The sequence below is a fragment of the Rhododendron vialii genome, chromosome 11a (genome assembly GCF_030253575.1).
Source record: "Rhododendron vialii isolate Sample 1 chromosome 11a, ASM3025357v1".
NCBI classification, from domain to species: domain Eukaryota; kingdom Viridiplantae; phylum Streptophyta; class Magnoliopsida; order Ericales; family Ericaceae; genus Rhododendron; species Rhododendron vialii.
The window spans coordinates 30,238,843-30,521,846 of record NC_080567.1 but is presented as its reverse complement, the minus strand read 5'-3'; the positions used below and the strand labels follow the sequence as shown (position 1 = coordinate 30,521,846).

At 38.8% G+C, this 283,004-nt stretch overlaps 26 protein-coding genes, 2 long non-coding RNA genes, 2 other non-coding genes and 2 pseudogenes across 53 annotated transcripts; 21 read left to right on the top strand and 11 right to left on the bottom strand.

The window, feature by feature from the left end:
* Positions 1-20,808: 20,808 nt before the first annotated feature.
* Positions 20,809-26,219, top strand: LOC131307095 (potassium channel AKT2/3-like; annotated as a pseudogene).
* A 7,291-nt stretch (positions 26,220-33,510) lies between these two features.
* On the top strand, positions 33,511-36,098 carry LOC131308788 (potassium channel AKT2/3-like). The gene is made up of 4 exons (XM_058335803.1): positions 33,511-33,552; positions 33,700-33,938; positions 34,686-35,003; positions 35,395-36,098. Exons 2-4 carry the CDS (start codon positions 33,849-33,851, stop codon positions 35,587-35,589), a joined length of 603 nt encoding a protein of 200 aa, XP_058191786.1. The 5' UTR covers positions 33,511-33,552; positions 33,700-33,848; the 3' UTR covers positions 35,590-36,098.
* A 5,551-nt stretch (positions 36,099-41,649) lies between these two features.
* Positions 41,650-43,643, top strand: LOC131308785 (uncharacterized). Its single transcript, XM_058335801.1, has 2 exons — positions 41,650-42,288; positions 42,624-43,643. Exons 1-2 carry the CDS (start codon positions 41,929-41,931, stop codon positions 43,218-43,220), a joined length of 957 nt encoding a protein of 318 aa, XP_058191784.1. The 5' UTR covers positions 41,650-41,928; the 3' UTR covers positions 43,221-43,643.
* Positions 43,644-50,414: 6,771 nt separating this feature from the next.
* LOC131308780 (serine hydroxymethyltransferase 7-like) lies at positions 50,415-58,079 on the bottom strand. The gene is made up of 4 exons (XM_058335796.1): positions 56,851-58,079; positions 53,432-53,837; positions 51,074-51,175; positions 50,415-50,980 (listed from the first exon to the last, which is right to left on the bottom strand). The coding sequence occupies exons 1-4, from the start codon at positions 57,730-57,732 to the stop codon at positions 50,763-50,765; spliced, it is 1,608 nt and encodes a 535-aa protein (XP_058191779.1). The 5' UTR covers positions 57,733-58,079; the 3' UTR covers positions 50,415-50,762.
* A 13,745-nt stretch (positions 58,080-71,824) lies between these two features.
* On the top strand, positions 71,825-81,330 carry LOC131308774 (uncharacterized). The gene is made up of 11 exons (XM_058335789.1): positions 71,825-72,434; positions 74,032-74,156; positions 75,047-75,491; positions 75,598-75,707; positions 76,219-76,996; positions 77,459-77,920; positions 78,507-78,695; positions 78,812-79,039; positions 79,650-79,998; positions 80,128-80,317; positions 80,641-81,330. The coding sequence occupies exons 1-11, from the start codon at positions 72,234-72,236 to the stop codon at positions 81,125-81,127; spliced, it is 3,564 nt and encodes a 1,187-aa protein (XP_058191772.1). The 5' UTR covers positions 71,825-72,233; the 3' UTR covers positions 81,128-81,330.
* A 668-nt stretch (positions 81,331-81,998) lies between these two features.
* LOC131308783 (uncharacterized) lies at positions 81,999-133,176 on the bottom strand. Its single transcript, XM_058335799.1, has 6 exons — positions 133,166-133,176; positions 85,171-85,444; positions 83,703-83,890; positions 83,489-83,587; positions 82,956-83,007; positions 81,999-82,647 (listed from the first exon to the last, which is right to left on the bottom strand). The coding sequence occupies exons 2-6, from the start codon at positions 85,394-85,396 to the stop codon at positions 82,517-82,519; spliced, it is 696 nt and encodes a 231-aa protein (XP_058191782.1). The 5' UTR covers positions 85,397-85,444; positions 133,166-133,176; the 3' UTR covers positions 81,999-82,516.
* On the bottom strand, positions 86,988-99,240 carry LOC131308772 (ATP-dependent DNA helicase Q-like 4A). 2 transcript variants are annotated; one of them, XM_058335787.1, is made up of 27 exons: positions 98,861-99,240; positions 97,887-98,004; positions 97,604-97,738; positions 97,344-97,517; positions 96,647-96,704; positions 95,799-96,224; positions 95,328-95,501; positions 95,110-95,237; positions 94,398-94,764; positions 94,005-94,136; positions 93,469-93,555; positions 93,238-93,365; positions 92,870-92,990; positions 92,628-92,779; positions 92,405-92,540; positions 90,889-91,012; positions 90,740-90,810; positions 90,555-90,623; positions 90,257-90,385; positions 90,018-90,176; positions 89,789-89,869; positions 89,549-89,710; positions 89,355-89,410; positions 88,664-88,796; positions 88,478-88,572; positions 87,755-87,832; positions 86,988-87,666 (listed from the first exon to the last, which is right to left on the bottom strand). In XM_058335787.1, the coding sequence occupies exons 3-27, from the start codon at positions 97,624-97,626 to the stop codon at positions 87,276-87,278; spliced, it is 3,654 nt and encodes a 1,217-aa protein (XP_058191770.1). In that variant the 5' UTR covers positions 97,627-97,738; positions 97,887-98,004; positions 98,861-99,240; the 3' UTR covers positions 86,988-87,275. The 2 variants fall into 2 exon arrangements, with proteins under 2 accessions (XP_058191770.1, XP_058191771.1); XM_058335788.1 differs by having other exon boundaries at positions 98,868-99,240.
* Positions 104,852-117,324, top strand: LOC131308778 (thiamine biosynthetic bifunctional enzyme TH1, chloroplastic). The gene is made up of 10 exons (XM_058335795.1): positions 104,852-104,991; positions 105,075-105,389; positions 105,481-105,555; positions 106,682-106,757; positions 106,841-106,916; positions 108,786-108,920; positions 115,356-115,420; positions 115,512-115,639; positions 115,833-116,089; positions 116,540-117,324. The coding sequence occupies exons 1-10, from the start codon at positions 104,935-104,937 to the stop codon at positions 117,069-117,071; spliced, it is 1,716 nt and encodes a 571-aa protein (XP_058191778.1). The 5' UTR covers positions 104,852-104,934; the 3' UTR covers positions 117,072-117,324.
* LOC131308781 (serine/threonine-protein kinase SRK2A) lies at positions 123,390-127,373 on the bottom strand. The gene is made up of 10 exons (XM_058335797.1): positions 127,044-127,373; positions 126,827-126,948; positions 126,185-126,259; positions 125,981-126,082; positions 125,820-125,873; positions 125,634-125,726; positions 125,469-125,561; positions 124,976-125,080; positions 124,796-124,894; positions 123,390-123,880 (listed from the first exon to the last, which is right to left on the bottom strand). The coding sequence occupies exons 2-10, from the start codon at positions 126,944-126,946 to the stop codon at positions 123,551-123,553; spliced, it is 1,071 nt and encodes a 356-aa protein (XP_058191780.1). The 5' UTR covers positions 126,947-126,948; positions 127,044-127,373; the 3' UTR covers positions 123,390-123,550.
* LOC131308777 (transmembrane 9 superfamily member 1) lies at positions 128,828-155,140 on the top strand. 2 transcript variants are annotated; one of them, XM_058335794.1, is made up of 13 exons: positions 128,828-128,832; positions 146,759-146,913; positions 149,443-149,635; positions 149,752-149,856; positions 150,887-150,904; positions 151,279-151,376; positions 151,453-151,605; positions 151,879-152,013; positions 152,227-152,393; positions 152,697-152,791; positions 152,933-153,306; positions 153,859-154,132; positions 154,626-155,140. In XM_058335794.1, exons 2-13 carry the CDS (start codon positions 146,809-146,811, stop codon positions 154,691-154,693), a joined length of 1,785 nt encoding a protein of 594 aa, XP_058191777.1. In that variant the 5' UTR covers positions 128,828-128,832; positions 146,759-146,808; the 3' UTR covers positions 154,694-155,140. The 2 variants fall into 2 exon arrangements, with proteins under 2 accessions (XP_058191777.1, XP_058191776.1); XM_058335793.1 differs by lacking the exon at positions 128,828-128,832 and having other exon boundaries at positions 146,636-146,913.
* LOC131308776 (probable galacturonosyltransferase 3) lies at positions 129,808-136,055 on the top strand. 2 transcript variants are annotated; one of them, XM_058335792.1, is made up of 9 exons: positions 129,808-129,943; positions 131,125-131,177; positions 131,323-131,383; positions 132,466-132,525; positions 132,593-132,730; positions 132,957-133,091; positions 133,218-133,552; positions 133,791-134,736; positions 135,665-136,055. In XM_058335792.1, exons 1-9 carry the CDS (start codon positions 129,887-129,889, stop codon positions 135,938-135,940), a joined length of 2,061 nt encoding a protein of 686 aa, XP_058191775.1. In that variant the 5' UTR covers positions 129,808-129,886; the 3' UTR covers positions 135,941-136,055. The 2 variants fall into 2 exon arrangements, with proteins under 2 accessions (XP_058191775.1, XP_058191774.1); XM_058335791.1 differs by having other exon boundaries at positions 129,824-129,943; positions 131,320-131,383.
* LOC131308775 (pentatricopeptide repeat-containing protein At2g17210) lies at positions 136,265-139,066 on the top strand. The gene has a single exon (XM_058335790.1). It carries the CDS (start codon positions 136,672-136,674, stop codon positions 138,904-138,906), a length of 2,235 nt encoding a protein of 744 aa, XP_058191773.1. The 5' UTR covers positions 136,265-136,671; the 3' UTR covers positions 138,907-139,066.
* Positions 139,753-144,763, top strand: LOC131308782 (NPC intracellular sterol transporter 1-related protein 1-like). The gene is made up of 8 exons (XM_058335798.1): positions 139,753-139,818; positions 140,712-140,811; positions 141,007-141,114; positions 141,464-141,580; positions 141,757-141,907; positions 142,225-142,472; positions 142,637-142,819; positions 143,771-144,763. Exons 1-8 carry the CDS (start codon positions 139,790-139,792, stop codon positions 143,873-143,875), a joined length of 1,041 nt encoding a protein of 346 aa, XP_058191781.1. The 5' UTR covers positions 139,753-139,789; the 3' UTR covers positions 143,876-144,763.
* LOC131307094 (transmembrane 9 superfamily member 1-like) lies at positions 144,548-146,053 on the top strand. The gene is made up of 4 exons (XM_058333512.1): positions 144,548-144,589; positions 144,780-144,927; positions 144,974-145,222; positions 145,552-146,053. The coding sequence occupies exons 1-4, from the start codon at positions 144,548-144,550 to the stop codon at positions 145,617-145,619; spliced, it is 507 nt and encodes a 168-aa protein (XP_058189495.1). The 3' UTR covers positions 145,620-146,053.
* Positions 155,141-155,446: 306 nt separating the features above from the next.
* On the top strand, positions 155,447-156,400 carry LOC131308784 (ferredoxin). The gene has a single exon (XM_058335800.1). The coding sequence runs from the start codon at positions 155,766-155,768 to the stop codon at positions 156,228-156,230; it is 465 nt and encodes a 154-aa protein (XP_058191783.1). The 5' UTR covers positions 155,447-155,765; the 3' UTR covers positions 156,231-156,400.
* An 866-nt stretch (positions 156,401-157,266) lies between these two features.
* On the bottom strand, positions 157,267-167,411 carry LOC131308771 (MLO-like protein 4). The gene is made up of 15 exons (XM_058335786.1): positions 167,152-167,411; positions 166,800-166,857; positions 165,875-166,092; positions 165,421-165,537; positions 165,134-165,194; positions 163,702-163,793; positions 163,387-163,461; positions 162,259-162,344; positions 161,173-161,222; positions 161,025-161,065; positions 160,770-160,940; positions 160,626-160,661; positions 159,976-160,043; positions 158,944-159,004; positions 157,267-157,893 (listed from the first exon to the last, which is right to left on the bottom strand). The coding sequence occupies exons 1-15, from the start codon at positions 167,275-167,277 to the stop codon at positions 157,456-157,458; spliced, it is 1,698 nt and encodes a 565-aa protein (XP_058191769.1). The 5' UTR covers positions 167,278-167,411; the 3' UTR covers positions 157,267-157,455.
* Positions 167,412-169,699: 2,288 nt separating this feature from the next.
* Positions 169,700-175,106, top strand: LOC131307661 (multiple organellar RNA editing factor 4, mitochondrial). Of its 4 annotated transcripts, XM_058334291.1 has the most exons (6): positions 169,749-170,249; positions 171,950-172,047; positions 172,129-172,194; positions 172,461-173,084; positions 173,157-173,355; positions 174,509-174,542. In XM_058334291.1, exons 1-6 carry the CDS (start codon positions 169,861-169,863, stop codon positions 174,525-174,527), a joined length of 1,395 nt encoding a protein of 464 aa, XP_058190274.1. In that variant the 5' UTR covers positions 169,749-169,860; the 3' UTR covers positions 174,528-174,542. The 4 variants fall into 4 exon arrangements, with proteins under 4 accessions (XP_058190272.1, XP_058190270.1, XP_058190274.1 ...); XM_058334289.1 differs by lacking the exon at positions 174,509-174,542 and adding an exon at positions 174,670-175,106 and having other exon boundaries at positions 169,700-170,249; positions 172,461-173,355; XM_058334287.1 differs by having other exon boundaries at positions 169,704-170,249; positions 172,461-173,355.
* A 1,707-nt stretch (positions 175,107-176,813) lies between these two features.
* On the top strand, positions 176,814-184,090 carry LOC131308432 (phospholipase D delta-like). 7 transcript variants are annotated; one of them, XM_058335360.1, is made up of 12 exons: positions 176,814-177,023; positions 177,820-177,940; positions 178,263-179,199; positions 179,423-179,539; positions 179,762-179,956; positions 180,108-180,380; positions 180,464-180,532; positions 180,633-180,780; positions 181,719-181,867; positions 182,165-182,338; positions 182,675-182,872; positions 183,564-184,090. In XM_058335360.1, exons 3-12 carry the CDS (start codon positions 178,276-178,278, stop codon positions 183,855-183,857), a joined length of 2,541 nt encoding a protein of 846 aa, XP_058191343.1. In that variant the 5' UTR covers positions 176,814-177,023; positions 177,820-177,940; positions 178,263-178,275; the 3' UTR covers positions 183,858-184,090. The 7 variants fall into 7 exon arrangements, with proteins under 7 accessions (XP_058191343.1, XP_058191337.1, XP_058191342.1 ...); XM_058335359.1 differs by having other exon boundaries at positions 176,845-177,023; positions 177,820-178,048; XM_058335358.1 differs by having other exon boundaries at positions 176,846-177,023; positions 178,135-179,199.
* A 1,395-nt stretch (positions 184,091-185,485) lies between these two features.
* On the top strand, positions 185,486-185,559 carry TRNAR-UCG (transfer RNA arginine (anticodon UCG)). The gene has a single exon. It is a non-coding gene; the product is annotated as a tRNA-Arg (tRNA).
* A 3,237-nt stretch (positions 185,560-188,796) lies between these two features.
* TRNAR-UCG (transfer RNA arginine (anticodon UCG)) lies at positions 188,797-188,870 on the top strand. The gene has a single exon. It is a non-coding gene; the product is annotated as a tRNA-Arg (tRNA).
* Positions 188,871-189,879: 1,009 nt separating this feature from the next.
* LOC131308318 (mitogen-activated protein kinase kinase 9) lies at positions 189,880-191,394 on the bottom strand. Its single transcript, XM_058335228.1, has one exon. The coding sequence runs from the start codon at positions 191,092-191,094 to the stop codon at positions 190,138-190,140; it is 957 nt and encodes a 318-aa protein (XP_058191211.1). The 5' UTR covers positions 191,095-191,394; the 3' UTR covers positions 189,880-190,137.
* A 7,597-nt stretch (positions 191,395-198,991) lies between these two features.
* On the top strand, positions 198,992-205,883 carry LOC131307752 (uncharacterized). 12 transcript variants are annotated; one of them, XR_009194224.1, is made up of 4 exons: positions 198,992-199,299; positions 201,029-202,159; positions 203,655-203,780; positions 204,137-205,883. XR_009194224.1 is itself a non-coding variant. In XM_058334419.1 (3 exons), the coding sequence occupies exon 2, from the start codon at positions 201,036-201,038 to the stop codon at positions 202,152-202,154; it is 1,119 nt and encodes a 372-aa protein (XP_058190402.1). In that variant the 5' UTR covers positions 198,992-199,299; positions 201,029-201,035; the 3' UTR covers positions 202,155-202,159; positions 203,655-205,883. The 12 variants fall into 12 exon arrangements, 1 of the variants encoding a protein (XP_058190402.1); XR_009194223.1 differs by adding an exon at positions 203,460-203,509 and having other exon boundaries at positions 203,655-205,883; XR_009194222.1 differs by adding an exon at positions 203,351-203,509 and having other exon boundaries at positions 203,655-205,883.
* Positions 205,884-207,944: 2,061 nt separating this feature from the next.
* Positions 207,945-212,535, top strand: LOC131306445 (magnesium transporter MRS2-4-like). Its single transcript, XM_058332670.1, has 4 exons — positions 207,945-208,526; positions 209,508-209,956; positions 211,063-211,344; positions 212,038-212,535. Exons 1-4 carry the CDS (start codon positions 208,199-208,201, stop codon positions 212,314-212,316), a joined length of 1,338 nt encoding a protein of 445 aa, XP_058188653.1. The 5' UTR covers positions 207,945-208,198; the 3' UTR covers positions 212,317-212,535.
* A 1,162-nt stretch (positions 212,536-213,697) lies between these two features.
* On the bottom strand, positions 213,698-214,497 carry LOC131306444 (uncharacterized). Its single transcript, XR_009193905.1, has 2 exons — positions 214,239-214,497; positions 213,698-213,916 (listed from the first exon to the last, which is right to left on the bottom strand). It is a non-coding gene; the product is annotated as an uncharacterized LOC131306444 (long non-coding RNA).
* A 1,434-nt stretch (positions 214,498-215,931) lies between these two features.
* LOC131307093 (putative F-box/FBD/LRR-repeat protein At5g56810) lies at positions 215,932-217,648 on the top strand. The gene is made up of 2 exons (XM_058333511.1): positions 215,932-216,090; positions 216,813-217,648. The coding sequence occupies exons 1-2, from the start codon at positions 215,932-215,934 to the stop codon at positions 217,098-217,100; spliced, it is 447 nt and encodes a 148-aa protein (XP_058189494.1). The 3' UTR covers positions 217,101-217,648.
* A 9,426-nt stretch (positions 217,649-227,074) lies between these two features.
* On the top strand, positions 227,075-232,156 carry LOC131306443 (uncharacterized protein At4g06598-like). Its single transcript, XM_058332669.1, has 5 exons — positions 227,075-227,283; positions 228,573-229,288; positions 230,072-230,147; positions 230,259-230,385; positions 231,420-232,156. The coding sequence occupies exons 2-5, from the start codon at positions 228,576-228,578 to the stop codon at positions 231,602-231,604; spliced, it is 1,101 nt and encodes a 366-aa protein (XP_058188652.1). The 5' UTR covers positions 227,075-227,283; positions 228,573-228,575; the 3' UTR covers positions 231,605-232,156.
* On the bottom strand, positions 231,435-237,293 carry LOC131306442 (COBRA-like protein 6). The gene is made up of 6 exons (XM_058332668.1): positions 237,007-237,293; positions 236,803-236,882; positions 235,356-235,815; positions 234,790-234,943; positions 233,787-234,058; positions 231,435-232,656 (listed from the first exon to the last, which is right to left on the bottom strand). The coding sequence occupies exons 1-6, from the start codon at positions 237,062-237,064 to the stop codon at positions 232,379-232,381; spliced, it is 1,302 nt and encodes a 433-aa protein (XP_058188651.1). The 5' UTR covers positions 237,065-237,293; the 3' UTR covers positions 231,435-232,378.
* A 1,480-nt stretch (positions 237,294-238,773) lies between these two features.
* On the bottom strand, positions 238,774-243,338 carry LOC131307092 (ubiquitin-like domain-containing CTD phosphatase; annotated as a pseudogene).
* Positions 243,265-249,007, bottom strand: LOC131306441 (ubiquitin-like domain-containing CTD phosphatase). The gene is made up of 6 exons (XM_058332666.1): positions 248,459-249,007; positions 245,849-245,993; positions 245,102-245,216; positions 244,949-245,012; positions 244,682-244,847; positions 243,265-243,707 (listed from the first exon to the last, which is right to left on the bottom strand). The coding sequence occupies exons 1-6, from the start codon at positions 248,722-248,724 to the stop codon at positions 243,462-243,464; spliced, it is 1,002 nt and encodes a 333-aa protein (XP_058188649.1). The 5' UTR covers positions 248,725-249,007; the 3' UTR covers positions 243,265-243,461.
* Positions 249,008-252,563: 3,556 nt separating this feature from the next.
* Positions 252,564-259,665, top strand: LOC131307091 (zinc-finger homeodomain protein 10-like). The gene is made up of 4 exons (XM_058333510.1): positions 252,564-252,655; positions 253,102-253,163; positions 254,323-254,427; positions 259,349-259,665. The coding sequence occupies exons 1-4, from the start codon at positions 252,564-252,566 to the stop codon at positions 259,663-259,665; spliced, it is 576 nt and encodes a 191-aa protein (XP_058189493.1).
* A 9,718-nt stretch (positions 259,666-269,383) lies between these two features.
* On the bottom strand, positions 269,384-271,555 carry LOC131306440 (uncharacterized). Its single transcript, XR_009193904.1, has 3 exons — positions 271,122-271,555; positions 269,958-269,984; positions 269,384-269,523 (listed from the first exon to the last, which is right to left on the bottom strand). It is a non-coding gene; the product is annotated as an uncharacterized LOC131306440 (long non-coding RNA).
* A 738-nt stretch (positions 271,556-272,293) lies between these two features.
* On the top strand, positions 272,294-274,226 carry LOC131307090 (zinc-finger homeodomain protein 2-like). Its single transcript, XM_058333508.1, has 3 exons — positions 272,294-272,367; positions 273,638-273,693; positions 273,739-274,226. The coding sequence occupies exons 1-3, from the start codon at positions 272,294-272,296 to the stop codon at positions 274,224-274,226; spliced, it is 618 nt and encodes a 205-aa protein (XP_058189491.1).
* Positions 274,227-283,004: the final 8,778 nt, after the last annotated feature.

The following is a 283,004-nucleotide window of genomic DNA, read 5'->3' as shown; positions in this document are numbered from 1 at the left end:
TGCCTAAGGCGCATTACTGCTGCATCAAACTTTGCAGACTTGCACCAGACACTTCCGAACTCCAATTTGCGCGTGGTTTGAACTGTTAGAAAGCTTGTCCAATTTACTTTCTATCCCAAGTAGTTTGGATCAAATATCATTTGTGTATCAAATGAAGTGACCGTTTTACCCTCGATGGGTCAAAATAAGATTCATTGCTGTAAAATGCTTCTATGTTTCTCATTCCGGCCTGTTATCTTGGTTGTATCAGCATTGAGAGGCCAGAAAACAATCCAATGCAAGTAGCTAGCCCACGAATACCCAGTTTTTTCCTCCTTTTCCTTTAGTAGGTAATACTGTTGTTTTTTGTAGTGATGTTTCCAATTTCATTTCATCGTATACACCAGCACATTGCAGCATCAAAAGGGCATGAAGAGTGTGTACTGGTACTTCTCAAGCATGCTTGTAACATTCACCACAGAGGTAAAAGCACTTGAACTGTATTGATTTATCTTTCACAAACTTTCTATCCAATTCCTTAGGAGTTTTTCTTTTTCATTTCTTTCGGGTAAATTTTAATTCGAATTATCATGCAACTTGTTATGGCAGATATTGATGGAAACACTGCACTATGGGATGCAATATCAGTAAAGCACCATTCAATTTTCCGGATACTTTACCACTGGGCTGCCATATGTGACCCTCACACAGCCGGTGACCTCTTATGCACGGCTTCAAAGAGAAACAATATAATGGTAATGAAGGAGCTATTAAAACATGGATTGCACGTGGACTCAAGGGACCGCCACGGCAAAACAGCCCTCTGAATAGCCATGGCAGAAAACCACCAAGACATGGTGAAGCTCCTTGTGATGAATGGCGCAGATGTCGGTGAAACGGATCCATCCGATCTTCCATCCGATCTTCCCTTTACTGTCCTTTTCCCTGTTTTTTCTCTTTAATTATATGTATATTTTTCACAGCAATGCAAGGAGTGGTTCAACCTTAGATAGAACGCAAGCATGACGTATGGCCATAACTTAAAACCGCAAGATTGTAGAGGCTGCGCAAAGCCATCAATAAGTTTACCCTTCATATCCTGGAAAAAAATCAGTCTTAAGGATGCATCATAGTTGATCTTAAAACCACCCTCCTAGGACTGGTCCAACTAAATGAACTTCCAAAATCAGATTGAAGGCCGGCTTCTGGAGTCGATTAGAGGTCAAATCTAGCTGAAACAGCTCTCTGGATGACCTGGACTGGATCAACAGGCATTGCAAATCAAGAGCTTCCCTATGTATTACTCAACTAGAATCTCTTGTAAGTTTAGAAGGTAAAAGAGATGGATGGTTGGGAGCTTGTAACAAGTAGGAGTAGATGTTCAAGATCACAACGAATATGGCTAGCAAGATGATCTCAGTCTTTATGGACAATCTCTATGAAGGCATGGATGAGGAATGGATGGAACAAAATTTCAGTATAGATGTTGAGTATGTGGAGGTGGCAATTCCAGTGAAGAGATTATCCAGAAAATACTCTAAGTTTGGTTTTGTAAGGTTTTGATTAAGAGAGAATGCCAAACAGCTATAAATGATTTGAATAGAGTTAGCATAAGAGGTCATAAAATACATGCAAAGCTCGTAAAATTCCCTTGGAAGTTCCCAGGATGAGTGAAAATGGACCGGAAAGCCATCAGAAGAAGGTGGTTACTGAGGAGTCGAACAAAAGGAACAAGGGCATGGAGACCTATTGGCAACAATTAGCAACAAAGATGAATAGGGAGAAGGAGATTCTTTTGCAGAAGCTATCAAAGTCAACTTGGCCAACACCTCTTGAACCATCAATGATAGAGAGCTTGGCTCAGGGTGGCTTTGGAGGAGTTTTGTAGCAGAATTGAAATCATTGAATTCACTAGAAATAGTAAGGTAGGGAGGCAACTTTACATGAGAATTGAGAAAGGTCCTGAGATCCGATTGAGGTCAATGGGTGGCAAGAGAGTGGTCTTAACTTCTCTTCCATTTGTGAAATGGAAACAACATTTCAGTCGTGGTAAGCTAAGCTGGATGAATATTTTGTTCTCTAATGTACGTAAATAGCAGCCCAATACGACCTTGCAGCAAAAAAGGATGGTTTGGCTAGATTGTTAAGGGATCCCTATTCAAGGATGGAACACTGAAACCATGTCCAAGATTGGGAAGCTCTGGGGGGAAGGCCATCACTAAGGATGAAGAGACCGTGAAGGGACTTCCCTTCATCTTAGGGAAGGTTCAAATCTTAACAAAGCAGATGGATGTCATTAACCAGACCGTATTCCATGGAGTCGGGTTCGAGTCAAATGGAGGTTTTGGCCTATAATTCTCATGTGGCTTCTTCTGTACCTGGCCCCAGCAGAGTCAATGAGATTGACATGTTAAAGAAGCTAACTCAACATGGGGCACAAGCCAAAAACTGGGTTCATGTTATGATGGTGATGACAAAGGTGATTATCAGAATCGTGGATGCCTATAGGAGTTTGGATGAAGAAAGGATTCCCAAGGTGATTGAGATCCCAAATTGACTGGTTTGGCCTCATCCTAAGGTTTAGAGGTTGTATACAACCGTCCAAAACACGTTTGGATAGCTCAGAAGTGCTTTTGGGTACCACGTGCACAATACCCTATTTCCACCCGAAAATTTCTGCTTGGGGGGATTTCATTGACTTCAAAAAAAATGGAGAGGCAGAGTTGTTGCAGAAGGGACAGGGGTATGAAGGACTTCAATTATTTTCAAAAACGAGATGAAAGTGGTGGATCTATCTATGCAAGGAAGGAAATTTACTTCGCCTAACTATGATATTGGTGAATGGTGGAGTAGGTTAGGCAGAACCTTCATTCTTCTTGAGTGGTTGGAGGAATATAAATTTAAATGAAACTTGAATTCTTTTTTAGTTTTATTCCACAATATTTTATAGTATTACTTTCAATAGCCTCTTTCTTGATAGTATAAATAGGTTTTGTTCCAATTTTACATGAGTGGTTAGAGGATTTTTCAAAAAATGATTTGTTTTTCAACCTGTTGAGGGTAAAATCGTCATGTCCTTTAACTTATAAAAAAAATTGATGCAAACCACTTGGGGTGCAAAGTAGGCTCAACAAGCTTTTCAACGGTTCAGACCACGAGCAAATCAGAGCTCGGGAGTTTCCGTGGCGAGCCTACGAAGTTTGACCTGTTGCGCAACTTTTTAGTGCGCCACAAGCGCAATACCTTGCTCCTCGGGCGCACTTAAATGCGCCCCAGGCGCGTCCTTCAAACCTTCTGGGCAACTTTTTAGTGCGCCTCAGGCGCAATGCCTTGCTCCTCGGGCGCACTTCAATGCGCTCCAGGCGCATCCTTGAAATTTCACCACATTTTGCGGGCTCGCCACGGAAACTCTCAAACTCCAATTTGTGCATTGTTCGAAGCGTTAAAAAGTTTGTTGAATCTACTTTATAACTATTTTTTTTCGGGTCAAAAACAATTTGTACATAAAGAGATATGACCCTCGGAGGGTTGAAAAATAAATTATTTTGATAAAACGACCACAACTTGCTCATTTTAAATCGGATCAAGTTCTATTATATATCAACAAAAATGGTTTCTCAAGTATTTAAAGAAAGTAGAATCCAACCATACAAATAGCAAAATTCTATTTTTTATCTATAAAAAGTGGGTTGAAAGCAGTCCACTGCAAAAATCGTCAATCACCCATTACTACCACCGTAACATGCATCACCCCTCCACCAACATCACTTCACCACCTAGACCACTACCACCACATTTCCGCTCTACAATAACCACCATTGTCACCAGAACTCAACTCCACAACCATGCCATGAAGATTTAGAATTGCCATCTCATAATGGAAAATTTGCCTAGGAGCTGTTTGGCAAGCCCACATTCCAGGTAAACTTTGGATAAAGCTCAGTAGATTTATATTGTCTAGCTAGTAGTACTAATTTTGTTGAAGGTACCAATACTAGAGAGAATTTTTCTTCTTCAGGAATTTTTGATGATCGGATTCAAAAATTGCATTGCAATATTGTCTACTGTACATTTGTCTTCCTAGCTAGACGATATCCCCGTTTCACTTGTAGCCGCAATCCTCTCGTGGGAGGTTTAGAAAGACAAGAACGCAAGCTTGAATAATCAATTTTAGAAGATTTATTTTGAAACATGAGACTCAAACTCCACTTTTGGATCATTATATATACAAAAGTCTCACCTTGGTTGAATCCTGATAATGAAACGATTTCAGATTATTTAATGAAGTGTGGAGAGCCCTTGAACCTTGTGGACACTCTTACAGAACGAAGGAGTACCCTAGAACCAGGGATGTGTGTACCGAATGGAACTTAGAATGTGTAAATGGGCGCAAAAACGTATATTAGCATTTGTTGCTCCGATGATCTTTGACTCGGTCTCCCTTCAACCAACTTTTCATAAATAAAACTTCATTTTTTTTTATTGTTCGCTTCCGTCAGCTTTTAATACAATGAAATCCTTATTTATCATTATATAATTTGTCTTAATCTGATTTAATATGAGAGCAATACGACCGTTTTACTGGAATAATTTATTTTTTGATCAATTGAGGGTAAAACGGTCATGTATTTTGATGTACAAAATATTTTTCATCGAAATTTGGTAGGAAAGTAGATTTTACAAGCTTTCTAATGGTTCAAATCATGCGCAAATTGGAGTTCGGGATTGTCTAGGGCAAGTTCGCAAAGTTAGACTTGTTGTGCAGAGTTCAGGATGCGCCTGAAGCACATAGGATTGCGCCTGAGGCGCATTAATGCTACATAACATGTCAAACTTTGCAAACTTGCACCGGACACGTCCGAACTCCAATTTATGCATGGTTTGAACCGTTAGAAAGCTTGTCCAATTTACTTTCTAGCCCAAGTAGTTTGGATCAAAAATCATTTGTATATCAAATGAAGTGACCATTTTACCCTCGATTTGCCAAAATAAGATTCATTCCAGTAAAACGTGTCTATGTTTCTCATTCCGGCCTGTTATCTTGGTTGTATCAGCATTGAGAGGCCAGAAAACAATCCAATGCAAGTACCCCGCGAAAAGCCATACTAAAATACCCAGTATTTTACTCTTACCTACTGTTGTTTTTTGTAGTGATGTTTCCAATTTCATTTCTTCGTATACACCAGCACATTGCAGCATCAAAAGGGCATGAAGAGTGCGTACTGGTAATTCTCAAGCATGCTTAACATTCACCACAGAGGTAAAAGCACTTAAACTGTATTGATTAGTCTTTCACAACTTTCTATTCAGTTCCTTAGGACTTTTTCTTTTTCATTTCTTTCGGGTAAAATAAAATACGAATTATCACTGACATGCACTATGGGATGCAATATCAGCAAAGCACCATGCAATTTTTCGGATACTTTACCACTAGGCTGCCATATCCGACCCTCACACAGCCGGTGACCTATTATGCACGGCTTCAAAGAGAAACGATATAATGGTGATGAAAGAGCTATTAAAACACGGATTGCACGTGGACTCAAGGGACAGCCACGGGCAAAACAGCCCTCCGGATCGCCATGACAGAAAACCACCCAGACATGGTGAAGCTCCTTGTGATGAATGGCGCAGCTGTGGGTGAAACGGATTCATCCGATCTTCCTTCAGTGAACTTGAATGAAATGCTGCAGAAAAGGGAGGTGGGGTACCGGGTAACCGTGCCCAATGCATTGCCAAAGGGAGTGATTTCGAGGGGGGAAGAAGGAGAGGAAGAGAACAACTTGGGAAGGTTAAAGGGAATGTCTTCTCCAAGAGTTAGCATATATCGAGGACACCCTGTATGAGGAGAGATAGTTGCTGCACTGAAGCTGGGAGGTTCATTAGGTTGCCAAATTCACTTGTGGAATTCAAAAGCATTGCAGGTACATTGAATTTTCCCATACCCCTCTCTTCTTGTAGTTTGTTCGCTAATGCTAAACATTATAGAAAAGTAATCAGAATGTTGTGCCGGCAGCACTACAATCATTATAGATAGGACCGGCACTTCAAAGTAATGAATGATGTGCTGCCGCACTACATTATGAACATCTTTCTGTGTTACGGTATAGTTTGTCCAACATGCACCACTTCCAAGTGGTAGAATTTAAAATCATGTTATCCGCTCCTTAGTTTCAGCTCCATAATTTGAGACCTTAGTTAATGGAGGGAACAATATCACTTCAGGCTTACGTCCAGGTCCAATACTAAGAAGACCACCTGCAGATCAGGTCCAAATGAACATCGCTTCCGTGTAAAGACTTTTGGCCATTTTGTCTCAAAATACTCACGCATATCCACTATCATATTATCACACTTCCACTGTTCCAATGTAATATTCTCAGACTTCCACTGTAAAATTCTCACACTCCCACAGGAGCAAGCCAACAATAAGACAAAAGTACCTACACAAGCATGGAAAAACCAAAGGTAAATAAGTCCACCATCATGCTTAATTAGGCAACAAGAACTAATCATGCCTTAATTTCTATGACTTAATCATTTTTACAGATTGAATTGAACCATCTTAGTACTTAAGAAGGTAACTCTGTATTTCAGGTCAAACTCTTCATTTCTAATGGCGCAATTGTTTCTACTATTCTCTGGCAGGTGAAAAGTTTGGATTTGATGCAAGAAATGCATTGGTTTTCGAAGAAGAAGGAGCAGAAATTGACTCCACTGAAGTGATCAGAGATAATGACATGCTTTACATAGATGAAGACTCAAATTCTCTACTGTAATCAAAGATCATCTAGACAAAGAACTTACTATGATTCTCAAGCAACCCTATGTATGACTAATGACTATACACTACTTATATACACTAGCCTCAATGGCAGGAGAGTATTAGTGTCTACTATATATCTGTAAGTTGCTAATATGGCCCATCATTGATTGTGGACATGGACGGCTCGGATTACGCATTACCCCTTGTAGTGCACCTCTGCACTACAGGGTCCTCGAGTTTGGAATTTATATACATGTATACTTAATGATTGTGACCATAAATCTAACATCAGAAATGAATTATTCGAATTTTTCTTATGCTAATTTCTTGTTATGTGGGAAAACAACAATCTATGTCGAGTGTCCCTTTACTGTCCTTTTCCCTGTTTTTGCTCTTCAATTATATGTCTATTTTTCACAGCAATGCAAGGAGTGGTTCAACCTTAGATAGAACGCAAGCATGAAGTATAGCCATAGCTTCAGACCGCAAGATTGAAGAGGCGTGGATTTCTGCGCAAAGCCGTCAATAAGTTTACCCTTCCAATCCTGAAAAAAATCAGTCTTAAGGATGCATCACAGTTGATCTTAAAACCAAACTTCCTAGGAGTGGTCCAACTAAATGGACTTCCAAAATCAGATTGAGGGCATGCTTCTGGAGTCAATTAGAGGTCAAACCTAGCTGAAGCAGCTCTCTGGATGACCTGGATTGGATCCCCAAGCATTGCAAAATCCAGAGCTTCCCAAAGTATTACTCAACTAGAATCGCTTGTAAGTTTAGAAGTTAAAAGAGATGGATGGCTGGGAGCTTGTAACAGGTAGGAGGAGATGTTCAAGATCACAAGGAATATGGCTAGCAAGACGATCGCAGTCTTTATGGAGAATCTCTGTGAAGGCATGGACGAGGAATGGATAGAACAAATTTTTGGTAGGTATGTTGAGTAAGTTTGGTTTTGTAAGATTTGGATTAAGAGAGAATGCCTAACAGCTATCAATGATAGAGAGCTTGGGTCATGGTGACTTTGGAGGAGTTGTAACAACACTAAAGATCGTAGTTGTAATGTGGTGGCAGTAGATTGAAATATAGAAGATACTGTCAATCCTTTTTAGTTTTCTTGTTTGGAAATATTCTCAATTTTCATTATGTTGATAGTTTTAGACACCCAAATTTGAATTTGAAAATATTTAAGCCCTGGTTTGGGCAAATGTCGATGATGAAATGGTTTTTCCTAGGCTTTGATGAAGTGTGGCTACTCTATGAACACTATGAACCAATTATGCGAAGAAGAAATACCTTAGAATTAAGAATTTGATTATTACCAAATGAAACATTGAACCTGTTTTAGCCTTAGTGGCTATGACGCTTTTTTATAGTTGTCTTGTTTCTACCCAGTTTTCATGAACGAAATGCACATATTTTTATGGTTGAATTCCACCATCTTTAGTACTTTAAAAGCACTATTTCTTGATATATAATGGGTCTTGATCCAATTTAAAATAAGAAACGTACACGTGTTTTACCAGAATGAATCTTATAACCCATCAAGAGTAAAATGGTCACTTCCTTTGATGAACAAATGATTTTTTATCCAAACTACTTCGGCTAGAAAATAAATTTGACAAACTTTCAAACGGTTCAAACCACGCGCAAATTGGAGTTCGGGAGTGTCCAGGGCAAGTCTGCAAAATTTGACATATTATGCAGCATAAATGCGCCCCAGGCGCATACTGAACTCTACACAACAAGTCCAACGTTGCGAACTTGCCCCGGACACTCTCAAACTCCAATTTGCACATGATTTGAACCGTTAGAAAGCTTGTTCAATCTACTTTCCTATCAAGTTAGTTTCAATGAAAAGTATTTTGTACATCAAAATACATGACCATTTTACCCTCCATTGGTGGAAAAAAAATTATTCAAGTAAAACACTCATATCGCTCTCATTTTAAATCGGGTTCAGACAAATTATAAAATGATAGATAAGGTTTTGACTATAATAAAAGATGATGGAAACAAACAATTACAATAATGAAGTTCTATTTATGAAAAGTTGGTCGAAGGGAGACCGATTCAAAGATAATCGGAGTGACAAAGGCTAAAGTACATTTTGGCTCCCATTTACACATTCTAAGTTCCATTCAATGCACATATCCCTAGTTCTAGGGAACTCATTCATTCTATAAGAGTGTCCACAAGGTTCATAGGGCTCTCCTCACTTCATTAAATAATCAGAAATCATTTCATCATCAGGATTCTAGCTAAAACAGTGGATTGGATCCCCAGGCATTGCAAAATTCTGAGCTTCCCTAAGTATTACTCAACTAGAATCTCTAGTAACTTTAGAAGTTAAAAGAGATGGATGACTGGAAGCTTGTAACAGGTAGGAGGAGATGTTCAAGATCACAAGGAACTATGGCTAGCAATTAAGAGGATCGCAGTCTTTATGGACAATCTCTGTGACGACATGGATGAGGAATGGATGGAACAAATTTTCAGTAGAGATGTTGAGTATGTGGAGGTGGCAATTCCAGCGAAGAGATTATCCAGGAAAAACTCTAAGTTTGGTTTTGTAAGGTTTGGATTAAGAGAGAATGCCAAATAGCTATAAATGATTTGAATGGAGTTAGCATAAGTGATCATAAAATACATGCAAAGCTCGCAAAATTCCTTTGGAAGTTCCCAAGATGAGTGAAAATGGACTGGAAATTAAGCAATCAGAAGAAGGTGGTTACTGAGGAGTCGAACAAAAGGAACATGGGCATGGAGACCTATTGGCAACAATTAGCAACATAGATGAATAGGGAGAAGGAGATTCATATGCAGAAGCTATCAAAGGCAACTTGGCCAACACCTCTTGAACCATCAATGATAGAGAGCTTGGCTTTGTAGGAGTTTTGTAGCAGAATTGAAATCATTGAATTCACTGGAAATAGTAAATGCGGGAGGCAATTTTACATGAGAATTTAGAAAGTCTTGAGATCCAAGTAGGTCAATAGGTGGCAAGAGAGTGGTCTTAACTTCTCATCCATTTGTGAAATGGAAACAACATTTCGGTCATGGTAAGCTAAGCTGGATGAATATTTGTTCTCCAATGTACGTAAATAGCTGCCCAATACGACCTTGCAGCAAAAAAGGATGGTTTGGCTAGATTGTTAAGGGATCCCTATTCACGGATGGAACACTGAAACCATGTCCAAGATTGGGAAGCTTTGGGGTGAAGGCCATCACTAAGGATGAAGAGACTATGAGGGGACTTTCCTTCATCTCAAGGAAGGTTGAAATCTTAACAGAACAGATGGATGTCATTAACCAGACCATATTCCATGGAGTCTGGTTTGAGTCGAACGGAGGTTTTGGCCTACAATTCTCATGTGGCTTCTTCTGTACCTGGCCCCATCAGAGTCAATGAGATTGACATGTTAAAGAAGCTAACTCAACATGGGGCACTAGCCAAAAACTGGGTTCATGTTATGATGGTGATGACAAAGGTGATTAGCAGAATTGTGGATGCCTACAGGAGTTTGGATGAAGAAAGGATTCCCAAGGTGATTGAGATCCCAAATTGACTGGTTTGGCCTCATCCTAAGGTTTAGAGGTTGTATGCAACCATCCAAAACACATTTGGACGGCTCGGACGTGCTTCTGGGTACCACGTGCACAATACCCTATTTGCATCCGAAAATTTTTGCTTGGGGGGATTTCATTGACTTCAAAAAAATGGAGAGGCAGGGTAGTTGTAGAATGGACAGGGGTATGAAGGACTTCAATTATTTTTAAAAACGAGATGAAAGTGATGGATCTATCTATGCAAGGAAGGAAATTTACTTCGCCTAACTATGATATTGGTGAATGGTGGAGTAGGTTAGGCAGAACCTTCATGCATCTTGAGTGGTTGGAGAAATTTAAATTTAAATGAAACTTGAATACTTTTTTAGTTTTATTCCACAATATTGTAGTATTACTTTTAATAGCCTCTTTCTTGATATAAAATAGGTTTTGTTCCAATTTTACATGAGTGGTTAGAGGTTTTTTCAAAAAATGATTTGTTTTTCTACCTGTTGAGGGTAAAATCATCATGTCCTCTAACTTATAAAAAAAATTGATGTAAACCACTTAGGGTGCAAAGTAGGCTCAACAAGCTTTTCAATAGTTTGAACCACGAGCAAATCGGAGTTCGGGAGTTTCCGTGGTGAGCCCACGAAGTTTGACCTATTGCACAACTTTTTAATGCGCCTCAGGCACAATGCCTTTCTCCTCGGTCGCACTACAATGCGCCCCGGGCGCGTCCTTGAAACCTGTTGCGCAAAAATGCTCCTCGGCCGCATCCTTGAAATTTCACCAAATTTTGCGGGCTCGCCATCGAAACTTCCGAACTCCGATTTGTGCGTGATTTGAACCGTTAAAAAGCTTGTTGAATCTACTTTATAACTATTTTTTGGGGGGGTTAAAAACAATTTGCATATCAAGAGATATGACCATTTTACTCTCAGAGGGTTGAAAATTAAATTATTTTGATAAAATGACCGTAACTTGCTCGTTTTAAATCAGATCAAGTTCTATTATATATCGACAAAAAGGGTTTCTCAAGTATTTAAAGAAAGTAGAATCCAACCATACAAATAGCAAAATTCTGTTTATAAAAAGTGGGTTGAAAGCAGTCCACTGCAAAGATCGTCAATCACCCATTACTACCACCGTAACATGCATCACCCCTCCTTTACCACCATCACTTCACCACCTAGACCACTATCATTTGACCACCACTACGACCACACTTCTGCTCTACCACAACCACCATTGCCACCAGACCTCAACTCCACAAACATGCCATGAAGGTTGAGAATTGTCATCGCATAATGGTAAATTTGCCTAGGAGCTGCTTGGCAAACCCTTGTTCCTTTTTGGTTAATTAGGAGTCCCATTCTTTTCTCTTTTAATTGGTTGCCAGTCCTCCACAGGTTGTAGGTTTTGGCAGAAGGTTGGACCACCCACCCTACTACAAGTTACTACTTGATACCTTCCACACACTGGAATAAATGAGGAATTTTTGGGTGCCGGGTGGGTACCACATCAGCTTGGGAATGAATGAGAAATTTTTGGGTGCTGGGTGGGTACCACATCAGCTAAGCTGACGTGGTACTCGAGCAACACATCCGGGCCGTCCAAAAGTGTATTGGACGGCCTAGATTGAAACACTCTCTCTCCTCTCATCCCAACACTCTCTCTCCTCTTTCTCTCTCCAAATCCAAGCCGTCCAAAATCAAAATAGTCGGCCCGGATGCCCCAAGCGGGTACCACGTACCGCTTGGCACTGAAAATCTTCTCAGAATCATGCGTCAAGCAATATTTGATTTCACCTTTTGGAGAACTTGAATAACAATTGAATTGACCTCCACGGTTAAAGAAAGAAGAAGAGCTAGGTAGGAAAAAAGGTTACTCTAATCAATAAAAAGTCTAACTACTCCGAGTTTGCAAGTTCGACTCTCATTACCGGCAGATAACTTTGAGATCAATGAAGGTTTGCTCGATTATTGATTTTAGGTTTTGGAAGTCCAACTTATCACCATGTTTGCATTCTAAATACAAATTAGGGATAATCCAACCATAAGAGCAAGAATTAAACCTAGCCTGATTCGAGATAGGGAGATATGGAGAGGCAGGGTTGTTGCAGAAGGGACAGGGGTATGAAGTACTTCAATTATTTTCAAAAACGAGATGAAAGTGGTGGATCTATCTATACAAGGAAGGTAGGTTAGGCAGAACCTTCATGCATCTTGATTGGTTGGAGGAATTTAAATTTAAATGAAACTTTAATACATTTTTAGTTTTATTTCACAATATTGTATAGTATTACTGTCAATAGCCTCTTTCTTGATATAAAATAGGTTTTGTTCCAATTTTACATGTGTGGTTAGAGGATTTTCAAAAAATGATTTGTTTTTCGACCTGTTGAGGGTAAAATCGTCATGTCCTCTAACTTATAAAAAAAAATTGATGCAAACCACTTCGGGTGCAAAGTAGGCTCAACAAGCTTTTCAACGGTTTGGACCACGAGCAAATCGGAATTCGGGAGTTTCCATGAAGAGCCAACAAAGTTTGACCTGTTCCGCAACTTTTTAGTGTGCCTCAGGCGCAATACCTTACTCCTCGGGCGCACTTAAATGCGCCCCAGGCGCGTCCTTCAAACCTGTTGCGGAAGTTTTTAGTGCGCCTCAGGCGCAATGCCCTGCTGCTCGAGCGCACGTCAATGCGCCCCGAGCACGTCCTTGAAACCTGTTGCGCAACAATGCTCCTCGGGCGCACTTCAATGCGCCCCGGGCGCATCCTTGAAATTTCACCAAATTTTGCGAGCTCGCCACGGAAACTCTCGAACTCCGATTTGTGCGTGGTTTTAACCGTTAAAAAACTTGTTGAATCTAATTTATGACTTATTTTTTTTGGGTAAAAAACAATTTGTACATCAAGAGATATGTCCATTTTACTATCAGAGGGTAGAAAAATAAATTATTTCAATAAAACGACCGCAACTTGCTCATTTTAAATCGGATCAAGTTCTATTATATATCGACAAAAAGGGTTTCTCAAGTATTTAAAGAAAGTAGAATCCAACCATACAAATAGCAAAATTCTGTTTGTAAAAAGTGGGTTGAAAGCAGTCCACTGCAAAGATCGTCAATCACCCATTACTACCACCGTAACATGCTTCACCCCTCCACCACCCTCACTTCACCACCTAGACCACTATCACTTGACCACCACTACTACCACACTTCTGCTCTCCCAAAACCACCATTGCCACCAGACCTCAACTCCACAACCATGCCCTGAATATTGAGAATTGACATCTCATAATGGTAAATTTGCCTAGGAGCTGTTTGGCAAACCCTTGTTCTTTTTTGGTTAATTAGGAGTCCCATTCTTTTCTCTTTTAATTGGTTGCCAGTCCTCCAAGGGTTGTAGGTTTTGGCAGAAGGTTGGACCACCCACCCTACTACAAGTTACTACTTGATACCTTCCACACACTAGAATGAATGAGAAATTTTTGGGTGCCGGGTGGGTACCACATCAGCCGAGCTGACGTGGTACCCGAGCAACACATCCGGGCCGTCCAAAAGTGTATTGGACGGCCCAGATTGAAACACTCTCTCTCCTCTCATCCCAACACTCTCTCTCCTCTTTCTCTCTCCAAATCCGAGCCATCCAAAACCAAAATGGCCAGCCCGGATGCGCCGAGTGGGTAATGTACAAATGGGAACGAATGGGGTAACTAAAGATACCACGCACTTGAACCCCAACTCCAAGGGGTTGGAAAAGTGGGCATGAGAAAGCAATAAGCGATTTGACCGTGAGGTCGCATGTTCGAATTCCATGGACCCAAACCTTGGGCCACTGGGGCTTATGCCTGGTCGTTACCTTCAGAGCTGCGGAATTAATTGAGTTATGGGAAAGCGGCCCAAATATCCGGTTATCACGCACATTTTTTTGTGATCTATTTTATCCCTTTCAAACACGGATAACTATTAAGACATATATCCTGTTTAGTAGCCCAATTTGAGCCGGGATCACACTGCATAGCAATTGCGTTTATATACATGTGTGTAAGTTGTCTAATGACTCTAGTTGCATGAGGACCACAAGAAACAAAACAAAACAAAATACCACAAGAATAAGAAGCAATTCGTCTGGCTACGGGTGATTAACAAGCCCAATTTGGTTTGAAAATTCAATGAGCTTAAAAAGAATGTTTTAGCTTAGCTAGTTAAACGCTCTGAGCTTCCATCAAGCCGAACACAAGCCGATCTTGAGTAGCTTTTATTTCTTGTACATTACAAGCCAAACGAGCCGAGTAGTAGCTGGTTAGAGCTTGGTTTCAAACCTTATTGAACTTGAAAAAAAAATGTTCAAGCTTGGTAAATTTGTTTATGCAACAAACCAATCTTGAACAGACTTTTACAAATAAACACAACACAAACTCGAATAGCTTAGTTCATTTAGCAGCCATAGATCAAGCTATTTCTCAAGCCAAAGTGAATATCCCTGACCAAACCTGTGAAATGTGGAGACAGAGAGATGTAAGTTTATGCATTTGATTCGAAATACTATATGCGAGGCTAGTAATGTACTAATGTGTGTGTTGTGACATAAATATGTCCAAACGTGTGTGTATATATAGAGGTACATGTCAACGAGGTTCGTGATGGACATGGCATCAACAATCCCATTCGAAGCGCTTGCTTACTTTTTCACTGGGAAACACCAAAAGGGACTCTGTTTCTCCCTCCTCGGTTTGCTCCGCTTTTGGCGTCTCCATCGCGTCAAGCAATTTTTCACCAGGTTTTTCAATAACCCTTTTACCCACCGTTACATTCACTTTACTGCAACTTTTACCAACTTTAATGATTTCAAAATCTGAACTCGAAATGGGTTCCAACAATATCTTGCAGGCTGTAAACTTCCACTCATTATTTCCTCTCTCTCTCTCTTTTGGTTAGTTGTTTGTTAATGAATACTAATAACTCATCTCTTGTTTGTTGGAAAAATTGGCTGCTGCAAATTCTGTACTGTTGGCGAAACCTCCACAAATGCTGAAATACGCTTCGAGTCACGACTATGTCGCTTTCCTAAAGACAGTATTTGCCCCCACCAATACCGGTATGCAAAGGGTTACTGTCACACCCCAAAATGAGAAGTGACCGGCCATGAACCACAAGACCCAAACTCGTAGAACATGCAGCCTAAAAAGAAATTTAATTAAATTCCAAAGCAAAGAACTACTAAACAGCCAACCACTTTTTTTTATTAAAAACAACTCCAACCATTAAAGTTCAACAAAAGAAAGCATGGGGCACAAACATCCCATGAAACAACCAACATCCACTGATCCAACCAAAATAAAAAGAATCCATTTTTTTTTTGACAAATGTTTCGAATGCGGAAGCGATTATTAAAACAAAAAATAATAATAATAATAATAATAATAATAATAAGATGAGACACCCTAAGGAGGTCAACAAATGAAATCCCCGAGATGCCGCCAGAGTCCTCCTAACTGCCCAACTTGCCTGAAAATGAAATTGGAATAAATCCGTCAGCTGACGAGCTCGGTGAGTAGTAAAAGCATGTATAATAATAATGTTCTAAAACTTGGCTAAAAATAGATTATCACGTTAACATATTTTGGCATACAAAGGTGTGCATCAAACGAACAAATTTGGCCATAAATCATTTACCAATAAATCTCAATGGTGATCACAAACCAATCTCCAACAACAATGGGGAACCACAACCAATATCGATAGAACCAAATGCCAGTGAATAAATGTCTCATAATTGGATCCAATATCAAAACTTAGAGTCAACGAGATCTTTTTCCAAGAACAATATCAGGAAACCACCTATTACCCCTTCCAAATAATCACCTTTGTTACCAAAAAATATGTATAAAGCACTTGCACTCATAACAGTCCAAAGCCGTCTACTCCGAAACTACAATCGCATTGAGTAACAAAACTATTAAACAAAGAACTCTCTCCAATACCTTGAGCAACATCGAAATCCCTTCTCAGATTATTACAATCTTAGATCATCACAAACTGCCACACCACATGATGTTTCCCACGTACACACCATCGTACAAACAATAAGTTAACTAAAAACTAGAGCCCAATTGAAAGACTTGATGGCTTTGTGAAGCGGCAGATTAGAAAACGCAGTAGATGAAAACTAATTACCTCAGAGAATCCAAAGAAGACCACTCCGAAACCCTTGATTGCTGCTCTCAACTTCAACTGTTGCAACTTCTCTCTCTCAAAATCAACAACCCTAGTCCAATATAATGACTTTCACTGACCCACGTTCTCTCCAAATAAAAACCTTACTCCGTGAAAATATCTCCTAATGAATAACTTCATAAAACTACCCACTAATCACAAACACCCACAATTATAGCTATCTAGTTAAACAAAATTTCAAAAATTATAACTAAGGTAAAACTAAATTACTATGGTTAATTAAGCTCATACCCTTGTAGTTATAATAACAACAATTGTACCCATTGTACACAAAAATAATTAATCGGGACCCAACCATAATACCCAATTAAATAATGGTCAAAATAGTTAATAAATTAAATAAAATTCTAGGTCGTAACAGTTACAGCAAACCTACCTTCAAGATAAATCGAAGCCCGAACTTGAAATTCTTTCCGTTTGCGTTTGCACTAACGAAACGGACAGAATACCTGCTGAACGAAAAATGAGAACCGAGAACCACTGCGTTCTGTTTTCTGCAACAAAACAAAATGCAGAATGAATGCTTGGAAGTATAGAGAAAGATGTGGAAATTCGGATTTTGTGTATATTATGAGCACTGGATTCTGCTAAATAGTGGTCTATTTATAGGCCACTACGCACCCATTGAGAATGGGTATGCACCCGATCTAATCTGACCATTGGATCAGATCCTACGGTCTAGATCGATCAGTCACACCGAACTGGTGTGCTGTTTCACTCACACCCAATCGGATTTGATCCAATCCGTTGGATCGAGCCCATTCGCGCACAAGTCGCAGCCGATCGAACCACCTCGTGTGACTCACCTGCCACGCGTGTGACACGTGTCATCCACGTCAGCGCCACCTTACTGCCAACTCGCAATAAGAAATGGCGCCTAGCGCTGACGTGCAAAGTGCGCCGCTAAAGCGCCACAGCCCACGCCGCGCGCGCGCGCGTGCGTGCGTGTGCCGGCTCTGCCGGTATGGTGCGAAGCACCAAAGAGCTGCACCACACTAGATCATTAGTTACTTACATTAGGAATGTTTCCTAATATATACCACTCCAACATCTCTCAGCTTACCAATGTGGGACAAAGCTCACAAAGAGGAAAACAAGCATTCTAAAGAAACAAAGGAAATTTACAAAATCAAAAACGACGACTCTTTTATTTTGAAAATCTCTAACAATCCCCCACCATTTTCGAAATACAGATGAAATAATATCGGTTCTTATTACAAGGTTTATGCATACATAAATAGTGTCTGGCGACTTCAACTATTCACTTAGTGAAAACATATCAAAGCTGGTCAGGGCAGCATAGTAGACGTGTCTTTAAACTAATTGCCCTCTGTCGACCAATCGGACTTGTTTCACACATAATCCTCCAAATAATGCAGATATCTCAATCGGTTGACCCGTGAACTGGCCTTGGGTCTTTTATCTTGATTTCATGAACGCTCTAAGGTCTAGCCCCTGTGACCTATAGGAAGCGGCACCATCTCCACATTCACATAGGTAGATTGCTATCCGTGCCCCTATAACATTAGCACAAAACAATCTATTAAGAACTAAGTAGTTCAACCTCCTTTGTATTCACATTATAGGTACAAAACACTTTACCTTGAAATGTGTAAAATAGCTTTAAAGTGTTTCCAATCACGACATATGGTGTAGTTTCTCATTGAACTCAAGAGATTGAGAGTATCAACCGGTTGAGTTGAGTTTCCACCAGGAGTGATTAAACTAATTGGGCAAAAGTCCCATTCCCCTTGATGTTTTCAACACCAAATCCCTTGCAAGGCCTTTCGTAAAAGGATCCGCCAAGTTTTGACTTGACTTAACAAAATCAATGGTTATCACCCCATCAACAATCAATTGTCTCACATAGCTATGCCTTAGTCCAATATGCCTGGACTTTCCATTATACACTTGGTTATACGCTCGAAATAACGTAGCTTGACTATCACAATGCAGCGGTACAGGTGGCATAGGCTTAGGCCACACTGGAATTTTCAGCAACAGATTTCTCAGCCATTCTGCCTCCTTACTACCAGAAACTAATGCTACAAACTCGGCTGCCATGGTCGAGTCTGTTATCAGCGTTTGCTTCTTAGATCCCCAGGAGATTGACCCTCCACCAAGTGTAAACACCCAACCACTCGTTGACGAGTGATCATTCCGCTCAGTAATCCAACTAGCATCAGTGTATCCTTCTAGAACCGAAGGATATCCACTATAGACTACTCCATAATCTATAGTCCCTTTGAGGTACCGCAGTACTCTATATACTGCATGCCAATGCACATGCCCAGGATTATTAGTATACCTATTAAGTCTCCCCACTGCATATGCAATGTCCGGTCTTGTACTTGTCATGGCATACATCAAGCTGCCAATCACTTTAGAATACTCTAATTGTGACACAGCTCTCCCCTCATTAAGATCCAATGGTGATTGAGAGTCATACGGAGTAGACACCGGTTTACTTTCAAAGTAATTAAACTTCTTTAAAATCTTCTCAATGTAATGTTCCTAGGATAGAATCAAGTGACCACCACTTCTTTTAATTCTTATACCCAATATTACATCAGCAATACCCATATCTTTCATACTAAAATTAGCAGAAAGAAAATCTTTTGTACTCTGAATGCTCTCTTGGTCTGTACCAAAAATGAGCATATCATCTACGTACAAACAGATAATGACTTCTCGTTTGCCATTAAATTTACTATACACGCACTTGTCAGATTGGTGTATTGTAAAACCATTTGACACAACCACTTTGTCAAACTTCTCATGCCATTGCTTAGGCGCTTGCTTAAGTCCGTAAAGAGACTTTATAAGCTTGCAAACTTTGTGCTCATAACCTTGCACAACAAACCCCTCTGGTTGCTTCATATAAATTTTTTCATCTAACTCACCATTAAGGAATGCAGTCTTGACATCCATTTGGTGTATCTCAAACTTGTATATAGAAGCAAGAGCAATTAAAACTCTAATTGTTGAGATTCTAGCAACCGGGGCATAGGTATCAAAGTAATCAATACCTTCTTTCTGGGTAAAGCCTTTGACTACAAGTCTGGCCTTGAACTTATCAATAGTTCCATCAATTTTCATTTTCTTCTTGAAAATCCATTTACAAGCAATTAGCTGAGAACCAGGTGGTAAATCCGCCAGAACCCATGTATTATTACCCATGATAGAGTCCATCTCATCTTGGATAGCCTCTTTCCAGAAAGCGACATAGTCGTGACTTGAAGTGTATTTCAGCATTTGTGGAGGTTTCACTAACAGTACAGAATTTGCAACAGCCAATTTTTCCAACAATCTAAAGACAGTATTTGCCCCCACCAATATCGGTATGCAAAGGGTTACAACAAACCTGCCTTTAAGATAAATCGAAGCCCGAACTTGAAGTTCTTTCCGTTTGCGTTTGCACTAACGAAACGGACAGAATACCTGCTGAACGAAAAATGAGAACCGACAACCATTGCATTCTGTTTTGCTGCAGAAAAGAATGCAGAATGAATGCTTGGAAGTATAGAGAGAGATGTGTATATTACGCACCCATTGAGAATGGGTATGCACCCGATCTAATCTAACCGTTGGATCAGATCCTACGGTCTAGATCGATCAGTCACACCGAACTAGTGTGCTGATGGCGCCTAGCGCTGACGTGCAAAATAGAGAGAGATGTGTATATTACGCACCCATTGAGAATGGGTATGCACCCGATCTAATCTAACCGTTGGATCAGATCCTACGGTCTAGATCGATCAGTCACACCGAACTAGTGTGCTGATGGCGCCTAGCGCTGACGTGCAAAGTGGCTAAAGCGCCACAATGCACCACAGCCCACGCCGCGCGCGGGCGCGCGTGTGTCAGTGTGTACCGCGAAGCACCAAAGAGCTGCACCACACTAGATCATTAGTTACTTACATTAGGAATGTTTCCTAATATATACCGCTCCAACATCTCTCAGCTTACCAATGTGGGACAAAGCTCACAAAGAGGAAAACAAGCATTCTAAGAAAACAAAGGAAATTTACAAAATCAAAAACAACGACTCTTTTATTTTGAAAATCTCTAACATTGTTTTTCATAAACGAAAAACAAAAAAATTGGCTACTTTACCAAACAGAGCCTTATCGTTCCACTGTTTTTATTCAAGTTTTGTTAGCAGACTTCGATGAACGCCCTACGTATAAATGTGGCTTTGATTTAAGCTTTACTATTCATATCAAATAAGAATCGGCTCTAACACACATCTGCACAAACACTGTTTACAAATGAATGTATTATGTGGTTACGTTACCGGGTTACTCTTATCATTGATAAAATAGGTCTTAACTTGAGTTGTCACTTAGGAGTTAAATGCGTCTTTTTGCGGGTATTTGATCTTATTCATTGGTGTTCGAGTCAGTTTACGAAGAGGTATTTGCTCTTATTCGTTGGTCTTCGAGTCAGTTTACAAAGAGGATAAAATTAGAAATTTGCCATTGTGGCTGTGGGTATTGTTGTTTTTTGTAGGTGACAGAGTTCCTAGTGCACTGTGATGGTTGCATCTACTACTTACTGGCAGACAAATACCCCCATGGCGGTCGGACTTGGATTGGGTCAGTGATCCCGAACTTCAGGGAAACCTGCCCCAGGGTCCGCTACATCTCCGCCTTCTACTGGTCCATAACCACTCCACCATGACCACGGTCAGCTATGGCGACATGCACGCCGTCAACACCACCGAGATGATCTTCATCATCTTTTACATGCTCTTCAACCTCGGCCTCACTGCTTACTTGATTGGCAACATGACTAATTTGGTCGTTGAAGGCACTCGTCGTGCCAAGGAATTCGTAAGCCCAGCTCTTTGTTTCTTCTTTTTTTTTTTTTGTCTTTGTTCTTGTATTTGGGAGCAATATTTTCGCGCCTGCTTTACCAGAAAAATGCGGTTTAGCATAAGAATTTGTGATGAAAATAGTTGGTGTGGTGTTAATGCAGAGAAGTAGCATTGAAGCTGCATCAAACTTCGTGTCCCTGAACAGACTGCCCCCAAGGTTGAAGGAGCACTTGTTTTTCCCGACGGTGGAGAAGGTCTATCTATTCAAGGGTGCCTCAAAGAAGATTCTCCTACTCCTGGTATGGGGAAAAAAAACTTATCTTACTGACCAATATTTTTCAAGCTGAAATTCGAGTCCATCGACATGTTCAGCTTGGATTGGCCACCGGGGTTGGCCCATTTTAGGGATTCCGAAACAAAGCCAAACGTATCAGCCAGTTTCAGCTTGAATTTTGGCTTTTAAGTTGCATTTTGTGTTGTGTTTAGTCCATCACAGATGAAATATTATTTAGCCCATACATGCACGAAATACTTTGTAAATTTTGGGTATGGACAAACTTGCCTAATATCATAACTGTGGAAGGGTAATGTTATGAACAAAACGATTCTAACGTACAAAACTTCATCGATAATGATGCGACTCCATACAACGGAAATCTCAAGGCCTTTGTCATTGTGTTTTACATAAATAAGCGCACAACATTTTGCATGAACTTTGTATGCTGTAACTGTGTAAGAGTTTCATTTTCCATAATGTGTCAAAGAAAGAAACGGAAACCTCATAGGTAAACCAAATCGGACCCAAATCCAGGCATCATAGCATGATTACACTGGTGCAAATCTCAACACTCTTTGAATGCTACCCGATTGTTTTTCCGGCCAGTTTTGTGTCCAGAAGGCTGCAGTTCTTTTTTTCTCATGTTAGAGCTTGAAAGAGTTCCCTTCAACGTGTTTAAGTTTCAGTAAAACTCTTGCGAACCCTCTAGGTGTGTTATATGCCATGATGAATACTAATTTATATCTAACCATCATAATTTATCAGATTGCTGATATGAAGGCAGAGTACGTACCACCTAGAGAGGATGTGAAAATGCACAACAATGCCCCGGAGGATGTTTACATAATAGCATCCGGAGAGGTGGAAATGATCAGCTGCGAGATGGAGAAAGAGAGAGTGGTTGGGAGCTTGCAGTCAGGGGAAATATTTGGAGAAGTAGGTGCACTTTGTTGCAGGCCTCAGAGCTTTACTTACCGAACCAAGACCCTCTCACAGCTACCCAGGCTCAAAACAAATGCCCTGATGGAAGCGATGCGGATCAAACAAGACGACAATGTCACCATGTTCAAGAACTTCCTTCAGGTTGGGTATTGATACTAAGATGCAAAGTTCCCATTTTGTCTATTAAGATCGTATGGTGGAACAAAAAAATGGAGTTCCAAAATATGGAATATGTTATGGTATAAGAAACACATAATGAATCAACATTGCAAATTTGAATAATAGTTCATCTTCGTATGCTTTTGGTTAGAAATGATAAAGACGCAAATTTGTCATGTCATTCTGCTTAAATTGCTAGAATGAATGCCCCGCGCACTATTCTTGTAATAATCTGAAGAGTTTTTCCAAGTTGCAAGTTGACGAAGCTAGGCAATAACTCTACATGCCTGTTAAAGTTTCCTTTACTTCCAAACGGGCAACTGTAATTCTTTCGAGATTTGCATTGTTGGTTGTATTGAATAACCCTGTTGACAGCATCACAAAGAATAACCCTGTTGACAGCATCACAAAAAGCTCACGGATCTGAAAATTGGAGATATATGGCTTGAGGGTGGGGAAGAAGATGATGACCCAAACATGTCTGTCAACTTGCTCACTGTCGCCGATACTGGCAATGCCGCCTTCCTTGATGAGCTTCTTAAGGCAGGGTTGGATCCTGACATTGGAGACTCCAGAGGAAGAACCCCACTGGTATGACTTTCCATATATTATGCAATGAAAATCTCTTTCTTTGTTTCCTATGCATCTCTATGTTAATTGAAAAGACTTCACAGAAAGCGATACGATGGTTTGGACCTTGTGGAGACTCTTACAGAAAAATGAGTACCCTAGAACTAGGGATGTGTGCACCAAATGGAACTTAGAATGTGTAAATGAGCACGAAAAGAGAAAATGTACTTTAGCATTTGTCGCTCCGATGATCTTTGAATTGGTCTCCCTTCGACCAACTTTTCATAAATAAAACTTCATTATTTTAATTGTTCGTTTCCATCAGCTTTTAATACAATGTAAACCTTATTTATCAATATATAATTTGTCTTAATCCGATTTAATATGAGAGCGATACGACCGTTTTACTGGAATAATTTATTTTTCGATCAATTGAGGGTAAAATGGTCATGTATTTTGATGTACAAAATACTTTTCATTAATACCAACTTGGTAGGAAAGTAGATTGAACAAACTTTCTAACGGTTCAAACCACGCGCAAATTGGACTTCGGGAGTGTCCGAAGCAAGTTCGCAAAGTTGGACTTGTTGTGTAGAGTTCAGGATGCGCCTAGGGCGCATTGAAATGCGCCTGGGCGCATAAGAATGCGCCTGAGGCGTATTAATGCAACATAACATGTCAAACTTTGCGGACTTGCACCGGACACTTCCGAACTCCAATTTGCCCATGGTTTGAGCCGTTAGAAAGCTTGTCCAATTTGCTTTCTATCCCAAGTAGTTTAGATCAAAAATCATTTGTATATCAAATGAAGTGACCATTTTACCCTCAATGGATCAAAACAAGATTCATTCCAGTAAAATACGTGTATGTTTCTCATTCCGGCCTGTTATCTTGGTTATATCAGCATTGAGAGGCCAAAAAACAATCTAATGCAAGTAGCTAGCCCGCGAATACCCAGTTTTTTCCTCCTTTTCCTTTAGTTGGTAATACTGTTGTTTTTTGTAGTGATGTTTCCAATTTCATTTCTTTGTATACACCAGCACATTGCGGCATCAAAAGCACTTGAACTGTATTGATTTCTCTTTCACAAACTTTCTATCCAATTCATTAGGACTTTTTCTTTTTCATTTCTTTCGGGTAAAATTTAATTCGAATTATCATGCAACTTGTTATGGCAGATATTGATGGAAACACTGCACTATGGGATGCAATATCAGCAAAGCACCATTCAATTTTCCGGATACTTTACCACTGGGCTGCCATATCTGACCCTCACAGCCGGTGACCTCTTATGCACGGCTTCAAAGAGAAACAGTATAATGGTGATGAAGGAGCTATTAAAACACGGATTGCATGTAGACTCAAGGGACCGCCACGGCAAAACAGCCCTCCGAATCGCCATGGCAGAAAACCACCAAGACATGGTGAAGCTCCTTGTGATGAATGGCGCAGATGTGGGTGAAACAGATCCATCCGATCTTCCTTGGGCTAATTTGAATGAAATGCTGCAGAAAAGGGAGGTGGGGTACCGGGTAACCTTGCCCGATGCATTGCCAAAGGGAGTGATTTCGAGGGGGGAAGAAGGAGAAGAAATGAACAATTTGGGAAGGTTAAAGGGGATGTCTTCTCCAAGAGTCAGGATATATCGAGGACACCCTGTGGTGAGAAGGGATAGTTGTTCCACTGAAGCTGGGAGGCTCATTAGGTTGCCAAATTCACTTGTGGAGCTCAAAAGCATTGCAGGTACATTGAATTTTCCAATACCCCTCTCTTCTTGTAGTTTGTTCGCCACTACTAAACATTTTAGAAAAGTAATCAGAATGTTGTGCCGGCAGCACTACAATCATTATAGATAGGACCGGCACTTCAAAGTAATGAATGATGTGCTGCCGCACTGGATTCTGAACATCTTTCAGTGTTACGGTATAGTTTGTCCACCCTTCGCCTCTACCAAGTGGTTGAATTTAAAATCATGTTATCCGCTCCCTAGTTGAAGCTCCATAATTTGAGACCTTAGTTAATGGAGGGAACAATGTCAGTTCAGGCTTACGTCCAAGTCCAATACTAAGAAGACCACCTGCAGATTAGGTCCAAATGAACATCGCTTCCGTGTAAAGACATTTGGCCATTTTGTCCCATAATACTCACGCACATCCACTATCATATTATCACACTTCCACTGTTCCAATGTAATATTCTCAGACTTCCACTGTAAAATTGTCACACTCCCACGGGAGCAAGCCAACAATAAGACAAAAGGACCTAAACAAGCATGAAAAAACCAACGGTAAATAAGTCCACCATCATGCTTAATTAGGCAACAAGAACTAATCATGCCTTAATTTCTTTGACTTAATCATTTTTACAGATTGAATTGAACCATCTTAGTACTTAAGAAGGTCACTCTGTATTTCAGGTCAAACTCTTCATTTCTAATGGCGCAATTGTTTCTACTGTTCTCTGGCAGGTGAAAAGTTTGGATTTGATGCAAGAAATGCATTGGTTTTCGATGAACAAGGAGCAGAAATTGACTCCACTGAAGTGATCAGAGATAATGACAAGCTTTACATAGTAGAAGACTCAAATTCTCTAATGTAATCAGAGATCATCTAGACAAAGAACTTACTATGATTCTCAAGCAACCCTATGTATGACTAATTACTATACACTACTTATATACACTAGCCTCAATGGCAGGGGAGTATTAGTGTCTCCTATATATCTGTAAGTTGCTAATATGGCCCATCGTTGATTGTGGACATGGACGGCTCGGATTACGCACTACACCCTGAAGTGCACCTCTACACTACAGGGTCCCCGAGTTTGGAATTTATATACATATATACTTAATGATTGTGACCATAAATCTAACATCAGAAATGAATTATTCGAATGTTTCTTATGCTAATTTCTTGTTATGTGGGAAAACAACAATCTATGTCGAGTGTCCCTTTATTGTCCTTTTCCCTATTTTGCCCTTCACTTATATGTCTATTTTTCACAGCAATGCAAGGAGTGGTTCAACCTTAGATAGAACGCAAGCATGAAGTATAGCCATAGCTTCAGAACGCAAGATTGGAGAGGCGTGGATTTCTGCGCAAAGCCGTCAATAAGTTTACCCTTCCAATCCTGAAAAAAATCAGTCTTAAGGATGCATCACAGTTGATCTTAAAACCACCCTTCCTAGAAGTGGTTCCCAGAAAAAGTGAAGTGAGGTGAAGTAAAAGAAAAAAAAAATTATTTTCCTATGAGTGTTCATTGGACAAAAGAATTTTGCAAGAATAATTAAGGTTTAGTTGTTCATTTGTCAGGAAAAAGAAACTTTCGGGAAAATTTTGTGAGTGTTCACTCATTTTCCTTTTCCCGCGACGCAAAATCCTGTGTTTTTTGCAGGATCACTTTTGCAGGAAAGTAATTCCTGCAGGAAAACTTAAAAACATGTTTCCTACTACTTTCCTGCCAACTGAACACTACAAAAATCATGGGAAAGTTGATTTTCCCATCCTTTCTTGTACTTTCCTGGCAACTGAACGGGGCCAAATGAACTTCCAAAATCAGATTGAGGGCCGGCTTCTGGAGTCGATTAGAGGTTAAATCTAGCTGAAGCAGCTCTCTGGATGACCTGGATTGGATCCCCAGGCATTGCAAAATCCAGAGCTTCCCTAAGTATTACTCAACTAGAATCTCTTGTAAGTTTAGAAGTTAAAAGAGATGGATGGCTGGGAGCTTGTAACAGGTAGGAGTAGATGTTCAAGATCACAAGGAATATGGCTAGCAAGAGGATTGCAGTCTTTATGGACAATCTCTGTGAAGGCATGGACAAGGAATGGATGGAACAAATTTTCGGTAGGTATGTTGAGTAAGTTTTGTTTTGCAAGGTTTGGATTAAGAGAGAATGCCTAACAGCTATCAATGATAGAGAGCTTGGGTTAGGGTGGCTTTGGAGGAGTTGTGGCGACACTAAAGATCGTAGTTGTAATGTGGTGGCAGTAGATTGAAATGTAGAAGATACTGTCAATCCTTTTTAGTGTTCTCGTTTGTAAATATTCTCAATTTTCATTGTGTTGATAGTTTTAGACACCCAAATTTGAATTTGAAAATATTTAAGCCCCGGTTTGGACAAATGTCGATGATGAAACGGTTTTTTTCTAAGCTTTGATGAAGTGTGGCTACTCTATGAACATTGTGAACCAATTATGCAATGAAGAAATACCTTAGAATTAGGAATTTGATTATTACCAAATGAAACGTAGAACCTATTTTAGCCTTAGTGGCTTCAATGTTTTTTGTAGTTGTCTTGTTTCTACCCAGTTTTAGTGAACGAAATGCACATATTTTTATGGTTGAATTCCACCATCTTTAGTACTTTAAAAACACTATTTCTTGATATATAATGGGTCTTGATCCAATTTAAAATGAGAAACATACACGTTTTTTACCGGAATGAATCTTATTTTAACCCATCGAGAGTAAAATGTTCACTTCCTTTGATGTACAAATGATTTTTTATCCAAACTACTTGTGCTAGAAAATAAATTTGACAAGTTTTCTAACTGTTCAAACCACGCGCAAATTGGAGTTCGGGAGTGTCTGGGGCAAGTCTAAAAAATTTGACATATTAGGCATCATTAATGCGCCTCAGGCGCAATCCTATAAGCCCAGGCGCATTTAAATGCGCTCCGAACGCTCTGCACAACAAGCCCAACTTTGCGAACTTGCCCCGGACACTCCCGAACTCCAATTTGCGCGTGGTTTGAACCGTTAGAAAGCTTGTTCAATCTACTTTCCTACCAAGTTGGTTTCGATGAAAAGTATTTTTTACATCAAAATACATGACCATTTTACCCTCCATTGGTGAAAAAAAATTATTCAAGTAAAACGCTCGTATAGCTCTCATTTTAAATCGGATTAAGACAAATTATAAAATGATAGATAAGGTTTTAACTATAATAAAAGATGATGAAAATGAACAATTAAAATAATGAAGTTCTATTTATGAAAAGTTGGTCGAAGGGAGACCGATTCAAAGATCATCGGATCGACAAAGACTAAAGTACGTTTTGGCACCCATTTACACATTCTAAGTTCCATTCAATGCACACATCCCTAGTTCTAGGGAACTCGTTCAATTTTTAAGAGTGTCCACAAGGTTCATAGGGCTCTTCGCACTTCATTAAATAATCAAAAATCGTTTCATCATCAAGATTCTAGCTGAAGCAGTGGATTGGATCCCCAGGCATTACAAAATCCTAAGCTTCCCTAAATATTACTCAACTAGAATATCTAGTAAGTTTAGAAGTTAAAAGAGATGGATGACTGGGAGCTTGTAACAGGTAGGAGGAGATGTTCAAGATCACAAGGAACTATGGCTAGCAAGAGGATCGCAGTCTTTATGGACAATCTTTGTGACGGCATGGATGAGGAATGGATGGAACAAATTTTCAGTAGAGATGCTTGTTTATGTGGAGGTGGCAATTCCAGCGAAGAGATTATCTAGGAAAAACTCTAAGTTTGGTTTTGTAAGGTTTGGATTAAGAGATCATGCCAAACAATTATAAATGATTTGAATGAAGTTAGTATAAGAGCTCATAAAATTCATGAAAAGCTCGTAAAATTCTCTTGGAAGTTCCCGGGATGAGTGAAAATGGACTGGAAAGCAATCAAAAAAAGGTGGTTACTGAGGAGTTGAACAAAAGGAACATGGGCATGGAGACCTATTAGCAACAATTAGCAACAAATTAAGATGAATAAGGAGAAGGAGATTCATTTGCAGAAGCTATCAAAGGCAACTTGGCCAACACCTCTTGAACCATCAATGATAGAGAGCTTGGCTCAGCTAGGTGGCTTTGGAGGAGTTTTGTAGCAGAATTGAAATCATTGAATTCACTGAAAATAGTAAGGGAGGGAGGCAATTTTACATGAGAATTGAGAAAGGTCCTGACATCCAAGTGAGGTCAATGGGTGGCAAGAGAGTGGTCTTAACTTCTCATCCATTTGTGAAATGGAAACAACATTTCGGTCGTGGTAAGCTAAGCTGGATGAATATTTGGTTCTCCAATGTACGTAAATAGCAGCCCAATACGACCTTGCAACAAAAAAGTATGGTTTAGCTTCTATGAAGGGACTTTCCTTCATCTCAGAGAAGGTTCAAATCTTAACAGAACAGATGGATGTCATTAACCAGACCATATTCCGTGGAGTCGGGTTCGAGTCGAATGGAGGTTTTGGCCTATAATTCTCATGTCGCTTCTTCTGTACCTGGCCCAGCAGGGTCAATGAGATTGACAAGTTAAAGAAGCTAACTCAACATGGGGCACAAGCCAAAAACTGGGTTCATGTTATGATGGTGATGACAGACGTGATTAGCAGAACTGTGGATGCCTACAGGAGTTTGGATGAAGAGAGGATTCCCAAGGTAATTGAGATCGCAAATTGACTGGTTTGGCCTCATCCTAAGGTTTAGAGGTTGTATACAACCGTCTAAAACACATTTGGACGGCTCGGACGCACTTCTGGGTACCACGTGCACAATACCCTATTTGCATCCGAAAATTTCTGCTTGACGGGATTTCATTGACTTCAAAAAAAATGGAGAGGCAGGGTTGTTGCAGAAGGGACAAGGGTATGAAGGACTTCAATTATTTTCAAAAACGAGATGAAAGTGGTGGATCTATCTATGCAAGGAAGGAAATTTACTTTGCCTAACTATGATATTGGTGAATGGTGGAGTAGGTTAGCGCAGAACCTTCATGCATCTTGATTCTTGAGTGGTTGGAGGAATTTAAACTTAAATGAAACTTTAATATTTTTTTAGTTTTATTCCACAATATTGTATTGTATTACTTTCAATAGTCTCTTTCTTGATATAAAATAGGTTTTGTTCAATTTTACATGAGTGGTTAGAGGATTTTTCAAAAAATGATTTGTTTTTTTGACCTGTTGAGGGTAAAATCGTCATGTCCTCTAACTTATAAAAAAAAATGATGCAAACCACTTGGGGTGCAAAGTAGGCTCAACAAGCTTTTCAACGATTCGGACCACGAGCAAATCGGAGTTTGGGAGTTTCCATGGCAAGCACACGAAGTTTGACCTGCTGCGCAACTTTTTAGTGCGCCCAACCTTGCTCCACGGGTGCACTTAAATGCGCCCCCAGCGTGTCCTTCAAACCTGTTGCGCAACTATTTAGTGCGCCTCAGGCGCAATGCCTTGCTCCTCGGGCGCACTTCAATGCGCCCCGGGCGCGTCCTTGAAACGTGTTGCCGAACAATGCTCCTCGGGCGCACTTCAATGCGCCCCGAGCGCATCCTTGAAATTTCACCAAATTTTGTGGGCTCGCCACGGAAACTCCCGAACTCCGATTTGTGTGTGGTTTGAACCGTTAAAAAGCTTGTTGAATCTACTTTATAACCTTTTTTTTTTTTTTTTGGGGGGTTGGGGGGGGTAAAAACAATTTGTACATCAAGAGATATGACCATTTTACTCTCAGAGGGTTGAAAAAAAAATTATTTCAATAAAACGACCGCAACTTGCTCATTTTAAATCGGATCAAGTTCTATTATATATCAACAAAAAGGGTTTCTCAAGTATTTAAAGAAAGTAGAATGTATTAAGTGGTTACGTTACCGGGTTACTCTTATCATTGATGAAATAGGTCTTAACTTGAGTTGTCATTTAGGAATTAAATGCATCTTTTCGCGGGTATTTGCTCTTATTCGTTGGTGTTTAAGGCAGCTTACGAAGAGTTATTTGCTCCTATTCATTGGTCTTCGAGTCAGTTTACGAAGAGAATAAAATTAGAAAGTATCGATGTCCATTTCTAGTGAGAACTCCATCTAATTCACACATGTCAGAATGGATCAAATCTAACAATTCAGTCTCCTTAAAAGTTGATTTATGAGGCTTCTTTGTGATCTAAGCCTTGCTACATGATTCACATTTTTCAAAATCATTTAAGGAGATATTAGGAATAAAACCTAAGTTGCTCATATTCTTAATCAGTTTCTTGTTAACATGACAAAGCCTAGCATGCTACATATTAACAGAACAAACAATATAAGAAGAAGATGCAATTTTATTCATATCAATAGTACGCTTAAACATGCCATCAGATGCATAACCCTTTCCAACAAACATGCCATTTTTAGTAAGAGTATACTGATCTACTCCTATAGTCTGGGTAAATCTGGCCTTATTGAGAAGGTAGCCAGATACAAGATTCTTCCTCATTTTGGAGTGTGCAGGACTTCCTTCAAAGTGACAGTCCTTCCAGAAGTGAACTTGAGATCAACGTCACCAGTACCAAGAACCTTAGTGGTGTGGGAGTCTCCCAACAACACTTTTTGATCATCAGCCTCAGAATACTTTTTGAACAAGGAGGGATCACAGCAGACATGGCGAGAGGCGCTAGTGTCTATCCACCACACTTCTGAACCACTTATCAGATTAACCTCTGATATCATAGCCACTAGTGGTTCTTCATCCACCAGGTTCGCCTGTGGAGCGCGACGCTTGGGGTTCTTGCAATTTCTTGCCATATGGCCAGGCTTGTTACAATTGTAACACACAAATTGGACAGAGTCGGTGTTTCGAGCCTGGCCTCCATAAGGGGGTAACTTCTTGTTCTGATTCAATTTTCCGTTCCGGTTCTTGTTCTGATTTGGCTTCACGATTCCTCCTTTCGGCTTGAGCATAGCCAAACTGTGGTTCTTTTTGTTTGCAACAAAGAGAACCTCATCCTTCTGATCCTGTTTCCGAGCCTCCTCCTCAATACGGAGCCAAACAATCAAGATTTCCATAGAAAAATCTTTCGACTTGTGACGGAGATCCTTTTTAAAGTCTTTCCAACTAGGAGGCAGTTTATTAATAAGAACAGCAACCTAAAATTGTTCACAAAAAGCCATGCCCTCAGAAAGTATTTCATGTGCAATTTTATGTAAATTGTGTGCCTGGGAAACCACGGATTTTTCATCAACCATAGAAAACTTCAAACAACGACTAACAGCATATTTTTTAGTCCCAGCCTCTTCCTTATCATACTTTTTCTGGAGGGCATCCCAAAGTTCTTTAGCAGTGTCAAAATTGGAATAATAATCATAAAGATCATCAGTCAAAGCATTCAAAATGAAGTTCTTGCACAAAAAATCATCATTGGTCCATTTTGATATCTCCTTAGTGTTTTCAGCAGTAGGAGGATTAGCAGTAGAAGGATTAGCAGCAGGAGGTTTCACAGAATCACAACAACCAGCAAGTTTTTGAGTAGTCAGAAAGAAAAACATCTTTTGCTTCCAATGTTTAAAATGCAGCCCCTCAAAGCGAAAATGTTTGTTGATTTCAATGGTGGTAACAGAGATCTTGTTTTCAGAATCTATGGCAGATTGAACGTCTTAAAATTGTTGGAATAATTGCTGTAAATAAGGAACGGGTTACCTCAAGAATCTGTAATCGAAAACAGATTACCAATCGAAGAGCAACGTCTGGGTTGAGTCGTGGACTAGGTCGCTCTCTTTAAGACGTTTTGCGGCTCTGCCCAGATTGTGCAAGCAGTTCTCTGAGTACCACGCCGTCCCCAGGATAAAACAGCCTAGAATCCACCACCTGTGCTCAGCCTTCTCTTCACAGAAGAAAAAACCGAAAACAAAACGCAATTCTACCTACTGCTCGAACTCAACAGAAAGCATTTTTTTGTGGAGGAAGAGAGATGATTTTTTTCTGTATTAAAACCAATTCTGAAATGCTTGAATTTATAGGTTCAGGAGGAGCACGCTGTGGCCTCGGTTTTGGAAGGAAAAATAAATCCCGTTAATCATGCACATGATTTAAATCAATCACGTTTTCTTAATCAGCAAAAACTTTCCATTTGGAAAAAGATTTGATTGACTGAAAATTCTGTAACCAAAAACGTTTCAGGATTTTAGCAAAATGTGGGCTTAACTATAGTACGTGCGCGAGGGCTCAAATCCCGGATTTGCACTCCCCCTTCGAACGGGACTGAAAATTGTGCAACCAAAAATATTTCAGAATTTTAGCAAAACATGGGCTTAACTATAGTAGTTGCGTGAGGGCTCAAATCCCGGATCCGTGATGCGCACCCAGTTAATTGGTTTCAAAATCAATTCTCCAAATTGCCTTGGGCCTTTGAAGTTATGTAACTAGGCAATGTGGGACAAGAAGCAAACACAATGTTTTACAAATACACACCAAAGTCCCAACAACTAATTTGGTCGTTGAAGGCACTCGCCGTACCATGGAATTCGTAAGCCCAGCTCTTTGTTTCTTTTTTTGTCTTTGTTCTTGTATTTGGGAGCAACGTCATTTATTTTATTTTCGCACCTGCTTTACCAGAAAAATGCGCTTTAGCACAAGAATGGTGATGAAAATAGTTGGTGCGATGTTAATGCAGAGAAGTAGCATTGAAGCTGCATCAAACTTCGTGTCCCGGAATAGACTGCCTCCAAGGTTGAACAAACAGATACTGGCTTATATGTGCTCGAGGTTCAAGGCTGAGAGCTTGAACCAGCAGGAACTGATTGAGCAGCTTCCGAAAACCATATGCAAAGGCATCCGGCAGCACTTGTTTTTCCCGACGGTGAGAAGGTCTATCTATTCAAGGGTGTCTCAAAGGAGATTCTCCTACTCCTGGTATGGGGAAAAAAAACTTATCTTAGTGACCAATATTTTTCAAGCTGAAATTCGAGTCCATTGACATGCTCAGCTTGGATTGGCCTCCGGGGTTGGCCCATTTTAGGGATTCCGAAACAAAGCCAAACGTATCAGCCAGTTTCAGCTTGAATTTTGGCTTTTAAGTTGAATTTTGCGTTGTATTTAGTCCGTCACAGATGAAACATTATTTAGCCCATACATGCACAAAATACTTTGTAAACTTCGCGTATGGACAAACTTGCCTAATATTATAACTGTGGAAGGGTAATGCTATGAACAAAACGATACTAATGTACAAAACTTCATCGATAATGACGTGAATCCATACAACGGAAATCTCAAGGCCTTTGTCATTGTATTTTACAATTGCTAAATAAGCACGCAGCATTTTGTATGAACTTTGTATGCTGTAACTGTGTAAGAGTTTCATTTTCCATAATGTGTCAAAGAAAGAAACGGAAACCTCATAGGTAAACTAAATCGGACCAAAATCCAGGCATCATAGCATGATTACACTGGTGCAAGTCTCAACAATCTTTGAATGCTACCCGATTGTTTTTCCGGCCAGTTTTGTGTCCAGAAGGCTGCAGTTTTTTTTTTCTCATGTTAGAGCTTGCAAGAGTTCCCTTCAACATGTTTAAGTTTCAGTAAACTCTTGCAAACCCTCAAGGTGTGTTATATGCCATGATGAATACTAATTTATATCTAACCGTCATAATTTATCAGGTTGCAGATATGAAGGCAGAGTACGTACCGCCTAGAGAGGATGTGATAATGCACAACGATGCCCCGGAGGATATTTACATAATAGCATCCGGAGAGGTGGAAATGATCAGCTGTGAGATGGAGAAAAAGAGAGTGGTTGGGAGCTTGCAGTCAGGGGAAATATTTGGAGAAGTAGGTGCACTTTGTTGCAGGCCTCAGAGCTTTACTTACCGAACCAAGATGCTCTCACAGCTACACAGGCTCAAAACCAGTGCCCTGATTGAAGCAATGCAGATCAAACAAGACGTCAATGTCACCATGTTCAAGAACTTCCTTCAGGTTGGGTATTGATACTAAGATGCAAAGTTCCCATTTTGTCTATTAAGATCGTATGGTGGAACAAAAAAATGGAGTTCCAAAATATGGAATTTGTTATGGTATAAGAAACACATAATGAATCAATATTGCAAATTTGAATAATAGTTCATCTTCCTATGCTTTTTGTTTAGAAATGATAAAGACGCAAATTTGTCACATCATTCTGCTTAAATTGCTAGAATGAATGCCCCGCGCACTATTCTTGTAATAATCTGAAGAGTTTTTCCAAGTTGCAAGACGAAGCTAGGCAATAAATCTACATGCCTGTTAAAGTTTCCTTTACTTCCAAACGAGCAACTGTAATCCTTTCAAGATTTACATTGTTGGTTATATTGAATAACCCTGTTGACAGCATCACAAAAAGCTCAAGGTTCTGAAAATTGGAGATATATGGCTTGAGGGTGGGGAAGAAGATGATGACCCGAACATGTCTGTCAACTTGCTCACTGTCGCCGATACTGGCAATGCCGCCTTCCTTGATGAGCTTCTTAAGGCAGGGTTGGATCCTGACATTGGAGACTGCAGAGGAAGAACCCCACTGGTATGACTTTCCAAATATATATTATGCAATGAAAATCTCTTTCTTTGTTTCCTATGCATCTCTATGTTAATTGAAAAGGCTTCACAGAAAGCGATACGACCGTTTGGACCTTGTGGAGACTCTTACAGAATAAATGAGTACCCTAGAACTAGGGATGTGTGCACCGAATGGAACTTAGAATGTGTAAATGAGCGTGAAAAGCCGAAAACGTACTTTAGCATTTGTCGCTCCAATGATCTTTGAATTGGTCTCCCTTCGACCAACTTTTCATAAATAAAACGTCATTATTTTAATTGTTCGTTTCCATCAGCTTTTAATACAATGTAAACCTTATTTATCAATATATAATTTGTCTTAATCCGATTTAATATGAGAGCGATACGACCGTTTTACTGGAATAATTTATTTTTCGATCAATTGAGGGTAAAATGGTCATGTATTTTGATGTACAAAATACTTTTCATCAAAACCAACTTGGTAGGAAATTAGATTGAATAAGCTTTCTAACGGTTCAAACCACGCACAAATTGAAGTTCGGGAGTGTCCAGGGCAAGTTCGTAAAGTTGGACTTGTTGTGCAGAGTTCAATATGCGCCTGCGGCGCATAGGATTGCGCCTGAGGCGCATTAATGCTGCATTACATGTCAAACTTTGCGGACTTGCACCAGACACTTCCGAACTCCAATTTGTGCATGGTTTGAACCGTTAGAAAGCTTGTCCAATTTACTTTCTATCCCAAGTAGTTTAGATCAAAAATCATTTGCATATCAAAAGAAGTGACCATTTTACCCTGAATGGATCAAAATAAGATTCATTCCGGTAAAATGCGTCTATGTTTCTCATTCTGGGCTGTCATCTTGGTTGTATCAGCATTGAGAGGCCAGAAAACAATCCAATGCAAGTAGCCCGCGAATACCCAGTTTTTTCCTCCTTTTCCTTTAGTAGGTAATACGGTTTTTTTTGAAGTGATGTTTCCAATTTCATTTCTTCGAATACACCAGCACATGGCAGCATTTACACATTCTATGTTCCATTCGATTCACAGATCCCAAGTTCTCAGGTACTCGTTCATTCTGTAAGAGTGTCCACAAGGTTTATAGGGCTCTCCACGCTTCATTAAATAATTAGAAACCGTTTCATCATCAGGATTCACCCAAGGCTAGACTTATGATGAGGGTGAGAGATAACCAGAGGGAGTCAAGCTCATAGGGGTGCTTCTCTGGAGAGTTTTTTTGCAATGTTATTGCGTGTGATCCAATAATAGTTAAGTTTCTCTCAATTCATGAGTGAGTGTTTGGTTTTGATCCTCGACGCAACATCTTAGTACTATATAGTACCACCTTCACTTCACCACCACTTTCACCACAACCAAACACACAAAATAGTTTAAGACGATCGCAATAGTAAAATCTACCAACATCTCTTCGGAAGAAACTGTTAAGGGATCCCTATTCAAGGATGGAACACTGAAACCATGTCTAGGATTGGGAAGCTTTGGGGGAAAGTCATCACTAAGCATGAAGGGACTACGAAGGGACTTTCCTTCATCTCAGGGAAGGTTCAAATCTTAATAGAAGTTACAGAACAGAGGATTTTTCAAAAAATGATTTGCTTTTCGACCTGTTGAGGGTAAAATCGTCATGTCCTCTAACTTATAAAAAAAATTGATGCAAACCACTTGGCGTGCAAAGTAGTCTCAACAAGCTTTTCAATGGTTCAGACCACGCACAAATCGAAGTTCGGGAGTTTCCGTGGCGAGCCCACGAAATTTGACCTGTTGCGCAACTTTTTAGTGCACCTCAGGCGCAGTACCTTGCTTCTCGGGCGCACTTTAATGCGCCCCGGGCGCGTCTTTCAAACCTGTTCCGCAACTTTTTAGTGCGCCTCGGGCTCAATGCCTTGCTCCTCGGGCGCACTTCAATGCGCCCCGGGCGCGTCCTTGAAATCTGTTGCGCAACTTTTCAGTGCGCCTCAGACGCAATACAATGCTCTTCAGGCGCACTTCAATGCGCCCTGAGCGCGTCCTTGAAATTTCACCAAATTGTGCGGGCTCGCCACGGAAACTTCTGAACTCCAATTTGCACGTTGTCCGAACCGTTGAAAAGCTTGTTGAATCTACTTTGTAACTAAAGTTTTTCGGGTCAAAAACATTTTGTACATCAAGAGATATGACCATTTTACTCTCAAATGGTTGAAAAATAAATTATTTCGATAAAACGATCGCAACTTGCTCATTTTAAATCGGATCAAGTCCTATTATATATCGACAAAAAGGGTTTCTCAAGTATTTAAAGAAAGTAGAATCCAACCACACAAATAGCAAAATTCTGTTTATAAAAAGTGGGTTGAAAGCAGTCCACTGCAAAGATCATCAATCACCCATTACAACCACCGTAACATGCATCACCCCTCCACAACCATCACTTCACTACCTAGACCACTACCACCACACTTCCGCTCCACCACAACCACCATTGTCACTAGACCTCAACTCCACAACCATGCCATGAAGATTAAGAATTGCCATCTCATAATGGTAAATTTGCCTAGGAGCTGTTTGCAAACCCACATTCCAGGTAAACTTTGGATAAAGCTCAGTAGATTTATATTGTCTAGCTAGTAGTACTAATTTTGTTGAAGGTACCAATACTAGAGAGAAATTTTATTTCTTCAGGAATTTTTGATGATCGGATTCAATCGTCAACTGCCCCTATTTGCATTGCAATGTTGTCTACTGTTCATTTTTCTTCCTAGCTAGACGATATCCACGTTTCACTTTTAGCTGCAATAGGCAATATCCTCTCATGGGAGGTTTAGAAAGACAAGAACGCGATCGAGCTTGAATAATCAATTTTAGAAGATTTATTTTGAAGTACATGAGATTTAAACTCCCACTTTTGTGCTATCATTATATATATACTGTATCTTTTTGGTGACACAGAATCATACTAGTAGCATCCACCAAGTTGGCTGATGGAAATCTGGCTTATTTGTTGTCCATCAAATACCACATTGTCTGGTGTACAAATGACATAAAATCGAACCAATTAAATCGGATATTCTTCTAATTAATGAACATACTTTGATTGGATTTGATATGATGTATGATATGATTGAAAGCAACCAATTACCATTTGCAGCTAGCAGCACTATCTGAAGTACTGTGATGGGAGTCCCCAATTCCTTCCTTCCTTCCTTCCTTCCCCTCTCCTTCCTTATGATCCCCCCCTCTGTGACTCTCAAGATTGAATCTGATGTCAAAGGATTACTTCACTTGGCATGCCATTCGATCCTTTATTTTAAATTGTGGAGGCTAGGATTCCATCCCTGTCAAAAGATCATGTGGGGCCCAAACCTAACATAACTTTTGGGCATTGATCAATGTGGAACTTTTGCAACCATGCATAAACCTGTAAGTAATCATTGCCGTTCATTGCCGAGATGAGATCCGAGCCGTCGGATGCACGATCCGACGGCTCGGATGTATGCAGCACGGTGCTGTGCACACCACTGCATAATACTGTCCCCCAATTCTGAAATCATATGGAGTTGAGTTTGACAAACAAGGTAGGTTTTCATTCAACTGAGTTTGAAAAATATCTCATTCGGTAGTTGTTTGTCAAAATATAGGACTGGGGCTATAGGTATGTTGAGATTTTTCTAGACAAAACCAGTGAATATCTTTAGTGAGTAAAAGAAATATGTGTTATATATACAACCCCTTTGAGGTTTAATAGGTTTTTTCTTTTTCTTTTCTCTTTTTTTTTATTTTTATTTTTATTTTTATTTTTATTTTTATTTTTCCTCTAGGGTTTAGTATCTATTCCAAGAAGTTACCCACTTTATAATTAACTAGGGTTTAGGGTGTTTGTGTGTGTGTGTGTGTGTGTGTGTGTGTGAGAGAGAGAGAGAGAGAGAGAGAGAGAGCACTCTAATCAAAAGATTCATTATCCTTTCAGCATATAATCTTCGTTTTTCAGCACATAATCAGATCAAAAACCTTAGTTAATTAAGTTTAATTATCCTTTGCCTAGATGCGATTCGAATATTTTGGGAGGAAAAAAAAAAAAGAAAAGAAAAGTGGGAAAACTGATTAGTCACGTACACACATATTTTGTCGCATCACCAACCAAAAAGAGAAAACATGTTTGTTAGTATCTCTAATCTTCCTCACCAATACAAGTCAATTTAGCAACTTTAATTATGCCTCTAATTAAAACATTTTACTATGCTTTATGGACCTACTATGGTGGGAGAATTTCCAATCTGGTTATCACTAGGGTATATTTTATGGTCTAAATGAAAATTCAAAAACTTCGAATCCATGACCAAGAAAAAAGTCTAACCTATTTTAATGCCTAGAAATATTATGATAGGAACACACAAACTAGAATATTTTCATGGAGGCATATGCATTTATAGAGATAAGATAACCCACCTCATGATTGGTTTCTCTTAAGAAAATTGGGTAAATTTCACTAACACCACCTGATGTTTGCCTTAAAGACACATACCCTGGCCTCACTCATGAGAAATAACAATATATGAACCCCAAATGGTATCTACATGCATTTCACCGACATCCTCATTCGACACTATCTGTTCAAACACTTGAAGGAATGTGTCAAAAGTGACTTATACTCCTATATAAAATTCACCATTTCTAATAATAAAAAGAAATGAAAAAAACCCATCAATTCTTATTTTGAATTAAAGTGACTTTTTTTAATCCATCGAATGAGCAGCTTTGATCAAAAGGGTAAAATTTATTAATAACAATTTAGTTTTTACTGCTCAAAAATAATAATTTTTTCTCAGAGAAAGGCCAAATTTATTATTTTTGGGTCACAAAAATTGAGAATTGAGTGTTTTTCATTATTTATTATTTTATTAAAAATAGCGAATTGCCAATATAAGACACTTTTAGCTTACTCAATCACGTGGTTGGTCGAACAGTTGTTGGTTAGATGTCGATGAAACGAACATTAAAATCACAGGGGCTTATAGTCCTTTCTCATACGTTGTCGGTCAACTAAAGCAAACCCTCAAGGAATATGAGCAAACCTCAAGGGATATCAGTGATATTTTAGTAGTTATATGAGTTCATATATCCATGGAATGGAAATGGTACCCCAAAAAGGTCTCAAGGGAAAAGATTTACAGACAATGGGCAAAGAATAGAAAAAAAGCAAAAGAGCACTCGGTCTAAAGGGTACAAAATCAAAATGGAAGAATGAGACGAAGAAGAATCGCGGTCAAAGCAGTCAAGCTTTTACAGCCCAGGAAACATAATCCAGCATTATGAAATAAAGAGCTGCTAAAACTTTGAAGATTTAACCATAATCATTTTTTTCACAACCATGCGTTTGAGTCAACTTACACGTACCATGACTAATCCTGGAGCCGGGAACCCACCGTCGACTAGCGGAGGCTCTACTTAAAGCCGGAGCAAATGCTCTGTTTGGACTGGCCCCAACTGATAGCACCTAAGACCCTGTTTGGTTTAAGTTTTGAGATAGGTTTTAAATTGTATTGAGTGGAGAAAGATAAATAGAGAAAATTTATTGGGAACGTGCGCAAAAATTTTGAGTACTCTAAACGAACAAGCCCTAAGAATTTTGAACCTGCGATCCTAAGAGGAAGCCAATCTCTAAGCCTTAAGCCATGACTATCCAGCCTACTATCGGGCGGCCAGCCCGTGGGGTCACCTTTAATCATTAAATAACAAAAAAAAAAAAAAAAAGATCATTCGTTTAAGGCTGTAAAAGACTCTTAAACAGAACTCATGAAGTTCTCATGTACTCCACTTTTTAACATATTCCTACTTTAGGACTTGATTTGAAAATCAATTCTTGAAAAATGAGAATTGATTGATTTTACCATTTTAGCACTCTCTTTTTTTCCAAATGTACTACTTTTTTTTTTCCGTTACCCATAGGAAATTAATTATCATTCATACATTCTTTTTTCACACCATACGAAACGGGTAATCTTGTAATTTCACTTTAACAAAAACAAAAACCGAAGTGCATTTAGTTAAAAATAGGACGTGAAAATCAATTCTCGAAAAATTGAGTGAAATATCTCCTGTCTCTTCCCCCTTCTCTCTCTCTCTCTTCCTTTTTTCTGACCATTAAACAATGAAATGGAAGATTCCCAATCATCCCTTCCACTCCATAGGAAACACCCATAATTCCACCAACAATCCCAAATTTATTTTTTTCCATCATATACAAACATGACCACCTCTTAGAACCCTTCACTTCTCTCCTTTCTTTTAAATACCCATCAATCTGCATCACCTTTTTTCCCCCAAAACACCACACCATCCTTTCTGCTATCTCCCATGATCATGAACCACTCTCCCTCCTCTGTCAATGGCTTCTTCACCCTCCTCACACAAGGCCTCAATGATCTTGACTCCTCTTTCCCATCTTACAACTTCATGTCAGTCCATTTCCTCCAGCATGTCCTCTCGTCGCTCCGGTCCTTCCACTCCCATCTGACCATTTTAGTCCAGAAACTCCACCTGCCCAACGGAGAGAAATGGCTCGATGAGTACATGGATGAGAGTTCGCGACTCTGGGAAGCCTGTCATGTCCTGAAAACCGGCATATCAAACATGGAAAATTTTCACACCGCCGGCGTCAATATAGCTTCCTCCATCGAGCAACATAGTGCTATGACACCACAACTTTCCCGCCAGGTCAGCAATATCACCTCGAAAATCCTGTACAGATTTAACCTTTTTTTGTCCTTGTGATGAATGAAATCTTTCTTTGCCGTTCAAAAAAAAAACGTTACCTCAAAAATCGACATAGCAGTCATGGCTTTTTTTCCCAGGGTGTGTTCAGTGCAGCTTCTGCTTACAGCTTGTAAGTACCCAAAGAAAAACTGACAGAAGTTCCGGAACTTTGCTTTTCAATTATCAAATTTCAACTAACCAAAAACTAGACAACGCGAAGGCGTTGCTTAACATCCCTTATTTGGCGTTCAACAATGGGTTTGTTTTTTATAGTTACGCCTCCTTATTTTGTGCAGGTTATCCGGTTGATCACCAACTGCCAAAGGGAAGCGGTTGGATTGGAGGAGGAAAACAGAAACCTAATGGAGACGAGAATCCAACCGCTGTCGCTAAGGTTTGATGAGAACGTATCCATCGATTCCAAGTTCAATGCGTTCAATGGCTTTCGAGGGGTACTCTATGCGATGAGGAACGTGAGTTCATTGCTCTTGATGATCCTATTCAATGGCCTGGTCTATTTTTGCCCGGAAACAAGATTCTGCCAAGAAGGCTATGAAGGGGACATGGTGTTTGGATCGGCTTTGATGGTGGCGATAGCGAAACTGCACCAGAGAGTGGCAGCCGAGGCGAATCAGGTCAATGGGGAGTGGGGAATTCTCCTTTATGAGTTCAGAAGAGCAAGAATTTCAATGGAGGAGCTGAAGGAGGAATTGGGGAGAATTCTGGAGTATGGTACAGAATTTGATTTCCAAGAAAAGGTTGAGAATTGGAAGTCTTGCTTTGGAGTGTTGAAGTGTGGGGCTGAGAATGTCATTGTGCAGCTTGATGACTTCTTTGATGAAATTGTAGAAGGGAGGAAAAAGGTTTTGGACATGTGCACACATAGGAAGTGAGAGAGAGAAAAGGGAGTTTTCGCACTTTTTTGCAGCCATAGTAAGAGAGAGGAAAGTGAAGTGTAAGAAGAAAAAAACAGTTGATATGGGTAGGTTTTTCTCTTTTTTTTCCCCGATAACCAGGCGTCCGGGCCACCTTATGTGCACCTCAACTAATCCAGAGATCTTAAACTCACCGTCCACTTGCGAGCTGATATGGGTAGTTTTGAGGCTTTTGATCTCTACTTTTCCAAAAACATGTGTTTTGATTTCCTTCTCCCTCTTGGAGGCACTTTAGTTTTGAAGGAAAGAGAATGTGATTCTTTCCTTTCAAGAAAAGCAAGATTATTATGTATTATCTCCTTTATCTAAAGAGAAGAAACAAGAAGAATACATGTAATAGACAGAGTAGCTTCAATAGAAAGCAAAATTTTCCTACCCAAAGGGATAGATTCTTGTGTTTATGTGCACGTGAAAGAGAAATTTATTCTGCTTGTTCTAACCACAACATCAGAAGGAGCAAACAAGCTGGCGCTTTGTTTAGATAGATGTGGATGTCGTCACGCGAAATTTAATACTCAAATCACGACAAACATACAAGAGTTTTAGTTATACGCGACGTCTCAGACTAGAGTTTTGAAGATAGATTAGAGGTAGAAGAGATGAATTAGTTTTAGGAACCTTCGCTATCTACAATCCTCAACATCAAGCGTTTAGACTTACACGAATCAATTAGTGATTCAAATCCATCACGACAAAGCTCCCAAACTCAATGTCGATTGCTGCATATGTAATCTATCAAATCTAAATCTGAACTTCTATCAAATCTAAATCTGAGCTTCTCTCCTCGACTACTAGTGAGCTAGTTGCAAATCCTTGCGTTTAACTAAACGGAACCTAAATGTCTGATATGCAAATGTTTATGAGAATGGTAACGAAAACCTAATGAAATTTGCAACTCTTAAAACACAGAAGCATGTACATTCTCCACATTACATACAGAAGTTATAATTTTTTATCATTTTTCTCTTGATTCAGCTGGAAATTAGGGAGATAGAAACCTGGAAAATCCCAATTTCGACTTGCAAAATTCAACCATAAGTTCAGCAAATTGGACAGATCAATCTCTTGTAGTTTCTTCCTCTAGGCCAAACCTTGAATACTTGTATATAGCTGATTAAAAATGAATCTACCATTGCAGCTACTCAAACACATGCTAGCGCTACTGTTTTCTTTGAGCAATTCCGGTGTCTTTATGCATGATATGCTGAAAGATTATCAAAATGGATTTCAGATTTCGGATTTTCAAGTGAGTGCCTGCATAAGATGGTGAAATTGCAGGCACGCGCTTGGCACTAGTGACTTACTTGGCACTTGGCAACATGGCTATGGCACCATAGCCTTTCATTTTTTATTATCTAGATTAGATATGATCGGACGGTTGATACTTACATCAACACAATCAAATGGCTACGATTAACCAGGGGGAGTTGGTTGTGGTTGGTAAGCGACTGTCAGAAATAGTTTTCTGGCTGTTGGAATAGGTTTTTTTTTTTTTTTGATGCTAGAATCAGTTTCGAAGGGTAGTGAGTCTTGTGACTCGGAGGAAGGGTCACGACTACAAATAGACTAGAAACTTTCGGTTTCGAAGGCGTGCTTCATTGTATCCTGGGAGACAATTTGTCAACGACCTAGTGCATACCGGATTTGTGGGGGCAAATAACGTCTTAAAGACAGGAATCACGTGCCTTGAACAGACCATTTGCGAAATTCCTAGACTTCTACCACCCCAAATTTTTCCAGATGACAGGGAGACTATACGAAAGGCAACAGTTATTCAAGAGCAGAAAAAGCAAAGTGGGAAAAAAGCATAACCACACTTAGATTAAAGTTCCATATCATTCCATATTGGTATCAAAAACAACATTACCGCACAAGGTCAAGCCAAAAGCAACAAAAGTTAGATTAAGATTTGCTAAAGATGCTTCTCATATCAAGCAAAAAAAGAAGATGATTATAGCAATTAAAGGAAATTATGCTCCCTGTCCTCATGACAACCTCTCAAAGCCATATCAGATTGTGACAGAATTCTTCGAAGGAATAGGGTAAAATTAGGTTAAAGAGACCTTTTAAATTTTGTTTGTTGGCCGGTCATCGTCCCAACCGGCAGGCAGGTTTGATTTCCTCCGCCCAACTTTTGTTGTCTAATTCACACTAATTTGTAGTACTTAATTAGGCAAAGATCTGAAGCTTGCACTGTTAAGATATTAGGTTTGTTCTAATCTGGTAATTAAAGTTTCCACAAGTGTCGAGTTGTCTTGACACGGGGACACAGCAAAATATCCGTTCATCTTGATGTTTTAGATCATAATGATATTTACAAAAAGGGTCGCAGAGTATTTCATGCATATTACAATTATTCCGGGCATAATTCTACGACAAAATTTAAAATTTTGATAGTATAATTTTTTCCAAAAAAAAAAAAAAAACCCATGTAACATAGCAAGTATTAAGAAGCACTAACCATGAAAAATCCTCAATAACCAAGTGATTTATGGTTCAGCAACCAAAAATAGTTGAGAACTAAGGAAGTAACATGAGTAAGAACTCAAGGGGAACACCAAAGATGAAATAGTGTTCTGGTTCTTCTTTTTATGGTGAAGATAAGTAAAATTAGAGAAACATAAAGGGTAGGTGTGAGGATTGTCAAATTCTTCTTTATGTGATTTTTCTTGTACCTTGAAGGAAGAAAAAGAGGAGAAAGTGAATTGCAGGTCATTGGTGGGACGGTTTTCCCGGAGACGTGTCTCGACAATCAATGGTTCAATTTTTCTCTCGACAATGGACGACTCAAATCTAGAGGAGCCGAGATGAAATCTGAACCATTAGTTGGCGAGACGGACAGTTTGGCAGGTGTGCACTGCAAGGTCCCTGGTTACAATCCAACTATAACAAAAATCTTGCTGCAAATTTCACACGAGATTCTTTTGAGTTGTGGTAGTGTAGATGACTAATCATTCCAGTTGTGAAACAATGATGGAAAGTGGAAGGGGGGGTATAGTAGGACAACATGGGAAAAAGAAGATTCCTGGGTTTTGCTTTCTGAAACAAATCACAAAAGCAGTTTTTTTTTCTCTCTCTCTCTCTCTCTCTTTTTCTTTTTACTCCTGTTTGGTAAGTATATATGTCTGATTCCAATTTGTTTCAGAACTGTTGTTCTGTTATGCTCTTGTTCTTGGTTTTTTGTATTTTCATGATTATCCAAATCCCTACGTATCAACACAAGCCGTGACATTGTCTTGTGTTCTCAGAGCTGGTTCCTCAGTTGCCTCTACCGCTGTAAACGAACAGACCTTTGTTGAGCACGAGTTTAGATCGTTTACTAACAAAACGAGCCAAAAATTTGAGCTCAAGCTCAGCCCTTAATGAGCCGAGCTTAGACATTTACTAAACGAGCCACTTTAATCGAGCCGAGCCTCTGTATGAGCCGAAAACTCGAGCTCGAGCTCGGCTCGTTTACTAAATGAGCCGAACCGAGCTCGCAAACTACTCGGTTCGTTTACAGCCCTAGTTGCCTCATTTCTTTTAGTATCACTTCCTTTCACTCTCCTCAACCGTGCAAAAACGAATCAAGTTATTCGAGTATGATTTTGTTCTTCCATTAAAAGTTATAGTAGTAATCTTCGAAACATGTTTATTTTCTCGAACGGGGTAAACTCAGCTTCATAAACCACTTATGGTTTCCCCGATAACAACACTCTAACTCCTTGTATGTGGAAAAGAAGCCCAATAAACAAGGGATATCCAAAAAAGTAGCAGAAAACCTATAGGGAACGATGGGTCCAGCACCAAAATCGTACCCACATTTACATTGGGCCTTTTCCGGCCACCGGACGGCCGATCCGAGCCGTCCAAAAATTTTATAAAAAAAAACGAGAGGCCCACGCGAAAATCAACAGCATCCGATGTGTGTAGAGTGTTTGATCCAAACACCCTACTTTTCGTGTGTATATATGAAAAAATGGGATGTTTGGATCAAGCATCTACGCATGTCAAATGCCGTTGATTCCCTCTTTAGCCCACTCGGTTTTTTTTTTTTTTAAATTTGGACGGCTCGGATCGGCCGTCTGGTGGCCGAAGATGGCCCGGCGCGACCATCGGTACGATTTCGGTGCTGGACCCGTCAGTCCCTATAGCAGAACTCAAAAAGTCGTGTATTAGATTCACTGTCTTTGGTTCCCCTTTTAGAAATATTCTTTTCCAAATTTTTTGACGGTTTCATTATTAGTGTTTTTTCGTCTTTAGTGATTTTTTACTTATTTTTTACATTTTGGATGTATATAGTATACCTCTCTCAAAAAGTAAAAAGAAAAAATTAAAATGTTATTGACTAAAGACGAAAAAAATACGCTAACTATAACTTTTTTTTATCTCAAAATTGACAACCAAACAAAGTCATAACACTTCAAGTAATTATTAACCTTCAATATATATATATATATACAGTAATTTTCAGGTCCACTCGTCCGGATTTTCTTATGGTCCGGATTTTCCCTTTCCCAATCGATTTGCGATGATCCGAGCCGCTCAATGTGTTCAGAACGTGATTTTAAGGGTACCCGCGAGAAATTAGCAAAAAAAATGATCGGGAAGGGCTTGATTCGAGCAGTTTTTTATTGAACCGTTCAATAAAAAACTATTCGGATCAAGCCCTTCCCGATCATTTTTTTTGCTGATTTCTCGCGGGTACCCTTAAAATCACGTTCTGATCACTTTGAGCGGCTTGGATCATCGAAATTCAATCGGGAAATGCGAGGTCCGGACGGTCCGGACCGTAAGGCGTCCGGACCTGAAAAGAACTCTATATATATATATATATATATATATATATATATATATATATATATATATATATATCACTATGACGCCATATATTTCCATCAATAATTTGGAAAATGTTTTTTCTTTTTTGTTTTCTCTTTTGAAGGGATTTGGAGCATTTTGGTGGATGATTGACTAAAGATAATTTGGAAGATTCATGTATACCGCACTAAGGAAAGTTGACTGAGTTGTCAGCCAATTTCCAAATGAACAAAAGATCAGAGGAGTTTCAAGCTCCATTGTGACCTCCAGGAGGTCATGAATCCGAGTCACGAAAACAGTCTCTCTGCTTGCAGAGGTAATACTATGTGCATCAACCCTTCCCCAAACCCCGCAATGGCTGAAGCCTCGTGCACTGAGTTTTACCCTTCATCAAAGGTAATATTGTGTGCATCAACCCTTCCCCAAACTCCACAATGACAGAAGCCTCGTGCACTTGGTTTTGCCCTTCATCAAAGGAGTTTCAAGAAAATAAATGGAGTAGCTTATTTTCCTATATTTTGCCATGTACAAATTCAGGTCGACTAGCACTTTACCCTCCAACAGGGAGATCATTAACACAGGCATGCATTTTGTCGTTCAACACAATACTTGATGATTGTTGAACCTGAAAAAAAACAACTGGCATCCTTGAAACTACTACTCCTACTTAATTATTCTATTCCATCGGGAGGAGGATAACAGTGACTGCTCATTATCAACTAGGGAAAAAAGTGTCTGCCCGAACTACAAAGTTTCTTTTTGGGGGGATGATTCCTTTTGTTTTCCCCCCAGTTTAGTTTGTCACTATTCTCTCTCTCTCTCTCTCTCTCTCTCTCTCTCTCTCTCTCTCTCTCTCTCACACACACACACACACACATTCCAATGATGGAATGATTTCATTCCCCCCCCTGTTTTCAATCTTCCGGATTTTGGTTCGGGCATCAATGAGCCACAACGAGAAGTACCTATTGCATTCAGAGAGAATATATAGATACATGAATAGATCTATGTATTTAATAACTCCGGGCCCATAGATACTTGAATAGATCTATGTACTACTACTTTCGAGGCCCCGAAGTTAAACGAATAGGCAAACATCTACTTGTGCTCCAACGATTTTTTTTTTTTGTTGGCGACGAGATCCTGAGCTTGAGAGAATAAATCCTTAATTCCAATCGTGGGCAATACACCTAATCTACTACCCTTCCAAAAGGACCAAAACCCCTTTAATGGGGACTAAAGTGGGTGTTGCTTCAGACACAATATATGCATATTAAACTAACTATAAGAGTCAAAAGTTAGGGACATATACCAAAGTTCACAAGATCCAGACACGGATGTGTTTGGAACCGTCTGACGTGTATGGAACCCACATCCACAGTATGGGACTCACGTGTATCAGACTGTTCCACACACATCGGTGTCCGGAGCTGTGCACTTCATCTATGTCCGTATCACTGCTTTTATAAGAGGGACACAATTCCAACAGACAAATCCTATAGTCACAGTGAATAAGCAAAAATCAGCACTTGGAATAAGGCATGAGAAACAGCAACCATTTGTGGAACATTCACTTAACACCATATACTTGTCAGATGATAGTTTACAACACTAGTAATGTTTATCTCTCGACATCAAAAATAAAGTAACATAGACCGAAATCTCGTAGGATGATCTTCTATATTTTCACACTTTAAACATACTATTTCATGTATGTATCCATTTGAGTATAGCAACTTTCTATAAAGATCATGGATGCCATGTACGTCAACATGCCGAACCATGTAAACCTTGTTTCTCCCTCCCATTTTCATTCTTCGTAAAATCAATTTTATTCTTTGCAATTTCGTTTTTATGGTTATTCCTAAGTACAGCTATTTCTCTTTCTCTAAAAAAAACACCCCACTTGCAACACTTCAAACTCTGCAAGCTAGTAACAGGACAGTTTAGGGAAAAGGAATGAAAGGGAGGTGTGTCCAAGCACCAGCCCACTCCAGTGAATGTCTCAATGGAATAGCAACTGTAACAGAATCGACACCCATGCCGGCATTCCTAAAGTATAGTCGCAAAGTACCAATAAACATTATAAATAGGGTAAGTTACGCTAACCCGCTTTCACTGCCAATGTTTTTAGTGTCAAGGACTCAAGGGTGTGTGATTGATATGTAGGTTTGTGATACTCATATATAACATTATGACAAGTTATAGGCCTCCCTTTATAAAACAAGGCATATAACAACTTACAGCAGGGGGAAAAAAAAGACATGTAACAAAAGCCAATCAAATAAGAATAAATCAAGAAAAAGATACATACAGAGAAAATAATTTAGCAAGGGAAAAAAGAATTCAAGCTCCTGTATGAAATTCACATGTATTTAATAAGCTCGCCAACAACTATGGAGGACTATAAAAGAATTGCTGTTCACTTTAATTCCCACAAATAGCATGTCACATGACTCACATTATACCACAGGCTCCATATCACTGTAAATTTCTACCAGAACGGCGTAATATACATTGTACATTCCAAAGAATTGAGGACAAGTAAATAGATGTAGCAACTAGTTAGCCTATCCAAGACAATATAGAGATGCCAAACCTTGTGCAAACAGAGAAGACTGTGTGTGATTCAGCACTTGTTACCATGTGGCGGAGCGGAGCCGCGGAGGTCACACTGAAGGCATCCTTTGGAAAGCATTTCTACTCGTCAAACCCTGGCATTGCAAACTGAGTTGCGAAATTCTCCACTCGTGTACGTAGTTCAACAATGTCTTTGTTATTGTGAAGGCCACTAAGGAAAGCCAACTTCCCGTGTTCTCTCTGCACTGCGCTTGTTATCTGAGCAGCTCTAATGAGGAACTCAGCCATTGACTCAAAATCGGCCTCTACGCAACCTCTAGATGTCATCGCAGCAGTACCTGAGGGCATGAGTATAAAAGTCCAATTAGGGACACGAAAGACTCATAAACAAAACAGTTAGGGTTTAGAAATGCGACTCGATCTTCACATACCAATCCTCACACCTCCAGGCGTTATAGTGCCACTATCGTCGAATATAGCAATTTTGTTGAGAGTAATGTGACACAGCTCACAGACCTTCTCGTAATTCTTACCTGTGAAAAATAGACTCGAAATACAAAAAAAATTGACAGCTCAGATGACAGCACCAGATGACAGAAACAACTGTGGTGCATGATGGACAGTATGGTTCACTGTGTTTACAAGGAGAAAAATGAAAACAGGATTTAAGGAGCTGGATAGCCTGAGTAATCAACCTATTAAATTCTGAGCAAGAAAATGCACCATTAACTATTAAGTTCAGGCTAGCACAATCTCATTTGGAGGAGGCTGAGAACTTGTTTTCTTTTTTGGTTTGTAGGATAAAAAGTAAACCACGAATTAATATGTTATTAAGGCAGCTGCTTAGAATCTATGGGTATATGATATATCTTGCAACCGGATACACCTTTTCCAAGAACTCTGCCGGTGACCATCTCCTGGAGGAGCAAGGCCTCCTCCACAAGTTTCACCTCCCGGAGGAGCATGCTTCCTCCACAAGATTCACCTCCAAGAGGAGGCATGCTTCCTCCAAGAGTTCACCTCCAGGAGGAGGCATGCTTCCTCCACAAGCTTCACCTCCAGGAGGAGGCATGCTTCCTCCACAAGTTTCACCTCCAGGAGGAGCATGCTTCCTCCACAAGATTCACCTCCAAGAGGAGGCATGCTTCCTCCAAGAGTTCACCTCCAGGAGGAGGCATGCTTCCTCCACAAAGTTCACCTCCAGGAGGAGGCATGCTTCCTCCACAAGTTTCACCTCCAGGAGGAGCATGCTTCCTCCACAAGTTCACCTCCAGGAGGAGGCATGCTTCCTCCACAAAGTTCACCTCCAGGAGGAGGCATGCTTCCTCCACAAGTTTCACCTCCAGGAGGAGCATGCTTCCTCCACAAGTTCACCTCCAGGAGGAGGCATGCTTCCTCCACAAGTTTCACCTCCAGGAGGAGGCATGCTTCCTCCACAAGTTTCACCTCCAGGAGGAGCATGCTTCCTCTACAAAGTTCACCTCCAGGAGGAGGCATGCTTCCTCCACAAAGTTTACCTCCAGGAGGAGCATGCTTCCTCTACAAAGTTCACCTCCAGGAGGAGGCATGCTTCCTCCACAAGTTTCACCTCCAGGAGGAGCATGCTTCCTCCACAAAGTTCACCTCCAGGAGGAGGCATGCTTCCTCCACAAGTTTCACCTCCCGGAGGAGCATGCTTCCTCCACAAGATTCACCTCCAGGAGGAGGCATGCTTCCTCCACAAGTTCACCTCCAGGAGGAGGCATGCTTCCTCCACAATGATCACCTCCGGGAAGAGCAAAGCCTCCTCCACAAACTGCGCCTCCGGAGGAGCAAGGCTTTCTCCAAGAATTCTCCACCCGCGGAGGGGTGAGGTCACCTCCGGGCACCTCACCTCCTATTCGACACTTCGAAGACTCCACGAACTCTTAAAGGCGACTCTATACACCACCCTAGGCCGGGAGCAGGACCTAGGCACCCCGCTCGGGACCTACGGAGGAATGTGGCTTGGAGGCTAGAGCAAGAGGTTTGTCAAGGAGGACGAGCTTGCCTCCGGCAAGCTCTAACTTGACCGGTCCTAGAGAGAGAGGGGGCATTGACCGCCATCTGACACCTCGGAAGAAGTATCATACCTACCGCCTGGCACCTCGGAGCTCGTATCATACCTCGCCTGACTCGGCAGATGATACGGGTCTCCATGTATCACCGAAATAGCCTCTGTCGGCTCCTTGGTTACAAGCCCCAAGGCCTGACTTGGGACTAAGAGAGGAAAAGAGGTCAACCTCCACTCTGTCCACCAATGGGGAGGAGCCCTACACCTGGCTCTCCCTCATCTCCAAGGTTCATATAAAAGACAAGCATTCAATACCGATCAAAAAAGAATTCAAGGCATTCAATACGCACCTACTCTCCACTGCCATCCCTCTCTCTCTCTAAGTCCGCCCCGAGCTCTCTCCTCCTCCACCTCCGGTGGTTCCCGAGTACCGTTGTAGCAACCGCCATATACCCGGAGGGCGACCTCAGGTACTCTTCCCACTCCTACCTCCCACAGAATCTATCTAGAGATGGCTCCCAATATTACATTATCTTTCCATCCATAGATCACCTTAATTATCAAGTCACATGTCAAAGAACATAATTGATAATCCAGTAGGGATGCAAAACCAAAATTAGATACAAAACCAAGATATGGAAAACAAATTCCAACTTACAATAGTTCAAAAAAGTCCGGCACTCGAGGGTTGAATCAGGAGATGTCTAATTTTTCCAACCAACTCATGCAGAGGGTGACAGAGAAGAAGATACAATACCTGTTAGTCCAAGAGTCCTTAGATCCCAAAGTACCAAATGATTGTCGGTGCCACCAGTTACCAATCTGAAATGCCTCCTCAATAAAGCGGATGCTAGAGCCTGAGCATTTTTCTTCACTTGTTGCATGTATGCCTTGTATTCAGGAGTAGCCACTTGTTTCAGGGCTATGGCAAGGGCAGCAATGTGATTATTGTGCGGTCCGCCTTGCAGAGCTGGAAAAATAGCAGAGTTTATCTTGTCCTCGAAGTCATATCTGTCACTGCCATCACCTTGATTCAAAAGAATCCCTATCTTCTTTGGCTTTGAACCCCTCCTGTAGAAAACAATGCCTCCCCTGGGGCCTCGAAGACTTTTGTGAGTCGTTGAGGTAACTATGTCACAGCAGTAAAAGGGGTTCACACACTCCTTCAAGAAGAATCAACCATACAGGTTATTAGAAGAGAATGTAACAGAATAAGTTGTCAAAAGCTACAAAACAGAACCATTTACATAAATAAACCTTTAAAGGTTAAACAAGGGCTATGGCAGGATAAAAATGAATAGCTAGTTGTCATTTTCCTTCACATTTCAGATAGGTTAACATGGAGGAGGCAAAATCCTAAAATCATCATCAGGAAAAAGTAGACCCTTGAAGGTACATGCTACGTGGCTAGTCATGAATACAGCAGCGTTATCTCTACAAGGGTGACCACTATGATTGCATGGTGGATCACAACACCAAAACTGCTAAAATGGCTAAGTGACGTGACAAAGAGGCATGACAGACTTACCGCTGAACCTCCACATGGTCACTGTGGTACCCTGCGGTATAACTCTAAAACTCGTGCCACGAAAAGAAACTAAGTCAAAGAGGTATGACTTAGGCCTAGGACCAGCACAGCAGAATTGAAGAGCTATCAGTGGCTTGGAGGCTAGAGAGGACTGCTCAACATTGCACACCCATGGCCAGCCACGACTGAGAAAGAGGTCCAGAGCAACGTTCTAAAAATTGCTAGGTGCTAGTCGGGCGGAAGAGAGCACCTAGTGCCTAGGTTGACTGGTCAGGGCCAAGAGATTAGTCATTTTTTCTACTTTTTTTATAAAACAAAATCTCCCTACCTCCCCAAAGTTTGAGTAACAATTAAAAAGTAGTAACAACTAATTAGTCAGATACAAAGTTCGATGGTCAAAGTTCAAAATGAAATGAAACTAAGTACTTACCACATAAATCGCTACGAATGCACCTAACCCCCCTTATTTTTAATATTACACAATATACCCTAAAACTTCTCAAAATTATGAAATAGACCCGCCGACCTATGTCACATAATGCGCAAGCGTGAGCGGGTGTGGGTGTGGGAGAGCGAAAGTGCTCATACTTCATATCTAGAAGAACTGTAGGACAGAGTAACTGAAATCGTCTTCTATATATACATAAGTAAAAATATTTCATAGCCATTTTTTAAACACTCACATAGTTGTCATAAAATTTCATGCCCACGACAAAAACATAAAGATAAGACATATACAATTTGTCAATCTATTTAGGAGAAAGAAAGAAAAAAACCAAAAATCCAATCATTAATAACTGCTCAAAATACAAAAACCTAACAAACCATAACAATAATAATTGGGCCCTAATAATTGTGAAGGAAATTAATCTTGGCACTCCTTTTTCATCATTCTCTTTTCTTGTTTTTATTTATGTGACTTTATTACTTTCCCTTTTGATGTGTAAAAAAAATGAGCTAATGAAAAGATAACATAGTAGAGTCACATCAATAAACACAAAAGAAGAGTGTGAACAATAGAAAAGAAGCACAAATATCATTCTCCTGCTGCAAAAGAAACCGAGTTACATAGTTTAATGCAAGCCCCAACAACTTTAGTCCTTTTTATGACTTGTTCAAGACAAACAAATGTTGATTGGACACTAAACAGTTGAATGGACTATTTTGTATGGAAAAATTATCTAGTGCTCCGGAGGCACCGCCAAGTGATGTCCTATGTCCCTTTTCCGAGAAATTTTTCAACGCCGGGGGGGTACGATGAAGTGGTGCCCGCTCGGCGCATCCAGGCCGTCCAAAAGTGTTTTGGACGATCCGGATTAAAAACAGTCTATTAATGGTAATAGAAAACAGTCTATTAACGGTATAATCAATTACCGTTAATAGATTATTTTTAATCCGAATCGTACAAAACACTTTCGGACGGCAAGGATGCGCCGAGCAGCACCACGTGGTACCTGGCACTGAAAATTCCTCCCCTTTTCCACCACATATTGGTGTGGGTTCCAACCATCCAAGACAAAGTGTGTAGGCCCCACACCAATGTGTGATGGAAAAGGTGGAAAAGAGGCCAAGGGCACCACGTGGGGTATCCTAGGGCACTGAATAATCTCTCATCTCTTATTTTGCATGTGCACAGTGGTGTACTGGCAGGTAGGTTTCTAGAGTACAACATAAAAGCTTGGTCAATACAAATCAGTCTGATTATAAGAGAATTTAGGAACTGACAGAAGTGTATGAATTTAGTCTGAAATACTCCGTATGAATTCCCAATTAAGTCGTGGATGCGAGAATGAGTCTGTGGTCCATCAGCCTTAGATCTGGGATCATGCAACTAAGCTGCCAACTAGTCGCCGCCCAACTAACCGATCCCCACCTAATTCCCGACTAATGTTTAAAACAAATAATCAATGCCGAGACCCTAAAATGTAGGCGTTGGGTGGCCGCCTAGGCCAACTTTTAGAACACTGACTGCCGGAACTCCACCGTTCATCAAGATAGATAGACACGATGTCCCTACCACACTTTATCACTTGGAAATTGTCCCGCGTGTGTGCCTAGTGATGGAACAATACCCAGGCAGTTAGGCAAGGTATATATGACCTTCTCCTACAAGAGAGCGTGAAACACCCTGACAACTCTCCCTCGGGCAATCTAACGGTTCCCTCCAATTTGTTTCTATATCCACTGCAATTTCTATCAACTGCAAAGCACCACCTGCTACTATCTCACTTTTCACCTTCCTCCCGTGGCTGCGACATCCTCTGAACTTGATGCTCTGCAGCTGCAAGTCAAAACCCGTACTAAAAAATGGTGTTGCGCATGATGCAGAGCCTTGAGTAAAGCCCACAATCCTACAGAAATTTCAGGCCCACCCTACCCCCGAAATTCATCGATCGTACTCGCCAACATGACTCATGACAAACCAAAACCAAATATATTTTAGTTTTCCCCTTAAAAAAACAACAACATAACTATAACAAATTGGAAAATCTGAACTAGAAAGAGCACGCAAGCAGATACAATTAATTAACATAAAAACCCCAATCCAACAATAGAAAACAAAAATCACAATCCAAGAGTAGATAGTAAGCTAAGGAAGAAAGATCAACATTCAAGCAACAACAAACGATGAGGAGCCAAATTTTCACCTTAGCCGCAACAAGACCACTTATTTGAGCCATGTCACACATCAACACAGCTCCACACTTATCAGCAACCTGCCTCAACCTCACGTAATCCCACTCCCTTGGATACGAACTCCCGCCGCAAATGAGTATCTTGGGCCTAAAATCAAGCGCCCGCTCCTCAAGCTTATCATAATCTATGTACCCACTTTGCGGATTCACCTTATAAGGAAAACTCTCAAAGAAAATCGAAGCCCCCGAAACCTTCCTCCCATTTGGCGTATAATAACCATGACTAGTGTTCCCCCCACAAGGTGTATCCAACCCCATAATCCTCTCCCCAGGCAACAGCAAACCCGTGAAAACAGCAAAATTCGCCGTCGTACACGAATAGGGCTGAACATTCACCCCCCAATTATCCGAATCTAATCCAAATGCGGCCAAAGCGCGATTGCAACATAGGGTTTCCATCTCATCAATGTACTGATTCCCACCGTAGTACCTCGCCCCTGGCATCCCTTCCGAGTACTTGTTCGTCAAGTGGCTCCCTAGGGCTTCTAACACCGCTCGAGAAACGAAATTCTCCGAAGCAATTAGTTCGATCCCCTTGAACTGCCTAATCTTCTCGTTCTCCATGATTGAGAAGATATCGGGGTCCGCTGTCCTCAGCGGCTGGTTTCCCCAAGAGCGAACCGCGTTCCGCCTCGACTCCAGGGTTTGCGGTTCTCGCTTCCGCTTCAGGCACATCGAGTGGCCCAGGATTCGGAACTTGACTTCTCTCCCCCCCTCCTCCTCCTCCTCCTCCTCCTCATTGCTTTCTCTCTCCTCGACATCGTTCCCGGCCTTGTGGCTCTCCATCAACTGCAGCTGAATCGACGAATGAGTGACGTACCCTGGGTGGTTCATTTGTGGGGATTTCGAAGTGAGGTTGATGATCAGGAGTGAGGACAAGGATGGGAGCAACAGAGAGAGTGGGAATAATAATGGTGTGGTATGGAGCAGTGGAGTGATGGTGTTGGGAATGGGGAGGTTGTGGGCGGAGGTTCCATGGATGATGCGTCTGAAACCCTTGATTTGGAATTGGACAAGGAAATCGTGTTAGATACGAATAGATGAAGGAAGATGCGTGGGAAGGGGAGGTGGGGGGAAGGGAAAATAGGTGGGATTTGCTTCGTTTGAGGAAAGAGGGCCAGGTTCGAGGGCATGCACCTGGACGTGTTTCCGTCGTCCGTCCAGATTCGTATGTTGACCTCTACACTTGACCCAAAAGAGTAGATTTTTTACTTGCCCAAATCGGCACGCAACATGTAAATTGTAATGCAATTACGCAAAGGAAAATGATTTTTGCACTCTAATTTTGAATGATGACATTTCAAAATTTGTATTTTATTGTGCTTGTTATGTATAATTTTTATATTAAAAGACAAATTTTGAAGTGTTACTATCAAAAATTGAAATGCCAAAATCATTTGCCTTATGCAAACCCAACCTTAATAGATTTGGGTGTCGAGCGGGTACCACGTGGCGATACCCGTCGGCAATCCGGACCGTACAAGCAATGATCCAACGGTTCAGATGTATTCTCTCTCTCTCTCCCCTCACTCCACTGCTCTCTCCTCTTTTTCACTCTCTAAAAATCTGGACGGTCCAAAATACGTGTGGATGGTCCGGATTGCCCACGGGGTATCACGTGTGTGGTATCCTACTGGCGCCCAAAAACTTCTTTGTATGAGGATTGGGTTTGTCTTCAATTGCTTGTGCTTCACGTCCCTTGGGTTATGCTCAGAGGAAACATAAAAAACGGCATGCCTTTGAACCAGAAAATGGCAAGGCAAGCCAATTTCTTGTCACCGGGTGAGGCAACGCATTCCACAGTTTACCGAGCAAATATAATATTTTCTTGGCCAAAAAAGGCTTGTTTCTCGTCCGTCATCACAAGTACTTGTTTTGTAAAGAACTATATCACTCCTGTACCCGTTTTAACTTTAAATAGTATAAGTTATGTTGTTGGTTTCACAATAGGGAAAAAACCCACCTAATGGCTGTGTGGGGCCTAGGGCTCTCCACGGGTCGGGTTTTGTCGGGTTTGACCCAATTGAATTCTAGTCGAGTTTGCCAAAAGGGGACTCAAGACTGACCGAATGGGTGGTCGGTTTCAATCGAAAGGGTATTTCGGGTTGATTGGTCGGATTCACGGATTGGAAAATACAGTCCTCAATGACGTTCAGATCAAAAAAGAAAAAATGGGGAGAGAGACCCACAAATCACACAAACCCATTACACACAGTGATGGAACAAATCGTCGCACAAAACCCATTACACACTCTTGGATCAAATAGTCACACAAATGACATAGACAGATCGACGGAGAGAGAGAGAGAGAGAGAGGAGAACCACCGTAGCCACGAGTTCAATCCTCCCATAGCCAGATCCACAGAGAGAGAGACCACCCAGTGTATCGAAGTCTCACCTTGCTATAGCGGTAACTTCTTCTCTTCTTCATCTACTTTCGTTCTCCTTCTATAGCCAAATCAAGAGAGACACAGAGAGTCGCCGTTTTGGGGAACTGTCGAATTGGGAAGGAAGGGAAAATGAAATGAAATTAGGACACCTAATCGACAACCAAAATTAATCTTATGCATCCGACACCTAATCGACAACCAAAAAATTTTAGATTTTTGGACCAAACCTGTCCGACATAGCGGATTAGATCCGTCCATTGTGCTTACTGGTTTGGTCAAGTCTGATTCATGGACACCCCTAGTGGGGGTCTCACCCAATGCAGCCAAACGTAAATGAAAATGAGCCAATTTGATCAAACACTTGCAATTATGTTATGGGTGGTACGGGTAGCGACCGATTGAACAGATTTCGCACCTATTGTCGTGAAATGCTGGCTCCGCAGTCTCTTTTTCTAACTACCGGCCGCCACCCATGCACGCCCGCCGTTACCGATTCGACACAATAGTTGCCACCGTGTCTCTCTCCTCGACCGTACCACTGTGTTCCTCTTCCCCCAAAATTTGGACAGTAGGGGAAGGTATAGTGGGGCCATAGCAAAATTGAGATTTGTATGGATCAACCCGAAAATTATTTTAAATTTTGAGTACTTTCGTAAAGAATTAAATAAATTATGCAAACCATTAGAAAATAGGAAGATACAATCAAATCTCACTTTTTTATACTAACCACTACCACCAACGATTGACCAGATTATTCAAATTCATACCCCTGTACAAGTTGATTCAAGTAAGGCTTTGTTTTGCTAAGGTTCTTATTTTTCGTTTTACAATACAGAATATTCTCTCATAATACAATTACCTTTAATTAAAAAATAATTATTTACTTGAAAAATAATTATTTATTTTAGTTAGTGGAACACATTCTTTGGCTAGCAAAAAAAAGTGGGGCGGAAATCAAATAACATGAAGTAATTGTAAGGACATGTGGGCTCCGTTTGTTTAGGGGTAAAATGTTTTCCGATAAAATATTTTTCCTATTTTTCGGTGTTTAGTTATGTAAAAAATGAGGAAAATATTTTACATGAAAAATATTTTCCATTAATTGTATGAAAATGACTTACTCTTAAATCTTCCGTAAATTATTTTCCGAAATGAACCCGCTATCTTTTACTGCAATTCTCACTGCTCAATTTCCTCGATCGTAAGTCTTGATTCACTTTCAATTACAATATTCTCAAATCTCTCTACCGTTTAAGCCCCCCCTTCCCTCTCTACACTATTTTTCGATTTCTGAAAATATTTTTCAAGTGTCGACCAAACGCCGGAAAATAAAAGTATGAAGTTTGTTTTATGAAAAAAACATTTTACATTGAAACAAATGGAGTCGTACTTCACTTTATTATTTTTTTTCATAACCGAATGTCTAGGCCTGCTTACACTCACCTTGACTAATTATAGAGCTCTAAAATTAACGACTAGGCAAATTTCCAGTGCCCCAAAATTTAAAATGTTTGGCTTTTATGAAATTCAAACTTGCGACTTTTGTGGAGCAAGCCGTTTAATTACTTCCTTGAGTGCTTGTCTAAATCAAAATCAACCACTTTGCCTATTCTTAGTCCTCCCAAACCGACTAATTAGAAAGTTGAGATATATATTGAGTTAAAAAAAACGTTGCCATCGGGGCTGTAATTGTGTGGCAAATACCTAATACCCAGAGGAAAAAAAGAAACATAGTCAGAATTTTGATCAAAGATATTGGGGATTTCATCATCACAGACATCTTAAGCCTTGCAAAACAAGCTACATGCAAAAAGAATTTGACTATCGATTGGTAGTACGCAACCGATTCACATCACATTTTTGTTTTACCCTCGCGAGGGTATGTTTATTTTGCGTTTTACGAAGAAAACGTATAACTAGATATTGGTAAGCGCTTTGATCGAAAAGTTTGATTATTAAGTCGAGAATTTTAAAATAAATAAATAAAATTCCTAGATTGAGCACTCATCGATATTTGATTCACTCGAATTTTGCGGAGTGATATGCAGAATACGGGCATACCCTCGCCGATGGTAAACAAAGTGAGGATAAACGAAATTGCTCTCGGGAGTGAGCATGCCTTGTGCTTGTCATTTGCAACACCCAATAAGTAAAACACTCGTTTTAGATCCATTGAGATCCGTTTGGATCACTTAGGGAAAAGCCCAAGTTCAAGTAGCCCACCCCAATCCGACCCATTCCCAACTTAAGTTTGAGTCCAAGTGTGACCCATGTCCAACTTAAGTTTATGTACCGTTGGAACAAAACACGTCATTGGCCGTCATTTTCCCCTTGAAATTTCACTAATAGTATCAATAAATTAAATTTTTTATCTCATTTGATACATAGTACCCCTTTTTTTTTAAACTCGTTAAGTTTTTCAAACCAAACATGAACAAGTTCATTTGTATTTGAATTCGTATTCGCTCGTTAAAAGCTCATTCAAGATTATTTGTTACATAAACAAATCAAACTTGATTTTTTTTTTTAAAGCTCATTGAGATTTTCAAACCAAACTTGAACATGTTACTACTCGGTTCACCCAACTTGTAACATACAAAAAGTGCAAGTTACTCCAGACGACTTGTTCGCCTCAATTAAAAGTCGTCTGGAAGTGGCTCCCTTCATTTTTGTTTTTTGAGAAGATCAAAATAAATTAACGAGCTAAGAACGCCTACCAAAGGCAATTCTCAGTGCCAAGCCTCGGTAGCAACCGCCAAGGAGACCTTAGGTTTCCCGCAATTTCACCACTGTCTCTGACAACGATGCCAAAGGCAGCTAAGCTACGGCAGGAAGGGTAAGCTCCGTCGCGATTAACTTTAAAAACAGACAAGGGTGGTGGGGTCCAGCCTCCAACCCGAAAGGGACTTCAAGAGGGACGATAAGTATCATATTTCACCCCAGAAAAAAACCGCATCCAGATAATCATTGCCAAATTGGCTTTGGAGAGAGACATTCTCAGGATTAGGATCGAATGGTCCCCTCGAACACGATTTCATTGGGGAAAATGATGACTCAGGACGTGTTTGATAATTAGTTAATGACATTTTCAACATTAACAAATATCCTCAGCATGTCCTTGACAAGTATAAATTATCAAAACACGTCATTGGTTGTCATTTTCCCAATTCATTACGCCCTTTCCAAATCGCCCAACAGAGTTGAAAAATAAGAGCAATCACATCATTAGGAGCCTCCTTAGCTAAATTTCCACACAGAAGCTCAAACACCCATTTTATCTGCAGCTGTGATTATCCCATCCGACACCCAAAAGGCAAGACCACTCCCGAACCAAACTGCTCTGGTCCAAGGACGCCGAAGCAAAATGTGCTCAATAGATTCGCTCTCAGTTTCGCAGATGGGGCAGATCGAGGGGGCTCGGGGAACACATTTTCGGGGGGGGGGGGGGGGGGTCGGGGATCGCCCGACACGCGACCCAGTTTTTTAACTACTCTCCACATAAATTGGCCAACCTTGGGAATCGCCTAGAATTTGATCCACATCTTCTTAGAGCATCTCCAATCCATCCAAAATAGAAGATGGATGTAACACATTGAGGGGAGATTTTGTAATTTATTTCATTTTTTCTTCACTTTTTGTACTTTTTGAGAGAATCTTTGAGGGACTCATCGTCCTTTTTAGAGTTTTGGAGGAATTTTGTACTCCAAATTTACTTTTGATCCTCCATTTTTAGAGGATCAAATTTACTTTTAGAGGACCAAACTCTAAAAAGGACGGTGGGTCCCTCAAAAATTCTCCCAAAAATTACAAAAAGTGAAGAAAAAAGAGAATAAATTATAAAATTTTCCCTTAATGTGTCACATCCATCCTCTATTTTGGAGAAATAGAGGTGGATTGGAGATGCTCTTAGGACAGGAAAAGGATGCTGACGGCGAAGGAGAGCGTAACACGAGACTCCCTTAGGACGGGAATCGCCCGACACGCGACCCAGTTTTTTAACTACTCTCCACATAAATTGGCCAACCTTGGGAATCGCCTAGAATTTGATCCACATCTTCTTAGAGCATCTCCAATCCATCCAAAATAGAAGATGGATGTAACACATTGAGGGGAGATTTTGTAATTTATTTCATTTTTTCTTCACTTTTTGTACTTTTTGAGAGAATCTTTGAGGGACTCATCGTCCTTTTTAGAGTTTTGGAGGAATTTTGTACTCCAAATTTACTTTTGATCCTCCATTTTTAGAGGATCAAATTTACTTTTAGAGGACCAAACTCTAAAAAGGACGGTGGGTCCCTCAAAAATTCTCCCAAAAATTACAAAAAGTGAAGAAAAAAGAGAATAAATTATAAAATTTTCCCTTAATGTGTCACATCCATCCTCTATTTTGGAGAAATAGAGGTGGATTGGAGATGCTCTTAGGACAGGAAAAGGATGCTGACGGCGAAGGAGAGCGTAACACGAGACTCCCTTCGTAAACAAGCTAAATTTGTACTTCTATAGTTTATGAAACCCCCAAAAAAAAATAGGGAAAAAAATCGAAATAGTCCACGTAGTTGAGTGTTTGTGTTAACTTGGTCTCTACAGTATTAATTTGCTCAATTTACATTCTGTATTTTCCCTTTTATTCCAACGTGGTCCAATTACTAACTGCGTTTAGCCTTTTTTAACTCCAAACGCGAATGAGTTCCTTTTCTAGGGTTAAAACAGTAATTCTCTCGTTTTCCCAACAAATATTTAATCAAGTTAGAACAATCAGCTGCTTACTTGGCTGTTTCGCTCATTTATTACCTCTGGAAAACAAAACAAAAAAAAAAACTACTCCTAACCAACAACTCGTGCGACTATCTATTGGGTTCAACAGTTCAACTAACAATGTGGGCAAAAAGAGCTCAATTTACAGCAAGAATAATGAACGAATTTGGTGGAATATCTACCAGACATTTAACGTTAACAATGAATGTTGATTGAGAATTTCCTAGTCCTAGCAAAAAAGAAAAAAGAACGTTGATTGAAAATTTGATATCCACAATAAATAATTCTTCCTGATTGGAAAATAAATAATTCTTCGTGATTGGAAAAGTCTAAAAACAAAGACATTTTTTGCCCACGTACTCTTGCATGCTCGCACAGCTCGACCAAGGATGCTGAATTTGTCATGGCATGCCAAGTTAATGAATTGACATTTGATGCAAATCCAATCAAAATGTCAATTGTCTAGACGTATCATTTGACACCTCCTCTCCCATACCAAATCTTTTTTTCTTTAAGCATCTCCAACCTTGACTTCAAATTTGAGGATGTCAATTTTTTTTTTTTGAAAGCTTCAAGGTACCCGCTCCAAGTTTCCAACCAACATGTCAAATTTATTAATTTATAAAGTTTTGAAGTGAAATAATGAAAGAAAATGTTTGACATCACGTGTCAAAGTTGACATAAGAGAGGAGATGTCAAACAACACATAAGCATTTGACATCTCGATTGGAGTTGCTTCACATGCCAATTCTTTCATTTGATATATCACGTGAAGTTTGACATCTTTGGCTTTATTCTAAAAACGCTAATAACAACATAACGGATGGAAACAAAACTAAAGTGAAGAAACACCACAACAATAAATTCGGCATATTAGTTGGATCGTGCACCTTTCGAAATGTCAAATTCAACACGTCGAATTGCCACGCAATTATTAAAATTTAAAAAAAAAAAAACTGCCCTTCCAAAATTTGAAGCAAAAGTTGGAGTGCGTTGCTTGTGTGCTTTTCCAAATGTTAATTACTGGCCAGTCCTTTTTGCCGAAATAAATCAAAATAATTACACCGATGGTGATATTCTTTCAATCGCGCGCAGTACCAAAAATTAATTAAGCATGTGACGCAACCTAACAATTAGGTCAAAATTGAATCGCGAGGCCCAAAATTTCCGCCCCGTCTTTTGGAAAATTGAATAAGGTGTGGGCCATGAGCAGTAAAGTAAATACTGGTACGTCTGAATACGACGTTTACCCCATGCTTATATTATTATATACTCCAGCATTTATTTATGAGAAAAAACTTATTTACGGTAGAGCCATAAATAAGTCCTTTGTAGCAAAGGAACAGATAAACCCAAAAACGAAATCGTTAAATATGATAAAAAATTAAGTGTTCAAATTTTGAATCCATTTGAATTGGTGCAAATATCTTTTTTTTTTTATCATTTTGTCTTAAAATGTCATAATTAATTTATGACTTTAAGACCCTCATATGAGAACACCCTAAGAGAGTTCTGAAATCAAATGAATAGCAGATACTTTAGACCCACATATGAAAACCCTAGCTTATTTACGGTAACGCTGTCGTTTTCGGGTTTATTTGAGCCGGCTGCAAAGTACTTATTTACGGCAGAGCTGTAAGTAAGTCTATCTCATTTAATAATACACAAGTAATATTTATCGATACTCGTTCAAGCTTTTGTTGAACGAGTCGAGCTCTGCTCCTTTACTAAACAAGCCGAAAACTCGAGCTCAAGCTCGACTCCTTTACTAAACGAGATGAGCAGAGCCAAGCGTTAACAAGCGGAGCCAAGCTTGCAAGCTACATGGTTCATTTGCAACCTTAGTAACATGTAATATAAAAAAGAAGAAAATACACAAATTATTCTATAGAATGTCCGAAATAAGCGTGTGTGTGTATATATATATATATATATATATATATATATATATATAATAATAATACAAGTTTGTATAAAAATTTTATAGAAATATCGTGTTGAGCTGATTTTCCGTAAGATCATTTGAAAAATATTTTAAATTCAATAAACTATTCGAATTATTTGTGTGGGATTTATAATGGGCCCCACGTCACAATCTCAGTAAAATCTGTGTGGACAGATATTTGGTTTGTGTTCTAGGGTTCGAATATTTTAGGTGTATAGATATAGATGTCATGGATCTGCAGTTGTACACGCAAACGTCAGCGTTTAAGTGGCTCTCCTCACCCCGAAGGCACCTTTCTTTTCCTGAAGTGGTGGGGTCCCGAAACGGCAGCGCTTTACATGGTTGGAATTCCACCTTAGCTCTCACTATGGCCACGTGGTCAAACATGCTGGGCTTTTCGTGCCAATAGTTACTTTCACTCTCGGTAAAACATGATTTTCATCACATGAAAAAATTGAATTGAAAGGATTGGTAAAAGTGACATGAAACAAAAATTATAGGAACACACACACAATTACGAGGTGGGCCACATGTCTTGTGACTTGTGAGTGCGTGCGCGAGAGCGCATTTATGTGTGATTGTAACAAAGTTTCGAGACGCTGAAGGCCACGCCATATTCATTAGACGTTTGTTTAATGGTTTTAGCCTCTTGGGACATGTCAGCGGGCTAGTTTTGGGCCAGATTTGGTGGATAAAGGCAATACTTGTGGTTTCCTTAAGCCAGCGAGTAGGATTAATTGGGGGACTTCGGTGAATGACGTGTCTTCCCGCCGAGAAAATGACACGTAGCCATCACGGAGAAGAGTGTCGCTTTTCGTGACTTATTATTTAGCATAATCTATAAAGGAAAATTTGATGTGAGATTACAAATAATAATCTATTAATCCAATTTACCGACCTTCCTTCTTCTTATCCCTTTTCTTTCTTTCTCTTTTCCAATTATTTTATTTTCTTCGTCATAGAAAGGATAAAACATGGGAGGCTGTGGAGTTACTGTCCCGGCCAAGCATCCACTCCGGTCTTGTTCTAATAATCGAAAACGTTCAATTCGTAGACTCGTTGGGTAAAACAAGAGTATCAAAATTAGCTTGATCGGATATCACAAGTGCCTTATTTGAACATTTTTATTTTGAAAAGAATGGATCTAAAACACTAGATCAAATCCACTGGAACCCAATTATTGGCAACTTATATGTGTTCCAATCAGACACTTAATGATATCGATCAAGCTAATTTTTGATATATTTGTTCTACTCGATAAGCTTTATGAAGTGAACGTTTTCGATCATCAGAACAAAATCGAGATGGACCCCACTTGGCCGGGACAGCATGTTGCTGCCCCATAGAGGGACAGTAGCTCCCCGCCTCCTAAAACATGATTACCCATTTTGCTTAGCTGAAATCATTTATTTTCCAAAAAAAAAAACGTGAAAAATGAATTTGACGCAATCCACGTTCGAAAGCTTTTGGCCTTGAAAATGACACGTAGCCATCACCGAGAAACATCGCAGCTTTCCGTGACCATTTCTTTAGCAAAAACTGGGAAGAGAAAATTTACGTGATATTCCAATAGAAACCCCTGTAATCCAATTCTTCGTTCTAAAAAAAAGAAAAAGAAAAAGAAAAAATATGATGTGACACATCTTGCTTAGTTGGAATTATTAATTTCCAGAAAACCTGGTAATTAAATGGTCTGACGAACTCCATATTCGAATTTCGGACATGTGAATTGGAATTCGTCAAACTGGAATTAGTCAAGAGTGGATGCTCAATGTATTTGAGAAACTATAACTAAAAATGATTAAACTGCAATAATTTGTCACTATCATTTTTGTGATGAAGTCATAATTCGAATATATAATGAGAAAAGGGCATTAAGCTTCCCTTCGAGATTAATTTAAGTTTGTCATACGTCTACTTTGATGTAAGATGCCATCCCTAACATTCGGTCAACAGTGCTCTTACTTTACATTTTTTGCAGGACAACTCATGGTGGCTTATCAAATGTGTAGTTGTTTTTTATCTTTGGCTAGCACGTTATCTCTTTTGAGACTGCTGATCCTATGTACAAATATTTAGCAGATTGCAAGTGCCACCGTTTGCATCTGTCTCAACGTCTGGGTCGGGGTGAAAGATATCGACTGTCTTGTGTTTTTCTCGTTTACAATAATTAAATGATTAGTTTGACTTTGTCCAAAATATTTGTAATGACCTCTGTCCAATATGTTTTCATGGACACTTTCATGAAAAAACTCTAACATTTCGGAAAGAAATAACCACCCAACTGAAAATTTTGAGCAATAAGCAAGGAATCAAAATTTTGTTGCTCAAATATAGTGTCCATTATATTTGAGCAACGAGTTTGAAAGTAATAAAATCAAAAGAACACTCTGATATACCATCAGCAGATTATCAACAAATCTTTTATCAATGAACAGAGGATTAGAGTTCGAATCTTTCCATCTGCGTGTGGGTGTTATTTATTATGTATTAGTTGGGATTATTTTTCCTTCTAATATGGCTTGTAATTGGGTTGAACTTATAATGTTTGTGCATCTGTGTAGGATTGTTTTTCCCCCTAGGGACAAGTAGTTGGATTGAGCTTATAGTAAATGTGGAGTTGTTTTCGGTTTCATGTAATCCTTATACTTGTTTTCTCCTACCGCTTGACGGCAAAAATAAAAAAAACACACACACACAGTTAGTGTAGTTGGTTCGCTACTCCTCCTTTTAAATAAGAGAGCCTGAGTTCAGATCATCGTGAAGAAGTTGCTAAACTCCCATTAACTACTCCCTCCGTCCCAAATTAGATGACAATTTTTGAAATCTGTGCCAATTTCAATTCCTTATATCTTTCAATATGAATCTCAAAAAATATGCAATATGGATCTTATTTGATAGTTCTCGATTAGTTCTATTATACAAAGTTTTCAAATTCGTGATAAACATTATAAATTGAAAGATATAAGCAATAAAAAATGGCACAAATTTCAAAAATTGTCATCCAATTTGGAACGGAGGGAGTATTAACCATTAAGCCCAACATCCTATCCTCTGGCCCAAAATATATCTTTAGCAATCATAACCCTTTGTCTTGTTTCCATAATATAATTAAAGATTTACATGAACCATTGAAGTAAAGGAGAAAAGTAGCAAAATCATTACTTGACCTAAGTAGTACTTGTGGAGTTGTTTTCAATTTCATTACTTATATTCTCTTACTGTCACGCCCCGCCCCGCATACGGCGTCCTATGCGAGCTCGAGCCGGTGCGGCCGCGTGCCCACGACGATCCCATCCATTTTTGTACAATATTGTCCGCTTTGGACGCCCATAGACTTTCCAGTGAGGTCACCCATCCCTGGATTATCCTAGGATGAGCACGCTTAACTGTGAAGTTTCTATGTGCGTTGGCCCACCCTCACGGCTTTAAAAGGCCTTTTACAAGTAGGATGGATCGTTCCTTATAAATTGTGACATGCCCCTCCCTCAACCGGCGAGCAGGCTGTCACACCTACTGCTTGACAAAAAAAAGAAAAGAAAAAGAATACCACAGTTTGTTGGGAAGTGCTACAATACACACCCTTTATTGGGTGTGTATCATATGCACCTTTATTGAAACACACTAAAATGTTATGATTCCCAAAATGTTATGAATTTATTTCTAAAAAGTTACGAATCAATAATGGAAAGTTACGAAATTTTAGTATAAAAGTTACGACACGAAATAAAATGTTATGAATGACCGGTCCTATAAGTAATTTTTCATGAGGTGGCACAATATGAACCACACAATAGGTGCATATGGTACACGCTTTAAAAAGATATGTATTGAAGACTTTCTCCAGTTTAGTATAGTTGATTCGTTACTCTTTCTTTAAAGAGAAAGATTTTGAGGTAAAGTCCTCATGAAATAGTAGCTCAACTCCTGTTATAATTATTAACCATTAAACCCAACATCCTATCGTGGACAAAAATATATCTTTAGCAATCATAACCCATTATCGTGTTTCAAGAATATTTATATAATTCATGATTGACATGAAACCATTGAAGTAAAGGAGAAAAGTAGCAAAATCATTAACCTGCCATGAGCACTTTCTATTTTGACCACTTAACAAAAATCATTAATTTGATCTTGTTGCTTTTATGAAGAGATTAAAGTCGTCCACGCCGCACTACACCGTGGAGTGCGGCCCCTCCCATTCCTTAGTATAAGGGTTGAAGTCGATTGAATCCAACTGATACGACATACATGATAAAATAAACCCATCACATGAGATAAAATTTTAGTGTCGGGTGCGTACCACGTGCTATCCATTAGGCGCATTCGAGCCGTTCATTGCGTTTTTTGACGGCTCAAATTTGGAAAGAGAGTGTTGGGATGAGAGAAGAGAGAAGGTTTCAATCTGAGCCGTCAAAAAATATATTAAATGTACCAAACAAATACCACGTGAGATATATCCATCCGACACCGAAAAATTTCTCGGTCACATGGCTGTGTAGGAGCCTAGGTGGTTGAAATTGGAGTAGTGATTAGGAAAAGCAAAAGGGCAAAGGTTAGATTGACAGAGACGTTCTCTTATTCTTTTCCTTTGCTTTTTTTTTTTTTTTTACAATTACCTACGCAAAAAGTGTACAAATTTGAAGTTTTAGTACGAGGAGGTAATCCTCACAAAAGGGATTTGATTTATTAAATTCAAGTATGAATGTAACTCATGCTATACTTTGCCTTCTCCCCATCTCTTTAAAGAGAATAAATTATTTACACCGTCGGTGTAAATATTTATTTACTTTAAAATAATTACGTTGCGCCACGTTATAAAACACATGAGTCTCAATCAATAGAACATGGCAACGTGACACAATATAATTGATTTGAAGAAAACAAATGTTTTAATCTCCTCTTTAAACAGTGCAATTACATTCAGCGCCATACGCAATAAATTAGTAAAGACATGGCTCCGTACAAAATTTTCTATTAGGTTCTGGTTTTGATGGAAATTTGAGGGTAATGAATGAAAAAGATAGATAAAAAAAAATTATTGAAAGCCGTGCCCAAAGGATTTGAGACCCTAAAACGAATGAAGTCCATTTTGAAGGAAACACGATAAAGAACATTTGATTTTGAATGAACTAAAATAAAATATGGAGATTTTGAAAGGACAACCACTCTAAAACAAATTTGGGACCATTATGGCCGTCGTGGCACCACTTTGTTTTCTCATTGATACCATATATACTCTCTCTCTTTTTTAAACCTATAAAATAGATGACTAGCATAACTTAGTGAATAAATTAGCTTTTCTTCTTACAACAAATATATTATGATTTGTTTTTTTTGTGAATATATTATGATTATGGACTACCGAATTCTAATCAAAGAACAAAAAAAGGCTAATAAAAATCTAATTATATTCATTTTTAGCATGAATTATACTCTAGTGGGCTCTACAACATGATATGGATTTTGTCATATTCATCTCCCATCGAATATTACATAAACAAAAAGTTTAATAACACAACGGCGACATCGACGCAACTGCATTCGGAGCCATCAGATGTATACGAGACAGACCCTGTGTATCTAACAGCTTTGAACACAATTTTGTCCGAAATTGTGCATTAAAATTGTGTCCATATCGTTGCTCTTGCGTAGAATGTTAAAGGGCAAAGGGGTCAAAGAGCCAAAGAGAGTCCGACTCAATCACATATAGTGGTGCGGGTGCTGCAACGCGAGAAAGTTTTTTGAAAACCTTCCCAGCAACTATAATTCGTGAGTGCGAAGATAGAGTTCGAAGAAGAATTATGTGACTAAAGCCCGACCAGGAGGCAGGGTAGGAAAGGGAGTCCCGGAGCCGTTGGGAAACCGTGATGACGTGGCTGCCTTGGTGGATAAGTAAAATGCGCATTCCCATTACGCATTTTCAAACGCGCCTTTAAGTAAAGAGAAGACAAAGAAAAAACGTAAACCGAAACCCAAAAGGACATAGACACCGCTCTCTCTCTCTCTCTCTCTCTCTCTCTCTCTCTCAAAACACACCACCGATTAAACGAAAAGAGGAGAGAGTCGACGCGACCTTTCCTTCTCTCTCTAGAATTCTCCTTCCCTATATATATAATCACTCTGTACACACAAACATCGTTACTAGAATCTAGAGTAGATACGCCTTGCGTGATTGCTCCGTACCGCGGATTTCGCATCGAGTTTTAGTTTGGTTTGAAATCTGAGGTTCGATTGTCGCGATGGAGGTGGGAGTGGACTCGCCGGGGGCCGGCAGGGTGTCCGGAGTCGCGATGGAGTTCCCCGCGACGGACGACGCCTCCTTCTCGCCGCCGCCCATGCCGCGGCGGCTTCGGCGGAGGCTCTTGTCGGAGGGGAAGGCGGCGCCGTCGACTGTCGAGGAAATCGAGGCCAAGCTCAGAGACGCCGATCATCGTAGACAGGTCTCTCTCTCTCTCTCTCTCTCTCTCTCTCTCTCTTCTAATTTCTTTCGCAATTTGTTTAATTAGTTGGATTTATTAATTTTGTTCTTTGCTTTGTGTGCAATTTTTTGGCCGCTTTCGTCTCGGAAAAGGCGAGAATAGTTGCGGTCGAGGCTTTTAAGTGTTTGTATATTCGTTTGCTCGAATTGGCTTCCAATTAAAGGATTGTTGACCTCGAAAAATCTGAATTTAGAAATCCCGAGGATAAGAAGAAGTTGTTCTAGTAAAAAGATTGAATTTTTTTTTGTTACGTTTGGGTTTTAATAAGGAAATAATCGAACTCAACTAAACTGAGCAACGTAGTTGTTTGTGGTTGGTTCAGTTTAGGTGAGAGAGTTTATAAAATAAGAACTTTTTATGTTTTTTTTTTTCCCCTTCTTCCCAATCGATTTCTCGTGGTCCAAAACTAATTGTGTGCTTCTGGTCTTTTTGAGTTACTCTCCTTTCTCAATCTCTTTGAGTTTTTATTTATTTATTTGGCTTTGTGGTGAAGGTTGCCTCTCGGGTTAGGTTAGAAGTTAGGTGGTTCTTCCTGCTTGAATTTCTCTCTCTCTCTCTGTCTCTCTCTGATGAGTCTTCTATTCTAGCTATCCAGAATTATACTTGGGATACTTACCGGTCCTTTGGATATAGAGAGAGCAGTTATTTTAAGCTATTGATTGGTTTGTCAATAAAGCAAGAAGAATAAAAAAAATTAATTTTCGATGCATTTTAACACTTTTCAAGAAGCTTTCAACACAAAAAAACCTTCTTTTTTTTTTGTCCTTTTCCTGCCTTATTAACAGGCTATTGGGCTGTTATTAGCATGTAACTACTCTTAGATGGAAAGAAAGAGAGAGAGACGATGAAAGAACTGGGATTTCTTACGGGATGTGACCAATAAAAAACCTTCTTTGGGATGTGACCAACAAAAAACCTTCTTTGGGAAGTGACTAAAATACTCAAAATTGGGTGAGGAAAAAATGGACCAATGAAAAACCTTTTTCTTTCTTTTTTTCCTGCTCTTTTCCCACTCATATTCACTTTGGGTATGGCCAATAGTTGATTCTTTTTCTTTAGTTTTACCAATTACACAAAGCTAAATTTAGACTCTATATTGTTTTCTCGATAAACTTCGCGTTTGTTTTCCGAATACCATTTCCTGCATGAACTTTCAGGGTCATAGGCACACAAAACAGCTGAATTTGAGTATTAAAGGAGCCCTATATTTTTTTTTGGGGCATGTTTCGTCTTTTACTTTGTCCTTTTGAAGTTAAGGCCTTCTTTTTATGGCGGTCAGATGTTTTGATGGATTCGTAGTGGTCTCTTGCACAAGGAATTCCAAATTCAGGCCTTTGTTCATTTTTGTAACTATGAAAACCGTAATTCTAGAGGTTTATCTTAATTTAACAGAGTTTTACTTTCACTTGGTCGAGTATGACAGATTTAGGTTCTGTGTGGTATTTGTTTGTAAGAAGCTTTTATTTTTCTTGCTTTATTCAATTAGATCCCCCAAAATTGCAAGTTCAGTTATATGCAATCCTCAGTATTTATTGTTTTTTGGTCTTATTTGTCACAGAAATTCTATGAGAGCTTGTCAAGTAAGGCTCGTCCAAAACCAAGAAGCCCTTCACAATCTTCATCCCATGAGGAAGACCTTGGTCAGCGTCTCGAGGCAAAGCTCCAAGCTGCTGAGCAGAAAAGGTGTGTTTTATAGTGGTCTCCACAAAATTATCAGCTGAAAATGATGTTAAACTGCCCAAGCTCTAACTACTTGTTCCTTTAATATACTACTCCAGGTTAGGGTATTGAAAACTAGTTTATGGTTTTGGTTTTGAAAGGCTGTGTCATTGTCATGGAGTGAGCCCTATCCCAAAATATCCATTTATATTTGAACAATTCTATTTGGTCAACTTTCTTCATTAGTATTTTGTTTCCTCCCTAACTAACATGGTTGTTAGCCGTTACTTCTTTTTCGAACTTTGAACCCTAAGCATTGCCATTTAGTTCCACAAGTGACATCATATTTGATTGTGCCAAAACAATATATTGCAATGTACTAAACGGACATTCATTTTCCATGTTTGATGACCAACCCAAACTACTGAGGGATAAGGTCGTCTTGCAAATTTGCAGAAGTGGTGAAAATTACAGCAATTCAACATTTTACTTCCTTTCTTTCTCGTCTTTTCAGTTAACGTCCCCCATCCATAGCGGGAATAAGACAGTAGACATAAGTTTGATTTCTTTAGCGTGCGGGCTTAGTACTGCTCAGTATACTTATGTGTTGTTTTTTGTCTCCGACTTATGTATTGTAACTTGTAAGCTCCGCTTCGCTGTAGTTTCGTCCATACTGTAGTGTGTTTCTCCTTGTGATTGCATTTTATTCAAATTTGGAGTTCTTCGAAGGCTCTGCATGGTTCTTGTACCTTCTTTTACTTCAGAATGCAATAGTTAATTTAAGATGTTCGTCCTTACCCACTTCCACAATTGGGAAGAACTTTGGATGGAAGACCAGGATGAATCGCATTTTTTTGTAGGCATTCATGACTGGTCATACATGGAACTCTAACCTTTATTGTTTGGCAAAACAGGTTAAGCATTCTAGAAAAGGCTCAGAGGCGCCTAGCTAAATTGGATGAGTTACGTCAAGCCGCCAAAACTGGAGTAGAAATGCGTTTTAGGAAGGAATGTGCAGAGCTAGGTACAAGAGTGGAGTCAAGGGTTCAGCAGGCAGAAGCAAATAGAATGCTTATTCTTAAGGCATACAGGCAACGGAGGGCCACTCTAAAAGAAAGGACATCTGAATCACTGTTACGAGTGATGGCTAGAGAGAATAAATACAAGGAGCGTGTGCATGCTGCTATTCTCCAAAAGCGTGCAGCTGCTGAGAAGAAGCGATTGGGATTGCTGGAGGAAGAGAAGAAGAGAGCACGTGCTAGGATGCTGCAAGTGCGCAAAGTTGCTAAGTCGGTATCCTACCAGAGAGAAATTGAGAGGAGAAAAATGAAAGATAAGTTAGAAGACAGACTGCAAAGGGTAAAGTACTTCACAACATCTTTAATATTTTCACCCTGTTTTTTACATGGTCATCGTTTTATGGTGCTTGCAATGTTTCTGACTTTTGGAATTTGATGTTAAATAGGCAAAGAGACAAAGAGCGGAATATCTGAGTCACAGAGGAAGGCTGCAGAACACTGCTAATTGGAATAAGATGCAAAAGCAGGCTGAAATTCTCTCAGCAAAGTTAGCAAGGTACATGATCTATAGAAAACCATTGACCTTCAATAAAAGAAAGTTAATGTTCTGGTGTTTTACACAGTTCCTTCTATTATTCGTTGTGGTTCATTGTTTCAAAGGCATTCCTACCTGATCATAAAGCTGACTCTGGGACCTAACTTCGATAGTGTTATCGACTTGAGGGATCTTTCTAAGGTTTTTTTTAGATATTTTGTTCTTTTTGGTTTCATATAAGGCATAATGTGTGTATTTGTGTGTGAATGACGATTAGTAGTAATCCATTATTGTTTCAACGCTTCGTCTAAAACCAATTCCACAGGGCCTATTTAATTTTCTAAGAGGAAAGTGGTTTTTTTTTTTTTTAAAAAAAGAAAGAAAGAAGGAAACATGTATTGTGCAGAACTGTTTTGGTTCCAAAAACCTCACATATAGGTTTTTGGGATCTTAATTTGTTGTTAAAACTTACAAAATTTGTTCGATTGTTGATGGGTACATGATTTTCCTTGATCATTGTTGTGCTCTGTAGGTGCTGGAGACGGTTTGTTAAGCTGAACAAGACTACCTTAAACTTGGCGAAAGCTTATGATGCTTTGAATATATCTGAGAGAGCAGTGAAATCAATGCCTTTTGAGCAGCTTGCACTTTTGATTGAATCACCTGCTACCCTTGAGACTGTTAAAGCTTTACTCGACCGTCTCGAGATTCGCTACAAACTGTCAAAGCCAGTTTCTGCTTCGAATAATCCTTTCACTTGGAATGACATTGACCATCTTCTTAAGCGAGTTGCTTCCCCAAGCAGGAGGCGTACCCCCAGGAAATCTACACCAAGCAAAGGTGTCAAGAGATCAGGGTCCATGAGAGAACTTGCCAGGTCTCCTGTCAAATTGTCGAGGTACCAAGTGAGAATCGTACTATGTGCTTACATGATACTTGGTCAACCGGATGCAGTTTTCAGTGGTCAAGGAGAACGGGAATTCACTCTGGCCAAGGCTGCCGAAAAGTTTGTTCGTGAGTTTGAGTTGCTAATAAGGGTTATACTAGGTGGGCCCATAGAAGTTACTGAAGAGTCTGATGCATACCCAAGACGCTTGAGCTTGAGGTCTCAGCTTGCATCTTTTGATGCGGCATGGTGCTCCTACTTGAATAGCTTTGTTGTGTGGAAGGTTAAGGATGCAGAGTCCTTGGAGGAGGATTTGGTGAGAGCTGCTTGTCAGATGGAACTGTCTATGATGCAGACTTGCAAGATGACTCAAGATGGAGATAATGGTGCTCTTACTCATGACATGAAAGCTGTCCAGAAACAGGTATTTTTTGTCCCCTTAATGTTTGGAATATTCTTTTCAAGAAGAATGATCCTCATTCCCATCAATTAAGTACACAACAAACCGGGGTACTTGAAGAGATTCTTTGATGGTTCTACCTTCTTGTTCTCCAAACACGTAACTTTGACTTAATGAAAGATCATTTGTTTGCTTTCGTAGCCACGGTAGTTTGACTTTAAATGAATATTATGTTTTGCTTTGTGCCCTCCGAAGAGTGTTGTAGTAGTCTAGACTCTAGTAGTGTAGTACTTTTTTATCCGTCACTTCGATTTGTTACTGGTTGGGTGCTGGGAGAGGTAGACTGGATATGTGCTAACCACTAACGGTTCCTGTATAAAGTGGCTACTTTGATTTGAAGTATTCAACCCATATTGTGTCTTAGTAGCCTATGATACTAGCATTTGCACCAACCAGGTCTCAATTTTGTTACTCCTACTGATGCAGGTTACTGATGATCAGAAACTTCTGAGGGAGAAAGTACATCATCTCAGTGGCACTGCTGGAATTGAACGCATGGAATTTGCTCTTTCTGACACAAGAATGAAATATTTTCAAGCAGTGGAGAATGGAGATTCTGTCGGGTCGCCAATGCACATTACATCTCCAATCCCTCCTAGTTTCGTAGCTAGCCCTTCTGTTTCTAATGCCGATAAAAGGGGTAAAGCAGTAGAGGATAATCAAAGGCCGAGCTCTGTGGTTCGCACCTTATTTAAGGACGACTCTAGTTCACCTTCCAAAGAAGTTAGTCCATCTGCTTCTAGCAGCAGATTGGACAGTCAACTCCATCATTCTGCTGAGAAGTTCTCCATGGAGAATGAACTTATTGTGAACGAAGTTCTACATGAGCAACATCATACAATTGCAGATAATTTGAATGTCACTTCTGAAGACCAAAGCCAGATGAAGGTTAGTGTGTTGCTGTGATCATTAATTTTGACTCAGCATAAGTAAATGACTGTTGCCAATACAAGCACCATTTGTTATCCTCCAAAAATAAATAAAACTAAGCAGGCTGACTTAGCTATATTGGCTTAAACATCATTGGCTTTCTTAGTTATATATAGGTACAATAGACCTTATGTCCATACCGGAGTCAACTAAGGCTCAATGGGAGTCCCACTCAAATTTGTTTACTTATCATTTATTAGTGGTTCTGTGTTGTTATATCCTTCATGGTCATGGTAAGAGAATAAGGGGTTTTCCTGAGCAAAAAAGAAAACAAGGAGTTCATCTGTTCCAGCTTCCTTACCACGCCCTGGAAAATAGTGCTCTCTTTTAGAGCCTTACCAAAGAAATAAAACATCGTTGCATATGGAAGTTGTCCCTTCCCCATTCCCCACAAATGGCTATGCTTTTGGGTTTGATCAATAGGCAAAAAAGTAAAAGTCTTGGTCGTTGAACTGGTGTTCGCCAACACAAAGATTTAGTTTACACCTGCATCATAAGTCAACATTGTTGATCTGACTTGATTACTCATTTCTTCATGGTGCAGGCGAAGATAAAAGAGACAATGGAGAAGGCTTTCTGGGATGGAATAACAAACTCTATGGAACAGGATGAACCTAAGTATGACCGTGTTGTTGAGCTAATGAGGGAGGTGAGGGATGAAATCTGTGAGATGGTACCCCAGAGCTGGAAAGCAGATATTTTGGAAGCTATCGATCTGGACATTCTCTCTCAGGTAGCATGCTGAATCTTTCTACTATTTCTGTCAAGATTGGTTTTGATGTTTGTTGTACACAATAAAAAACAAGTTGTTCTTATTCCTCCTTTTTTTTTTCTTTTTCCTTTCCTCAGGTGCTGAATTCAGGTCAGCTAGACATGGATTTTCTTGGAAAGATTTTGGAGTTTGCGTTAGGCACTTTGCAGAAGCTTTCCGCTCCAGCTAGTGAAGATGAGCTGAAGATTGCTCACCAGAAAAAGCTGAAAGAGCTAGCTGAAATTTGTCATGGTGGAAATGGGTCAAACCATTTGCATGTTGTTGCACTGATCAAGGGTTTGCGCTTTGTCCTGGAGCAAATACAGGTGTTTGACCCATCCTTTTTGTTGGAGTTCTTTTTACTGCATTGTCATATGTGGATATAATGCTGCAACTATTACTGCTATATACTTCCCTAGAGGGATGTGACGTGTAACTATGTAAGGCTGTGAGACACTGACGGTCTGAGGCCAAATCTTTTCATGTTGATGGGAATGTGCCCAGCCACTTATACAAGGGTTGGTCAAACAACTGGAATCCCATGTGGCATTTTTACGTGGTACTCCCAATCAATAACTTAGCGAAATTTTTTGCAGGTGTGACCTAATATGTCTCACTTTCATTGGGAATGGGGGGATACAAGTGTTGATACCGGGAGTACGACTTGGGCAATGCCCGATGATACTCCAGGAGTAACTAAAAGTTTTCCCGTATGGTCCAGTGAAGGCAGTTAGGTTGCTTATTTATCTACCGCAAAAAAAATTTCTTTAGCATTATGTCTCGTAGTCGTATCTCTTATTGGTCCGGTGGTGTCATCTGTCAGAGACATACTCCTGAGATCTTTTCTGGCTTGATTAACCTTGTACTGAACTGTAAATAACTGAGGTACCCTTAAGAGGCTTCTTTTTCCTCACACTTTTTCTTTTCCCCTAACAGGCATTGAAGCAAGAAATCAGCAAAGCCCGAATAAAACTTATGGAACCACTTCTCAAGGGGCGTGCCGGTTTGGAGTACCTGAACAATGCTTTTGCCAATCAATATGGACCTCCCTCTGATGCCTCAACTGCTCTGCCCTTGACAAAGATGTGGCTTTCATCTGTGTGGGATAGCAAAGATCAGGAATGGCTTGAACATACAAATGCTCTCTCAGTATTGACGATGAGCAATGAGAGTTTGTCTCAAAGGCTTCTTCCTTCGACCACACTCAGAACTGGTGTAGGCAAAATGAGTGGAAGCCAAATGATTGCAGTCCCTTCTGCTAGCAAAAATGCTACACATGGAACAGGTTTAAATTTTTAACTCATTTGGGATCTGTTATCTATCCTTGGAACTGAAATATCGATTGTTGTTTTAAACAAACTACTTGGTACAAAATATGGGTTGCTTTAACACTATTACTTGGTTTGTGTTATAGGACCAGATAATAGACATCCAGAATGCAAGGGAGAGAAGGTTGATTTGGTGGTGAGGCTCGGCTTGTTGAAATTAGTGAGCGGGGTATGTGGTCTAACACAAGAAGCTTTGCCTGAAACTTTGAAGCTAAATTTCACCAGGCTTAGGGGTATTCAGGCTCAACTTCAGAAGATCATTGTAATTTCTACCAGGTACATAAGTAGATCTCTCTCTCTCCACAACACACACAACAGACATGCTTCAACTAGAAACTTTTGGCTTGTGCGCGGGTGGGGTATTAATCATTGGGATACTTTCATCTCTCTCAAAATGTCAGTCCCTTTGAGTAACGAAGGAAATCTTAATGCTTTCATTTCTCATGATACATCTGATCTACCTTTTTCTTCTTTGATTACAGTTTTCAAGAGGCATTTAAATTTAGTTTTCCTCGGTGGTTTTTCCAACGAGTATGTTTCTTTTCTGGCCATTTTATTGCCTCACTGATGCATTCATTCTGGTTCAATTTACTATGCAGTGTTCTAGTTCTGCGTCAGACTCTCCTCAGTGAGCAGATGGTCCGCAATGCAACAGACTTGGAAACCATCCTGTCAAACTGCATTAAGCAGCTTTCCGAGCTTCTGGACTCTTCCGAGGATGTAGGTATCAACGAAATCATCAAAACACTCTGCAAATTTGCAGAAAGCGACAACTCCGCTGACGGCGATGACATAAAAATTCAGTCGCGGAAGAACATCATGACGCGGTTTCTAACAAAAAGCTTGCAAGATGGGGACCCAGTGTTTTCCAAGGTGTCCCGTGCTGTTTATTCGGCCACCAGAGGAGTGGTACTCGGTGGAAGTGGTCCGGGGGGAAAGGCGTTGGCAGAAACGGCCCTCCGCCAGGTGGGGGCGGCCGCGTTACTTGATGATGTGGTGGAATCTGCCACGGTGGTGTTGGTAGCAGCTGCTGTGTCCTGCAGGGTGCATGGACCATGGTATGAGGATTTGGTTGAGAAGATGTGATGGTGGGGGTATTCATCTTTTTTTAGGTTCCGCTTGTAAATTTTTAGTGATGCTGATTTTCTTCAGTGTGTATATATGGATGACAAGGCCTTCTATTTATGCTGGTTTATATTGTGACATGCATAGGTTTAGAAAGAAGATGTAAATAGTGCTTTTAACTGATTGAATGGAAATAAAGGCTTCTGTTTAGATTTTTCCAAAAAGGCTTCTGTTTAAACTGATTTCGACTGTAGGAAAAATCTCTTTGGCGGTTGGTGTGCTTGTTTCTTTCTTGCCCTAGTTCAACGTTTCTATCTCTTCCATTCTCAATCCTCTCTCTCCTCTCTTTCTTTTTCAATTTTTGACCTTGCAAATTTTGATAAGTTGAAATATTTTCAAAAGAAGCTTTCATATTGGCACTCTTGTTCATGGCGCTTTTCATATTGGCACTCTCATTCATGCTAGCGCACCATGTGACTTCGGTCCTACCTTTCACCGAGCCCATGGAAGGGATTACCTTAATTTAGAACAAATGAATGTTCATGGTGCTTTTCATATTGGCACTCTACTTTTTTGTACTCAAGTGTCCGGGTCAGTCTACAGTCTACACGCACTTCTACTAACCCACTGTCCATATTGGCACGCTCGTTCATGCACAAAAAGTCTAGAAACACAACTCCGGAGACAATTGTGTCTAGAGTTGTGTTTTAAAATTGAATCCAACGGTACCGGACACAGTTGTGTCCGGAGTTGTGTTTTAAAGTTGTACATGTAGCATTGCTCGTTCATGCACTGCACTATGTGATTTCGCTATTACGTTTCACCAAGCCCATGGAAGGGATAACCTTAAATTACAACAAAATGAATTGCGAACAAATGAAAGGAAGAGGCATTGACAAACAAAAGAATTGAGCATAAAACCTAAACCATGCCTTAACTGGGAAAACAAGATTCTAGCCACCAAGGCAGTGTTTTAGGTAATAATACCAGCAACTTGAGAAACAAAAAAATACCAGCAACTATTTACAGCAAGACCTCAAAAAAGAAATTCTGTACAAAGTTTACATAGACTTCCATTTCTCTCCCATTCCATCATCTATCAGGGCTATCGAGTATTGACTATTGTGGTCAATAGTTGTCTCGGCACCGTAGTGGCAAGGAAAACGGCTATTCGGAATTCGAGACAAAAGAAGACCCAAAAGAAAATACCTCCCAAGGAAAACTCCTATTTGTAATTTAATCAGGATCGCATCAGCACCAATCAATTTGAAAAAGTTTCAGAATATTGGAATGGCTCAATATTTACAAAAGGGCTCTGACGAACAACATCATCTACTTGAGAGATCACAATTGACTTCGAAATCTGGGGGAAACACGTGGCACCAGCCGTGTTGGGATATTCAAGATGTTTCAAGGTTGGGCTATAGCCAACTGCCTCACAAGTCGAAGTCGTCGCCATCGGCGGTAGAGGCCAATCATGTAGAGGATGAGGACCACACCAATACCAAAGTTATCAAAAAAGTTTATGGCATCCATATGCCCTGTACAACAAAAGCATCGGTTAAGTAGCGCGGTAGCCCATCTTGGAGGGGTTTCAAACTCCAAACAAACAAAAAAATATCAGAAACAGATCTTGAACGCGCGATAGGGGATTTGCTCCAAGGATGTGATGATATAAACAAATTCAAGGTCCCACAAGTTGCAACTTGAAATTTGGTTCAACCTGTGTGCTCTTTTCTGTCATATAGCAAAGATGTATGTCCTATTTATTAATGTATCTTTTGATCTTTTCTTAAACCCTGTGTTGGCTAGAAATTTGCTTATAAAACAGTAGAGATCGAAGGTTAACCAGTCGGGAGGAAGTCGAAGTGGCAGACAGAGTAGAGGGCACCCAGCAATATCTGCAAGCAAAAGCAACAATCAAAATTTTCCTGACAAAACTAGCTTCAAGTCAATGCTGAATAGGTCTATTGGTGCATGCACAGTAGAGCAGTTTATGTCAGGCGCAAGACTTAGTGATGATATAGTTGCATTTAAAAGTCCATGAAGTCACACAGCAAGAAGCACTTGTGTAACAGTTCCTAACCCACGAATAGCATTTTCTGCTATGTTGAATCTTGGTTCAGAGACGGAAAAGGAATGTAACTAATTTGGGCCTAGAGCTCTTCTATGATAGAAGTTCCTAACCCACCAGTAGCATTTTATGCCACGATTGGATCTCGGTCCCTGAAGGGAAAGGGAAATGAAACCTCTTGAATCTGTTTAGTCTACACTGCAACTCAGCTAGATTGATTCATTGAAAAGTAAATAAAACTAAAGGCAGAAGACAACTTCTTTAATTTGTTCAACTTTGAATTTATTAAATTGCGGGACGAACTTAACTGCAAAAAGGCGCACTTTGAAAAGGTGATTATTGGCTACATCAGGATCCATCATCTCACGAATTATTCTCTTGATGAGAAATGGCGACTCAAGCACTTTCTGTCAAGAGAAGGCAATCAGGCATAAATCAACCGAAGCCAAATGCAGAAGCAGAAATACTAGCTACATTGTCAACGTAAGAAAAAGGGCAAGGAGGCGGATATCCAATACACACCAGAATGAGGCCATATGTGCCTCCAACAAAAATACGGTTATACTTCCGAACATTTTGCAGAACCTCAACATCTTGGCAGTGGTCAAATGATGCCTCTGGTATCAACCTGGTAATCGGCTGAGAGCACATTGGGCACTTGCAAGGCTTAAGGGCTGCCCCATGGTTCCAATACTGTAAAATGCAATCACCTATACAAGGATAACACACACCTCCAAAAATGATTCCCCAAGCAAAACAAATACCGAACTCCATGGTTAAACAACAAGAAGCATGCCGTTTCCAAAATGTGGTTACAGCCCTTTGAAAGAACATGATTAAGTAAAACAAGATCATCTTCTAGTCGAGAGCAGCTCCTTTGCCGAAGCTCAAGTCCGTACAAAAACCCGTAAGGCCAAGGTTAGCTTACCCCAAACAATACCAGAAAATGAATGGCCAGGTTTGTAGTGATTACTGAAAGCCAACTGTCACAAATGGATGAAATACGAGAAAAAGTGGCGACTTTGTAAACCATATGTGTTTCCTATGCTCTTGATTTTCTATTTTTGTAGAGCAACCTCCTACGCTAAAAAAGAGCACATGGGGAGACACCTTTTGAATATTTCAATTCAAAATTAACTTAATTGAAATGTAAGGAAATGCAACAATACACACGCCCATTTGACTGTGTACACAATGCACTCTCCTGAATTGCCTTGAATTCACAACATTTGGCTAGAAATTCGTCATATTGCATACAAATCCATAACTTGCTCAAAAACTCCTAACATTTGCTTAAAATCCTAAACCATTCCATTAAAAATACATAACTTTAGCATGACAATTCAAAACATTTGCAAATACGAACGGTGTTCCGCAGCTTTTGGGAAAATGCTACAATACATGCTCCTATTTGGGTGGTGTGGTTGTGTACGGTATCCACCCCTTGAATCACCTCCAGGAACTACCTCCTCCGGGATGTAAGTGTGTACTGCAGTACCGTATGAACCCATAGAATCACCTTAACTCAAAATCAACATCCAAATTTCGCCTCGCAAAAATTTCTTTTTTCTTTATTCGCCGCTGAGTAGTATTCTAAGAGCAGTCACTTTGTGCATATATTGCCAAAAGGTCTGTTTCCAATCCACCCTGCCTATACTCCCAATGATTGGGGACTAGATGAGTTATGTTATTGTTGTGTTAATTCACCGCTCCAGTGCAAATCGTGGCCCAGGGTACTAACACCCGAAAATCAGGTTGGATAATGTCCCACAAGTCATTCTACAACCACAAACACTTTTGCACAGACACTCACATATGTGTGGGCTCCACGTGATTTTAGAGGTTTCCACGTCCCAAATTGCACACAAAAAAAATCCTGAATTATGTTACTTTCTTCTCTACTTCCCTACGGCTACAATTACCCAAAGCCCAAACAAGATAGTACTATCAAGATTCTTGAGAATGGACGAGAAATGATGAGGGATCTCACCGCAGTACCAGTGGCCGCAGGGGGCCCGGCAGGGGACAGTGAAGTTACCGAAGCAGATGGAACAGCAGTCGTCATCCGGAGGCCTGCTCTCATTCTCTCCCCTCCTCCTCTCACTAGATTCCTTCTCCGTCTTTCTCTCGCTACCAGGATCGGAACCTTCCCCCTCCGTGTCGCCAGGGATTCGGTTTTGACTCTTTCGCAACCTTAACAGATTCAAGAATCTCATCTCTCTCTAGGAGCAGAAAGGAAAGTTACTCAACTTCTTTCTCTCTCTCTCTACATCTACTGTGTGTTTCTCTCTCTAGAACTACAGACGTCGAAGGAAGGACCCGTCGTTGGAACGTGACTATCAGACCAGACGGGGGGAAGGTGACGGGCTGAGGCGGTGGATACTGTGGAATTACTGTACTATGGGAAATGATTGCGTGCTCACTGCTCAGTGCATCAACCAACTCATTCTTTTGCCAATGGAAAATATATTACGTATGAGTTCTCTTAAACTTTAAAAAAAGTTAAGTTGTCTTGTCTTTATTTGAATTTTTTTTTTGTATTTGTTAGTTTTGCATCCAACTTTTGTAGATTATTGATTCGTCTCGATGAGAGAAATCGGAAAAGTAATTTTTCTTACTTTTAGCTAAGTATTTTGAAAAACAAACACTTTTTAGTAAAATAAGTGATTAAAATACTTGGATAAAAGTAATTTTTTTTAACTTTTTTGATTCCTCTCGTCGAAACGAATCAATAATCCACTAAAGTTTGGCGCAAAACTAACATATGTGAAATTGATCCTCTTTGGTCTATGTTTTTTGGACAGGATGAGACAATTCTAATTAGGACCGTTCATTTGCTGCAATCAACGGTTTGGATATATTTTTATTCTTTTACCGATACGAGTGTTCTTACCCGTAAGAGAGTGTGAAAAGATCTGAACTATTGAATCTGCTAATGGACGGTCTCGATCTAGACTATCTTGTCTAGTCTAAACCATTGGATTGAAAATGAACCGAACCTTTTTCTCTTGGCCAGACATCTGGATCAATTTGCATGCACCTCAATTAATTTGGCCGGAGTCTTAAAGTGGCCATACAAACTCTCAACAATTCCAATATTTGAAATGTTTGACTTGAATTTGAACTAATCATCTTTCATCAGTTTTTTAAAATTTTAATTATGCGTCTCAACAAGAATAATAGAAAAAGTTTGAAGATCTTCAATTGTCCTTTGAAATTTGTCTAACTCAATCCTAATAAGCTGACTTTTTAACATCCATGACTCTAAAGATCTGCATTTGAAGAGATCCGAACTTAAACTCATAAAATTAATCACTTGAAAAAAAAAAATCATGCATGTTGTTCATACACCTGTTTTAACCTTCAGACTTAAAACACCACCAAAATAATTAGTTTGATTGGTAAGTTATACCGACCCTGTTCCATTCTATCCAGAGCTCATGTGGTCGCAAGTTTAAATCCACCTGCAATAGTATTCCTCATGAACCACATGTTATGTGAGAGGACACCTTGTTCAACTCACGCCCTAGTGTGGCTGTGGCAAGGGGGTTGTTCTCTCCGGTTGAATGGCTAGCTACCCCGCAAGAACACCTCCCAGCCAAACATTCCACAGCAGGTAAGGAACCCTATGATCACGCCCAAGGGGTTGCCACCCGTTTGCGCTTCTTACCCTTTTTTATGGGGGGTAAAAGACAGAAGAAGATGATATCCTCAATTCAGTTTTCTATCAAGCCAAAGCTCCGCTTGAATAGCATTGCTCCAGATAGAAAAATAAACCAGTAGCTCAACACATACTATTCTAGGATTGAAACGAACAAATTCTATTCTAGAATTATCTTCCCCATCAACTGTGAATACTGGCAGCAAGTTTAAGATACACCATCCTGTTACATACAGAACTGCTATATGTCACCGCGCTTTGATAAACATACAGTAAACCCATGTTCTCGATCACACCCGTGGAACGAGAAACTTGTTCCAGCAGCATAAAATGTATTGGCAAGACAGATTCACCCTAAAAAGGAAGCAAAGATGAAACGTGAAATGCCGATGATAATTTAACTAGCCAAATGGAACGGGGATATGCCCTCTGTTTCATGGCAGTGGCATTGACCATGAGGGTAAGACTCTTCCTCCGTTCTGGCCGACCGGTGGATCCGAGAAATTATTTTCGATGTCAAAGTCGGAACCATCAAAATCAGGATCATTCAGAGAGTCGTCATGATAGTCCGACTCACTAAAATTGACAAACTGGGGACTTATGATTGGCTTTTTCATTACTCTTTTCTTCGAACGTCCAGTGCTTTCCATGAAATTACCATCATCTTTAGAACCTCCACCCAAAACCTTAGCCCCGTCTCTTCTCCTCTTCGCAGAATCAGAACTGCCATTACTACCGCTGCTGTTTTTCTCTGCCCCGTAGTATTCCTTGATTGTAGCTTCAATCGTTTCCAACACCCGATCTCCATACTTGCTTAACTTCACACTAAATGAAGCATAAAAAGCTGGCTAAGTAATAGCGCTTCCGCATAACCTTGTTTATAAAAGTGTTCTCACATGAACTAAGAACTTACTTGCCGATGCCATTAACCTCAAGAAGTTCTTCCTTAGTTCTGGGAATTCTCTTGCTGATATTGAGCAGCGTGGAGTTTCTAAGTTCAGAGACAAGAGACAGCACAGATCAACACATAATTTTGGTCATGAAATCTGTTGAAGGTCCAAGATAAAAGGGCAAGGGAACAAAAATTTCTACATGCTGAACCAAACACTATGGAAAAAGCTGAATATTTCCAATAGTAAACCTAGGGGTCTGTTTGATTAGGCAGAATAGAAAAGAGTGCTAGAAAGTGCAAACGGTAGAAACTGAAGTGTAACAAAGGAAAGGGATAATACACAATTTATTTTCTCGCATGCATATGATTAGGATGAAAAATGTGCAAGACACGAAAAAGAATTGTATTTGCCTATAGTTAACCTTACTTGTTTTAATAAAAGAAATTTGCCGAAGAACAAATTGTAATAAAAGAGGGGTGAACTTGGAATTCAAATTCTAGGTGAATTGCAAGAAATAAAAATTAAGTTTATATGCTCACTATACCAGATAGTTAAGTTTCGGGAAATTACTACCATTCTCCTTATAAACAACATATGAAAGGGTGTTTTTTTATTTATTTACCGTCCACCATTCTCCTGCTAATCAAGTGGTGAACCATAGAGCAAAAATCTTTACAAGAAACAATCGGAGGAGAAGGCCGCAACCAGCGGCAATACCATCAAATGGCAGGATTAGACCTCACCCGAATATATGGTATGCATTGACCCCTTCTGCAGCTTCTTTAAGAAGAAGAGTTCGAAGCTTCCGCAGAGCAGTATACAGTATGGCTGAGAGGTTCTGTGTACATTTGACAAATGTTGATCTGAACAGCTAGAACTTGAAGACAAAGGGAGTACAGAGAAATAGACAAATAAGGAACCAAACATACCGAGTCAACTTCGCGTAGAGGTTGGAGAGGAGTCTCCCTAAGTGGAGGACTTTGCCTTCCAGATATTAGCGAGCCTTTAGCTGGAGTTGCTCCAGATTTACTCTGTTTTGATGCATTAATGGAGGAAGGGAATCTGTGCATCAAGTCAGCCGAGATAAGACCAAATGTTCATATATAACTGAAGCAGAAAATTTCAGTGTGAATTAAAGAACCTTCCGTAAAGTCAATGTTAAAGTTGATCGGAACGCGTAAACTAAGATAACACGGGTTGTTGAAACATAGAGGACTCCATTCTTTTTGGGGCCAAAGACAAAAATTTCAAAAGTCGCTTCTTTTTCAGATATTTTGACGCTTATTTTTATTGTTTTTTGAAGGGTAAAAAAAAATTGAAATGAAGTTTTTCTATTTCATACTTTTCACATAAATCATTCCAAATGAAGTTATGTTTAATAGATTTAAACACAGAGGCATGGTGGTTGTAAATCGTCCTGTGCAGCATAAAGTCCAACTGAGATCAAAGTAATTACAAATGGTATCCAACAATAAGAAAACATCTTTAACCTTACGAAGAACTTCTTAAACATGACTTAAAGGATTTAACTTGCACCTTTTAGCAACATAAAAATGTTGATGACAAGTCAACAATGATGACAGAACACAAAAATATATCAGAGGCAAAAAAAAACTAAACCTTAATGTGATTTTCTGGCCACCAACGCTGAGATTGTAAGCCTTCGATGCATTCACCTGAAGACCATAAATACTAATGAAAACAGCAGTTCCCAGACATATACTCACAAATCCAGAAATTTCAGAAAAAGAAACAATGATTTGCTGCTGGCAATAGCACAGAAGTTTTAATAACAAATATAACTAAAGCCAAACCTTTATTACAGATGATATGGATCCATAAACATCGCTTTTCTTTACATCCTCCACTAGAAAATCCTCTACAACAAGATGGTGCAATATGCGGGAAGCTTCACCTTTGGCAAGATGTTTTCCGGCCCCATGCAGCTTCAAAGTATTATGGTTGTGTTTCTTCACCTAGGTATTGACATTAGAATGAAAAAACAAGGGGGGAAAGAAATGAAACAACTATAATTTACAACTAACCGAACTTACAAATTGGTTTAAGGAACCCCTGTAGACTTCCAAGATATGAGACGATGAGAAATGTTGCCCTGTTGACTTCACTATTTCAACCTAAGCATTGTATAGAATGCAGCAAATTCAGGAGATATCCACAAAGCGCAAAGATGTACATAAATTAAAAGCATATTATGTATTTTTCACAGGAAAACTATCAATTGGGCAAAAAGAAAAAACCAAAGAAAATGGTATAATTTCTAACCAAATGCTTTGCAATCTCAGTGACATCCTTCTCAATAAAGCTTTTTGTCTTGGAACAATTGTCACATGTTCCTTTGCAGTTGAGAGAATCAAATTTTTCCCCAAAATGAATAAGTTGCAGGAGACGTCGGCAATCCACATCATTTTCACAGTAACTGACCTGAAAATAGTACCGTCAAAGAAATTTGTTGATTGAAAAAATGACTATGACTGCAAGAACTTAATGATATTGAGAAGTACCATTCTCCGGATATTGTCAGTATTTGTTTCGAGTATCCTTCCTGGATTACCCATATTTGTGCTCTTAGAACCAGATGTCCAAGGACTTTGCTCCGCAGCTCCTTGAGTGATCATATGCTTAAGTCTGATCTGCGAATATGGAAGCAAATCTTTGAAATTTAAGTCATATAAAAAAGAATAGGATGAAAGCAAAAGAAAAAGCATATATCCTGATGTCAACCACAGCCAATGTCCAATTGCAGGGTTCCAATTACCCAAGTTAGGTAGAATAAAGCTGGGTTAGATTAGAGTAACTTACATAATCACTATAACTGTAATACAAAATGCAAGATGAAAGCTGACCATCTCTGCCAGCCCGACCACATTCCTGTAGCAATGATATCCCATATTAGCTAATTGTTATGTTATTAATATCATTGTATATTTTTACAAACGAGAGTGACATTACTACTAAGCAAAATCCAATGGCTCTCACATATATACCTGATGGTAGCCTTCTATGGATTTAGGGAGGGAGTGATGAATAACAAAGCGAACATCTGGTTTGTTGATACCTGAAATATCAATGTTAAAATATATGCATGTGATAGATTCAAAGGCATCACCAGATGTCATGACTCATCACAACATACCCATTCCAAATGCCACGGTTGCGCATATAACATTGATCTCGTCCTTGCTCCACTGTTTCTGAACAAAAGCACGTTGAGCAGGATCCATACTCCCATGGTAAAAAGCTGCTTTATGCCCACATTCCTGAGAGTTGAATAACTTCTCATAAATGATCAAAAATATTTTTCAGGCATTTGACACTTTTTGACTAGTACATTCTAGCCTCAAGCTTTTACTAAGATCTGGAAATCAGGTGTCTCAAGTTCACTGTTGAGGTATAACAATTTATACATGGTTGAAAAGGGGATGAACCGCCACCATCATAAAAGCTTCTCTCACTTTCATAGAAAGCCCTGCATATAAGGTTGCCAGCATGGGATTATGGACTTCCTAGTTCCTTTGGACTGTTCATTAATCATTAGAGTGCATTGTTTGCCCATACAACCAATAATTAGAACGCAGCAGTATCAAGGAAAAACCAAATTTCATTGCAATTCGGTGAAGAAACATGTTCGATAGTCCTTGAAAGATGCCCACGACTAATCCATCGAAATCTATATCTGATCGATTTTGACAAAAGGGTCTCCAAAAACCTTCAGATCAGAACTGAAAATGTTTAACAACAGTTTTTGAGAACTGAGAAATATTACCTGCAAAGAGGTTATCATAGAGGAGAGGGATAGAGAGAGAAATAGAGAAGATGGAATTCTTTTCTGGTTGTGTATGAAAAACGTTCATCCATTTAAGGAAAATAATGAGTATCATACTGAAAGCCGGCATGTTTTGAGGAAGCTATAGAAAAATGGGACATGTGTCCAATGCACTGCCCCACGACAAGAGTGAAATGTGTCTATTGCCTCTTTTACTCTGTCCTCTAGTAAACCTGCTATTAGAGTCGGCCAATGATGTCCAAAGCTGTGATTGCCAAAGCCAGTCTCATGGGGCATGCCATGACATGGTTAACCGAAACTGCCTGTCACCTGTGGCATGGCAACCAAACCACAAGCACCTTACAGTATCCTAAACATGACTGATCAAGGCGCAACATAGCATATTGTCCACATGGCACCCTCATGGAATCTTGTCAGTTTGCCTACAGGTGTTACTAACACATACTTAAAAAGGAGGACGATCAAGATGACGACCATCGTCTCACATGCAATGCAAAACCAAAGTCTACAGTGGCGCCAAATGAACTACTTTCATGACTGCATCGGTCATGCCAAGCTAAGAAGCACTGATATGGCCACATGAAGCTGAAGGAATGAAGATCCAAAAGGCAGGAATATGATCAAATTGTCATCTTATCACATGTTGTTAAGATTATCTCAAGTTTTCAACTAGACACCGACTCAAGGGCATACCAGCATAAATGACATTGATGTACTATAAAGAAGGTAAAAGCCAAGTTTAATATAATCGTCAATCAACTAGCTGCAGGAAAATTGTGGATATTGAGGAGGCTCGTGAATCTATCATCCAAGTGCAACAATCCTTCCACGTAAGATAATAAAGCTTGCATATGAAGGGACGAACCTGCAATTTTTCAGCAACTTTTTCACAGTCCATTCTTGAGAGACAATATATAATTCCGCATTCATCAAAATGCTTTTCTCTAATGAAATTGTCAATGTCTTCAACACATTTTTTTGTCTTGGGAAACACAGAATACCTGTGATATTCAGAAAGCACAGTTGTGAAATTCAAAAAGGGAGATCATTTCAACTTTCAGCAACCCGAATTTCCATTCGAGAATTACCGCAAATTTGGACGGTTGAAACTTTGCCGAAAAACAATGCAGTTAACAAGACCAAGAGCCTGCACTACATCTTCTTTGACACTAGCTGTGGCAGTTGCAGTCAAAGCCAACACTGGTGTAGTGGGAAACTTCTGTTTCAAGATACCAAGACCCTGAACAAGAAACAGCAAGTTATTAAACTTAGGATTTGAACTCCAACGTAGAGATGTAGAGTCTTAAAAACCCTTAATAAAAGCCACAACCTGATAGTCTGGCCTGAAATCATGGCCCCATTGGCTTACACAATGAGCTTCATCAATAACAATCCGAGCAAGCAATTCACGAGCATGTAGGCTCTCCAAATTTCGTATCAGAACATCACTCCTGCACTTCAAAGAAAAAACATAAGCATATTTGGCACTTAATGCAGTTCAACCCTAAAGTACTTACAAATCTTTAACAATTATCTGATTAGTAATATCTGGCTTTGAAGAAACTCGTCATATGTTAGAAGGCTAGTGATTCATTACAATTTTTATGCCTTCGTAATTAACTATGTTTAAGGTGTTTGAGAGAGGAATGCTACCAAAATTTGTGGAAATCGTTACAAAGTGAAATAACCATCACTCACCTGGCAACTTTCTCGGGTGTGACGTATAAAAGCTTGTAGTCGCTATAATCTGAGCAAAGCTCTCTGAGAATCTCCTGTTGCTCGCTCCATTCCATATTTGCACTTAAATAAGCAGCACGTATATTAGCCTACAGCGAAACTCAGGGAAAAAATTGTCACGTTAGGTAAGACATCTTATGAAACCAGATGAAAACAAAGGTGTTTCCAAACTCAAAATCTAGCATTCAGTACCTGCAATAGATGCATTATTTGATCTTGGATGAGTGACACGAGAGGTGAAATTACCAACGTTATTCCTGGATAAACAAGAGCAGGGAGCTGCAAGCAAACCATTCTCAAAACATTTCCAGACCCAATATATCCTAATTCCAAAAGAACTAAACAAAAATTGCACTAAAATTAAGCGCGTAACACCCATCAATCCATCATGTAATCTACGGAAGTAAGACAACTAACACTTGCACCTTTCGGGAAGATAAACCTTGCTTTACTAAACACAAACTGGAACGTCAAATCAAATGCATTTGTAAGGAAGTTTAGAGCAAACCATTAGTATTTATTTATATATTTATATAGGGTAAAACCACATGCAAAAAAACATTAAACAGCACACTCTAAGTTTTTGCTATTATAATTTATTAGCTTCATCTTATAAGATCCAAAATTCGTAACAGATGGCTATAAATAATCTGGGAAGTGGGAACATATTCTTAGCATGACCATAATCAAGCACCTTCATTGAGGAATATGAGAAGACACTACTGTACCTGATATGTCAGGCTTTTTCCTCCTCCAGTTGGCATCAAAACAAAAACATCATGCCCACTCATTGAAGCATTGATCACCTCCCTCTGATTGGGGCGAAAGGAGTGATTTCCAAAATATGTCTTGTTACATTCCTGAGAGCAGAACCACCACAAACATTTTTTTTCCCCTTTCAATAAGTAACACCAACATATCATTAACAATGACAGAAGGGGCCCAACCTTGTGAAAAAATACAACCATACCAATCTTTATATATCTACAGGGACGTACAAAACCATATACACTTCCACACACATTAAAAAATGAGAATGACAATGACTGAAAGAAGTTGACCCATCAATAGAACATAGAAACAAAAGAAAAAGGAGGTTTTTGCACTGATGTGGTACACACCTCCAGTTTATTTGTCCAAGGGAAATCCCGTCTACTCCAATTTTTGTCATTTGAACCTTCTATATAATTGACATCAGAATACTTCGGAATAAACTGTTCTCGCTCCACAGGGAATGTGGAAGCACCAAACCCATCCACGGAAGAGAATGAATTCCACCTATCATTTCCATTTGGCCCGTTAGAGATGTAAGACTGGGCATCGGATCTCATGGAGTCAATCCTGAATGCAGATGTTGGAGGGGTATCATATTGAAAAGCCCTAGGTGGGGCTGTGGATGCAGAAAACTGGGATTTTTGTCTTTCATCATTAACTGACGTATTTCGAAGATATTTCTCAAGCTGTTGAACTTGCTTATTCAGCTGCAACCTAATGGTCAGATAGAGACATGTATTAGACAAATATGGTATATTTTGTATCTTGCAAGAAGAACAGCATGAAGATGAATGGGAACAACGCATAGATTTGGCCAGTAGATCAACATCCACCGACTAGAGTATACATATAAAGGGGGAAAGAAAATGAGAAAAAGATGAAAGAAAGGATAAGAATACTAGGCAATTAAGCAATAAAATCCACTTTGGATCATTGGTGATGGGTCTTGTTTCCCAGGATTCCTATGCTTCTTCATCTCGACATGTGTTCTTCTCATATGAACTCTGGCCTTTCTGGCCTATGTGAAAAACAAAACCCAAAACAGGGGGAGAGGCAGACCTATCTTGGCGAAGCTTATCTATCTGATCTGTACTCAAGTCAACATTGTCGAGAAGATCATTTGATATGGCAATTAGCATGTCCTTCATATCTTGCAAATGATTTGAGGCTTCTGGACACAGTCCTAGCTGTATTATTCTCAGGAATCAGACTTTAGCTGCTGTGAGAAAATTGAGAAGGCGTTGAAATAACTAAGATAACAAAACCACTTTACATACCCTAAAACCATGACTGCAGTTCAAGCACAATTCCGATGGCAAACATGTCTCCTCATTTCTCAAAGCATCATTTCTATCTACAGTTGGAGTAATAGGTGGAAGCTTTGAAATTGACGGTTGAGGTGTACAAGTCGATTGGTAGTGTTCCATAACTATTTGGTCCACGTCAATATTCTGAATCACAAAGTTCAATGTAAGATACACAATAGTATGCTCAGAAACTAAAATTTTTACATGGCAAAAGAGATGGAGTTCACCCTAATGACAACCAAGTTTCTAGTATTATATAAAAAAGGATGACAGCAAAACCAATCCCTAGGTTGATTCTCTATTCAACATGGAAATGGAAATAACTTGAGAGTCCCAACCTGAATGATTTCTTGTCAAGTTCACCTCAAATATAAGGTTCTGGTGAAAGTTTATTTTCATTTGATTCTCTCTCTCATGTCATCAGCTAAAGTAATAAATTACCTCAAGTATGTCATCATCATCAGCACAGGCATGAGATAGTCCGTTAGCTTGGTTTGTATGCGCCATATGATTGCCAAAAGTTTCATTTGTAGTTTGTGCATGGAAACTGTTGACTGTTGACCTGTACCCCTCATTTTGCCCCCTTGCAACCTTTCCAGCTTCATCCACTTCACTTGGATGAAATGGAAAAGAATTGCCCATGCACTTTGTGGGTTCACTACTAAATTTTGCATTTGTTCCACTTGAGTCCTTGTGTGTTGCCATATGTCCAGAAAATTTGTTCTCTATGTCAGATGGGCTTTGCTGGGTAGTTCTTCTAACATTCTGTGATGAATGATTACTAACATCCTTAAGAACTGGTACAGTTTTTCCAGGTTTTACATAGTTCCTGCAAGACAATTGACCACTGGAAAGAACCTGCCAAGCCTGCCAAAAGGATAAATACGGGAGGTAAACACCACATGAGGAAGATGATCACAACACCGCGCACACCAACCAGAGCCATGTATACTTTCTGATTGTGTATTAGTAAAAGTCAATGAAAACTATTAGCATCCAACCAAAGCTCAATGAAGGCACAGTATTTGTAATGTGATAAAATGATAATATAGTTAGAAAATTAAATGCATGAGCGAGTGGATAGAAGAGAGGGAATAGATACCCTCAAGCCATACACACAAAATCATAACAAAAATTGTAACTATGATATCCTCATCACAAAATCTGCATATTAGTGAAACATAATGAATAATTAATAAGCAAATATCATAAATAGTGACACGGAAAGAAAGATATTAATATTAGCTTAGTTACCAACTGATAATCAAGGTTCCCAATAGTATCCTCACCTTATCAATTTGCGTTCTCTGCACACTTGGAAGATTCAGAACTTGACAAGCCATCAACCTAAACAAAATGGAAAGAATAAGATGATGAAACAAAAAGATGCAATTATTGGTTGACTTCGATACCATATGATTTATATGAACTTGCTTAAATCCGAGGAAACATTTTATCCCAGGGCTCTACATTTAAAAGTAAACAGAACAAGAAGGACTTGCAATTATAAACTTCACTTGTGCATTCAATAACAGAGAAACATTTTTCACTCCTGACGGCTTAGAGTGTGGATTCAATATTGGAAAAATAGTTCCTTGGGCCATAATAAGATGGTAATTAGGGTGATTCGAGATGGGGAAAATAAAGTTCGTAGACCCTAATGAGATACATTAGAGACAAAGACACGGTGAGTCTGCAAGAGAGCATCGTCAACTAAAAAAGAACTAACTCAGGAAATGTGCTAAATCTACTCAGAAATTATATTATTCACCTACACCACAAGGATGCAATTGCCAAAGAAACATTGAAGGTGCGTCTAATGAATTCTCGTCTCCAATAAAGTTCCTCGATATTCCCTCATACTCCAGCAAAAAAAAAATTAACAAGAGGTGCAGGGGAAATGACAAAATATAAGTTTATGCACACAAAAGAACTGAACAATGAACAAACAAGTAACGCAGGTTATAAACAACAATAGCAACATACCTTGCGCTTGTGGATTCTTCAGTAAGTGGTTTTTGTTTTGACAATGAGAAAAGAAAATTTGAACTCAATAACTCCTTTTGGTTTGAAAAGCTGTCATGTGCATTAGCATGTTGCAGCCAGTTAACTTTCAGAGGTTTATCAACACATTTAGTACCTCCAACTGAATTGCCTCCACTGCATACCAACCACAAATAAAACAAGACCAAATAAATAAACGTGAAAAAGAAATAGAATACTTCAGAACGCAATGATTAGCTTGCCTCGTGTGCTTTTGGTTCATCATTACTTAACATCTTTGCCTAATGCAACTTATGGTTCACCGCTTGAAATTGCATCCAGAAACAGCAACTTGCCAAATGTAATTCTCCTCACAGTATCATCAGGAGTACGAAATCCTAAAAACAGCAATTAAAGTTCATAGTAATTCACGAAAACATAGGACGAGACAATATGAAAACCCATAATAGTGAACGGCTGACCAATGGAACATAAAAGAAAACGAGCAGCCATGTATTAAATACGAGGGGCATAATAATATAACACCGTATTGATTGGTCTTGCCTTGCTTAATTTCCTTTAGTCATCAGTGAAGGCATCTCATTAACCTCGTTAACTTCAGTGCTGCTGCTTCATTGTACGACTGTGGCCCTGTAATCAAAACCTTCAATTGAACCGGCAAATAAGAGAGCCATTAAAGCCAGATAAATCATAGGTGATCCGAAATAATAATGTGATCCCTGATTTAACATGCTCTGAATGTGGAATGCAAGTAATACATGCCCCCTATATGCAGCTACCTTCAGATAACCATGAATCTGGATTGAAAGTCTAATAGCGCATCTTGTAAAAATATATATATATATATATATATATATATATATATATATATATATATATATATATCAGCAAGATCGACTGGCAATCATCAGTCTCAGTGTACGTAGAAAATCCAGCCTTTTCCTTTTAAAACTCAAGTGTCCGGCCCAGCTTCCACGCACTTTTCCCAGTTCCCCGCAGGACTACGAGTTACTCTCTCATTTGTTAAAGCAACTCAATCGATTAAAAACAGCAAACCAAAAGGGGCCCCAATTTCAAATTTGGCAAAAAGTTCAACAAAACCTTGACATCAACGTGCATTCCTTTTATAACAGCAATTCAACATACATAACATTTTAAACCCTGGAAATTGAAGCTATAATCATTCAATGAACCTAAAAGACGACAATCACCATAACTACCGCTATCACCATAACTCAAGTGAACCAAAACCTTGAAATCAGTGAACCAAAATTCCCCGCTTTCAGATTTGGTGAAACGTTCAACCAAACCTTGAAATCAATGTGCATTGGTTTTATAACAGCAATACACAACATAAACAACGTATGAACCCTAGAAATTGAAGCTATAACCGGTCAATGAAAGTACGAGACGACATTCACCGTAATTACCGCTATCTCGGACCGTGTGTGATAAATTAATAATACTTCGGAAAAATCGCCAGAAGGAGAAGAACTGACCGGTGACGATGGAGATTTGAGCGTTATCGGTCTCTGGTGAGTGGTGCAGGCTTGGTGAGTGGGCTCTGGCTTCGGTGGCCGCCGATGTAGAGAGAGAAAGTGGGGGTATGAGCGAGAGAGAGAGTGGAGGAGGGAAATGCTGTTTCAAATGAATACCTCGATAGCGTTGGCGGGCTAGGGATCGAAATGGAAGTGGAAAATTTATCACATTCGTTTTGCAGCTTTTACTCAAACCTTCTGGATTAAATTACGCTACTGCCCTTGGCGGTTGTTGTTATTGCAGAGGCCTCCAGTAGTTCTTGAAATGGCAGTGGAGGGTTAAATTTTAGAGGAAATTTCAATTTGACCCCATGTGGTTTGACGTTGGTGCACTCTTGACGTCACAGAATATCCCTCCGTTCCAATTTATTTGGGGAAGGAAGGCCTAAAAATACATCCTCATTCCTTATCCAACTTAAGTATTCATCATCCACTTTTTGAACTGTTATGATTTCATCCCTATTTTTTTTAATACCAAAAGTGCCTTATATCAATACACTTGTAATAAAAGAAGATAGGATGATAAGCCAAGGCATGCTGTGAAAATACAAAATTACCCCTCGTAGGATTACGCTTGTAGTTTGAGTTGAAGGATATGGTCGTCATTTCGTCTTGTTTGAAAGATCTAAAAGAATGTAGGATGGCTAGCCAAGCCACAATGTGAAATTACCAATTTGTCCTTATAGTTTGTCAACGGTGGAGTTAAGATATGAGGGTATTTTAGGCATTTCAGTGTTAGGTCTTTTGCTTAGTCAAGAAGAAAATGAGGTACAAAAAAAATCTTTCTTTTCCCTAATTTAAGGGATATTGTTTTTTATAGGTACAAAAAAAAATCTAAAAATCTTTCTTTTCCCTAATTTAAGGGATATTGGTTTTTTAAAGTACAAAAAAAAAAAACTCTTTTCCCTAATTTAAGGCAAGCCAAGCTACCAAGTTAAAAGACAAAATTACCCTTGTAGATTTCGTCTTTCAAATATTTTTTGGATGTCTTGAGTTGAGGTTCTTTTAGGTCCTACTTTGCTTAGTCAAGAAGAAAAGGTTTTTCGAGGGTATTTTAGATATTTTAGGTCCTCCTTTGCTTAGTAAAAAAGAAAAGACTTTTGGGATATTTTAGGTCCTACTTTGCTCAGTCAAGAAGAAAATGCTTTTTCAAGAGTATTTTAGGTTTTTAAGGTCTTTCTTTACTTAGTCAAGAAGAAAATGCTTTTCGGAGGTATTATAGGTCCCCTTTTGCTTAGTCAAGAAGAAAAGGCATTTCATATGTATTTTAGGTATTTAGGTCCCTCTTTGCTTTGTTAAGAAGAAAAAGCTTTATACATCTTCTCAATCTAACCATTAGAAAGAAATCTCTCTCTCTCTCTCTTTTTCTCGTTCCTCCTAGATCTCCCTCGATCTGTCTCTCATCGATCCCTCTGTAATTCAGATGAAGATAGACGCATCAATTTCTCAATCGTAGATTCTTACGCACAAAGAAAGAAGCAACTATGTGGTCAGATTCTCTTATATTTCATAACCTTAGACTATGATTTTGTTAGAACTTCAAATCATAAGTATTTTGAGTGGTCTCTTCTTTCTGGGGTTTTCTAATTGTTTTACTTTTATGGTTCTATTTTTTTTCAACATCAATGCTTGATAGTTTGTTGTGTGCTCTTAGCAAACCAAGCTCTAATTTTGTTCGATATTTTTGGAGAAAGACTCTTTTGCGGTAAGGTTTTATAGTTATTTTTCAAAACACAAAGACGAAAAAGCCTCATTATTTGCATAGTTTTAGAATCTAATCCATGACATTATCTTGATTATTGTTGCTATTGTTTGAGAATGAATTTATATTTTAATCCAAAGACCTATTTCTTTGATCTATGTTTATGCAATGTTTAATTTGTCCTGATGGAATCAGAAATACCGTTCCTTATAATCCATTTTTTTAACAAGGTTGAACTATTTGTGACTTTCTTCAGTTTTAGTGCATATGTTGGATTAAATTACTTGTATAATCTATGAAATTACAATAGTCTTAATTAATTATTTGAGTCTACAAAATTAAAAATATTTTGGTACTCCAAAATAGTGTTCTATATGTTATTTTTTCCGTACAAGAACTCCTTTTGTATTGCTTAAAAATACTATCTTCTTCTTTTTTCTTTTTAAAATGACCTTTCATTCAATTACTTACTCTTACGACTTCTTTATTTCCATAACAATATCCTAATCCAAACTATCTTACATACATGAACAGTTAATAGTTACACTAATGAGCACACAACAGCGTGCGAAGCATGCGGAATTACACTAGTATATATATATGGGTACAGAAATTTGGGACTCAAAACTTATCTTGGGGGTCCTCGGCGTTATTTTAGGGATTTGCAAAACTAATTTCCTAAATTCACGGTTTCCTTTTTTGTTTCAAAACTGCTTAAAAGGTTATAATCCCCATCTTCATGAAAAACAGGCAACTGAACCTCCCACCAATTGCTTTCCCATTCCGTCCCACTGTGTCTCTCGTCCCAAACGCCGTCCAGAAGAGTAAGAACATCTCTCTCTCTCTCTCTCTCTCTCTCTCTCTCTCTCGTCCTCCGAAGTCCTCCACTCATCATCCACAAAAACAGCCGCCGCCATTCACTAGTCCTCCCTCCAATGGGCGGCGATCCACTCGTCCTTCGACAACAGTCGCCACCATCCATCAACAGCCACCATGTTGGAGTTCGGATCCCTATCGGAGACCTTGAAGACTATAGGTAGAGTCAACGAATCAAGCAAGCCATGCAATGGCCTGTCGCCATCGAAACTCCCAACGTTGTCGTGCAGATCGGAATTCAACAAGAAAGCCTCACGAATTGAGTTGGGCGTCCACGCTGCAATTTTATTTCAGAGTTGAGGTTTGTGTTGGCTCTATATTGATGCTGTTGTTGGTTAATCTGTTCGGTCCATTTGTTGTTGCTACTGATTTGTTCTTGATGGTCGTGAATGACCCTCAGTTTTAGGGTCTTGCAGATCTTATTAGTGGATGATAGTTGCTGATGTTACTAATAAGAAGACTTTGCTCTATAAGGCTTTTGATTGGGCTTTCCCGATACTGCTTGTGCTTTCATATTTATCGTGTCCACGTTGTAATCGTCATGGTAATTTAATCATGTAATGTTATGGTAATTTAGCCATGTTCTTATTTTTTTTTATGGTAATTTAGCCATGTTTTTGCTTTTAAATTGGTAAATAAAGTCCATATGGTTTTGGGGAATTGGTTGTCCATTATTTAGATTGCAATAGAGAATGTATTCTTTTGATTGTGGGCATTTAGAATAGCTTGATAATGAATTCTGCTTCGATCTGGATAAATTATCAAACATGGGTAATTTACCACCAAAATTTAATGTTGCACGGTAGATTCACAGGAAAATTTCGTGATGAACAAGACTGTGAACATCTTATTTGGGACATATATTGGTCATGTAAGATTGATCATCAACACAAAAAATGATATGTATTGGCCTACTTGAAATGATAAAGTGATCAATTTACCACCAAAAATAGAATTGAGCAATCAGTGGAATCTGTTAGAAGTTTGAAAATAATGATCTGTTCTTCCCCCTATTGTAGCCGTAAATTAAGAGAGTGAAATTCATCTGTACCCCCCCCCCCCCCCCCCTCTCTCGCTCTCTCTCTCTCTCTCTCTCTCTCTCTCTCTCTCTCTCTCTCTTATATATGTTATATATATATATATATATATATTACAAATTAGAATAAAGGGTAATAAAGATAATTTACATATTGCAAGAATGAAATCATAAGCATGAAAAAAGGGGGAATGAATTTTTACATGGCATAGAAAAATAGGATAAATATTTAAATATTTCATTTATTTGTACAATCTTTAAGTTGGAGACAAAAATGATAAATTTTTGAAAAGCTTGAAATTTTTAAGAGTATCCTTTACTTTTTGATTTTGGATGAAAGTGCACTCTCTCCGATGCATAAGAGAGGGGCATTAAATAAATATTTCAAAGTCAATTTAAATTTGGACAATTTTTTTTTCGACCTGAAAAATCGAAAAAAGAGACAAACAAAACAAGACGAATGAAGTTGGCACATAAATTATTGTGCTTGTCGGCCCAATCGCACTGTCGTTGACTCCATACATCTTAACATCGAACATTAACTTAGTAAAAACAAATTAAAAATAGTCTGTTGTGTATTTCTTGTATTATTTTTTATTTCCTGCTTGTGAAATTGTGATTTGTTTGCTGAGTTTCATGTGACCGATCAACTTGATTTTCTGCACCTAAGTTAGGGGTGTGCACGGGTCGGACGGGGGTCGGTCCCGAACCCGATTCGACTGGTCGGGTATTGATTTTTTGGGTCCCGAACCCGAACCGAAGGAGTGGGGGTAACCGTCCACGTGCCTGGTTTTTTTGGGCCGGGCGGGGTCGGGTTTTGGTTGGGCCGGGTCAAAACCGAGGTAAAACTATATGAATTCATTGCCTTTTTGTCGAGTTAGGTCGGGTAAGAAAAAACAGCACCCCGAGTCCCGAACCGAAAACTGATATTTTTGGAAAAATGTACTCGTACCCGACCGAACCACATGTTTGGCCCCGCCCGAAACCCTTCGGGTCGGGTCAGTCGGAGCTCGGTTTTTTTGCACACCCCTACACCTAACTATCAAACATGTTAAGCTCTGTAAGGTGAACAGTTTAGATTTTTCTCCCTAGACAAGGCTCTTATGGTCGGCAAACCCCAACACATTTCCTACTTTACTCCTCCAATTTTCTGACCCCCGTAAAACTATGCATACAAAAAATGCAAATTGCTTTGGGTGAGACCCATCATGAAGTTTCGTAAAAATAATTAGAGCCGCTCAATGATTAGAATCTATTTTTGAGGATCTTATAAAAAATAGACTTTATCGAATATCAATAAGAGTTTGATGAATTCTTTGAGCAAAGCACTGATTAAGTCATTATTAATATTCAATTAAGTTGCTTCTTATAAAAAATATTTTGAACAAATTAAGCGACTATGTTAGGGTCTGTTCCAGAACGTGAATAAGAACTTATTTTTTGTTCAATAATAAGGCTTGTTTTACAAAAATAAAAAGAATGTACTTATTTTTTCAGAATTTATATAGGTACCAATGGGTGCCGGACCGTCTCCGGCCACCGGACAGCCGATCCGAACCGTTCAAAAATTCTTAAAAAAAAAAATCGAGGGGGCTTTCTCGTGAATCAACGGCATCCGAGGTGTGTAGGGTGCTTGATCCGAGCACCTCTTTTTCATGTATATGATTTCACACGAAAAATGGATGCTCGAATCAAGCACCCTATACACCTTGGATGCCGTTGATTCCCGTGAAGGTCCCCTCGGATCGGTCGTCCAGTGGCCGGAGATGGCCCGGCGCGGCCGTTGGTACAATTTCCCACCTCGGCGCTCGTTACTCATAGCACAACTCTTTATTTTTTAAGAAAGCAATTTCAAGCTTAAAAATCATGTGCTTACGTAAATAATTTTTTTATTAATATAGATTTTATTTGATAGATCTCATGGAGATCTAATACGATGCAAAAAAAATTAATATTTTTTTTATTTATATTATTTTTAAATTTAAAAATGTGAAATAAAATTTTATTTGAATTTTATAGAATGAACCTTCTTATGTTTTGACAGGGAAGTTTCAAAATAGAGTAAGTATTTACATTTTTTAAGAGGTTCGTTGAAACGGGCGGCTTAGAGGGTGTTCCAACTAAAGTTCTTTTTTTAAATTTTTTTTTTAAATTTTTAAACTCAAATATAATGAAAATAAAAAATAATTTTTTGATTTTTCTTGCATCGTATAAAAAATTTCAATGAAATCTATCAAACAAGATTCATATTGATAAAAAAATTATTTACGTAAACACATAATTTTTGAATTTGAAATTACCTTACTTTTTCCAAAACCTTATTTTTCTTTAGTTGTAAGACCACCTTAGTCTCACGCGGCGCAGTGGTATACTCACAGGACCCTTCTGTCCCGCCAAACGCAATCACTCGTTCCCTCTCGCATGGCTTACCCCAGCTGCTCTCAAATCCCTCTAATAACTTCCACCTCCTTCCCCAAGGTACACTCCCTACCACAATCCCGTCTCTCTCCAATCTTTCATTTTCCTACGCCAAAACTCTGATTTCTATACATTCGTATCAGAATTCCGCGCTATCAGGCGCAACCCAAGTTCCCTCAAAAGGGTTTTACCCATATAGGGTTTCGATCCATCCGCCTGCGAATTCCAGAGCTCCCCAAACACCCATTGCCGCTGCAATGCAAGAAGACAAGGGCTTGATTGTGGAAACCTCGGATGGTAAATCTAAGTTGAGAATCCCACATGTTCTGAGCGTTGCTGGGTCTGATTCCGGAGCGGGGGCCGGAATTCAAGCCGATCTCAAGGCGTGCGCCGCCCGCGGAGTGTACTGTTCCACAGTGATCACTGCCGTTACCGCGCAGAACACCGTTGGAGTTCAGGTCTAATGGTTTTGAACTCAGAGTTGGAAAATTGTAGTATTTCGTGTTGAAGGTAGTTTTTGTGTTCAAAAGTTGTAATTTTTTTCTGCAGGGTGTGAACATTGTGCCAGAAGATTTTGTTGCTGAGCAATTAAAATCTGTACTGTCCGACATGCACGTAGATGTTGTAAGTCTGTATTAATGATTGTCAAGTGTGTTGGCTCAGATATATTGTTTAGTTTTGTTTGATTTGTGTTATCGTAAGCCTTTCAGCATTTTTGCAACTTGCTTATCATACTTGTATGCGTGTGTAGTTGTATTTTGTGTTTGTATCTATTTGCTGAACGTGGTGAGAAATTTAAGGTCTCTTGAATCGATTTCTCACTAAAATGAAATTGAAACAAAAGCTATGTAACGCAAGTGCATTTCGCATGGCAAGTGGTTTGTAAATTTGCACTCCCTATTTCTCGTTGTGGTCGCATCAATTATAGTCGGTAGCTAGGTCATTATCCTCCCGTAGGTCACTCCGCACCCACACTCAATCCTTGCTCTTGTGAAGATTAGTAACTGTTTCTGAAAGATTTTCTCATGCTCATGCACACACATACCATGTGACTTAGGTTGGTGGTGGTATTTTGCTGCCTTCATCTCTGTGAAGGGGAGAAGTGGAGAGGAGAGGACTAATGTATGAGGCCCCCACATTTCCCAGGGCTTGGGCCCAATGTAAAGTAAAGCTTTGTTTTTCTCATTGCCTAACAAATTTAAGTAATAATTCATGTAAGGATTTGCTCAGATAATCATAACCTTTCAAAGAGTACCTGCAAGCTGCAGGACAGTGTGGCAGACAACATTCTTGCTCTTGGAGCGGTCAAGAATTGTGGACCACTTGCTTCGTTAAATGAAAAAGGAAATTGGACCACTTTCCTTGTTAGAAGTATTAAATGAACCTGGGTCAGCATAAACACATCAGATTGAGTTGAGATATGTCTATCTATGGCAGATAAGTTAGGTTCACGAGATTGATTGCTAGCAAGATATAACCTCAAAGGCTTAAACTTTGCTAATGCAACTATTGTTATAATTGTTAGCTCGGAGGAAAGCTGGAAACTGCTCCCAAACTCATTCCTTCTCCCTGTATTTCAAAAAATGTCACTGCATTACTTGAAAAAATTGGGTTAAGTTAAGTTTTGGATAAACTGTTTGTGTTTCTTTGATTTCACCATCCATTTTTAAAATTTTTGGCTCCTTGAAATGAATCTTGTGATATTGGTTCAAAATATATCTATTGTAATGTTATATTGGAATCGTATTAGGTAAAAACAGGCATGCTTCCCTCCCTCGGCATAGTCAAGGTTTTTCATCACAGTCTTAAGCAGTTCCCAGTTCGAGGTAGGCCACAATACTATTTTCCTGGTTGCAATTGTAGTATCTTACTATCTTTTGGGTTGACTAAGTTGAACCTTTGAAGGCAGCTTTGGTAGTTGACCCTGTCATGGTATCTACAAGTGGCGATGTACTAGCTGGTCCTTCGATTCTGGCTGGATTTCGGTATGCTTTTATACTGAAGTACTTTTACTGTGATTTGCGTAATGGTTAGGTAGTTTTTTTGCGTACTTTAAAAAATAAGTGCTTCGTTGTGTATGTTTCTGAATATGAAAAGCAGACATGTATTCTCTCCATTGTGCAGGATACTAAATTTTTAGAATGCACAATCACCTTGACATCCAGTTTGATTAGCAGAAAGTAGTTACTGTATTCATGGAGGCACAACTACAATTGCAATGATGCACTTTCAGATATATTAGCATTGACAGAATAAAGACTTTACAAGTGACCATCTTGCTTGGAAACAGGTTGACGGTAGATATATGATGGGTTTGTCTAGGTCTATCTTTTTGTAAGAGATGAACTAACTGGAAGCATAAGAAGATGGCCTTTTGAAATTCAGACTTCCCTAGTAGGAAGCATTGGTGTGATATATCTTTTGGACCCACAGCAAGATGGTGTACATATTCGTGCCACTTGCATACTAAGAAAGCGGAAACACTTGTGAGGAGATATCGTATCCACACTGAATTATCACAGTCATCGGATGCTCCTTGATGGAAGATAAGTTTCGATCACTTAGATGTATATGACCACATGCGAAGTTTGGAAAAAAAGAAAGAACAAGGATCGAAGAATAAAAGGAAAGTGATTTAATTCTCTTCAGTCTTTGTAACTCTAGGAATTCTAAATACCAAAACTTCAGGCGTGGGGCCTTATTCTACCAGTGGACTGTCTGCATGGGCTTTTGGAAAAAGATTTCCAAGTTCTTAGGATATTTTGGTTCACACGTTTTTTTCTAGAACATAGAATCTGAAAACAGGATAAAGTTTAATTATATTTGTAATGTGACAAATGAAGCAGTGTTCACTATATCTACAGATAAATATACTTTCATTTATCGTTGATGTGTCTCATGTGACTTGTGTCCTGATTTTTTCAAATGGACTCCTGCTTGCACGATGCATGTGATGAATACCTCATGTAGGAGACAATGTGGGAAATCAAAGGGTAGAGAGAGTGATAATTGAGGAGATACATAGACACCTCTCAGTTAAGTTTGTGTTTGAGTACCGATTCGTTTGGATTTTGGATTTTTGGTGCTAGCATAACATACAATTATAGATGGTGAAAAGTGACATGAAGAGAAATATGCTTTTGGTGTGGTAACATTCATTCTCCTCCATCATTTTTGACATTTTGTAGACCATTTAGAAAGCCAACTACAAAGCAGCTTTTTATACAGGCTACTAATGCCTAAAAGAGCTCTACATTCGATCTTATGCAGTTCCTTTATCCACTCTTTGGTTGTCTTATGTTTTACGGTTATGCTTTAGTTTTTTGTTCATCAGCAAAATTCGCCCTCTTTTAGGTGTAGCAAAGGTACAAGTTGCAACTGCTTCATTGCACTGTTGGTCCCAAGCCATGGTCCACTTTGCTTGTTGTACGCTCCTTGCCTTGCGACGAATTACCATAGGGTTATCAGAGTTAACATTAATGAGACCATTTCACCTTGAAGTGTCCCACCTATCCCTGCCTGATGAATTGCTGCCTGGGTTCACCTTGACAAGAAGAAGAGCAATTTACGTATTTTTTGGTCGAGGAGCAGAATTTTGTTTCAGTAAACTCATAGGCAAAGCCCATCTTAAAAAGTCCAAGGGCCTACCCTAAAGTTTGTATTGTGGTCTGTGGATAAATCTTTCATTGAAGGCTAATTATGCAAACATCATATCAGCCAACCTTTCCTATAATCGGGCTGGTGACAGGGTGCAAGGATTTGCACCTTTCTGATATATTTTCTGGTTTTTATTACTTTGTGTTCTTGTGAGGAATCCTATCTCATGTTTTGCTTTTTTTGGTTTCTGAATGCAGGGAGGATCTTCTGCCCATGGCTGACATTGTTACCCCAAATTTAAAAGAAGCAGCTGCTTTACTTGGTGGTGTTCAGTTGGCAACAGTTGACAACATGCGTTCTGCTGCAAAAGCTATTCATGATATGGGTCCGCGGTTAGTGCTTGGAAAATGCATTTGAAATTGTTACGCCCAACTATTGGATTGTTGTAGAAGAATGTGGTCATTCTTATTCTTTTTTCGATGTTGTTACGTTTATTCCATTTTAACAAAATCATCCACAATTTTCAGTTTAAAAACACTTGCATTGACTATAGGTAATTATTCCAAAAATCTTAGCAGTCAACACAAATTTTTTTTTGATTCGGCTAGTCAACACAATGTTATTGGCCCAGTCTACAAAACTACTTGTCTTATCCGCTTTAAACAAAAGAAAGGGGACACACTTGTCATTTTAGTAATAATTGATGCACAAATCCGTCCAACAGAAACTTGCCTTCATCGAATAAGAACATCCCAGCATTTATGGTCTCCCTCGAAAGCTTCCCAATCTCAGCAGTTGAAATTTGCACAGAGATTTGTGTTCCATAGAGTTGGTGGTGGTAGTCTTTTTAGACATTTAGTGCCCTCTTTGTGGGCCTGCTTAGCAGCATAGCCACCTTAGGGGTAAGATCAATGGTTTCACTCATTACGCAACGTGGGACAAGTACATAAACTTTGTACCTTTTTCTCATCTCATCCATCTTGACCCAAGCGCTAGGAGTCTTGAACTTGAGGCCTCACTCTACTCTCCTGCAGGGTCAGTGGGTCACACATCCTCATTTACACCTGCCCTACAATTTTGGGGTATCAGCTCTGGTACCAAGCTGTAAGCCTGTAATGCCCAGCCCCAAACAATAGCAATATCATTTGCTTTGGGTTGGGCGCACACGACTGTGAAACACGTTGCCAGGAAGGGATTTAACAATATAAGCCAAGTGCTTGCACTCATCAAGCAATGGGGGCTAGTCCAGCTGTCCAGGGACATAATTTCTTACCTTCACATCGTCTTATCTTGGCCCCTTTCCTTAGGAGTCTTGGTTTTTTTATATGGGTCACCACAAATTGAACCTATCTCCAAGTTAATGCATTAAAACTCAAAGAATGTAGGCTAGTTGAGATGGCTGAAAAGAGTGCATAACTTTGCATTCCTTGGATATTTGGTAATTAGAAACATTCCCACTGGAATCTAGCCTTTCGTAAGTTGCATACAGTATCGGTCGTTCTGCTACTGGTTGCACTTTGTGTTGTAACTGTGCACATAAGCCTTTAAAGACCAAAAGGAGTAGCAGAATTTACAGCTTTAGTATATCTAATTGTTCAGTTTTAGGGTAATCATAATAGGGAGAAAACCCATTAGGGTTAATTTCATTCAACGTAAAATATATATATACAAGCTGTATAATAATTGCACTACGGTCCTAGATACTTAAACTAATTACATGATAAGACACATAATTGCACTAGATACAAATAGATCCATCATCTAACACTCCCCCTCAAGTTGGTGCGAAGATATCAATCAAGCCCAACTTGAACACAATAGGATGAAAACTCTTGCTACCCAGCCCTTTTGTGAATATATCGACTAACTAATCTCCAGATCTCACAAACGGCATACATATCAAACCCTCGTTCAACTTTTCCTTGATGAAGTGTCTATCAATCTCTATGTGCTTCGTTCTGTCATACTGAACGGGATTATGAGCAATGTTAATGACAGCTTTATTGTCGCAATAAAGTTTCATCGGAACACTATCAGCAAACCCCAAATCAAGTAACAAAGTTTGGAGCCACAAGAGCTCACAAACACCATTAGCCATAGCTCAATATTCAGCTTCTGCGCTAGACCCGGCGACTACCAATTGCTTCTTACTTCGCCAGGTAATTAGATTACCCCCAAGGAAAGTGCAATAGCCAGAAGTAGAGCGCCTATCATCCACAGAACCAGCCCAGTTAGCATCAGTGAATGCCTCCAATCGCAAATGGCCATGATTAGAGAACAAAATTCCTTTTCCTGGAGCTGATTTTAGATACCTCAAAATACGATAAACTGCATCTAGATGTGAAGTATGAGGATCATGCATAAACTGACTAACAACACCTACTGCATAAGTAATATCTGGTCGAGTGTGGGCCAAGTATATTAGTCGACCCACAAGTCGCTGATACCTCTCTTTATCAGTACGCTCCCCCACATCTCCACTAAGATGATGATTCGCCTCAATAGGAAAATCTGCAGGTCTACAGCCCAACATGCCTGTTTCTTCCAAAAAATCAAGTATATACTTGCGTTGGGAAATAAAGATACCTCTATCAGACCTCACTACTTCCATTCCAAAGAAGTATCTCAATGATCCCAAGTCCTTAATCTCGAACTCTTGAGCTAGACGAGACTTAAGGTTATGAATCTCACTCACATCATTGCCTGTCATTATTATGTCATCAACATAAACAATAAGGACAGCAATCTTACCATTACTTCGCCGGATAAACATCGTATGATCTGCATGGCTCTGCTTGTAACCAAAACTCAGCATAGCCTTAGAAAACCTGCCAAACCAGGCTCTAGGTGGCTGCTTCAGCCCATAAAGTGCCTTCTTTAATCTACACACATTTCCTTCACTTGCAGGAGAAGAGAAACCTGGTGGAATATCCATATAAACTTCATCCTCTAAATCACCATGGAGAAATGCATTTTTCACATCAAATTGTTGAAGAGGCCAATTCAAGTGGGCAGCACACGAGAGGAGAGCTCGCACAGAATTCATCTTCGCTACCGGAGCAAACGTCTCCTCATAGTCAATACCATAAGTTTGAGTAAAACCTCTGGCAACAAGCTTTGCTTTGTATCTCTCAACTGTACCATCAGCCTTTTGCTTAATAGTGAACACCCACTTGCAGCCCACTAGTTTCTTCCCTCCTGGAAGTGACACTAGATCCCAGGTGCCATTCTTTTTCAAAGCTGTCATCTTTTCTACCATAGCTCCTTTCCACTTAGGTATCTTGAATGCATCCTGCCAATTCTGTGGAATAGATATAGAGGAAAGAGAAGAGACAAATGCATGGTACGAAGGAGACAAACGGCCATAAGAAACAAACTGTGAAATAGGATGTTGAGTACAAGATCTAACACCTTTTCGAATAGCAATAGGAAGATTGTCAGGATCCATAGGAGGAGGTTCAATAAGAGAAGAATCATTACCAGAAGAGTCAGCTGAGGAATCTGGAACTGGATTGGGTGATTGTGATTGACAAGGTGGTAATGTACATGAAGACTTTCCATTTTTCCGTCTAGCATACCTCTGTAAGCCAGCTCCCTGCAGTCGTTGTCGTGCAGGTAGTTGTTCCTCAATGTCACCACCAATATCATGTGTTTCCCTTTCAACAAATACTGGTTCCTCTCCAGTGTTTTCCTTCACTATGATCATAGAAAAATCTCTCCCCCTCACTATGATTATAAAGGTAAACATCTCTTTCTCCTGTTGATGCTCCCCCTGAAGAGATGGTTTGGAGGGAGAATAAAAAACCTTTGTTTCCCAAAAGGTAACATCCATAGAGACAAACATCTTCCTTGAATAAGGATCGTAACACTTATAGCCTTTTTGGGTAGGAGAGTACCCAACAAAAATACACTTATGGGCTTTATGTCCTAGCTTGCCCTCAGAAGGTTTTGGGGCATGAACAAAACACACACAACCAAACACCCTAGGTGGAAGAGTCGTAACTCGACAACTGCTTGGCAGGCACTCAATGGGTGTTTTAAAATTAAGGACACTGGATGGCATACGGTTGATAAGATATTTAGCAATTAAAATAGCTTCTCCCCATAAGTATTTGGGAACATTCATAGTGAACAAAAGAGATCGAGCGACCTCAGCAAGATGACGATTTTTACGCTCAGCGACTCCATTTTGTTGTGGAGTGTCAACGCAAGTCGTCTGAAAAATAATACCATTATCATCTAGATATGTCCGAAAAATCTTATCAATATACTCAGTCCCATTATCACTCCGAAGAATTTTAATGTGTATCAAATTGAGTGCACACCATCTTATGAAAAGATTTGAAACAGGAAAATACTTCATTTTTTGACTGGAGTAAGTACACCCATGTGGCACGAGAATAACAATCAATAAAAGTAACAAACCATCGATAGCCCTTTAAAGAAGTAACAGGAGAAGGACCCAAACATCAGAATGGATAACCATAAATGGAGAATCACTTCGTTTATTAATAGGTGCATAAAAAGAGCGTTTATGTTTTCCAAACTCACAGGCTTCACAAAAAAACTGATCCCTGGGACAATGTTTAACTAAAGTAGGAAAAAGTTTCTTTAATATCCCAAAAGAGGGATGACCCAATCTACGGTGCCACCGATGTAACAAAGAAAGAGTGGAACTCATATCTGCCCGTAGAGCTTGTCCACATGATAAAGATGGCTGAGATGGATGAGGTGCATGCTCCAGATAATAGATACCACCATGTTCTTTACCACTGCCAATTACCTTCCCCGTTTCCAGTTCCTGAAAGATACAGTGAGTAGGAAAAAATGTCACAAAACAGTTTGCAGAATGGGTAAAACTACTAACTGAAAGAAGGTTAGTGGCAAAGTTTGAAATATGGAGGATTGAAGAGAGAGAGAGAGAGAGAGAGAGAGAGGGAGAATAGCGAACGGAACCTTTCCCTGAAATAGCAGAGAACGATCCATCGGCAATTCGAACTTTATCCTTACCAGAACAAGCGGAATAAGAATAAAAAAACAGAAGAACAACCTACCAGAATCGATAATTCAAGGAATACTAGAGGAGGCAGTAAATGCCCTAGCTGGAATACCTGAATGAGCAAAATAGGATGCAGTAGAAGCTGCTGTGGAAGTAGGAGCTATAGTAGAGGAAGAATCAGCCTGAGCCATAAGACGCCTGAGAGCTTGCATCTCCCCCTGAGAGAAACCGCCAACAGAATCAGAAGGTGACTGAACTCCTGTACTGAACCCAGAATCAGACAAGGTAGCAAACTCTGAAACATGTGCCTGAGCCTGAGAACGCCGAGGACCACGACCTCAACCTCCACGTCCACTGCCTCGCCCATGAGAAGGACGACCATGTAACTTCCAACGGAAATCCTTGGTATGTCCAGTGTTGTGGCAATAATCACACTGGAGTGACATACGGTCTATGGTCCCACTGGTAGTACCAAATTGAGACTTTCCACTGCCAGACCCAAACTATCCCTGCGGAATAGCAACCAATGCAGAACGATCAGAAGTAGGAGCTTGTAACATAGCACCCCTTCTGCTCTCCTCCTGTTGAACAATGGCATAGGCCTCTCCCAAAGATGGAAATGGAACATGACCCAACACCGGCACTCTAATTGGATCATACTCCACATCAAGATCAGCAAGAAAGTCATACACACGCTCTTTCTCTATTTTTTTTTAACCAAGTACCAGCATCAACGGAACAGACTGCTTGAAACCCCTGATAATAATCAAATTCTTGTCAGGCCCCACTGAGATCAGCAAAGTAAACAGCAACAGATCGATTGTGTAGATCCATAGTACGAAGTCGCTTTCGCAACTCAAAACACTGAGCATCATTGCCCTGCTGAGAATAAGTCTGTTTGGCAATAGTCCAAATCTGATATGGAGTGTTAAGAAGCAAGAAAGGACTACGAATATCAGCCTTCATAGAATTAAACAACCAAGTCATGGCTAAAGATCGACGAGACTTAAACGTCTTGAGTTCAACATCAGTAGTAGGCTCAGTAACAGGGCCTCTAATGAACTCAGACATCCCTTTAGCTTCAATGGCTAATGTAAAAGTACGAGACCAAAGTAAATAATTTGTGCCATCCAGTTTGATGGGACAAATATCCAGTGGAGAGTTATCCAAAGTCCCTACACGACTCAACTCATCATTGCCGCTAGCGGAAGCCTGTTTTTTCTCTTCTGACATCTTGAAAGCAGAACAATAATGCCAAATAAACAATAAACAATGTTCCTAGCAACTTTAGAACTCCAAAAATAATAAATAAAGGTTCCAAAAACCCTAGAACCTCAAAAAAAATCAATTGAATACCTTCGGATCTGACTGAAACAGTGTTGAAAAAGAAAAAAAATAGATTTGATCGGCAAGAACAGATCTGATCGACGGCGACGGCAAGCCCCGATTGATCGAAGTACTGTTCACGAAGCACTGTTCACGCGAGTACTGTTCACGAAACACTGTTCACGAGAATACTGTTCATGACCACTGTTCACGCAGCGACGAGAAGAACGTCGTAGGTCACCAGGTTCTATCGCTTTGATACCATGTTCAGTTTTAGGGTAATCATAATAGGGAGAAAACCCATTAGGGTTAATTTCATTCAACGTAAAATATATATATACAAGCTGTATAATAATTGCACTACGGTCCTAGATACTTAAACTAATTACATGATAAGACACATAATTACACTAGATACAAATAGATCCATCATCTAACACTAATAGATCAGAGGACATGGTAAAAAACTCAAGATTGTAATAGGTTTACTGTTTGTTTTCAGAAATGTACTCATCAAAGGAGGTGACCTTGCTGCTTCATTTGATGCTGTTGATATTTTCTTTGATGGTAAGCCTGATGTATGTAGGATTCTGGATTCTAATTGTGTGGATCAATAGAGTGTGTTTTGTTAATGTGATTTCGTGATTTGATGTTGTAGGAGAGAATTTCTATGAGTTGTGTTCACCACGGATAACCACGCGGAATACTCATGGAACTGGCTGTACTTTGGCTTCATGTATAGCAGCTGAGCTTGCAAAAGGTTCCTCAATGCTATCTGCTGTTAGGGTAAGCATTTATATCACTATATCATCTTTGTGGAACCTAAACAAAACCGTTGACTGATTTGTGAAAAAAGAAGAAGCTGCAATTGAATGAAAAGGTTCATCGAGTTATGGTTCTGATATCTTGTTGCTTGTTTGGTGAATCTTTTTCCCCAGCTGAATCTCTCCGTGATGTGTCTTTATCTGATTCCTTGTAGGTAGCCAAACGCTATGTTGAAACTGTCTTGGATTACAGCAAGGACATTGCCATTGGAAATGGACTTCAGGGTCCTTTTGACCATCTGCTCAAGCTTAAGAGTGATGTCCGCAACTCATGTAGACCAAGGCCTTTTGACCCAGATGATCTTTTCTTGTATGCTGTCACTGATTCAGGGATGAACAAAAAGTGGGGTCGTTCGATTAGGGATGCTGTCAAAGCTGCTATAGAAGGAGGTGCCACCATTATCCAGCTGAGGTTGTAGCTCTTGAAGTGCATTTGTTATTATTTTTTGTTCTTTGAATCCGGTGGTTCTTTGCATGTCATGATTTGTAGATAGAATAAAAGATCTAAAAACACTTTAAGGCTGTGTTAGATCCTTTTAACTCTTTCATTTCCTTTTTTTTCCCCAAATCCTTGATCCGATTGCAGCCTCTATATCTGTCAAAAATGATGTAAAATCTTGTGACAACATGCGCCTGAAGTTTAGATGCTCTGCCTATGTAAATTGCATCTAATATGGATTAGTTTAGTATACATGCGACGAGGTTTCACAGAGTACCTAGTGAAGAAAAAAAGCTGAGGCCTTTTATTGTGTACCGTTGCATTTGAGGTTGTCCCTTCCTTGTGAATTGTCTGAGAAACCGTTCATAGTACATTGGTACTACATTTTTTATATCATTGACAATCTTCATTTTGTTGTTGAAGGGAAAAGGATGCTGAAACGCGTGATTTTCTCGAATCAGCCAGAGCGTGCGTCGAAATTTGCAGGTTCCATGGCATCCCTCTCCTGATAAACGACAGGATTGACATCGCCCTAGCTTGCAACGCTGATGGCGTGCACGTTGGCCAGTCCGACATGCCTCCAAAAGTTGCTCGCGCTCTTCTTGGGCCCGAAAAGATCATCGGCTTATCATGCAAGACACCGGAACAAGCTCATCTAGCATGGATCGACGGTGCTGATTACATCGGTTGCGGCGGCGTGTTTCCGACCAATACAAAAGAGAACAACATTACTGTTGGGTTAGGAGGGTTAAAAGACGTATGCGTGTCTTCCAGGTTACCGGTGGTTGCAATAGGCGGCATTGGAGCTTCTAATGCACGGTCTGTGATGGAAATTGGCGTACCGACTCTGAAAGGTGTCGCGGTTGTTTCTGCTCTTTTTGATAGGGAATCGGTTTTGGTCGAGACGCGTAAACTGCATGCACTGCTGAAGGAGACAGCCTTATCTATGAAATGATAAAAATGCTTGAGATAAGAACTCAGATCATGCATGATTTCAAACAATTTGTACGAATTGTTACTAGGTCTGGGAGAGTTGATTTTCTCAAAAAAAAAAATTAAGTAGAATAATATTTGAGGGATTACCGTTTTGGGTTTTCAATTACGTTGTACAATTGTTAGGATTACTGTTTGGAAATAGACTTCAACCAGGGGAACCAATTCAGAAACGTTTATGAGGCGTTTCTTAAGGAACTCTGAGTGGAATTTAACGCTTTGTTTGGAACTTAGAAAAAGCAAAGGAAAATAATTGAGGAGGAAAGTGCAAGGAAAATTATACTGTGCTCAATGCTTTATTTTGCTATTTTCTTCTCTCTTGTTTCTCCAAGAATCGAACAATATACCAAGGGGGGTTGTGGCAGTGATTCATCGACTTGTCTAGGTGGGGCTTAGTGCTACCACATCAAGATCGTAGGGTCAAGTTTTTCTCGATGGCGATTTGTCCTCAGGATCACTTTACCTCACATAAACACGTGGAAAAAAATTGTTTGAAAGTACGTTTCTCAGGTCTTAATGTGCAATGATATTATGAAAAGGGTTCTAATTTACTTCTGGAGGTGGTGTGTGGCATTTTGTGTTCTTCTTAACCCTATTCTTTGAGGGATTTTTTATTTTTTATTTCCAAACGATAGGATGTTAATATGTTTACTAGATAATTTAGATTACAACGAGAGATATCGATGCAGTTCCATCAGCTCGAATCCAGAACATTCCAGCACCTAAGTACGGGTATACGAACAACTAAGCTAGAAGCCCCGGTCATTCTTGGAGGTTCGTGGAGACGTTTTCATTTAGCAATATTATTTTCCTACGACACTTTCGTTTTTATATTTCTCTTATCTGCTCCTGAGGTCGTAAAACCAACCAAACTATCTAACCTCGACTACTTAATAAAAACTCAATCGGACTTCTTCTTTTTTTTTTCTTTTTCTTTTTCTTTTTTATGGTAAAAGTCAAGCTTTAACGCATTTTCGATGGTCGATAATTTTCTGATATTCGTTGAAACTCTAGGATGTAAGCCTTGTTTGAAATCATTAATCGCTATGAATGATGAATAAGTCAGCAGGCTTGACTCCATCCATCTAAATTTCCAAACTAAAATTTTGATTGACTCGACTCCTCACCTACCATATTAACTTTACACATATTCCATACCATCAATCATGATGCATGGTAGCAGTGGCGGACACGAGGGGAGGGGAGGGGTGCTGCAAGATGCCCGACCCCTGCACAATTTCAAATATCGCATGTATTAATCTATTTCTTCAAGTTAATTTGGATTTATTTTTTATTTTTTTATTTTTTTTGGAATTGGCCTACGCAACCATTCCTATATGTGTAGGATTTTTTTAAAAATAAAATTTTAAGTTATTAATCATTTTTAGGTTGCGTGTATAAACTTAAATGGCGGGCGTCCATGCTCGTACACGCAATTTCGTCTCTCCCTCAAACCTCACAAGTAGTGATAAATAGTAGTACTTGTGAAAAATATTGGTTATCATCAATACAAAAATACATGTGATTTGGACTCTTTAGAGCATGTTCCGCTAAGCAAAAGGCCAAATAAGTTGGTTTTGTCCTTATTTGAATTTTTTCGCGTTTGTTAGTTTTACGCCAAACTTTTGTGGATTATAAATTCCGACGAGATGAATCAGAAAAGTATATTTTTTTTACTTTTACCCAAATATTTTGGAAAATTACTTTTTTCAGAAAAAAAAATTCAAAAAAATTGGCTTCTTTTTCGACTTAAAATTGCATATTTCTAAAAATATTTTGGTAAAAGCCATATTTTTCGGATTTTTCGATTCCTCTTGTCGAGACGAATCAATAATCCAAATCAATACTCGATTAAATTCATAAAAGTTAAGAACGAAAAAAATTTAAATAAGAACAAAAAGTACTAATAAAAGTTAAGCGAAACGGAGCCTGCTTTACTAGTCACAAAGAGAGGTTAGAGTGTGAAAGAGACATGAAAGCATGAGGAATCCATCTTAAATTTTGCTTGCTTGCTACTTGTGTTTCCACTTAGTTAGGGAGTGGTACTGGCGGGGGGAGGGATCCAATGACAGTGACCCAATTATATAATTGCCCCTACAAATTTGCAACTCTCACATGGATGTCCTACTGCTACAGGGTCATTCAAGTCAAGTAGTGCCAATTAAACAAATGCATCATCAATTTGGTTCCCATGTGCTGCTGGTCCAAGTCAATTCAGTTTTCTTGATCAATCCAAATCAATACTCTCTGAATCAATGGAAATTCCAATACCAGACAATATTTATTGATTTTTCAGATCATGGGATAGGGATATGGGCTTGGGAAAAAACAGTTAAAAATGTTATGGGTATGTCAGTCTTTCTCATTGCTGTTCATCCCCATAAACCGACTAAATTCATAATCCAAACAAAAAATAATAATCATAAATATTGTGTAACACACCGACTTGTACAAGTTGCTGCTTTTGGTCAACATTAGTCATCAATCCGGAAAATTTTAAAATACCCCCCCAAACTTTACTATAAATTTCAATTAGACTCTCATCCTTTTAAAAAATCAATTTTACTCACAACGTTATCTTCCGTTAATCAAAACGCCCCCTTCCGTCCGAATGACGGATTTCGTTAAAAGGCTCGTAAAATAGCATTTCGATCGAATTTCTATAATCCGAGCCGCTCAATGTGATCAAAACGTGATTTTAAGGGTACCCACCAAAAATCAGCAAAAAAAAAAAAGATCGAGAAGGGCTTCATTTGAACAATTTTTTATTGAACAGTTCAATAAAAAATTGCTCAAATCAAGCTCTTCCGGATAATTTTTTTTGCTGATTTCTCGTGAATATCTTTAAAATCACGTTCTAATCACATTGAGCGGCTCGGATAATTCAAATTCTATTGAAAAAGGGGAGGTGCAGACCGAAGCAAAATCCGGATGTCCGGACTTGAACAAAATCCGGATCGCTCCGCACCTCCCCTTTCCCCAATCGAATTTTGATGATCCGAGCCGCTCAATGTGATTAGAATGTGATTTTAATGATACCCACTTGAAATTAGCAAAAAAAATGATCGGGAAGAGCTTGATTTGAGCAGTTTTTTATTGAACTATTCAATAAAAAAATTGTTCAGATGAAGCCATTTCCGGTCATTTTTTTCTCTGATTTCTCATGGGTGCACTTAAAATAACGTTTTGAACACATTTAGCTACTCAGATCATCAAAATTCGATAGGAAAAGGGGAGGTACAGACCAAAGCATAATCTGGACATCCTAACTTGAACCAAATTTGGATCGGTCCGCACCTCTCATTTTCCGATCGAATTTTGATGATCCGAGCCGTTCAATGCATTCAGAACGTGATTTTAAGAGTAACTATGAGAAATCAACAACAAAAAAATCGTGAAGGGCTTGATTTGAACAGTTTTTTATTGAACTATTCAATTAAAAACTGTTCAAATGAAGTCCTTCCCGGTCATTTCTTTTGCTGATTTCTCGCAGGTATTTTTAAAATCATATTTTGAACACATTAAGTGGCTCGGATCATTGAAATTCGATCAGGACGCTATTTAACGGAGTCTTTAACAAAATCCGTTAGTCATTCGGACGGAAGAGGGCGTTTTGATTAACGGAATATAACGTTGGGAGTAAAATTAATTTTTTTAAAAGGTTGAGAGTCTAATTGAAATTTAGAGCAAAGGTTGGGGGTATTTTGAAATTTTTCCTCCCCATAAACCGACTAAAATTCATAATCCAAACAAAAAAAAAAAAAAAATCATAAAAAATGTGTAGCACACGCAACTGGTACAAGTTGCTGCTTTTGGTCGACATTAGTCATCAATCCGGACCCCACACGTGGAAAAATTAGGAGGAGACCTGTCAAGGGTCCGTCTTCATAATAATCTAAATCGTCCAATTTGTAAGACTGCTGAGAGCTTCGAGAAGTATGGATGGTTATGCGATGAATTTGATTTTTCGCTGGATTAAGGTTCTCAAAGAGTTTTATAAGTGAACTGTTTAGATTATGAAAACGGACCTTGCAGGAGCCCGTGCACAGGTCAACTGCACCATGCAGTAACCCAACTGCTGAGAAACCTTCTCCAATAATTATTAGGTGGTCTTGGACACCGTCACGTGGTGCCGAACCTCAACGAAATCCATGTGGGATCGAGGACTAAGTATATAAATTAAACATGAATTTGTGTTGGAGACGGAGGTTAGGGCTTGGGCAGAACCACTGAATAATTACTTCGACACATGGCTCCTCTGGTCTTTAATTTCATGATGGTTTCATTGCCGACCTAATTACTGACAGCAATTGGATCATGTCCAGGTGTTGGTTTAGTGCTAAACGTTGTGACACATCGAGATTTATTTTCTCTTTAAGGTCTTTGGTTCAAAATTAAAAATACTATACCTCCGTCCTAATGTATTTGTCCCGGTTCTATTCTAATCGGATTAAAAAATTAGTTATATATTTAAATCTGTAATGAAATTTATATTCAATATGAATCTTATTTGATGAATCTCGATTGGAATATATTTCTTTAAGAGCTAAAACTTCATGAAAAACTTGAATCTCGTTTAGGAAGTACAAAGGCCACCTATCCTCTCAAATTCTACGAATGCTTGTGGAGTTAGTCCATACAGTGCTTTGAATGGGCTCTTACTCGCCGACAACAAAATTGCTCTCACAAATATTAGTCGAGGTGCGCGTAATATGCTTGGACATCCTGAAATTTTATATAAGCAAACAGTGATTGAGTCTACACTGGTGTTTCTTGATTTAATGTTTTAAAAAAAAATTAATTTAATGATTTTGTGTAAATGTAGGGAATACTGGAAAGGAATAACTAATAGAGAAACTTTTCATTAGTGAAAGATTCTTGTTCAAAAGTGAGCAATAAATTGGTACAGGTATAATATTATATATCTATCATTGTATTTCCAAACTGGCTCCCTCACTCCCTTATCAAAAAAGTAAAGATCTGATGCATTGTTAATGATTCATATTTGTAGTACAAGCCATTTTTTTTACTTAGTTTTTTTTTTTTTAATGTATCAGATTGTACTACTATTATTCTCCTTTGATTACGTTCTATAGCTATCGATATAGCCATTGTTCATTCACATCTCCAATTTAGTGACACTTTCGCCATTCATCGAAGTCCAAGACTATACCTGGATTCTTTTTTGTCACATGGTAGGATGTTAGTTTGTTAGATTACTGCTACAAAACTCCGCAGGCAACAGCCTTTCAACGCACTCCTAACTTCAACGCTAACGTATTTCAGTATAGTCAAGGACGGAGGGACATATTAGAAATGGGGTTACCCGACCCCACGAGTTAAATTTTTTCATATACGATAAGCTTCATTTGTCATGATATTTTACATATTTAACCCCGCATATATTAAAACTTTACTGAAAGAAAAACAACCGAGGTGTACCTCTATTTAGTTTGGCCCAACTACCTACATATCCTGGCTCCGCCCCTAAGTATACTCATCAATCTGTTTCGTCAAGAAGGGCAAGAAGGGCAAGGGTAAACAACAATGGGGAAAAGAGAAACTGTTATTTCCAAATGGGAGAAGTTGGCGACAAAAGGCTATTTTATGCATTGTCAAAAAACCAAATTGCATTGATTATAAAATTCACCTCAAGTAGCATTATTAAATTCATCTTTCTTTGTTTTGTTTTTTTAGAAACAGTGAAAGTGCAAGTATGATACCTCGTTACCTCCATTAGGATTGTTTCTTTTGTTTGCAAAGAACCAGAACCCACAAGGAAGCTTCCCATAAGCCAAAATGTCAAGGAAAGTATATCCTCTCTAATTTGCTTATGCTGAAAACCACTTCCCCCACCTGGTCCACCTTTACAGACGATTTTCCTCCACTTTTTAGTCCTTTCACAACTCAACCCAACACAGAGAAGACATCCAGGCTTGAATTGGTTGTGCATATATTCAAATATAATGTTGGCACATGATTGAATAGCACCAGTCAAGGCCCAAGAGGCTTTGGTACAACGGCGTCAGAGGTGCATTGTCAAAAGGTCAAGAGTTCAACTCATTTTTCAAGATATTAATCTAACCATTCTAACAATACTGACTTTTGCCGATTAAAAAAAAAATGATTAATAGTACCCCACTTCAGAAGAAAAGGTATACAACAAGCCAAGAACTAAAAAAATGTATAAATTTTTAGTTATAGTGCCACTCTGAAGTAGACATCCATACACAAGGAGAAAAACCTCCCTAACTAAAATCCACATTCTTTGCTCACATCGTAATCCAAATTCAACACAGCACACATGACATTCACACTCAGTCAAGATCCACAAACTTTGGCTTTAAACCATTATAAATTTACATGCATATTATTAAAGCCCATATTCTAAGCAAGTGTATTGACTTTACACAACCATGGAAAGCAGAGAATTCAATCCTGTCAAGTGAGATGAAACTCTCCACTTGCATGTACCTCCTTAACTCTCTTATCGTATTCATCTTCGTCGTCGTCGTCTTCCTCGGCTTCTTCTGCCTCTTCTTCCTCCTTTCCTTCATCTTCTTCCCCTCCCCAGCCAAAACCTCCAATTGAGCGGGAGACTGGAGGAGGAGTTCTAGCCTCTTCAACAATTTTCATGATGTCCTCCACTGTTTGGAGGGAAAAGCTAGGATTTTCTTTCCTGTAATAGATGGCTTGAGCTGGTTCAGTTAGTTCCCTTGGCAAGTTCTTCAGGAACCATGGATGGCTTTTGATTTCCTTAATAGTGATCCTCTGCAAAACAAGCATGGTTTAGAAGTATGCAATAACCCACTGGAGCTGAAACACTAAAAAAATGCAGAGCTGATTTACAGAGGGATGAGAGTATAAACGAGGGTCACGTTTGAATTCGCAAACAATCACAGGAGCAGGATGTCATTTTGCAGGTGGAGGAAATGCTCATCCTCATCTTGTTACAAAACCCATTGAGCGAAACCACCTAGAAAGAGAAACAACTATGGACCTCGTAACCTCACACTGTCTAATTTAATGCACTAATGGTACAGTGTAAAATCTAGGTTTTGGTTGCTGCATGAAACACTGGCCCTCCAATTCAAAAAGAAAAAAGAGTTGTACTAAGAACTATACTTCTTCCAGTCTATCGTATTCGCTAGAGTTGTAGAAAACAAATTATGATATAGCCGAACTGCAAATGTATTCTATAGACAGCACAAAATAAAGGAGCAATGCCCATCACCCCAGTCCATGGAAACAGCTTAAAGCTGCATGAAATTCATGGATGAAGGCACTGACAAGATAACCACAGGCTTCACGTCTATATTGAAAACAGCCCATCTTAGTTGGACCACAGGTTTGCAGGTGACAGCAACATCAGGCCTAGTTATCCCTGAAGACTTATATGCACTCCAATTATAGTTCAATGCAGAACCTAATAATGTGCCTAGAAAACCTTTTCTTGCCTGTAAATTGCAATGCAGGTAATAGCAATGATTATGACCTCTGAGGCTATTACAATTCAACTAATGTCTGTGGGATAGAGACACAAAAAAGAGAGAGATCAAAATGCACTTGCTTTTAATTGGAATATGGAAGCTATGGAATAGACATATCAATGCAAACATGGTTGGGGCCATCCATATCTTGACAAACCAAGTTATTGATTGAGCTTCAATAAACAAACATACATACCCGGGCTGAATTAGCGACAAATATACGAGACAGGAGATGTCTACAATCTTGAGAAATATGGACATAGTCGGGGATCTTGTAATTGACAGCCATTATTCTCTGGAGAGAACGACATAAAACTTATGAGATACGAAATCACCACGTGACAAGGAACAACATACCAAAGGACAGGAAGCTTACTTGGATAGTCTTTCTGAAGTTCTTGGGGTCTTCTTGATCTTCAAAAGGATATGCTCCCACCAGCATTACATATAGAGTCACCCCACATGACCATACATCCGCTAACTGCACAAAAACAAAGCAAAATATTCATATCCTCTACTAAGAACACTTCTTTTCTACACCAACAAACGAGAATACAGAACATGGTGTAAGTGTTCCTCTTAGTCCCAAGCAAAGGAGGGCTATGCTATAAACATCTCCAAGGAATTTTGCCCAGATGTTTTTTTTTTTCAGAAAGCCAAAAGATTGGTTACAACACGGAGAGTTCTGCTAAAACATACTAAATCACCGACTGTATTCAGTCCTGATTTCTGACAAAATTACCTCAGTAGTTGCCAAGTTATCCGCACGGATACGGTTAAACTAATAGAATACAGTTAATCGTCCATGGCTGGTAAGCGGCGTAAGCCTTGTATGGAAAATGGTGGCTGCAGCAATCATAAGAAATTACCTTGCCATCATATTCTCTCCTAGAAAGAACCTCCGGAGCGATATATGCAGGAGTGCCAACAGTTGATTTGGGTCTCGAATGCAGTAGAGATGACTACACAGAAGTATAACAACAATCAGTCGATTTACGCAAATCAAACTGATCGTTCTCAATTTAGTAATTAACCTTGGAGTAACCAAAATCACAAATTTTCAGCCGTGGTGCAGGGCTTCCATCCAACAGCGTGTTTTCGAGCTTCAAATCTCTGTGGCATATTTGCTGCACAATGGAAAACAATCATATGCTACGTTGCCGGACAAAAAGCTACACATGCAATCCTAGTTTTAAGTGAATAACCAAAATTTCTCTTACCATGGAGTGACAGTAGCTGACTCCGGAAATAAGCTGCTGGAAGAAGTACCTAGCCTGAAATTTCAGAAAGCAAGAACATATCAAAGCACATTACCAAAAAGTAAAATTAACAATAAAATTGCCCAAGGAATCTACTGGGATTCTGGATCTGGCTAAAAAACCTCATCTTCGCTGAATCTTCCGGCACTGCAGATTCGCTCGAATAGCTCCCCACCCGCCGCATACTCCATGACAATAGCAAGATGGGTTGGAGTCAAAACCAACTGTGTGCACAAACCCAAATAACAAAACAGATGAATAATTCTATCTTGCACTGACATATGATGTAGATTATCTGAAATCCGAGAGGGAACACGAATACTAGCCTCTTTGAATCGGATTATATTAGGATGACGGAGCGATCTGTGGTTTATGATCTCCCTTGCCACATTCTCATCAATCTGCAGCCACACACACACAAGTAAAAAACAGAATGAAGCTCAAATGGCACAAAGCAACATGTAAGGCCATCTGCACACCTTGCTTAATTCTTTCACAAGATTTGCCTACAAACAATGTTTAGTTAAAAGCTTCATTTAACATGAAGCACCCCAATCCCTGCTTTATTTCTCAACAAATCTTTTTGAAATTACCCAACAAAAACCCAATTCCAATCCCTACTCCATAATTATATTCTCCAAATTTCGCAAAAAAGGTGACAAAAACAAATTTGTTTTATTTTGATTTTAAAAACGACAATAACAAATTCTCCTCTGATTTGGTACAAATTTGATGTAATCAAATTCAAGTTTCATCAAAGATCCAAATCCAACAATTAAAACTCTGCAAAAATTAGCTAATTCCTTTAAAATCTGTGATCTTTGAGTGCATGCGTGGCTTGTAATAACTACAGCGAGCGATAACAAAACAAAACCTAAAGAATAAAAAAAATAAAAAAACTGAAGAGTGAAGAGTGAGATCTGTAATTACTGTGATCAATATGCCAACCAATTACATTACATACGAACCTTGAGGCCTCTTTCGATGTACTTCATGGCAACAAGCTCTTTGGTCTCCTTATTCCTCATAAGCCTCGCCACTCCGAAATTCCCAGACCCTATATCCTTCACAAGCTCGTACTTCTCCATTCCTGTACCCAAACAAAAATAAAAACCCTAAATTTAGCTTCCAAGTTTACAAAATTGAGCTTCAATTCACAGATAATAATTGAGATTCAATTCACACCTTGGAGCTTCAGCCGTACCACGAGGAACAGGAACGAATACTATACCGGTCTTGACAGTGGAATCGTTAAGGGATGCGTTTGAAAGCTACGGGTTTTGTTGAGATGTCCGAAAAGGGGGCAGAGTTTGTGGAGTTTGGAAAAAAAGTTGAGGAGGGTTATGAGGGCATTGAGGTGATTTTGGAGAGATTTGTTTCGAAGGAAAGTTACGAATGTGAGAGGATACAAAGAAAAGGGTGATTGAGAGAGAGAGAGAGAGAGAGAGAGAGAGAGAGAATGAAATCACACACGCTTGAGTTCTGTACAGGATAAGTGAAGATTGAGGAAAGGAGTTTATAGTGTTTCTTATTGCAATAAAAAAATAAAATATAAAAGTGCAGATATGGTATCCTGTCACCTCCACGATAAAGTAGTGTCCCGCCTGTCTCTCACACCACATCATTCATTACATATAAAGACCCTACCGAACTTGCGTCGAGACCGAAACAAATACTCCACCTCGTTATCTATGTTGAGTGTTAGGAGTAGTTTTGTCCCGATAAAAAAGCTGCGGAAACTTGAGCCTTGTCGAACCAAATCCGAGTTCGTTTAACCAACCCTATATTCTGTATTTTCAATCCAAATCACCTAATTGATAGATGAGTTTAGTATATATTATTTCACCGAAGCTGGGAAAGGGAACAGGGAAATCAGAAGGAAAGAGGCCTGTATTTCTATGGGCCTATTTGTATTCTGGTCCGTGGGGTTAATGGAAAGGCCTGACCAGGCCCAACTAGATATGTACAAAGAAGGATTTTGATGCTTATAGTCCAAGTTAATCTGGTTCATGGAATCCAAGCCAATTCTTTTATATTGCATATATATACTTTGATTGGGACGGCAATTTAGGGAGAAAGGTTTAGAAAAATTTTAATCTTTGATTAACGTGAAAGTCACAAAAAGTTATTCGTTTTTTTTCTTAAATTAACCTTGTTGACTTAAATAACAATAACAACTTTTGGTAATATTCATGTACAGCTTGTGATAAATAAGTAACGTTTTGTGCTTAAGTGATTTACCTAAGATATATCGTTTCATACCTCTCCAACATTTCTTTTGAGTGATATATTGACACCTACTTTGTGTGGTGTTTAAGTTAGATCTCACTTTGATGATCCAAGTCATTCATGCCATGTGGTTGTCGTACAAAAAAAAAAATCCACTTAATTTGGCATTGGATAAGTATTTGATCAAATAATACCGATCTTGACTCTAAATTTTAGTCCCAAATTTAGGACCAAGACTTGAATGATTCATCAAGTATTTTACCGAAATTCAATTGCGCTAATTATTACTCTCGTTGTTAAACAAACAAGTTTTACAAAAGAAGCAAATCATATCATCAAAATAAAACTCCCGTACGGGTCCCACTTAAGGTGAGTAACATTTTACATATATTTTCGGTGTGATTGAACGAAATAGTACTAATTTCTTTCCCAATTCATCAAATAGAATTTAGCATCTTGTGACTTGTATCATTGATCACGCTCGAACGTTTAGACCATTAGATGGTTTGCCCTGTCGTTATCTTTAGCATTTTGAAATTAGTCAAAGTGTTCGTAAATTGACTCAGACATCCGGTTTTAAAAAAATAAACATAAAAACTGAAAGAAATGGGCCTAAGTGTTCATATGTTTGACTCGTGGGGCAAATTTGTGATTAATATCACAAAATCCTCCAGTGAACTCTCTCTCTCTCAGTCTCTCTAAACCGAAGGCAAAAGCAGAGGTAATTAACACACCTCTGACTTCTCTCTCTCTCCTTCTCTTCTCCACAATTAGATCCGATGCGGCGCACCGTCGGATCCCTCCCCTTCATCGCCGTCATCGCATTTCTCATCGTCTCGCCGGCGTTTGCTTCCGAGTACGATCACAAGGTATACGTAACGCAATACGTGTTTATTAAAAAAGCTAATTGATTTCAGCTGCATTTTTTATTTTTTTTGTAGGGGGGGGGGGGGGGGGGGGGGGGGGGGGGGGGGGGGTCCAACGTTTAGGTTCTCATATCTCTACATTTCAGTTTGTATTCGCATTATATAATCTACATTCAGATCTGACTGTATATGTTGATATTCAATTGTTGTGATTGCGCTGTAAAACTGCTTTAAATTTGCTAGTGTTAAGGGCTTGGGGTTTAGATCTTGGCCCTTCTGTGTTACGGTTGCATACAAGCTAAATTAGAGTACACCAGTGAAGTAACAGGGGCTTCTTTTAATGCTTTAGTGGGCTTGTGAGTGTTAGTTTATGGCCCGATTATGTAAGCATGATAGTGGGGTGGGTAATGTGGTAGTTTATCGCGTTAAGAGCAAGGTTTTGAATAATGCACTGGATAGGGGACCGATTTCCTACTGGGTACCCATATGTACCGGTGAAATACCGGTTACCATTTTGGATTTATCACTATTTATTAATGTCATTTTCCCATGTTAGAAAATTTAGGATAAAACATGTATTAAAATTGAAATTAACAATAGTCTAGTACCGACCGGTATTTGAGCCGGAACGGAATTAGAGTTATAGGGTACCCGATTTGATCAGAATCCGTACTTACTGTCCGGTATGGTATGGATTCGAAACCCTGGTTAAGAGTAGTGTGGCTTGCACGAGCTGTTTGTATTGATAATATATGCAAGAAAAAAACCAGAATTTGGGTTCAAATGGGGCCAAAGTCTTATATGGAGTACTGATAATCATTGTTTGAATTTTGTTTGATGGATACGAAGATTAAAAAAGATGCCAATGACTTTTTCAGATTCAAGAAGTACCATCTTTGCATCTGCATTTGTGTCTCTTTATAACAACCCGTGATGATGACAACTCGTTGGAGAAGATTCTTTAAGTTGCTAATTCTCTGCGTCTTTCTGGTAAGCCTTAACATCCCTCATCTCATTTACAGTGTTCTTTTTTCTTTCCCACTAAATTCACTATCCTGTGTGCGTGCTATTTGGATACATCGATCCCCATGTCATTGAAGATTCCACCTTTTCTTTTGCTTCTCTTGCGCTGTTAGCGATACATCTGTCACTACTATCTTTGATTGCCACTTTAACTTGTGTAATATAGGAAGGTCAATGCTTTTGGTCATTCTGATTGGGGCCAGAATGTTTGGAACATCTGGACAGGTTTCTAGTTCATCATGAGCCTAATTCTTCAAATAGTTCTCTTTAAGTTAGCTTTCAGTTACTCATTTCGGCTCCCTTGAAACAAACGTAAAATATTTTACTATAAAAAAAATTTCCTTGTATAAACCTAACCAAACCGAGCCATATGTCCCAATCACTTGGGGTCGGCTACATGAATCATTTTCCTCCGTTAAGCTCTGTCAATGGCCACTTGTTCACATAAACCTACTATACTCATATCGTTGTGCACCACAGCATCTAATGTCAATTTAGGTCTACCCCTGCCCGTAGCATTGCTACCCAAAGCTATCCTATCCGTTCTCTTAACTACTGTATCTCCTGGTCTACGGTAGACATGTCCAAACCACCTTAGCCTATTTTCCCTCAACTTCTCTTTTATGGGTGCTACACCTACCATCTCACAAACCGTTTCATTTCTAATCCTTGTATACGTGAAAATATTTTACCCTATCATTTCCGATGTTTGGTTCCGTATTAGAATAACAATGGCATTTACAGGAGCGAAAAAATCCCAATTTACAGTGAACATTCTGAAGACACCTATTTAGGTCCCTTTCCGTGTTCCTTACCTTCTCTCTCTAAACTACTTTTCTCTCTTATCGAACAGTGGAGGAACATGGGGTATGCTTTAAATAGTTCTGATTTGGTAAAAATGTTCTCTAGCCATTTGCCAGGGGCCTTATGATGAAAATAATTGTCAATGACTTACCTTTACATGGAGAACATTTTCCCCAAGTTATGTGCAACCAAACACCGGAAATTCGGGAAATATTTTCAGCCCAAACAAAGAGAGCCTTCGTGTTCCATACTTGTAGTTGCACTTTTAGGGTTCAAGCATCATCTTGTACAATTTGTGTCTTTACCTTTTCCGTCTTTGTCTTTGATATGTTGCACCCATGCAGGCCACGCCTCAAATTTCCCATGCTGGAGCAGATTTATCAGATACTCGAACCATGTAAGATGTTTCGTAAGGATCTATTGGCAATAGAAAGATCTACTACTTTTTGTGAATTGTTGACGTAATTAGGGCGATGTTCTTGTCAATGAGTGTATATTTGATTACTTTCACTTCCTTGTTTTGCTTTGTTGCTTTCCAACAGGAAAAGAGATCAGAAATCATACTGGTCATTGTATGACTGTCCTCAATGTGTTGGCAAAAAGGTTTCATACTCACCTCTGCGGCTCTGCCATTATGTTATACCCACTATTGGAGTAACTTGCATCTTGTAGTAGTTAGTGCTAGACTCTTACAGCTTCTTTTATTTTACATACATAAGTGGACTATTCTTAGTTCCTTTATCTTCTTCGTTTGGGTGTGCATCTGGCTTTAGCAGTTTAGCCTGGCGATTTTCATTAATTCTCTTGTCGCGTGCCCTGTCAATTCAATCTCTGTTGGTTTGCAGCCTCAAGTTCTGAACAAGGATGTTGCAATTTATGGGTGCCAAATGCTTGGGTCCTAAATTACTTCTGTTGGGGGGGAAAACAGTAAGTAATGGGAAATATGAAAAAAAGATAATGTTCTCAACTTGATGGGTTATGATATCTCTTTGGTAATCGACTCCATTCCTCATGAGATTGTTTGTGGACGACGAATGTGGTCATCCTGTTCGTTTGCCTTTTTTGTTTGTCAAATGGATAGAATGGGTGATTTTGATTATTCATAAGGTGTTCCTTTTAGGCTTCTTTGGATTGAAGTAGAGCTTCTTGAAAGTGGCTCCCTTTTTCCGGATTAAGGTACAATGATGAAGTAGCCAAACTTTCCAAAGGATGAGCTTAGCTTTAGTAAGCCCAAACTGGTGTTGCTTGGATCATCATTCTTATGGTCTTTGGAATTGCTGGGAGTTATAGAATTCCTCTCTTAGTTCCTAGGTGATAGATGTTCGTTCTTGTTTTATTGTTGGCGTTGGAAAACTTCGAAGAGAATATTGTACAATTCCGGTGGAAACTACTGCAAAGACGAGGTAATACTTCATGCTCATGGATTATGATCTTGCGTACCAGAAAAATGCCTCATTGATTTGAGTGGTGGCAGTGATGTCTGACCGCCTATCATATGCCTACTTTGGTATTATTACTTGGTCCCTTCTGGTGGCAATACCTGAATTGAGAGTACATTTTGAAATCACGATAGCCATATATTTAAAAAAAGACGAACAAAAGTTTGGTTGTGTATTTAGTTTTATTGGTTGCTCAAATTACACATGCCCATGTTATACTCTTATTTGCATGTGGACCAACTGAAGGCTAGACAGGAACAAGGTCATGTGAAATCTGCTTCAGGTAGCAGCCCTCCGGATGAAAAGGTACCCAACAGATTTTCATTTTTGGCTGTCATTTCTGAAGGATTCTTATTCTCCTATATTTGTGCAGGATATTGACATTATTGTGACTTATACCGACACTTCTGGATCTGTTCGAATTAGGACTGTGAAATCTAGGGATCTATCAGCTTCCTGGATCTGGAGAAGTCCGACAGATGAAAACACTGACCATCAGAATAGTTCCCAGGTAGTAACATCCCTTTGGAGTTTCAAATTAGTCAGAAAAACAACTGTTTTCAGTCCCTGAACATTTAGGTGCATCAACCTCACATTATATGAGCTGTATAAGTCATATCATATGAGGAACTGAAATATGTGTGCAGACTGCAGTATTGTGTTTATGATCAACTCACTGAAAACATAATTCTGAGGTTACTAACTGGAGGTATCCTTCTCTTATTTTGCACCCTCAGGCACTAGAAGAGTCATTTCAAACTGATGTGAGATTTGGAGATAATGTTGAGCATTCCACTGCCAGTCATCTTTTGGGACGTGAAATGCCACAGCCACAAACATCTACCATGAACCCAGTGAAGCTTAAGCGTCGGGTAAAATGTCATATGCTTCTATAGCGCTCTCTCTCTCTCTCTCTCTATATATATATATATATATATATATATATATATATGTTTCACCGAGTTGGTTTCACACGATGACTGTTTCTCGCACTTCAGTTGTTACGGCAGCAGAGGAGGGATCTTCGTACTGCGGAGCTAATTCGACAAGATAAAGAGATTGATAACCAGTTGCAAGCAGCTGCTATTAAACGAGCTAGAGAGCTTGACACCACTGTCAAGGGTAGGTACAGTATATGGAGAATAGAATATCAGAACCCTAACTCTGATTCAACCTTGAAACTTATGCGCGATCAGATCATCATGGCGAAAGCTTATGCAAGTATTGCGAAAGCTAATAATGAAACTGGTCTATATGACTCTCTTATGCAAAGTTCCAGGGAAAGTCAACATGCCATTGGAGATGCACGTTCTGATGCTGAGCTTCAGCCGAGGTATTGCCACTTTGTTTTGTTGTGCTTTGTTAGAATATAGTATTAGTAGTAGTCCCACATTGCTTAGTTTACTTATTTAATATGTGAGTCGTCTATATAAATAAGATTGTTATGTGTTAGGAATAAGTAAACTAAGCAATGTGGGACTACTACTACTACTATATTCTAACATGCTTTACCAGGTGTATATGTTGGCTCTTGTTTCTAACGCGGGTTTTCTCTTTCTCCCCTCATCTAGTGCTCTTGATCGTGCAAAAGCAATGGGCCACACCCTGTCAATAGCCAAGGACCAACTATATGACTGTCTCATAGTAGCAAGGAAGTTAAGGGCCATGCTTCAATCTACTGAAGCGAATGTAAATTTGCTGAGGAAGAAGAGTGCATTCTTAATCCAGCTAGCTGCAAAAATAGTCCCTAAACCCTTGCATTGTCTTCCTCTACAGCTTACAACAGACTATTACCTTCAGGGTTTTCAAAACAGTGGCTTTCCCAACAAAGATAAACTAGAAGATACTTCTCTCTTCCATTATGCTATTTTTTCTGATAATGTTCTTGCTACATCTGTGGTTGTCAATTCTACTTTGGTACATGCAAAGGAACCCGAAAAGCATGTATTCCATATTGTAACGGATAAACTGAATTTTGCGGCCATGAAAATGTGGTTTCTAGTCAACCCTCCTGTGGGAGCAGCCATCCAAGTTGAGAATGTTGATGATTTCACATGGCTAAATTCCTCTTACTGTCCTGTGCTACGGCAACTGGAATCTGCTCGAATGAAAGAATATTACTTTAAGGCAAATCAAGCATCTTCCCTGTCTGTTGGATCTGACAATCTCAAATATAGGAATCCAAAATATTTGTCCATGCTGAATCACCTTAGATTTTACCTTCCTGAAGTTTACCCAAAGCTGGATAAAATCCTGTTTTTGGATGATGATATTGTAGTTCGGAAGGATCTGACACCTCTTTGGTCTGTAAATCTGAGAGGGATGGTGAACGGTGCAGTTGAGACCTGTAAGGAGAGTTTTCACAGATTTGACAAGTATCTAAACTTTACCAATCCAAAGATCTCTGAGAATTTTCATCCAAATTCTTGTGGCTGGGCGTTTGGAATGAATGTTTTTGACTTGAAGGAGTGGAGGAAGCAAGACATTACAGGAATATATCATCATTGGCAAGACCTGGTAAGGAAACATCAGTGTCCAACCTCATTTTGTCTTGGGCAAATAACAATTGTTATCATGCAAAATTTTGTTTTGATACATAGGCATGTGCCCCGCACACATCCACACTTTCCCAAGTAACTGCATTTCATTTCATTTGTTACAGTTTGATGTGTTCTTGGTGTCGGTTGGACGAGTGGAAATTGTATTGCATGTTTGTGCCCTTGTCTGTGTGTGTGTGTGGACACAAGCAGTTCAAATAGTTTGGATATCATCTTTTGTCGACTTGTAGATACTGTGTTTTCGCCCCTAAGATGACTGCAATGGATCCTTGGGTTTAGTTAGCTATGGATACTATTTTTGTCATGATTAGGGTGTAGGAGTTACGCGATTGCTTTTGTTTCATAGGGCATCTGCTGTTTTTGTCGCGACATCCTGGATCATTGGTTTTTCCTTTTGTCAAGGATTGTGTGGGTGGAATATCAATGACACTTTCCTGCTTCCAATTAAATCCTAGAACTCCTTTCCTCTCACCTAGAAAGAAATAGATTCTAATGTTTCCCCTTCTCTAGAATTGAACAAGTTAGACTTGGTCTATTGCACTTTTCATCACGGAAAGGTAGTAACACAACAAAACAATTTCGCAAGATGCATATGTGGCATCGACTCATTGGGTGGAGTGCAAATTTTCTTCTTAAACCCAATAAAGAATGACATAATGCCAAATGGGCATGTTATGTAAAATGCTGTATAACCTGCTGTATTCCTAGAAGTCCCTTTTGGAAGATACTTTTCCTTGTTCTAGACTTGTAGTGTTACATACATTTTCTGAAATAAAGCATTTTAATCTCATTGTCCTCATCACTTGCCCAGCATAACCTGTCCATTTGCATTACTTCTATCTATGACTTCAGTGCTAGTTTCAAACTCATGACATGTTGTTTTGCAGAATGAGGATAGAACTCTTTGGAAACTTGGGACATTGCCTCCTGGACTGATAACTTTCTATAACCTGACTTATCCACTAGAGCGGAGCTGGCATGCGTTGGGTCTTGGCTACGATCCTGCCCTTAATCAAACAGCAATAGAGAATGCAGCTGTGGTGCATTACAATGGAAACTACAAGCCGTGGTTGGATCTAGCTATCACTAAGTACAAGTCATACTGGTCTAGATATGTTATGTTTGATAATTCTTATCTTCAACTTTGCAACATTAGTGGATAATAGTTTCATGATCAACTGTAAAGTTTACCTCTCTCTCTCTCTCTCTCATGGAATATGTGATTCCATTTCTTTGCGCAGGAAATAAAAATGAAAAGAAAAAAAAATTTTGATACAATATTGCTCTCAGAAAATTTTCATGTTCTTTTATGCTATATGTGCAGGATCAGGGGAAGTCTGCGTTTTGGCTATGGCCATTTCTTGGTCCTTTTAGGAGATGTATATATATTTGTCTACTATTATTTGCTTTGTTTGAAAACACGAGCCAGTTTCTTCTTGATGCTTTTTCCCATGGTCTACTGGTTGGTTAAGGGAATTGAAGAATCATTAATCAGACGATTGGCTTCTATGTTGGTTTTAGTGAGATTCTCTGAGCTATACAATTTTTTCTTTTTTGATCGGCAAAAAGAGCTATACAGCTTAATTTTAAGCCCATCTAGGTAGGTCTCTGTGTGCGTGTTTGTTCTATTTCAAGAAGATTTTAACAGAACCCCTCCAATCCACCTTTGGACCTTATTGGGATGCCTCCGTTTTAGTTTATTGACATAAATATTCAACTTCTCAAGGAATGAGAATGGCGTAAATGAATGCTCTGTCCCGTCGTTTTGTTTAGTGGAAACTCTTAGTATATTATCATTGTTGCAGCATTGATCTTGGGACAAACCTACTCAATCTATGCGATAACAGAGAAGTAACAATACCATGAACCGAGACATTGCACTAGCTCCTCGGCAATGCGATTCCCAATTATTTCCTCAGGCTGGAAGCTTCCCAATTGGTTTTCGAGGATCAAAGAATCATCATCTGATGGGAAATGGCAAGAAGTGTTCGCCCATTACCGGGAAATGAAGAAAGCTGGAGTTCAATTGACAGACCCTTCCCTGTTCCATCCTATTGTTAAAGCATGCTCATTCCTCCCCTTCAAACATGGACAGTCTGTCCATGCTTGTTTAATTAAGCAGGGGTTAGAATCATTCCCTTCTATGGGGAATTCTATCATGGATTTTTACGTGAAATCTGGAGCCTTCCATTCTGCACGGCACGTTTTTGATAGCATGAGGAGCAGAGAATCAGTATCATGGAATATAATGATTCATGGTCAACTTCATCGCGGTGCTCTTGAGGAAGGTTTGTGGTTGTTTATGCAAGGCAGGAATGATGGATTTGAGTCCAACACTGCTACCTTGGTGCTCGTAATTCATGCGTGTCGGAGTCTCAGGGCTACTCATGAAGGACTGAAAATGCATGGTTTTGTAATCATAAGAGGTTTTTGGGCTATTGTTTCAGTTCAGAATTCTCTTTTGAGTTTTTATTCTGACATTGAAATAGAGATTGCGCACAAGCTGTTTGATGAAATGTGTGGAAGAGATTTGATTTCTTGGAGCGTTATGATTGGGGGCTATGTGCAATCTGGGGAAGCTGTGGTTGCTTTCATGTTGTTCCGTAAGATGGTATGCAATAATGAAATTGTAATGGATGGGCAAATAATGGTAAATGTAATCAAGGCCTGCATTCACATGGGGAAAGTTAGCATTGCAAGGTTAGTCCATGGGTTTGTGATCTGTAGAGGTTTGGGTTACGATGTATTTGTTGCAGGCTCTTTAGTGGATATGTATGCAAAGTGCGATGATATAGAATCTGCATCAAAAGTATTCAGGGAGATGCCTATGAGGAATAATGTTTCGTGGAACTCTCTCTTAGCCGGATTTATCAGTAATGAGAAGTATTCAGAAGCTCTATCGCTGTTTGATTCGATGTCTAAGGAAGGAATTGAGGCTGATGAGGTGACTCTGGTGAATCTTCTTCAAACATGCAAACATTTTTGTGATCCAATTCACTGCAAGTGCATTCATTCTGTAATAATCCGGCGGGGTTATGAAGTGAATGATTTAGTCCTAAGTTCTTTGATTGATGCCTATGCAAAAGGTAATCTCATTACATTTGCATGGAACGTATTCCATCAGGCGAAGAGAAGAGATACAGTCACTTGGAGCACGATGATTGCAGGATTCACCCATTGTGGCATGCCCGATGAAGCCATTGCCATATTCCAAGAGATGAACGAAACACAAAACAAGCCCAATGCCATTACTGTGCTAAATCTTCTTGAGGCTTGCTCCGTTTCTGCTGAACTGAAAAGATCAAAATCGGCTCACGCCGTTGCAATCCGTAGAGGCTTGGCACCAGATGTAGCTGTTGGAACTGCAATTCTGGACATGTACTCTAAATGCGGGGCAATAGAATCCTCAGAAAGGGTGTTCGAACAGCTACCCCAGTCAAACATTATATCATGGGGTGCCATGATTGCAGCATATGGTATGAATGGCCTTCCGCATTCTGCCCTAGCTTTGTTTCACGAATTGAAAACCCACGGATTGAAGCCAAACCCAGTAACAACTCTCTCGGTATTATCCGCATGCAGCCACGGGGGATTGATCGAGGAGGGACTTTTATTTTTTGATGAGTTGGTTAAAGATGACGTGGGTCAGCTGAGGTTAGAACATTACTCATGCGTTGTGGACTTGTTGGCTAGGGGTGGGAAGCTTGACATTGCGATGGAGTTGATAAAGAAAATGGCTGTTAGTGGTCCAAACCCAGGTGCAAGTGCTTGGGGGGCGTTGTTGAGTGGATGTAGGAGTCATGGGAATAGGGAGCTTGGTTCAGATGCTGTTTCTAGAGTTGTTGAGTTGGAGCCGTGTAGCTCGGCGGGATATTTGCTTGCATTGAGCATGTATGCGGCTGGTGGGCGGTGGAGTGACGCGGCAAGGATGAGGTGGCTGGTGAAGGAGAGAGGGGTGAGGATGGTGACCGGCTATAGTTTGGTGCATGTTAGCAGTAATAACAAGGCGTTTAAGTTTGTTGCGGGGGATAACAATAATAAGCATTATCCATTTTCCGGTGAGCTCTGCCTTGTAAGTGAGCAGCTGCATTCGTGTATGAAGTTTGACGACACCCACATTCACATATGACATGAGGCTGTGTTTTCATACGCCTCGCCTAGTCATGGGAATCGCCTCTTTTTCTTTCGGTCCAACTTATTTTATTTTATTTTATTATATCAAGATGCTTATCGTTTTCAAATCATAAATTTAGAGAGGGAAAAAAAATGAAAAAATAAGTCATACAAGTACCCAAGCATATCGCAAGGAAATAGAAAGTCAAACTTCATAAGAATCATAACTATTGCATTAGCTCAAGGGGAGGTATTTTGTATAGGATATGATATTTCAGTTCTATAATAAAAAGAATTATTAAAAGAACATTACCATATGAATACTTTCATTTCGAAGAAAAAAAATAGTGCACAAAATTTATGGTAGAGCTGAAATAAGAAAATTTAAATATGCAGAATTAAAGGAATAAATTATTATCATGGTTTATACACACCCAAGAAAAGAAAAACTTTTCAAAAAAATTTAGTATAATACTGAAGTTAACCATGCAACTTAGGTCCAAATTTTCAAACTCAAAAATGATGTAAATGAAAAATAATTTTTCAATTTTTTTTGCATCGTATTAAAGATCTATCAAACAAGATCCATATTGACAAAAAAATAATTTGCATAAGCACATAATTTTTGAACTTGAAATTATCTTCTTAAAAAATAAGTACTTATTTTTATTTCCAGAACGGAGCCTTAATATTACGCCCCAGAGCGGAGTAATAAATATTCGGCCTAATTCCGCAGTCATAAGCGACTTTAGCCCCCATCGGAACAAGTATATGACCAAAAAGAAAAAAAAAATCGAACCCAATGGAAATTGGAAAATTGGTATATATTGGAGCACGTGTCGGCTTTATGTAGGACCAAATCTCCACATTTGCTTCTTTATTACCATCAGAGAATAGTGATGCTCAATTTCTTTTCTACTTCCAGTGGGTAAGATAAAATTACTTTGATCTCCATCATTGCTTGTTTGTTGTTTTCCTTAGGCTCAGTCCTATCCTCGCTTTCCCTCGCATGATTTGCGTGGATTGGATGCCTTTAATTGAAAATTTAGTTGCTACATGTATTTGTATTATATACTGTTACTAATGTGTACATATATATTTCATAATTTTTGTACCTTACATTCCCCCTTACCACTTTTGTTTTAGATTCTTACATCCTAATGGGACATTTGATTGAAAGCTATAGTTAAATAACTTCTTACTTCCTTCTCTCCTTGTCTTTATTTTTCTCTACTCCCCAATCCTACTAGCTTCCCATCTAATAGCAGTTAATGTTGTCATTCATTTCTACCTTAACCATTCAAACTTGTGAGTGAACGTACTTCATCATGCTCATGCGTCAAGCAGGTTCCAATTCTAGTGGGTATAACATATTAAGGTTCCAACTTCCGATTATCTTTATGAGTAAGACTATGGTGAAGCTTGTGAATACCATGTTCCCCAAGAAAACAAATTTCTTGAGAGCTTCTGATATACAGTGTTACTAACAATAGCTGATTGGGCTGCGACACCGTATGCCCAACATTTTACACATCTCAATACACTTTTCACATCCTCTAGTACACAAGTTTTGATCCTTAATGGGCAGGGGTTAGCATCTTTCGTTGATATAAACAGAAAATGATGGAACTGTTTATGTGTTGGGTTCCCTTGGCTGTTAGCTGGTTACTTTGCTGCAATAGCTGGCTAATTGAATGTAATGATGATCTCTGGTCTTATAGGATAATTGATAGCTGAATGTTGCTAAGCCAATTTTACGTATTTCATCATTTTTTTGGGGGGGTGTTTTTGAGGAATTATTGTGCTTGATCTTCTGATCAGGGATAGGCATTCTGAAGAATACTGTGCAATGTATGATATTTGTGGAGAACGAAGTGATGGCAAAGTTTTGAACTGTCCTTATGGTTCCCCATCTGTGAGGGTATGTAGGATTTATCTCAGTTCCAATTTTCTGCCATTTATATCAGCAGCTTGATCTTTTTCTCACTCTCTCTTTTCCCACGTAATTAAAATTTGATGGCTTGTTGTGTTTTGCTTTTCATTCTACTTGTAAATCAAAAGTTTTGCATCCTTCAATGTGTGATGGTACTTGATCATGGTTTTGTATCCTTTGCAGCCTGATAAGTTGTTTTCCGAGAGAGTCCAAAGCTTGTGTCCAACAATAAGCGGAAATGTTTGTTGTACAGAGGCTCAATTTGAGACATTGCGTGCACAAGTTCAACAAGTAAGAAGTGAACATTCTATTTTATTTTATTTAAGTGTTTTCTTGGAGTTAAAGTCAACTGCAGACATTCACCCCTGTATTTTATTTGTATTAGCCTATTAGGGTTTAGTTGTTTACTTAGAGAATGGTGGCACTGTCCTGTTTTTACGGAGATACATGGACTCCTCTACATTTATATGAGAGTTGTGAGTTAGACACTTGGCAGTTGAGCTAGATATGGGATGTGTTCGACATTTTAGAGCAGTGTTTGCCATGTGAACCATCTTCAGCTGAGAATGTTACAAGTACTAACTAGTATTTCTCCCTTTTATAGGATTTACATATTTCTTAATCCGTTCAATTTCTGTAGGCAGTTCCTTTCCTTGTAGGCTGCCTAGCATGCTTGAGGAACTTTCTAAATCTTTTCTGTGAGATGTCATGTTCCCAAAATCAGAGTTTATTCATCAATGTGACTTCCAGTTCCAAAGTAAGGTATACTAGTCTTACGATTTGAGGATGTGTTTTGTTTGTAGTGCAGAAAATGTAATTACCAATGTGCTTTTCAAGTAAGTTTTCATCCTTCCCCTTATGTAGCTAGTATATCGATATTTTTGTGTCATGCTTACAGTTTACCTACTCGTGACTTAATGTTCTGTTTCTCAGGGGAGCGGCAACCTGACTGTTGATGGCATTGACTTTTTTGTAACTGATAGTTTTGGAGAAGGGTTATACAACTCCTGCAAAGATGTAAAGTTTAGAACCATGAATACAAGGGCGTTAGAATTTGTTGGTGCAGGCGCTCAAACTTTTAGAGGTAACTTATGCTTTCAGTTTGCAGCTGGTTCTCTCTTCTTCCCCTCACCCCCCCTTTAAGCCCCTCATATATCCACTCAAGAGGATAGTATTAAACTCATGGAGACATTGAGATGAACTGCTGTTATAAATCTTAGAACAGGAAATTGGATAATTTTTTCAATTTTCCACAGTTCGGAATTAAGTTGCATCGTGGCTTTATTGGCGTCTGAATGCCTTTGTATCCTTGTGGTTATCAATACCTTAATTGCTTGCATGATTGGATGCTAGTGTGTGCTTTTCTTTGAGTACTTTATGTCTTTAATTTTCGTTTGCCAGAATGGTTTGCATTTATTGGTCAGCAAGCAGATCTTGGTTTACCTGGGTCACCTTATGCCATTACCTTTCGGTCAAGGTTTCCTGAATCATCCAGAATGGAGCTCATGAACGTATCTGTTTATTCTTGTGGTGACACTTCATTGGGATGCTCTTGTGGGGATTGCCATGCGTCTCCTGTGTGCTCAGACTTAGAACCCCCTTCCCCCCACGAAAAGGATCCATGCTCCATCAGTATCGGGTCTCTTAAGGTTTAGATTTTCGGAAACATACTGGCTGTTTTAGTAATTCATGATTTGATGACTTCATGGTATTATAAAAGTAGTTATCTATTAGGAGCTCCATGTGTGACTTGTGTCATGATTCACGACTGTATTTCATGAAATGGCCTAAGATTTTTATTTGATGCTTGTAGGTCAAATGCGTAGAGTTTTCATTGGCAATCTTTTACATTATTTTGGTATCTGCACTTTTTGGATGGGCTTTGTTTCATCGGAGGCGAGAAAGGAGGATATCTTCATCTAGCATGACACCATTATTGAATTATGCAGATGAAGGTGAAATCAACAATGGTCATGTGCGAAAGGATGAGATGAAGGTGCTTTCTTGTAACTTTAACTCGTCTTTATCTTGTTGGTCCTCATTGCATCTGTAATGACATTCATGCCTTTGTTTACTGGATTTTGGAGGTCCTCAAGTTTGTTGGTGTTGATTCATGAGTGTTAGTTGAGTGTAGGGGTTGACTTTTGCACTGCTTTTCTAACTCAGGTTATATTATTATGAGTAATTCCATCTTGCTAGCCGTAGATGTCTTTCGTCCACGCTTTATTTATCAAAGCTATGATCAGTTTATCTCTTCCTACGTACCATTTACCAACTAAAAATTGTGATTAATTGATGATGGTCTGCATTAGCTTTATGTTTTACTTGATTGAAACTCCTTAAGATGTAACTATGAGCGTAGATGTATTTGTACAAACGAGTATGCCATGTATTCAATGTACATTTACGTCCATGTCTTCTCTTTGATTTTTAATATGTAGTACTATGTAGTTGGGTGTGTGAGCATTTGATATAGTTCAAGACCTTTCTTTTCCCCTGTTGGGAGAAATAGTTCAAGATTTAATCGTACTATTTTAATTGTTGGTCGTTTTTTGGAAAATTGCAGAATTTTATTCCATTTTTCGCATAATTTTTAGTTTTGTTAAGTTCACTGATTTGATCTATTAAAGCATCCAACTCAAAACTAATTCACCATGAATGAAGAGGCTGCCCAAGCTCATATACTAGTTTTGGAGGTTATAATTAATCAATGTGGGACAAGCTCTAACATGATCGATTTTAGAAGAAGAAATCATAGAAATCAAATCAGCAGAACTAGGGTTTGGTTGAGTTCTACCCAAGTCCGTGTAACAAGTGCTATTGTTGGTGGAAGCTTTGAGATGATGTGGTGGTCAACAATTTAGACTTGTCAGTTGTCAGTCTTTGTTACTTGTTTTATCTGTTTTCTGATATTTTTATGCATTGTTTTCGTTTTGGTAACCATCAGGTGCATGACGGGGTCTCTCAAGTGACAAGTGAAGTTCAACTTTCTCTTCTTCAAGGTTACATGGCTAGTTTGCTACAGAGGCACTTCACCTCAACTAGCGCCTAAGTCTGCCCATAATATTCGAAGGGCTATAGAACTAGTGAACCAATAGATATGTAGAACAGCAAAACATCTGCAAGAATACTAACCACCTTTTGCTTGGCATGGTTTTAGTAATTCTAGTTATTTTGAAAATATGAAGTATAATTAGCACAATGAGGTTCCCATACATGGCAATTGCACCATAACGTTAACGTTCAGGTCTCTCGTAGTTCTATATGCTGTAGAATATATGCTGTAGAATGCGAAGTTCACATAAACCTAGAGAATAAAAAATAGGTTAACAATGTATGACTCAGTTTTGTTGAATTGAACTGCAACCAACTATCAAGCCAAACACCAATTTTGTAGATTTAACTAAACTCATAAGTAAATGAAAGAATTGAAGTAAGAGGGACTTGAAAACCTATCCACCGGCTTGGCTTATATGTATTTGTTGCTTGTCCTCGCCATTTGGTTCTAGAATTTTCACATAGGGAGAAAGAGTTGGATAGAGTTTGAAATAGAAAAAGAGAGATCTGGTATTTGAAAGGAAACACGGCCCTAAAACAATCACGTCTATGCCAGTGAGGGTGATAGCTTCCTGAGAGCTTGAGGGACTGCGTGAATTCTTTGCTGCCTGCGAAGTACAACTAACGTTAATTTGAAAAATGCAACATATCCGACCACGTTGTCTTGATGGCGAGGCTGCTGGGTCTTATTTCACTTACGAGTTGGATTGTTGGTAGAAATTCCACTTGTTTGGGCCTTTGTTTCAGCTAGGTAATAAGTTCAAGGTGATTAGTTTTGTATATCTTGACAAAAGGGTGTTTCTCTTTGAATACGGTTACTGTTTGGGCCTTTCTGTTTGTTATTCACATGTCTTGTCACAAGATGCACTTGTCTGACAACATATTTTTCCTTCCTGTAGTATCAATCAGACTACCCTGTTACCCTATGGGTAAATAAGGTTGGTCCTTATAATAACCCACAAGAGACGTACAATTATTACAGCCTTCCATTTTGTCATCAATCCAGCAATGCGGCTCACAAATGGGGTGGTCTCGGTGAAGTTCTTGGTGGGAATGAACTCATTGATAGTCAGATTGACATAAAATTTTGAAGTATGTGCTTTTCTGCTACACACGTTCCAAACCACTTGTCTTCCAATTGTTGGGGCGTATTTCTTGCTTAATGCTGAGAACTATCCCTGGCAGTGGACTTCATTTTTCTCAGCTGCCTCAACGGCTGTATATGTGTACTTATATTCAATATATTACTACGCTGTGAAGACTAAGATGTCGGGCTTCTTCCAGACCAGCTTCTATTTTGGATACACTCTCATGTTTTGCCTTGGGTTAGGAATTCTCTGCGGTGAGTTTAACAGCTTCCATGCCAAAGTTTGCCACCTTGTAATTTTTGCTACTTCTACTTCTTGTATGGAATTATTTTCTACAGTCCCGAAGCTTTTCCATTTCACTACAAGTTTCTATGGAACACTGATAATCCTAGCATGGGTTGTGATGTTTGATTTGCTGTCAATTTGAAATCTTTCCGAAAAAAGAAAATGAGTATCAATTCTTATCTTGATATTTAGGCTCAAAATTTTGATTGGTTCACATCTGTACTTGGGCTGTCTTTTATATTATGTACAAATCTTTCTTATGTTTATAACTTCTGGTCAACCTTTCTTTATGTTTTAGGAGCTATTGGTTATTTGGGTTCCAATTTGTTCGTAAGAAGGATCTACCAAAACATCAAGTGTGATTAGGGTACTTGCCTAACCTCAACAACGTGATTGTTGAGAATGAGCGAGAGAAAGCCTCTGAACACTTGCGGGGAAACCACTGATGTCTACGCATGGAGGTTTGAGGAGGGCATGCAAATCTTTAGACACGGAGAAGCCCCGAGATTTTTACCCCCTTTTGTCTTGGGATATAAGTGGAAGGCCTTTTCGTTATTATTATTTTTATTACATAATTTAGATTACAGAGATTGTTTAAAACTTGACCAAGTTGGTACTCGATACTTATCGTCATCCTCTTCCCTAGGCAATTCATGTCCCTTGTAACGGCTTCTCTCCTGTGTTCACCTTCTGTTTAGTTTTGTTATATGTATGTGACAGAAGAAGCTTGAGGGAATGATATTGAGAAATGTAATTTGTGGTAGTGAACATGTGCAATAAGAAAATGCTTTTACCTTCAAGTTGCATTTGGTTTGAAAATCTCTCGCTCTCTCTTACGCGATTACATGGATGTCATGTGTGAGAAAGGTCGTTATGCGATGTATTGGTCAAGGAAGGGCTTGGGATGCTTCAAAAGGTCGTCATTTTTAACACAGTACAGTGCAATCATAGCATACACATTTACAAAATGAACGAGTCAGATCATCAAAATAAAACTCTCACATGGGGGCAACCTTTACGTACTTTTTGAATTTTTGGTTGTGTGAACAAATTACCACTCCTTTCTTCCCTGATCCGTCAAGATCGCATTTTCTTTTCCTAATGAGAAATGGACCACAACCCCAAGATCCCAAGCTCTCAAGATCGAAACCCGTTGGTGAGCAAGGAAATAAACCCCAAAGTCCAGCGGCTCCGATTTCGAATGGGGCCTCCATTGATGTTGATGAATGATAAATTAATTGAGGTGCGCGTAAGCTAAGTCGAACACCATTTGGGTCGTTTGTGTTTTTAATAAAGAGAGACAGTTTTTTTTTTTGAAAGGGAAAAAAAAAACTGTTCCAATACACACAAGACATTATTCTCCGTTACAATATACACACCCAGCGGTCTATTTTAACCTAAAATTCGCAAGCACGAGCTCGTACAGTCTGTCTCTCTTTGAACGCTCCCGAAGGAAGAAACAAAAGCCAGAAGCGAAGGTAATCAACAACACACAAGCCTCTGACTTCTATCTCTCTCTCTCTCTCTCCGACTCTTCCTCACAGTTAGATCCGAAATGCCGGCGATCCCGATGCGTCTCACCGTCGGATCCATCCCCTCCTTCGCCTTCACCGCCCTCCTCATCGTCTCCTTGGCGTTCGCTTCGGAGCACGATCACAAGGTATGCGTTGCGTAATACGTAATAGGTTTTGAGAAAAATCACTAATTTCAGCTGCGTTTATGGTTCTAATTTAACATTTAAGCTCTCAGATCCCAACACGGCTGATTGTATTCGCGTTATGTAATATGTATTCAGATCTACGTGTGTTGATGTTCATTTCTTTGCAATTGCGCTCTGTAAACTGCTTTAATTTTGTAGTACATAACGGTTTATTTGTTATGGAAATACTTCGTTTTTGGGGTTTAGATCTTGGGCCTTTCCAGAGGGAGAAATTATTCGGTGCGGCCCTTTTCAACCACAAATTGGTGTGGAGCTCTGTTCTAAAAATCGGTCGGACTGGTTGGTGCCTAGGCGCTAGGCGGGGGTCCAACGCCTAGATAAAAATTAGCCTAGGCGCCGACTAGTCAGCCACCACCTAGGGAGTTGGGCGCCCCTCTTCCACCCAAAGAGCGCCTATCGACTTTTAGAACACTGGACTGTGGAGATAATGGGTGTAGGCCCCACTCCGATGTGTGGTATTGAAGGGGCCTGCCCCAGGGTACGGAATAATTTGTCGTATGGAGGGTTGTGTACAAGCGAGATTAGAGAGTACTGAATTAATAGGTTGGTGAGTGTTATCTATGGGCCTATGGTATATGCATGACAGCGGGGTGGGTAGAGTGGTAGTTTATTTCCTTTAGAGTGGTGGAGCTTGCTCAATTTTTTTGTGTTGATGATATGCGAGGGCGGCGCTTTGATTTGGGTTTAGCGGGGCCAAGATCTTACACGCAGCCAACCATATGTTTTGATGTAACAAGCAAGTAAACGATATGTTTACATACTAATAAGTAATAAGTACTGATCATTTAATCAGAAATTCGTTGATGAGATACGAATCCCAATGACTTCACCGTTGAAGCAATGTCTGATATGCTACAGAGGCACTTCGGCTCAAGGATTTTGAGGTGCTACAGAGGTGCTTCACCTCCCCTAATGCTTTAGCCTGTGCCGACCCTCACTTTTTAAAACACAGCTGATATTGGAAAGGAACTCCTTGATTCTGACTTTGGGAGTTTAGGAGGAGAAGGAAGATATAGGATTGACAGTAGTCAAAGAAGGAGAAGAGCCGCTGAATACATGAGCCTGTTTAAATAGTTAATACGAGGGGAAAGTTGACTTCATCTTAGAAAAGGGGACTTAAATCTCTGTTCTTTTCTGTTATGAATACATTAGACATGGTCAGCGAAAGCATCCCTTCTTTTTGGGAAGCAGGTTCCAGGTTCCTAGACCCCGGTAAGCCCGGCAGTTGCTAGCAGGACTGCTCGTCATATATGGTTGGAAAGCCGTGTGGCAAGCAAGGAAGCTATCTGCCTATATTAAATCCTCCGTAGGAAGCAATAACATTTGGGCAATCCAATCCTTATGTCTCCGTTGAAACTCTTAGCCTGGTAACGCTTTCCTTTTCTGGTTGTCCCCAAAGGTATGAACCCCTTGGACATTAATCTCATTCGGTACAAGAAAGGAGTGATGAAAGGGAGAAGTACCTCTTTGTTTTCTTCTTAAATCAGGCTTCACCCCTTCCATAATTTGCTCATTAATTAAAATTTGTTCAGAACAAAAGTATGAGCTCAGGATAGCATATTATGATACTTGACAACTTAGTCAACCCATAATGTTCTAAGGGCGCTATAAAACAAGCGAACCAATAGATCTATAGAACGAATCTGCGAGAATAGTAGCCATCTTTTTCTCTGCATGGTTTTAATAATTCTAGTTATTATAAAAATAATTGGCACAAAAGGTTCCCATGCATGGCAATTGCACCATAGCGTTGGCTTTGTATTTTTGCTTTCTTCTGTTCATTTTATTTTCTAACAGTGGCAATTGCATCACAACCCCTTCCATAATTTGCTCCTCGGCACTATGTCTGAATACGATCTCTCTTTACTTCGTTGTTTCTTATTTTAGTTTTTGTTCGATTTGTATATGTTAGGGTTGTAAAAATGTTCCGACAGCATGTGAACCAGGCCAAGACTGTGTCGACCTGTGCCCACTCCTAGCTGAACCCAAGCATAACCCAAACCCCAGTTAAAGGTTCATGCCTAGGTAATTGAAGTCCAGGCTGGTGGCCGGCCAATTTTGCATACTAGTTGATAAATTCAGTTTATTCCTCCACATCATTCGTTGATGAGACCTTGCTCTCGTCAGCCATGGTTTAGTGGGATCGAATAGTGGTAAGACTGTGATATGATGAAAATAAACCTTCTCAACTCGATTGTATTGCTGCTCAAGTTAACTTCCATATCACTTATGCTTGTTGAACGTTCGAATAGACATACCAACATAAGCTTTACCACGGCACATCGCACTTGTCACCTGTGCCCAATATTGCTCAAGGTTAGAGATGGTCTAAGGCCCTAAGCTAAGTGCCATTCGTTGCAATCTATCTATTTTCTCCAGAAATAGGTCAAACTGGTTCCTTTCTGTTTGCTATTCACATTTCTTGTCGCAAGATGCAGTTGTCTGACACCATTTTGTTCCTTTCTGTAGTATCAACAGGACGACCCTGTTACCCTATGGGTAAATAAGGTTGGTCCTTACAATAATCCACAAGAAACATACAACTATTATAGCCTTCCATTTTGTCATCAATCTAGCAATGCGGCTCACAAGTGGGGTGGTCTCGGTGAGGTTCTCGGTGGCAATGAACTCATTGATAGTCAGATCGACATAAAATTCCGAAGTACGTGCATCTTCTGCTACACACTTAACAAAACAAAGCGTCTTCCATAATCTTTTGAGTGGTTAGTTTATTGTGTTTAACTGAAAATAGTGGCAAACTTTGGCTTTGTTTGGCAGAAAATGTGGATAAGAACTCCATTTGCGATATCGAACTTGATGAAGCAAATGTGAAACAATTTAAGGATGCTGTTGAGAGTAGTTATTGGTTCGAATTTTTCATGGGTATGTATTTGCTATCATCTTCTTTTTGCTACTGGTCTGATGATGGATGAATGGATTTGAAAATGCAGTAAAAATTTGGACCTTGGGGTTCTCAAGGAAATTGGAATCAAATTTGTTTCGGAAGATTCTGAATTGCCTGGCTTGGGAAGAGAGTGCATCATCTTTGCTGAGAATTCATAGACACTAGATAGTTGCAACTTTTCACTGTAATCCTACGTCACTAGTGTAGAAACTGGGTTGTGCTTGTATCCTTGATGTGCTACTTTGTTGTTCGGAGCAGAATAATGTTAGTTATTATATGGAAAATGGAAATTGAAATAATATTAAGCAATTTCTACCATGATCCGTGATGACCTCAGTTCCAGCATATATTGCCTGAACAATGCTTTGGCCATACGGCACATGTCGCCTTGCTTATCAGAATTTCATCTGCATAAATTACTACTTATGATTATAGTGATCGTGGTAATTAAATGCTACTGCGGTGATGGTCATCATTAAAAAGTAGTAATATCCTCTTTGTTGGTTTGGTTTCTTAACATAACAGCGTAATAAATGAACATTCATTTTATTCATCAACCACCTGTAGCTTTGTCTATTTAGCTTAGAAACATGATTAGAGACAAGAAATAGTGAAATACTTAAACAAATTGAAGCCTGTCAAGTGTTGTACTGGACAGGAGTATTTCGTGGAGTTCTAGCAGGCTCGAGAATATGTCCCTTTTCTTTTCGCTTTTTCAACTTTCTGATTTTTACTCTTTCCTCTTGACTTTTGCATTGGATGCCTTGAGCACCAGTAAGGATCCTTGATATTGCGATGGGCACTGACACTTGTATAATTCCAATTATGTGGCTCCATACGAAATACGGTTTGGGGGAACATGATTACATAGCCTTTTTATTTGGTGTGGATGTTTATTTTCTGTGTTGCAATTTTTTATATAGTTTCTTTAAGTTTTATCCTAATTTTTGTTGCCTTTTTTTTCTGATCTCGTTTTTCTTGGTCTCTGGTTGCTGATTACAAGTTCAGATGATCTACCTCTATGGGGTACGTGTTGTTTTACTTTTTGTTTTGTATTTAACCTTTTTCTTGTAACTATGAAAAATTACACTTTGCACCTTAAACCTTTTCTCATTTTGGTCGCTAAACTTGAGATTTTTTCATTTTGTCCTTTAACCATATTGTCTTTCCTTATAACGGAAATAACCACACCACATTGAAAATTGGAAGTTAAGAATTAAGATCGCAGAGTTGAGCTCAAATTTGATGGTCGCAAAAAAAGAAGTGAAGTTTAAAGGCCAAAATGAGGATTGTGTAATACTTTGAGGTTGGAAAATGAAACAGTGTCTTTTGATTTGTAGCTTTTTTAGACAGTAAAATGATACCTATTGCTTTAATGCATCATCTTACCATTCTTGTAGGTTTTGTCGGTGAGCTACATCCTGACAAGAATAGTGATAACAAGAAGCACGTGCTTTACACACATAAGAACATCCTTGTTAAATACAACAAGAATCAGGTTCTGGATTCTTAACCATGTGGAATTTTTTATGGCCTCTTCGCGTGTTCGATTTTGATTATTTTCTTTTAAGCAGATCATTCATGTTAATCTCACTCAAGAGAGCCCTAAACCGTTGGAAGTGGGGACAACGCTACACATGACATATTCTGTCAAATGGATCGAAACTAATGTCACTTTTGCTCGCCGTTTCAATGTTTACTTGGATTACCCTTTCTTTGAGCATCAGGTAAATTTCTTGTGTTTCCCCGGCCCTACCACAGTGGAATGTGGTTATTACTGGCGTGTTGGAAGAAGGTGAAATAGTGGATGCTATTTGCCTTTTAAATCTTGGTTCTTCCATTTGCATGTTCATTGGCAATTCACCAACTGTGGTGCTTGTTGATACGAAATGGAGATTATAATTTAGGCCAAGTTGTTAGGGGATTTGAACTTTTAGTTGGTTTATGGTACTTATGAACCGGTCGCGAGAACTTAACTGTGATTCATTTGTACAATGCAGATACACTGGTTCTCCATTTTTAATTCGTTCATGATGGTTATCTTTCTAACTGGTCTGGTGTCAATGATACTAATGCGAACGCTTAGAAATGACTACGCGAAATATGCTCGGGAGGATGATGATTTGGAGTCTTTGGTAATGCTCTCAAACAAATGTATTTGCTTTGTTCCCAATTGAATGTTACTGTCTATTTATGTTCTGTTGTTTTCCCTACTGACCGTTTCCCCCCCTGGATCTGCTGTTTTCCCCCTTAGAATGGGCCTATTGCCTACATTTCAATTGGAATAAGAGATGTTAATATCTTGTGACAACCCATAATTGGTTGAAATTTTATGACCTCATTTTCAGGAAAGAGATGTAAGTGAGGAGTCTGGTTGGAAGCTCGTCCATGGGGATGTTTTTCGGCCTCCTCGCAATCTAGTTTTACTTTCTGCTGTTGTTGGGACGGGTGCTCAGTTGGCGTTGCTTGTTCTCCTTGTCATCTTGGTTGCAATTGTTGGAACCTTGTACATAGGGTATGTTGAGAATGAATTTGCTAGCCTTGAAATATTGTGTTTGTCATCAAGCCATAGATCATTTCTGTTGGTTGCCTTATTGATCACCCCATTCACGTCTCGTTGTGTGTAAATTTGGTTCCTTGTCCCAGGGTAATGGTGATGTTTGTTCTCTACATTCATAATTTGTTTGTCATTTGATTTTGAGTTGCTTGTCAGGATAGACCTATTCCCTTTTCTATTCTCGTTCTTGAGAGTTTTTTTGTTATTTATTCCAAGCAGTGGCTTCATATTGGTACTTATACTTCTGCTTATCTTCTTTAGGAGAGGAGCCATAGTGACAACCTTCATACTATGCTATGCTTTGACATCATTTATATCGGGTTACGTAAGTGGTGGAATGTATTCACGCAATGGAGGTATGCTCAATATCCAGCTAGTGCTGTATTTGCCTTAGATGTTATGCGCATTTGATTTTCTGTATAGCACCATTGAAATGCAGAGCTTCTCTTTGATGGTTTTACAGTTTTACTACATTATTTATGTCCTCTTCTTATCAGGTAAAAACTGGATAAAATCAATGGTCCTCAGTGCATCACTTTTCCCATTTATGTGCTTTGGGATTGGTTTCGTTTTGAATACAATTGCTATATTCTATGGATCGCTAGCCGCTATTCCTTTTGGCACGATCGTGGTTGTTTTCCTTATTTGGGCTTTCATCTCTTTTCCCCTTGCACTTCTTGGTACCGTCGTGGGAAGAAACTGTAGTGGTGCCCCAAACAATCCATGCCGTGTGAAGACCATTCCTCGTCCAATCCCAGAGAAGAAATGGTACCTTACACCATCTGTAGTTTCTTTGATGGGAGGGCTACTACCGTTTGGCAGCATATTCATTGAGATGTATTTTGTTTTCACATCCTTCTGGAATTACAAGGTAAATGTGACAACTTGATTTTCATGTTTGAAAGGCTTTCATACAAATGCTTGGTTGTCCTTCGCCTTGCATAAACAAATAGTTAAAATGCCAGTACCCATGGAAGTCGTCCTATGATTTACATGATTCAAATTTCTGAGTGCTGTAATTTCTTGGAATTGTGTGTTCAGTCTAGTTATTTAGGGGTCATACGAGATTATCTGGATTGAAGACTTTAGATCAGGTGTCTTTATGGTACTCAGTTTTATAGAAACAAAATGACATCATTGCATGAAATGAATCTTTCAAGGACAATGTAAGCACGGGGTGGCTGAACAATTTGACAGCTCCAAGTTCCAACCCTTTCGTCGATTATATTTGCTCTAGTTCAGTTCTGTTTGAATGGTCGATAGTTTCATTTATTCTGCTTCATGATGTTTTATGGTAAAATGTAGTTTCAATTTGTATTCATTTGCACTTTTGAAGGGATAAATAAATGGAAAAAAAAAAAACCTTCTTAATCAAATGCCTGGTCAAAGTTCAATGACACTTTTTTTATCTTACACTTGACAGGTGTACTATGTCTATGGATTTATGCTGCTGGTTTTTGTGATTCTCTTGATTGTAACGGTCTGCGTTACAATTGTTGGGACATATTTCTTGCTAAATGCTGAGAACTATCACTGGCAGTGGACTTCATTTTTCTCTGCTGCCTCCACGGCTGTCTATGTGTACTTGTATTCAATATATTACTACTCTGTGAAGACTAAGATGTCAGGCTTCTTCCAGACCAGCTTCTATTTTGGATACACTCTCATGTTTTGCCTTGGGTTAGGAATTCTCTGTGGTGAGTTGAACTACTTCCATTCCAAATTTTGCCTTACTGCACCTTGTTATTGTTGCTTCTTCTAATTCATGTAAAGGATATTTTCTACATCCCAAAGCTTTATACCATTTTGAAGCACGTTTCTATGGAACAATGGTAACCGTATTAGGGAATGTGATATTCGATTTGAAATCCTTTCGAAAGAGAACTCCAATATGTATACTTTGCTTGGTATTTAGTGGAATTAGTGGACCAGTTGAATCACGTCAGAATTTTGATCGGCTCGATTTGTACTTAAAGAGGCCATCTGTTTTCCTCTTGAAATCTATTCTTTAATGAATTTGGATTTTTATTTTTTGTACTTTGAACGAAATTGAGGGTTTGACTGCCACAAGTCCAGTAGTATCTGGGGCTTACTAGGGTTTGCAGGGACCTTTGCTTGATTTATTTTCATAATGTATTTATCGCTCTTCATATGTAAATAACTTCTGGCCGACCTTTCTAAATATTTCAGGAGCTGTTGGTTATTTGGGTTCCAATTTGTTCGTAAGAAGGATCTACCGTAACATCAAGTGTGATTAGGGCACTTGGCTGAGCTTTCAATACCATGATTGTTGAGAATGAGCGAGAGGAAGCCTTTGGACACGCGCGCCAGGAACCAATGATGTCTACACATGGAAATCACCTAGTTTGATGGCATGTGAGTCTTAGATACGGAGCAGCCCCGAGATTTTACCCCTTTTGTCCCGGGATATTAGTGGAAAGCCTTTCCATTTTTTATTAACTTAGATTACACAGATTGTTTGAAACATGACCCGGTTGGTTTATGTACTTATTGTTGTCCTCTTCTCTATGATGCCCCTTGTAGCGGCTTCTCTCCTATGTTCTCTTTTGTTTCAGTTTTGCTATATATATATATGTGAGCTTTTGGCAGAAGAAACTTTTAGGGAACGATCCTGGGAAATGTATTTTGTGTCGGTGAACATGTGCAATGACAAAATGCTCCTGCTACTGAGTCGCATTTTTACAGTTTGGGAATCCTTAGAATCTCTCTCTCTCTCTCTCTCTCTCTCTCTCTTACATACACGTGCACATTTGTCGGCTGCGCGATTCCACGGATATATGAGAAGTGTTATGTGAGCTTCTGGTTGAGGAAGGACGGGGTGTGCGTCAAAACGTCGTATTTTTGATGCTCTACAGGGATCTCTTTTTTGTTTCTTAGGGAACTGACATGTTTGCAACTCAGTGGAAGCATTTTTCGTGGTGTTTGTTTTTTCCACTATTCCCATTGTGGTTTTTTAGTCACGGGGTTGCAAATGGAGAGCAGTTTATTCTAATCCTGTGATGCCTTGGAGAAATACGTAGAAGTTAGTAGAACCCATCCCCTCGAATGAAAGGCTAAAATTCAAAGAAGAGAGGATTGCACCAACCACAATCACAAGTATAACTGGTGAACCCCTCTGTGGTGATAATAAAATGATAGAGTGAGCCACGCCAAGCTGACACGTGGAGGATAGCATTCCCCCTCTCCCCCAAGGCCAAGCCACACTATTTCCACAAGCCCCTCTCCGTAACCAAACATTTGTCTCTCCAACTCTCTACCTTTGAGCTTCCTCTCTCTCTCTCTCTCCTCTCTTTCTCACACTTGAAAATAATGGCAACAATGGCTGCACTCTCCGGCACCATGGTCAGCACCTCCGCCTTCCTGCGGCGGCAGCAGCAGCAGCAGCCGGCGGTGACGAGCCTCCGGTCTCTGCCCAACCTGAACATGGGTCCTCTGTTGGGAGTCAAGTACTCCACCAGAGGTAGCCTGATAGCAACCATGGCTGTGCACAAGGTCACGCTCCTCACTCCGGAGGGGCCGCAGGAGTTCGAGTGCCCGGACGACGTGTACATTCTCGACCACGCCGAGGAGGTGGGGATCGATCTCCCGTACTCGTGCCGTGCCGGCTCATGCTCCTCTTGCGCAGGGAAAGTGGTGAAAGGGAAGGTGGACCAGTCCGATCAGAGTTTCCTTGATGATGAGCAGATAGATGGAGGGTGGGTCCTCACTTGTGTTGCTTATCCTCAGGGTGATGTTACAATTGAGACACACAAGGAAGAGGAGCTCACTGCGTAATTACTAGTAGTAGCCTTATAAAATGGTTGATGTTTCATGCATGCAGCTCTCTCTCTCTCTCTCTCTCTCTCTCTCTCTCTCTCTCTCTCGTTTTGTTGGTTGGTTTAGTGTATTTTGGAGACATTATTGATAATTGGTATGCTTTTATGGAGTAATTTGATTTTGCTCAAGAGAGCTGGTTTTAGTTTTCTATATGGTTTTCCTTCTGTATATCTCAGGTATATGGTAAGGGGTGATTTGCCCATCATACATGAGAATGATGAAAGTGGGGATATGTAGTTTTGTTTTCAATAACTAGAGGGCAAATAAACTAGTTGGTGATAACCCAAGGAGTTCTTAGGTTCGATTCTTTTTTCTAACAATTCTTAGGGCCACTTCACGCGTAAGCTTACGCGTGTAAAACGGCTTTGGGAGGGACCGTAGGAATTAGTCCGAGGTGCGCGCAAGCTGACCCAAGACACCTTAAATTACCAAAAAAAAAACTAGTTGGTGATTGAGTTTAACTTCTACAACCTGTTTCAATTGATTATATGGGCACAAGATAAAGCAGGACTATTTTATTCCACACAATCAAATGGATTGGTTAAGGGCCCTTTTCTCCAACCCAGAAAGAAGGTGGGGGAAAGGACCAGCATGTTTTAGATAACAATTTTTGTCTTGACATCATGTTCATCTCCTATTGGTTCGAATAGTAGTCTTTTGTTGGAAACGAGACCCGAAATGAAACCCATTTCCCAGACCTACGGTGGGCATTCTTGTCAAAATTCGTGTCAGAATTCTCTCAATCCTAACCTGACCTGTTATCGTGTCACATTCGTGTTCTGTGTTAAAAATAGCCGATCCTAACCCACTAACTTCGTGTCGTGTCGAAAATTCCTACTCCTACTTCACAGTTGATACCGACGAGGGTAACATTCACCAACTTAAGCAGAATCAAAGTCTTCTCCTAAGAGTTGATATGAAATTTTATTTGAGCGTATATCACACAACAAAGCATGCAACAGTCCTATGTAAATCTATATGAAGCAGTATCCCACACACCAAAAAAGGAAAAGAGGCAATTTATATGCTCAGTATTATATGCTTCAGCTGATCTTCACAATCATTTTAAATCCCACAATAGAACGGGTGGTTGAACTAAACCTTCCATGGTATAAATCGATATTGAGTTCATCCCATGTTACAGGAAATCTGGAAAATACATCACTTCTGAAATCGGAGGTAGTTAATTTGTTTTTTGAAATAGCTCCATAAGAGTCATGGCTTTGCCGATTTCTCCATCATCCACATTATCTTCTACACCATCAACGAGCGTTTCCGATGAACTGTTGCTAAAAGGCTCGGATGGATTTTGTATTATCCGAAAGGAAAATTCACGCTGGTGTGGATCTGAAGGCTCAAAATAGGTTCCCAGTTCATCCGAAGGTACATTTACTTCAATGTGGTCTAGTGTGCCCGCGGAAGAACACCTTGATAAAGTACCAGATCCGACAGTGATGATTTCGTCCCTCTCATCCATTATTGACTCGAGGGAACATATAGACCTTGTAGTAACTGAACGAAAAGCGTCGCGTTTGGCCCTCTCCCTCACTCTCTTGCACCAACTATGCAGTGATTCTCGGACACTCTCAGCAATCACAGTTTTCTTGCACCTCGATCCCATCTGAACATATAAAGACAAATAATCAAACTGAAATGCTATTCCTTTAATTTTCCATTCTCTCATATTTCTGTAGTGGCTATGTAATTCACTTGCATGAGGCCACTATACTTTTCTGTTCCATCAAATCTACCCTTAGTCCAAAAGGTTGTCAAAGTTTCAGTCACTCAAATTAAATTTCAGGGAATATAACACCTCAGCCTAGGGTAAGGACTTCTCATAAGGTCTGAATAGAGATAAACAAAAATAGTTTCCAGACTTGAGATTATGAATATGCAGAAAGTATAGTTACTCGTAACTACTAACTAGATTGTGATTATACTGATGCCTACCACAATCCAACAGCCCACAGTATGTACTGGAGTATATGAAGTGAGCAGTACACATGCTTCGTCTATTTCACTTGACTACAGTCTACCCATTCACCCATCAACAAACTTGATATAAAGAGATGGGTAAGGCTGTTAGGTATCGTATCAGTCGTTGTGTAACGGGATTTCGGACGTCCAATAGCATTATTTACTTACGTATCGGCTGATATATGGCCGTATCACCTACATTGTTACGTTTCCTGATACCGCGATTTAAAACGCTGAAGCAGATTTTTAGAACTAGTTCTCTACACTACGACTTTCATGGTTGATGTTCCCGTGACTTAAGCTCTAAATAAACTAGGTGTTTCCTGAGAAACCAAACTCAGCTGTTGAATAATTGCTGAATTAATGTCAAGATCCTGGGGAAGTTTATCACAATGGTCAAAACAAAGGTTTGCTCCCGTGACTTAAGCTCTAAATAAACTAAGTGTTTCCTGAAACCAAACTCAGCTAGAACCTGGGGAAGTTTATCACAATGGTCAAAACAAAGGTATATGGAAAGATGGTGAGACGCACACTTCACCCTAACAAACTACTCTAAATGACATGCACATTTACATGATGTTGCAGCATTGTCAAACACTGAAGTAAGTCTACTGAATCGGGTAAATGATATTACCGAAATTTCCGAAGTACCAAAAAAAAGAAGATATTAGTGTGTTTTCAATTAGAAACAAACCTGTGTGATGAGAACATTCAGAGGTACAGTGCTGTAGCTACACCAGAACTGAACAAGAACACTGCATGTACCAAATCGAACATGGGAGGTTAGAGGGTGTGCAAAAAATTATAAAAAAATTCCAGTTGATGTAATAACAAGGCGATTATTAGCAGAAGTACAGCTGATTGCGCAATTTCACCTCTGATTTTTATCCTTTGTGGGTAACAAAAAACATGCAAGGTAGGATAGTCTGGTGTCTTAACTCTTAACAAATTTAAAGATTACCCAAGGAGGACACGTCATGCTTTGGAAATTACATGGAACCAAGGATATCAAGTCCCAGAAACTACCATATTGCTTTTGGTACATTGGTGACAACATAGCCTTTACATGGGACTAACGACAAATGATATAATTCTAAAAAATAAAGTGAAGGATGAATGACAAACAGGTCCTAACTCGGATAGAGATGGTAAGAGTAAGTTTAGTTATCCAGAGGATCAAAACTTTCACACGGTAAGGAGCCAAGAAGCAGTCCTGCAATAGGGGAATAAGCTCCAGTAGTCGAGTTCAGATGGGTAACATTTAAAAAGACATTAAGACTACATTTAAAAAGAGTATTTTACTATTTTAGCTTCTTTGCATAGATAAATATAGGGGGATTCTGGAAAATTAGGGAGAGAAAGGCAAAGATACAGAAATATGAAAAAGACATCTATGTTGAAAAGATTGGAGGAGGAAATAAAGAAAAGTAACGACTCTCTTTCGAGATCAAATCAGTGATGAAAGAATTCAGGATAGAAGCGTTTCTTGCTTTCCTACAAGAAATATAAATTGCATCTAAATAAATTGAGAATAAAGTAGATGATTCAATAACAACTTACCAGAAGTGACTTATGACATGAAAATTCCAATCTTACTTCATAGTTTCATTTAGATGTTTTCATTTGAAGCTAATGTCGTCTCTTTTTGTGTATTGCAAGATTAAACTTTAAATTTTGTTTTCTATCACTTTCTCTCATATTAATAAAATTGGTAAGAGAAGCATACCCTGAAATCAACCGGATGATGATCATTGAATGGTTCTTCATGAAACATGATCGCTGCTTAAATCCCCACTAAATATGGAAAAAGAAGAAACTTCAGTCATACAATTTGGAAATAATATTGCTCACGACTGCTGCTTCAAGTAAATGAACTTTTTGCCAAAAATCTTTGCAGCAATATTATAAAACTTGACTAAAATAAGCCCCTCCACTTGAAATAAATCTTACTTGGGTTTGTTAGGTAGTCTAATAGCTTTATTGACTTCTATCGGTTCAGGAAACGTTTTCAGCAGAGTCGATCAATGGGTTCTTTTGTGATTAGAATCCACTTATCATTGTAACCACTCTCTACAAGTCCTTTACTTGATAAAAGGCCACTGCATTGTACGCAAATGTATTATCATTTTTTGGGTCAGAATTAAAACTATTTAGAGATAAATGGGTGGTTGAAATTATGTAACTCAACATTTGTCACTGATATAAAAATCTATGGGAGTATGATAGGCACCAAAAGCCAATATGTCTTGAATTTACTCCGAGTATGTAACCTTTGTAAATTGTTGCGACATGGTAAAAAGATCAGAGACACCGCATTCATTACAGACAAACTTATGTATCCGAGAAGAAAGACAAAGGGAAAGGATCTCCTCTTACCAAGGACCATATAAATGTTGCCATCTCAAAAGCATTCTGCACATGCAAGAATAATGATGATTAAAACAAACGGAAGTATCCATATGAAGGGAACTAACCATTCAGTGGATAAACCAGATAAAATATATCGTTACAAAAGTATACCTGAAATGATATGAATTGTATTAACCTTAACAATATCTCTGGTTTCCCAAACCAAAAGAGATCATCACGTGGCTTTACTTGAGTTCCAACAAATTTTCCCTTTGGCTCCACAGTCTCAAGTGCTAACAATGACACAACATGCTGGAGTTTTGTTCCGACCAACATGACAAGCTACATGTGCCAAATATTGGACGTTAGAAGTATTGACTAGACACTTATCTTAAGAACATAACTACAAGACTAGCGAAAACTTACAATGGCAGGGATGAAGGAAAGCCAGAAGTAAATGTTCAAACCTGTGACATGGTGCCATAAATCTCTTCGGTTAATCAGGCCAAACTGATGTAACCATAACTTCTATCAAAAAGCACAAAATCTCAGAATTTGGGAACCCACAATTTACCATGAATATTGATAAAGATGCATAGTATGGCATAAGCCCAGAGTGGCCAGCTGCAAAAAATTATACCACCGTCAATCCCAATATTAATTTTCCTTTTTTCATCCCATTTCTGCCCTACCATCGAGATGATTAATGATCATAAACTAAGAAAAGCGCAGAAAAAAATACATTAAGTTTTAGTCAACTCTCTTAAGATTTAAGTAGCATGACTTAATGGGGCATTGGTGGGTAAACCAAACCAAACTAAACTAAGCTCAATTGGGCTCCACTGGATGACTCTTTTTACTCCATCGTGCTCTTCCAAGGTTCATATAACCAATTAAGCACACTAAATTCGTCTCGTTTTTACCACAACATCCCATGTCAAGTTCAATGTAGATCTTTGTTCGAGGGAGCCTAAAAAATATAAAGGTTTGGTGTTGGTCTATGTTATATTGGCTTGGATAAGGTGCAGTTACATTCCAAAGGGTTGGATTCATATAATTTTCCCTTCTTAGACACGGAGACTCTAAGCATATTACTATATATATTTCTTCTCCTTTCAAAAGTAAGCAGTGTTTACAAGCTGACATGTATTTCACGTTAATATGAGAGTTTGTGCATAAAATTTTGGTAAACTGAAATTACTTGCACCCACTAAGAAGAGTCCAAGTTCATGTAAAATAGATCTTGGTTATAGTTTCTGTTTGGTAATGTGTAGGAGCTGGTTTAGAAGCTCATGGTTTTCCTTTTATCCTACTCTCTACCTCTTCCTATCTTTTCATAATCGTCAAACATGCTGGCAGGAGCACATTTTTCCTCCATATATCTATTCAAGCACAAACATCTACTTGAAACAAATTTGGCCCAGGTGTTGATTTTAGGCTAGAAAAATCAAAAGGATGACCTATTCCAGATTGAAAATACTCAAATCAGGATGTGTACTAACTACCGCTCTCTTTTTCTTCTTCCCTTTCCATATCCCGAGAAGTCCCTCAATGGTCAAACAGGACAATGTGCGCTTATTCAGAAGAACATTTTGCATCAGTAGATTCCATGAATTAAAGATTTATACTAAATACGTTGATCAATTCAATGGATGCACACCTGATCCCCACCATTCCATAGAACTCATCTTCCATGCTCCTAACCACGTATCTGTGGAAATTATATGTATGCGGAAGTTGGTGATTCTGCAAATTACAGCACCGGAGAACAGACCACATTCAGAATTCATTACAGTAGGACAGTGATACATATTGACATCGAACCAACAATATGGATAGCAATTCAAACACCCATGGATAACACAATAAAACAATGGTGTGAGCGATCCCATGGTGACCTAAATGAGTAACATATGGTGACTGTGTGGAGAAGTTAAGCACCAATATCAAATCTGTGCGCTGAAGGTAAAATTGCTAAATGGAAGAAAGACAAGTGGCCAATAGAAGGATAAGGCTCCAAGAAGATTTGAAGAATGCATAGTCCTTGCCAAATGGGTATTAGTTGTTGGGATTTGTCCCACATTGGTTAAACTAGTATATGAGCCTGGGCGGCCTTCCACTCTTAGCCAATTGGTTTGGAGTTGGATGCTTTAACATGGTATCCCAACATTAGTAACCATGTTTCTACATATAGAAAAGGTAGGTTAGTCGATTTATCCCACGCAGTCTAAGCTGACATATCTTCCATTTTATTGTGTAATCTCTGATACAAAACCTTTTCGGGTTCCTTTCACTCACTTATAACACGATCAAGTAAAAAACGGAGTCACTAAAATTAAGGCTGTTAAATGGGATTCTTATTCAGAATCTCATACAACTACTTCAACGTTTCATTTGTTGTTACAGTTTCTGTGAGCTACAATTATGCATGTTAGTTTGTGACAGCTCCTTGCCTCTACCAAGTGTGGTTCTTTTTATTTCCTCTTTTCGAGGTTATTCTTCTGACACTAAAATCAGGTAATTTCTAACAAGCATAACTTTTAATTCACAATAAAGGGCGAAATTTACCCACTTAGTCACCAAATAACACAGGATTTTCCAGCCAGCATAAGTCTAAATGCGCGGAAGGATACCAGAAAGATTGATCTACAAGGAAGCTTATCAGCGAGAAATAAGTTGAAATCATAAGAATGTCAAAAAATAAGCAAAAACGGGTGATATTGGAAGCTGTCTACCTAACAAAGTTGCAAGTAAAAATGACGGCAAAAGGATAAATTTAGATACCCACGCTGATGAAACCAAGTCGCAATGCCAAGTAATCTGACTTCTGTATTGAACTCTTGAACTGTTGTAGAAAGCAAAGCTGCACCATTAAACCAAAAAATCGTATGAGAACATAAAAAAGGGTCCCTAAGATCTGGATTTACACGAAATGAAGCTCATAAGTACAATCTTTTAGAATCTCTAAATGAAGCTTTCGTACTGGATGGCCAAATCCAAGAAGCAAGCACATTGAAACGAAATAAATAATAAGGGTCTCTAATCATCCTAAACACATTCACAATAAACATTGACTGAATCTATAAGAAGCATGATTATTTACCATCCAGATAAGAACACGGCTCCTGCTCCAAGGATGTGATGCATGATGTAAAACAAAGGTGGACTGACGCTTCATTACCTTGTTCACCCTTGCTGTCAAATAAAACTGACTTATCAAACACTGATAACAAAACAAACCAGAAAGAAAACAAAACATCTTCCGAGAACTTATTAAAGGTCAAAGAAATTTTGAAGACAAACATGATCGCCTGCACAATCTCAGATTATTAGGAGGTAGAGCAATTCCCATTTCCAATTCACACTGTTCTATAACTACATTATACATATAATTGAGCCTTTACATTTCGAGGACATTGACCACAGATAAGATTGCACAAGGCACATCATTCAGACCATGTAATGTATTTATAGAACCTTCTTTCGATGTCTAAAGATTTGAAGCTTGGCAGTAACTAGGTTCTCATACATAGACAAAACGCTGTGTCCAGTACCTATGTAGTATGTTTTCCAGTTTTTATCAGGACAATAAATTTGTCATCTTCAATCAATGGTTTGGTGCTACCTCACTGCCTCTGCCCATAACCTCACTGCCACCCCGCTTCACGCTTCACCCATTGTAAAGCCGTCCTCATGAACAGGTGAAAGGTTTGATGTAAGTTCAAGTGCCACATCAATCCACATATTAGAGAGGTAACACAAGGGCACTCATTGCTTAATTCTTCCCCTATATCGCCGTCCGACTTCATATGGAAAACAGGTTCATGGTCCTCTAGTTATTACATGGTATTTATTGCTTGCTCCTCTATCAGTCAACCTAGCGGAGCATAAATTGCAAGATACGAAGTTTTAAATGGACTTGAGTAATTTTTTTTAAAAATAAAGGGGCTGCAAAGAAATCGAGGGCTATGGAAAATCTTCTCTTTTAAGTAATTAAACAATTTCCAAAACTGGAGAAAAGCATAAATGCTGGCTCTATTTGCCTTTGGCCATCTGCAAAATTTTAGTCTTCAATGCAAGTACACCAACAAGTGGAGGCCACCTTCAAAATCATGCTAATGATGCCAAAACTCTCAGAAGGACTCACCACGGGTTTGACAACCCCAAAATAGCACAGTTCTTTGTGCTATACACAATTGCTCGTATGCCTCAACAGTCGTAGTCATTTTGGACTGTTTACTAGATTTTACGTCTGAAGCAATCATATTAAGATTCAATTGATTGCTCAAGTATTCTCGATAACAATCAAGATCCCGTATGGTAACCAACAATGGTGGATGTCACATGGATAACTAAGCCGAGTATAGGTCGCTACATGGAAAAGGGGGAAGCCCGCATGCCACAATCTGTAGAGTGCAGACTGTTTATCTAAACCACTCTTATCTGTTAAATACTGATTAAACCAAAACGAGCAAAGAATGGCATCCTAAGTAAAATAGTTTTTATGCCAACAATAATGTTATTTCGTCACAAACCTTGCAAATTTGCGTCTAGAGCTAGGCTTGCTTGATTTTCCCACTTCCTCCAGCTGTAAATCTGCAAGTACATAATGCATGAGGAGCAATGTATATATTCAGGTGAGGGGCATCAGACATATCAGTGATAAGATTATCTCTCATTTTGCCCAAAGTGGATATTGAGCTAATCTTTTCATCACATGCATCATACCATTTTCGAAAACAATGAAATTGGGCCACCTTCATTACCATCTGGAACGAATGAATGAAAGATGTAAGTCTGTAGACGGAAGTGGGTAGTGTACCTTACTCATGGCCAAAGCAACTGCAGCACAGCTATACAGCACGTGAGTGATACCAAGAACAAACAAGAAGCGGTGAAGCTGTTCAAGACCTTCATATGAAACAAAAGGTTCATGTCCCTGTAATTAGCCATTGCCATTAGTGATACCAAGAAAAAACAAGAGGGTGTGCACAACTTTATGTTGGTCTGAAAACATTAGGAAACCAAACGGAGTTGAGAGGGGTGAAGAAGGGTTAAGAGTAGAAGTAAATTAACAACTACTCACTAACTGAAGCAATTGAGAGAGGTTGGCAAATCAAAAAGTGAGACATTTTGCAAGGGCGTTTTTTACATTGAAAATTGCAATGCTCAAATTAAAATAAGAAAACAGTGTGGTATACTCCATTTTCCATATCAGTATAGAAGACTTAACTAGCATAATCTCCCATAAAGTTATGACAAGTGAAGACATATACCTCTCCACATTGGTGAGATATAGGATAGTTGAGTCCTGGAGGAATATCAGTCTTGTTTAGAGATGAGAAGGACTTTGTGAACAAGAATTTTTCATCGTAATCCTCTTCAGAACAAAGATAGAATCGACTGCTGAAAAGAGACGAATTCACACATATTTGAGAAATCCAACTTGCCCACTGCCCCAACAACAAAGATATAAGCCCAAGTAGCATCAACTCTGTCAACAAAAAAAATTTAAAAATATGAGAAAACAGAAAACTACTGGAAATATGTCAGATAACCAGAACATACAGCCAAAATACATGAACCGGTGGGACTTCTCTTTGAGAGATCTCCGTTCGCATCTAAAAAATGGGTCATGAAATGGTTAATTTCGTTTCTCACTTACTCTTGAGATTGCTGCTTTACGCCCAATAATTACCTAGTACATGTGTGGCGGAAGACTACGTCTACAGTACACGGAGTAATCGGGGTAAAGCACTGGACACACTCGTAAAAAAAGAAGCAGCAAAGTACATGTCTACACATACATACTGCTTCAATGCCTCAATTCTTAATGTATATCAGCTTCAAACAGAGAGGGGGAGTGCAAGCAACCGGGAAGATCATGTCAAAGCCCTTAGGTAGTGTTTAGGAAATGAAAGCACAATATATAATAGGAGATGATTACATTCTAAACCTTGGGGCCACTTGAGATTTGCCCGATCGTTAACTTTAAGGTCCTGGAATTAGTCGATGTGCGCGCAAGCTGGCTGGGACATACGGTTAACAAAAAAAAATGATGATTCCAATTATATTGTACCTTCATTCTTTCATTTTAAGTTAGCCAAGAACCAAACAGCGAAATGGGCTATGGCCATAGATTCTGACCTCCATTCCAATGGATTATTGATTTACATTTACAAGTTTGAAAAGCTTAATCACCTTCCTTGATCTTCTCCAAAGAAGCAAACAGTGCCTTCCTCCTTGTCTTCTTCAACCACTGCATACCCAAATGCAAACAACAATCACAACACCCAAAAATCAGAACATGGGAAAAAAAATCTTTAATTCCTCAAACAAATAAATAAATTATTTTTCGGTTTTTTTTTTTCACCATTCAAATGGCTCAATCTACATAAAAACAGTGTCAAAAAGTTCGAGAAATGTTCGTGGGAGCAGCTTGTTTTTAAAGAAGAGATAAAAATGACACGACTTTACGTAACGAGCAAACAAAATGAGGACGGACCGAGCATAAATAACCACTCGCTCGTTTCAATGAACTCGTCCGACTCACCTTGCCGAACCGGTAGATGGATCGTTCGACGAGCAAACAGACGAAAACCATGACCGTGGTGACAGACGCGACTGACCACGTCGGCGTCTCCTCCAGTGACCTCCCTTGCCTCACCACATTCTCCATTTCTAGAGAGAGAGAGAGAGAGAAAAAAAACAGAGGAGAGAGTGGCGGATGGAGGAGACTAGAATACTCTGAGAGCTGAAGTTTGTTTTTTCATGTTTCTATCTGTAGATTGTGTTTGTGCATGAGCAATGTGAAGTAAAATAATATTCCCCCGTCCCAATTTACTTGTCATTTTTTAGAGTTCATCCCCACTTTTTAATTAATTATATCTTGTAATTTATAATATTTTAGGTGATTTCGAAAATATTGAATTATAGAACAAATCAAGATCTAACAAATAAGATCCATATTGGATATAAAATTTATTACCATTTTAAAGATATAACTAATTTTTTAATCCAGTTGAAATATAATTGGGACAAATAAATTAGGATGGAAAGTGGATATGAATGGATCGTGGAATACGGAATGGCACCAACTGTTTGTTTTGGGTAGATGTAGGATAGTGTTTTTTCTTTTCGTTCTATTATGTTCGGGTCAATTTATGCGTACGTCAATTAATCTCATCGTCAATTGGGTGAAGGGCAAACCGTACATGCTACAACTGTGAAATTTAGAAAAAAAAATTTGTCTTTTTAATCAAATTCCGACCATATGTGTGGGAATAAAACTCACCCACCGACTAGACCAACAGTTAATGCTAATTTAATGTTTTTTTGAATGGCTGTGTTCTGTGATACAAGTATGGAAATTCTGAAGAGAGAAACAACCCATCTGCGCCATTTAATTGGAATTGCTGCGAGATCTCTTCTGCTTCCCCAGCTACGACCTTCCCACATGCTTCCATTAAATAACTACTTCCCCACATGCTCTCTCTCTCTCTCTCTCTCTCTCTGTACCACATACACCGGCGGGCTCTCTCTCTCTCTCTCTCTCTCTCTCTCTCTCTCTCTCTCTGTACCACATGCGCCGGCGGGTTGACCAGTTGTCCTTATTTGTCAAAAGTTTGATATATTCTCCACAACCCATGAGTCCATGACGTTGGCATTATAAACATACAGAGTAATATATTCTCAACTCGTGTATGAGAAATGACTCTTCCTATGGTTTGCATTAGTATTTCAATGACCCCTTGGTTGGTTGACCCTCACAAGTTAACTAATAACTTTTTTTCTTTTTTTTTAAATAAGTTAAGTAATAAATTCATTACCAATACCAAAACTTATAGCACTCCTTTTGTCTTAATTTACTTGTCACAGTTCTATTCTAACTGGATAAAAAAAATTAGTTATATTTTTAAATTAGTAATGAATTTTATATCCAATATGGGTCTTATTTGATAGATCTCGATTTGTTCTATAATACACTGTTTTCGAAATCACCTAAAATATTATAAATTATATATGTAAGATACAATCAATCAGAAAATAGCACGAACTCCTAAAAAAGACAATTAAATTAGAACGGAGGGTAGTAATAGCTAATATATCCTTAATAACATTTTGTTGTTGTTCAAAACCTACTAATATCAGAGAAAAAATACTGATAATGGATGATTTAGTTATTCGTGTATCAAAAGTTATTTTTCTTGCAACATTTAATTTGTATTAGCTTACTTTACTTATTTCGTCGATTGTGAGCTTTTTTTAGAGTGAGGTAGAGAAAGTGTGAATCATCGAAAGAAAGTGTGAATCATTCAGGAACCCAAAAAATACTACAAGTCAGAGAAATGCATTATGCAGTGAAGTCGTTGTCTCTCTTCTAATGGTAATTTATATTTAGAGGAATTCTAATTTGAAATACTGAAGTGATGAACTTAAAGTAAATTGCTTTTCCTGAAATTGGAAATTTTGGACAATTTGTGATTAATTCTTATGAATTTTTGGGCTTCCAACCAAATACTTGTATAAATTAATGACATTTTCAATTTAAGACATTATTTAACTTAGAGCCATATATACTATCTTATTTGATGTAAACATAGATGGAGCCAGAGGCAAGTGACAGCGGCCTCCATCATAACGATTTTAAAAAAAAAATCTATTTAATAATATATTAAAAAAATTATCCTCAAATTATATAGACCCTGCACTACTAGTTTTTTTTATACTCTTTTGTTACTCCATATAGGAAGTTTTTTTTACCTCTACTTAAAGCTGGCCAACAAAATATACTAGTTCAAAATCAAATTCAATGGGCCAAGTGAATTATTATGTCTAAATTAAGAAAAACCAAACGTCACACCGGAAGTGGATCCTCTCCGATACAAGTTTTGGACTTGAATGAACAGTCGAAATATTGATTGTCTAATACTGCAATCAATTGGTTCCGATCTGCTTAAAAACTATTTGCGTGAAGAATTAAATTCTTCTAGCGAAGAGTTTGCGACAGATCTAAATCATTGATTTATTTTCACAATGTGCGGTCCAAATCAGAAGTGTTTCCTCCGATTTAAAACTTGGACGGGAGAGTGAACCCCATAGAATTACTCCACTACTTCAGGCCTCCCTATAGTGCGGTCGCTGCTGAGTAAAGTAATTTGTTAGCTGATAATCTAAACCCCCTCTAAAACCCTAGGACTCTCCTACTCGCTCCCTCTCTCTAGAATCATCCACCACCACCACTGTCACAGCATCGCCGCCCATGGCGCTCTCCTCGCTCCGTCTCCGCCGAGCCCTCTCACTCTCCTCTCACCTCACCAAACCCTACACACTCTCTGCTCCATTTCCAGCGATCTCCGCCCCGCCCCTTCTCTCCTCCGCCACCACCATCGCCCCACAAAACCCTAGCCTCAACAATCACCTTCCGTTTCAGTCCAGGCTCTTCCGATCGTCCACGGCGCTGCTCTCGTCATCCAGATTTAGACCAAACAACAACAAGTACGACGACGATATCGGGCCAGACACGGTCCTGTTCGAGGGGTGCGATTACAATCACTGGCTCATCACTATGGATTTCCCCAAGGATCCGGCGCCGACTCGCGAAGAAATGATCGAAACATATCTGCAAACCCTAGCCAAAGTCGTCGGAAGGTCAGTTTCCTCTCTTCCCTCCGCTGCTCATTCATTACTATATAATAAATTGTTAGGGGTGTAAACAAGCCGAGCCGAGCTTTGATGTGTTTGAGCTCGGCTCTTTCAAAAGTAGTCGAGCTTTACCAAACAATGGCAGTTCGAGCTCGGTTCGTTTACTACACACGTTTTTTCAATCAAGCCAAACTTTTCTAATTAACTTGAGCTCGTTTTGTAAACTAATCGAGCTTAATTAACACTCGTTTATTTACTAGCCAAGCTCAGGCTCGAGCTGCTCGCGAACATCTCGGTAATGAATCATAAATGTTTTGCAGCCCTACCTCAGCACGTGACAAGTATTATGTATGTTTATGTGTTTGGCTATGTAAAGCCCTTTGCTCACCCCTTTTAACTTGTATTCGATTAGAAGTTTTATTTGGTTCAAAGATATCCAATAGGCAAAGTAAGATTTTAGTATGAATTCGAACGAAAACTTCGTCACTAGCGGATGCGTAAATCTGGTAACTTATTGATACAAGCTCCCAAGGGGCAAACAGAGATGACGATGGTAGAGCAAGCCATATAAAACAAGAAAACACCATAGTAGCCTTGCACAAAAGACAGAGCCAATTCTACAAAGCCCGCAAACTTATTTAAGGATTTATATAAGGTAGGCTGTCTAAAGCCCTTTACTTAAATTCCAGTGGAGGTTTTATTTGAGATGAAGAGCTCAATCTGCCAAGAGATATTTTAGTATAGATTTGAGCAAAAGCTTCACCAACAGCAGATTTGTTAATTTGGAAGCTGCTTGTATCTGTGGTCCTGTGGAGATTCAAAAAGTCACCCTCGTTTGAGTAAAGAAACAAGTAAATTTCATGTGATTTGAATCGGAGAATATGGGTGGGGGATGCTTTTAGTCTTTGATTTTCGCATTCATGTATTGGAAGGGGTATTTATGTCAAGATATCAAGTCTCATATCATGTGGTTTCGACCCCTTTTAGTTTGGTTGCTGGGCGTGTCATTGTGTGTGTGGATCTGTTCCATGACTGAAGGGGAGAACCATGTTAATATTGAGTGAAGTGTCGAATTCTGTCAGTACAATGTGGTTTTATTCCCTTGAAATGAGCAGTCAGATTATTTTTTTTAAAATTTACGGTCAATTTGGGGTAACAGGTGAGAAAGAAATGACTTTGGTCTCTCCCGTCCCATGGGTGAGAAAAAGAAATGAAAGTGTGAGAATAAGGATACAAGTGACAGTTTCTCTCTGTTTGTATTGTGATGCTGGCCAATACACAGCGAATCAACCTAATCCAACCATTTTTTTAAGACGTAGGAACCACCCCATGGCAGGGCCACATTGGACCCACCCATGCCATGCAAACCATTTTTGTGTGAAACAAAACTAGGTAATGAAGAGTCCGCCTATCTCCTTTCTCACCCACCCTTACAATTTCTCCTCTCATTTGCTATTCAAGCACAAGAGAGAATTGTTTTCCTCATAATTTGTTTGCATCTCTTGCAATATCACTTACAGAAAGTTGGTTGCTACTGATTATAAGATGCTTCATTTGTTGCTTGTTTAGATAGTTCGAACTGTGTTCATAACGGTGATCATAAGGGGTTGAGCGCAGCAGTAGTTTGCAATAAGGGTCTTTTTCATTTTGATGACTATTTCAAGCTTTGTTGCTCTAAGTAATTAGGGTTTCTTTAATGGTTGTAGTTACGAAGAGGCAAAGAAGAAGATGTATGCCTTCAGTACGACAACTTATCAAGGCTTTCAGTGTCTGGTGACGGAGGAAATGTCTGAGAAATTTAGAGGTAAGCTGCCTATCATTCACACTGAAGCCTCATATTAGTTGCTGATGCTATCCTTGTGTACTAATTTCTTGCTGGAATCAGGTTTGCCTGGAGTCGTGTTTATTTTACCAGATTCTTATATTGATCCGGTGAACAAAGAGTATGGAGGTAGAAAACTTATTTTATTACTGCTGATTAGTTCAACGTTAAGTTTGGAGTTAGAAAAAAAAAAACTTATTTTATTACTGCTTATTATTACTGCTGATTATTACTGCTAATTAGGTAGGAAACTTATTGATCCAACGTTAAGTTTGTTTCTGGTTGTGGCTATTAGGATTCTTTTAATCAGGTTTTTATTAAATTAGTTCAAATAACTCTGTTTCCTGATAAGTGAGCCCTAATGGAAAAAATACTTCCTTTGCTATAAATGTCAGGAGACAAGTATGAGAATGGAGTCATCACACCTAGACCGCCTCCGGTTCAGTATGGGAGGCCAAGACCAAGATATGACAATAGACCTAGAGAATTTAATCCAAACCAGCCGAGGCAACCAATGCCAAACCAGCCAAGGCAACCGGTGCCAAACCAACAACATGGTCCATCCTTTGGAGACCAGCGACCGATGTATGGGGATGCAAGGAATTTCGAACGACCACGAAATTCTCCAATGCAACCTATATATGGACCACCTGGCGCAGGAGATAGAAGAGATCCTATGCCATCGAATGACGCTCCTAGGGGACGAGATCCAATGCCTTCAAATCAGGCCACTTACAACCAAAATGAGCAAGGATATTATAACCCCCAAGGTGGAAGATTTCAACCAGAGCAAAGGGATTCCAGAGTAGAGAACAAAAATTATGCACCTCCACAAGGTCCACCCTACGGGCATGGATCGGGTGGGAGTTATGGTCAAATTGCTGATGGTAATTATGGACAGGGTGGAGGAAATTATGGACAAGGAGCAAGGTTTGATTACAGCCAAGCAGGAGGAACAAATTATAGACAGGCAGCACAGGGAAATTATGGACAAGGTGCAGGCGGGAATTATGGACAAGGTGCAGGGTTTGATAACGGCCAAGGAGGAGGAACAAATTATAGACCAGCATCACAGGGAAATTATGGACAAGGTGCAGGCGGGAATTATGGACAAGGTGCAGGCGGGAATTATGGCCAAGCTGCAGGCGGGAATCATGGACAGGGAGTTGGTGCAAATCACATGCAAGAAACGGGTCATGGTTACGGGGGGAATAGAGAAGAGCATAGGTTCGAGCACATTCAAGGAGAGCAAGGGACCTATGCACCGATGGCACATACTGGGCAAACCAAGTAAGAACTCCCCTTGTTATTAAGAAATCATAATGTTCCTTTATCTCTTATTGTGTGTCAAAATTTCAGAGGCATCATGTAATAGTTGAATACATGTTTGCCAGTGATCCCAGCCAATGTTCTAATAAAAGTCACTTGGCGCTCGGGCGGTCAACCACCTTCGAGCGATTAATTGGATTTATCGGCAATTAATCGTGCATATTAATTAGTAATCGGTGATTAATCGTTAGTCGGACCTAATCAGATAGGCTCCACCAACAATTAATCGGCGAATAATTACCGATTAATTCCTTGTTTTAGAATACTGATCCGAGCTAGAAATCTTCATCCCAGGCTAGCCTTGGGCGGTTGGGCCCTTGAGGGCCTGTAGGTCAATAATAAGCACTATAAAAGGGCCGTAAATTGCAGGCCATTGGGCCTATTTCCATACGTAGTTCTGAGTCCTCCATAAGGTCTTTGGTTATGGATAGTGCATTCCCAAAACTTGGTATGGCCCACATCGAATTCTATATGTTAACCCTCACAAACCAAACATCAGATGGGACTCTTTGCACTGTAAAATTGTCCCAGTTTGTCATATCCTAATCTTCTAGGGACAATTGTCCTTCCTTATCCACTATGACAGCCAAACATAGCCTAAGGGCATAACTACTACTAGAACCTCACTAGTCAATACCAATGAAAATTGGTTTAGCCGTTGTTGAAGTCGATATCGTCTTTTGTAGGATCTGTAAATTTGTTGGGAAAACCCTCAGCCAGTTGTCTTGTAAGATCAGTGTAGACTAATATCTATTTGTAGAGCCTGCATGTATCAATTGACAAAGCTGAACCCCCTTGCTGTGGCCACCATATTGGTGAACTTTTCTCCGACAAGACACAGGGGGCATAACCTTGTGTGGATTGTTTCTACCAGATCGGTGAATAAATTATTTCTGTTTGCCAATAGTAATACTTGTTGGTCCCTATTTTAAATTCCTGATCTTACTGGTTCACACTTCTCTGGGCATTGTATATTTTATTTCCCGAGCTCCGAAGTATTCGTTGGACATTGGAATCGTCAATCCAAGATACCTTTTCAGTTTTAGTATTTTTACTATTTTTAGCTATCACCATCCCTTCCGATATTTTCCAATATGATATGTCGTGTTTTCAGAAGTGGATGGCGTGGCTGATGTTTAAATCATTTGGCAAATTCTGTTGTATTAGTTTCAACTGACGAAGCAAGATTTTCCCCCTTTTCTCCGTCTAAGTGGAATTTTTTCCCCTCTCTCTCTTTCCTGGGCCATATTGGCGTTGTTTTGTTAATCATTGCAGGTGAGAGATGTTGACAAGATTTGAGAACTTTGAGATGATGAGATGAAATACAACTCCACATTCTACTTGTGTCTCTGCGCGCGAGTGTTTGTGTCAAAACAACAGACCAGAAGACTTTCTAAAGGCCGGCTTTGGTAAATAGTCGTGTTACTTGTCTTTCTTTGTAGCTAGTGGGATTATGAGCTATAATGGATTTTGTTCCAGGAGTCGATATATGTTAGTAGTCTTGTGAATTGTTTTGTTCATTTAGATCGTGTTGATTTTGATGTGCCTATGTCGCCTTATGAACCTGGAAAGTCATTTGAAACGAGATCGTCAAATGGTATCTAGTTCTCAAGTCAGACTTTTGACCCGAGAGGACGTGCTATGAAACTGCACGTTACAGGATAAACTTAAGCTCTCTCAGTTTAATAAAGTTATTGATAGTATTGTGAAAAGCCTGCTGACTATTGTTGGTTCCTTCCCTCTCCGGTGGCAGCTGGGATTTATCAATGTCTGGTATTGATTTTGATCATTGCAAGAACATTATACATAAGTAGCCGGAGAAGGGCAAACCTCCAGCCCATCGCCCAACTCCGGCTACTTTCTCGCCCTTAGCTGGAGAAGGGTAATGGGCTGGAGCTTTGCTCTAAATCTGGGAGAGGTTGTTTCTGCTTCTGTTGTTGGTGTGTACTCTGTTTTTTTTCTGTTCCGTGGTCCTCCCATATGGTAATGGATTGGGAAATCCTGTAGTGTAAGGCCCTGCAAGATACCATGTAGGAGGCACCCGGGCTATCGATATTGACAATGAATAGTTGAGATATGATTTTTAATTATGACCGGTAAGAATCATTTATTACTGGTCATAATGGATTTTTAATGTGGACCGTTGATTAATGAGATCGAAAGTTGTGTGTCGCCCTATACGTGCATTACATGGAGTGCACTACAGCACCCCCGGATCCGTGCTATGTTTGGATCTTAGATGTGAAAATTGGCAAAGGAAAAATTGTGCTTCTGCACCAATGCTCTATAGAAAGGTCTTAGAGCACGCTGCTCAGAATTGCTAATATCTCAAATTAAAGGAAGGAAATTGATTTTCACACCCTCTTTTTTGATATCTACACTTCTTTTTTTGTCTTTTAGTGTTGAAAGTATATGATTTTTTTTTGCTAAAAGACAAACTGAAGTGTGGATATAAAAAAAGGAAAGTGTGAAAATCAATTTCCTTAAAGGAAAGAGCCACATAAATATGAAGTAAATAGGGTAAATGTTTTTTTTCCATGTCTGGTTGGTTCAACAAATAAGAAGAAAATGAACGTTTATTTGCTAGTATTTTTTGTTTCCGAACGAGCTTTTCTTGAGCTTATTGTCGAGGTTGAGTAATTTGATTTTATTTCTCCCTCTATTCTGAAAATATTGTTTGGCTTTTAAATGAGAATTTAAAAAGAACGTATTTTCCCTCCGTAAAGTAAAATAATTAATCGATATCTCGTAACTTGCAAAAAAAAAGGCTGAATTAGTTTTTGACATAATTGCATTAATTTTAAATTATCTTTTTTTATTAGATGAGATAATCTTTACGAGACGAATGCAGTATTTCATATTGCTTTTTTCAAGCTCTAGCAATTTAAAGGATTTGCTTGAAAAGTTAACAAAATTCAATCTTGTGTTTGAATTTTACTTGCTTATTATTCATTCGAGCGAAACCCATACTATCTTTTGACAAAGCGAGCACGAGTCTAACTACTCCTAGTCATATAACAATGCATCACTCACTTTCGGTTTTACTATTGGGTAGCAATCATTTCCCGGTGAGATTGCCGATTTGTTATTGAGCGTTCCTTTGGAGTAATACTCCACACACACTAATCAAAACATGTTATATAGCACGCTTATTACAACATGCCACTTACAATTTGTTTACCGACATAAAAATCGTTGGTCCGGGGTAACACATTCCACACTCATATTAGTGGTGGGTCCTGCACTTGATTCACCAATCATGAAGAAGTTGAAGTGCCACGCGACGTGATCTTGCTCCACGAGAAATGGAAAAAAATTCGTGACTGCTTCGTTGGTTTCGGTCGTCAAAACGTTAAAGTAACCATCACTCTCTCTCAAATATTCCGAAGTACAAAAAAAATTAAAAAAAATCACACACACACACACTCTCTCTCTCTTCTAACATAAAAGCAAGAAAATGGCTGCGTGGATACCAGAGATTCCCGCCTATTTCGGTTTTGCTTGTGGTGGTGATCCCTCTCTTGTTCCAAATTGCAAACACCTCAATCTTTTCTCCTCTTCCGCCCTCCCCCCTCCCTCTATCTCTTCGTATGCCTCTGGTCTTCCGATTCGTCCCTTCTCTTTTCAAGGTAACACATTACCACCCCCTTTCCTCTCTCTCTCTCTCTCTCTCTCTCTCTCTCTCTCTCTCATATTAATATCGTCAATGCATTTAAAATGTGGGTTTTGTTTCTTTAAATCAGCGGGTGAATCACAATGATCGTGTGTTTGTTTGTGAGCTCTAAGTATTGGTTAATTGAGATGGTTTGTGGGTTTGATGTTCTCTCTTTCAAATAGTACGTTAATGCATTCCTTTGGACATGCCAGTGGCTAAATTGGTTCATGGGTTTCCATAATTTCGTTTGCACGAGCCAATACCGCAATTCGTGTAGTGATAGGAATTGATTAAATGGGAAATCCAAGAGGGGAAACGTACGAACCCAGATTACAGGACCGCCTTGAGCAGCAATAGTTAACATTTCTGTTTATCTTGTGGGTGTCAAATTGTCATCAGCAGCAATAGTTACGAGTCATCATTTGCTTATACACAATATTAACATTTATGTTTTGTCTTGTGGCTGTCAAATTTTTATCCGTAGCAATAGTAATGAGTAAGCATTTGCTTATATCTGTTAAAGTTACCGATTGTCTCAAAAACTTAAGCTGTTGGGAAATGAGCCCAACAATGCATATCAAGCTATCTAACCATATAAGCAAGATTTTACTTACCCAAAAGAAAAAAAAAACAATATAAACAAGATTCAGTTCATGTGCAATTGTGCATGTACTTTTCCTTCTTCTACATAGCCTATAACTGATTGTTTAATTATGTCCATAATAATTCTGTAAATAATTGGCTCTTCGTTTCTATTTCTGCTTTTTCAGTGAAGGACGTTCGTGGATCAGTTCCATCATGAATTGAAGCTTTAGAGGGCCACCTTGGCAAGAGGCTTTTAGGAGTGGATTACTCAACCTTACTTGGGCTGCTTGTTTAGGGGGACAAAGAGTAGGTGCCTGCGTCATTTCTATTGGGTTAAATTTCTGTTTCTTTGCAAGGAATGAAGTTTTCATGAACTTCTAAAACTACGTATCATTGTTGTAGATGACTAAACAGGTAGTTCAATTATTTCAATTTGTTCCTCTTTACAATTGCTATAGTGCTGAGGCAGTGTTTTCTAACGAGGATCTGGCATGGTTTAGATTTGAAGTGGTTTCTGGACATAGCATACTTTCAACATCTGCCTAAATCTTCATCAGTTACAGCACCTTTTCTGTAAAGGACACTAGCTGGATTTGGACTCATTTTGATGTGTCTATCGGCATTATAGATTTCAAGTCCTAATGGATGGTGATACTGTTGTTTCCGAGAATCCTACAAGAAATGAGGCTGATGTTTCTCAGAAAATGGTCTTCTTGCATGGAGAACTGGATATAAGGATTGTAGAAGCAAAAGCACTTCCAAACATGGACTTAGCTACGGAAAGAATGAGAAAGTGTTTTACCATGTTTGGGACTTGTGGATCTCCCTTTGACATAGCGAGTAAATCCTCCGGCAGGCACTCGGCCATTACTAGCGACCCTTATGTGTCTGTTTGCCTAGCGGGTGCTACTGTAGCTCAAACTAGAGTAATAACCAACTCCGAGTTCCCTTTGTGGGATGAGCATTTTCATGTTCCAGTAGCTCACCCTGTGGTAAAAGTGGAATTTCAGGTCAAGGATAATGATATTCTTGGTGCCCAACTTATTGGTGTGGTAGAGATCTCTGCAGACAAATTAGTCTCCGGTAATAAAATTGACGGGTGGTTCCCTATAGTAGGATCTTATGGGAATCACTTGAATCCCGAATTGCATCTTTCTATTCAGTTTATTCCAGTTGGTGAAAACCCTTTGCATAAGGATGGCGTTGGAGTAGCAAATACATATTTTCCCCTCCGGAAAGGAGGGAGTGTCACCCTTTATCAGGATGCCCATATGCCCGATGGAATGCTTCCTGAGATTTTACTGGATGGCGGAAAAGTTTTCCACCAAAACAAATGCTGGGAGGATATTTGTCATGCCATATTAGAAGCTCACCACATGATTTATATCGTTGGATGGTCTATATATCACCGGGTGAAGCTTGTGAGGGAGCCAACGAGACCATTGCCTTCTGGAGGAGAGCTTTCCCTTGGAGAATTGCTAAAGTACAAGTCACAAGAAGGTGTTCGCGTGCTGTTGCTTATTTGGGATGATAAAACTTCACATGACAAATTTCTTTTGAAAACGGTAATGGTCATATATTTTCCAGAGATTTTATTTGTATTATCATATCACAACATGTTTTTTTTTTTTTGGACGCTGGACCTTTTTGAAGAAAAGAGAGGAGAATTGAGATGTTTACTGAGTATGTCTCTTATATGATTGCATTATTGCACCACATCTAGTCAAAGACTTCATATTCCTCTTGCATTTTTGTACTCATTGTATCTAATCATAGACTTGAAAGCAGGAAGGTTTGATGCAGACTCATGATGAGGAAACAAGAAAGTTTTTCAAACGCTCAAGCGTCCAATGTGTGCTTTGCCCTCGTTATGCCAGCAATAAGCTTAGTATTTTCAAACAACAGGTTCGGAATACTTCTTTTCTTATTCATTTGTTTGCTATGGGAGAGCACTTTCCAAGTGACAGGTGGTAGTAGAAAAGGTAATGTTATGATTTATGTAAGTCTTCCAAATTTGTATTCTCATGAAGTGTTATTGATTGAGAAAAGTAAGCAACATATCTAACTAATGCGGATTCGTGAATTTTAGCTGTTCATTAATTGATGTGATCCGTCCATTCTGAACAGGTGGTGGGAACTCTTTTTACACATCATCAGAAGTGTGTGATTCTTGACACTCAAGCTACTGGAAATAATCGGAAAGTTAGTGCCTTTATTGGTGGTTTGGATTTATGTGATGGACGGTATGATACTCCTGAGCATAGGCTGTTTCGTGATCTTGACACGGTCTTTGAAAATGATTTTCGTAATCCCACATTTACGGTAAGGAGTCATTGGATATGTCTAGAATTATTTTCTAAGGCTGAGTTTATTTCAATGCTTGTTCGAGTTAGAGTGATTGTGGGATTGCTTTTAACAAGTTGTATTCCAATGGTGCTTCTTTTCGCTATTGTGTTCTGGTTAATATGTACAGTCTCGCTCCCGTGGACCGAGGCAACCGTGGCATGATTTACACTGTAAGATTGAAGGTCCAGCTGCTTTCGATATAATGACTAATTTTGAACAAAGATGGAGAAAAGCCGCAAAATGGCGGAATTTCAAGCTCAAAAAGGTTACACATTGGCATGATGACGCCTTGATAAAGCTGGACCGGATGTCATGGATACTCACCCCCTCTTCTGGTCCTAATGGTGACAGTGCTTTACGTGTTAATGATGAGGAAGATCCTGAGACCTGGCATGTTCAGGTAGGGGAGCATATACTTCTCAAATGTTTGGTGAGAGCAAAAGGTAATACAAGGTCTGATTAAGTAGCTATCCCCCTTGCCAGGTTTTTCGATCAATTGATTCTGGATCAGTTAAAGGATTTCCAAAAGATGTTAAGGAAGCTGAGTCACAGGTTAGAACTAGCTCAGGGGACTTGTTGAGTTCAGTTACATTCATTGCAAGCAGGTTTTTTTGTCCTGTTCTATGGTCCTCTAACCTGACTTTTATTGCAGAGCCTTGTATGCGGGAAGAATTTACAAGTTGACAGAAGCATACATACCGCATATGTTAACGCAATTAGATCAGCCCAACATTTCATATATATAGAGAACCAGTATTTTCTTGGATCTTCATATTGCTGGCCATCATACAAAAATGCAGGTGGGCAAAATACTTAGCTGCCAACTAGTTTTAGTTATCCTGAATGTTGTGAGTAATTAGTGGTTGTATCACTTGTTACGCTTTTCAATATAGAAGTTGTCTTTCTAGTCAGTTAATGCATGAAGTTATAGTATTATTATCTTTCCCTTACATAGATATCAAAACAGGTCTGAAATGGGGATGCAGTATAAATGGAACTAGAGGATCTATTTCATTCAATTCTAAGAACTAGCAGTCGTGGATTTAGGAAGGAGATGACACGACGCATATCTTTCTATTCATCTATAGAGCCCATTTGCAACTTAGATTTCAGATTTTCTTAGTAATGCTAATAGTTCCGACAACAGCAAGTACTAAGAAGAATGGTGTTGAGTCCTCCCAATCTCTGACAGATTTTCAAACAGTTGTCTTCCACTAGTTCTTAATGTCTCATGTTCTGTTGTTTACACATATAAAAGTGCATAGGTGCCGCCGCTGCTATCGTTTAATTTCATCTATCAACAGTTGTAATGTCTCTTGACTCTTTAGCCTATACTGGATAATAGCAATTACTAGGGATTCCACTGCAACAGTGCAGCACTTTTTTTTCTTTCTTTCTTTTGTGTTCCTTTTATCAATATCCTGTGTTGTCCCCAAACTTTGTCTGCAACCACGCAAATTTTTTTTTTGACCGGCAAAAATAAATTTTTATTAAAAAACAGGGAAAAGGGGAAGGGGATCCAACAAAGAGTTGGACGATACATCTCTAGGGCAAAGCCTGGAACACCCAAAGGTCTGCACCCACACAAATTTGAAGATGCTAAATCAATGCCTGTTAGGAGTATAACTTTTGCTCACTTTAATAGGTTTTTTGTTATGCACGTTTCATTTTGAAGAACTTGAGGAACCATATGTGAAATGAGCCGGCTTTTAATGCTTCAATTTGTTGTTGGAAGCAGGTGCAGATAACCTAATTCCCATGGAACTTGCATTGAAAATTGCCAGCAAAATCAATGCAAATGAACGCTTCTCTGCCTATATCATTATTCCAATGTACCCAGAAGGTGTCCCCACTAGTGCTGCCATGCAGGAAATTCTTTTTTGGCAGGTTAGACTAAAATCTCTTCATTTCCCTGTAAGTTTCCATGCTTATATCAATTGTGCAGTAACACTAACTAGAAAAATGACCTCATTTTTCGAGCTAGAAATTTCTCGTTAAGAATAGTGGAGTGATTTTACCACTCCCCTTTTTGTTAATGCCACTCCCCTTTGTGTCTTGATTAGATGATTTGTTTTGTGAGAGAAGGGGAGTGGCAAAATCAATTCCCTAAGAATATACTGTTGATTGAGCATGTTTGCTTTCTCTTTTTTCTCTTCCACTAACCCTGAATTAAAACGCCCACAGGGGCAGACAATGACTATGATGTACAAGATTATTGCAGAGGCTCTTGAAAGAGCAGGTCTTTCTGATTGTTATCACCCACAAGATTATTTGAATTTCTATTGCCTTGGTAAGCGTGAAGCTTCATCGCCAGAAAGTTCGGCTCAACCTAGTCAGCCTCCTGAGAACCGCGCATTGGTATAGTATTTCTTATCCGAGAAACTGTGAGTAAGGTTGCAAGGGTACTGAAATATACAACACTGAATCCTTTTTTCTCTTTTGCTGTTCAACACTGAAACCTACAGCAATGGCTTTTTTTTTGCATTTTCTCTCATAAACCAGGAGTGAGACTTACTCTAAATTCACTTTTCATTGCTATTCATTTCATCGTACTTCTTATTCAATGGTTGGAAAATACATATTAGTTTACATGTTCATTCTCGTTGTCTTCTGGAAGATGATCCCCATTTTCGCCAAGGATTAGCTATGAATTGGCCTACGTTTTGTAATATGTTTCTCTCTTTCTTCACACAGGGATTAGCTCAAAAGTTCAGGAGATTTATGATTTACGTCCATGCCAAAGGGATGATAGTTGATGACGAGTACGTGATAATAGGATCTGCAAACATTAATCAGAGATCTTTGGATGGTTCAAGGGATACAGAAATAGCAATGGGTGCTTATCAACCAAATTACTCATGGGCCAACAAGAAAACTCATCCACGAGGACAGGTTTGAATCTTAAACTCCAATGAATACTTGAATGAGTTATGATATTGCTAGAACTTGAAGCAGTTGACTGAGATGGTTTCATCAAATATAAATATGAGATTGGTAATTTGGTAATGTATTTGTTAGTGTATAGGAGGTGGTCGGAGGCCTTAACGGCTTGGAAGAGCGTGTTTTCTATTTAGATGGGTTCAAAATTGTGTCCTTTCTCCATAATCAACTGGCAGTCGCTTTTTTATTTTTTCCACGAAGAGTGAGTTTTCTATTGTTGGGGGGATTTGAGCCGAATAAATCTTCAACATTACTGTTGTTACACGCCTTAGATAGAACTCAACCCCAAAAGTTAACTGTTGAAATGGGGTGCCCTTGCCCATGCAATGTGGGACTTTGCTTCACAACTGTAACTAGGACTGTCGCTATCACTCCAACAAATCGATCGAGTACAGAAACAAGTAAAAATGGAAGTATGTTTTCGCTTCTTTCTAAATATGCAGCCTCCTACTTTGAGTACCTCCACAGGATAGACCTCAACAGGGACTTACAGCAACAAGTAATTGACTTCAATACAAACTTCGAAGTTCTGAATTTGGTCCTTGACAGAGTGTCGATGTCGGACACATTTTCTAAGCTACAATCGAACCCAAGTCACTTCATAGTTCATGGTTATTTACTGAAACAACATTGTTTGATGCAGGTTTATGGGTATCGGATGTCTCTCTGGGCTGAACACCTTGGCAAGCTCAAAGACTCATTCCGCCAACCACACACCATTGAATGTGTTAAGCTTGTCAATAAGATTGCCAAGCAAAACTGGAAGGCGTTTGTGGCGGATGAGGATAGAGAAATGTTGGGACATTTGATGCATTATCCTGTCGAAGTAAGCAGGAGTGGGAAAGTGAGTCCATTGCCTGGTCATGAATCATTTCCTGATGTTGGAGGTAAGGTTCTTGGATCCCCCACCAATCTCCCTGATGCCCTCACAACCTAACATCAACCTTCAAGCAGTTCTGTAGCAAAAGTGCTTTGGAAGTGAAAAAATGGAGAAAATAAAAGAGAGAAGAGCAAAGGAAGCATGTATACTGTTTGATTAATCATAGGAACTGAGAATGTACCTCCATTAATGTGGGAGTGCTACCAAGTGATGTAAATTGTGTATATTTGATTAAACCACATATGTAAGACGAAGATCATATTTTTGCACATTAAACCAATAGTTGTCAGCAGATGGATGAAACTGTCTATATGCAAATTAAACCCAATGGGTTTGGCAGAGTGAGCATGAGAAAGCAAATAACTAGTTGTCCTACTTGAGATCGCATGATCGAATCCACGGAGGGCAAAACATTCCAAACCTTGGGGCTACTGAAGGGTTTGTCCGATCGTTAATTTCAGAGCTTCGGAATAAATTGAAGTGGGTGCAAGCTGGCTTGGACATCTGGTTATTAAAAAAAAAAACTATCTATATGTAAATTTCAGCTTTTGTGATGAAAAACAGTGCAATATTAGATTTCATTGTTGAAGCATCCAAAGAAGAGGAATTGCTGCCAAAAAAACTACTTGTCCCATGTCTGAAGCTAATCCTATATTCCTATGTTCGGATCTTGGATTTGTCTTGAGAAATGAATATTAAAAGGAAGATCTAATTTACTTAAACATGTTCACTTCCATGGGTTAAACGAACAAAAAGTGAACTATAATTTGTTCTCACTTTTGTTAGCCCACCAAGAACTAGAAGCAAATATAACTTCTCCAATCACTTTTGATCTCTATCAACGACAATTATTATTTTTGTTTTGATAACTGGATGTCCGGGCCAGCTTGCATGAACCTCGATTGATTCTGGAGCTTAGAAGGTAACGACCGGGCAGAACCCGCAGTGGACAAATGCAGTACTAAGATTTTTGGTTATATCAGTTCAGGGTCATGAAAGTTAGGTAAAGAAGTCTCAGGTTAATTAGGACTTGGGTTATAGAAGGGGTGATCGATTAAGAATTCTCCAGCTTGTACATGGTGTCAAAGCAGGCGACCATTTCGTCCCATACTGAACCAAAAAAATATTCACACCAAAAGATGATAGATCCAACAACAAAAAAGTTCAAAGGATGATAGACCGAAAAAGATACCAAATCGATATTTCTTTACTCTCGGGCAAGGAAACGTCCAGTGACACCGCATTTTATCCTCTATAGACACAATTGTGGTTAGCTCTAAAAAACGCTTGCGTCGAAAACGAGAAGTTCCTGGTGTTCTCATTTCACTTAGAGCTTCGAATTGAGGTTTTTCCATCAGCGTGCAAGGGGCCGCTCACCCGTTCCCCTTGCCCCCCGCACTCCCCCCGGATTTAGTTTCTGCGGGATTTACGGATTCCTGTCTCTTGCTCATATTATCTCCCATGGAGATGGATTGCTATGGAGGATTTCTACTTCTTACCCATTGATCACTTCTACCTGAGAGTATAGAATGTGGTGTCACAGCAGCATTGCTCTTCGAGTAATAGATAAGGAAGGAAGAAGAAGAAGAAACAGGAAAGGTGCTGGGATCCGGGGGTAAAGGCGGAAAACTATTGGCTCGGCGCATGCGTCAAGTTATTTTAAAGGCGTAAATCCCTCAAAAGTTGACCGCATAGCGCAGTGGATTAGCGCGTCTGACTTCGGATCAGAAGGTCGTGGGTTCGACTCCCACTGTGGTCGATGGGCTTCTGTCATTTTTATTCCTATAGAATTGATTTTCACACTCTTTATTTTTTATATCCACACTCTTTTTTGTCTTTTAATCCAAAAAAAAAAAATTACACTTTTCAATACTAAAAAACAAAAAAAAAAGTGTATCATTATAGTGAAGTGAGCCAAAAAATTTCTCCCAATTTTTGTGAGACCCCAAGACTAGGCAATCCGACATCGGCTAATAAATAGAAGATGATGTGGTATATAAACGATTGCGAGCAGTTACTGTATAACTTGAGGTTAATCTTTTGAGCCACATGGTTAGGCGAATGGTTCAGTTAGTATCAGAGTTTGCACCAACCGGAAGTGTAGGGCGGTTCCCGCGAGAAGACATGCTTGGGTGGGCCAGACAAGTGAGGAGCTTGAGGTGCTTAGGTGGGTCTCACATGAGACAAGCTTGAAGTGTTTGTCGTGCTTAAGCGGGGATTTGTCCTACATCGTTTGGTGAGTGGAAGTGATGGACCGTGTGGTGCAACGGAGACGTTGCAATTAAGGTGGGGAGATTGTGAGACCCCAAGACTAGGCAAACCCACATCGACTAATAAATAGAAGATGATGTGGTATATAAACGATTGCGAGCAGCTACTATATAACTTGAAATTAACCTTTTGAACCACGTGGGCGAATGGTTAGCAAAGCAGCTGGGGTGGGTCGTTACAATTTTCCTATTTCCTTTGGGTACAATGAAGCTCTTCGTTTTTTGTATTGATAGTTTGGGCTTGAATTTAAATTTTTTCTTGTCTTGTTTTAGGCATTTTCCCCCACTAATACAAGTACAAACGAATTTTTTTGTCTCGTTGACGTTGTAGTCAAGAAGAGCGACATGGTAGTAGTCGATAGTCAAGCTAGGAGAAGAGGAAGACCGAAACTGATTTTGGATACCATGATACGGAAGGACTTGTGTTATTAATTCTAAGTGAAGAGGTAGCTCTAGACAGAGTTCAATGAAAAAACAGAATTCATGTAGCCAACCGCAATTGATTGAGATACAATGCTTGGTTCGGATTGGTTCGGTTATGTTTGTATGAATAGGAGCATATTTTAACTTTTTCTTTTGCCATGATTCATCCATTAGTCAACCAAAAAAAGCATGCTTAAATCACCTCCCTGTGATGCTCAAACTGTGGTCAATATGATCGATCGATGGGGAGATTTCAACAAGTCAGGAGCTGGGAACCATTATATATTCATGATATCAAGGCCTTTGGGCAAGTGTTTTCCAGTTTTGCTCTTTTTTCTCTTGTTCGGAGGTCTTGAAATACAGTAGCTCATGAGTTAGTAGGTAGAAGTTTTAGTGGGTCTAGTCTTTGGACTAATTCTCTGCCGTCGTGGTTACTTTTAGTCCCTTACTTAGGGACGAGTCTCATTCTTGATATAATACGGAGTAATATTTTTGGAAGAGTTATAATACCATCTGTTATCGTGCGGCAAAAAAATAAAAAATAAAAGATCACCTCGCTGTATCTTTTGTGAATGGGGGTGTCCCAACTTATGTTGAAGACTGGGACATATCCTTCTCTTCATTGATAAAGACTGACATATATTCCTCCTCATTTCCTTTGTATGCCAAACAAAAACATATATTTTTCTCTTCATTGATGATAAGGATTTATGTGCACGTATCTTTTCAGTTTTCTCTTCCACGTACATGCACCATGCGCTTAATTATCAGCAAATTTCAAAGTGCACTCAACGTGTAATTTGTTTGTCATTCAAGTTAATTTTGATCGTCCTTCAATTTAATTTACTAGTTCAAAACTAATCATCCGCGAGCTTAATTCTTTTTCTTTTTTTTTTTTGCATAGTTCGGAAGACCAGAATCTTTTCAAACCGAGTTCTCGAACTCAAAAAACGTCAAGCATTTTTATTGTGCTTTAAAATTGATTCACGGGTTAGCTCTGAAAGTAAGTTTTAGCAACTAAGAATGAGATAGTAATTAATAACACCATACCACGACGGTATTACTCGACGACATACATTTAATTTGGTTTCTACGAATCTCACCAATACGCCAAATACTCAGTCTTAAATTTTTCCTTTAAGGGCCCGTTCCGGAACCGAAATAAGAACTTATTTTTTGTCTAATAAGAAGCCTTGTTCAGGAAAATAAGAAGTTTGGAACTTATTTTGGAAGAATTTATATAGGTACCGACTGGCCGAGGAGGGAAATCGTACCGACGGCCGCGCCGGGCCGTCTCCGGCCACCGGACGGCCGATCCGTGCCGTCCAAAAATTCTAAAAAAAAAAATCAAGGGGGCCTTCGCAGGAATTAACGGCATCCGAGGTGTGTAGGGTGCTCGGATCAGGCACCCTACACACCTTGGATGCTGTTAATTCCCACGAGAGCCCCCTCGGTTTTTTATTTTAGAATTTTTGGACGCCTCGGATCGGCCGTCCGGTGGCCGGAGATGGCCCAGCGAGGCCGTCGGTATGATTTCCTTCCGCCGGCGCCCATTCTCATAGCAACAGTCTTATTTTTTGTATAAGGCAACTTCAAGCTAAAAAATCATGTGTTTACGCAAATAATTTTCTTATCACTATAGATCTTGTTTGATAGATCTCATTGAGATCTTTAATACAGTGCAAAAAAATTTAATTTTTTTTTCCATTTACATTATTTTTGAGTTTGAAAATGTGAAAGAAACTTTTTATTTGGGTTTTGTGAAATGGTCCTTCTTATTTTTTTGAATGAGAAGTTTCAAAATAAGTACTTATTTTTTAAGAAGGTTTTCGGAACGGAGCCTAACTTAAAGAGAAACAATCAGAAGCTCTAGATAGTCAACAAAACAGCCCAAATTGATAATAGCACATAACCCATAAAAATAAAATAAAAAAACTAAAATCCCTACGTATGTACAATTCCCAATTGACTTCAACAAGAAATTCATTAGATGCCGGATACGGATCTACTTTTCGGATCAATATTCTTTCACTGTTCAAATTTCGAATGAACTCAATACTAACGAATGGGTCAACACATGAGCTGCCGTCCGCCCTTTACCAGACTCCCCAACACTCCATGACGATAGTCCCCGTGAAAAGTTAAAAGAGATGATAGACAGAAAAAAAAAAAAAATACTCCTACTCGATTGAGAGTTTCCTTCTACTCTCGGAGAATTGGAAGCTCCGCTGAATTTCTTGGCAAAACTATTAGCTTCGCACGAAAAGGTCAAGTAATTTAAGCGCGAAATAATAGCCCAAGAAGACCGCATAGCGCAGTGGATTAGCGCGTCTGACTTCGGATCAGAAGGTCGTGGGTTCGACTCCCACTGTGGTCGGCTAGCCATCCTATTTCCTTTTGTTATTTGTTTTATTACTCTACAAGTTTGAAGTTTCTCCAACTCATTATTGTGAAGGCCAAAATAATTCACCCAATTTCATAATTTCCTCAAACATTTAATAATTCAATTTTTTTTTCCTGTGTTAATCGGCAACAATTTTATTGATTATTGCAAAATAAAAACATTCAAAAAGGCCTCTCTGCAAACCCAACTTGGAAAATCCCCTTGCCAATATGTAATAATTCATTTAATAAAATTTTAAGGAGTTTGAAGATGAAGTTTTATTTTTTATTTTATTAAAAAATGATTTCTGCCTTTTTCCTTTTTTCTACGAACCCACTCCATTTACATCTTTTCGTGAAATATTTGTACACCCTCCGTCCCAAAAAGAACGACAATTTTTGAAATTCGTGTCATTTTAATCGCTTATATCTTTCAATTTATAATATTTTTCATGAGTTTGAAAACTTCGTATAATAGAATTAATCGAGAACTATCAAATAAGATCCATATTGCATATTTTTTGAGATCCATATTGAAAGATACAAGGAATTGAAATTGACATAGATAACAAGAATTGACATCCAATTTGTGATGAAGGGAGTATAACTTTTGGTGTAAAAGACAAAAAAGAAAAAGAAAAAAAAGAAGTGCATTAATCAGAAATGAGAGTATGAAAATCACTGCTCTTTTTATACCATTTGATAATTTGGGCTAGAATTTGAACTTTCCTCTGGCATCTTTTTTTCCCAACTAGTACAAGTAATAACGAATTACTATTTGTCTTCATGTTTCTATGAATACGAGCATTTTTAACTTTCTTTTGCTTATGACTCAATCCAAAAAGAAAAAGAAGAAAAAAAAAAAAAAACATGCTTAAATCACCCTACGGTATTTTTTGTTGGATGAATGAGTCCCGATTTATTTTTTAGACGGGCACATGTCTCTCTTCATTTTATTTATCGGTACATCCATCTAATTTCAGAGTAACCGAGGTACAAAAGAATGGATAAACAAATTTGATCGATTTATGGGATAATTAGGAACACCATAACGCGATGATATCATATATTACCCAATGTACATTTAATTTGGTTTGTAAGAATATCACCGAGATGCTGCATATCCGGTTCCTTAACTAAAGAACGCTCTAAAGTTCTTATCTAATCAACAAATGGCTAAAAATCCCTCATGTATGTACAACCTCCAAATTGATTTCAACAAGAAGATCCAATTGATAGTGGATACGGATCTATTTTTCGGGTCAATATTTCTTTGCCCCTTGATTTTCGGGCAAACCCGATACAAACGGGTGGGTCAGGAGCTGAGCCGCCGTCCACCTCTTCCCCGACTCCTTCTCAAGACAACACCCGATGAAGCTCCGGAACTCCGCCGACGCGCTCTCCGGCAGCCCCGGCGGCTCCCCGAAACATATCGCGCACATCAGCGTTGCCCAGTCGGGTCTCTGGCCCGACTCCAGGAACGGGAAGCGACCCATGTAGAGCTCCATCAACGTCAACCCGAAGCTCCATATGTCCCCGGCGTACCCGTCGTAGTTCCCCCCGTAAGCTTCCGGGTCGAACCGCTCCGGGCTCATGTACGCGCACGTGCCGACGTACGACTTGCACGGGTCAAGCGTGCGGCGCATAATCTTGCTCACGCCGAAATCCGCTATCTTCACCTCCATCTTCTTGTTTACCAGGAGATTCGCCGGCTTGATGTCCCGGTGCACGATCTTGCGCGAGTGGAGGTAGTCGAGGCCGCCGAGGATCTGCCTCGCCGCGGCGGCGATGGCGTCCTCGGAGAAGGTCCCGGCGGTTTTCAGGAGGCAGTCTAGAGTCCCGGCGTCCATGTACTCCAGCAGGATAGCCACGTCGCCGTTCGGCTTCTCGAACGTGCCGTGGGACTGGACCACGTGCAGGGAGTCCGTGGCGCGGCGGAGGATTTCCAGCTCGAGGAGGACCTGGCGGTGGAGGGCGGGGTCGAGGTTGGTGCGGACTAGCTTGAGGGCGTAGGTTTTGGAGGTGTGCTTGTGGCGGACTTTGTAGACCGTGCCACCGTTGCCGTGGCCGAGGACTTGAAGCTTCTCGAAGTCCGCCGCAGAGGCGGTAGCGGAGGAGTGGGAGGTGGTGGTGGGAGGGAGGGGTAGAGGGAAGCGCGGGAGGATATCCTGTGAGGGGAGTTGGAGACTCAGATGGCGACGGTCTCGTACTAAGGCCATTTGAGATTGTGCGTAAACTGACCCGAATAGCTCGGACAGTTATAAGAACTGTCGGAGGATAGAGAGAGAGAGAGGAGGGTAGAGTATTTGGTTATATGAGTAGCTTTATATTATATACAGTGGAGACTGGAGAGAGATGGGGGGATGGATGGAGGATAAAAGTGGGGGTGGGGGGAAGGAGAGGGGAGCAAGTGGGATAAGTGACGTCTGTGAGTGAGAAGGACGGTGGATTCGTGGAAGGGGGGAGTGGTGGTGGTGGGCCGCAAGCCATAGACGCCATGCCTAACGTGGGGTTTGTTTTTGGTCGCCTTTTGTGTAAAGTTCAGTGGTTATATGTCACACGTGATAGAAATGGCAATAGTTTATAGTAGCTTTTCTTTTGATCATAATCTCCTACAAGCTAGCAGCCATCTATGGAAGCTTTGGGGGCTAATTATTCAGCGCTCCCAAAGTATACTTTCTTTTCGGTTTACGTATGGACAACGTGTTATGACTCGATACGATTTTGACGCAAGAAGTCATGGGACAAATAACATGACTGGCCAATGACTAGCATGAAATCTGCTTGCTGAAAAGAAGCTCCGACAGAGAAGATAACAGGTTCTTTGTGAGGGGAGACAGTATCCTTCCGAAGTAGTATTAAATAATTTTCCCTACAAGGGAAAATTACTCCATGAGTAGCAGAAATTGGGCACCCACGTACCTTAGGGGTGCAAAAGATGATTACGGAGTGGTTGTTAATGATGGAGTGTTGAGTATGAGAGATGACGTAAGTTCCATGATTACTATCTCAATCCTAGCTTTTAATAAAGTGGGTGGGGCCTGGGGCCGGCCCGCTACCGCCCCACCACGGATTGTGATTTTACGAACATCTTATATGTATTAAATATTGATAATTGATTTTGAAACTTCATTTTTTATTTTATTTTTTATAATCATGTTTCAATATTTGTCTTTTAGTTTTTAAAATACACATGACAAGAATATTAAAAGAAAAATATAAGCATTACCTGCCAACATCTTTCGGCCAATATGGGAAGAAAGCCACGACAAATATACAATTCAAACTGGAGCAGTTTGGGTATTGGTTTTCATTTCAGGCATTACGCCCAAACAGGTTAAATTCTTGATTCCACCTGGCTAGTATGTATAAACTCGGCTCGTTTACAGAGACTCCTTGAATAAATTAACAGGTCTCGACTCATTTACCAACAAGCCGAGCACGGAAAACTAGAAAGCTCGGCTCTGCTTGGTTTGTTTGCATTCCTATCTACAACTCCTCTCAGTGGTACTTAAACATAAAATTAATTAGTAAATACTCCTACAATAAATATTTTACATAAAATAAGTAGGTAGCAAACTCTTCGTAGTTAGTGCAGGCACTGTGTAAGCGTCGGTTTGTGTTTATGGCATGGGTGCATGAGGAAATTTGGGTGCCGGGCCGAATACCACATGGTGGTAACCGTCGGTGATTCGGACCGTCCAAATATGTTTTGGATGACTCATAATACTTATTTCTATCTCTTTCCTTACCCCACCACTCTCTCTCTCACACATCTTTCTCTTTTCCTAAAATTCGAACTGTCAAAAACACATTCAAACGACTACGATCATCGACGAGTACCATGTGTATAGTACCTACCCGGCATCCAAAAACTTCAAGAGCAAGCATACAATATCTAGACTTGTGTATTTGTAAGGAATTTTGAGTATCCTGTACAACTTGTTTAATACCGTTGGGTTTGATGTCATGAATAGTTTTTTCATTTCAAGTTGTATTATTATTTCACGGGCGGTTCCAGGAATACCTAAAAAAACATCTAAAAAAATACTAAAAACATAACGCATTTTACTATTTCGTTTTCACAAACAAAAAATTTTCAGCGCTCCGGAAGTATACTTTCTCTTCGGTTTACGTATGGACAACGTGTTATGACTCGATACGATTTTGGCGCAAGTAGTCATGGGACAGATAACATGACTGGCCAATGGCTAGCTTGAAACCTGCCTGCTAAAAAAAAGCTCCGACAGATAGGATAACAAGTTCTTTGTGAGGGGAGACAGTATCCTCCCGAAGTAGTATTTGAATAATTTTCCCTAGGAGAGGAAATTGCATGCGTAGTAGAAATTGGGCACCCGCGTACGTCAGGGGTGCAAAAGATGATGATTAGTTGTTAATGATGGAGTGTTGAGTTTGAGAGATGACACGTAAATTCCATCAATAAGATAAAATTAGGGCCCGTTCGGACAAATAAGCCACAGTGGCTTATTTTTTGTCCTTATTCAAATTTTTTTCGTATCACTTGGCTTATTGTCATTTTTTGGGGATTATTGCATCCTCACGACAAGAGGAATCTAAAAAGTAAAAAATTTTGACCGAAATCCAATTTTTTTTGAATAAAGACAAAAAAATTGGCTTATTGATTTACTTTCGTCTTTATTCAAAAAAAATTGGATTTCGGTCAACATTTTTTACCTTTTAGATTCCTCTTGTCGTGAGGATGCAATAATCCCCCAAAAAATGACAATAAGCCAAGTGATACGAAAAAAATTTGAATAAGAACAAAAAATAAGCCATTTTGGCTTATATGTCCGAACACCCCCTTAGTTACAACCCGGATCATATTTTGACATATGAATAGACTATAGTCGTTATAATAAATAAATTTTGTGGTGTAATGGTATTTAATTATACACTACATTAAAATTTAGACTACTACTATCTCAATACTTGCTTTTAAAAATGTGGGTGGGGCCAGCCCACTACAGCCCGCCACTGATCGTGATTTTGCAAACATCTCATACTAGTAAGCATTGATAATTGATTTTGATACTCTATTTTTTCATAACCACGCTTCAATATTTGTTTTTTAATTTCCAAAATATACATAACATGAAAACTAAAAAAAAATATTGAGTATAGTTATAAAAAAAAATAGAGTGCCAAAATCATTGTGCTAAACGTTATCTGCCAACAAATTAATTAGATCTTTCGGACAATATAGAAAGAAAACCACGCCCAATGAACAAGTCAAACTGGAGCAGTTGGGGAACATGTACATGCCTTGCATTTGATAGAATGCCTCGATTGTTTGGCGTTCTAAGTATATGTATCTTCTATGATTGGAAGATTTCTTCTTCTTTTTTTAATCGGCGAAAAAAGAGATTTTATTAATTAATTGAAAGGATTACAATAGATTAAAAGGCATGCAATAGTGAAATCACATCACAACACGAGGAAAGCATCCCAACGAGGTTGGCACCCAAACTCCGTGAGAATCATTTGACGTTCGAGCCTAAAAGGTTGAGGATGACAAGTGATCAACCCAACAACCCAAAAAAACAAAAAAAAAACAAAAAAACCAAAGATCCCAATATATGATTCGAAGATTTCTAGATATACATCCATTGTGCTACTATTGTGACCTTGATTGGTTGGACTTTATTCATAAGGCACCTATATGTTATAGCATCCAATGCTTCTACAATAGTGAAAAAGTTTAGCACTCTTGCGGTACAACTTCTACACACTCTGATCAGGAAGGTCTGGAATTCGATTCTCTATAAGGTGAGTATCCTAAAGCAAGTGGGGAGCCGTACCAAGTGTGGCTGCTCTACCTCTCCTGGAGATTTGGGTTGCACAATCGCATCCCATTTAGCGGCTTGGTTGTAGGATAACTAACCTATCCAATTACTACCAAACCCACTGCCCGCAACTAGGGCTGCAACGGACCGAGCTACTGGCGAGTAGTTCGAGCTCAAGTTTTAGATTTGTGTAGTAAATGAGCTGAACTCAACACTCTAAAACTCTGCTCGCGGCTCCCATCCAAGGTCGGAAGTGTGTATGTATATATATATATATATATATATATATATATATATATAGACAGAGAGAGAGAGAGAGAGAGAGAGAGAGAGGTGGGATTTTGCATAAATAAAGTATAGCTGGCACTGTGTAAGCGTCGGTTTGTGTTTAGTATAACTTCATGGCATGGCATGGATATCGATATCCAGACTTGTGTGGTTGTAAGGAATTTTGAGTATCCTACACAACTTGTTTAATACTAGAATTTTTTTAGTACCGGGTGGGCACGGGCCGCGTGGTGTCGAGTACGTATTTCGGCCGTCTAAATGTGTTTTGGATGACCCTGATTTGTTTGGGTTTGAGGGGTGTTTTGATAATTTAATACTAAAAAATTATCCAAACATATCTGGGCCGTCCAAAATACGTTTGGACGGCCGAGATCGTGCTCGACACCACGTGACCCGTGCCCACCCTGCACTGAAAAACTTCTCGTTTAATACCGTTGGGTTTGATGTCATGAATAGTTTTTCCCTTCCAAGTTGCATTATTATTTAAAGTGATAATGCCAAAACGTGAACAAGTTGTGATTTGTCAAGTAATATCATTTTCTGTTTGGGCCCATATATATCCTCTCAGAGAACAGTGTGATATGGACACGAACTCGTTTACGGGTAGCGATGCAGATGCAAATGTTGTAACAGGGTGTTCAAGAATTATCTTGCTTCTATTATCTTTACTAACCGGTCACGTATACACAAATTTTCATAAATTAGTGCGGAAAGTGAGATAAAAATGCCGGGGATGTTAAAAGTATGAGTGTCGATAAAAAAGAAAGAAAGTAAATACATATGATTTTACAGTCATTCTTGACGAATTTTATTTTTGCACACAGAGTATTACTCAATATTAAATCGATAGCACTGACAGTTTTGGGGAATGGGGGAGTATAGTCTTTCATGCCAAATGGATTGTTGTTAATAGAGGAATTAAAAGGCCAGAGTACGAAAAAGAATAAGCAGATAGCATCCCAAGTGTTTTAAGAAATAGAAGCACAATCTTACCATGAATAAATACATTCCACGCTCTGATAAAAAAAAAAAAAATACACACACACACATTCCGCACTATGAACAAATCTCAGTCGTCCATCCATTCATTGTTAAGATGAAATTTGAGCAGTCCATTCGGATGGGAGTTATCCTTTAGGGGACAACAGGGTTCCCGGGTTCCACACTAGAAGGTCGAATAAGAAAACTTTAAAAGTAATTTAAAACCTTAAGCCGAAGTTGGGAGGAACTCATACCAACCGATTTTAATTACACATTTATGCATAACAGTGGCAAGGAATCTTCCTTCAATTTAAAAAAATCTGAAAGGTACCTTTGTAATTTGTAAAAATCAAATTGACACAAATCAGAAACATTGGGGGTTTGTTCGGAAACCAAGAAAGGAAAAGAAAATAAAGGTAAGTTTTAAGATTCTCTTTTCTGCAAACACTATAATAATTAGCACAAACATACAAGTGGATGTGTTGGCTTCACACAATGTACCACTAATGTGTGGAGCCTACACACCTACGTGAGTATGCTATTTGAGCAAGTGTTTCGTGATTTTAGAATTCCCATTAAAAGTTTTCCTATCCCTTATTTGATTTTAGAGGAAAAAGAAGAGAAAAATGACCAATTAGAATATTAGGAAAATTAAAATCTTCTTCCACTTTCCTTAATCATTACTCCTTCCGTAGGAGTGTTCAAGAAAATCACTCGAACCGTAAAATCGGTCCGATCCGGGCCGAACCGTTCTATTTGGTCCAGTTCTGCGATTCTTCAGCTAGGTTATGGTTCCAAAAAACTAAGAACCGCTAATTTTAGTTCGGTTACTGGTTCTTAATTAATGAACCGTGGTTAGAACCGAACCGAACCGTTTAAAACTAAGATAAATATAGAAATACACATGTGTGTGCAATTAAATATGTATTTGAATTTGGTAAGTTAATCTTTTCCTTCCTAAACTTAATTTATTTAGAGATGAAATATCATTTGTTAGGAAAACCTTTATTTTCTTCATTCCTTTCCTATTCCAGCAGATTATCTTCTTATTTCTTTAATTTTATGAGTTCATATTTTGTAAATAAGTGTTTGGATGCTTATTGGATAGAACCAGAACCAAACCAAAACCGGACCGGTCTTGCGGTTTAGTTTTGGTTAGGTTCTATGCATATATTGGTTAGGTCCTGGTTCCCAATTTTCTAGAACAGTTTGAAATGGTCCGGTTACTGATTTTCTAGAGAACCGGACCAATCCGGACTGTGTACACCCCTAGGACCTTCCATCCTAATTTTTGCAAATTAGCATTTTTTTTTCCCAAAAAATTGTCCTTGTATCAAAACTAAATGGATAATAGATAAAAAAAATTCTATTTTACCTTTTCATTTTTAAATTAATAGTATGAAAAAAGTAAGAAAACGTTACGATTGAAAGGTAAAAAGAGAATAATAAGTTTTCACAAGCGCAATAATTGTGTTCCCTGAATTAGTTGGAATTCTAAAAAAGTGACTAAAAAATGGGAACAAAGGGAATATTTTCCTTTTGCTCGCTTTCCACAAGTTCCAAACAGAGGGCATGTTGGATGAAATTGGTCAAAGTAAGTTGTTTAGGAACCAAAATGACACAAGAATCATAGTTTATGCTTTGTTTGGAAGTTGAAGATAGTGAGAAAAAACGAAGAGAAAGGAAAATGAGAGAAAATTGAGAAGAAAATGAGAGGAAAATGATACATTTCAAGATTTTTCTATTTTCTCTCCAAATCAAACAATGGGAGAGAATTTTTTTCAATGTTTCCTTCCTTTCTCATTTTTCTCAAATTCCAAATAATGCCTTAGGGCCTGTTTGAAATTTAGAGAAAAGAAAAGAAAAGAAAAGAAAAAAAAGGAAAGGAAAGGAAAGCAAGGAGGAAAATTCTTCCTATTTTCCCTTTTGTTTCCTCTCAAACTTCTTTTCCTTTCGAGTTTTTTTTTTCTTTTTATCCACCAAATTATTCACATTTTTTCTACTTAGTCCTTAAACTATCAATTTGACAATTTCATCCCCTCAACTATCATATCGTTACTTTCTTAGTTCAATAGATAACGGAAGTTAGGAATATGGACAGAAAATGCCATGTAAGGCCTGTTTAGGACTCTATAGAGCATATATTTGATTATGAGAGCCTTATAGATAAAAATTAATTATGACCTTTTAGGATAAAATGATCAGAAAAATAAGACATTCGCATCGGTTTCAACAGATTGAAAATTGGAATACTTAATTTTGTAACCATATTTTTTAGTATATAAACCTTCTAAAAAAATTAAGTGCTCGAATTTTCAATTCGTTTTGAACAGTACGAAGATCTTATTTTTCTGATCATATTATTCTAAAGAGTCATGATTAATTTTTATATCTAGGGCTATCATAATTAAATATATGTTTTTTTTATTTTGGACCATTTAGAGCAAATACTTGATTATGAGAGTTCTAGAAAGAAAAATTAATTATAACTTTTTAGCATAAAATGATAAGAAAAATAAGATCTTCATACCGATTTATACGGATTGAAAATTAGAGCACTTAATTTTTAACCATATTTTTAATATATAAACAGTCTAAATTCTATATAAAGAACTCAAATATTTAAAAAAAAAAAATGTATGTGTCAGTTTCTATAAAATGCCATGTAAAATTCTAATATATAAACATTGTAAAAAAATTTAAAGCTTTAATTTTCATTTTGTTTGAACCAACTGGGAAGGTTTTATTTTATTTTTTTATCATTTTCTCCTAAAGGGTGATAATTAATTTTTAACTCTACAGCTCTCATAATCAAGTATCTGCTTTACGGAGTCTCAAATAGAGTCTTACATGACATTTTTCGTTCAAATTTTTAATTTCCATTTTTTCTTGAACTAAGTAGGTAATAGTATGATAGTTGAGGGGATGAAATCATCAAATTAATAATTTAAAAATTAAATAGAAAAAATATGTATAATTTAGGGGATAAAAAGAAAAAAAACTCATTCCTTTCTTTTCCATACTTCCCAAATAAAGCCTTTAGGGACCGCTTTGATATTTTACCCAAATTCGCTCTAGTCGGTCTCAAATTCATTTCGCAACCTTCAACTTACAGTCATCGCATAAACGTGACCAGCACCACCATCGTCGCCTGCTGCAAAAAACATGGGTCTCTCTATCCTCTTTCCGTGAACCTCAACGCAAAATTCGTGACAGACCTTCAAGAATTATCGCCACCCGCTTTCGCCCATTCTGCTATCTCGTTCCCCTCATGACCCATTCCGTGCATATATGCACGTAGATTGAAACCCCATTTCAACGCCCTTGTTTTGAAGCTTTTTCTCTGTCCAGGTAAATTTCTTTCTCCGATAGGCATTGAGAGATAATTATCTTGATGGGTTTTTCTCGAGTATGTTAAGATCCGTCGTTTGAATTGTTTTTTTTTTCACCTGGTTGTTTGCATTTTTGTGTTGCCCTAAATTGAACCTAGATGAGTCGTTATGCATCCTTATGTTTGGATTTGATATTCGAAGGTGGTCAGTTAATTGGGTTTCCAAGTATTGATTCTTTTATTTCTGCGTAAGCTGGGCCGAACACCTGATTTACCCGGAAAAAAAGGTTTATCATATTCTGTTGTGGCCCTTGTAGGTCAGAAGGTATTTCCTACTATCACTCGTCATTGGTCACAAATATCAGTTGCGGTATGCCTATAGGTAAATGTATATTTTATTTTCTCTGGTCCTTTCCGCAAATTTGGGCTTGAAGAGAGCAAATACATGATTAGAAGCTCCATTTCATGTGAAGCACTTCAATAGGAAAACCCAAAATGTGAGCAAAATTTTGAGGAAATGATCACTAATGGAATAGTGGTTTTGAAAAACTTGTAAAGGACTGGAGAGGAATTTGAGGGTCCTTAAAAAAAGAAGAAGCAAATTTAAGGTTTGAGTCAAGATTTGGGTTCGGGCTGGACATGCTCTAGCTGAATCTTCGATTTCTGTTGAATATTTGGATACTAAGGAGATAGGGCTCCCATGCAGTCTTCCAGTTGTGAAAATACACAAATAGCTCTTCCCTACCCCATTGCATTAACATACACGCACATGCTATTAAGTTGTAGCACACAGTAAAGATAAAGTAAAATGTAATAGTTGGTTAATGTGATGCCATTCTTGGTTGCTGATTTTTAAATGGGAACAGCAGTTAGCCCAACTTCTGATGCTTTCCTCTTGGCATATTCTTTTATGTTATGCATGCTTAATGTTTGTGCATTTTGTATCTTGTTTAAGTGATTCTTTGAAGTAGAGTTGGCTTCGGATGCAGCTTTTGTATCTAGATTAAATGCAGTCTTGAGTAAGAGCTGTCATGTAGATATACTTAGAAGCAGATGTGGATTACCCTCTACTATGTTCCTTTTTATCTTATGGTTCTATTGAAAATATTTTCTCCGGAATCAGCTTCATTCCAGGTCGTTAATACAGATCTATTACTTCTTTTAGACAAGGTTATATCACACAATTGACGTTTTCTGGATGCAGAATAATATTTAACTTGTACATAAATTCAGGGATAATTGATCTGTCTTAATAACAGAAGGGATCAGGAGTTTTTAATTTTTTTATGTAAGATTTGTTTAGCAGTTAATACTTTCTTGTGAGAGAAGTCCATCTTTCCCGGAAGCATATCCTGTTTGGTGTCGAACGTGTATCTGTTAGCAATGTTTATTAAACAAAAATGAATCATAGTGGAATCAAGACCAACATTACTCAAAAATCTAATCATGGAATTCAGTCATTCACATGTACAATTAGTTGACATCATTAAACATTAATTCCCTCTTAGTGTACTCTTATACAGATAAAATTGCTTTTCTAGTAATCGTGTTGACATTGACTTGAGTTATGGCCTAGTTGGCATATGTTTGTATGCATTTAGCCATGAAGTTGTTAGACTCCTCACACCTGATGTTATAGCATGTTTTCCAAATATTGCTGCATGAAAAAGCCTATTGCTAAACTGTCATTTATCATACTATAAAAATCAAAACATTAATCTTGTCAATCACGTTTATTTATGCTCCCAGTAAATTCATGAGGAGAACAACACATCAAAATGTCGCATCACGAGGTCCAGACCTATGGCCTATTAGGAAGGCCCTTACATTGTCTGATGTGGATATCACTCATCCGTTCCTCACTCTACCTCGCCAACCAGTTGAGGATCATATTGTCGTGCATTTGGCCCCACAAGATCGGGACCATTTAAGAAACTTAGAGCATGTAATTGTCAATGCCCAAGATGATGATACTGGCGACACGTATATGATGAAGCTGAAGTGGCGTGGGAGTTACTATAACCTAATTGGGAAATGGGGCACAATTGTTCGAGGGAAGGGACTTGTTGTTGGGAGGGAAATCAAAATACGCTGGCGTAACGAGTGCTTACACTTCTCCGTTTCACCACAGCAGGACGTTGTAGTACCCCAAAGGCAGATTGTTGCAGCACCACAAGAGCAGCAACAATGGCCTATTAAAAAGGTCTTGACTTTTTCTGATGTGGATACCAATCACCCATTCCTCCCTTTGCCTCGCCGATCAGTTGAAGATCATATTCTTATGCATTTGACACATCAAGAACGAGAACATCTGAGAAATGAAGAGCCACTAAATGTGAATGCTATAGATTACGATACTGGTGATGTGTATCTAATGAAACTGAAGTTGCGTGCCAATTATTATAACCTTATTGGGAACTGGGGAAAAATTGTTCGACGGAAGGGACTTGGTGTGGGGAAAGAGATCAAAATACGGTGGGCGAACAAATGCTTACACTTCTCAGTCCCACCAGAGCAGCATGTTGGAGTGCCCTTACTGCTGGATCAATGGCCTATTAAGAAGGCACTAACATTGTCTGATGTGGATATAAATCATCCATTTCTCACTTTGCCTGGAAAAGCGGTTGAAGATCATATTCTTATTCATTGGTTGCCGCAAGTACGTGAGCAGCTGATAATTGATCGGCAAGTCAATATTAATGCTCAAGATTTTGATACGGGTGATCATTATGCAATGAAGTTGAGGTGGCGTGGGAGTTATTATAATCTTATTGGCAAATGGGGCACAATTGTTCGAGGGAAGCGACTTAGTGTAGGAACAGAGATTAGGGTATGCTGGGATAATGGATGCCTTCTCTTCTCAGTTCCGCAGTGATATAGGTACCAACGATGTATAGGAAAATATCTCAACCAAAATTATATTGGTCAGTTGATGCCTTCATCTCTTATTTAATTTATTTGTTTTGCTCTTTTTGATGTATCCTGTGCACATCTATGGTTTGTGATCGGGTTTGGGTTTTGGGTGTGGGTGCATATTGTGGGATCAGACCCGCTAAACCTCTAATTGAAGGGTACATGATCTTGGGAAAAAGAGTCCTATCCAAAAAACATAAATTTATATATGCTCCGTCCCTTGTCATTAGTCCTTCATTCCGATTCAGAGTATCGCGAAACATTTGCCCTTTTTGAAAATTCAAAGAGAAAAATGCTCAAATGTCCGACAGTAATCCTAAGAAAATTGATTAGAAGTAGTTTTAGAAATGGGGATAAGGGAAAGTGTCTCCTTATGGGTGAACAAATCCATCCCGATTCTTTAACCGAGGACCTCTTGGAAATAAGTCTCTATTACCATGATAGATAACCATCATCTAAAAGCTTAAACAATCCGAATATGAACCGACCAATGCATGTCAAGCTGTAACAAGGCATATTACAAGCCACTTCTATGCTAGTAGTTTTAATAATTTTTCCTTTTTTGGGGCAGACTTGTCTTTATTTTTGTTTGTTTGGCGTTGACCTTTTCATACCAGTAAAATGTGGTAAGTTGGTGTTCCAAATTGTTCCATCTACCACGAAGTTTCAAGTATAACTTGATTTCTTCCCTATTGCAAGTGCCATTCAAGTATGCTTGGGACAGCCTGGGGGCAACTTTGGGGCTTTCATGAGTTGCAGTACTTGTATATGTAATTCAGTTCAATGTTCTGTACTTATGTTGATAGTACTACTTAGAAAGGATTCTATGCTCATGTTGTGGAGTTGGATGTCAATTGGTCATGGTCAAACTAAGAATCTTGGTTCATGTCTCTGCAATGTAAACGCTGACCATCAGGCTCCAACAGTGAAGAGTGGTTTCCTTTCTGAGAAAATTGTTTAGAATCGAAGAACCTCTGTCAATTCCTGTTTCATTCCTACAAACTGTGAAGAGTGGTGTGAAAGGAAGGTAGGCCACTGCCCACCTATATGAAATTCCACGCTGCAAGATGGACATCTGCCTCCAACTCTTCCCTCAAATCAGTTTCTCATTCTACTAACCTTCAGCTTTCACTCATTTATTTAAACCCATATTCACAGTTGTAGTAACCACAAAATAGGAGACTCGGGATAAAAGGCAGACCTGCAGATTGAAGAGCTATCATTGTTACTACGAATATAATTGTTATTGTTTGTGGCCATGGTGCAGTGAAATTATGTTATTCAACATCAGCTGTTCGTTGGCTTCGGCCATAGTAGGTAACTTTCCTTTTTTTACTTTTAGGTTTCCAATTATCTTCACACACCTTTTCGTTGGATGTTTTTACATTGCAACTTGAACAAGACATTAGGAAGTGGTGTAGGATTTGCACAAGGGATATTTATCTACTTAATTGTCACACAGGTGACAGGACCACTCATGTTTCAGTTGCTGAGCCAACCAACTGCAGTGGGTAAGCCCAAGAACGAGTCTACTTGCTGAGCTATTACCTCAGCCAGCTCGACCGACAACGTGGTTTTTGATTGAAAGGTTATTCACTAAAACCTTTCTCTTTAGTTGATGCTATATGTCATCATATTGGAAAGGCAGTTCGTGGTTTTAGTTTCCTTAATTTTCTCTCTTTGTAATCAGTTTTGGAAAGGGAGTTCATTATGTTAGTATACTTAATTCCCTTCTCTTTATTTAGTAAGATTTGGACTTGGAAGTCTTCTCCAGAGGGTTGTCTATGTAATGCAAGAGCATTATATTATAGAGTAGCTGCCAACTGAATTAGCAACATCATGGGAGTGTTACATTTCATGCTTTGAGGTTATTGAAGGAACAAAGTTGATGTCACTATTGAACTCTCAATACTCTCTTATGGCTTTTAATCCTCAACTGATCAGGGTTAAAGGGTGATGATTCCCCACTACGTCATAAGGATTCTTTTTGAAAACACTAAGCTAGCTGAGGTGTTATCCAGTTGTCTATGCTGTCACACCAAGCTGTGGTATTTGAGCAATTCTGCGTTACCCAATAGACTTTGCTTCTCCATAGAGACATATGCTCGGAGTTCCATGTGCCATGAGATGTCAACTGACTTGTTTGACACACACATTGACAATGTACCCCGGCTCATGTAGTAGCTATCTTTCTTCTAAGGAATCTCATTTGAGTGTGAGTCAGAAAATCAGAAAACTTGTTAGCTTGGAAAGAAAAGAAAAGGAAGAAAGAGTTAAAGAAACGGTATTAGTTTTACTACCAAATGCCTTTTTATTTTCTCCCATTTCTTTGCAAGCAATTTTTAACTGACGTGTTGGCTCGTCATTGTAACTTTACGCGAATTACTGCCTGTATATCTCTTTCTGTTTTTTGTTGTGAAACTGAAAACTGCCTGTATACTTCCAACTTAACTAACACGGTTTCATGATTTTGAGCTAGGCAACTCGAGTGTCATTGCAAGCCCTATGGTGCTTCAGAGCTGCTTGTTCATATTGAATTGATTTGTTATATTCAAAGTAAAAATTGTATAAAAGCTCGGGAATCATGGACATTTGCAGAAATCAGTTTTGTGATTGGAAGGACGTTAGCCTACGCAAGCTCAATGCTCCTCTTAGATTGTAAGCACATATTTGCTTCCTATGAAGCATGGACACCTCTAGAGGTCGACGTATTGCAGTGTTGGACACGGGGACACGTATGAGAATGTGGCATGTCCCATAATTTAATTTAAATTTTTTACAGGGACACGGGGGGACACTGCGAGGGTCAAAGTGTATTTTTAAAAAAAAAATTGGGGGTCAAATTGTAATTTTTAAAAATTTTGGGGAGGGAGGTTCAAACTGTAATTTTTCAATTGGGTTGTTTTGAACTTATGGATGTCTTGTTTTGTTTAAATGATATTGGAACTATAGATTTTTCGTTTTGTCCACATTTTGCCATTTAAACTTGGGAAAAAATTGAAAAACAAATATAAATAAGTATACACGTGGAGTGTCCTCCGTTGTTCCGTGTTCCCATTTTTTTAGAATTCCCGTGTCTCTGTGTCCGTGTCCGTGCATCATAGTTTGCTTGTCATTCCATGCAAGTTTCGTGCAAACAAATAGTTTTCATTTCTTTTTACTTCAACTTTTGTATACTTGTTTACTTATCAGTAAGTTTGCTAGCTGCAACCCTTAATCTTTAGCCCCTTGTAAAACAACCCATGTGATGCATTTCAGCTCCAAGAAATTGGCAGTTATCATCTGAGGCCGTTGAGATAATTCCCAAATAGTGGAAGCAGACAATTGGTAGAATAAGACCCAGTTCCTGTTAATAAAAAGCGAACAAGACCCAAGTTTCCAGATATTACACGCGATGCATTAATAGTGGTGTTTGATGAAGCACACTTTAGACGATTGTGCGGCTATTGTTGGCTGAAAAGTGTTGTAAGTTCCACCATTTTAAGTGCGAGAAAGCAAACAGTGGAAGTGTGGAACGAAGTGTTGAAGATGTGAAGAGCTGGTTGTCTCTTGACTCCAAATTTACTTCACCCAAACCCATTAGTTTCTTCTTTGGCATCAGCTCTCCCCTTCTGTTTCCTGCTGTTCATTTTTCTGTCTATTGTTGTGTTACACACTATTCTAGTGGTTCATTGTGTGTTTAGCTGTCTATTTATAGAAACATACAATTTTGTCCTGAAGAGATTTTCCAGCATTAAACGTGCTACGTAACATAAGAACTACTCCGTAATACCAGTCTTGAGTAGATCTAGCTTCTTCAAAACCCAATCTCGAGTGGATTTGTTGGTTTTTGGCTATTGTTGCTGATGTTTTGAGGCTTTCTTTTTTTAAGTTGTATTTCTGTAAGGAGGAACATGGGTAACGTATTGTTCTTGTGAGCTTATTAATGTCTCCATGACTCCGTGTGATGCATTTTGTCAAAAAAGAACCCAAAATATTTTCTGGAGTGATGCTCATAACATTAAAAGAATGTTAAAAACTTGACGACGGTCACTTTACACCTTATGAAAATTTTTCTAATTATCCAGGGTATTCCAGTGCACCCACATTATGCTATCATCCTTGGGTTGATGTTGAATTCCCGACGTCATGAGTTCAGAGTATAGGAGCTTAATCACCTGAACAACTCTAAAATGTCTGTTTTGTTAAATTCGGAATTCTTGGAATATCGTTTTTCAGAGCAGTAAATTGGGCCATGGGAGTGATTTCTGTGATAGCTTATTACAGAGAAATTTCTGAGTGGGAAATAGGTGGCTTACGGCGTGCAAGGGGTGTTTTTGAGGGTCTTGGTGTCTTTGGATTGCGCGCGTTAAAATGTTATTGGATGGACTAACCGCTGCAATATTATCATTCGCGTGGATCTACGGCTGAAGCTCCCTTGATTTAGAGCAAGCAGGATTCTAAATTAAGAAATGAGTAACTATATATGTGCATTCGGTAGCCCTGTGTCCTTCATATTTGTCTGCAATTCATCAATCTGTTGCATCTTCGTTAAGTTGAAAATGGCAGAAACATTGGCAGAATAATCAAAGCCCTTTTATATATAGTAATAAAATAAAAGCTTAACGATCACTCTACACCCTATGAGAATTTTTCTAAATTTCCAGGGGTATTCTAGTGGTTATTAAAAAGTGGCCTCCCTTGGCACCCACACTAGACTAGAGTATGGGAGCTTAATCACCTCACCAACTCTAAAAATGTGATAATTTTGTTAAATCAGACGTTACTTGCTACAAAATTGATATTTTTACAACCAAAATACTTGGCGCCACGAAAATAAAAGACAAAGGCTTTATGTTGTATTTGGATGAGTTTTTGAGAAATTTTGTAGGGTTATGAGCAGAGAGAGAAATGATTAGAAATAGTAGTAATGATTGGAGAGAGAAATAAGAATAATGATTGGAGATAAGAGTGATTAATGATTAGAAGTAGGGTTAATGAGTGTTTTTTGAGTTGGAAATTTTTTTTTTAAACACTATCCAAACAAGGCATTTATCCAAACTCAAAAAGCCTTAAGAAGGTGAAAATAAAGCAAAAGAATATTCTACAAAGCTTGTTTTAAACTCTACTTCTTTGTAACCCGGTTTGACAACTAGGGGCGTGTGTTGTGCAATCTTAACTGTCCAAAAGTATTTTTAATGGTCCAAAAGAGTTCACAGCACATGCCGCGCAACCCAGTCCTCACTTTCGAAAATTCAAGGTTTGGGATCAAACTCTCTGTACTGGTTTTTGTCTGTACTTCTGTTCCCATATAATTTTAACGGTTAAATTACATGAAAATGTTTCAAACACTAGAATTTAGGACATGTTCGGATTTAGTGGCTAACCATAACTGTGAATCCTAAACCGCCCCTCGTGTAGCTTGAACCATGTCTCCATTGAGGGAGATGTACCAACTGAACTAAGAGCTCATTGGTGGACATGTTCTAACTAAAACACAAAAACGTGAGGAATTCGGTATAAAGGAATTGACGTGCAAGGTTTGTTCTCTCATATGGGGCCAATCCAATTTTTTTTTTACCTGCATATGGAGCCAGTTCATACGGAGTTTTTTTTCGACTTTAATTGTGCCCCACAACTAGTGGACGAAGTTCATGAGAGATTAGTCGAGGCCCACATGCTCAAAGTAATGAAAAAGAAAAAAAGTCTAGTCCTTCGTGAAAAATCAAATAAAAACCAAAAACAAAATAGAGATATGATTAATCACGCACCGACATTTTCCCCATGGGAGTAGTTGCAATAGTATTAGGGCGCGTCCAGAGCATAACCCTTCGCGGCTTTCACCACCTGAAATCTGAAACAAAATCGGTTACGATTTGAGAAAGCCGTTTATGGCAGAAGACGAGGACGAGGACGTAACGAATACATCTAGAGAGACAGAGCCGGAGACAGATTAATCGGAAAAATACCAAGCCGTTAGAGAGAGAGAGAGAGAGAGAGAGAGAGAGAGAGAGAGAGAGAGAGGGTATGGGGAAGGGGCCTTTGTCCTTCAGCCGGACGACCAGCCGCCGCCGCGCGAAGAAGTCGGCGGAGCCACCGCAGGCGGCGGGGATTGAGGTCATGGCCCTCGCGGCGGCGGCGTCCGCCAACAACTCGATCGCGGCGGCCGTGGTGTCGGCGGCGGGGAAGCCGAAGAAGAAGGCTGGCGGGGCGAGGCTGTGGATGCGGTTCGACCGGTTCGGCCAGTCGGAGCTGATCGAGTGCGACAAGAGCACCATCATCAAGCGCGTGTCCATTCCGGCTAGGGATTTGAGGATCCTTGGCCCCGTCTTCTCTCACTCCTCCAATATCCTAGGTAATTGCATGGTTATCATACGTAATTGAGATATACTCTTCGTATTTATTTATTTGATTGCTTTGAAATCATTCGTTTTTTATTGCTTATAATAAGCATAGCTCTCCATTTCATAGAAAACAAACATTAGTTTATACATGTCTAGGTGGGAATATGTAAATATATTTCTAGTGCTAACCTGTGTGGTTGCCATTTGGATACCTATACAGATTTGCCGAGCACATTTGAGGGAAAAAACAAAAAAAGACTTCCTGTTTCCATGTCATGTTCATCGTGAGCGGAAAATAGTTGTTGGGAATTCAAAGACATCCTATTGGTGTCCTTCGGGGAAAATGGGTTGCTACAGTGGAATTGGCCAGAAAAAATGTTTGAAACGGTTCGCCAACCAAGTTTGTGAAATAGAAAAGAGGGACTGAAAATGATACCGAACAGAAGTGTTTCAAATTTGGTCCTGAACTTTTTCTCAGCATGAATCTATCTATCGATACTATATATACAAATGTATCGAGCCTCCAAAAAGCCTCAAAATCCCCCAATTCAGAATTCTTGGAATATTGTTTTTCTTTCTTTCTTTCTTTTGAGATAGAGATTTGGGGAGCGGAGAGTTGGGAAGTAGATAAATAAAACTCACACTTTTTAGTTTTTGATGTTTGCTTTGTTTATACTTCCATAAACTTTAATTAAGTCAGAGTTAATTTTACTTACACTTCAACTTTTTTAATCCGTAACAGTAGATGTATACCTTCCCGTGCATAACGGAAGCAACGCTAGTATTAGGTATTCTTGTTTTCCAACATCAATAAACCCCTTGTCTCATAGTATAATGACCAAACCAGACCAAAGAGAGGTGCAAGTCCCTGTCAATTGGGGCTAGCTAGATGCACACACAATTGCTTCTGGTGATAACAACATATATATGTACACAATATGCAAAGGGTTGGTTGTGATGATGGAGTGAAGTTGAATTATTTTCTTTTGCAGCAAGGGAGAAAGCCATGGTTGTCAATTTGGAGTTCATCAAGGCTATAGTTACTGCTGAAGAAGTGCTGTTGCTTGATCCTCTCCGGCAGGAGGTTCTTCCATTTGTGGATCAGCTGAGGCAACAAATTCCTCATAAAACCCCGTCCAGAATACAAGGAGGGGGACAAACGACTGCACAAGACAATGAAATGCATTTGTCAACTGGGGGACAATGGTTACCTGTTCCCGAAGCCGTGGAAGGTTTGCAGTGTGAACTCCCTTTTGAGTTTCAAGTTCTTGAGATTGCATTGGAGGTTGTTTGTACATATTTGGACTCAAGCGTGGCAGACCTTGAGAGAGATGCTTACCCTGTGTTGGATGAACTGGCGAGGAATGTTAGCACCAAAAATCTTGAGCACGTACGGAGTTTGAAAAGCAATCTGACCCGTCTGCTTGCACGGGTACAAAAGGTATTCTTTATTCAATGCTCTTCATTTTCTGTTCCACGATGTAAATTACTTTCTGTTACACCACGTAGATTATTTCTTAAGCTCTTTGATTCAGGAAAATTTTGATATGTTGAAGGTATTCTTATGCATTATGACCCTTTTGCTTGCACGGGCAGTCTCCTTATAAGTTAGGATGAATTATAGAAGTAGATGTCGTAGGCCAAATTGACAGCAATTGGGTTTTACAATCCATTCCCCTCCCCTCTCATTTATTCGAATACTACAATAAGTATGTTTTTAGGGTAGAGTTTCATCTTTTTAGATGCAGGCTTCAATGAAGCATGTGGGAGGATGAGTGTACTTACCATGCCAGGTCTGCATTCTTTTTAGCTTAAAGTTTGTGCGGCAGTTGATTATTAGCTTGGTTATATGCATCAGGTTCACCCTTGGTATGCCTATTTTCAAGGTGAAGAGAGACACTGATCGATTTTGGCTGAAAGATTGGAGGCTGTCTTGTACTCCCTCCGTCCCACTTTGTTCCGCCTATTTCCTTTTTGGAACGTCCCAAAAAATTGTATATATCTCATAATCTATAATGTTTTTTATGATTTCGAAAACTTTGTTTAAAAAAATAAAATGAGATCTATCAAACAAGATCCATATTTAATATATAAAATATTATAGATTATGAGATATAGACAATTTTTTGGAACGTCCAAAAAAGGAAACAGACGGAACAAAGTGGGACGGAGGGAGTACTTATCACTGTGTGTCCTCCAAAATAGACCACCTCAATCATCTGTTGCGAAATGGACGAAAGGCTTATCATTTGAGAATCATTGGTTAGGCCTCTAGGGAGACATACTTGAGGCTGGATAGGAAATACAAATATCTTCTTGAGATAATGAGGTGTAGCTGAAATCTCCCTCTTCTAACTGAGGCGTGGTCTTATTAATAATAATGGCTAAAGACTTTTTTGCGAAAGTTTGAAATTAAGGAAGTAATGCTACCAATATTTGGTAGCTCTTATACTGGATACCCCTTCATGTTTGTTAATAGTTGTCGATGGTTTGCTTTTATCACTTTGTATTATGTTTAATCTGATACAAGTGTGTGCTTGATGTTAGGTGCGTGATGAAATTGAACATCTTTTAGATGACAATGAGGATATGGAGCATTTGTACTTAACAAGGAGATGGATTCAAAGTCAGCAATCTGAGGCTTTGTTAGGAGCTGCAGTTTCAAATAGCATTGTCAGTGGTGGACCGCATCTTCGGCATATTAATTCTAACAGGAGCGCAAGTTTAATGTCGAGCAACTATGTGGATGATCATGACGTGGAGGACTTGGAGATGTTGCTTGAGGCTTATTTCATGCAATTGGATGGGACTCGTAACAAGATGTTATCTGTAAGTAGTATTCTTCTTGACTATGGCGTTAGCAGAATTCATGTCTTGTGTAGTCTCGTAGTCGCACTTCTTGTGGTAATCTTATCCCAGGTTGGGAAGGAGAACCAGATCACATTTCCTGTCTTAAACACAACCAAAAAAGATTGAGAAACTTGGAATGAGATTCATAATTCCTATTCCGCCTCTTCATTCCCGACATAGGCCTGCAATTCCTTATTCTAAGATCGGAGAATGCAGAGTATATCGTTTCGAGTTTGTGGTATTAAGCATGCTAGGGTTTTGATTTCTGGCAGCTGCCCAGAGCGGGAGGCATCTGGGTTGGTTTTGCTAGATTGGCATCTTTTGATCTTTAACCCTGTGGTGTTAAATTAGATTGGTAAAAATTATTTTTTCAAATCACAACCCAAAAGCATCAAAATTGACACTTCTCAGAATCATCTTTAATCAAAATTTTAAGCTGCTTTTGCTCCCCAAGTAGAAAGTTGTGGCAAAACTATTGGCAAACTTTCCGCAGCGCCACAATCTAAATCTGTGCCCCCAAAGCTACTGGAATCTACTGGTGGTTTTTGGTACTATGCATTGCTGTTCTCTTTCTCGCTAAGAGATAGAAAGGGCAGGCACAAATACACTGAATACATTTATTTTCTGTACATTCGTATGAGAAATGATTTATTTTGACTTTGAAATTTCCAGGTTCGCGAGTATATTGATGACACTGAGGATTATGTAAATATCCAGCTTGACAACCAACGAAACGAACTCATTCAACTCCAGTTGACACTGACGATTGCATCTTTTGCTATTGCAGTCGGGACAATGATTGCTGGGGCATTCGGTATGAACATCCCGTGTCAACTGTACGATATTGATGGGGTATTCAACACTTTCGTTGGAGTTCTTACTGCTTCCTGTGTCTTACTTTTCCTGCTTGTTCTTGGATATGCCAGATGGAAGAAGCTGCTTGGATCATGATTTCCCTCATAATCTATTACTCCTGTCTTATATACATTACAGATTTAGAGATTTAATTTCTTCCTCCTTCCTTGGAAAATCTTCTAGTTATAAACTGCAGTTCAGGTCCATATCAAAGTGCCTTTTGTCTGGTATATTTATTTATTAACCATTTGTTGTATACTATTAGTTAAGGTTGATTATGTCAAGCGAGGGATGTGTCGTAATCTGCTTCGATCATTGGTCTCCTCCCCCAAGTTGTTATACAGCTGTTTGAAGGGAAAATGACGGTCAAGGACATATTTTGATACTAATTAATACCCGTCAAAGACATTTTCAGCATTAACAAATGTTCTTAGTTTGTTCTTGACATGTATTAATTATCAAAAACACGTCCTGAGCCGTCATTTTCCCTGAAAATCATCTTGTTCGTTTTTTATGCTCAAAATCCCTCGCATGGTTTTCAATAAACACACTCTCTCTCTTTACTCATTACTTTTAAAAATCTCCCATGAAACGCAAACCGAACAGAGTCTAAAGATTTGGATCAAAGATCTGGTAAGAAAAAAGAAATGGAAAAGGTGAAGTCAAAGGATGTTGTAACCGTTCAACTTCTTATCAAGATCCTTGATCCGAAACACCCCTTGAGCATTTCTGTGGCATTTTGTCAATACGTCGGATACCAATTTATGCCAAGTGCAGAGGGTGAATTTCACAGTGCTGCAATTGCAGCCCTCGTTGTTGCAAGAATCAAGATCTTCTGCTGTGAAAGAAATTGTGCCCTCCGAATATATTTGTTTTGAGTAACGCATCTCGGAATAAAGATATTGAAAAGTTGGTCGAAAACTGAATGGAAAAGTCGTATTCAAGATTACTCAAGATTTAGAGCATCTCCAACCAAGGACGTAAAATTTGACATGGTATGCCAAAGTGGAAGAATTGGCGTGTGAAACAATTTCAACAAAAATGTCAAATGTTTACGTGTTATTTGACATCTCCACTCTCATGCCAAATTTGACATGTGATGTCAAAAAACTTCTTTCTATTACTTTTCTCCAAAACTTGCTGCAATAAAATAATTGACATGATGATGGAGCAATTCCAACTCAAATGTCAAATGCTTATCAATCTGACGCCGGATCAGAACACATTTTTCTCTGAATATATGCACTTATATATCACACTGGATTAGACCTATTTGTTCAAAGAGAAATATGATCCAATCAGGCTTCGAATGGTAGCCGACGAACATGACTTTTCGTGGTCAAAGGTCTCGACGAGCTCTACTGTCACACCCCACCCCGGGCCAGCACTCAAATGAGCTTAAACCGACGTGAGGGTGCAACATCAACCACCAACCCATTTCTATAACTCAAGTTTTAGCAACTAAATTAACCAACAACCATTTTATTGATAACGCAAAACTTAACGTTCTTACTAACACAGCGGAAGTCTTAAGAAAGCATTAAACTATACAATAAACCAAATTTAAACATAGGCTGCAACTACATCCCTATCTACAAAATTTTGCCAAAACTAGTCCAGCCTTCCCGACATGCTACCCTAAGCGAGCGTACAACCCCACGACGATCAGCAGTGGATATCTACAACGCCTGCAAAACTGGATTCCAAAATAGAATCCAGGAGTGTTTATGAGACATGGATGTAATTCCATATTAAAGGTGCAGCTAAAAGATATATTTCAACCAATCAAATAGTGAACCAAGCAATTAAAAGCAACACCGGGCACAAAGCCAATAATTTAAGGAATAAAGCCTTTTGGCATTAAGCCAATCACCGGGCACACAGCCAATAGTTTAAGGCATAAAGCCAATCACCGGGCACACAGCCAATAGTTTAAGGCATAAAGCCAATCACCGGGCATTAAGCCAACAATCAAGTTCAATTCAATATAGAATAACATCTATGAATCAAACACTCACCTCGTACTCCAAAAGAAAGTACAACTATGGTTTCGGTGCTCCTTGATTCACCGACTCGTCACCTATCCACAAGCCAAACATTTTAGTATAGAAATACTTTTAAGGCTTTAACAAATGCATTAACAATGTTCTGCATCAATTCAACTATTTAGTAATTGCCGAACAAAAGTAAATTCACCAATTCGTACCCAAAACCAAGAATTCCACAATTTCACACATTATCAACAGAACCACTGATCGATTTCTGACTATAGAATTCTATAGGTTTCGAAGAATACTACAAGACTACCACCACTAGCAAGAAGGCTTCTAGTACATCAATCTAGATATAAAATTTGCCCAAATTGGACTCCGAATGACTAAGATATGCTCAATTGAAATTACACATCTAAAACATAAACTACAGACCCAGCAGAACAGTCTGCGATCGAATGCTCATTAAAAATCACACACTTAATCTTTTCCAATATTTCCAACGCCAAAACAACACCAACTGATCAAGGTTTAAGACTCAATAGCATCCATAGTCAGTAAGTATATTGAACTATGACAAAACTGATGAAGAACACAGCTATAAAACCTGCCCAGAATTTTAGAATCACCAAACTATTAACTTCGGAACCAAAACTGATTTTGCTCAGACCAAACTATTAAGGCACACTCTTTACAGATTCAGAAAGATATACAAGTCTAGTTTCGGAATCAAGAAACAGTGCGTAAAACCAATACCCGAGCAAGAAGTTATGCCCGTTTTTCCAACACGTGTCTGGGCTGTCTGCCCAGATGCGAATCTGACTGCAGCCCGGTTAAAGATTTTTATCTTTTTCCAGGTTTCTCAGAAAATTCTGAAATTTTTACAGCATAAACTACACACAAAGAAGCATCTACAGTAAAAATACCAGAAAATAACATGAACGGTATGTCAATGGTAAAAATTCGTCAAAAACAGGACAGACTCAACTCTGCTCAAAACACAGTTATGCATATTCATATGTTATACACGAATTTTCAGGAATAAACTCAACTCCAAGCTCAATAACCTTCTGCTATGGATTCAATCCAGCTCTAACTAGATGCAGAACAAAAAACATAGCATGAGAAATAGGAAATTCAATACTTAAAAGAGATGTAAATTACCTAATTAAGCTTCAAATCCCTTCTTCCTTCTTCTTTCTCTCCTCACGGCTGATCTCTCTCTCTCTCTCTCTCTCTCTCTCTCTCTGTCTCTCTCACGTTGGTACAAACCACCTGATGGGTTTGTTCTCTTCTATTTTTTTCTTTTGTTTTAAAAGAACACACACAACACCACACCATACACACGGCACACATGCACAATTTCAAAGAAAAATTGCACTTCAGCCCTTTAAGTTATTAAATATGACATTTAAGCACCTCAATTAAAAAGGGTGTTACATCTACAATATAAATGAATCCGATCATTATTGCGAGCTTGGAATGGGGCACAAAAAAAAAATTAAAATGGACGATAATGGATCATAGCAACTTGCCAGGCCCCATAGCAAAATTGCCCCGGATCCAACCCGCGTTTCAGCCCGGAATTGGGGACCCGGGGTGCTATAGTGCAGTCAATCCGGTCATTCATCTCGGCAATGGACGGCTCGGATTTTTCTTCGAACAATGGACGGCTAGAATTTGTAGGAGCTCGGACTAAATTCAAACCATCCGCACCGAGATGGACGGTCGGATCGGCCGCACGATAAGGTGTAATGCGGTGGATGCACTACAGCCTCTCCGGTTGATTAAATTGGTACTTATCGGAATCATCCTCGTACAGCCCCAAATCGAGCAAACCTCATCGCGAGCTTGTGAGCGACGACAACGCAACCAACAGGTTCCTCTCTCTCTCTCTCTCTCTCTCTCTCTCTCTCGCAACTGAAAATGGTGTGGCCCTGAACAACCCCCTGCTTTCTTCTTTGTGATTGAGATTTTTGAAAATTATTCTCTAATTGTTTTCCTTTCTTTTGATGGGAATGGGAATTAACCCATTCATGATTCCTAGTTACTTTTATACTTACCTGGAAAAGGATTTACTAGTTTATAATTTCTTTTCTTGAGAGAGTAAATGTCAAAGATTTAAATTTTGTTAGTGCAACAAAATGTGTTTTTGCATTGCCAGTTACTATAAAAAAAAAAATTAATAATAATTTGTTTGTCTTTAAGCTTGAGAGATTCCACTTGTTTGTAGCAAGCACCCCTCTCTTTTTTGCATATCACCTGGTATGTTGGTTATCACTCTTTGCTGCAGCACCACATCACTCTAACACGGGGAAACGAGCGCCGCGATCCTCCTCCTACGTAAATCTCTTTGCGCGCCCCCCGGACACACGCCCCCGACCCCACCCCCCACCCTAACTTTCAGGTGAACTCTTTTCACATTTAACAATCCCCAGGCACGCCGGTATAAGATACTAAATTTGGAGGATAACAAAATGCTTGATATGCATTGAGGTCTGTTTGGTGGGGTCATGCTGAAAATAGGGGACTTTCCATTTTTTCATTTATTTATTTGGAACTAATTAACCCTATTTTTGCGGTTGATTGGATTGTGTGTAGAGGGATGATGAGCATTTGGAGGATCGAATAAGCCAGCTGCTGGATGAAATTCTTGCCTGCATTTTATCCCTCCTAGAACTTAGAGAAGCAGGAAGAAGCAGTGTGCTTTCACATAGATGGAGGGATTTGTGGAAATTCACCACCAGTTTGATGTTTATCAGGTTGGTTGGAATGCTAGCCACGAGAGAACTTACTCTCAAAAACCTGAGGTTGGAGCTCAGGGCGCTAAGGAAAAAAGCTCCGCTGCAAAAATGGCTCTATCATAGTTCGGGGGACCCTTCAAGGTAGTTGGTTCGGTGTTTACAAAGGATGAGTACGTCAAAGCTGGTATGCAACTTCAAAGTCTGGTCTGTAAAGCGACCGAAGCTGATGAGAAATTGAAGGTGCTTAAGGAGTCGATTGCTTCAGAGGAAGCAAAAAAAGCTAAGGAAAAGTTGGAAATTTTGGAGGAGGAGACTGCTCTCAAAGCGGCTCGTAGTGTAGCCGTTCCAAATGCTTCGAGACAATGATTGCTGGGGCGTTTGCTATGAACATCCCGTGTCAACTGTGCGATACTGATGGGGTATTCAACACCTTCGTTGGAGTTCTTACTGCTGCCTGTGTCTTACTTTTCCTGCTTGTTCTTGGATATGCCAGATGGAAGAAGCTGCTTGGATCATGAGTTCCCTCATAATCTACTACTCCTTGTCTTGTATAGATTACAGATTTAGAGATTTAATTTGTTCCTCATTCCTTGAAAAATCTTCTAGTTATAAACTGCGGATCAGGTCCATATCAAAGTGCCTTTTGTCTGGTATATTTATTTTATAAATCACTTGTTGGGTTATAGTTAACGTTGATAATGTTAGGGAGGGATGCGTCGCAATCTGCTTCGATCATTGGTCCCCTCCCAAGTTGTTAAACAGCTGTTCGCATCATTAAGGATTTGGATCAAACATCTGGGTAAAGAAAAAAGAAATGGAAAAGGTGATGTCAAAGGATGTAAAGGCTTTTTAACCATTCAACTTCTTATCAAGATCCTTGATCCAAACACCCCTTGAGCATTTCAGCGGCATTTCATCGATATGTCAGATACTCATTTTATGCCGAGTGCAGTGCAGAGGGTGGATTTCACTGTGCTGCAAGTGCAGGAATTCTTTTGTTTAGAGCCTGTTGCATTTGTATCTGTAAATGGTAATGGATTACTGGTGTACTTGTATCTTATGGCTAAAACAAGTTAGTTGCCTAATGGTATACATGCTGCATGTTTCAGATTTTACTGATGTCTGCTCTGCACCTGGAAATTATGATTGTATTTCGGTCGTGGATTTGTGGAGGAATTTCCCAAAGGCAATGGAAAATCGAACACGAGAACCGAGGATCTGATTTTTCTTACCTTTACTTTCCCGATGTAAATTCATGATCCAAACACAACCTATAGAATTTTGACGTGTCTCTGATATAAGTGTTATGAGTTTATAACATTTTGATGCACTGGAGTTGTCTTCCTGTTAATCAGGGGGTATGTGTTATTGTACAACAAATGTATGTACTATAGAATGATTCTCTTTGCTTTCATTGAGCATTTTAGCTCATGTGGTTTTGGGAGGAGATCAATTCGATACCTTGGGAGTAGATTTAAAGATGGGGAATAATTGGGAGCAATGGTGTGACATATGAGGAATTTTTTATTCCTTTGATTGTCAACACCAGTAATTTTCCAGCCGTCTTGGGCAGCAGTGTCCCAACACTTTATCTACCACATATTGGCGGTGTCCAAGACCATTGAAAGTTTTTTCTTGCCCACACTTACCAGGAATTTTGTTCCCTGCTTTGGACTTAATGGAGATGCCAGTGGAAATGAAATGAAAAGGTACAAGTTATAACGGGGAAATGAAGGTTAATTTGATCAGCAATGCTACATACACATTCACCGACCACACCCTTCTGACATACATGTAAGTCCTGCCATGTGATTCCCATAGGAGCCCACGTGTAAGTGAGAGGGTGTATCGGTGGGTGTGTACCTTACATTTACGTAATTTGATTCAGATTTTAGGTTAACTCTTTTTTTTTTTTTGAGGTGACACATTTTGAGGGGTGTGTACCTAACTCTTTTTTGCATATGGTACACATTTTTAAGGGGTGTGTACTATAAAATTTCCCCTGTCTTCACAACTCAACAACCGTGAGAATCCAGCACACTAAAAAATGTACTTTTTCATTTTTATTTTTTAATGATTCATTCCTCATTTATCGGTTTTCAAAAATATAAAACAAAAAAAAATTGTATTTTCTCAACCATCATAAAATAGGACCTATTTTGAAGAAAACAAAAAATTCTAGGAAGGCAAATGCCAAATAAGGTAGTGGTACTTATCTGTGTAACAATTTCCATTGTCGGATTTATTTTTTTCCTGTTGTTGCAAGAATTAGGATCTTCAGCTGTGAAAGAAATTGTCTCCACCAAAAGCATGAAAAGTTTACTACATCAGTTTAGCTATTTGTTTAGGTATTATATACATGCATTAAAAATGCTCGGTACTTATAGCTATCGACTGTAGCATAGCAAAAGCATAAACTATTATTATTTTAATGTCAACACCCACTTGGCCACTTTATCGATTTGTCCTCTCTCTCTCTCTCAAGTTACTCCATACTCATCTCTCTCTCCTCATTTAAAGATGATAAAATACCATTATAATAAAATAGAGAGCAAGTGCAGAGCATTGCTGTAGAGGCAATACAAAAAGTAGTAAATAGGTAAAGTGCAAAAATTATGTTATGAATAGCCAATTTACCTATTTATTGGTGCACTTGCTCTAACGCATCTCGGAATAAAGATATCAAAAAGATAGTCGAAAGTTGAACGGTTGTGTGTGCAGCATTTTTGTCAAGATTTAGAGTATCTCCAACCAAGGACGTCAAATTTGACATGGTATGCCAAAGTGAAAGAATTGACATGTGAAACAATTTCAACCCAAATGTCAAATGCTTACGTGTCATTTGACATCCCCACTCTCATGCCAAATTTGAGATGTAATGTAATTTCTTCCATTACTTTTCTCCAAGACTTCCTAAAATAAAATAATTGACACGATGATGGAGCAATTCCAACCTAAATGTTAAATGCTTATCAATCGATGCCTGATCGGAACACATTTTTCTCTGAATACGTGCACTTATCGCATTGGATTAGACCTATTTGTTCAAAGAGAAATATGATCCAATCAGGCTTCAATTGGTGACCGACGACCATGATTTTTTCATAATTGAAGGTCTTGACGAGCTCTACAATACGAACAAATCCAATAATTATTGCGAGCCCGGGATGTGGCCCAAAAAAATTTCAAATGGACGGTAATGGACCATAGCAACTTCACTCGACCCTTGCACAATTATTTTGGGCCAAAACGAGAGGAGAGGAGGGAGGGAGGAGAAATTTTTCAGTGCCCCGCTCGGCACTCTCGAGCTGTCCGATGCATTTTTGAACGGTTCAGATTGAAACTTTCTCTCTCCTCTCACCCCTCCTCTTTCTCTCTCCTTTTTCTCTCCCCAAATCTGAACCGTCCAAAATCGCATTGGACGGCTTAGATTTGCCGAGCAGTACCACGTGGTACCCACCCAACACTGAAAAATTCCTCGGGAGTGAGAGAGAGTGGGTCCACCATCTCCTTGGTCAGATTTGTGTATAGATTCCTCAAATTTTAATTTAGGCTCTGTTTGGAACTTACGGAAAGAAAAGAAAGGAAAGGAAAATAAAAGAGAAGGAAAATGAGAGAAAAATGGGAGAGAAAATTTACTATTCACTACACCCAAAATCTTTATTTTCTTCTCTTTCTCTACAACCAAATAATAGGAGGAAAAATTCTTTAATTTTTCTTTCTTTTCCAAACAGAGCCTTAGGTTGAGTTCTCTCCCGTGGGTGACCCGTAGCAAAATTGCCCCGGATCCGCGTTTCAGCCCGAATTCAGTTGGTACTACTGTCTCAGAATCATCCTCGTTCAGCCCCAAATCGGGCAAACAAACCTCATGTGAGCGACGACAAGACAACCAACAGGCTCCTCCCTCTCTCTCTCAACCGAAAATGGTGTGGCCCTGAACAACCCCTGCTTTCTTCTTTGTGATTGAGATTTTTGACGAAAGACTGCAGCTTTAAAATTCTTCTGTAAATGTTTTCCTTTCTTTTGATGTTTACAGTAGTAGATGTTGGGAATGCCTAGAATTCGTTTGTGGTACATTGGTTAATTATATTATTCAATGTTTTTCATCCTATCTCCTATTATTAATAGGGGACTTGGGTGACTTCTTGGAATAATCTTTTGGGTGGCTAGACTTCTATCTCGTATTGTGGCATTTCTTGAATTACGGATTACAGTCGGTTCTTTGTATTTCTTCTCCACGTTGATTAGTGAATTTTCTATCTCCTCACCCGTGGTGTATTTATCTTGAGGAACCACGTATATCTTGTGTCTCTTGTGATTTCTTATTTAGTTTTCTCTTTATCGTGAGTGGCGTGCAATTTTGTTCACCTTTCTTAAAAGAGGATGAACATTACCCTCTCTCTCATTGGTTGAAATGGTGCGGACCCCACTACAAAATGATGTCATGCTTACCATGCAATACACTTTTTGGAAAGCATGACATCACTTTGTGGTAGGGTTCACGTCATTTCAACCAATAGAAAGGAGGATAATGTTCACCCTCTTAAGTGGAGGGTGAACAAAACTCAACTCCTTTCTTGTTCTTAGCTTGCATTCGTAGAATTCTTTACAACAAACAAGATACACATACTCCCTCTTTTGATGGGAATGAACTCCTAGTTACTTACTCCTATATACTTATATGGAAAAGGATTTAGTTTTTTACACCCATCAATCCCATTTTAAATGCTCCTTACGTAAAGTCTGCTTATTTTGCCTTTCGAAATTTTTTTATTTTTCATAATCTTTTTTGTATCGTTTTAAAGTACTCATTAAGCTCTTTTGAACGATGTGAAACAAAGTTAAAAATTAATTCTGAAAGCACTTTATTTTTCGAGGTCAAAGTTACACAGTTTTTTGTAAGGAGCATTTAAATTGGGATGGAGGGAGTAATTTCTTTTCTTGAGGAGTACTGCTATGGGTACCGACGGTACCCATAGGGAAAATGCACCGACGGCCACCGGACGGCCGTCTCCGGTCACCGGACGGCCGATCCGAGCCGTCCAAAAATTTTAAAAAATAAAACCGAGTGGCCTTATGCGAGAATCAATGGCATCCGAGGTGTGTAGGGTACTTGATCCGAGCACCCATTTTTCGTGTATATTTGTATATACGTGTATATACACGAAAAAGGGGTACTCGGATCAAGTACCCTACACACCTCGGATGCCATTGATTCTCGCGAAAGGCCACTCGGTTTTATTTTTTAAAATTTTTGGACGGCTCGGATCGGCCGTCCGGTGACCGGAGACGGCCGTCCGGTGGCCGTCGGTGCATTTTCCCTATGGGTACCGTCGGTACCAATAGGATTTCTGTTTCTTGAGAGAGTATGTCAAAGATTGAAATTTTGTTAGTGCAACAAAATGTGTTTTTGCATTGTCAGTAACTATATAAAAAAATAAAAATTGTTCTTCTTTTTGCATAGCAATTGGTTCTTGATAAATAACAATATAGATGTTGGTTATCAGTTATCACTCTTTGGTGCAGCACCACATAACTCTAACATGGGAAAATGAGCGCGGCGATTCTCCTCCTACACCAACCACCAAGTGAACTCTATTTCAGTGGACTTTCATTTCACATTTAACAATCCCCAGGCATGCTGGTATAAGATATTAAATTACGAGAATGACACAATACTTGATATGCATTGAGGTCTATTTGGTGGGGTCATGCTGAAAATAGGTGTCTTCTAATTTTTTCGTTTATTTCTTTGGAACTAATTAACCCCATTTTTGCGGTTGATTTGATTGTCGGTAGAGGGATGATGAGCATTTGGAGGATCGAATAAGCCAGCTGCCAGATGAAATTCTTGCCCACATTTGATCTCTCCTAAAACTTAGAGCAGCAGGAAGAAGAAGTGTGCTTTCACATAGATGGAGGGATTTGTGGAAATTCACCACCAATTTGAATTTTATCAAGTTGGTTGGAATGGTAGCCACGAGAGAACTTACTCTCAAAAACTTGAGGTCGGAGCTCAAGGGTGCACGGAGAAAATGCCCCGCTGCAAGAGTGGCTCTTGTCCAGTTCATGGATCGCTCCTTTGGAAGCGGTGCGACACATACAGATGAGGAGAACGTCGTAGCTTGTGCACTGTCCTGGTATTCTAGCTTTTATTTCGATATCTGGCAGACCTTTGTTTGTTAAGATGCCAGAACTTCATCTTGAAGTTTGGTTCCCCAAAGTCAAGCACGGGTGCTGTGTATGTCTTCTAAGGGATGAGCTCACAGTCTCATGTATCGTACCACCATGACTTTGCTCAAGTGCCTTGTTCGGATGACATTTTGGAAACAAAATTCCAACTCAAAAAACACTTATTATCCCTACTTTCATTTATCTCTCCTCTCTTCAATCATTATTCTCATTTATCTCTCTATCTCTTTCCACTTATTATCCATATCTCCAATTATTAACGTAATTTCTCTCTCCATTCATTAACCAAAAACCAAACTAAATTTTTTTCAAAACACCATCTAAACAAGGCAAAAACAACAGTATCTTGTTTATGTATGTTTGTTCCATTTGTTTCTCTAACCATCACACTGAAGAGTACTAGTTCCAAAATCCCTAGCTAGCTCTGCCTCTTGGACTGTTAGAAGGATTTTGTGAGACCAAGAGTGCAACCTTGGATTAAATATGTGGTTGGAAATGGGCGTGATGTTTTTCTGTATGGCATAACTGGCATCCTCTTTCTTAGTCCTCTGCATCCCAGATATGATGATCGTTTAAGGCACGCTTGGGAAGGTATTTGTCTCTGCTAAGGTGGAATGTGGCTTCGCTGTAAATTTTTGAATTGCAGAAAGTTGGGGAGAACTAGGACAGAGTTTGATGATTTGAGGCTAACTAAAATGATTTCCAGAATCTAAAGTACATTTTGCCCAATGACCGCGTCATTCCGTGTCAAAAATAAACTTATAAAAACTTGGAGTTAACTACTACTCTGTAGAATAATGGTTAAGGCTGAGTGTCGATCCTCAGGGACAGTATGACTATGTTACGCTAAATTCGATTAACTTTTAGATTAATTCAGACAGAAAAAAAGTTGGATTGATTTGATCTTGAGAACTGATTAAATAACGAAAACAATTAAAGTAAGAGTTTGAAAGTTGATGGAAAAAAGATCTAGGGTTTCGAATCCACTTCGACCACGTAACAACGATATACATAGGCTAGATTTAATTATTCGAATCAGAAGGGATTATCGCTAGGACTTGCAAATCCTTTCAATAATCGTCAAGAAAATAATTGCATTGTTAAAAGGCATAGACTATCTCATAGCACAGACCGTCTCAGTAGCACGGTCAGGCCTCCTAACGGCACGATCCGTCTTATGAGTATAATCTATCTCAGAACTCCAATCACAATCAATGAAAACCATTGTATAACTCGTATTTGAAAGCGTGCATACAAATACTCAATAGATTAAAATCATTAAAAATCATTCTGTTTGATCAAAACAAAACGGGTTCTTAGTCATACAATCGATCCGAATAATAAATCAAAATCCTACGCATAAACAGAGTTACTGGACACGAAATTTCATCTTTCCCCTAGACAAGAGGTTTAGCCGGCCATAGAAATGAGAACCGTAAATGTATGAATTGATGAAGTCATGGTTGGAATGCTAGAAAGTCCGCTGATCTGGTCGAGAGCCTCAGGTCCCAAAAACTGCCGCAGCCAAGAGCTTCTGAAGCTTTTTTTTCAAAACCCTTATTTTTCTCAACTTTTTTTTAATTGCCGTCGCAGCTTTTTTCCTTTGTCAGGCCATAACATGGCTTAATATTAGAGTTATTACACCCTAGGTCCTTAGACTTTGGAACATGCCACAAGTTGGTCTCTAAACTTCTTAAAGTTTGCACTTTAACTCATTAACATGTCAAGCCTCCAAGTATCTACAAACACAAGAAACGCATCAATAATCTCCAAATAATAATATAAATGGACTTAACAAGCCATAAATTAGAAGGATTAAATGGGTACTTTTCAGCACCTATCACCCAAAAAATGTTTCGTTAAATTTTGACTGCTTGGTTAAATTTATTCAAGCCTTTGTTAAATACTCCTTAAAAAGCTAATGGATGCACAGAATACATAAAGTTGAACTTTCTTTTATCCAAAAGACCAAAAGGAAGTTCCAAGCTTTTTAAGGAAGTTTTGAATGGACATATATGGCAAGCGTATACTTGGTGGTTGTTGCCATTGGTGGTGTAAACATGATGAATATTTTTTTTTTCTTTTGATTGTCAATAGGAGTAATTTTTCAGCGGCGATAGTGTCCTAACACTTTCTCCACCACACATTAGAGATCCATATTTTTAGTATTGTTGAGTTTCATGTTTTTCTTGCCAACACATACCAGGAATTATGTTCCTTGCTTCGGACCGGATGGAGATGCTAGGTGAAATGAAATGGAACAGTATAATGGGGGAAATGAAGGTTAATTTGATCAGCAATGCTACATACACATCTACCCATCACACATCCGACCGCACCCTTCTCACATACATGTAGACCGCACCATGTGATTCTCATATGTGAAGCCCACATATATGTGAGAGGCTGTGGTAGGTGGGTGTGTACCTAACATTCTCTTGTAATTTGATTCAAATTTTAGGTTAACTTTATTATTATTATTATTTTAAGGTCACATGTTTTGGACCAACAAAGGTGCATATGTACACACTTTGAGGGGTGTGCAGCGTGCACTATAGAATTTTCCCGGGTCTTCACAGCTCACCAACCGGGAGAATCCAGCACACTGTTGGCAAGAAAACAAGAAGATCCAGGAAGGCAAATGTCAAATAAGGTAGTGGTCCTTCTCTGGAAGAAAAGATCTCAACCCTGGTTCTAGTAGTTTGCCCAATGTAGATATATGTGTAACAATTTCTATTTTCGGATTTACATATCTTTACTTCAAAAATTCCTGAATTCCAGAGATTAAGGGGCCATATGATTTTGGCACTCCGAAATTTGTCTTTTAGTGACTAAAACACAAATATCGGAGTGCCATCATAAAAAATTAGAGTGCCAAATTCAAGAGCTGCAAGGTCTCAAACCATTTTTTTTTGTTGTTGTTGCAAGAATCAAGATCTCCTGATGTGAAAGAAAATAAAGTCTCCAAATAGATTTGATTGAGTAACACGTCTTGGAGTAACTATATCAAAAAAATTAGTCAAAAACCGAATGGAAAAATCATATTCAAGATTACTCAAGATTTAGGCAACAACAAGCATATTAATGTGATTTAAGTTTGACAAGTTCATTGGAGAGGCTATTCAGTGCCCTGGGGACATGTCCAATGCCAACAAATTTGGCACCAAACACATTGAATAACATGTGATTATGTGAGCATGCATGAAGGGTTATGTCCGTGTAGGCTGAACTATTATTTGGTACCATCGTCACATTAATTTGGCTAACTTATTTTAGACTAGATTTTTTTTCAATATTAATATCTTAATAATTAATATGGTATGCTTCCATAGTCTGTTGAGGTTTCACAATAATTTTTTTTTTTTTTATAAAAAACAAGCTGCTTAAATTAGTTTGTTAACAGTGTGAAATGGTTGGAAGTATTTTCTAATCCTTTAACCAAACATATTACTTATTAGTGAGAGATTGTGGCCAACTGGGTTTATAAACAAAGAAGGAACAGGATCCTCTCCGGTCGCTTAAAAGGATTGCACGGTCCTCTTCGGGCCCTTCCCAAATCCGTATTGATGATCGAGACTGTTAATATTTTAGACCTCGTCGGGAACATGAGCCATGCGACAAATCATGGCAATAGGATATCGTTTGATGTGTTTTTAAAACATATTTATCTCGTGAAAAATAGATTTTTTTTCCAGTGTTGCAATGTTATCTAAACCCATTTATCTTGAGAAAAATGGGTTTCAAAAGTATGATTTAAATGAATTTTTACGTGCCAGATGTTCTCGATGAGGTCTAGAATATCAACGGTCACGATCATAAAAACAGACCCGAAAAGGGCCCGAAAATGATCCGGACAGGACCTTGTCAAGGAACCACAGAGATCCCATTCCAACAAAAAGAAAATATGGCCTTCCTTCTGACTAATTTATTCCAATTTTCTGTGGTATTATTTTTATTTGCTGGCAAAATTCAGTAAAGACATTTGTTGTGTTCTGGATCCGAGCCTTTAAACATTTAGCACGAGGCGTCAACGAGAGAGAGAAGAGAGAGAGAGAGAGAGAGAGAGAGAGCAAGTGATTCGGTTTTCGATCTTGTTTCTATCTGAATCCCATTGCATTCCAAGATCTTCAACCCAGGTCAGCATTTTCCCCATGCCAATCTGATGTTCGTTTTCTCTTTAATTTGTTTATTTCCTGTGATTTTTATTCTCCTCGAAATGATTTAAATGGTTCATATGGCAATCAGAAATTTGTGAATCATGGATTGCTGGTTCGAAATTTGAGGCCTTTAGAGAGAAGATAAATCAGGAAAAAAAGGGGTTTTTCATTTACCTCAGATGAATCATTTCCCTCAGATGAATGAATTTGATTTCTGGGGAAATGGAGGGAGGAAATTAAAATGCAATCTCAGAAATTGGCGAATGATGGATTGTTGATTTGAAATTTGGGGCCTTACCGAACCAAACCGAGCCTTGTGTCAGTCAATTGAGGTCCGCATATTTAGGATTCATGTCATAAAGATCTAATAGGGCCTTTACGTGCTGTCTGTCAGTTACCTTTACCTAATACACAACCCTCCTCCTTTTTCCAGACCTGGGACTGGCTATACAAAAGATAAGACTCTAAGCATGGCACAGACTGAGGTTTTTTGGGCCTTAGATAATATAAATTTGTAGGTCAGGAAATACTAGAAAACATGTGGAGCTATGATTTGCAATTTGCTTCGCTTTTCGATTTGATTCTTTGATTTAGATGCCAATTAAGGGTGTTTTTGATTGAGATTACTTGCCGGAGCTGTGCATGTTCCATTTTTTGCAAATCTGGAAGCAACTCTGTCTTGGGAAAGATTGTTTTAAGGTGTGATCATAGCAAAATTTAGATGCTAATTAACGGTGTTTTGATTGAGATTACTGGCCGGAGCTGTGCATCTTCCATTTTTTGGAAATCTGGAAGCAACTCCGTCTTGGGAAGATTGTTTTTAGCTGTGATTATGGACTTTGAATTGTTGATTTGCTTTTGGTGTCCAGCCCTTTCTTTGACATTTATAATGGAAATATCTCGCATTGAACTCTTGTCTATTGTGTAGATGTTTATAAATAATCTAATTGCTTGAAAATTTGATTGCCATCTTATAAAAGCTCTTAGGAAAAAGAGAACCGATAATTGCCTCACAGGTGCTACGAGCAAATAGAACACCTTGTTGAGGTCGTCCAATTAATCGCAAATGCATGAGTGTGATGGACGATAAAAATATGTGGATTACACCATGGAATCACCACCCCCAAGCTAAACTGGTTCTTGTTGCTGCACCAAGAGCTGTTGTGAATTTTTCTTTTCTATTCCTAATCAAACATTCCTCTTGTTTATTAATATGTTTACAATCTCAACTATCTTTTTTTTTGTTGACGCGGAGTGCTTTTACCCAGGTTATGGAAAATATGAAGGGGTCATCAAATAACAGAAATGTGATTTGCAGTGGAAAGCACTCTTTACTTCCTCCTAAAAGTCCATTTCCAAGTACTGCTCCATCATATGTTGATTATGTACGTAGTCCTGTCATTGGACCGAAAGGTATGGCAAAGCCCAAAGAGGGAAATTCACACCACCATCGTACTTCCTCTGAGAGCCTTCTGATTGAGGAGCAACCTTCGTGGCTGGATGAACTGCTTGATGAGCCAGAAACGCCTGTACGCAAAAGAGGTCATCGGCGTTCATCAAGTGACTCTGCATATATAGATGTGGCCACTGCTTATACCATGGATTATGTATCTCAGGACGAGAACAAATGTAATAATCTGATTTCAGTGTCTTCATGGGAATCACGAGACTTTAAACAATACAATGATGTGCGACATGCTTCTTTCTACACTGAGCCAAACTCTTTGGGAAAACCGAAGAATTGGGCTCAAGATCCATCGTTGATTTCAATGGCACATCAAAGTGGCCTTCTTTCTGGTACAGACAACGGTATTATACACGGTAGATGTGTACCGCAAGAAGCAGATTGGGTTCCATCTACAGGGACCGAAAAGCAGGATCCGGTTGAATCAGATCCACATGATTTTAAAGCTGCTTCTGAAAAGAAAGATCCTTCTAATGCTAAGCCTTCTGCATCTGAGACAGATACAAAACGTGCCAAGCAGTATGTCTTATCCTTTGTTGCAATACTTGTGGATTCTTTTTTGAATTCCTTGGTGTTGCTTGTAAACTGCAAGACTTAAAACGATTTAAACCCTCAGTAGTTGTTTTCGTTTAAGAATCCCACGACTTCGGTATGGAATAGGTTATGCGTAATGCACAAGTGGTCCTCTCCACCTAATAGGCCCATTCCAATCCACGCTAAAGAAAAGGTATTAGCCCACACCCCACTGTGAAAACCCCCAGACTCAAAAAGAGACTTCATATGACGCACCCAAAAGATGAAGGCGCATGAAGGGGGTGGGGGGTGGTTCGAAAATCCCACATTGCTTGGGTATGGACCCTTACATACATGTTGGCCTTCTCCATCTAATATCATCAGTTTTTGATTTATACAAAGTTTCTTCACTTTCATGGGTTGTTTGCTGTTTTAAAACTGCGAACTTTTATGCTTGTTCTGGTGAAAAATCAAACAAAAGCAGTTGCATGCTCTTCCCTGGTGGGATAGTAATTTACAAAAATCTCTGATTTGTTTTTTGTTATTTAAATACCGAAATGCTTCATTTACTGAATTTTGAATATGTAATTTTTGTAGTGACAATCTAGGCCTACACCTCCTTTGAAAAAACAAACCTTCCGCCTTTTATTGCTGCAATAGCCAACATTTTTGTAATCTGATTGAAGTACGCTATTCTTAAAATGACAATTGCTGTTATATGTGATGTTTAGAGATCATTAGATTGAATAGTAAGTTGCTGCATAGTTAATATCAGATGGTATTATGCAGGCAATTTGCTCAACGTTCACGGGTCCGAAAACTTCAATATATAGCTGAACTGGAAAGCAATGTGCAAGCTTTACAGGTTGGTATTCGTTAGGTACTATGTTTACGCAGTATTGATTTTCATATTGGGAATGCTGTACTGTATGGTGTTTAACTTATGATAAGCGTTGATCTTCTTATCCAATTACAGGCAGAAGGGTCTGAAATTTCTGCCGATCTTGAATTTCGCAACCAGCAGAATCTTATTCTGACGATGGAGAACAAAGCCCTGAAGCAACGTCTAGAAAGTCTTGCCCAGGAACAGCTGATTAAGTACTGTAAGTTTCGTTCTTGAAAGTTCTCTTTTTTTGAGTCGTTTCTGCTTCTGTTGCTTGGAATTCCAACTCAGTCGTTATAATTCTACAACAATTCACATTTCTCGGGTGCTAGCCTGTCGATATGTTTTTTTTCCGGTCAAACGGAAATTTGCCTGTCGATATGTGCTGCATTAGAAAAGTAGGTTATTTCTATGTCATAATCTCCGTTTGTGAAGTAGAAATTGGAAGTGAGAATGTTAGTAGTGTGGGTATCTAGAGGTCCTCCGCCATTAGATGTCAGTACCTCTCTTAGTAGCTGAGGTGGCCAACACGACTGCCTCCAATTGAACTCTATCCTCAAGCTCGCTCATCACCTAAAGGAGCAAGCTCGCTAAGGATACTTCTCTATGAGGTCTCACATATCTCCTATGAGTGGAAGGCTTGAAAACTGGCTACCTTCCCCTCCAAGGTTCCTAGGTTGTATAAAAAATACACACAAGACTTAGACAGAGTATTTACTCTTTAGTTGACTTTTCTCCACTTCCATCCCTCTCTCTCTCTCTCTGGCTGTCCTGAGCTCTCTCCTCCACCTCTGGTGGTCTTGAGCCATTGCAGTGCCTGCCAGTTTCCTGGAAGGCCCCACTCCTAATATCCACAAGCATAAAATTAGGGGATACTGATTACGGATGCACTGTGAGGCTACTTGGGACAGCCTAACTTTCGGAAGGAAGTCGAAGGTAATTTGTATTTCGGAACTTCAAGAGTTTTTTGCCTTAGTATTGTGTAAATGTTTGTTGAAACCTTCCGACATACTTTTTTTTCTTTTCAAAAATGTCCATTCGATGTACCTCTGGATGAAGATTTACATGTTGCTCTACCAGCATTACCTTGAATTCTGAGTTAAATTAGCACATCAACAATTTCTGACAATGATAAATCTGTGGAAAAGTCTAATAACATATCCTTAGATTTCTATTTGCAAGCTACTAAAAAGGCCCCATGAAATTCTTTCCAATTGCTTATTTCGGAATCTGAGCCAATTAAGGGTTGTGCAGTGGAACATGAAGTATTGGAGAGAGAGATGAAAAGGCTGCAAGCCATGTATCAGCAACAGCAGCCATCTCTGAGCCATAGGCGTACCAAAAGCAGAGATCTTGATTCACAGTTTGCACACCTTTCTTTGAAACATAAGGATCCCAGATCTGGCCATGACCCCATTTCTGGACCGCTTCAAAATTGACCATATGATGCAGCCATGCGCTGCCTTGACTGTGACCCGACCGATGTTGTCATACTGGTGACAAAAGTTGCTGCGTCCCTTGTGCTGGATTAACACCCAAGTCTTCCAGTCTTGCTTGGATTTACCTTTTGCCTTTTGTTTTTTTACCTCTTTTTTCTGGTGGAAAGGCAAGAAGTGTTAGTTGTTAGTTTTAGTTGGTGAGGATTGTACCCAAGTCTAATGCATGGCAGTATATGGTACATACCAATGGGCTATCACTCCGCTTGCTCATTTTCTACTTGTATTTGCTCTTTTTGTTTTCTCAAACTCGTTGTGTATGTGCACCTGGTAGTCATGCCATGAGCTAGCATTTTGGCGACTCACCGGAGGTGGTGACTGAAAACAAGAGACCAATGCCCATCTTCTTCTCCCGACGAGCTATGTTAATCCTAGTTGGTTAATTTTGTGGTCTCGTGGATGACATTGTGGATTTTCTTTTAATGCACACTGACAATAATTGTTGTAATTGTCTATTGATTACCTTGCTCAAATGACATCATTTTTTGGTTTGAAGGTGTTGCAACGATTTCCGTTGATTCTCTTGATCCGCGAGATACATGGCTTGGTTTTATGCAGTATAGATACCTCCACCGAGACGTAACTATTACAGAAAAATGAAATAAAAAGAAATGTGAATGAAGTAGGAGTAAATCATAACAATGTTGACACATCGTTGTGTATGGTTCATATCTGAGAGAACAATGGTGAACTATCTATCTTTTATGACTATATTCTTCAAAAAAATATTACAAGCAATAGAGAAAAAATTATGCACCACTTAGAGGGTGCACCAAAATGACCACTATTTGGGAGCCTTGGGTAGTCATCTGGAGGGGGCATGACACAATTATCACCATTGAAGGAAATTTTCCTGGGAAAAGCCCAACCATTCCTAAAAGTGAAAATCCCAGAATCTTTGTGCAATAACATCTCTGTTTGTACATTTCCATTTTCTCCTGATTGGAGTAGCATGTCATTGTAGTACTCAATACCAAAGAACATCCCTGTATCATCTGGCAAGAAAGAAAAAAGGGAATGTAAGCAAATGGTAGAGACAAATTTTGAATCTTTTCTTTTTCCAGTTTTTTCAACAACTTGTACTTAACTACTGAATTTGCTATTACTTTTCTACATTCCATTTTCACTTCTGCGGGGAAATTTGTTTAGAATGGACTTATAAGAGGTTAAATAGTCAACAATCCAAAGATTTGAAGGAATGATCGATATGACATGCCTTTTTTCAAGTTTCGGATTTGTTATATTGGTAAGAGTCACTTGTATGGTGCTGTATAGGGAACAAAATTGTACTCCTATACTTTTGTGTATGTTCTACCATACCAGGCCTACCAGAAACTCTTTCACTATGGTTGTAGATGTGATGAGTTGAGTTGAGTACTGGGTCGTTCAAACTTGGCTTGAAAACTTGTTAAGTTTCAAAATAATTTTCAAGTTGAGATAATCATGAGTCAAGCTTGAATACCTTAGTTGTATGCATAGTTCTACAATGATATAATGCTTGCCAAGCTGAGTTCTAAACTGCTGACCAAGCTCAAAAAATCAACAAGCAGGATCGAGAATATCTCCAAGTTTGATTTGTTTACTTTGTAAGTCAATCAAATAACATGCCAAAGGGCAAGACACAAGTCTCTCTAGACATCATTGGGTGGCCCTAAGAAGCACGGACACGTCTATCGGCCCCATGTATCAGTGTCCGGCACGTATCGGATGCGGACAAGACACAATACTCTCTAGGCATGTGTCAAACACACCTAAATGCGTGTCTGGTTTTTTACTATATGTTGTTTAGTTAGACACACTAGGACATGTTGGGGACATTCAATGTTGGTGTTTTTCTAACTTACCTTGAAATAAAGAATGTTTTCAACTTTTATATAAGTTCGTAAGATACATCTATAAAATTTATACTCCTCTTATATATTTGAAGTGTCATTGATGTGTCTGTGTCTTAGTTTTGGTAAAGTGCGTATCTGCATATCTGTATTGTGTCTGAGTCCGAGTCCCGTGTCCGTATCTGTTTCTGAAGTGTGCCCCATTTGAAAACATGATTGATTGAATCATCCTCATGCCAAACACACATGTATGTAGAGGAAAAATGTGCACTGTAAGTTACCAAACAACTTACTTATATGGCCATACGGATGGAGTGGCTTGTAGTTGAAGCTAAACACTTGAGTCACATTTTGCATATTAGGGTGCAACACCACCAAGTTCCACTGGCTATAGTTCTTGGCATAATTGAAGTTGGTCACCGTGATCTTCACGCGCCAGTACTGCGTGTAGCTTTCTTTCACATGCCAATGAACTCTTATTGGGCACATAAAATGTGTGCACCGTACCACTGGCTGAGGTGCTACTTCATTTGGTAGCTGCAACAGAGGTGGTGATTCATCTGGCCTGCAGTTTTTTGTAACAAAATCAAGGATATGGAAGCCAAAATCACCGAAAGACTGATTACACAAGTAAAAGTTTGATGCTAGTTAAACTCGATGAGGTTGTTTAACATACTGAATGATTTAGTCAATCTGTATCAGGTTTTTTGGTGTTCCAATACTGTTGCAGCTCGACAAATCAGTAAGACGGACTAAAAATGAACTGAGCTACTCCTGAACAACTAGTTCCAAGCTTGCTCATGTTGCTAGTTATTGAATGAGTTCAAGCCAAAATTTTAGGGTTTGTGTAGAGCCTGGCTTGGTAGGCTTGTGAACAAGAGTAAAAAATAGTCGCTCATTTATACTTCGTTAGTATTAAATAAAGGCTTGATTTGATTTTTGAGCGCAAGTTCAAGCCAAGCTCTGAGTTCAACTAATTTCCAATAACTTGAGCTCAAACTCGACAAAACTCTTTTTGTTTATGGCCCTACAGACCCTAATGACCATTCACTTGTGTTTTCGAAGTTCATTATATGTTTTGGTTCACAGTCGATTTACTACACAGTTCACCAATACGGCCAATTAGACTGCAGTAAATCTCTTTTCGATATTCAAGGCTCAACGACCCAATTCCTGATAATTACCATCCGATTCTCCTGACATAGTAACTGGAACTATTATGTGTCCTGATACTGCAATTCAAAACGTCGAAAGTTGAAACTCGGTATAAAGATGCATCGAAGAAGAAGATTTTACTTGACACATTTGGATCCCGCTTGTGCTTGGCAGCCACAACTGCAGCGAGGGCACGGAACAATGGACTCATTGTAGAATGCTGATAAGGAAACACAGCATGTTGGGGAAGGTGATGCTCTGAATTGGGAGTATGAACATGTCACATTATATGTTGCTGCATCGACAAACCAAACAGCAGAGAAATAAATTCTGGGTCAGATTCATTTTGGGTGAGACACTCACCGCATTCACATCGACTTTATCTTGACGTTTTGCACGTCACGTTTTGGGTATTTTTGTGTAAATATATGAATGAAAACTCGATTGATGTTGACTATTCAAGTAAGGATCCCAATGTCAACTAAACACCGAAAAATAAAAACAACAAAAGTCCTTCGTGCAAAACCATTTTACATGAAAGGTATTTTACACAAGCATATCATTTTCTCGTACCAATCAATATTCTGAAGTTTTCAAGAAAATTGTCATTAGGATCCGAATATCAACCAAGCACCGGAAAATAAAAATGACAAGTTTCTTTCTGGCCAAATTTAGGAAGATCAAAATGTAAATACCAAAAAACTTACCTATAGCTTGAGTTTGTCTCCGCCCGTCATCCTCAACAAACTTGCTCGGCGGGACCTCCCCCGGATCCCCACAAGTATACCCCGGAAGCCCGAGTGTAAAATTTTCCGGCATGATAATATTATTTCCAGATGTCAAAGAAGGGTCTCCTAGGCTCATCTGAAACGCGGCGCCGGACTTGCCTGGGTCTTGCGTAAATGACGATAACACCCCTCCCTTGCAACAATTCGCGACCCGACTATTGAAAGGAGCCGAGGGCAAGAGGTCAATAATCACAGGCTGCTTGTCACAGCAATGGGGAAGGTTCTTCCCCCTGAGTGCAGCAGGACAATTGCCCTGCTCTGTGGACTCTGCTCCAAGTATATTCCAGATTACCTCGTCCCCTGGCCAATCCCAACTCAGCCGCCAACCGGGATGCTCCACGTGGCGGAACAGCTGGTAATTGAATATGTATACTCTCACCTGTAAACATTGAGAGAATCAGAAAATCAAGTCCAGTACTAGCTTTATTTGTTAACTGTACAATCCTAAGAAGGACGGACACGTTTATAGACCTTACGTATGCATGTCCGGCGTGTTTAAGACATGGACACGCTTGGACATGTTCGAGTACACTTTTAAAGGTACTGACGAGGCTAAAAGAATTTAGACATGCTTTGTACTTGACTAGGTTAGTAATCGTACATCTTTTCATGGCTAATTTGGTAGAAACGAGGTTTTTCATTTTTTCACTTCTTTGTTATCCACCCTGTGACATATTTTTGCTTACACGTAATGTGTTCTCGATGCATCTGTGTTTAAATTTGTGCTACCATGTCAATATCTTGTCGTGTTCATATCCTGTCTCAGTGCTTCGTGTGCATTGAGTCGAATCTAATCGATGACAAATCAAATTTACCTTCACTTTCTAGTTCCTAGCTAGGAATTGCAGGCCACTGGCTAAATTCTGAAATCTTCCAAAAATTGAAAATTTATTGGACTCACAGTTTGTAAATTTTGTACCATAAAAGACACAAACAATAATGCAAACATTACAATGGATTGCCAATGTAATCAAGTGACTCAGATATCAGAAATCACGTTCTCCACACATAAGAGTAATAACCAACCAGATTTGGTTAATCCATTATCTACGATTTTGATATGTTGCCAAAATAGGTCCTCCACGCCGTCAAAGAAACAATTAGCATGTGCTTTTCGGGACATGCTATGCTATCAGTAATTCGTCATCCAATAAAATTACGGCTACAGATAGCATTAAAATGTTCCATCGCACATATATGTGAGTCGGACTATGATATGATATACGTCAGAGGCATGTATGACGATATGATTCTTAGATACGGTGTCCAAAAACGGTTAAGAATCAATTCAAGCGAATTGTACGATTTTACGTGCTTACGTGTGCATACGAACACAAGTAACATAGTACGGATATAAAAGACTCACATCTTGTGTAGCGTCGTTTATTTGCACGACATCCCATTTTATGGTGATGTTGCCATTTGGATCCAACGGATCGTATCCATCTGCACCATCAAAACTCAAAGATCAATTCTTTATCATGAAGAATGACTCCATGAATTCTGATTTTTTTTTTTTCACTAAAGATTAAAATCAAGACTGATAAATTTGATAAGAGAAAATACTTACGAGTTGGTGAGAAAAAACCCATCAGAGCAAATGAAAGCAAAATCAAGGCCAAACCCATTGGCCTTCGATCCGTTAGGAAAAATGGGTGTAAATCGAAATTTATTGATTCTCACTCCTCGGTCTCTCTCAAGTGAGTGATCAAACTTTAGGACACGTTTGGATGCTTCTATCAAACATGCTCCGTCTCAGACTCCTTATAACTGTGCAATGGTCTGTTTCACATTGTTGCTGCTTCAGTGCTTCTTGTATTGCTGTATATACTGATCTCTCTCTCTCTCTCTCTCTCTCTCTCTCTAGATACACATACATATATGTTTCTCTCTCTGAAACAAAATTAGGGGAAGAATAAATCACGATTAATGCGGGGTGACAAGTAATGCTTAGTTGTTGCCATATTTAGTGTTCTAGGAATGTGGCAAAGTTATTTAGCGCTTGTGGGGCCATGTCACAACATATTATTGTGACTACTAATTCAAAGGGTCTACATAAATGTCTGGTCAAAATTAAGAGTTGGAGCATAAACCAGAGACAAAAAAGGAACACTGAATAATCTTTCCTTCGCCGGAATTGAGATTTATTTTGGGCAAGTGGTATACGCATTCAAACTTCACACTTCACGTGTTTTTGTTAATAATAATCCCAAGGGTTAATACGGTTGGTCGGTGAATTTACTCCTCACACAATTGACGAGGATTGGTTGGTGAATTTGTTCCTCACACAATTGACGAGGAGGATTCGATTCTTCGAATCGATCGGGCCGTATTAGAATAATTTATTTTGAATTCTGACGTAAATGACCTCTCTTTGACAGGACAATAGAGGGAATCAGTTGAGGTGCATGTAAGTTGGTCTGTCAGTGAATTATTTGAGATTTTTATATATAGTCATTAAAAATTTGATACTCTTAAGTTTGAAGCCAAGATTGAATATGTATATATAGTCATAAAAAAAAGAAAGATTTGCCTGGCGTTCCTGTGACTATTCTTTTTTCACCTCAAACCCTACGGTGGCGAATAAGTCTTGTCACTCATTTTAAATTCTCCAAACATGGCATAGGGAAATGGATGCTACTACTCCCTCCGTCCCTTATTTTGTGCCTAGTATTCCATTTTGGGCTGTCCCTTAATAAGTGTTCATTTTGTAAAGTTAGTGGGTAAAAGTTGGTGTATTGTCTATTTTGTCCCTAAAAGTAGATTCCATTTTGAAAAGTAAGTGAGTAAAAGTGTAATGATGATGGGTAAGTAGGGAAAGTGAAGGAAAAAATTGATGTGAAAGGTATAATGATGATGTCTTTTTAATAAGTTGGAGTTACGAAGCAGGACAATTAAAAAGGAACGGAGGGAGTACAATTTACATGTGAAAGTATCATGCATAAGTGCACTTAACCTTCCAGCTGATACGATATCATCATAAATACGACCCCGGAGACGAGTTAATGACATGCCATTTACACTGAGAGACAAAATCTGGAAAACACAAGTTGAGAGAGAGAGAGAGAGAGAGAGAGAGAGAGAGAGAGGGGAGAGAGAGAGATATGCAAATACATTGCACAACCCATTAATCGCTGTTAGAGAGAGAGAGGCAACTTTATTACTAACACTTTCAGCACGCCCTCTCATTTGTAGCCCGTCTCCTCTCCATAAGCGGGCTAAACACGTGTAAAATTTTTAATAATTAGGTAGGCGGTAAGGTTCAAACACATGATCTATTGCCTGCTTTGATATCATAAAGACTGCTAACTACCAGCTCATCTAAAAGTTTAAACTGTTAGAGAGGGACAATTTTATTATTTACACATTCAACATTGTATGACTCCCATTTCTTATGATCAATGGTGCTGAGGTCATCAAGATCCGCAATCGGGAGCAAGTATTGAGTGAGTTTCATATATAAGCTCCTGATCACTGTCCCGATTTGCATCGGCCTCCCCGAATGGCTTTATGGTTAACCCGTTCTGGGGATTCATCATGAAATTTCTTCTGAGATCATCAAACATGATAGTATTCCCATGGCTGTAGTACTGCAAATGAATCAAGACACACATAAATCAGAACTCAAGACATACTTGGAAGCCTTCAAAAGAGTGCAATACTTGGCACAACAACTTTGCTCCAAAAATAAAATACAAAGAAGAGTTTGAATGCGATGATTCTAAATACAGCACAAAATTTTTGTTGCTAAGAATAAAAATAAAAAGAGTTTGTACTTTAAAGCCGTCTTCAGACTAACGTAACTTTTGGCTCTTTTCTCTAGTTTTTTCGTCCTTGGTGAAGTTTTTCGGCTTCTGAACAATATTTTAAAGACGATTAATTCGTATGGACCAAATTTGAAGTTTAGAAGAGGCAAAGAAGCCAAAACAAGAAGCTAAAAAAAGGTTCAAGAGACACAAATAAGCCATAACAAGATGGAACTTTTGGTTATTTTTTCTATTGGCAATATTTGTTAGCTTTTGGTCAAAACAAGACAAAGCTTTAATCTAAAACATCTGACTCAAATTAACCCAAGAAAAAAACAGCAGAAAGACAAACTAAAAAATAAATAAATAAGGCACAACAAAAGTTAAGTGTAATCAGTTGTAGCTTCATTATAATGACCTAACTGCCTTTTCCGGTGTGACCTCACCTATATATTCGACCTCAAAAGGTCTGATTCTTAAAGAAGGAATTGAAACATAAAATGCTTACATTTTTTCCACAATTCAAGTATTCGGGCTAGCTTCTACGCACATCGACTGATCCTAGGGACCATCCCACGCCCACTTTCGGGGGTTCCAATTAAAGTAGGAGAAAAGCTCGGTTTGTACTAACCCCAAAGGAGTTGACTAGTGATAGCACCTAAGAAGTTTCGAATCTGAGACCTTAAAAGGTGGCAAGCACAACTCCTAGGCCAACATAAAATGCTACATGGTGGAAATAGAAGACTTCAACTTTCAAATTCTCATGTGAAGCAATCTCAGACTATATAGACAAAAGAAATAAGCAAACATATCAAGACAAATTAAAAAATGGTTAAAACCTTCGGATATTGAGCCCAAATAAGGCCCAGTGGCTTGATCACGAATGTATCACGACCATCTCTAAAAACTGCTGAACGATCCAGGAGAGCTGTAATTTTGTAGTTAGGATTGTCGAGGACCCCAAGCAGTCCCATTTTTAATTCAATCCACTTCATGCTGCAATAACAAAACCAGGAGAATAACAAAAAAATTCCACACGTTAAGAAACGCGACATTTGTGCAATTAAAATTTCAAAGTGAGAAAAGACTTGTGCATACCTGGTAGCAGACCGGATAATGATATCGTACTCCGCATAAACAGCCGTAAGAAACTCATGCAAGTCTACACAAGATAGTATTTGATTTAGGGTGTAAGCTGAAACACGGGGGAAATTCAAAAACAAGTTATCACATCTCCCAGGGAGTAACTACTTACAAGGCCGAATGAGTTCCAGGGGGTCCTCCGCTGTGCAGCGATGATCATACAGGGTATAATCAATATCCAAAACCAGCAACTTTTTGCCTTTGCGGCATGGATTCCGCAGTTGAATCTACCATTAGAACCCCCAAAAAATCAAATACCAATGCATATGGAGGAAATCTGACAGTGAAAGTGACCAGCAACATGAGGAACAGGAATTTCTTTTCATCGCCTGTTCTGGTTGTTAGGAATAAGTTGTAAGAAATTGATCGGGACGGTAAATGGATTCAGGGCCGAGAATATATAGAATAGGAAAGAAACGAATCGCCTCCCCTGCTAGGGTTAGTCATCTACACAACAGAATCACAAGTTCTCCCATCCTACCTCATACGGCAGCAGAAACATTACATGGTTTCACAAAAAACTTGTGTCATCCTACTCCAACCATGATTATTACTTCAAAATCTGAAGCCTTGACTCTGATTGCTAAAAGGATGTCAGACCTTGCAAAAACAGAAAAAGAGTACTAGGAAAAAGAGTATTTACTTAAATATTTGGGAGGTGAACCCACCACAAACAGATCATAAACCTTGTTCTTTTTTTTTTGCCATTCGTTAAACTTAATCTATGCTATCCTAAGGGACTTGAGGGAGGGGAATGGGGCTCACGGGAATCGAACCCTGCTTTGGTGCATGGGGGCATAAGGCCTCACTACTGAGGCAGCCAACCACTTGCGACCATAAACCTTGTAACAGAACCATGGTCTAACACTGAATATAGAGGCCTTGACTTTTGTATAATCAACAAGTAAGAAAGTACTTCAAATCTTCAAACATAAAAACTAAAGGTGCTATATTTTAATTGATTCGAATGTTTCCGAATGAGGATCAAATTATAGACCCTGCAATAGATTCGAATGTTTTCAGAATGAGGATCAAATTATATGCCTTTCTAAACAAGTTCGGACTTCAATACATATCTCACTATATAAAAACGCTTTCACGGAAATTAACACATTTTTTGCTCGGATGTTGATGCACATTTTAAATATTATCCTCTGCCCTTACGACTGAGGCCCTTACGACTGAGGTTCGCATTTTCCTTTTTTTGATGGTACTCAAAATCATGCTAAAAATCGGGGTTTGCAAATTGGAATGTTTTCTACCATTCAGCTAACAAACTAATCAATTTCGAAGAGGACCAAAAATCAAACCAAATGAACAAAACAAACACCATGTTTCCACTAGCAAAAAAGGGAAAAAACTCGGGTGTTTTTTTCATCTCATACACACTAATTAATAAGTTTCAGCATTTTACTCTCTCATTCACGCTGACAAAAAAATTATTAACAAATTTTTTTTTTTTACAGTAACTCTACTAAAAAATCCATCTACAACTTATTCACCGCTGGAAATCATTGGACATTTAACTACCGGAAATACCTAACAACTTCGTTGCTACACATTTTTCTCAAAACTTAAATCATTAGCGGAAACCCCCCCAAGTGTTCGACGTTATGTCCCACTCAAATTGCACATACCCATGCTTTTAAAAAAGCGTTACTATCAAATATCAATTACCTTCCCAGGGACGGGTCGGTAAATCTCCACCTCCGGAATAACAACGGGCCAGTTCTCGCGGGCGTGGCGAAACATCTGTCGGTCTCGAGCATCTGACCCTTCTCAAGGATCATGGTCCTGATCCTCCGAGCTGGGGTGGAAGTGGCGTCGAAGACCTCCTCGACGCTGTTGACGAATGTGACGGTGATCAGCGCCGGCGGGTGGTCGTCGGTGCGATGCTTGACTAGGAGCTGACACGAAGGGTTGGATTCTTTGGCCTATCTCGCGTTGCAATGGGCTAGGAACTTCATGCACGCCGCCGTGCGTGGGTCTAGTGGGTTGAATTCGATTCGGACCTTGGACAGGAACTTCAGCGCTCTCTCTCTCTCTCTCTACATGGACAAATACATTCTTGCTGAATACATATATCTGTTTCAGGTTCAAAACCTCCTCTTATTATCAATTTTTATAGAGACAGTATGTACTGGACTTTGCTCCGTCTATAATTGGACCCTTCACTAAAGAACAGTATAATAGATTCTCATGAGTCAAGAGATTAGTCAGCGTGTACGCGAAAACTGGACTTTGCTCCGTCTATAATTGGACCCTCCGCTAAAGAACAGTACAATAGATCCTCAAGAGTCACGAGATTAGTCAAAGTGTACGCGAAAACTAGCCTTAACACTGAATTATCAAAAAACGAGAGAAAAGATACATATTTGCTGTTGTGTACATTTTTGTCGATATCGTGCAGGTGTTTATCCATGCATATTGAACGGCCAGAAGCAAAACTGCAGTGTCAAAAGGGAATGAGTCTTTTAAATTTAGCAGGACTTCTTCTCCATGCTTGGGACAATTTTATTCTGCAAGTGCAGTCAAGTTAACAAAATAAAGTTTAAAAATTAGTAATAGGTAATCACAAGTTTAAAAACTTTCATGTCAAAAACCCAAAAAGAAATAGAAATGAATAGGAACTAAACATCTCAAACCGAAAATTCGAGTTCCAAACCTTGAAAATAGACCAAAACCATCAATCCATCATACACAACAAACCGAAAACAGTATCACACAATGCTCTGCAGTCACCAACAACCATACAAGCAAACCTCTGAAGCAGACAGCTTCCTAATCAAAAAATACAAATTGGCAATAATTTACGTAGAAACTAATTCCATTTTCTGTAGAGACAAATCAAGAGTGGAAGAAATAGAGACAAAATCTGGAAAACACAAGTTTTGAGAGAGAGAGAGAGAGAGAGAGAGAGAGAGAGAGATACAAATAGATTGCACAACCCATTAATCACAATTTGCTTGGATTATAGGGGGGGAAAATCACCTTGACAACCATGCGTGACCATTTCCAGCAATTCACGTTCTTACCAATTTTGGAAGGTTTCTTTTAGTACTACAAGTTTTGTCAATGCAAGGTAAAAGAGGTACACGAGCACGGCTATTGAATTTTCAAGACCGAGCACAGTTACTCATGTGCGTCTGCGTCGCTTGAAATAGTCCTCATTGTATGACTCCCATTCCTTATGATCAATGGTGCTGAGGTCATCAAGATCTGCAATCACAAGCAAGTATTGAGTGAGTTTCATAAGCTCCTGATCACTGTCCCGATTTGCATGGGCCTTCTTGAATGGCTTTATGGTTAACCCATTCTGGGGATTCATCACGAAATTTCTTCTGAGATCATCAAACATGATAGTATTCTTGGAGCTGTAGTACTGCAAATGAATCAAGACACACATAAATAGAAAGAAAGTGCAATACATGGCACAACAAATTTTGCTCCAAAACTAAAATAGAAAGAAGAGTTTGAATTTCAAAAAAATGCAATAATTCTGTTTACGGCACAGCAATTTTGTTGTAAAAATAAAATAAAATAAAGTTTGTACTTTAAAGCCACTTGCAAGAGTCAAGAGTCTTCAGACTAACATAACTTTTTGCTTTTTTTGTCCTTCGTGCAGTTTTCTCGGCTTCTGAACAATATTTTAGAGACTACAAATTTGTATGGACCAAATTTGAAGTTTAGAAGAGGCAAAGAAGCCAAAACAAGAAGCTACAAAACGCTCAAGAGACAAATAAGCCATAACAAGATTGAACTTTTGGTTATTTTTTCTATTGGCAATATTTGTTAGCTTTTGGTCAAAACAAGCAAATCTTTAATCTAAAACATCTGACTCAAACCAAAGAAAAAAACAGCAGAAAGACAAACTAAATTAAAAAAAAAAGGCACAACAAAAGTTAAGTGTAATTAGTTGTAGCTTCATTATAATGACCTAACTGCCTTTTTCGGTGTGACCTCACCTATTTGACCTTAAAAGGATTGATTCTTAAAGAAGGAATTGAAACATAAAATGCTACATTTTTTCCATAACGCAAGTATTCGGGCCAGCTTACGCTCATATCGACTGATCCTGGGGGACCAATCCCACGCCCACTTTTGGGGGGTCCCAATTAAAGCCAGAACAAGCTCTGTATGTACTGACCCAAAAGGAGTTGATACTTGATAGCACCTGAGAGGTTTCAAACTTGAGATCTTAAAAGGAAGCAAAGCCCCAAGTCCTAGGCCAACATAAAATGCTACATGGTGGAAATAGAAGACTTCAACTTCCAAATTCTCATGTGAAGCAATCTCTGACTATATAGACAAAAGAAATAAGCAAACATATCAAGACAAATAGTGAATAGTTAAAACCTCCGGATATTGAGCCCAAATAATGCCCAGTGGCTTGCAATCGAAGGTTCCACGAGCATCTGAATGAACTGTGATCATTGCGGAATGATCCAGAAGAGCTGTAATTTTGTAGTTTGGATTGTCGAGGACCCCAAGCTGTCCCATTTTTAATTCAACCCACTTCATGCTGCAATAACAAAACCAGGAAAATAACAAAAAGTTTCACACGTTAAGATGTACGACATTTGTACAATTAAATTTTCAAAGTGAGAAAAGTCTAAAGCATACCCGGTAGCAGACCAGATAATGATATCATACTCAGCATAAACAGCCGTAAGAAACTCATGCAAATCTACACAAGATATTATTTGATTTAGGGGGTAAGCAGAAACACAGGGACAAATACAAAACTGTATGATCTCCCAGGGAGTAACTACTTACAAGGCCGCATGAGTTCTAGCGGGTTCTCCGCTGTGGAACGATGATCAAACAAGGTATAATCAATATCCAAAACCAGCAACTTTTTCCCTTTACGGCATGGATTCCGGAGTTGAATCTACCATTAGAACCCCCAAAAAATCAAATACCAATGCGTATAGAAGAAATCTGACAATGAAAGTGACCAGCAACATGAGAACAGTAATTTATTTTCATCGCAGGTTTTGGTTGTTAGGAATAAGTTGTAAGAAATTGATTGGGACGGCAAATGGATTCAGGGCCAAGAATAGAATAGGAAAGAAACGAATCACCTCCCCTGCTAGGGTAAGGCATCTACACAACAGAATCACAACTTCTCCCATCTACCTCATAGGCAGCAAAAGATTACATGGGTTCACAAAAAAACTTGTGTCTAATCCTACTCCAACCATGATTAGTACTTCAAACCTGAAGCCTTTACTCTGATTGCTAAAAGGACGTCAGACCTTGCAAAAACAGAAAAGAGTACTAGAAAAAAAGAGTATTTACTGAAATATTTAGGAGGTGAACCCACCACAAACAGATCATAAACCTTGTTCATGTGGGACATATTCTGAAACAACAGTACCATGGTCTAACACTGAATATATAGGCCTCGACTTTTGTATAATCAACAAGTAAGAAAGTACTTCATATCTTCAAACATAAAAACTAAAGCTGCACTATTTTAATTGATTCGAATGGTTTCAGAATAAGGATCAATTTACAGACCTTGTAATGAGCACTTCGCCTTCTCAATTTCTGCCTATTGACATCATTGTCTTTGATTTCAACAACTTCATCTTGTCCCAACTCAAAATCATCGACAACATCTGGAGAGTCTACTTCGTCCACAAGTATATCGTCTTCAACAGTGCTGCCAGTTTCTTTTTCATTTAGTTTGGTATAAAGTCACACACACACACAACACACTCTAATAGACAATTCGAATAAGTCAGACAATTGTATCACATGCCATCAACAACTGCTTTTCGATGCAAAATGCCAAAATCGATAAATTGACCTGCTGGAAGCACATCTAATAGGCAATTCTAATAGCGACATGACAAACATTCTTAAAAACAATCTCTGGATACACATATCATCAATGTTTACACCACCAATGGCAACAAAGCTTGCTACATATGTCCATTCAAAAGTTCTTAAAAGCTTGGAACTTCCCTTTGGTCCTTTGGATAAAACAAAGTTGAACTTCATGTATTCTATCCATCCATTAGCCTTTTAACTATTAACCAAGTGAACCACACTGTTGTGAACTGTGGTTGATACTAGAGCACAAATGGTGCTTTTGTGTAATCATTAAGCATGGGTAACTGAATTTCAACTAACCGTAACGGGAGCAGAATAAACCAAAGCTTGAACAAATGTACAGTAAATTAGACACGTCAAACACACAGCATCATCTAAACAGCAGTCAAAATTTAACAAAACACTTCTTGGGAAAAATGTAATTTAAATTCTAAAAATCGTTTTAGTGAGCCTCAAATCATCAAACTCTGTCCTAGTTCTTCCAACTTTCAGCAATTCCAAAATTATAGCGAAGCCACATTCCGCCTTAGCAGTCAAATACTTTCCCAAGCATGCCTTAAAACAATTATCATATCTGTGATGCAAATGACCAAAAGGATGCCAGTTATCCCAGAAAACCATCACGCGGCTCACACCCATCCCAACCACATATTTAATCCAAGGTTGCACTCTTGGTCTTAGTCTCAGAATCCTTCTTACAGTCCAAGAGGCAGAGCTAGGGATTTTTATAATCCAAAAACACTGCTTCTTAATAGTATGTGTGAATCCATTTTACCCAAAGGATGTCTGCATTCAACTCCTCTTCAAGGTGCTAATCTAACTATTCTAACAATACTGACTTTGGGCGATCAAAGAAAAAATAAGGGTGTCTACCTAGTGATGGATTACTACAAAGGATTACTACCATTACATATCATGGATTCCTACTTGCATCTGTAACCCCCAAAATACTCAAATCTCCTTAATGGTTATCCGTTATCTTGAAGGTTTTGTATTGGTGCAAGGTGGAGATAAGGAGATCCTCTTTCTCTATACCTTTTCATTCCAGGAATATTTCTCTAGACTATTCCAACACTGTATTAAGTATTAACTATGTCCTATTTTCCTACCGCCTCAAATGTAAAGATCCATGGATCAGCCACATTTGTGTTGCAGAATGTTGTATAAAAATGAACCCGAACCGACACCTGCCCATTTTTCCAAACTACAAGCCAAGTTAGAAAATTTGAGTTAAAATTTGGATAAATCCACCCCAATCGGTTTGGTTAGGTTCGGGTGAGATTTCACACCTAGTGACCGACCAGTACAATAAAAGCAAACCCAAGAGTGATAAACGAGTCAAACAAGCCGAGCACTTAATTGTTCAAGCATGGTTTAAAAATTTAACGAGCTTCAAAACATGTTCAAGCTTAGCTTATTCATGAGACGAGCCGATCTCAAGTAGCTTAAATTTTTATTACATCATAAGTAGGGTTGGGCATCATGTCATGTTTGTGCCGTGTCAATTAGGGTTCGTGTCAGATAACCCTCAACACTAACTCGACTTGCTCATCTAAACGTGTCAAGAATTCCAACCCTAAAACTACCAGCTAGTAATTTGTGTCCACCTGAACACGACACGGATTGACACGATTACACAAAATCCTTTGCTTTTCTGATGACCCGTTTACATAACCTGTTTGCACCTGTTTGTGTTTCAAGTTTTATAACCAATTTCAATCCAATAATTAGCCATTCTCAAGGACTGAACGAAACTACTACTACATAATTCAACATTCAAGGAAAAAACTACTGAACGACGCTATAAGTTTCGAACCCGATAGATAAATGGGTTAACGTGTCAGACACAGATAAATGTGTCATTTTCGGGTTATGCTTGAACCCGACCCCGACCCTTTTAGCAATCGTGTTCTCGGGTCGTGTCATACACGTGTTTCATGAACTCTAACCCGCTAACTTTGTGTCGAGTTCGAGTCGTGTTATCGTGTCTGTGTTATAAATTCCTACCCTAATCATAAGCCTTCCGAGCCGAGTAGCAGCTCGTTCGAGCTTGAGTTGAAAGCTTAACAAGCTTCAAAAAATTGTATACTTGTGTAACAAAACAAGTCTTGAACGAGTTTTTAATGAACGAGCACGAGCTCGAACTTGAGTAGCTTAGGTTCGTTTATTAACCCTAAGAAAACCCAGTAGCAATCAATCACTCCCTGTGCATAAACACGTGAATCGAATTCCAAATACAGACCCATTCGTTCAAAAAAACAGAACAAGAAAGAGCGAGGGGACGAAACGAACCCAATCATGGTCATTTTGAGTGAGGATTTGAGGGGGAGCTGAGAGAGGAGGAGGGATTCGTCGGCGAGCTTCGATCCGACTTTAGGGTACAGAAGCTTCTGCCGTTTGGGCAGCACGTTCGTGACTTCGCATATCCGTCGCTTCAGCTCTCCGACCGTGTCGTCGCCGCAAACCCTAACGGTGTACTCCTTCCCGCTCCACTTCACCGTCAGCGTCAGCTCTTCCTCCGTCACCGCCGACGAGGAGGAGGAGGTTTCAGCAGCCATTTCTAGTGGTCGATCCCAGCAGATTATTCTTCCTCACTCAAAACGGAAGAAAACTTTCTTCTGGCGTGAAGGATAAACTACACTGAAAGCCCTTGAATGATTTTTTTTTTTTTCCCTTCAATCGAAAGACCAAATCAGTTCGAAAGTCCTTGAATGATGAATCACCTCTTGTTATATGCTAAAATTATCAAGTGATCGAATGGCCGAAAATGAACGGATACAAAGGTATACAGAATTTCGGTATAGAAGATTTATTTACCCCTTTAAGAAAAGGAAATAAAAGTCTCACCCGTTTTTTTTCAATGACCTCGATCTATTTGGGTGAGTTCACGATATTAACTAAATGATATTTTCGGTGCTTTGTGAAAAATATACATTATCCAAAACAACTCATTCCTCCTAACTAATAAATAGATGTATTTTTAATGAAAACAAATGAGATTTTGGCGTTAGGCTAACGATAAAAAATATAGCTAAAGAGAGGGTGATAATGCATTCGACAATTGAACCCAAACACCCAAACCCCCCCCCCCCCCCCCCCCGATTGCCACCTTAACAACATAGTAATAATGCAATGCCTAACGATGTTTCCATTATCTCAAGATAGAACTTAGTATTGTTGATGACAACCGGTTCAAGAAATACATAAGGAAAAGTCAAGGAATCGCTGTCGCGTGATAACTTGGAGTCTTATTTCAAATAAGTGATGAGATGAATTTCCGTTTGAAAAAAAAAAAAAAAAAAGGTGGTGAGATCGATAAGCAACAAAGAATGATATAGAGAGCCAAAGAGAGGGTGATGCTGATCGCAGGCCATATATACATTGTACACACGATTATAGCATCATATATATACTCCATATTTTAGCGATTGTTGTTGGTAGCCAAGGCCACAGTGGAAGGGAAATTCGAGAATAGAGTAATAAAACTCTAGAAAAAAATTATTCAAAAACTGGCTATTTACCATTTTCCGGCCTAGTTTGGATTAAAAAGTTACCCAACTTATATTTTAGCGAATTTTTTTTCAAGTAAAGAAGAAAAATAAATTACTATTTCACTTTTCAATCCAAATCCGCCCTCCATCTATTTAATTTTTAAAAAAGCATAGGAAAGATAAATCGATCTGTTGAAATTTTTATTGTCATCGGGCATTCCAAATTCGATATGGAAAGCAGGGAACGAAAAAAAGGATGCGTTTCCCGTATGAGGTGGCTGGTCGGAAGTCGGGTGCTGATTTTCAGATATGGGCAGCGAGGCCTCTTTTTTATGTGCTGATTTTGTATTAATCTGAGTATTATTAGACACAGTTAGGGCATTTAGGCTTCGGCCTTTTCAGGTGGGTTTTGTTCCATATGAGTGTCCTCAATTGATTTCTTGTCGATCGTAGGTTTGGGTCTCGGATTGGGCAGAAGATTGTTCTTTGAACATAATGCTATTTCCTTGCTTCTATCAGTCTCGTAACAATTTCAAGATTAATAAAATATTCTTTTGGTGTTCAGAAAAAAAGGAAATAAACAGAGGAAATTAACTAGCCCTACATTGTTTGCAAGTTTATACTGTTAGCATCGATGCCTGGCTCAATAAATATTTAGTCAATCATATTGAACCTTTGCTTAGCCTATGTGGATATCCAGTTTTGCGAAGAATGCTGGCCTGTTCAATGTAAAATTAGAGGGTAACTTTTCATCACTTTAATGCTTTGTTAAAGGGATGTGATTTTGGCACTCCACTTTCAGACGTCAATGGCACTCCACTTTTAGTTTTATGATCAAGACATAAAGTGGAGTGCCAGTGGCTAAAACTGGAGTGCCAAAATCAATTTCCTTGTCAAATACTCCCTCCGTCCCGATTTGTCGTTTGTCTACTTTTCGACTTTAAAATGTCTCAAATTGTTTGTCCAAATGGAAGTTGACTAGGAAAAAATTCCTCAATGCCCTTTCACTTTCCAAAAAATCATGTATTGGGAAATGTGCACTCTCATTAATTGTTCAAAAAGTGAGGGTATTTTTGGAAACTAAAAATATTTTGAGTGTAATCATTGTGCTTCCTTAATAGGTTAGAATTTCAAAATTTGACAAACAAATTGGAACGAAAGAGTATCTATCTTTTGCTGGTGCTTTAATTCCATGATCTAGCAAGAAGTTGTTGGGTTTGATAATTCTTTGATAATTCATCTTCCCATATGGTTTCTTTTCTTTTATTTTCCCTTCCTATCTTTTCTAATGGTTACCTCAACATTTGTTTGTTTTTTGTTTTTATTGTCTCTGTTTTCCTAATCCGATCTTTTGTAGCTGAATGTATCCAGCAAAAGAAAAAATAACACCTTTTTATAATTTTTTAACTATTTTTTATAATTTACCATCACAAAAGTATGACAAAATATCCATGCACGTACATCGCACGTGCAGATATATAAAAACTCTAACAGCCAATCCCTAAAATCAGTAGCCATGTTAGTATTAGTACTCCATTTAACTTTAGAAGCGTGGTCAATAATCCTATTTAGCATTTCTCGCCAATGACTTTTATTAGTTGTCATCCACCGATTATGACAGATTCTCCGTATTAACTTTGGATTGACAAAATCTCGGTAAAATCGTTGAGGATTACATGAAGTCCGAAAACAATTAAGTATTTTAACTTGATGTATAATGTACCGTTGACGGGATGTCCGTATAAAAACAACTTTAGTGTTCTAATCGTATTCATACACATGCAAAATTTGTCTACTCGCTTGCCTCTCTTTCTTGAATATGTTCGTGTATGCATTAGAGAAGGTGAAGTATGCAGAGTGCAGACGTAACTATGCAGCGTCCGTAGGTGGTTTCGTCCTAGACGGTTGTAGGGAATTCACGCCCAAAAATGGCAGTGAACTAGGTGCAATATTATTTTGCGATGCTTGTGGTTGTCATAGGAATTTTCATCGATATGTATCGATTGAAGACGATGTAGCCGGTCCTTCTCACTCAAACTCTCCTCCTCCTCCTCCTCCACCACCACCATCACCACCACCACCTCCTCCTCCTCCACCACCACCACCTCCTCCTCCGCCACCACCACCACCACCTCCTCCTCCTCCTCCTCCTCCACCACCACCACCATCACCACCACCACCACCACCACCACCTCCTCCTCCTCCTCCTCCTCCTCCTCCTTCACCACCACCATCACCACCACCACCACCACCACCACCATCACCACCACCACCACCACCTCCTCCTCCACCACCACCACCATCACCACCACCACCACCTCCTCGTCCTCCAACACCACCACCACCTCCTCCTCCTCTTCCACCACCACCACCACCACCTCCTCCTCCTCTACCACCACCACCGCCGCCGCCTCCACCGCCAGTACTGCCATGGCACCCATCGAGACCAAAGGGTGTCTTAAAGATTTATTCATTTGCCAAACGACCAAGGAACTACTAATTATCTCCTTCAAGTCATGATTCACATCAAGTTTGAAATAGGTAGAAGGGATTAAGATCAATGTGATGCCAAATTAGAAGGAGATGGTTCGGAAGCATAATTAGTACGTACTAGAAATCAAGTACTTCTTGTGGTTAATTACATGTCGCCTGTTTGATAAAACAGAAAACTGAAACTGAATGCTGAAAAATTAAGTACTGAAAGCTGAATGCTGAATTTTTTAAGTTGAAAAGCTGTTTGGTAAACATATTGAGTACTGAATTAAAAAAATAATAAATTAATTTTAATTTCGATTCTCTCTTAATTTACTAATGGTTACAATGTACTTATAATAATGGTGGAATGATGATTGTGGTGGTGGTGGTGGCGGCGATGGTGGTATTGGAGTGCTGGCGATAGTGGTGTAATGGTGACGGTGAATGGTGTTGGTGAAGTGATAGTTGTGCAATGGTGTCATTGTGGTGGCGGCATTGTGATAATGGTGGTGGTGGTGGTGGAGTGATAGGGGAGTGGTGGTGGTGGTGGTGGTGGTGTAGTGGTGATGGTGGTGGAGCAGTGGTGGTGGTGGTGGTGGTGTGGTGGTTGGAGTGATGGTGGTGGTGGTGGTGGTGATGGTGGTGGTGGTGGGAGTGGTTGTGGTGGTAGTATGGTGATTAAATGCAAGTACACAATTAAGTAGCTCAAAGCTACTTAATTTTTTTCAATTTTTTAGCTTACATTTTAAGTAGTACTAAATTTTTAAGTAATGTAAATGTCGTTATCAAACCTACTGAATCACTTATTACTTAATTGATTCAGTTTTAAGTGCTGAATTTAGGTTATCAAACAAGTCATGTGTCTTAGGTTTATCTTCGTTAAAAGCCTTATGTTTTTTCTCCGACCGATCAATAATTTATTAGGTTTGTTAATGAGAGTTTTGAATGCTTTAATTTGTTTTACGGCAGGCTAAAATGTGGTTGTGCGGACCTTTCCAATGGCGCCCAAAATCAAATTAAAATTGGAATTGGTTAAAATGCAAAGAAGATGGATTTTGCACATCAATTTCCTTCGAACTTTATGGTTATATATAGAATTAACGCAGGACTTTCCAGAATTATCATGCGATTGAATGGCCGAAAATGCAGGGTTACTTTGTTTCAGAGGATTTGATAACCCCTTGAATATAAGGGTGATAAAAGTCTCACCCGTTTATTTTCAATGACCTCCATTTGAGTGAGTTCACACTATTAAAATTAGTAAATGGTATTTTTGGTGCTTTGTAAAAAATATCCACTATTCAAGACAACTCATTTATCCTAACTAATAAATAGAACCTTTTTAATGAAAGCAAGTGGAATCTTCAGCCTAGCTAATTTTGGCGTTAGGCTGAAGATAAAAAATATAGCTTGAACTCAAGCTTATGTACTTTGGAGAGTTGTGTAACACACGGGTCCATTTGTTAGATGACATGGTCGGGTCTGTTAAGCTTTGTTTGGAACTTAGAGAAAAAGAAGGGAAGAGAAGAGAAATTTGCTTCATAATAAATTTTGGTTTGAGAAAAAAAAGTGGAGAAATTTATGGCGTATAGTATCGTGAATAGTAAATTTTTCTTCACATTTTTACTTCACCACAATTATTTTCTTTTCTCTTCTTTCATTTTCCACGAGTTCCAAACATGCCATCAGTTGACATAAAAGGTAGAAAGTTAAATGTGAGCAAGAGATCAAATTCAAATGCCTAACTTAACCTTGTTGGAGTTCATTTGCAACAAGAGCTATTCTAGGGTAACTTATAAACATTCGACACAATTGAACTCAAACTCAAAAAAAAATCTCTATTGCCACAATCCCTAAAATTAGTAGCCATGTTAGTATTACTCCATTTAACTTTAGAAGCGTGGTCGATAACCCTATATATTTAGCATTTCTTGCTAATGACTTTTATCAGTTGTCATTTGCCAATCATGACAGATTTTCCGTATTAACTTTGGATTGACGAAATCTTGGCAAAATCATTGAGGATTACATGAAGTCCGAAAACAATGAAGTATTTTAACTTGACGTACAGCGTACCGTTGACGGGATGTCCATATAAAACGACTTCACTGTTCTAATCGTATTCATACACAAAGTTTCTCTACTCTCTTGCTTCTCTTCCTTCAATATGTTAATTTGTGTATGCATTAGAGAAGGTGAAGTATGCAGAGTGTAGGCATAACTATGCAGCGCCCTTAGGTGGTTTCGCCATATACGGTTGTGGGGAATTCATGCCCAAAACTGACAGTGAACAAGGTGCAATATTATTTTGCGATGCTTGTGGTTGCCAAAGGAATTTTCGTCGTTATGTGTTGACTGAAGACGATGTAGCCGGTCCTTCTCACTCAAACTCACCTCCTCCTCCACCACCACCTCCTCCTCCTCCACCTCCACCACCACCACCACCGCTGCCTCCTCCTCCACCGCCAGTACTGCCAGTGCACCCGTCGAGACCAAAGGGTGTCTTAAAGATTTATTCATTTGCCAAACGACCAAGAAACTACTAGTTATCTCCTTCAAGTCATGTGCCAAACCGAACATCATTAGGTCCCGAATTCAGTGCACAACCGGTCTCAGATATGTAGTTAATGAATTCCAAATAATTAATATCTTAATTAACTTCGTATCGTCGACAATAACTAATTGAATTAAGTCTGCAACAATATGGTAGTATATATGGTGTTTAGGTTTAAGCATCATATTGTTAAATTAACATCGTCTTCGACTTCAAGCTTCCTCCGGCACGGAAAACTTGTTGTTTTTGTAGAAACTTTATATCCATCTCAAAACCAATTGGCAATGAGTGAAGAGGTCTCAGATGTTATTAAGTGATCACCCATTCCACTCCCAAGCAATGTGGGATTCTATTTACTTAACATCCCCCCTCACGTGCATCCGCATTTGAGGTCTGTCAAGTGTGGCCAATTTTTGGGTCCTATCATCGTGCAGCCTTTGTGCTGGTCTGTCATCGTGAGGTGTGGATTGTTAATTTTTAAAATGTGAGGTAGAACGGGCCCCACTCTGATACCATGTAGAAACTTTATGTCCATCTCAAAATCAATTAGCAATGAGTGGAGAGGTCTCAGATGTTATTAAGTGATCATCCATTCCACTCCCAAGCAATGTGAGATTTTATTTTCTTAACAGTTTTACTGACCTGGCCGGGAACATTTATTTTTTCTGTAAAAAGGTGGACAAGGATGCATCCACAAGCCCAGGTCCTGCCAAACCAAACCTGTATTTTGTGGTAATCGGGCCGGGATGGGTATTTAAATACATAGGGGGGCTGGGCTGGATAGAATTATTAAGCAAGTTTAAGGGAAAATGACGGCCAATGACGTGTTTGATAATTAATATCCGCCAATGACAATTTCAGCATTAACAAATGTTCTCAGCATGTCATTGCCAAGTATTAATTATCAAAACACTTCTTGGGCCGTAATTTTCCCCAAGTTCTTAATAGTAAAATGAAATGAACTTATGGATCATATTTCTTGAAATTAACTCAGCCTGGCCCGGTCTCATGAGATATATCCATAGTGTAAAAGTCCATAGTGCTAGCAAATAGTGCTGTGGTTCTAGTTTCTAGCTCGGATTTGACTACCAAATAGTGCTTCTACCATATGAGGGTAATTAAAAGGTTTGAAAACTTGTGAAATAAATAGAATAATTGGATGGGCTGAAAAATGGAATTTTAACAAGGCAATTTTGGAATATTAAGTAAAGCGCATTTTTAGTTTTTTTTTTTTTGCCATATTTTATAAACAGTAAGGATTAGTGGGGTAGTTAGATTAGCACTAAAAGAGTCCAGTAGCTTTCCATAGCTCTGGGTCTCAATCGCCCCCAAGGGCCTCGAACCTCTACCTCCTGGATGGAGAAGAGGGTAGGTTGCCAACTGCACTAGGTAGTGGAACCTACATTTTTAGTTGGGTGGGGTTGGTTACACGTAAATTCGTGATTCGTAATTCAAGCCGAACCCAAATATAGCCTGGCTTGTTGGATGTACACCGCCTAGTAGTTTGAAAAGCAAATTGTTCCACTGTTTTTTTTCTATTAGCAAAAGAAGCTTTTATAGAGCTCGAAAGGTTACATCGAGGGGAAACACCGAAAGCAAATAAACGCTAACAAGTCTAGACAAAGAAAGGAAAGGGAAAACAATCTGAAAAGTGAAAAAGAACAACATCCAACAGAGAATTGGATGTAGCCACAAAAACCATTCCCACTCCTCATAAACACATTACAATTAAACTTCACTTAATTTTCTAATTCCATCCAAGTAGCCCTTAAACGCCAAATTGTTCCAGTGTTAATTTAGACGATCGAGCATACATGATGGAAAAGCCACAATATTGTAAAATCTAGTGGGATCTAGAATTAATTACAATTAGCCAGGATGACATCAATTCATCTATATATCTTGGACTTACCATGCAAGGGTATGAAGTAGGAAAATATAATTGGAAAATATTGATTGTCAGGTGAGGTTTCTAATAAGAAATGGAGTACAACAAAAGAATAACCGCATAATTTTGGAAATTTATAAATTTCTTGCTAAATATTAATATTAGACGGAAATTAATTAATCACTATGCATTTGTATTGAAATTGGGAACTTATGTTGACCTTAATTTAGAAGATTCTAGCCAGGTGGAATTACTTGGCTTTGAACAGCTAAACTTGATGGTTTAGTTATTATTAAGAAACAATTTGGTATTAATGAATTTAGCCGTTGTATTTACAGAATCCAGGTCATGTTGCACTGGATTACAGTAAGCTTGTAGTGTAGATTTATTATCAACAGATGCAAGTAATCTATTAAAGATTATAAAGTGAAATAGATAATGTCATTAATTCATGTATGTAAAAGTGTTAACAAAGGGGATGGCTAAGCATCTCCCCGTAGAGTGGTACTGCAGAGCGGCCGATCTGGCCGTTCATCACGGCAATTGACGGTTCAGATTTTAACTGAGCTAGCTATGGACAGTTTGGATTTGTATGCGATTTGTATGTGCTTAGATTCGATCTGAGTTATTCATGCCGAGATGAACGACCGAATCAACCGCTATACACCCGCTCTATAGGGAGATGCTCAGCAGCAAAAAGATATAGACAAAAGACATAGGAGAAATAAATTGCAATTTCTCCGTGTATATATGCTAATGTCATTTCTTCGTGAGGTTGGTAAATGTGTGATAATGATGACCCCATTTTTAAATTTTGACTTTCAAGACTCATACGATTTATATGCACTATGAAACTTAGACTTGAACCCCATCTTTTTTTTTTTTTTTTTGGCCACAGCGATATGCATCAGCGGGGGTTAGTGGGGGTGTTAGAGTTAGCACGGGGAGACCAGAAGCTATCCATAGCCCTGGTCTCCTAAAGGGCCTGCCCTCTGTGGGGCTCGAACCCAAGACCTTCCACAAAGGAAAGGCAATGACTGACCAACTGCACTAAGCAGTGGTTGTCAGAATTGACCATCTAATTAAATACTGTCAATTTTGAAAAATTAGTATGTAAAAGTTGATACATATATTTCTCATTTTTCTATTCTGAGTAGGTTCTATCTTGAAAATTAGTGGGAAGAAGTGTGATTATTCCCATTTTCCTTTTAGTACTGACTAGAAGTTTTAGAAAATCTATTCTAATTTACGAATACCAAAAACAACAATGTTATTCACACAACGATTCAAACACAACAGCTTACACAACCTCTCACATATATGTGGGGCCCACACATAGTAGTGTGTGTGGAGCCCACATATATGTGAGAGGTTGTGTTTGGATTGTTGTGTGAGTATCATTTTTGTACCAAAAAGAAGTGTCGCATTGATGATGTAATCCGTCCAAATGACCTAAGAAAATCTCTGTCAGATAATGGAGATTTATGAGTCCATTAATTCAAATGACCTAATTAGAAATTTCACCTTCCTGTCAAAAACGAAAATTCAAAATGACCAACCATTAATACATTTTCCTTGTTTTCTCAAAATTTGACATTAATTGGTCCTTAACCGTAACCTAAATCAAATCTCATTCACTGTGCTTCTTGTCTTGACGTTCTTAATTATAGTGATTCCCTACTGGCCCTTCCAGCCACCTCTCTCTCTCTCTCTCTCTCTCTCTCTCTCTCTCTCACACACACACACACGAGTATATATCAGTTGGCTCCGTCACATAGTGTCCCAACTGGTTGATCTCCACCACACATTTTTGTCAGTTCTACACATTTCGTACTGAACCCCGCAGAAATATGTGATTAATAAAGGTGTTGAGGCACCACGTAATAGTACTCAAAGATCATTGAATAATTTGTCCTCACACACAACCCTATCTCTTTCTCCCTATAAATTGAACCTATCACAACCACTCAAGTTCCATAGACTCCCAAGTTTCATCACCCCATATCATTGCCTTTCTTTGTATCTATATACCTATGTCACTAACAATGACGATGGAAGGCGATGGGCAACCATCGTCATCTACCGCGAGTGCCAGAGGAATCATTCTAGGCAGATTGGTCACCACGTAGTTGACGGGTGCCTAGGGTTCTTAGGCTACTAATTATCTCCTTCAAGTGACTCACATCAAGTTTAAAATAGGTAGAAGGGATTAAGATTGATGTGATGCCAAAGAAGGAGATGGTTCGGAAGCATAAGTAGAAATAAATCAAGTACGTGTTGTGGTTAATCATCTGTCAATGTTTTAGGTTTATCTTGTTTAAAAGCCTTGTTTTTTTTTTTTTTTACTGAAATTAGGTTTGTTAATGAGAGTTTTGTTTGCTTTAATTTGTTTTACGGCAGGCTAGCTAAAATGTGGTTTTGTTGACCTTTTTAATGGTGCCCGAAATCGATTTACATATGGCCCACAATTTACTCATTTTCTATTCACTTCCTACTCTTATTCTCAGTTGAAATTGGTCAAAGTGCAAAGAAGATGGATTTCCCTGATCATGATAGATTTTCCGCATTAATTTTGGATTGACAAAATCTCGGGACAAAAATCGTTGAGGATTACATGAAGTCAAAAACAATTAAGTATTTTAACTTGACGTTCAGCGTATCGTTGAAGGGATGTCCGTATAAGAGACGACTTCACCGTTTTAATCATATTCATGCACAAGTTTCTCTACTCTCTTGCCTGATCTCTTTCTTGAATATGTTTGTGTATGAATTAGAGAAGGTGAAGTATGCAGAGTGCAGGCGTAACTATGCAGCGTCCATAGGTGGTTTCGTCCTAGACGGTTGTGGGGAATTCATGCCCAAAAATGGCAGTGAACAAGGTGCAATATTATTTTGCGATGCTTGTGGTTGTCATAGGAATTTTCATCGTTACGTGTCGACTGAAGACGATGTAGCCGGTCCTTCTCACTCAAACTCTCCTCCTCCTCCTCCTCCTCCTCCTCCTCCACCACCAGTACTGCCAGTGCACCCATCGAGACCAAAGGGTGTCTTAAAGATTTATTCATTTGCCAAACGACCAAGGAACTACTAATTATCTTGGCTAAAAGCCTTATGTTTTTTTTTTTGTTGACTGAATAATGTATTAGGTTTTGTTAATGAGAGTTTTGTTTGCTTTAATTTGTTTTGCGGGAGGCTAAAATGTGGTTGTGTGGACCTTTTTAATGGTGCCCAAAATCGAATTTTATATGGCCCACAATTTGCTTATTTTCTATTCACAATGTTCGATAGTTGTGTGTATATAAATATATATATATATTTTTTTTGGGAAATCGAAACATTAAAGCAAAAGAAAAAGGGAAGGAAAAGGGGGGAAATCTTCTCATATGTACGGCTAAATAAAATATTGACAAAATGCTTCCTACTCTTATTCAAAATTGAAATTGGCAAAAATGCAAAGAAGATGGATTTCTCACATCAATTTCCTTCAAAATTTATGGTTATATATAGAATTAACGGAGGACTTTGTTGGATCTAAATGTCATGTGCCAAACCGAACATCGTTAATTAGAGATGGTGCGAGTTAGAGATGAGGCTATAAAAATTATGTGCAACAATTATTCACGATGAGCTCCGTGCCAAAAAATAAACTACATCGATCGTACATTTGCATTCTAGGTTTTGTGGGGACAAAATTAATGTAGAGTGCATACCATTTTGGTTCCATGTAATTTATATGTAAATTAATTTATTTGTATAGTGGTGGTGGAGGGGAGGTGCTATACCTATATAAAATGGTGTAATCTCACAAAACTAATAGCCTCATGCAAGCAAAACATAATCTCCCTTCCCCCTCTCTTTCTCTCTCTCATGCAACAAATTAACATTGGAGGTGGCGGTAGCAGGCGTGGGCTTTAGGTATTTTAGGTTCATGGAGTGCTGTCATAACCAGTCCCGGCAAAAATTCCTCCATCGTTTCTTTCGATGGCTGCCGCCCCTTTTTGAAGAGCAAGGCGACAGGAGCCGTCGAGGTTTGTGGCAACTGTGTATGCCGCTGGAGCTTCCACAGGAGGCTGGAGGTGTTCTGGCAAGCTACCAAGTTCATGCCCTGACTCTGTGAGAGAGAGAGAGAGAGAGAGAGAGGGCAAGGGAAATTTCAAAATGACACTTGAACTTTCACTCAAATATTACAGAAATACCTGAACTTAAGTTTTTTTCAATTAAACACCTTCACTTACAAAATTCTCAAATCTAGGCCCCTGCCATTATACTCCATCCAATTTGTTCACAAAAGTGATGACGTGGCATATTTCTCCCGTTGAGTGCCCCAATTGCATAGGATAGAAAGTCTAAAAAATACACATAATCAAAACTCCTCCCCTCTCTTTCTCCTCGCCTCTCTTTCCCTTCTCTCTCTCTCTCTCTCTCTCTCTCTCTCTCTCTCTGATATTCATTAGGTTTTCTCATTCTGATGAAAACCTGATCTCTTTTTGTTCCTACAGGATATGTGTAAATGAGAAATGAACAAATCCTTTTATCATATCTCATGGGAAAGGAACAAAATCCAAACCCGAGCCTGAACTTCGCGTCACTCACGTGTCATCACCATCACCAAATGATAGCAGCTGGAATAGCAAACCAAATCCTCCTAAGACTAGTATCTGCTTTCTTTGAAAATTTCCAACCTTCCTCCAGTAAACAGAAGAGCGACGGAGTGAAAAACTTACTTGCAAACTCAAACTCACCTGCAAGGTTGATCGGCGGGAGCGGTGGAAAGGGGGAGGCGGAGGCGCTTGTTGATGACTGAGGATGGGGCCATCAATGGATCTTGAGGCGGGCGTCGTTGCTAATTTTCTCTCAATTTTGATCGATTTGGTTTATGGGTGATTGATTTGGTTTATGGGTTCTTGTTCTGGATTTGCAAGAGAGATATAAAGAGAGAAAGAAGGGAAAAACAGGCGAGGGGAGAGGGGTTTTGATTGTGTATATCTTTTAGATTTCCTATCATGTGCAATTAGGGCACTTAAAGGGTTCTATATGCAACGTCATCACTTTTGCGAACAAATTGGATGGATTATAACGGCAGGGGCCTAGATTAATTGGGAATTTTGTAAGTCCAGGTGTTTAATTGAAATAAACTTAAGTTCAGGTATTTCTATGACATTTGGGTGAAAGTTCATGTGTTATTTTAAAATTTTCCAAAAAAAACAAATAGAATGAAAATATAGCTCATGACCGTAGAGCGAGAACAATGAGGACTCCGTAAAAATATACTAGTTCATGACTATAGACCGAGAAGTAGCCATTTGAGTTATGTTCATCTGTGTGCAATGTATGTTTCCGAGTTTCCATCAGATATGACAATTAATTGCTGGGATTTCTCCTCCAACGCTCCAAGCTCGATCAAGCCTCTTGATGGTCTGGAGTTGAAGAAGCAAAACTAAATTTAGGGCCAAATAAAGGGAAAGCTAGGAAGAATTGGATGATCAGGTTTGGAGCCTGCAGGGAGACCATAAGACTGCAACATTCCTTCATCATCTCTCACTTAATTACAATACCATCGCCTTTTCACTTAAAGGATGTGATTTATTATATCAAAAGAAAGATGTAGTCTCCCTAATTAAGAGGCAATTAATAATGGCACACAATAAACTATAAAGAATGAATATTATGTACTTCACCGCTATATCACACACTACTCTGAAAAAAATAACAATGAAATAAACCATACAAATTACCACATGACTGATATCCCTCATGCATGCTTACGAACAAAGTCCTCATACGTGATTTGCCTCTACCAAAGCTTGTTCACATTGATCAAAAGCTACTAGCTAAAAGGATAAGAAGAAAAAAACACATGCAATTAAAAGATTGAGATCGGATATATTTTTTGAAAATGATAAATAAATCATATTGTGACATTTGAGCTTGTCTGTTCCAGGGTCCTTATATGCAGACATAAACAAAAATGGGGTACCCAAAACTAAAGATTATATCCAGGAAAAAGCACGTGCCTAACCACTGGTCAACCCAAAAGGCTAGCCTCATATTACAGTGGATAACCATACAAATAAATGCATGAGAAAGAAAATAGATCTTGTCATGATGGTGACGACGAATATTACTGTCTCTAAACGGTTTCAATAATAAGGATAGAAAATAACAGAATTAACGGACAATATCATAAATAACAACGATTAGAAAAGGAACATTATAAATTAATGTCAAAATTTTCACTAATTAACAAAATTAACAGACAATATCATAAATAACAACGATTAGAAAAGGAACATTATAAATAAATGTCAAAATTTTCACTAATTTTACATCATATAGACTTCTGACGGTGCTATATCTTGTCGGCTAGCGTAGACATATTTATTCACTACAAGTCAACTAATTATTCTTCACATGATTCTACTTCATTAATTTTGTGTCCTAATAAGGGACATAGTTTCTGTTCGCGACAATGAACATAGATTCGTAGTACATTTCATTGTACGGAATGATGATTATTGTATCCAATAATAATGATAGAAAATAACAGAATTAACGGACAATTAATATCATAAATAACAATGATTAGAAAAGGAACATTATAAATTAATGTCAAAATTTTCACTAATTTTACATCATATAGAATTCTGATGGTGCTATATCTTGTTGGCTAGCGTAAACATATTTATTCACTACAAGTTAACTCAATTATTCTTCACATGATTCTACTTCATTAATTTCGTGTCCTAAATACGGGTTATAGTTTCTGTTCGCGACAATGACATAGATTCATAGTACATTTTATTGTACGAAATGATGATTACAGTATCTTAGAAACTAATAGATTCATAGTACATTTTATTGTACGAAATGATGATTACAGTATCTTAGAAACTAATTAATTAATAAAAAACAACACTAACGGTTGATCTCAAACAAATTATTTTGGAACACCTTAATTAAACATATTAGCACAAGCTCGTGCCTGAAGATACAACTCAAACAATTTGCACACACAAATCAATATTGGGTCACGTGCAATATCCCAACTCCCGATCTAACGATTCCAACTATAAGAAAAGCAATAGTCCAAGCATATTCATTGACTTAGTTAACTTAAATAAGCAAATAAACAACCAACAATTTATCAATCCCTAACTTTGATCTGCATTCACAAAATCAAAAGGCTAGCCTCATATTACAGTGCCCTAGAAATAAATGCACGAGAAAGAATATAGTTTTTGTTCGCTACAATGAACATAGATAAATTCGTAGTACATTTTACTGCACGGAATGATGATTAGAGTATCTTAGAAATTAATTCATTAATAAACAAACAGCATTAACGACAGATCTCACACAAACTGTTTTGGAAAATCATCATTCCGTAAGTTAAAATTTACAGCTTTATCTAAAATTTACAAGGATGTTTTTCTCCATTCTATTTTTGAAAACAACTTTGTTATTCCCATTTTCTTTTTTTTAGTACTGACTAATAGTTTTAGAAAATCTATTCTGATTTACCAATACCAAAAAGAAGTGTTGCATTGATGATGTAATCCATAACCTAATTAAGAAAATCTATGTCAGATAATGGAGATTTATGAGTCCATTAATTCAAATGACCTAAGCAATACTTTTTCCTCGTTTTCTCAAAATATGACATTAATTGGTCCTCAACCGTAACCTCAATCAAATCTCATTCAAATTTGGATACATTTCATACTGAACCCTACAAAAATATGAGATGAAAAAGAGTGTTGAGGCATCACATAACAATACTCAAAAATCATTGAATAATTTATCCTCACACACTGCCCATCTCTTTCACTCTATAAATTGAACCTATCACAAGCACTCAAGTTCCATAGACTCCCAAGTTTCAACACCCCATATCTTTGTATTTCTTTGTATCTATATACCTATCTCATTCGTCACTCAAACACTCACTTCCTCTTGTAAAAACAAAGACGATGGAAGGCGATGGGCAACCATCGCCATCTACCGCGAATGCCAGAGAAATCACTTTATGCAATCGGGTCACCACATAATTGGCGGGTGCCTAGAGTTTTTGGGCTACGGAGAGGACCGTTGATCTGAGGTGGCTTTCTACTGTTGCAAATGGAACGATGCGGCTGCAACCGCAACTTCCATCGCAAGGAAGAAATCACTATCCTAGCTGACCCCACAACCGTCCAAATGGTTCACGAGGTGGCGGCCGCTCCTCAATAGATCACAAATGATCCACAATATTTTTCATTTCCATGTTGAAACATTTGTCAGACCCTGCATGCCTAGTTATTAAGGTTGGCGTAGTTGACTCGACCCGCAGCTTCTAGCTCTTGAAGTCAAGTTGAGGGTCGATCAGAAAAACAAGGTTGTTTGCTCTCAGTCTCGGCCTCCTTATCACAACAGAGCGTTACGTCCTTAGGGGCAAGGTAGGTAATTTGCATTCTAAATTGTAACTTCGAAAATCCTATGTGTACCGACCATTTTTGGACCGAAACCGTACCGACGGCCGCGCGCGGCCGTCTCCGGCCACCGGACGGCCGATCCGAGCCGTCCAAAAATTTTAAAAAAAAAAACCGAGGGGCCCCACGCGGGAATTAACGTCATCCGATGTGTGTAGGGTGCTTGATCTAAACACCCTATTTTTCGTGTATATATGTATACACGAAAAATAGGGTGTTTAGATCAAGCACCCTACACACATCGGATGACGTTAATTCCCGCGTGGGGCCCCTCGGTTTTTTTTTTTAAAATTTTTGGACGGCTCGGATCGGCCGTCCGGTGGCCGGAGACGGCCGCGCGCGGCCGTCGGTACGGTTTCGGTCCAAAAATGGTCGGTACACCTAGCAGTACTCTTGTAACTTGCCAACTGCATTCTTTATTGCCATGGGATGCGTATCTTCAGTTTGGTGCTTCATTTGCATTCCCCGTCTTGATGTATCCGTTTATCGAGTTTTAATAAAATTTTCTTTTGTTCATAACAAATAATAGTGATATACGACATGTAGATGTGACAATCTCAATCCATATTTACCCACTTTTAACCCAATTTAATCCGCTCATATTGTATAATGGGTTGATATAGGTTGAACCCATATCAATCCATATTTATATGGATTTAAATGGATTAAAAATATGTTTAATTTGGGTTGAAGTTAAAAGCAAAAATTTCGATCCCACTTGTATGTGAGAGGAGTATGGTTGAAGTGTGCCACACCCGATGTGCACTTAAAAAGACCCATACTTTTCTTTCTACTGCTAGTTTTTGCGTGCGTGCTGCTGAATTCCCTCTTTTACGGGTAGCTGCACGTTGGGATCGTGTACGGAGCTTTGAATCACAGAACGCCACTTCATTATTGAGGTGATCTGACGGTGGAGAACAATCCAACACGTTAATGGGCAAGTCTTTTGTATGGAAAAAAAAAAAACGATGTCGTTTGCAATTTTTCCCACTTGCCATGCTGTTAAGACGGGGGAACAGCCAAAGGTGCAAAATTAACAAGTGGTCAGTGTCGTTTTTCCCTTTCTCTCCTCCCCTTTTTTTGTTTTACTTGAACTTGACCCAAAATTAACAAGTAGTCACTTGATTTTTTAATCCAAATTTAAGCGGTGGTTTCGACGAACGCAACGAAGACCAAACTGTACAATCGGTGCAATTATCGCCTTCCAAACAATTCTCTTATGCGGTCTCTGACTCGTCGTCGAAGTTACGTTACTGTTTGGAAATGGAAAAAAAGTAAAAACCTGATTTTTTAAAAGTTTTTTTTAGCCTCTAATTGCTTCATTTTTATTCAAAAAAAATTGAGTTTTAATCATAAAATTTTACTTTTCTGAATCCCCTTACTGAGACAAATCAGAGAAGGGGGAGGAGAAGAGAGGGGGCGGGGGGAAAGAGGAAAAAGGGTCGGGTCAGGTGGGTTTTGGTTTGGCTTGACCCATATTCAACCCATTTACTTTTTGACTCATATTTGACCCACGACCCGTTTCAACCTGCCCGTTTGCCACCTCTAACGACAGGTGTAATCTTTGATTAGCTTTATTTTACTGCTACTAATTACCCAAAAAGATTGTAGTTTTTAATTGTAAAATTGCAATTAATCCAAATCAAGTCTATATTTTCCAAGCATGAATTTCGCCACGAGATTCCAACTAAAGGAAGGCAATTGGATTTCAACAAGTAAAATGAGAAGAAACAGATTCTGAAGGAGTGAATTTACATAGGAACAAACCAAAATTCAGAAGCACAAAATTTTGGATCTGAAATTTATTTTGAACATTAATTTCTCCGCGGGATATATTCAACAAGTAAAATGAGAACAAATATATGTACAAGTTGATTTGTCTATCCACAAGATTTCATGCATATAGCTTAGCAAAAAAAATAAAAATTTCATGCATATAGTTTGTATAGTACATAATAATCAACACAAAAGGCTAGCCTCATATTACAGTGGATAACCATAGAAATAAATGCACGGGAAAGAATATAGATTTTGTCATGATGGTGACAACGATTTCAATTTTTTCGTACAGAAAGATTAAACTGTCTCTTTACGGCTCTAATAATAAGGATAGAAAATAACATAATTAACGAACAATATCATAAATAACAATGATTAGAAAAGGAGCATCATATCCACGTCTGACGATGCTATATCTTGTCGACTAGCGTAACCATATTTATTTACTCCAAGTCAACTCAGTTATTCCTCACATGATTCTGCTTCATTAATTTTGTGCCCTAATTAATACGGGACATAGTTTCTGCTTGCGGCAATGAACATAGATTCGTAGTACATTTTACTGTACGGAATGATGATTACAGTATCTTAGAAACTAATTAATTAATAAATGAAACAGCATTAACGGCCGATATCAAAAAAAACTATTTTGGAAAATCATCATTCCGTATGATAAAATTTACGGCTTTATCTAAAATTTACAAGGATCTTTTCTTCCATTCTCTTTTTGAAAACAACTTTGTTATTCCCATTTTCATTTTAGTACTGACTAGTTTAAAGTCTTAGAAAATCTTTTCTAATTTACGAATACCAAAAAGAAGTATCGCATTGATAATGTAATCCATTCAAATGACCTAAGAAAATCTCTGTCAGGTAATGGAGATTTATGAGTCAATTAATTTAAAGTTTTAGAAAATCTTTTTGTTGTAACCTTATTCCCACAACTTTCAGAGATGATGTTAAAATAAAATGGGGCCTACTCTACAATACATTTGTGAGGTCTATACATTTTGTACTAGACCCCGCAAAAATATGTGATGAAAAAAGGGTGTTGAGGCACCATGTAACAATACTCAAAGACCACTTAATAATAATAATTTATCCTCGTGCACAACCCTATCTCTTTCTCCCTATAAATTGAACCTATCACAAACACTCAAGTTTCCATAGACTCCCAAGTTTCAACACCACCCCATATTTTTGTCTTTCTTTGTATCTATATACCTATCTCACTCACTCAAACACTCACTTTCTCTTGCTAATCATATGGCGAAAAACAATAACGATGGAAGGCGATGGGCAACCATCGCCATCTATCTCGAGTGCCAAAGGATTCACGCTGGGAAGACGGGTGACCACATAGTTGACGGGTGCCAATAGTTCTTAGGCTACGGAGACAACCACCGATCCGAGGTGGCTTTCTACTGTTCCAAATGCGGCTGCAACCACAACTTCCATAGCAAGGAAGAAATCACCATCCTATCTAACCCCGCAACCGCCCAAATGGTTCACGAGTTGGCAGCCGCTCCTTCTCCTCATTGCGTGCGTTGCTCCTTCTCCACCACTACAACAAATCCCCATTGCTGAGATAAGCCTCGGGAATGGAGAGGCGGAGCAGGAGGAGACTAGAGAGCCGAAGAGAGAGAGGACAAAGTTCACAGAAGCGCAGAAAGATGTGTTGGGGTGCTGGAAAAAGGTTATATGTATGAGGTAGTAGATGTTTAGAAGATGAGAGATGGGTGTTGTAATAAAGGAGGCTTTTTTCTATTGCTTTTCAAATTGTAGTACAGGAAAGTTACAAATGAAGCTCTATTTATGGGCGCTGCTATTCGCAGCCCTTTATTTACTCCCATAGCCCGTTAAAAATTTCCAATTATACTCGACAGTTAGTTACTGAAATTGAAATATATTTTCAGCATCCAATTACCGAAATATAATATTTTTTTCAACTGATGTTTACCGAAAATGCATGTTCGGCAGTTGTTTACCGAAAGTTGAACATATTTTCGACATGTAGTTACCGAAATATAATCTTGTTTTCAACAGCAATTTACCGAAATGTTATTTATGATTTTCAACAATCATTTACCGAAATTTAGTGGGCTACGGGAGTAAATAGAGGGCTGCGAATAGCGGCGCCCCTATTTATAGAGCTAGGTTCCACCGACTCTTACTATTCTAGAATAGTCTTCCTAATTACACAATCTCTTACAACTTCTAGACTTTTCTAGTTTTAGCCCATGTGCCTAAATTACAAATATCTTCTTTCTTTATTACAATCCACACTATTCTAAATATTTTTTATATTAGATATTTTAGTACAAAAGTCTACATGTTTCTAGAAATTAAAATATTACAAATTACTTTTTCTTTTAACAAGATGCAACGACAGGGTACGCGGAAAAGTTGGGGTGGAGATTGCGGGGACATAAGTGTCACGACCCTGACCCGCCCCTTGAGGTCTTAATCATGACAAATGCCAGTGATTTCTCACTAAGGCCAAATCACAAATCAAATATCATCTAAGCAAACGATAATCAAAAGGGGCTAAACATAACAGCGGAAGCAAAAGTTAACTTTTATTGATAACAAACCAAAGTCTTACATAGGTTTACAAACCAAAAGGATAAACCTCTCAGAGCTGTGCTTACCTACAAATTTACAAACTAAAGTAAACACTCTGCCACACTACGCGTCGCTTCCTGAAAAGTGGAAAAGAAAATACTTAAGTCAAAGCTCGTGTGAATGATTAATACTTAACTCACATGCCTTCCATGGACAATGCAAAATAATTTGATAATATTTCAAAACAAAGAACTCAAAACTATAAGCCAAATATAATGCACATTCCGCTATTCAAAATTCAAAGCTACCGGGCGTCCCCAGTAGTGGATAAGCCAGACGTCTATGCATTATCCCAAAACACATACCAACCTCAAACACCCTTGCTAGCCATTAAGCCGTCCCCTAGCAAGACCGGACGTTGGGAATGCCATTAAATAGATTCGCAAATATTTCACAAATAAGTCCACCTTTCATTGTTATCCATGGAGTACATACTTTATAAAACATGTTCAAATAAGCTTGATAAGGAAAACAAGTTCAAAACCATGTGTTTAAGTATTAAATCACTCACCTCGATCCACGTGACGACTCGAACTTCCTAGAACATTCAATCAAATGGAAACATGTTTAGACAATACTCAATGATTCTATTTATGCATAATACAATGCCCTAAAATTGTTTATTTTCAATTCAATCCATTGTATCCCCACATGTCAAATTGGCAAAGTTAATCCTTTACATTAGACTATATCCCATTAAACAACGCTAATTCAAGGACGACACTTAAACCATTGAAAAGTATACTTCTTTTTCTTTGATCCATAGGTCATACATCAAAAACGGAGTTCGGATAACCTTACTATGGCTTTGCGATTATAGCTCAGCGTAGCAGTGAAACTGGTGCAAAGCAGAATTTGGGTCAGTTTTGTGTGCAAATCTGTTATCGCTCGGACATACCCATGATGCATGGGATGTATCGTTGGAAAGCTTTATATGTCTAGTTTCTAACAAAACAAACGGTGCATCATTTCGAGTCCCGAGCTAGAAGTTCTGGCTATTTTACCAAAGTCCGCCGGTGCTGTCAGATTCTACGCGAAAATAAGTAAAATTGATTGAAAAATCATAACTCACTCATCTTAAACTCAAAAATAGTGAAACCAAAGCCAAAAGTTGCACCACGACAAGCCCTACACTCAGTAAAAATCCCAGGTTCAGAAACAAAAGGAGATTAACCCAACAATCAAAAGAAAAACAGTTTCGCAACCATTTTCGCACATATCAACCAACCCAGCTTTAGAAATTCACCAAAAATTGTACACTTAACCAAATTAATTGATTCCAACGCCAATCTCTTCTTAACTTAAATATGCACCTCCTGTAAAAGACCCAAAGCTACCCAAAATGTTCATCACGCCCAGAAAGTTAAAAGAAGACAGCCACGCACAGATTCGCGCATCCAGCAAACAGCCAGTGTTCAAAAATCCATAACTAATTGTGTGATTATCGGTTTTGCATGATCTTGGTACCGAAATCTTCGTATTAAAACGTACTTTAACAGTTATGAAGACACCAAAAATTGATTCCTAGCAAAAAGGCTCCAAAAAGACAGATCAGCAGAACCCACGAAATTTTCAGCATATACCAGATTTGTTCAAGACTCAAATAGATGATCAAACTTGATTCCAGTACATCTAACCAACACTTAAACATGTAAAGAAGGCAGGAGATCCCTACCTCGAAGGTTAGAAGCAAGCCCGAACATGGAGGAAACTTCGAAGTGCTCCGATCGTGAATTTTCTTGGATGGGTAGAAAGCTCTCGTCGCAAAGAACAACTTTAGTACTTGGGATTTTTTCAAAAATCCCACTAGTAGAAGATGAAATCGAAGAGAGAAGGTGAGAGAGGTGAGAGCCGAGAGAGAGAGATGCCGGACAAGAAGAAAAGAAAGGAAAGGAAAAGAGAGAAAAAATCTCCTGCTCCCTTCTTTTTTTTTTGACTTATATAGCACAAATAACACTTTCACCCTTTCACTCCTATTGTATCACGTCAACTCCCACAACTTACAAGTCATCTCACATTGACCCAACTCATATCTTCTGCATTATCCATACTTCGATAATCCAAATACATATTAAACATTTAAAATTTGAGAAAATAATTATGGGTCTCTACAATAAGGAACTTCAACTTTTTCGGTTTTGTTTGGGAATTGGGATTACGTTGCGGAATTTCAAGTTGTGGATGAGGAACAATAAGAGAAAGTACTATGTGGAACTCGCGGAGAGCTCGGTCAGCTGCTGAGGGTTGTGATTGTTTAAGGAAAATTATCAATGTATGGGGGCAAGGAGCCGTGCCAACTACAATAGCGCCCTACTTGCTCTCTTTTTCTTTTCTTTTCTTTTTTTTCTCTTTTTCTTCAGTTGTGTGTGTGATTTTGTTTCTTTTGGTATTAGTAGCAATTCTATTTATCTGACTATTTCATTGTTTAATTTAGAGTCCATGGGGAGCATGAAGCCCGATCCTCGAAACAGATTACAAGGATTGAATTTACACAGGAACTAAAACAAAATTCAAAGAAGCACAAGATTTCATGCCTCATATTGTAGTGGATAACCATAGAAATAAATGCACAAGAAAGAATATAGATTTTGTCATGATGGAGACGGCGAATTTCAAAATTTTCCTACGGAATTAAAGGTTATTACTGTCTCTTAACGGCTCCAATAATAAGGATAGAAAGTAACAGAAATTAACGGACAATATCATAAATAACAATGATTGGAAAAGGAGCATTATAAGATAATGTCAAAATTTTCACTAATTTTAGCATCATATAGATTTCTAACGGTGCTATATCTTGTCGGCTAGCGTAAACGCACATCAATTTGTCACATCTCTCTCACATACATGTGGGTCCCGCGTGGGTTCCTAGCATATATTGTGAAAATCTCACACATGCATGTGAGAGAGGTATGGTTGAGGTATGACACATTGATGTATCCCTAACATTTCCCTAAACATATTTTTTTTACTACAAGTCCACTTCTTCACATCTTCATTAATTTCGTGTCCTAACACGCGACATAGTATTTGTTCATGCCAATGAACATAGATTCATTATACATTTTATTGTCCCGAATGATGATTACGGTACCTTAGAAACTAGTTAATTCGTGGTACATGTTATTGTACAGAATGATGATTACAGAATCTTAGAAACTAATTAGTTAAAAGAAAACAGCATTAAAAGTCGATCGCAATTAAACAAACTATTTTGGAACACCTTGATAAAACATACGTAATGTGATGGTTCATCAAATTTACTTTTTTTTTATCGGCAACAAAATTTTATTAAAATTCGATAAAGGTTGCTTTTCGGAAACAACAACTTAATTGGCCGTTTAATCTACAAAATCTATATTATAAAACATCACCGATTTTTTAACCAGCAAAAGATGTCTTATCTTATATTTACGGCTTTATCTAAAATTTACAAGGATGTTTTCCTCCATCCTCTTCTTGAAAACAACTTTGTTATTCCCATTTTCTTTTTAGTATTGACTAAATTAAAGTTTTAGAAAATCTATTCTAATTTATGAATACCAAAAAGAAGTGTTACATTGATTATGTAATCCATCCAAATGCCTAAGAAAATCTCTGTCAGATAATGGAGATTTATGAGTCCATTAATCCAAATGTCCTAAGCAATTCTTTCCTCGTTTTCTCCAAATTTGACATTAATTGCTCCTTAACCGTAACCTAAATCAAATCTCATTCAAATTTGGATTACATTTGCCTGCTAATGGTCAATGTGTTATTTATTTCAACGTTCTTAATTATAGTGATTCCCTACTGGCCCTTCCAGCCAGCCTTGTGCTGCCAAAGACCCCTCTCTCTCTCTCTCCCTCTCTCTCTCTCTCATACACATACACACGAGAGTAATTATCAGCGGGGCCCATCACGTAGTGCCATTACAGCTTTCTCCACCACACATTTCGTATTGGACCCCACAAAAATATTTCATGAAAAAGGGTGTTGAGTCACCACGTAACAGTGCTTATAGACCATTGAATAATTCATCTTCACACACAACCCTTTCTCTTTCTCCCTATAAATTGAACCTATCGTGACAACCACTCAAGTTCTATAGACTCCCAAGTTTCATCACCCCCATATCATTGCCTTTCTCTGTATCTATATAGCTATCTCACTCATTCACTCACTCAAACACTCGCTTTCTCTTGCTAATAGCTATATGGTGAAAAACAATGACGATGGAAGGCGATGGACAACCATCGCCATCTACCGTGAGTGTGAGAGGAATCGCTCTGGGTAGACTGGTCACTCCATAGTTGACGGGTGCCAAGAGTTCCTAGGCTACGGAGACGACCACCGATCCGAGGTGGCTTTCTATTGTTCCAAATGCGGCTGCAACCGCAACTTCCATCGCAAGGAAGAAATCACTATCCTAGCTGAACCCGCAATTGTCAAAATGGTTCGCGATTTGGCAGCCGCTCGTCCTCCTCCTCACTGCAGTGCTCCTTCTCCACCACCAAGGCAAGTCCCCATTCCCGAGGAGCACTTCCTCGGGAATGGAGAGGCGGAGCAGGAGGAGACCAGCAAACCGAAGAGAGAGAGGACTAAGTTCACGGAACCGCAGAAAGAGGCGATGAGAGGGTACGCGGAAAGGCTGGGGTGGAGATTGCGGGGACACAACGAACATCAACTTTTTCAGTTTTGTTTGGAAATTGGGATTATGCTGACGAATTTCAAGCGTTGGATGAGGAACAATAAGAGAAAGTACTACGCGAAAGTTGAGGAGAGCTCGGCCAGCTGCTGATCGAGGGTTGTGAGACTCAAACCCCACACCTCATCCATCAGGGCAACAGCCGTACCAACAGCACTGGCGCCCCACTTGCTCGCTGCTTCTTCTTCTTCTTGTCTTTTCTTCAGTTGGGTGCTTCTTTTGGTAGTAGTTGCCTGTTCTTTTGTTTTTGTTTTTTTTCCTTTTCTTTTTAGTTTGGTCTTTTTAAAAGTTTAGGTTTGAGAGTTTTTGCAGAGAGAACAGATTAGGGCTCCGTTTGTTTGGACGTGAAATATTTTTTGATAAAATATTTTACATATTTTCTGGTGTTTGGTTGTGTAAAAAATAAGGAAAATATTTTACATGTAAAACATTTTTCATCAATTGGATGAAAATGACTTATCCTTAAATCTTCCATAAGTTATTTTCCGAATGAACCCGTTGCCTTCAATTGGAATTCTCATTGCTTAGTTTTCTTGATCGTCAATCCTGACCCACTTTCAATTCCAATTATCTCATATCTCTCTACCGTTTAAGCTCCCCATCTCTCTTTACACTATTTTGTTGATTTCTGAAAATATTTTCAAGTGTCAACCAAACACCGAAAAATAAAAGTTTGAAGTTTGTTTTTTGAAAAAACATTTTATATGAAAAATGTTTTACACTGTAAAACATTATACATCGAAACAAACGGAGCCTAAATATATGCAAAATTTGTGAATGTAATGTGTTAAGTTTGTTTGTTTGTTTGAAAACTACATGTACACTCTCTCCTCTCTATCCTCATGTAATTGCAATTCACTTGTCGATTTTCAATCTCAATGTAAGAACGTACAAACAACGGGAGAAGATTAGCAAATGAAAGTTGATATAAACCAAGAAACAGATCTCTGGAATTTTAGGCTCCGTTTGTTTGGGGGTAAAATATTTTTCAGTAAAACATTTTATATCGAAACAAACGGAACCTTAATATCAAGGTTTGGCAGGTTTGGGTTGCTTCAATTCTAGCTTGGTTTCGGCTTTATCCTATAAGTTTACAAAGGAACAAAAAGAAAAAAACAAAATTCAAGGAAGCACAAAATTTTGGATGTGAATTTCAATTAGGTAAGCCGAATGCGATCGATTGTAATAGCACTTCAAAAAAATTATTTTGAACATTAATTTCTCCACGGGACATATTCGACAAGTAAAATGAGAAGAAATATGTGTTCTAATTGACTTGTCTATCCACAAGATTTCATGCATATAGTTTGTATACATCTCTATTATAAAACAGGATGGTGTGGGAACAAGTTTTGGAATGGCTAAGATTGATTTGATCCAAGGGCTGAGAGGCATTCTCCTCATCTCATTAAAGAGCCCATTTCATTAAAGAGCCCACATTTTAAAGCTAATTACATAACTGCTATACATGCCTCGCCACCACATTCCAAAACGTATTCACCGTACTTCGTCTTTTGAAACCCCCACGCCAGAATTCCTCTCTCTCTCTCTCTCTCTCTCTCTCTCTCTCTCTCTCTCTCTCTCTCTCTCTCTCTCTCTCTCTCTCTCTCTCAAGGCACCACCTTCATCACCATCGTCCTCTCTCCCTCCTTTGTAAGTTCAATGTTTTATTCGTTTAGTACCCTTTTCTGTTTTGAAGTTTGCAATTATTGCTGGGTTTTCGGTTTCTTATTAATCACCCATGGCATACGTTTGCTTTCAAGGTGTTTGTTAAAATGCATGGTAGAAATAGAATGAACTCCATTCAGACATCTTAAAAAAAGCCAAGGAAACAAAAGCATAAAAAAATTACGAGCTCTTCAAATTCCAAACATCATTCAAAACTCCCCAGCTTATAGGCTCTTTTTCCCCATTCAAGTATTTTTTCCCGTCCCCTTTGAAAAAAAACAAAATGAAATGAAATAAGCAGCAAATTGTAGACGAAAAGAAGAATTCAAAGGAAAAAAGACCTACCAGCATTATTTTTTTGATCAGTACTTACTGGCAATTCTGGTGCAAGAGAAGTATTCTTAAGCCAATTAAGCAGAACAGGCCCCGAGGAAAAACATAAAATAGTTTTGGAAAGAAATCGCGGGAAGTGTAGCGACCTAGAGGCTCGAATTCACTTGATCCAATAGTCTTTTTCCTTTTGTTCCCTTAAATTGTGGTCAAGAAGCCTATTTTTGCATATACAAGTTGACAGGTCAGCTGTTTCGAGTAATAATCCTCACACCTTTCTTATATATTACTCCCTCCATCCCTAAATAAGTGTCCGGCGCGAAAAATTAGGCTTTACAAAACATGCAAAAAATTTGTTAAAAAATTTAATTTTTTTTCATAATCTAACAAAACTCATTGCTATCTATTGATTCGTGAAAAAAAATTAATTTTTTTAATGAAACAAATACTTCTTTTTTAAGGCATAGTTTTGCGCGCCGGACACTTATTTAGGGACGGAGGGAGTATAACTTTTGGTTGATGCTGTGGAACTGTACATTGTTGCATGGGGACCAATTTTGCTTTAATGATTACCAATAATCCTTCTTCCTTGATGGTTTTAGCGCTCTTACATTCTTGGCCTGAGTTGACAAGAAAGATTGACAAATTCTATTTATTTCGGTGGGTTGCTTATGTGGTGGTTCGGTGAGTTTTTTTTCTTATAATTTTTTGGTCTTTTGTTTGGAGACCGTAGCTCAATGATTCCCTTCTTGAGGTGATTTCTTTTGGAGGCCGACACTTGAACTGTCATATTTATTTAGCTTCTCATTTCGGTGTACCTCAGACTCTTATGAACTTTTCTTAGCTCTAGGACACCTGATGGTGTTTACATGATTCAGTACCAAAATGCTTGGTTGCTATGGCTTATGGACAATACCCTGATAGCTTGGATCAATACTGATTTTGGTTGTTGCACTAATTTCTAGGTGGTGCTCGGCATTTTCATGCTTCAAGCAGGGGCTTATTTTGGATCAATACTTCAAGTTGGTTTTTGCTCTACTATCTCTTAGTTGGGTTTATGCACATTCTGTGTCGGGTTGTGATCTAAAAACTCTTTTCCTTTTTTGCTTTGTACTGTTCCTTTTTTATTTTATCAAATTTGTGCTAAGTTGCAGATGATTGTCGCGGGGTAATCCTTTTTTTTATATCAATAAAAAAAATCTTCGCCATTCAAGAAAAATGAGTTAATTTCCAGCAATTTGGAACTACCTAAAAAATTTTAGCTACTTACAAATTGAAATAATGTTTTGAGCCATTATCAAGATTTAAAGGGTAATTTCAATTTCAACCGAGCTGCGTAGTGCCGTAAGCACGGGCAAGCACTAGTATAATCTATATAATAAAATACAAGGGTGTGGGGACTACACAAATACAAGTTGAAAGAAGGGCTGAAATTCATTTGATCCAATGGCTGATGTGTGCTGTCCAACTCTCTTGAGAAGATACCCACATTCTTACAAATATATTACAAAAATGCTATCAATTCTTTTTACTGCTCGGCTTCTGGTGTTGGCATAAAAAAATAAAAATATATTACAAAAATGTCTATGCTTACGACACTACGGTGCGTAGTGCCATAGACACAGACAAACACTAGTAATTAATCAACACAAAAGGCTAGCCTCATATTACAGTGAATAACCATAGAAATAACTGCACGAGAAAGAATATAGATAGATTTCGTCATGATGGTGACAACGAATTTCAATTTTTTCGTACAGAAAGGTTATTATTGCATCTTAACCGCTCCAAAATATATATATACTAGCTAATGCCTGTGCCTGAAGGTACGGCGCAACACATTTTGAAGACAACTAAAGCTACGGGTGGAGCAATGAGCAAAGGGACGACATGTTGAAAAAAATGGGTAGGAACAAAGTAAAATACGGTATATTTTTGTTGTTACAAAACTTTAATATGCTAATTACCTATACCTGCAGCACTCCGCAACAAAAAAATTTATTTGTTAAGCCTCTACCCGTGTGTACATCACTACCAATGATAATCCTAATCACATATACCGAGTTAATTGCATTGATAGGATACACACTGAACTATATTAATCCAAACTACAAAACTCAAAACCAATACCATGTTGCATTCATAGAATCCAATTTTAACATGCATAAAAAATCTAAAAATTTATATAGAGTCAAATCTGATACACTACGTAGGGGGAAAAAAAGGTGTTCAACATAGATCTTATTGTCTTGAAATTTGTCTCTCCATCTGCCTCCCAAGAGTTTTTGTACCAACGCATATCTACTTCATCCAAAAAGCACAATTATGAACATGAATAACAGCCTAAAAAAATAATTAATGAGCAAGAATTTCTACTTGTAAAAGTAAAATGATGACTGATAATAGTTACCTTAATTCTATATCTTGTTTATTCGTCTCTCAACACCATCATGGTAAGATCATGACCTTTGTAGATGTACTTGTGAATATACTTAACAGATTTTATTCTAGGACAAACTTCTACATTGATATGAGAATTATATTTTCTCGAAAAGTATGTATTGTATGACACCACATCCCTTTTATCAATTCGTTGATCCCTTACAGTACAGAGGGAGTAAAGTAATAATGGCATTGGTAGGCATACCCCATGCATAAAAATACGATTAACTTCTTGATCATCATGAATCACCACAATTACATTTTTTTCTCGAAGACACGTAACCTTTGTACTGAAAAAATAAAACAAAGCAAATATGAATCAAATATATAAAATCAGATTTAGTAATGCAATTGAGTAAATAGTTCTTACATTTTCTGCAAGTTACCGTCGAGCTGCATAAGAAAATGAAGAATTCACCGAATGCATAGGAAACAATTAATTTGATTATTACGACCAAGGTATAAAATGAAACGGTTCAACTCACATGGCCATAGACGCTTAGATTGTCCATAATTAGTTAAATCCCAAGAAGTTATCTGAAATTTGAAAGAGAATAATAGTCAAAAGTTATCATGGGAATAACAACAGAAAGCATTTTAAAGATATATATAGACTCCTATAATATTAAATGAGTGACAAAAAAAAATGAACACAAAACTCCAGTTTGCGATGTGTTTGGTTAACATCATAATATTTTCATCGATGCATATATGGTAATGTTTAAAAGAGTGTAAATAACAACACATGTTCTAATGAAACGAAGTTTAAAAAAATGAGAAAAAAAGGTTTACAATTACTCCATTTGTTAATCTTGCAAAAAAATATTGTTTTGACAACTATCAAGGGAAAAAAGAATAGAGTGTTGCCGTTCAAAAAAAAAAAGAATAGGGCGTTAATTAGTTTTTCACTCTTTCTTTTCCTATGTCAAAAAAAGAAAAAAGAAAAAATGAAAGGTTTGAAGCAGCAAACGTTTGATCTTACTGTTAAAAAAAAAACGTTTGAAAACCACCCTAATTTTCGGCATTAATTCCCTGAATCACAGGGATCCATTCTTATCCGAAAATGTGGCTGTAAGCATTATTTTTCAATTTATGTGATAATCAATAGAAGTTTAAATGTCAATATTTGGTAAATATGGTAAAAAATTAAATCCCTGAATCACAGGGAATCAATCTCATGCATCCTTTTAAATGTGGTAAAAAATTAAATCCCTGAATCACAGGGAATCAATCTCAGGGATCTTTTTTTTTTTTTTTGATTAACCGGTTACCAAAATGTGATGATGATAACCCTTGAACAACTAACAGTCTAGATTTATAGAGGGGGCATTCTGGTCCGTTGGTTGTCTTTTGGATTCAAACCCAGTCCTCCCTTATCGATTTTGTAAAGAATGATGAAGGAGTCAGCATGCATGTTCCAAACGACAAATAAAATTGGCCATGAACCTAATTAAAACGTTTATAAGTGTAATAACAAAATCATTGTGAGTGCTCTACATGAAAAAAGATGACAATCCAAAAAAAAATTGCAGTACCTCGAATTTAAACTCAACGCAAGAATTCTCTAAATATATTTCTTGTGATCTTTCCTGTAGTAAAATGATAGAAAGTAAGAAGATGGTAGAATAAACAACTAAGTTAGAATTAACGCAAAAGACCCATGCAAGGTTGTCAAAAAAAAAAATTTCTCGCACACTCATATTTTTTCTTCCAATTTTCGGCAAAAGAAACCCAATATGAAAATTGAACTTGCATGAAAAATGAAAAAAATCCTTTGATGTTTGAATCCCTTGCAATAAAACTAAAAAAAATTAGTCAAGAAACTCCTAATTTACGGCAAAAGAAACCCAATATGAGTAAAACTCGTCCATGAAAAAAATCAAACTTGCATGAGAACTGAAAAAATCAAACTTCTATCACTATCGGTAATGGTCGTTCAGGAAGTTGTTTTTGGCAAAAGAAACCCAATATGATTAAAAATCGTTCAAGAAAGAAATCGAACTTTAGTGAGTACTAAAAAAAATCGAACTTACCTCACTGTAGGTAATGGTCGTTCAGAAGTTGGAGGACATGGAAAATCTATGCATGTGACAAACAAACCCAAAAAATGTGGACTTCTAAATAGAAGGTATCAATTGCACACAGTAGGTTGGTCTTCTAAGAAACGGGAACTTCTAAAACGTAGTGATAAGTTTAAAACTTCTAATATTTAAATCTTATGTGATAAGGAAATCACAGGGAGGGAACCAATCACTCACACATTCCTAAATAGAAGGTATATTCCTTTTAGGTTGTGGACTTCTTATATATTTTACCTAATGCCTAAGTAGGAGGCAGAAATGACTCCTTATATACAGTTTTGTCTATATCCCAAGTGATATGTACGTAATTCTCCTTTTAAAAAGGCTAAATCAATTACCTATGGATTCCTTTTCAATTATCGATCTATGGATTTAAAATAGACTAAATCAATTTCATATATGTACGTATTCTCCTTTTCAGTTTATAATCGATCCCATAAATCATGGATTTCAAATGTTTGAAGATACATACAAATTGAATTTTAATTAGAAGGGCCAAATGTTTTCTTTTTAATCGGAAGGAGTATTTTAGGTTTCATTTCATTAATTCTTTTCAAATATGTCGCTGGCTATACTACCCGTATATACGAATTCAAAAACTAATTACGTTTAAAAAATATGTACCAATTTAATGGTCCAAAATATATGGATTCAAGGGATGAAATATTTACCCACCAAATCAAAGATTTAATAACAAAAAGAATTCGTTGAAAGATTTAACAAAAATCTACTGTAATTAAGCAATTGTCTTGGCCAATTAGTTTTTGCCACTAATTAAGCAATTACGGTGGTGTTCCAACTAAACAAAAGGAAGGTTTTGGAAAAAGGAAGATAATTTCAAGCCAAAAAATTATCTGTATACGCAAATAATTTTTCTACCAATATGGATCTTATTTGATAGATTTCATTGAGATCTTTTATACAGTGCAAGAAAAATCAAAAAATTATTTTTCATTTTCATTATATTTGAGTTTAAAAATTGAAGAAAAAGAAGTTTTAAAAAAGGAAGGTTATCTGAAACACCCCCTACGTTTACTCCCCAATTTTCTTCCAAAATAGAAAATAGAAGGGGAATGTGTGATTAGAAAATGGTCAAAAAAAGTTATCAATTTACGGACATGCCATTTTGTAGAATGGAGGGTAGAGATTTATGCAGGAGGAAGAGATAAATCTGGAGCGTTGATTATCTTTTGGATTCAAACACAGCTCTGTTTTATTATATAGATATATAAAAGGAGAGAAAATAACTAAATTAACGAACAATATCATAAATAACAATGATTAGCAAAGGAGCATTATAAATTAATGTCAAAATTTTCACTCACTTTAGCATCATATAGACTTTTGACGGTGCTATGTCTTGTCGGCTAGCGTTAACATATTTATTCACTACAAGTCAACTCAGTTATTCTTCACATGATTCTTCTTCATTAACTTCGTGTCCTAATACTTGACATAGTTCCTGTTTGCGACAATGTACATAGATTCGTAGTACATTTTATTGTACGGAAATTATATTATCTTAGAAACTAATTAATTAATAAAAAAAAGGCGTTAACAGTTGATCTCAAACAAACTGTTTTGGAACAACTTAACTAAACACGTGTGATGTGACGGTTAATCATATTTACTTATTACTTTACGCTTTTTGAAAACCATAACTTAATTTATTCACTATAAGTCATCTAAATAGGATGCCTATTTGATTTTTTTCTAAAATATTCTAACAAAATATCACCGAGTTTTTAACCAGCTAAAGATGTCTTATCTTATATTTACTGCTTCATCTAAAATTTACAAGGATGTTTTCCTCCATTCTCTTTTTGAAAACACTAGTACTTAACTTTTTTTCCCATTTTCTTTTTAGTACTGACTAAATTAAAGTTTTAGAAAATCTTTTCTAATTTATGAATACCAAAAAGAAGTGTCACATTTATGATGTAATCCATCCAAATGACCTAAGAAAATCTCTGTCAGATAATGGAGATTTATGAGTCCATTAATTCAAATGACCTAAGCAATACTTTTTCCTCGTTTTCTCAAAATTTGACATTAATTGGTCCTTAACCGTAACCTAAATCAATTCTCATTTTGCGGGCTAATAGTCCACTGTTTTTTTGTCTTGACGTTTTTAATCATAGGGATTCCCTACTGGCCCTTCCAGCCAGCCTTGTGCTGCCAAGGACACCTCTCTCTCTCTCTCTCTCTCTCTCTCTCTCTCTCATATACACACGAGTCACCATCTCGTATTACTCCAATCACATACACACGAGTCACCGTCTCGTATTACTCCAATAGCCTTCTCCGTCACACATTTCTGTCAGGTCTACACTTTTCATACTAGATCCTG

Bases quoted from the DNA above. Each gene is read 5' to 3' on its own strand.
- LOC131308788 (XM_058335803.1), top strand. From the start codon at position 33,849: ATGCAAAGGCATCCGGCAGCACTTGTTTTTCCCGACGGTGAGAAGGTC. The intron at 33,939-34,685 runs GTATGGGGAAAA...ATAATTTATCAG, and splicing joins AGGAGATTCTCCTACTCCTG to GTTGCAGATATGAAGGCAGA. The intron at 35,004-35,394 runs GTTGGGTATTGA...CCCTGTTGACAG, and splicing joins TGTTCAAGAACTTCCTTCAG to CATCACAAAAAGCTCAAGGT.
- LOC131308785 (XM_058335801.1), top strand. From the start codon at position 41,929: ATGATCATGAACCACTCTCCCTCCTCTGTCAATGGCTTCTTCACCCTC. The intron at 42,289-42,623 runs GTCAGCAATATC...TATTTTGTGCAG, and splicing joins CACCACAACTTTCCCGCCAG to GTTATCCGGTTGATCACCAA.
- LOC131308780 (XM_058335796.1), bottom strand. From the start codon at position 57,732: ATGAACCACCCAGGGTACGTCACTCATTCGTCGATTCAGCTGCAGTTG. The intron at 51,176-53,431 runs GTATTGTATCTT...TATTTTTCACAG, and splicing joins AAGGACTCTTGGACTAACAG to GTAAGAATTACGAGAAGGTC. The intron at 50,981-51,073 runs GTATGTGAAGAT...TCATGCCCTCAG, and splicing joins GCCTGGAGGTGTGAGGATTG to GTACTGCTGCGATGACATCT.
- LOC131308774 (XM_058335789.1), top strand. From the start codon at position 72,234: ATGGAGGTGGGAGTGGACTCGCCGGGGGCCGGCAGGGTGTCCGGAGTC. The intron at 72,435-74,031 runs GTCTCTCTCTCT...TATTTGTCACAG, and splicing joins ACGCCGATCATCGTAGACAG to AAATTCTATGAGAGCTTGTC. The intron at 78,696-78,811 runs GTAGCATGCTGA...TCCTTTCCTCAG, and splicing joins ATCTGGACATTCTCTCTCAG to GTGCTGAATTCAGGTCAGCT.
- LOC131308783 (XM_058335799.1), bottom strand. From the start codon at position 85,396: ATGAGATTCTTGAATCTGTTAAGGTTGCGAAAGAGTCAAAACCGAATC. The intron at 83,891-85,170 runs GTGAGATCCCTC...ATCCTTGTATAG, and splicing joins CTGCGGCCACTGGTACTGCG to GTGATTGCATTTTACAGTAT. The intron at 82,648-82,955 runs GTTAACCTTCGA...TTTGTTGTACAG, and splicing joins CTTCGACTTCCTCCCGACTG to GGCATATGGATGCCATAAAC.
- LOC131308772 (XM_058335787.1), bottom strand. From the start codon at position 97,626: ATGATGAACCAAAAGCACACGAG. The intron at 89,711-89,788 runs GTAAGTTCGGTT...GTCAATACCTAG, and splicing joins GGGGTTCCTTAAACCAATTT to GTGAAGAAACACAACCATAA. The intron at 88,573-88,663 runs GTATGTTTGGTT...AAATGTACACAG, and splicing joins CTCTACGCGAAGTTGACTCG to AACCTCTCAGCCATACTGTA.
- LOC131308778 (XM_058335795.1), top strand. From the start codon at position 104,935: ATGGCTTACCCCAGCTGCTCTCAAATCCCTCTAATAACTTCCACCTCC. The intron at 104,992-105,074 runs GTACACTCCCTA...CATTCGTATCAG, and splicing joins CTTCCACCTCCTTCCCCAAG to AATTCCGCGCTATCAGGCGC. The intron at 116,090-116,539 runs GTTGTAGCTCTT...TTGTTGTTGAAG, and splicing joins GCCACCATTATCCAGCTGAG to GGAAAAGGATGCTGAAACGC.
- LOC131308781 (XM_058335797.1), bottom strand. From the start codon at position 126,946: ATGGAGAAGTACGAGCTTGTGAAGGATATAGGGTCTGGGAATTTCGGA. The intron at 125,081-125,468 runs GTAATTTCTTAT...GTTTTTGTGCAG, and splicing joins GGAGAGAATATGATGGCAAG to TTAGCGGATGTATGGTCATG. The intron at 123,881-124,795 runs GTATGTATGTTT...CTTGTTTTGCAG, and splicing joins TTGTCGCTAATTCAGCCCGG to AGGATCACTATTAAGGAAAT.
- LOC131308776 (XM_058335791.1), top strand. From the start codon at position 129,887: ATGATGACAACTCGTTGGAGAAGATTCTTTAAGTTGCTAATTCTCTGC. The intron at 131,178-131,319 runs GTAAGATGTTTC...GTTGCTTTCCAA, and splicing joins TTATCAGATACTCGAACCAT to CAGGAAAAGAGATCAGAAAT. The intron at 132,731-132,956 runs GTAGTAACATCC...TTGCACCCTCAG, and splicing joins ACCATCAGAATAGTTCCCAG to GCACTAGAAGAGTCATTTCA.
- LOC131308775 (XM_058335790.1), top strand. From the start codon at position 136,672: ATGCGATTCCCAATTATTTCCTCAGGCTGGAAGCTTCCCAATTGGTTT.
- LOC131308782 (XM_058335798.1), top strand. From the start codon at position 139,790: ATGCTCAATTTCTTTTCTACTTCCAGTGG. The intron at 139,819-140,711 runs GTAAGATAAAAT...TCTTCTGATCAG, and splicing joins TTCTTTTCTACTTCCAGTGG to GGATAGGCATTCTGAAGAAT. The intron at 141,908-142,224 runs GTAACTTATGCT...TTCGTTTGCCAG, and splicing joins AGGCGCTCAAACTTTTAGAG to AATGGTTTGCATTTATTGGT.
- LOC131307094 (XM_058333512.1), top strand. From the start codon at position 144,548: ATGGCGAGGCTGCTGGGTCTTATTTCACTTACGAGTTGGATT. The intron at 144,928-144,973 runs GTGGGAATGAAC...AAAATTTTGAAG, and splicing joins TGGTCTCGGTGAAGTTCTTG to TATGTGCTTTTCTGCTACAC. The intron at 145,223-145,551 runs GTGAGTTTAACA...TTTATGTTTTAG, and splicing joins TGGGTTAGGAATTCTCTGCG to GAGCTATTGGTTATTTGGGT.
- LOC131308777 (XM_058335794.1), top strand. From the start codon at position 146,809: ATGCCGGCGATCCCGATGCGTCTCACCGTCGGATCCATCCCCTCCTTC. The intron at 152,394-152,696 runs GTATGTTGAGAA...TATCTTCTTTAG, and splicing joins GTTGGAACCTTGTACATAGG to GAGAGGAGCCATAGTGACAA. The intron at 153,307-153,858 runs GTAAATGTGACA...TACACTTGACAG, and splicing joins CATCCTTCTGGAATTACAAG to GTGTACTATGTCTATGGATT.
- LOC131308784 (XM_058335800.1), top strand. From the start codon at position 155,766: ATGGCAACAATGGCTGCACTCTCCGGCACCATGGTCAGCACCTCCGCC.
- LOC131308771 (XM_058335786.1), bottom strand. From the start codon at position 167,277: ATGGAGAATGTGGTGAGGCAAGGGAGGTCACTGGAGGAGACGCCGACG. The intron at 165,195-165,420 runs GTACACTACCCA...ATGTACTTGCAG, and splicing joins TTGCTTTGGCCATGAGTAAG to ATTTACAGCTGGAGGAAGTG. The intron at 160,941-161,024 runs GTAAGTTTTCGC...TGGCACATGTAG, and splicing joins TTTCCTTCATCCCTGCCATT to CTTGTCATGTTGGTCGGAAC.
- LOC131307661 (XM_058334287.1), top strand. From the start codon at position 169,861: ATGGCGCTCTCCTCGCTCCGTCTCCGCCGAGCCCTCTCACTCTCCTCT. The intron at 172,048-172,128 runs GTAAGCTGCCTA...TGCTGGAATCAG, and splicing joins AATGTCTGAGAAATTTAGAG to GTTTGCCTGGAGTCGTGTTT. The intron at 172,195-172,460 runs GTAGAAAACTTA...TATAAATGTCAG, and splicing joins GGTGAACAAAGAGTATGGAG to GAGACAAGTATGAGAATGGA.
- LOC131308432 (XM_058335360.1), top strand. From the start codon at position 178,276: ATGGATGGTGATACTGTTGTTTCCGAGAATCCTACAAGAAATGAGGCT. The intron at 179,540-179,761 runs GTTCGGAATACT...CATTCTGAACAG, and splicing joins TTAGTATTTTCAAACAACAG to GTGGTGGGAACTCTTTTTAC. The intron at 179,957-180,107 runs GTAAGGAGTCAT...TAATATGTACAG, and splicing joins TTCGTAATCCCACATTTACG to TCTCGCTCCCGTGGACCGAG.
- LOC131308318 (XM_058335228.1), bottom strand. From the start codon at position 191,094: ATGGCCTTAGTACGAGACCGTCGCCATCTGAGTCTCCAACTCCCCTCA.
- LOC131307752 (XM_058334419.1), top strand. From the start codon at position 201,036: ATGAGGAGAACAACACATCAAAATGTCGCATCACGAGGTCCAGACCTA.
- LOC131306445 (XM_058332670.1), top strand. From the start codon at position 208,199: ATGGGGAAGGGGCCTTTGTCCTTCAGCCGGACGACCAGCCGCCGCCGC. The intron at 208,527-209,507 runs GTAATTGCATGG...TTTCTTTTGCAG, and splicing joins TCACTCCTCCAATATCCTAG to CAAGGGAGAAAGCCATGGTT. The intron at 211,345-212,037 runs GTAAGTAGTATT...TGAAATTTCCAG, and splicing joins CTCGTAACAAGATGTTATCT to GTTCGCGAGTATATTGATGA.
- LOC131307093 (XM_058333511.1), top strand. From the start codon at position 215,932: ATGGACGGTCGGATCGGCCGCACGATAAGGTGTAATGCGGTGGATGCA. The intron at 216,091-216,812 runs GTTCCTCTCTCT...GATTGTGTGTAG, and splicing joins GACGACAACGCAACCAACAG to AGGGATGATGAGCATTTGGA.
- LOC131306443 (XM_058332669.1), top strand. From the start codon at position 228,576: ATGGAAAATATGAAGGGGTCATCAAATAACAGAAATGTGATTTGCAGT. The intron at 229,289-230,071 runs GTATGTCTTATC...GGTATTATGCAG, and splicing joins GATACAAAACGTGCCAAGCA to GCAATTTGCTCAACGTTCAC. The intron at 230,148-230,258 runs GTTGGTATTCGT...ATCCAATTACAG, and splicing joins GCAATGTGCAAGCTTTACAG to GCAGAAGGGTCTGAAATTTC.
- LOC131306442 (XM_058332668.1), bottom strand. From the start codon at position 237,064: ATGGGTTTGGCCTTGATTTTGCTTTCATTTGCTCTGATGGGTTTTTTC. The intron at 236,883-237,006 runs GTAAGTATTTTC...TTGATGGTGCAG, and splicing joins GGGTTTTTTCTCACCAACTC to ATGGATACGATCCGTTGGAT. The intron at 234,944-235,355 runs GTAAGTTTTTTG...TTGTCGATGCAG, and splicing joins GAGACAAACTCAAGCTATAG to CAACATATAATGTGACATGT.
- LOC131306441 (XM_058332666.1), bottom strand. From the start codon at position 248,724: ATGGCTGCTGAAACCTCCTCCTCCTCGTCGGCGGTGACGGAGGAAGAG. The intron at 245,994-248,458 runs GTTCGTTTCGTC...AGAAACTGGCAG, and splicing joins CTCAAAATGACCATGATTGG to CACTGTTGAAGACGATATAC. The intron at 243,708-244,681 runs GTTTTAACTATT...ATTCATTTGCAG, and splicing joins TTTGGGCTCAATATCCGGAG to TACTACAGCTCCAAGAATAC.
- LOC131307091 (XM_058333510.1), top strand. From the start codon at position 252,564: ATGGTGACGGTGAATGGTGTTGGTGAAGTGATAGTTGTGCAATGGTGT. The intron at 252,656-253,101 runs GTGATAGGGGAG...GTTTTACGGCAG, and splicing joins ATGGTGGTGGTGGTGGTGGA to GCTAAAATGTGGTTGTGCGG. The intron at 254,428-259,348 runs GTGCAATATTAT...TGTATGAATTAG, and splicing joins CAAAACTGACAGTGAACAAG to AGAAGGTGAAGTATGCAGAG.
- LOC131307090 (XM_058333508.1), top strand. From the start codon at position 272,294: ATGTGGGTCCCGCGTGGGTTCCTAGCATATATTGTGAAAATCTCACAC. The intron at 272,368-273,637 runs GTATGACACATT...TCTTGCTAATAG, and splicing joins GTGAGAGAGGTATGGTTGAG to CTATATGGTGAAAAACAATG. The intron at 273,694-273,738 runs GTGAGTGTGAGA...GTCACTCCATAG, and splicing joins GACAACCATCGCCATCTACC to TTGACGGGTGCCAAGAGTTC.